The following is a 217,303-nucleotide window of genomic DNA, read 5'->3' on the forward strand; positions in this document are numbered from 1 at the left end:
GTTGCTCCCATCTTTTGGACATTGTGAATAGTGCTGCTATGAGTATGTGTATGTGTATTTGTTTGAGAATCTGTTTTTAATTCTTTAGGGTATACACGTAGGAATGGAATTGCTGGGTCATATATAACTTTTTTTTTTTTTTTTTTTTTTAAGCAGAGCCTGAGACAAGGATTCAGGCACACATGCTTTAATTTCTTTTAATGTTTTTATTTGAGAGAGAGCAAGAGTGGGGAGTGGCAGAGAGAGGGAGACACAGGATCTGAAGCAGGCTCCAGGGTCTAAGCTGTCAGCACAGAGCCTGATGCAGGGCTCGAACCCACGAACCACAAGATCATAACCGAAGTCGGTCATTTAATCACTGAGCCACCCAGGCGCCACTCTATGTTGAACTTTTTGAGGAACTCCCAGACTGTTTTCCACAGTGGCTGCCCCACTTTGTGTTCCACCAACCACGTATGAGGGTTCCAATTTCTCCACATCCTCTCAACACTTGCTATTTTCTATTTTATTGCATTATAGCCATCCTGATGGGTGTGAAGTGGAATCTCATGGTGGTTCTGATTTGCATTTCCTTGATGTTGGGCATCTTTTCAGGTGCTTCTTGGCCATTTGTATCTCTTGGGGAAATGTCTGTTCAAGTCCTCTGCCAGTTTTAAAATTGCGTTGTCTTTTTGTAGTTGAGTTACAAGAGTTATTTATATATTATAGAGAGCAAGCAGAAGAAAGAAAAACAAAAACTTCCCCGGATTTATTTTGGGGCACTCCCTCAATGCTTTTTCAGGCATTTACAACTCTGCCTTGGCCTTCACTTCCTGTTTGTGCTGAGCCTAGAGATGAGCCAGAAAGCTTAGAGTCTTCTCCAGTCTTTTCTGAGCACTTCTGCCCTGGGCATGCACATTGCTTTCTAAATCCCCCAGGATATATGGGTGCTTCTGAATGTCCGAACTACCCAGAGGAATGCTCACCCCAGCTTTTCCTCCTAGCTTGTGGCACGCCTGTTGTGAAAATCTAATAAAAGGAAACCTCCTTTAAAATGGAGTCAGGAGGGGAGCCTGGGTGGCTCAGTTGGTTAAGCGCCCAACTTAGGCTCAGGTGATGATCCCACTGTTCGTGGGTTCAAGCCCCGCATTGGGCTCTGTCTGCACTGACAGCTCGGAACCCACTTTAGATCCTCTGTCTCCCTCTCTGCTCCGCCGCCACTCATGCCTCTCTCTCTCAAAAAGAAACAGAAAAAAAACTTTTTAGATGGAATCAGGACAGAAGGGCTAATGCTCACACCCTACCACTCATTGTTCATTGCAGACCTGACAGGAAGAAATACCTTGCAAATTGATAGTTTCCTACCTGATTTTACTACCTGAGCAGGAGGAGAAAGGTTGTCCCTTTCCCTGGTAACAGCCCAGCCAATGAGACACTGTCACCACTCAACCAATGAAACATCGCTACACTTCCAACTCCCAGTTTAATCCAATGGACCTCTTGTTCATAACAGCCTTCCTGACTCCCCCCTTTCCTCTATAAAATAGTGCTCCTCTTCTTCGTTCTCCAGACCTGCCCATGCTTTTGCTTCAGCTTGCTTGTCCTTAGTTGCATCTCTGTGCTTTCCTGAATAAACCCATTTTTGCTAGTAAAACCGTTGGTTAATGTCGTCCCCAGTGACAACATTTTGCCCCAGGTGGCTGTGGGTTTTCTCCTTTGCCTTATACTATTTTCCAGGAATGCATTCTGAGTTCAGCAGACAAAGCGCCTTGAGTCTGTCCCACAGGTAGCCCTCAGACATGTTAGAACGGACAAACACAATACTGCCAACCTCAGAGACCCAGGTACTGGAGCCCCATACTGGGGTGCTGTCCCAGTATGCCCCAACATGGGCTGCTGTCCTCAAACCTCCACCATGCTGGGAAGGAGCTGAGGGCAGGGTGGGGAAAACACCACGGAGCTTTCCTCCCACGTGCAAGGTTCCTTTTCATTTTGATTCAGTGTTCACTTGGTTGGCATAAACCTTTGGCTGTTTTCCAAAGTTCAGATAAAGTTGATTGTGACTGTGTTTGCTCAGTTTGTCAGAGCTTCTGCACAGGGACGGGCCCTCGGAGCTACCAACTCCGCAACTTCTGCCGACACCTGGGGCCTGAATGGGTGACCCTTGTGTCCTTCGACTGAGCAAAAACTCTCCCCTGTCCAAGTACTTAACAATATTTTGCTGAGTGTCTACACTGTGAATAAAACAGACTCTGTCCGTGTCCTCATGAAGCTGCCATCCCAATGTAGGAGCCAGCTCAAACAAGCTCAGCGCTCAGACGCCTTCAGGTAGTTACAGGCGTTAAAGAGTAAATGCTAGGTGGTAGATGGATGGCTCATTTCACCTGGTGGAGTCAGGGAAGGCTTCTCAGAGGTGGCATTGAATCTCAGACTTGAAGTCGAAGGAGAGGAGGCAAGTGGAGAGAACAAGAACAGTGCCCTGAGGTGGGAAGGTACTCCGAGGGCTCAAGGGGCAGCAAGGAAGTGGAGTGGAGGGAGGGGAGTAGTCAGAAAAGTGATGGGAGCAGCTGTGCAGGCCACATGTGTAGGGTCCCTCTTCCCTTGTAGCACTGGCCCCGTAGTCAGCCTGGGGCTCTTACAACCATGGGGAGTTTGCAAACTAGCTTCTGGAGGCCACGGATCCCCCGAAATTATAACCAAAAGATTCTGAGAGTGTGTGCTGGGCATCTTTGTGTCCCCCGCCCCCCCCAGGGCCATTCTCCACCCTTTCCTGGCCTGCTCTGGAGGCTGATCTCTACACACCGGGTCAACTTAGCTGCCTTTCCCTCTCACATCCATTGGGGTTGGCTCTGGCAGGAGATCTGAGGGCCGGAGGAAGGTGTAGGTGTATATATCTGGCTCCCACCCTGTTGGTCTGCATGCTTCTACCAAGCCCACGACTCCAGCCCTCTCCAAGTTCCACAACTACCTTCCTCCCTAGCAACTTCAGGCCTGAGCTGGTAACAGCTTCCTGACCCTGGGGTCAGCATCCCTTGCTGATTTCCCTTCACTCTGCCCATGACTCCTCAGTTGTACCTCTCATGGCTGCTATCTGTGACTAATACAGGTAAGTGTGTCTGTTTTTCTGAATTCAGAATTGTAGGTTATAGATTCCTGCACCACGTTAAATGCTCCCAGGATGGAGTCCTTAACATTCATCCAAGGACTTTACATATATTATTCCCTTCACCTAGAGTGTCCTTCCCTTGTCTCCTTCTCAGGCTTTTGCAGTCAGATAACACCTCCTCCCAGAAGCCCTCCCTGAACCTGCTGAAGCCAGGTTAGGAGCGCCCCCTGGTGATTGCGTCCATTAGCACTTCCTCAACTGACTCTCATTGTCTGCTTGTCTGACTCTCTAACCAAACTCTGAGCATCCTGAGGGCAGGAGATTTTTTTATTCTCATGGTGTCCCTGGAACTTAGCAAAGTTCTGAGCCCTTGATGAAACACTAAACAACTGGCAGAATAGATAAGACAGGAATCTCTCTTAACTCTGTTGCCTACACACCCAGGATAGAGCAATAAAAATAGGCTAAATGAATATTTTTTGGCTTTCAGGTCAGACAATCAAGAAATAATTGTGGTTCAGGGGTACCTGGGTGGCTCAGTCAGTTAAGTGTCCAACTTTGGCTTAGGTCATGATCTCACAGTTCGTGAGTTCAAGCCCCACATAGGGCTCTGCGCTGACAGCTCAGAGCCTGGAAGCTGCTTCATATTCTGTGTCTCCCTCGCTCTCTGCCCCTCCCCCACTCACACTCTGTCTCTCTGTCTGTCTCTCTCTCCAAAATAAATAAACATTGAAAGAAAGAAGAAAGAAAGAAAGAAGAAAAAAGAAAGAAAGAAAGAAAAAGAAAGAAAGAAAGAAGAAAGAAAAAGAAAGAAAGAAGAAAGAAAGAAAAGGAGAAAGAAGGAAAGAAAGAAAAGAAAGGAGAAAGAAAGAAAAAAAGAAGAAAAAGAACGAAAGAAAAGAAAAAGAAAGTGAGTTGTGGTTTACTGTGTGCCAAGCACTGGGGTAAGCATTGTGAAACTACAAGAGGCACCACAGACCCATCCCTGCACCATGGAAGGAAGAGAGGAAGGAAGACAGCTGGATGAATTCGATAAATTCAAGCATGTTTTGTAAACCACCATAATCTAATTTAATGGATATTTACAGAATATTATACCAAAACCCTGCAGAATGTACTTTCACTTCAAGTGCATATAGAATGTGGATTGAGATATGCTGGGTCATTAAACAAAGAATCAATAAATATCAAGGGACTGAAATTATATGGAGTGTGTTCTCTGACCACAAAGGAATTAAATTAAAAATCATTAACAGTAAGCTATCTCAAATGTTTGGAAGTTGACACATTTCTAAATAATGTGTGGGCCATAGAAAAAATTCACAAGTGAAATAAGAAAATATTTCTACTTAAGCACAATATGTCAGAGTGTTTGGGATGCAGTTAAAGCAGTACATAGAAGGAAATATATAGCTTTAAATGCTTATACACGAAGTTTTAAAATCAATGTTCTAAACTTCCATCTTAAGAACCTGTGAAGAGCCAATGAAACACAAGGTAAATAGAAGAAAATAGACAAAACAATGAAATAAAAACAGAAAATAGAGAAAAACAATGAAGCCCAAAGCTAATACTTTGAAAAGATTAATAAAACTGATTAACCCCTAGCAAGACTAATCAAGAATAAAAGAGAAACAACACATTACCATTGAAAGAAGGAACATCACTACAGACCCTACAGACATTAAAAGTGTAATAAGGGAATACAAACAGTCTTATACGGATAAGTTCTACAACTTAGATGAAATAGACAAATTCCTTGAAAATATAACATGCAAAGTTTAATAAAAGAACATCACAATGCACTGTAGTATAATTCAGCAAGGAAATTTTTCTAAGTCCAGAGAGATCTGGAAAGATTTCTCAGAAGCGATATTTAAGCTGAGACCTGAAACAGAAGTGGAATTTTACCGGGTTTCCCACCTCCCCCCAGACAATTTATTAATTTTTTTAAGTTTATTTATTCTTGAGAGAGAGAGAGAGAGAGAGAGAGAGAGAGAGACTGTGAGAGGGGGAAGGGCAGAGAGAGAGGGAGATACAGAATCCAAAGCAGGCTCCAGGCTCTGAGTTGTCAGCACAGAGCCTGAAGCGGGACCCGAACCCACGAACCACGAGATCATGATCTGAGCCAAAGTCAGACACTTAACCGACTGAGCCACCCAGGTGCCCCAGAATTTTACCAAGTTAATAGATTGTGTCCCAGGAAGGAGACAGCATGTACAAAGGTCCTGACATTGGAATGAGTTTTGTGTATCCAAATAGAAAAGTCCACAGTAATGACCCTTTTTGTTGTTTAGTGAACATATGCTTACATCCTTCCCTGGGGTAAACCTCCAGGTAGACCCGCTTGACCTGAACAGAAATGTTTAGAGAGACCAAAGCAAACTTATTGGTAAGACAGACATTTGGAAGTTTCTGGGCTGTAAACAGGAGGCAATTTATTCTGTAAACTGTAACATTTCCTCATTTTGGAGCCAGGGTTCCCTCTCACCTGGCTGGTGACGAGCCTGTGGCCTCAAACTGGGAGCACTCACATCTCTAGGCATTGCACTTCATACCATGAGTTCCTTGGATCTAATACCTGCTACTCTTAGCCCCATTCTCCAGAGCAGTGAACTGAGGCCTCAAAGAAAGACCACATCTTGCCTGAGGTCACAGAGACCAAACACTAACCACTGTGCTTTACCAACTTCCCCCAAATACGCATTTCAACTTTGGAACTGGTTGGGCTGAGGTTTGTGTTTTGGGCATAGGTTTCCCAAAGAGCCCATGGTCCTTGCCCTTCCTCTTCAGGAGGAGAAAACACACACACGTACACACATGTACACACACCACACACACACACACACCTGACCATCTTAGCCATTTGTCCCTCCTCCATCTCTACAGAACAGTGGCCACCAAGGTGCAGAGCAGTGCCAGGATCTGATGTGCATCCGTGGAAGGGGCGGGGAGAGGAGAGTCCCTTTCAGTAGCCAACTGCGTGTGTGCAACTTCCTGCCAGTGAGGAAACATTCGTTCAAATCAGCCCTGGTTCTCCTTTCCCTGCTCTGGCCTCACAGGAGGAGTTGGCAGTGAGCTGTGGGCTGCACTGGCCTCAGCCAGACTTCCTGGCCAAGCTCAGGAGGATGCCCTGGACTGTCCTGCTCTTTGCAGCCGGTGAGCCTGATGTCCCCTGTGCCACCCCCGCCCCGCTCCCGCCACCCTTGCCCACCTGACTCTGCTCTGGGGGCAGGAAGCAGCACAGGGCTGCCTTCTCCAGGTGCCGGAGGAGGCTGAGCCCTGACAGATCTGCCCCAGGGCTTTGGAAACGCCCCAGGAGCATGGCTTTCTCTTAACGGGCTCCTCATCAACCCCCCCCCCCATCAAGGATATCAGAAATCCCACCCCACCGGGGACGGCAGTGCCCACGCCCCATGACTCAGCCCCACTTGGTTTCTACAGGCTGCTACCTCCATGGCCAGGGCACCAAGAGGATCCGCTGGGGGTGCGGGAGTAGCTGGGCAAAGGTCCGGAGACTGGACAATGTAGATCTCACTTGAGCTAGACATTCTGCTCAGGAGCGTGGGGGCAGCTGGGGAGACACTGGTCCCTCCTACAGGAAACTGTACCCCGAAAACCCCGATTCCTCACCACAGCCTGGGAAACAGGAGAAACCCTCTGCCTTCCGTTCCTCCTGTTCTTTCCCCGGTTCATCCCCTGCAGCCACCCTGGCTTCTCAGAGAACCCCACACCCTTTCCATTGTCCCAGCATGTGCCTGTGTTCCTCCCTCTGCCTGGAATGCTCTCCCCCAGCTCGTCCTGTGTCACCTCTTCAAGGAAGCCCTCCATGGCTGCTCCGGCCAAGGCAACCTTCCCATTATCCTGTCTGGGGTGCGCACAGTGCTTCTTGCATCTTTGAGAACATCAGCCCCCCCGAGGCAGGCATGTCCAGCTGTCTGTGTCGTTCGCTTTTGCCGCTCTGTCCCCGGCCCCTGAAACAGGGCCTGGCATACAGTGAGTGCTGTTGATCGAAGCGGCAAGGGTATAATTGCATTGCTATGCGGGAACCACTGCTGTCATAATAAAATGACTCAGCAACAGTGACCGTCCCCCCAACCAGGTGCTAGCACCCAAGTCCCTGAACACAGCAGCGGAGTGGGATGACTAGCCTCGGGTAGTAAATACAAACCAAGGCCCAGAGGGGGTCAGCCACTTGCCCAAGGCCACAGAGCCAGATTGCCCTCTGCTCTCAGCACTCACCCTGCGTCCCTTTTTTCTGCATTCCAGGCTCCTTGGCCATCCCAGCACCATCCATCCTGCTGGTGCCCCCACACCCCAGCAGCCAAGAGGACCCCATCCACATCGCCTGTGTAGCCCCCGGGGGCTTCCCAGGGGCCAATTTCACGCTGTACCGCGGCAGGCAGGTGGTACAGCTCCTGCAGGCCCCCGCGGACCAGCTGAGGGTCACCTTCAACTTGACCGGCGGAGGCAGGGAGGCTCCGGGGGGCACGTTTCACTGCCAGTACGAGGTTCTAGGTGAACAGCCGCAGCTGTCCGACCTCAGTGACACTGTGAGTGTCTCCTTCCCAGGTAAGGCCCTCCAGCGGGCCCCTCACTGCCTGGGGCTCCATTCTCTCACCGCTGAGCCTTTGCTTATGCTGTTCCCTCTGCCTCGTGGGACAAGCCAGGCCTCCGGCTTGCCAGCGCTCACCCCCTTTCCTTGGTCAGTCCTCAGTCATCCCACGCGATGCGTCCTGCCATTCTCCCCATGTTGCAGATGGGGAAACTGAGGCATCAGAGATGGGGGGGCTCACCCAAGTCACACGGCTAGCGGGCAGCGGAGCTGGGGTTCCGTTGGCTCCGATATCTAGGCGTTAACACCTCCACACCTCTGCTTCACCCTCCCCTCCTGGCCACGTAACATTTTTGAGCACCTTCAGAGCACCAGGCGCTGGCGAAACAAAGTCCCTACCCTCTCACAGCTGACATCCCGAGGGGATGCAGACAGACGATAACCAAGGAGTCCTATATAGTCAGTGTGCCAGCAGGAGACAAAGTGGCAGGGATGAAATACAGCCTGGTAAGGGGTGTCATTTTATTTTACCTTATTTTATTTTTATTTGAGAGAGAGAGTGTGTGTGTATGCATGAGTAGGGGAGGGGCAGAGGGAGGGGGGGAGAGAGAGAGAATGAATGAGAGAATCCCAAGCAGGCTCCACGTTCAGCACAGAGCTTGATGCAGGGCTCGAACCCACGACCCTGGGATCATGATCTGAGTGGAAATCAAGAGATGGTCACTCAACCAAAGGAGCCACCCAGGTGCCCCAAGGGCGTCATTTTAAATACAGACAGCGGCCAAGGAAAGCCTCTCTGAGGACCTGAATGAGGGGTCAGCCATGTGGGTAGCTGGGGCAAAAGGGTCCCAGCCAGTGGGAGCAGACTATGCAAAGGCCCTGAGGCTGGAACACACCTGGTGTGATTGAGGAACACAGAGGCCCTCTGTAGGGCTGAAGCATGGCGGGCGAAGAGGAAAGTTGGGGGACAAGAGAGCAGGGAGGTGGCGAGGAGGATCGTGCTGCACCTTTGGCTGCATTAAGGACTTTGGCTTTTCGTCTCAGTGAGACAGAAGCCCTGGGAAGGCTGATATTTGTCTGTGGTCTTTTCAGGACAGGGGGCTGGGTGTGGGCTCCGGATCAAGGAAGGAGCAGGAGGGAGGGAGGAGCCTCCAGGTAAAGCCTCTGCATCACCATCAATCAGAGCATTCCAGCTGCAAAGAGAACTTTGTTGCTAGCAGAGGCCCCCACTTAAAGAGAACTTTGTTGCCTCCAGAAGGCCTAGTCATTGAGGTGACGGAACAGTCTGGGCCTTTGAGCTCCACTATCAAAGGCCCCCTTCTCTCACCTTGAGCCTGTGGTCTCAGAGTGGGGAGGTGACAACATCCCTCCTGCCCCAAATGAATGATGAACAAGGACTAACAGTGTGAGAATACCAAGCATGTGTCTCTCCTTCCCCTTCCTGGCTTAGCTCCTGATCTCCATGGGGATCAGGTCATCTCCCTCCTGTCTCCCCTGAGAGATCTCCTCTCTCCAGGGAGGGGCAGCCAACTCCCTTTCAGAGAAGTAAACTCTGAAGCTGGGGCTTCATGCTTTGTGGCTGATTTCTGCATGGACCCCAGGGTCCACCATGGGGCTGGGGGTGGATGTCATCTGACCCCCTGGTACCCGGCTGAAGCCAGCAGGACCCTCAGGCTGCAAGTCACTGGAAACTTGACTCAAACCGGTTTCAGAAACAAAAGAGAATGTGCTGGTTTGGCGAGCTGAAGTCAGTACGCAGTTTTGGCTTCAGGCATGGCTGGATCCAGGTGCTCATAAAGAAGTCAGGAATCAAGTGCCACCTCTCCGTTCAGCTTTCTCCTATATCTTATCTCAGGCAGGACCTCTCCTTCATGGTGTCAAAATGTGCCTAGAGGATCCAGATGTATATCCTACCAGCTTTGTAATTCTGGCCAAAAGAGTAACCCTCTCTTCCCAGTAGCCTAGCCAAAGTCTCAGAATTAGCTCTCATTAGCTCAGCTTTGGCCACATGCCCATCCCCGAACTAATCACCATGGCTGGGGTGGGGGAATATGCTAATTCACCAGCACGGAGGTTTGCTAGATCCCCAGTCCAGCTACACCAGCGTCAAATGGTTGGGCAGGATGGTGGGGGAGGGCTGGATCCCCCCACGTAATCTGGAGAAATGACAGGTGTCCCACCTTCACCCTCGCGACCCCGTAACCTGCCCCCTCTCTCTTTTTCTCGTGTTCCTCTAGTGCCCACTTGGATACTGGCACTCTCCTTGAGTCTGGCTGGAGCTCTCCTTCTCCTTGCTGGGCTGGTGACCATTGCCGTGGTGGTCAGGAGAGGTAAGAGCAGGCAGAGAAAGCATGGCCCACCAGCTGCCAGCGTGCAACCCCTGAACATGTAAATGTTCCCATTTCTCAGAAGTATGGAGGCACACGGCCGGGGAGGTGTCACTCCAAAACTTAGCCATGAAGAATCCTCCAGAATGCAATGCAATGTTGGTGGTGGGGGGGGGGGGCAGGGGAAATTGACACACACAATGCACACACACACACACACACATATTAAAGTTTACTTATTTATTTTGAGAGAGAGAAAGAGTGGGAGTGGGTGGCAAGAGGGGCAGAGAAAGGGGGAGAGAGAATCCCCAGCAGTCTCCATGCTGTCAGCGCAGAGCCCGATGCGAGGCCCAATCTCGCAAATGGTGAGATCATGACCTGAGCTGAAATCAAGAGCTGGTCTCTTAACGGACCGAGCCACCCAGGGGTCCCGATAGATATATTTAAATTATAAAATACATATAACATAAAGTTTAACACCTTAACCCTTTATAAGTGTGCACTTGCAGCAACATCAAGGACACTCACTCTGTTGAGACCCACTAAGGTCCAACTCCGGAACTTCATCTTCTGCCCAAACTGAAACTCTGTCATTCCCTTTAAACACTAACTCTCCTTTCCTCCTCCCTTAGCTCCTGTCAAGCCCTGAGATTGACATTTAACACAACAACAACAACAATTTTACACGCTTGTTTGAAGTTTTTACCCGCACACATTACTTATGTCAGGGGCAGGGGGTTGCTGTAACTCTCCTGTCGAGGGGCACGTTGACAGAGGAGAAGGCAAGTTTGGGTCACAAACGTATGAGGGGGCCTTGGGATTCTTGTGTGTGTGTGTGTGTGTGTGTGTGTGTGTGTTTGCAAGCAGGATGCAACCATGACCAAAATCTAATAAATGCTTGTGTGTTTTTTTTGTCCCCAGTGAAAATAAAAAAAATGCAGAAGAAAAGGTGAGACCATCATCTCTGGAGACCTTCAGAGGGTGGTTTGGAGGAAATGCATACCAAAGGGTTGGGGGGGGTTGGTATAGTGCAGAAATTCCTGTTGGGTGTTAAGGACTCTGAGGCATGGCTGGGTTCTTGGGGACAGAAGGGGACTTCCCTGGCTGGGTAGGATCCCCATTCCACACATCGCCCTCTGGTGGGAGGCCGCTTAATGGGAACGGGCGCCATTTACAAAGTACGCGGGTATGCAGGGCCCTCGCTAGGACACTGCAGCTAGAGCCCGCAATAGCTCCCAGCTGCAGAGGAAGCTGGCTTTTTTTATTTTTTAAGTTTACTTATTTTGAGAGAGTGCGCACAAGTGGGGAAGGGGCAGAGGGAGAGGGAGAGAGAATCCCAAGCAGGCTCCGCACTGTCAGTGCACAGCCGACATAGGGCCCGAACTCATGAACCACGAGATCATGACCCGAGCTGAGGTGGTTGCTCAACGGACTGAGCCAGCCAGGTGCCCCTAAACAGCCCCATTTTATAGACAAGGAGACTGAGGCTCAGTACTGGGTCACACAGGGAGCAAGTGGCCGAGACTTCCTCAGATCCCTTAGCCAGTGCTGGGGGAGGGGGTGGCACCCCCTGGGGCTCTGCTGTGCCCAACTTGCAGCCTGTAGGCAGTGGCCCTGGTTCCTGGGCTTTTAGGATGTCCCAACTGGCCCCAGCCTCAGTTTCTCCTCTCTGAGAGAGGGGTGCCCCCCCCCCCCGCCCCGGCTGCCTAGTGGCATAGAGCTAGCGGCAGCCCCAGGGATCGAATCCCGACTTCACCTGGCGGTGGGCTCCTACAAGAGAATTTCCATCTGAGGGGACTTAGGGAGGATACAAAGGAAGGTGTGGAGCGAAGGCCAAGTGTGGAGCCAGGGGCTTCCGGGAACAAGCCTCACTCCCTCCCAAATCCCTTTGCAGAGAGCGAGAATCCTGCTGGGCCCAGATCAACTTCGCCACCACAGGTCTGTACCTTCTTACTCCGATCTCCTGCTGGGTCAGGGTCACCCCTTCAAAGCTCTATCAGACCTCATCACTTGCTCCTGAACCTCTTCGGCGGCCGCTCACTTCCCTTAGGGTCAAGAACACACCCTCCCCTGCCCGCACCATCCCCCCCCCCCACGTTCCAACTCTCACCTTCTCTCTTTGCCTCGTCCTCATTCTGTGATTGTCCTGACCTCTGCCTACAACATACTTCCTCCCTCCGGTCTTAAAGGCCACCTTCTCCGGGAAGCCTTCCCTGACTCCTAGACAGGGTCTGGGCTGTCTACTTACATTGCCTCCAGCACCCTATGATTCTTCTTACCCCTCAGGAAAAACACAGGTAATCACTGCCTGCTGTGTATGTAATACTCGCCTCCACCGCTGGACGCTCAGTTCCACGGGGGACGGACGGCGTCTGTCCACCGGGGCGTGCTGGGCGCTTTGACCATGCCTGGCACTGCCCTTAAATGGAGCCCCCCTTGTGACCCGAACGTGTCATTCCGAAGGCTTCCACCAGGGGGCGAGAGGCAGCCAGTTTGTGCTCTGCGAGGCTCAGGAAGGGCTCCCTCGCGGAGAAATTCCATCCGCTACTTCTTTCACTCTCCAGCACATTTATTGAGCCCCTACTAGGTGCTAACGTTTGGGGGAGCGTCCCTCAATGACCAAGACAGGCGATCTTTGCCCACAAGCCCATACTCCAGTGGGAAAACAGTCGATGGCATGTGGGACCCTGTCTGGGGTGAGGAGGGTGGTCCCGGGCGTGGGGAAATGAGTTGTAAGCAGAGACCGGCAGGTTCAGAGTAGCTGGTGAAGGGCAGGCGATTGGAGGAGCCCCCGGGGCGGGGGAGGAGCTGAGAGGTGCTCTGTAAAGTGGGAGTCGAGAGGAAAACCCATTTATCAGAGGGCAGCGAGGGGCCCCTGGGGGAGGGCTCCAAGCGGAAAAAGGACACCGTTCAGTTTGCGGCTGGGAATGGTTCACGCTGCGGAATGGGCTGGAAGGGACCAAAGCATGCTGGGAGGCGGATCCCAAGCCCTTCATCTCGGTGGACTTGAGGCCTGTGTTCTTAGGGGGAGGGCCCCCTGAGGGCGGTGAGCAGGGATTTTAAACTGGCCCCTGGTTTTCCTTTCTCTTTCTATTTTAGATATGACCTTTGACAATTCCCTGTTTGCCATCTCTACGGTAAGTCATTTCATTTCTTGGTTCTGGTTTTCTGCTGACCGTCCTAACCTTAGGAAAGGCCTCCGCCAGGCTGGGTCGACTAGATGTCTCGGAGCTTCAGGGGTCCTGGGAAAAGCCTAGAATCACCGAGCAGGGTTTTGTTTGTGAGCCAAGAGTTGGCTCTGATAAATCCCAGGGGATTGCAGGCAGCCACGTCCAGGCCTTGTGGGACAAAGGGCAGGATTCCCCCCGGGCTGGAGCACTGGGACAAGAACCGCACAAGGCTTCCAATTCTTCAGGGCTTCCTAATTTCTATGGGCGGAGATAGAGGATGCCACGCGGGGGAAGAGAGGGGGAGCTCACTTCTCACTTAGATAGGAGCCCCAGGAAGCCTCAGAGACCGGCGGCAAGCAGGGGGTAGCTATGGAAGATTGCTTCAGGCTCCGGACACGTTGTTGGCACGGCCCAGGATAACTGGAGTGGACCCAAGTGAGGAGTCGAGGGGCGCCCCGCGGAGAACTTTGACTTTTTGCCCAAAGTGAGGTGGGAGCCATGGAGGGTTCAGAGCAGAGGGAGGTGACCGAGACAGGTGCTCACAGGCGCCTTCTGGCGGCTGCAGGGAGGACAGACTTGGGGGGTGTGGACACGCGGGAACGCGGAGGGGTGCGGGGATGCAGGTGGGGGGCGGGGACCAGAGAGAGGCGACTGTGCCGGTCCAGACAAGCTAAGTGGTAGGTGGCTTGGTCCCGCGTGCTGGCAGCAGAGGTGGGAGAAGCGCACAGATTCAGGGGACAGGAATTCAGGGGGCAGGAAACACGGCGCTGGCTTCGGATGGGATGGTGGGCGGAGGGAGCAGGAGGAGGGAGGCGTGGGGGAGTCCTGAGGCGCAGTAGGTTTGGAGGGACAAGAGACAGGCTAGCCCACCGGGCGATGCCCAAGGGCAGGTGGAGACGGGACTCTGGAGTTCCGGAGAGAGGAGCGTGGACATTTCAACTGGCCCCCCCCAGTCACAGGCGGCAGTCGCTGGTGTTCGAATGTGACAAGGAAAGGGCCAGTTCAGCCCCGGTCTCAGCTCCCGGAGCAGCTCCTGTGCTGTTAAGAAACAGCCGGCAGCCAGGGAAGTTCTAAAACTTTCTGGGAGAAGCCACGCGGCTCAAGGCACCATCCTGGTGATTTTCCTTTTTCCTTTTATATAAAAAAAAGACATTTACAGGGCGCCTGGGTGGCTCAGCCAGTTAAGCGTCCGACTTGCAGCTCAGGTCATGATCTCATGGGTCACGGGTCACGGGTTCAAGCCCGAGTCGGGCTCTGTGCTGAACAGCTCAGAGCCCTGGAGCCCGCTTCAGATTCTGTGCCTCCCTCTCTCTGTGCCCCTCCCCTGCTTGTGCTCTGTCTCTCTTTCTCAAAAATAATAAACAAATTAAATAAAAAAGACATTTACAATGAAACAAATGGAAACAGATGAAGACAAGGAGAAAAGTTTAAAAAGTATCTTAGTCCTGGGGCGCCCGGCTGGCTCAGTGGAGTGGGCCAAGCCTCTGATTTGATGATGTCAACTGCTCACGAGTTCCAGCGGCGCTTGGGGCTCTCTGCTGTCCTTCCAGGACCCGCTTCAGATCCTCTCTCTCCCTCGTTCTGCCCCCCCCCTCTCAAAACTAACTAAACACTAAAAATAAAAATGTTTCAAAAATAAATAAATAGTATCTTAGACTGGCTGGCTCAGTAGTGCATGTGACTCTTGATTTCAGGGCTGTGAATTCAAGCCCCACATGGGGTGTGCAGCCTACTTAAAAAAAAATGAAAAGAAAAAGTATTTTAGTTCTTGTGACTCTATAGGTTTTTTTTTTTTTAATTAAAATTGAGGGGGGGGGGCGGTGACTGGGTGGCTCAGTCAGTTAAGTGTCTGATTCGATTGCAGCTCAGGTCATGATCTCACGGTTCGTGAGTTTGAGCCCCGAGTTGGGCTCCAGGATGGTGGTGTGGAGCCTGTTTGGGATTCTCTCTCTCTTGCAAAACAAATAATCTTAAAAAATGGGGGGCTTGGCTCAGTCGGTTAGGGTTCCACCTTCGGCTCAGGCCATGATCTCACAGCTTGTGAGTTCGAGCACCTTGTCGGGCTCTGTGTTGACAGCTCAGAGCCTGGAGCCGTTTCAGATTCTGTGTCTCCCTCTCTCTGCCCCTCCCCCACTTGTGCTCTGTCTCTCTCTGTCTCTCAAAAATAAATAAATGTAAAAAAAAAAAAACACATTAGAAAAAAATTGGGGCGTGCACCTGCCTGGCTCAGTCAGCACAGCATGTGATTCTTAATCTCACGGTCATGAGTTCAAGCCCCACATTGGGCATGGAGCCTACTTTAAAAATACATATTTTTAAATCATGAAATACATCCATATGTCAAAATTATATATAGTAAAGTATCCTTCTGTCACTGACCCCTGCCCACCCACTGGTCTCCTCCACACATACAGGTAACCACCATTAGTAGCTTCTTCGTGTACATGTAAGGAAAGGTGAAAATAGGCCATCTACATCCTCACCCTTTCTCTTTCTTTTCTTTTCTTTTCTTTTTTTTTAAGTTTATTATTTTGGGACAGAGAGAGAGAGTATGAGCAGGGGAGGGGCAGAGAGAGAGAGAGAGAGAGAGGGAGACACAGAATCCAAAGCAGGCTCCAGGCTCTGAGCCATCAGCACAGAGCCCGATGCGGGACTCGAACCCATGAACCGTGAGATCACGCCTTGAGCCGAAGTCGGACACCTAACCGCCTGAGCCACCCAGGTGCCCCGATTTTAACCATTTTTAAATGTTTATTTATTTTGAGAGAGAGGGAGAGAAAGGGGGGGGGCAGAGGGAGAGGGAGACAGAAGATCCGGAGCAGGCTCTGAGCTGACAGCAGAGAGCCCGATGCAGGGCTTGAACCCGTGAACTGTGAGATCATGACCTGAACTGAGGTTGGAAGCTTGACAGACTGAGCAACTCAGGCACCCTGTACCGTGTTAACCATTTTTTAAGTGTCCAGTTCAGTGGCATTAAGTACATTCATTGTGTGCAGCCCTCCCCACTGTCCATCTCCAGGACTTTGTCTTGCAAAAGTGAAACGCCCCCCCCCCCACTGTACACTAATTTGTCATTCTTAACAAATCCCAGCCCCAGCAGCCACCATTCTGCTTTCTGTCTCTGTGGGTTTCCGTATTCTGGACACTTTATGTAGAAATGATGCCATATAGCGTTCATCCTGTTGTGTCTGGCTTATTTCATTGAGCACAATGCCTTCAAGTTTCATTCATGTTGTAACATGTGTCAGAATTGTATTCTTGTTAAAGGCTGAATAATATTCCATTGCATGTATATAGCACATTTTGTTTCTTTGTTCATCTGTTGAGGGACACTTGGGTTGTTTCCACCTTTTGGCTACTGTGAATTGTGCTGCTATGAACATGGGTGTGCAAATATCTGTTTGAGTCCCTGATTTCAATTCTAGTTTCTTTCGGAAGCATGAGAAGCTAGCTTGTATTGTGTTACCATACTGAAGGGTTAATGTTCACTTTATAATACCCTATGAAGTGGAGTTCACATTTTTTCCCCAAATGTTGATTTTTGAGAGAGAGAGAGAGAGAGAAAGTGGGGGAGGGGCAGAGAGAGGGGGAGACAGAAGATCCAAAGCAGGCTCTGCACTGACAGCAGAGAGCCCAATGCAGGGCTGGAACTCACAAACCATGCGATTATGATCTGAGCCAAATTCGAACGCTTAACTGACTAAGCCACCCAGGTGTCCCAGGAGTTGACATTTAAAAAAAATGTTTATTTATTTATTTATTGACAGAGAGAGAGAGAGAGAGAGAGAGAGCGAGCGAGCGAGCACAAGCCGGGGAGGGACATAGAGAGAGAGGGAGATACAGAATCAGAAGGAGGCTCCAGGCTCTGAGCTGTCAGTGCAGACAGACGTGGGGCTCAAAACCCACAAACCACAAGATCATGACCTGAGCCGAAGTCAGACGCTCAACTGACTGAGCCACCGAGGCGCCCCTGACATTTTTTTTTTTTTTTAATAGACAAGAACATTGAAGCTAATTATGGGCCTTAATGGGGTCATCCAGCTAGGCAGGTGCAGGACTGGGATGGAACCCCAGCCAGCTCTCACCTACCAAGCTTGGTTTTAGTAAGTTCATCTATTCTTTTTTTTTTTTTTTTTTTTTTTTTAATTTGTATGTTTATTTATTTATTTAGAGAGAGACAGAGACAGCATGAGTAGGGGAGAGGCAGCGGCAGCGAGAGAGGGAGAGAATCCCAAACAGGTTCTGCACTGCCCACAGAGCCCAGTGCGGGGCTCAAACCCATGAACCGTGAGATCATGACCTGAGCCGAGCCAAGAGTCAGCCCCAGTTCATCTCTTCTTGGCTGGCATTTGGGGCAGGAGCCTCCAAGGCGGAGGAAGGCTAGACTTCTGAGGAAGGTTTTGTGGGAGCCCAGGCAGGAGGGAGGAGATGATGGTAACAGTTTTTGTTCACTTCAGTTGGTACTTGCCACGTGTCAGGCACTCTGTCTCTTTAATCCCTTTTTGTTTTGTTTTTTAATTTTTTTTTCAACGTTTTATTTATTTTTGGGACAGCGAGAGACAGAGCATGAATGGTGGGTGGGGCAGAGAGAGAGGGAGACACAGAATCGGAAACAGGCTCCAGGCTCTGAGCCATCAGCCCAGAGCCCGACGCGGGGCTCGAACTCACGGACCGCGATCGATCGCGACCTGGCTGAAGTCGGACGCTTAACCGACTGCGCCACCCAGGCGCCCCAATCCCTTTATGTTTTGTAGCAACTCTAGGAGGGGTGTATGAGCGTTCTTCCCATTGCGTAGAAGGAAAAAGTGAGGCACAAGGGGTCAGGTTACTCCACTGACGTCAGACTTCTAGGCCAGGGCGGAGCTGGGGTTTTGAACCCAGGCTGTCGATTCCCTACCCAGCCTACAGGAAGTCAGGAGGACAGAAGGCATCTGGGTCCTAAAGCTGTGGGTGTGTGCGAGGGTGGGGGTTGTGAAATGGGACCTGAGGAACCGGGGGAGTCTCAGTCTCATGTAGGGAGGCCCGAGATCCAGAAACCCCAAATCACACTCTCTGTTTTTCCTCCTCCATGGACAAAGAAAATGAATCCAGAAGATCCAGCCACGCTGGATGCTGGCTCGCGCTCCGTCGAGACACCTGGCAACTCCGGGCCCCGGAAAAGGCCCACTTCCACATCTTCCTCGCCCAGCCCCCCGAATTCAGCACTTTCCGGGCCGCCGGAGGCTGAGGATCGGGGGCCCCTCTGTGTCTGTGCACTCTCCATTCAAGCCCCCTGTCTTGAGGGCCTGAGGTTGCTCTAGCTACTTTGGGGTTTCTGGCTGCTGCTTTCTCGCAGGGGAAGTTGAACAGAGGAGACCAAGAGAATCCTTGGCCTTGGGACCTTCCTCACCAGAGGAGCAGGAGTGGCAGAGGGGTCGCCCACATTGTCCCTGGAAGCTGGACAGAAAGTGGGAGCACTCTTTGGATTCTACCCCAGGAAGGAGATGTTAGGATCCCTGTGGCTCTCAGCTGGGCCATAAGAGGTCTGAATTCTCTGCACACCCTTCCAGTTTCCTCCTCCTCCTGTGGCGTCTGACTCGACCAGCCCAACTGGGTTTTTGGAGCATAGGGTACCTGGGGGTATGTTCTGTATGTCTGTCCCTACTGGGATGCCTAAGTTATTAATTATAACACGTGTTGAGCTGTTCCAAAGTCTCTGTGGAGTGTAATCCTTCAAGCCCAGGATCTCTGGGTCTAATCACTGGATGCCTAGCGGGAGGGGAGCAGTACCCAAATGCATCAGGCTGTCAAGGTATATGGTGAGGCCCCTGGGGGTACAGGAAGGGGCCAGTGTCATGCGGGGTCTTTGCTAAAGTCCTTGCATTGGTGAGTACAGGGAGTGGAATGATGGGCCTTTGATGAGGAGGTCCAGAGAAACTGTGGGAGCTGCAGAAGGTGGGAAGCCACCACAAGCCTTTGGGACCCTCCGGAAGAGAATGGAGCCTGGAGGCAAGGGGGTCTTGGAAGACAGATGTATGTGTGTGTGCGTTTGTGTTGTGTGTGTCCCTGTGAAAAGGGGCGCTTGATCCGGCTTTGCTGGATTCGTTGGCTAGTCAGCGCTGGGGGGAAGGGAGGGCTTAAGGGAGGGACCCAGAAGGAGGGATTCCAAGAATTTTTTGTGGGGGAACAGTGGCCAAGGATGGAGGAGGAAGGTGCTAGGGGAAGCGGGCGGAGACGATGGGAAGAGATAGGAGCAGTTGACTGCTTGGGAGAAGGACCTTTCCGCAGATTCAGGGTGAGGGCGGAAGCTGAGTCCCCACCTCAAACTGATTTTCCCTTCTGGAAAGCGGGGTGGGGGGGTGGGGCACAGCTGGGGGGCGTGTCCAGGAGCCTGGCCCCGCCCCTGCTCCGGCCCTCCTTGTGAGCTGAGAGCCTCACAAAGCCACATCCGGGCGGGGGGGGGGGGGAACAGGGCCGGTATAGGGGAGGGGCCTCGTCGTACCGGCACCCCCGTCCCCCGCGTGCCTCCTCACAAAGCCGGGCAGGGCCAGGGGGCGGAGTTCGGCCGCAGAGGCGTGTCGTAGCGGAAGGGCGTCAGACCCTCCTCCACCGTTCGCCGCTGGGGAGCCGCCTCACCAAGCGCGGCCGTTTGCGCGGGGCGGGGCCAAGGGCGTGTCCACGCGGCGAACACCGCCCCCCCCCTGGGGAGCGCCCCTGCCCCCGCCCCGCCCCGAGTCTCCGCTCCGGCCCAGCCCTACAAAGCTCGGCCTTTCGAGCCGCGTCGGGCCGGGGGCGTGGCCAACTCCTAGGGGGCACGTCCGCGAGGCCGAGCACCGCCCCCCGGCTCAGGCTCCGCCCCCGCCGTTCATGGGCCGCGGAGCCACCTCACAAAGCCGCGACCTTACGCGCGGGGCGGGGCGGCCCCGCCCCCGGCGACCTCTTCCTCCCCCACCCGTTGTCCCAGGCGGCCCAGCAGGGGGCGCTGCGCCACGGGGCCGGGCCACGGCAGAGCAGTGGGCGACGAGGCGGAGCGTGCCGGCAGGGCGGCGCTGCCCGGCTCGGCCTCGGCCTCAGGCCTAGCGCGGCGGCGGGCGGCGGCGGCGGCAGCGGCGGCGGCCTGGGCCCGGGCGCGCGGCGGCGGCGGCGGCGGCGGCGGCTGGCGGGGCCTTGGAGCCGGATCTAAGATGGCAGGGCGGCGGCGGGCGGGCGCAGGGCCGGGCGCGGGCGGCGCGGGGAACGGCGGTCCCGAGCGGCGCGGGGCCCTGCGCGGCCGTGTCCGTGTTCCCCGGCGCCCGCCTCCTCACGATCGGCGACGCGAACGGCGAGATCCAGCGGCACGCGGATCAGCAGGCGCTGCGCCTCGGGGTGCGCGCCGGCCCGGACTCGGCGGGGCATCGCCCTCTACAGCCGTGAGTGCGGGGCCCCGGGGCTGGGCCGCGCGCCGGGGCTGCCCACGAGGCCGGCCGGGCGGGGGACCGGGGCGGGAGGGACGCGGCGAGGGGCCCGGGGCCCGAGGGTGAGGGGCCCTGAACCGTGGGGGCCTGGTGTGAGGTCCGTGGCGCCGGGCCGAGGGAGATGGGAGTGGGGGCCCCCGAGTCAGGCGAGAGGAGGAACGATGTCAAGGGGCAGAGAGAAAAGAGGGCGTTGCGTGGTGGCCAGAGGTGAGGTGCCCGGAGTACGGTGGGAAGCGGGAAATGGGGGAGTGAGGGCCCTGAGATTGGGAGGGGGGTGGGCAGGAAGCAGGGGGGCCGAGCGGGGAAGGTGACATTCGTAGCATGCTGGGGGTGTGGGGGCTGGGTGGGAGGAAAGGGGGCCTGGGTGTGTGGGAGAGGTGGGAGTCCCCGGGGGCGGGTGTGGCCGCCCTAGGGGAAGGAGGGAGGGGTGTGGCAGCCTTTGGCCCATCTCTCGGGACTCCCTGGACTGCTAAGGACAGTTGGAAAGCGGTGCCCGGCCTGGGGCGGCCTGGAGGACCCGGTTCCACCCATCGGGAGCGTTTTGGCGTTCTGGACCCCCGTGTGGGAAACTTCTAGACCTGGGGAGAGGGCCCATGCCGGGGTGGTGCGAGCCGCTGGATGTGCTCTTGGTGGAAACATGGAAGGGTAGGGCCCCTTCTTGATGTCCGGCTCCGAAGTAAGAGGTAACACAGCCTCCTCCCTCGTCGCGGTCCTCGGGTCTTTCTTTTTGGGGATGTGAGAAGCTGGTAACATTTTCAGAAGCTAGTTTCAAAAACTGACATTTCAGTGGAAAAAAAAAAAAATCACAAATGTGTTTGCCAAGGCCCCTGAGCCTTTGTGGTTCATCCTTTTTCTTTCTGTTACTCTTTTTTATCTGTTCTCTTTGATTCTTGATTGCTTGTTCACATTTTGCTATTCTGTTTCATTCAGCTTTGTCTCGGGTTTTCTCGTGCTGATGCTTCGGGAGCCACTTAGGAGGCCTCTCCTGGCTTTTGGCCTGTGTGAATTTTTTGCCACTTTGGGAAGGGGGTGATCCAGAGGAAAGCGCATAGAGCAGGTGGTTCACACAGGGTTCTTCCTGCACCTCTACCGGGAAAAACCCAAAACTTATGCCTACCTCCCAAGTGTCCACACCTCTTTTTTGCTGGGGCAGAGCTGGGTTTTCTGGGACCAGCTGAGAGGAGAGGGGAGAAAGGTATCCCCGGTGGGCATCAGAGCTCAGGACAGGTGCTTATACTCTCCACCTTAAACTCAGCAGGATCCCCCAGATCATGAGCATGATCGTTCATTGGGCAGGTATTAATAAAGAATAAAGATGAGCAGAGGTTACCTGGGTGGCTCAGTCGGTTAAGCGTCTGACTTCAGCTCAGGTCATGATCTCACGGTTCGTGGGTTTCGAGCCCCACACAGGGCTCGCTGCTATTAGCGGGGAGCCTGCTTTGCATCCTCTGTCTCCCCCCCTCTCTGCCCCTCCTCCTCTCATGCGCCTTGTCCCCCCCCCCCTCAAAAATAAATAAAACATTTTTAACAAATGGGAAAAAAAAAATAAGATGAGCAGCATTTCTCAAACTAGGATTCTAAGGCTACTCCTCAAGCAGTTCCAGGCGAGTTGGGTTTTTTCTTTTATAAATAACGTCTTTTGATTTTGAACAGCTTTTGATTATAGAATTATTGGGAACATACTACAGAGGGTCCTCGTATACTCCACACGTGGTGTCTCCTAAGCTCAGCACCTTCCTCCAGGAGGGTTTTTACATTTTATGTTTTTTGTTGCGTGGGTGATCTTGACGTTGGTTACTAGTTGTAAAGATAACATCCCTCTTTTAGGGGTAATTCCTCACGGAAGCATTTGTAAGAGGAGAAAGTCCACGTTTCTCAGATTGAGATCCTCAGTCTCGCGGGGTCTGAGAGAACTTTTTCCTCATTATGTTTAAGATCACATTGATGTGGGGCTGAGAACATGGATTCTGGAGTCAGCCGAACCGGGTCGTGTTAATTCTTCAGGGCTGCCATGACCACTTTCTTTTTTTCCCTAAGTTTATTTATTTATTTTGAGAGAGAGGAAAGAGTGCATGCATAAGTGGGGAGGGACAGAGAGAATCCCAAGCAGAGTCAGCGTGGAGCCCGATGCAGGGCTCTAGCCCACGAACCTCAAAACCATGACCCGAGCCGAAGTCAGAGCCTTAACTAACTGAGCCACCTCGGTGCCCCTGCCGTGACCAACTTGGTGGCTTAAAACAAAAGGAACGTGTTCTTGGACAGTTCACGGCCAGAGGTGTGAAATGAAGGTGTTGGTAGGGCCACACTCCTTCCAGAGGCCCTGGAGGAGGATTTCTCTTACCCCTAACAGCTTCCTCTGGGCCAGGCCTGCTTGGCTTGTGTCAATAGAACTCCAGGCTCTGCGTCTGTCTTCACATGGCCTCACCCCTGTGTCTCTGCGTCTTTTCCTATAAGGACACCTGTCATTGGATTTAAGGCTCACCCTATACCCAGAATGATTTTACTTTAGTTACATCTGCAAAGACCCTTTCTCCCAGATATGCCACATTCTCCGGTCAGGGAGTTAGGGCTTGGACATCTTATTTTAGGGTCTACTACGAGGACTAGATTGGTGCCCTGCCGGTGTGGGTGAGTCTCTGTACCTCGGTTTCCTTATCGGTAGAATGGGGGCAGTGGCGGGGCCTTTGTGGCACATAGTGTGTTTGCTCCGTAAACTAGCACTTCTGTGGTGGTAGCACCTGCTCCCATCACAGGCTGGGGCCAGCGATGACCTCAGAGTTGGCTGGGTTACTGCTCTGGTGGAGGCAGCACTGGTTCCTGAGCAGGCGTGGAGAGCGGGGTCCACGGGGAGGGATTTGCCCTGGAGTGTGCCGGCCGGGTGCAGAGTACCAGGCTGAGGTTGTGGGGGCTGCGCTCCGCCTCTGGATCTGAGAGCCGGCCCGGCCTGCCGGGTGGAGCCCAGCCGCCAGCGTCCTGGAGAAAGTCAGAGATGGTCCAGCCGCTGCATGTGCGGGGATGTGGCGGCTCCGGGGACCTGGGCCCACTAGGACCTTTAGGCCTTTTTCTGGGTTGAACTTGCTTTCCTGGCCTCAGCATTTCCAATCTGTGCCCTTCTGGGACCTGATTGCTTTGGCCAGTTGAGAAGGTATCCGGAGCCCTGTTCTGCTCACCTGTCCTTCATGAGGCAGGGTCCCTGCCAGCTGTGTGTGATTCCAGACCCCGTCCCCGCTCCGGGATTCAAATCTGTGTGCGGGTACAGACAGGGAGGTCGGCCAAGACCCGAATCTCCCCGTGTGTCCCGTGGGAGGCGAGCCAGAGGTGTGCTTGGGTGCTGGCGGGGGTTCTGAACGTGGAGTCTCACTCGTGTGGGTCACCAGCTGTGCGGCCTTAAGCCATTTCACCTCCTCTGAGCTTGTTGCCTCACCTCTAGCAGCACTTACCTGGACACAGCCTCAGTTTTCCTCTTCTGCAATGGGAATAATACCACTTGGGGCCTGGAAATGGGGGTGAAGTGGACCCTGGGGATATGGAACTAAATGTTTCAGTAGATGTTATTTTAAAGTTTTTAACGTTTATTTTTGAGAGAGAGAGAGAGAGAGAGACGCGAGCGAGCACGAGCACACAGGCAGGGGAGGGGCAGAGGAGAGGAGGGAGACACAGAATCTGAAGCAGGCTCCAAGCTCCAAGCTGTTGGCACAGAGCCCATTGTGGGGCTCGAACTCACGAACTGTGAGATCACGACCTGGGCTGAAGTCAAACGCTTAACCAACGGAGCCACCCAGGTGCCCCAATATTTCTGTAGATATTGTTGATGGTGTTGGTTTTACTGGCATGGATGCATGAAGATCTGGGTTTTCTAGGAGGGAGCCCCTTACGCTGCAGGGCTGTCCGGCTGTCTCGCACCGCCAGCAGGTGGGGGAGGGACCCTTGGGCCGCGACTTCTGCCCCAGGCAGTGGGGCTGGGAGATGGGTTGTGGGTAGCGGACACACAGCCCTGTCCCTTGACGTCTGCGGCTCCCCTGGGAGAAAAGATGGCAGCCGCAGAAGGCCCTGCCCCAGTCGCCCTGCGGAACGACCACCCTCCCACCGCTTGTTGCCATCCGAAGTCACCCTGGCCCGTATCCATGGCATTGGCTACCAAATGGCAGCTACCAAAACCAGGCCGTCTTCCCTGGGCAGAGGTGCAGACTTCCCGGGCCTTGAGGAAGCTTTGGCCACGGCCTCTGGAGTTCTTGGACACAGGGAGCCCTCCCTTGAAAGGAGGCAGCCTCTCGGGAAGCCCGTGGTGGGGCAGCCAAGGTGGGGAGCGGAACAGATTCTTGGTTCCTCGGGCCCACGGTGTCCTTTCTGGAGATGACTGTGTCACTTTTCTTTCTTGGTCAGCGCGAGTCACTCTGCCCGGTTCTGTGGACTCTCCCCGCCCCCTGGCTCTGACAGGGGCTAAACTTCAGTTTGGGGGGGGGGGCACGCCAGGGTGCGGAAACCCCAGAGAAAACCCCTTTGTAGAAGCAAGGTGAAGAACGGCCAGCTGCCGCAGAATCAGCTCTTCTGATTTCCTCCGGTCACGTTCTGGGAGCCCCCTGGCGGCTGGGGGAGGGGCAGAGGGTACAGAAGAGTTTGTCACGTGCCCAGGCTTTAGGGCATTCAGAGTCAAGCTGGGGCGACAATCCAGAGGTTAGTAACACGGAAGGGCATTCACATTGCGGTGGTGCCCATAAGTTGCTGCTGCCCGGTGTCATTTTTACTGAGCATTTACTGTGTACCAGGCTCTGCATAAAATGTTTGACCTTGAGAGCAACTGGGGAAAGGATAATAATACGCATTAGGGTCTGTGAGCCAGATAGGGCCTGTCGCCTTTTTTCAAACAGCTAAAGGGAGCCTTGTACATCTTTGAAAGTTTTATTAGAAAAACCCAACAGCTGAAGTAAGAATATTTAACTGATGCTGTGTGTCTTGCAAAAACTAAAATACTTATCTGGAAGCCTGTGGACCCCGGGGATAAGTGAAGGGAGTGGGAGGGGGAGGGGGTGCTGGGGGAACTCGCCCCGGCCGCCAGATCTGCCACAGCTTTTAAGAGAAACCAAACAGCCTCTTTGTGTGCGTCTGTTTATCTTGACTGTGAAGTATCCTGATTGCTCAGGCCGGATAGAGGACATTTTCTGGACCGTGTGGGCCAGGTGACCTGACAGGTGTGGCCCTGGCTGTGTGTTACCACTTAGAATGGTCCTGGGAGGTCAGGGAACCGTTCCCATCTTACTGGTGGAAAACAGAGGTGAGAGGGCTCGACCGAGGTGACATGGCTGGAGGGCAGGAGAGCTGGCTTTCAAATTCACCTCTGTTGCACCTGCTGTTTTACGGCAGAGTGGTTCAGTGAGGAAAGGGGGTCAGGATTCAGATTTGTTCAGGCATAACAGAGATCCAGGGTGGCAGCGGCTCAAACAACATGGCATTTTATTTATTGCGCTTCACGCTAAAGTCTGGAGGGTGGGCGACCAGGGCTGGCGTGGAGGCTTTGCTTCAGGAAGGCCTCGGACCCAGGTCCTTCCAGCTGACCCCCCTCCACCATCCCTGGGGTGAGGTCCTGCCATCGTGGATCAACGTGGCAGCTGGAGTCCAGCTGCTACCCCGGTTTCCAGACAGCGGGATAAAGGAAGGGACAAAGGTGGGCCAGGTGTCCGTTAAGGACAGTTTCCACAAGCTGGCTGTGACGCTTCTGTTTTCATTGTTGGCTGGAAGGCAGTTGCAGAGGCACCACTAGCTGCAAGGGAGGCTGGGAAATGTAGTCTTTGAGCCATCAGCTCAGCGAATTTCAGGGTGTCTCTTTCTGTAGAAGAAAGGAAGGACAGAACAGAGACTGGGAGACGGTCAGGCAGTCACCTTGGCCACAGTAGGTAGGATGTGGACGTAGCCAATGTTGGGAAGGATATTCCTGGCTTGTGGAGTCCTCAAGGTGGGGGGGTGGGGACAGCAGCCTGGTGTGGGGCAGAGGGGTCTCTGCAGGAGCTAAAGGGAGGGTAACAAGGTTAGGTCAGGCCCAAGTCACGTCTTACAAACGACAGGACCTTTTCCTGTGTTCAGGAGCCGCCCATTTTCCACACAGGCCCACACGATAAGATGTTATTTCTGAAGCAGCGGGTTACAGTGTAGATGGGAGCAGGGAGTGAGGGGCCCGTGGAAGCTTCCAGACTAGAGAATGCAACAGGAATGTAACCGAATAGTTTCACCTTAACCTGCCCCAGGAGTGTGTCAGAGGTCCAGAAGTTGTGTTCTGGAACAAAAGGTGAACTCTGCTCAGGGCAAAGGCCATGACCCATCGCCAGGGGGTTGTGACCGACCTGCCCTCAGGTTTGCTTCACCATGTGGTTAAAATAAAAGTAGACTCTGGGTATCGTATTAATTGTGCGATTGTGCATCACAGTCTGACTTTTACTTCTGAAAACCTAGAAGGGCTGGCAGCCCTGGGCTTACAAGCCCCGAGGCCGAGCTGGGTAGCAATGCCCCCTCTGGAACTTGCCAGAAGTCCGCTCCTGGCTCGTCACCGCCCGGCACAGAAGCTTCGTGGTCCTTCCACTTGCAGGGATCGTGTCTTAAAATAGGCATTTCTCTGAACCCGGGTTGCCATTGGGTGTGGGAAGACGTCCCTTCCCCTCAGCCGGCACCCTCTTTCGGCTCCTGGCCTCTCCCTCTGGGCACCTGAGTTTGAGCCCCACGGAGGGGGGCTGTTACCTCCGGTCCTAAGCTGATCTGGCCTCAGGTCCTAGATCCCACCCCCCCTTCCTGCCCCCCTTCGCCTTCTCTACCCGCACCCCTGCAGGCCCAAAGCGCTGCATTGGGCAGTTTGGAAACCCAGGAGTTCCGAAAGCCAGCTTGCCGCTCCTTTGACAGCAAAACCACCCTGGCTCGAACCCTTCACGTTGGCAGAATCCCACCTGAGTTGCCACGTGGGCCTTTCTAATCTGCTCATCCGATTTACTCTGACTTTTCATGCCTCTCGGGGTGGTTGGGGCCCGTCACGATCGGAGGTCACAGGTGCAGAATGGCCGGCGCCGTGGCACCTGGCAAGCGAGCGCCGAGGCCACCCGCGGGGGCCTGGCCAAGGTGGGCGTGCGGGACCTTTGGACGGGAGCATGGCGAGAACTCACGAGTCATCTGAGGTGCCAAGCCTCGGACCGGGTCGGATTTAGCAGAGTGGGAGAGGCTTGGGAACCTTCGTGGCATGTGCTGTGTTCCTTTCCTGGGGAGCTCGCTCTGTGTTTGGGATCTGCTCCCCAACTGGGGAGGTGGTGAATTTGCCAGGACAAATGGGGAAAGATACACCCACCCCAGAGGAGGAGGAATGGAGGTTTCAGACCTGGGACAGACTTGCTGCTCCCGGTGGAGAGTGGAGGCTGGGAGGGGCTTCCTCAGGTGGCTCCGAGAGGGGTCTTTTCATCTGGAGTCCTCGATGGCCCTCGGGGGTCCTATGATGTCCTGAAATTGTATGCGGTTTTGCATAAGGGTAGAGGGACAAGAGTCACTAGCTGTGACCTTGAATGAGCCTCCTTGAGAAAAGGAAAAAAAAGGGTGACAGTGGCATGTCTCTTGAGGGAACGCATGTAAAGTTCCTTGTTGTGTGTACCCAGTAAACTGTGGCCGTGGCATTGCCGTTGGTTTTCTGTGTGTCTTTCTGGGGAAAGGCTCCCCGCTTTCGATGCCCCCTGCGAGGGATCTGTGACACAGGAAAGGCTGACCATCGCTGGAGGACAGCGGCAGATTGGGGAGTGAATGGATGTCTCTGGCTTCTGAGGAATGGGGGTGGCCAGTGGGAGAGAGGCAGGCGCCCTGCTCTCATCCGGCAGGAATAAGAGGTCAGCGATGTCTGTCGGAGTCACTGGATTTCTGGTCAGGAGGGGCAGCCCCCTTGAAGCTGGGGGAGGGGACCCAGCCAGATGGCAGGTGGTGGGGGCTGGATGGTGGAGTCTCCAGGAGAGGGGAGGGTGGGAGGGCTGACCTCACCCAGGCCCTCTGGGCCTACCAACAGTTCTTTGAAGATGGAGAGACCTGACTTTCCATCCTCCAACCACAAACGTACTGTGAGGGACTTGGTGTCTTTTTATTGCGGTGGTTACCTTTCGTCTGTCTACCTTTAAACAGCTAGCAAAACTTTTCTGAGCGTCTGCTCCGTGCCAGTTACTGTTTTAGGAGCTGGGGATACAGTGACGCCCAAGATAAGCACGCAGTCCCACATTTGCCGACCGGGGGGTTGTGTGACAGGCTCTGAGCCAGCCGTCGCCTAGACCTGTCGTGCTTAGTGGTCAGGGTCCTGCGCGAAGAAAGTGAACAGAGCAGAGGTCTGAAATGCTGGGGAGGGCAAGGGGGGAGGTGGGGTCATCAGGGCCCAGCAGGGCTCCTGCTCAGGGTGCTAGAGCTCCTGGGACAAGAGCAGGTGAGAACGGAAGGAGGGCATGGTGGGGCCTAGTCCTGGCTGCCCGCCTCGGCGGGCATGACCTCTCTGTGCCTCTGTTTCCTCGCCTGGAAAATGGGGATCCTGATGGCACCTACCTCGGAGGGTTGTTGGGAACTGAGAGCTAATACAAGTGTTTACAATCATGTCTGCTGCCCGGCAGGCGGGAGTTGAGTGAGCTGTGGGCCTGGTATGGCCAAGGGCAGCCAGCCCCCAGTGTGGCTGGAGTGGGATGTGCAGGGGGGAGGGGAGGCCTCATAAGGGGGATCTGTGGCGTTTATGCCAAGAGTGTTGGGGGAGGGAGGTGACACCTGTGGTTGTGTCTGGGCTCAAGCCCGGTCTGTCCCCTGCCCTTTCCTAGCAGGGTGATGCCTGGCGAATGACTCAGTCGCCTGAATCTCAGCTTCCTTGTCGGTGGGGAGGCTTCACTGAAGGGTGTAGCTGGTGGCAGGTGGCCTAGTGGAGGTGGCCATCTGTGCCCGGACAGTAGGCACAGCCCTGCTCAAGCCAGACACGATCCCCACCCTGGCGTACTCCCAGTCTCGGGGAGCCGAAAGTAGCAAAACCCCGTCTCCCAGCTGCGGGAGACGTGGCCCAGGAGTCGCCTGAAGAGAGTGGCAGCCGAGGAGCTAAGCGTGGGGGCAGGAGGCCCCTGGTCTGACAGGGTGGCGGTGGCGAGGAGGAACTCCTGGGGGCGGGGGCCAGTGGCTCTGCTGGGGTGGGGTCTGCTGCTCTCCTGGGTCCCTGACTCTGCATTCCCTGGTTGGAATGCACATTCTCCCTCCTCCCTCCCGGACGAGGCAGCCCTCTCTGGGTTGGAAGCTGCTGGAGGCCATGATTAGCATAGGCTGTGTAGCCGTACCTTGATTTGACCTTGTGACTCTGTCCCAGGTGATCTCTGTTTCGCTTCCATCTCCTCCTGGAAGATGCAGGGCAGTGAGAGGGTTGGTGTCAGCCCAGCGCACCTGGCAGGTGAATAACACACAGGGTTATAGGTCATTGGTCTAAACCTGCTGTGTTGTCGGGAAGGGATGATGTACCCAGGTGTGGGCAGCCAGGTGCTCGCGATCATAAAGCCCTGAGACAGGTGGGGCTGGGAGGGGTACTCGGCGGCCTTGAGATCCTGCCCGGCCCCTCCCGGTGCCTCATGACTCAGGAGGGAGCCCCTGCCCCCGGTGCGTTCACCCTCCCGCCTTCTCCCTTCGGGGACTAGCTCCGGAGGATTCGGGACTCAGGGTCGCAGGCACGGTGCTGGGTGGGGCCGTTGGCACCCGCCACACTCGCCCGGAGAAACCACGTCACCTGTCCCCGCGCTTGTACAGAGTACACAGCTCTGACTTTTGGTTGAAGGATCTGGAGTTCCCGACTTTCCCTGCCCCCACTCCCTTTGTTTCCCGAAAACCAGTTCTATGAAGGAAATTGAGACCAGGCTTCCCCAGGCCTGCAGGGGTTGGATGGGGGAGACTCTGTGCCCTCGTGTTTTTCTTTAGATGACTTATTTATTTTAATTGTTGTTCAGTCAACACCCCCAGATGCCCGGGCTTTCAGTCCTGTCCGGTGCATTTGACAGTTGTGTCCACCCACGAAACTGCCACCCAAAGCCAGACCTAGAACTTGTCCCCCAGCCTCTGGGTGCTTTTTGTTCTGTCAGGCGGGGCATTCTTGGAAACAAGTCCAGGCTGGTTTGGGGGAGGGGGCTCTGCCTCCTCCCCACCCCCACTCCTTGCACCGAGAGAGGGAACCCCCTTTTATTCCCTCTTTTTGTGTCTTTCAAGCGATTCATCACCCACAGCTTTGGCAAGAACGGGTCTGGGCTGTTTTTCTTTAAGATTGTTGGCGGATTTGCCTCCCCGCTAATTGTGTTCGTGTGGCTGGGGTTCATGTTCGCTGGGTATGTTATACATGTCAGAGCGGAATGGTTTCAGGGGTGGAAACCTGCCTGACCACACGGGCAGGGGTGAGGTTCCAGGCGAGGACAGCGGAGGGGGCCTGGGCAGATGGGTGCTCTGATGAGAAAGGGGTGCTCTCGTGATCCCCTCCAGGGGGCACGTGAGTAAGTAATCAAAGACACACTGAGGGGGGGAGGGTCTCTTATAGACCCAAGAGGGACATTCCAGAAAATTGGCCACATTTTCCCTTGAGCCTGAGGGGAAGGCAGCGGCCAGCTGGTTTCCAGACCTGTGCCATGTGCCCTGGAGGCCTCTCCACGGAGCCCGGAGCCCGGCTCTGCCCTGAGCCCTCTGTGTGACCAGAGGTTGGAATCCCCAGTGTTAGCTGGGCCCCCCAGGGGGCAGACATGGACAGGATGCCTGGCTCTGTCTCCCCCTACCTCCTCTGCCCCCATGCGCTGCTTATCTTGTCTGCTGAGCGCCAGCACGAACATGTGCCAGGCGGGCACCGAGCCAGGCACTTTACGTTCATTGATTGTCCCAACCATCAGAACAGCCCCGAAGGGCCGGCCGGCCGCTGTGGCCACTTGGCACAAGGGTGCTGGGTGGAGGCGTGAGTAGGGGTGAAACCAGCAGCCCATTCTCTGCTCCCCGAGCCACGCATGCTCTGCAGGGAGCCACAGAAGCCACAGCCCCTTCCTCTGGCTTATAAACGAGGAAACTGAGGCATCGATGGGGGTAGCGGCCGGGACGCCAACCCACGTTTGGCTCTGGCGCCTCCACTTAGCCGTGTCACCTTTCAGGCGCTGGTGACAAGTCCGTGAAGGAGATTTAACGCCGTGTGGAGGAGCGCCCCTCTGCCCCTTTGTCCTTGTCCTGTGTCAGAGAAGTGGCCCCGGAGGGCTCTTCTGGAGCCCGCCTCATTGCTGAGTCCGTTATGGGGTGAGGCAGCCTCTGTCCCCCTTCGCCTGTGCACATCTGGAGTCCCATCTGGTGAGGCAGCCTGAGGGCAAGGGGGGGCATGCAGGGTCCTCCAAATTCTCATCCTGTACTCGGTGCGTCTGGCAGTGGGCCAGAGGGGCTCCCTGAGTCCCGGGGGCCTGGCGGACACCCTCCAAGCAGTGGTGAGCCCTGCTTCACCTCTGGGCCAGTGGTCAGGCTTCCCTTCCAAGCTGGGCCTGAGATGGACCCCAAGTTATTCAGCCCCTGGGCTGCAGTTTCCTCTGTCATTTTCTACTGAGGCTGCCCCTGCCCCGTCCTCCTGCCTCTTCCTGTTTGGCCTTTCTGGAGCCACCCCAGTCTGCTGGTTGAGGCCCCTCAGCTGGCCCCAGGGCAGAACCCCCAGAAACCATATTCGCATTCCTCAGCTGTGACTGGCTCCGCTTCCTGTGCCGGGGCCACAGTGTGCGATGCACTCACCACTTAGGGGTCGGGCTCCCGCACAGCCCGCGGTCCTCCTGCTGCCCCTTGACGCACCTTGTTCCAGCCCTACCTTCCAGGCCTCCCTATGTGTCCCCTGTGTAAGGGCCTCCGCTGCCCGCCTCGGTCCCCAGAGAGCACTGCCCGCCCAGCTGCTGCTGTCGTGGGTGGTGGAGCCCCGTAGTGACCCTCACAGCCCTGGGGGACAAGCTCCATCGCCTCCCCATAGCGGAGGCTCGGTGGGGGTGGCACCTGTCGTCAGCTAGACAGGCCCAGTTCTGCCAGGGCCCAGAGTCCACGTCCTTGCCCGTGGATGCTGGGGTGGCGGTTGGCTCTTTCACAAGATGCTGAGTCCCCAGGCCAAGCCTCCCCGAACATGTGCCTCGGTTTCCTCTCTTGAAAGGAAGGTGGTTGGGAGCAGTAACCGGGGCACCCGAAGGCGTTAGGCCCTTGCTTGCCCAGTACCGGGTAGGTCACCGCTCCGGAGTCAGGGCCAGAGAAGGGCCAGGAGGAGGAGGCCAGTGGCCCAGGGTGCAGAGCAGAGGGCTGTGGGCTCGGATGCTTCGAGCCCCCACCTCCCAATTAGCCGCTAAGCCCTGTGTTTAGGGGCCGGGGAACCCTGGCGCACATCTGCTGTCCCTTTTGTAGCTCACAAAGCCCCGGGCTGCGCAGCTGATTAGCATGGATGGGGGAGACAAGTGCTGATGCTCCCCCCCCCCCCCCCCGTCGCCAGCCAGTCAGCCAGTCGGTGGATGAGGGAGACATTTGTATGTAATAGCCCTGCTGACTGGTGCCCCTAGTACTTTTCTCAGAAAAGCGCGGCCCTTTCTTTGTCTGCTCCTTCTTTTCTTGGGGTTGCCCTTCTGTACACCCCACAATTAGACTCCTCTTCAGGCTCCCCTAGACCAGTCCTGTAGGGCCTGGCGGACCCAGCCACGGGCAGACCCTCTGAGAGGAGTCCCCTTGTCCCTCTGACCGCACGGAGCTGTCACTGGCCGATCCGGGAGGTTTGGCTGTCACTAGTGCAGGGCTGTGGGGGGACGGCTGGGTGCTTCCCGGGGTGCAGAGCCGCGCTGCGGTGCTCCTGGTTCAGACCCAGCGGCTGCAGGGAGGCTTGTGGCCCGAGGGGGCCTGGCTTCCCCGTGGGACAACAGGAAACCCGGGGGGAGTCCCTGCCCTCCCCCCCACCCATGGTTGCCTCACAGACCAGGAGTCTCTTCCATTCTCAGCCCTCCCCATGCTCCTCCCCAGCGTCCCGTCACCCTGTTGCTGGGTGGTTCCGGAAGTTTCCTCCTCAGGGCCCCTCCTGAAGTAGACTCACCTTTTGGATTCTTCAAGCTGCCCCGTAAATCGCCAACCTGCCACCAGTGTGAGCCTTTTCTTGCCCACAGAGGCGGCGTGCTGTTGAGTTACTGTGAATGTTGTCAGCGGAACGAAGGGTGACGCAGTAAACCTGCCTCAAGAAATAAATCGTCCCCCGTTAGTAGCTCCCCGATTTCGGCTCCTCCCGGGGACGTAACCTGGAGGGAGGGGTGCCCCACCCATCCGGTGCTCCCGGAGAAGGGTCCCTGTGAGCAGCCCAAGGACCCCCCTGGAGCTTGTGCGGCCTGAAGCGAAGACAGTTCCCAGCACCGTGTGCCCCTCGTCACTCTCTCCGCCTCGGCCAGATGGCTGCTCCTGTGTCCCCCAGGAGCACCCAGTCGAGCTGGTCCCGTGGCCAGAAGGCCAGAATTCTCTCCGGGACTCCTCTCCGCTCTTTGCCTCCAGCCAGAATGCCTTGGGGACACGGCGGCCACGGTGGGTGTTTCGTGCCAGTGACCCTGTGTACACATGGGTCTTGGGCTGGACACAAAGGGGGCGGTAGTCCTTATGACAGTCCTGAGCCCTGCAGTGATTTAGCTTCCTAGACATGAAAGCGGAGGCTTAGGGCTGGGGGCTGTGAGGCTCCAGGCGGCAGAGATGGCAGGTGTGATGTGCGCCGCGGTTCTGGGAAAGGTACTTCACCTCGTGGCCTTCCTGGTGCCGGGAGAAGGGCTTCCCCCGCCGGCAGCTGCTGGAATGCAGGCCGGGCAGCCCCTGGCTTAAACCGAGTCTGCAGGGCCACTGCCCCTCCTCCCTCCCTAACTGGGGTGTGAGCGAGGGCCTGCTCCGGCAGAGTGCCTCGTGGGGCCGATGCCTCCATTCCTACCTTAGAAGGACCCTTCGGTCACAGGCCCCGTTCCCACCACCCTCCCCCTCCAGCAGGCTGAGGGGCGTCGCTGTGATGCCGGTTCCCTCTGGGGAGGACCCGGATGATTTGAGTGGCCGCCAGGCCTCCCCTGCTGTCCCGATCGCCTTTTGTCTGGTTATCTCTTGTGTACAGGGTAGAAATTCAAACCGTGCAGGAGGATGAGATGTGGAAAGTCCTTGTCTTCTTCCTGCCTGGTCCTGGCCTGTCCCCCACATCACCCGTCATCTTCCGGTGTGACCTTCCCACGTGCATTTTCAGGCACATACAGGCACGCGTGCCCCAGCGTCTCCCTGGAGCCCACTGTCCAGGAGAGGGGGTGCCGGTGCCTCCCTTCCAGAGGCGGCCACTGAGGTCACGTTATCAGTGTTTCTTTCCAGAAAAGCCCCCGGCAGACAGCACTCTTGCTCCCTCCCTCCCTCCGCCCTCAATTTTCTACCTGTGGCTCATAGATTTTACAGCTCCGTCCCCGACAGTGGTCCGGCCAGCCTGACAAGCCAGCGTCCGTGGCCTGTTAATGGCTACATCTTCAGTCACTCATTCAGTGGGGATTTTGCTTTACAGCTGCTGTGGATGGCCCTGGGTCTGGGTTGCCTTCGCAGACATTGGCAAGTGGGATTATAGGATAAGGCCCCCAAAGGGCTGGCGGGGTGTTTCTGACAGATTGTCTTGGGAAGAGATTGGGGCTAGGGCCGCCTCAGGTGCCTGCGGGGAGGGCTGGGATTCCCCCCCAGGGCTGGGCTGGGCCAGAGGAACCCAGGGTGACCTCGTGGTCCTCAGACACCCCGGGGCTGGGCAGCTGCGTGGGGCGTCTCCCGGGACAGCACTGGAGGAGAGGGCTTAGGTTACTTGGCTGAGAGGGAGGCCAGGCCGGGTGAGGCTTCCCAGGGTTGGATTTTTTTCTGGCACCGATCTGATGGAGGGTGAAGTGGCCCCTCTGGTGACTGAGCACTTCGTACACTTACTACTGTCCACGTTTTCTCACGGGATCTTCATGGCAAGTGTGCGGGGGGGGGGGGGGGGGGTTACCTTCTTTTTATCACCATTTCCAAGATCAGGCTCCCGAGGTCGGGGGTACAGGCAGGTGGTGCGGCCGTCTGTCAGGCCCTCCACGTGGGTCATGTCCTCTCATCCCGAGGGCTGTGTCATTATCACTTTGATGGATGAGGAGACGACGGATGAGGTCACACGGCTGGAGAACGGCACGTTTGGCCCTGAACCCTGGTCTTCCTTGGCGCTCGTCATTTTAACCACTGCCCACCTGGAGGGACCGAGAGCGACCGTTTTCCTGTCCTGGCCACAGGGGTGCACGCCACGCAGGAGCAGGGGGAAGCTTCCACCCGCCCCCCCTTTGGAAACTCGGTAAACTGCCACCAGGCCCCGCGGGGGGGACGGGAGCCCCGAGCAGAGGGTTGCTGCCCGGTGGGCTGAGGAAACCGCCTTGCCTTTTCCGCGCCGTCCCCTCCTTCCCACCTACCTTCCTTGACTGTGGAATGTTTTTCTCTGGAAGGTGTACAGCCTGTGTTTTGTTCGGCGGCAGGAGGAAGACCTCACATTTGGACGAGCGATTCTACCCCCCCACCCCCTACGCCCCAAGTCTGCCAAGATAAATACCTTTAATTAGTCCTCATTTGGTGGCTATGATGGTTTCCCTGCTAGAGAGGCAAGGACTTGGAACGTGGCCCCTTTTCCCCCCGAGCGGGTGGCTGCTTTCCTGCCTTGTCCGCACCTCTCTGCTCTCCAGGTGGCAGCTCCCCTCCCCTTGGGTGAAGCTGGAAGGTTCCACGGGGGCAGAGTGTAACTCCAGACATTCGTCCTATTCCCCTGGGTCCCTCTGACCCAGGTCTGGCCAGCCTGAAGGACCCAGTGACCCTCTGCGTTCCATTACTGCTTGCTCCAGGGGGAAGGGGGAGGAGAGCAGGAAGGTCACTGGGCGGTTACCCAGTGCCCGGCGTCTCAGGAAGTGACCTTCCGGAGGCCACATGTGCCGTCGGGGCCTGGACACCTGGACTGTCACGCCATCTGCTTCCTGCCCTTAGGAAAGGAGCCTGGCCTTCTGGACCCCATGCCTCTGGGCCACCCTGCAAGTCCGCACCCCTTGAGTGCCCCCTGGGTCTGGGTGTGCCAGCCACGTGCAGAGCCCAGGGCCGTGCGTCACTGTGTGTTGGGGAGCACAGGGGCGTTAAATAAGGAGTTGCCATGTGATGGGGGCTCGTCCAAGAATTGCTGGAGGACCGCCAGGAGGAGGTGACGGGGACACAGGACAAGGGGGGGAAGGGTGTTCTGGATCTCAGGAGGCACGGAGGCCAGAGAGAAGTCTGGCCCATGGTCTAGGGGCAGCGAAGGCCCACATGGCTCGATTGGGGTCGTAGATGAGGTTACAGACATTGACAGGGGCTTGAGAGCCCCGTAAGGAGTTTGTACTTGTTCTAGAAGGCTCTGGGAAGCCATGGAGAGGCCTAAACAGGAGAACGACCACAGCCGATTGGCTCCTCATCTCGAGAGCCACTGGCTTCCCAGCCTTCCTCCCCTCCTGCTTGGCCCACAGCTCCTCTAGCCCTATGTCTGCCCCCAGCTCGGCGCTCAGTCCCTCCAGGTGCTGCCCGTGGCTGTGGGAGCAGCTGGGCCCCTGAGCCTCTCGAGACCCAAATCTGCCTGTCCAGTCTGGAGTCTGTCTCAGCGCCCTCCCTGGCCACAGCTGCACTGTCTTTGTCCCCTCATTCTCCCAGCCGGGACCCTCTGAGGAGAAGCGTGTGTGCCCTACTCTCAGTGCTGCTACCGAACGCATCTTTTTTTTTTCTTTTAAGGTTTATTTATTTTGAGAGAGAGAGAGAGCGCGCGTGTGGGTGAGGGGCAGAGAGAGGGGGAGAAGGAGAGGCCGAGGACCTCAGGCAGGCTGCGCTGTCAGCACAGAGCCCGATGCAGGGTTCAAACTCACAAACTGTGAGATCATGATCTGAGCCAAAATCAAGAGTAGGACGCTTAACCCTGATACTGAAGACTTGCCATGGATGCCTCCACACTCCAGCTGTGGGGCTCACGATCAGCTCCGTTCTGACACTGTCTGCCTGGGGAGAGTGTCACATCCCACAGGATGGGGGCTCAGTCCCACCAGACCGTCGTCCTCCGCCCCCACTGCCAGTCACAAGTCCGGGTTGTCACCTGTGCGTCTCGCCCTCTGGCTGTAGATCTGAGTGAGGTTCCCACGACCCCCTCTTCAGGTTCGATTAATTTGCCAGAGCGGCTCACAGAGCTCAGGGGAAAACAGATCACTCACTGGACCGGTGGCCGGTGTGAAGGATACAACCCAGGAAGAGCCCGACAGAAGGGATGCGCAGGGCAGTGTGGGGAAGGGCCGGGGCTTCCATGCCGTCTCCAGGCGCCCCTCCCGGCTCCGGCATGTGTTTACCAGGGGAAGCTCTCCGAAGCCCGTCCTTCGGGTTTTATTTTATGGAGGCTTCATTACGCAGGCACGATTGATTAAGTCATTGGCTATTTGGAGGCTTAGGAGGGAGACTGAAAGTTCCAACTGTCTAATTACTTGGTTGGTCCCCTGGCAACAGGGCTGCATCCTTAGGGGCTTGAAAAGTGACCTCATCGACATAAACTCGAGTGGATGAAAGGGGCTTTGAACGAAATCATGGAAGACGCCTTGTATTGTTCTCATCACTTAGGGCATTCCCAGAGTTTTAGGAGCTTTGTGCCAGATAGTTGGTTTTGGTTTTGTTTTGTTTGCTTTGTTTTAGTTTATTTTTGATTATTTTGAGAGAGAGCCTGCACGAGCTGGGGAGGGGCAGAGACGAAGGGAGACAGAGGAACCGAAGCGGGCTCTGCGCCGAGAGCAGAGAGCCCCACGCGGGGCTTGAACTCATGAACCGTGAGATCATGACGAGCTGAAGTGGGACGCTTAACCGACTGAGCCACCCGGGCGCCCCTGCCAGATAGCTGTTTACTGTAAATCACAGTATCACACGCAGCCCCCTCTGCTCTCTGCCGTCCCATGTGCCTTTTTCCTCTTGCTGGAGAATTGGTTCCCAGTCTCTTTCCCGGCCTGGGGCAGGTGCCATCTGTAGGCTCCCGTCGTGCCTCTGTTCCCCTGGCATCAGTGCCCATTACCTGGGGAATGTCCTCACTCTGTTCTCACCCCTTTTGGGACGGGGAGGGCATCTCCACTTCTCGATGTCCGGTGAGCAGATGAGGAAGTGGGTGGGAAGGGGGCTCGGCGCCCAGCCTCTCTGACCCGTAGTCCCAGGCACAAATGCTGGATTCGTCGTCAAGTTTTATTGGCACGCAGCCGCACTCACTCGCTCACACCAGGTCTGCGGCAGAGAGGAGTCGTAGTAGCAGAGACCACACGGCCTGCAAAGCCAAAAACATTTACTCCCTGCTCCTTCACACAGAAGGTTGGCCGTGCCTACTCCAGGAAGCACAGGGATGTCCTGTGGCACATCGGTTAGGAGCCCAGACCCTGGAGCCAGTCTACTCTGCCACTCGCTTGCTGTGTGGCCTTGAGCGAGATGCTTAACCTGTCTGAGCCTTGCTTCTTCATCTGAGTGGAACGGTGGATAGCTCTGAGGGGTCCGTGTAAAATGCAGAGCGTGGCGCCCGGAAAGTGTTGGTGCCGGTGACATCCCAGCCCTATCCCAGCCTCAGCAAGGCAGGCGCCGGGCCTGGCTCCCCATGGGAACTCGGAATTTGTGACCTGGATTTACGGGGGCCTTCCTTCCTGGGGAGCAAGATGGGGTAGGGAGCAGGCTTCCTATCCCGGGGCTCCCTCCGGCACACCCTGAGCACGCCTGCCCTGTGCTTGTCCTTGGGTATTCTGGCCCCTCAGCCCCTGGCTCCAGAGCCTCGGCTGGACATCCTGCAGCAGGTAGGAGGTCAGTCCGCGGCGCTAGGCCGGGTCCAGGAGCAGGGCAGACACGTTCGTGGCACGATTAATGCTCCCGAGTCCGGCTTGCTTTCCTGCACACTCCCGCGTGTGGACTCTGCCTTGAGAAAGCTTTTCTGGAGAAGACGGCCCAGTGAGGGGGCCTGTTCCCAGCTCCGCCACCTGATCGTATTACTGCAGGGATGAAACCCCGGCTCTGACCTCGATCGGCAGGAACCCAGCACAGCCTCCCGGCCAGCAGCCCTCTCCGTGGTCACCGCCACTTAAATCATCACGGCAGCCTGCTAAGCCCCAGCCCGCTTCCTGTCCCCCACCTCTCTCGGCCGTGTGCACACAGCCCCTGAATCCGCTGGCCGATGTGACGAGGGCAGATTGGCACTCTGGGTTGCTTTCTGGAGGCACCGCGCAGAGTCGCTCCTGTCTCTGCCATGGCTCACCCGGTGATGGCTGGATCAAGGGGTGACTTGAGAGGAAAGAGAGAGACAAGCCTAGCAGGCGGTTTCCTGGTGGACGCAGCCACTCCTTGTGTGTGTGGGCGGGGCGGGGGCACCTAATCGCCACTGCTGGGTCCAGGCCCTGGACCTCTTTCCTTTGGCTGGGGGGGGGGGGAGGGAGGGGGGAGAAGTTCCAGGGCCACCCCCTACTACCGTGGAGCCGGCCAGGAGGCACGGTGTGCATTCTCAGCTCCATGGGCACGTGCGACCTGGGCAGTGAGGAAGCCAGAGCCCCACGTGGGCGGCCCGCTGAGCGCACACCCGTGTCCTGGGGGCCCATCATCCTAGTGAGAGGAGGGGAGAGTGGGCAAAGGGGGAAAGGGGCGCGCAAAGGCCAGGAGCTGGTCCACTGGTGAATGAGGGGTACGGGTCCTGCAGGGCCTCCCAAGAGCTGGGGTTTCTGAGTCTTTTAAATACACGGAAGAATATGATCCAGCTTTTTTTTTTTTTTGATTTGTCAAATATTTACTGAACACCTCCCTCCTGTGTGCCAGGGACTGGCCTGTGGGACGGGCTGTCAGAAAAGACTGGCTCCACGGGCTGTGGTTGCCTCTGCCGTGATGGGACAGGTCGGGCCGCCTCAGCCCGGGCTCCCTTGGCCACAGGTCTCGTGGTTGCCTGCCGGGCGCCAGGTTGCAGGGGTGCCTGGGGCAGCTGGTCGGGTTGCCAGGCTGCTCGGTAAACAGAGGCCCTCCTTGGTATGCTTGCTGTTACCTGGTGCGGCTGGCAGATTGGCCTTATCTCCCGCCCCAGGAGGGACATGGGTGACGGCACCGTGCCAGGGTCCCTTCCTGGGACCCACTTGCAGCCAGACCTGGGAGCCACCTGTCTGGGCGGCGGCCTGCAGTACGATCTTCTCTCCCGCCTGTGGTCAGGAGGGTGGCCCCCGGCTCTGGAGGTGTGAGGCCGTCTGGCAGAACACGGGCTGTGCCCCAGGAGGCCTCCAGGACGTGGGTCCACGCTCAGAGTACACAGGGTGAGAACAAGAGAGCTGGTGAACACCCATAGGCCCTTCATATCTGCATCCACGCATTGAAAAGGTTTTTCTTTTTCTACGGAGATAAAGTTCACATGATATAAAACAAAACCGCTTTAGGGATGCCTGGGTGGCTCAGTCAGTTAAGGGTCCGGGTCCGACCTCTTGGTTTTGGGCTCAGGTCATGGTCTCAGGGTTCATGAGTTCGAGCCCCACATCAGGGCTCTGTGCTAACAGCGTGGAGCCTGCTTGGGCTTCTCTCTCTTCTCTTTCTCTCCCCTCCCCGCCACTCGTGCATGTGCACGCTCTCTCTCTCTGTCTCAAAATAAGTAAAAAAAAAAAAAAAAAAAAGGTGTACAATTCAGGGGCATTTAGTACATTCGTAATTGTGTGACTACCACCTCTGTCTGGTTCCAAAACATTTCATCACACCAAAAGGAAACCTTGAATCTATTAAGTGGTCACTCCCCAGGCTCCCTCCCCCGAGCCCCCGACAGCCACCAGTCTGCTTTCTGCCTCGGTGGATTAATTGATTCTGAATGTTTCATATACACGGAATCACTTGTGTGTGACCTTTTGTGTCTGGCTTCTTTCACTCGGCATAACGTTTCTCAAGTTCATCCACGTTGTAGTGCGTGTCAGGACTTCATTTTTTTTAAGTTTATTTATTTATTTTTAACGTTTATTATTGAGAGACAGAGAGACACAGAGCGTGAGCAGGGGAGGGGTAGAGAGAGGGGGAGACACAGAGTCCGAGGCAGGCTCCAGGCTCCGAGATGTCAGCACAGAGCCCGACGCGGCTCGAACTCACAAACCGCGAGATCATGACCTGAGCCGAAGTCGGTCGCTCAACCAACTGAGCCACCCAGGCACCTCTATTTATTATTTTTAGTACTCTCTACACTCAACGTGGGGCTCGAACCCACGACCCCAGATCAAGAGTTGCTCTCCTGACTGAGCCAGCCAGGCGCCCCAGGACTTCATTCCTTTTTATGGAAGAATAACAGTTCATCCCGTGGACCTGCCACGTTTTGTGTGTCCGTCTGTCAGTGGACGGACATCTGAATTGCTTCTACTTTCGGGTTCTTGCAAATCGTCCCACTTTGAATATTTGCATACAGGTATTTATCTGACTGTTTCTTTCCGTTCTTTTGCGTACATCCCCAAGAGTGGGGTTGCTGAGTCAAATGGTAATTTGATGTTTAACATTTGAAAGAAGAACCACCAGACCCTGTTCCCTGGCAGCTGAGTTGTTTCATAGTTTCATGCCCCCACATGCCTCCCAGGGTGTGAGGGTTCCAATTTTTCCACATCCTTGCCAACACTTGTAATTTTCCCCTGTTTAAAGTTCTAGCCGTCCTAGTGGGTGTGAAGCGGTGTCTCCCTGTGGTTTGATTTGCATGTGCTTGTTAGCCAGTCCTATATCTTCTCCGGAGAAGTGTCTGTTCAGGTCCTTTGCCCATTTTTTAATTGGGTTGTTTACCTTTTCGCTGAATGAATTCTTATATGTTCTGGACACTGAGTTCTTTTCAGGTATATGATTTGTGCATCGTTTCTCCCGTTCTCTAGGTCATCTTCACTTTTTTATTTTTCTCATGCTTATTTATTTTTGAGAGAGAGAGAGTGCGAGCGATGGGGCGGTGGGGGGGGGTGGTGGTTTGCGCAGAAAGAGAGGGAGACATGGAATCCGAGGCAGGCTCCAGGCTGCGAGCTGTCAGCCCAGAGCCCGACGCAGGGCATGAACTCACAGACTGTGAGATCACGACCCAAGCCCAAGTCAGACGCTTAACTGATAGCCACCCGGACGCCCCTTCACTTTCTTGATAGTGTCCTATGATTCACAAAAGTTTTCTTTTTTTTTTTAATTTTTTTTTTCAACGTTTATTTATTTTTGGGACAGAGAGAGACAGAGCATGAACGGGGGAGGGGCAGAGAGAGAGGGAGACACAGAATCGGAAACAGGCTCCAGGCTCCGAGCCATCAGCCCAGAGCCTGACGCGGGGCTCGAACTCACGGACCGCGAGATCGTGACCTGGCTGAAGTCGGATGCTTAACCGACTGTGCCACCCAGGCGCCCCGATTCACAAAAGTTTTCAATTCTCATGAAGTTCAGTGTATCTAGTTTTCCTCTTGATACTCTTGCTTTTGATGTCACCATGAGGAATCTTTTTGGCCAAATCCAAGTTCAGGAAGAATTTACCCCTCTGTTTCCTTCCAGGAGTTTTACAGTTTTTAGCTCTTGTACTCAGGTCAGGCTTCATATGTGGTGTGAGGTAGGGATCCAGCTTCATTCTGTTGCGCTGTGAACATCCACCTGTCCCTGTACCATTTGCTGAGGAGACCATCTTCCCCCCCATTGAAGCTCTTTGCACCCTTGTTGAAAGACGGGGATGCCTGGCTCTCTCAATCGGAAGAGCATGTGACTCTTAAACCCGGGGTCATGAGTTTGAGCCCCACGTTGGGTATAGAGATTGCTGAGAAAAATGAAAGAAGTCAGTTGATTATAAACATAAGGTTTTAATTTGACTCTGATTCTATTGCGTTGGTCTCTCCTTTGCCAGTACAATCCATGTTGATTACGTACCTTCAAAGTAGGTTTGAGATTGGGGAGGGTGAGTCTTTCCACTTTGCTCTTTTTCTTTTTAAAAAAAATTTTTTCAACGTTTTTATTTATTTTTGGGACAGAGAGAGACAGAGCATGAATTGGGGAGGGGCAGAGAGAGAGGGAGACCACAGAATCGGAAACAGGCTCCAGGCTCTGAGCCATCAGCCCAGAGCCTGACGCGGGGCTCGAACTCACGGACCGCGAGATCGTGACCTGGCTGAAGTCGGACGCTTAACCGACTGCGCCACCCAGGCGCCCCACTTTGCTCTTTTTCAAGATGGTTTTGGCTTTCTGGGCGACGGGGACACTTGGCCACATTGGTACTCGGGCTGCTCTCTGTACGTGTGGTTTGTAGTTGTCTATTTGATGAGCTACTCTAAGGCAAGTTGCAGATGTGACAAGAATTCACTTAGTACTTCCGTTTCTTAGAAGAATGAGGGCGTTATTCTGCGGACCCACATGCTGTCGTCACACGTTTGTCATCTAACCTTGTCACAACCCGCGGTCCACACTCAGTTTCCCAATGGTCCCTAACAGCTTGTGAAAGGTTTCATTAGGCTCCAGTTGGGGCACCGGTGGGCATTGGGGTCACATGTTTTTGGTGACCCTCGTTCTGGAAAGGCTCCCCGAAATTCGCCTCTTTCCTGGCATTGCCGCTTTGAGGAGGAGAGCAGGCGTGCTGTCTCGCCGACTACCCCCACGGTCTGGAGCCGCGCAAGAGGACCAGGGTGGACACTTGTGCCGAGAATGCTACACAGATGCCGTGTCTGTGCCCGCCGCACCACACCAGGGCCTCCCGGGCGTGTCGGTTCGGCCTGTTTCTGGTGACGCAAAGTTTCACCGTTTGAAGGCGAAGGAACGAGCCCTGGTAACAGTAATTAGTGGCTGCTCGTGGATGCCGTGCTCGCCGTGTGCCGGGCCCTGTGCCTGCCCCACCGTCAGCCCCATTAGGCGATGAGAAAACCGAGGCTCAGAGAGGCTAAGTGACCGCACGAATCACACACCGAGTGGTGCGTGTGGGACACGAACCCGGGCCGTCCGGCTCCCGGGGCCCCGCTTAGACTCACTGCGCCGCCCGAATTCCAAGAGGGAAGGGCTCAGGCTCAAGCAGAGGCGCCCCCGGGCATTCTTGGCTTGGCTCCCACCGCCCCTGCCAGCTGGGAGAGCCGGTGATCTCCCCCGTGTGACGGGGGCATTGGCGAATCAATGCCAGACGCGCTCAGCTGGGTTCCCGTAGCCCCCCGACCCTGCCAGAGTGGCCCTGCTCTCGGCCCTCTTCCCACCTCAGCGTCCATTGGGTGAGCGGGGGCCTGGGCACCAGGAGGCGCTCCGTGAGGGAAGGTCCTGGCAGAGGTGCCCCCGGGCCCGGTGTCTTGCTCGGCCCCACGGCGCCTGGGCCCTCCCCCCACCCCTACGCTCGGCCTCGGTCGCTCTGTGGACAGCGGTCCTCTCCACTCGACAGTGCTTTGTCCTGTGTCACTGCCGCCCGATCGGCCGTCCCCTCTTCCTCAGCGTGGGCTGGGCAGGCGGGGCCCACGCGGGCAGTGGGCCCGGGGCGGGTTTTATGGAGCCTCAGAAGAACCTGGGGGCTGTGAGGAGCGGGGTGGCGGTGGCGGGGACATGACTCGAACAAACTTTAGGCCCCCGGGGAGCCTTGCTCGGCCGGCCCCGGGACCCTTTGGCTCATGCTGCCCTCTCTCCTCTTGCAGACGAAGATGTGTGTGTGTTTAAGTGCTCGGTGTCCCCGAGAGACAGAGTGCAGCCGTGTGGGCAAGCAGTCCTTCATAATCACCCTGGGCTGCAACAGCGTCCTCATCCAGTTCGCCACTCCCAATGGTACGTGTCCCTTCCGTCCTGGCGGCACACGGCCGGAAGATCCGTCAGCCGTGGCTGGCGGGGGACCAGGAGCCCTGTTCGGTCACGGCCCATCCATCTGTCCCAGGGAGCCAGCAGAAATTATTCCCATGCGGAGATACGTCGCGGGAAGAGGACATTCTCTCTGCCTGGAACGCTCCTCCCCAGACCTTCCCTTGCCGAATCATTGGGGTCCTCCTGGGCTCAGCTCTTACCTCCCTTCCTGCAAGAGGCCTGTCCTGACCACCTGGCCTGGGTGCACCCCAGGTCTCCTGGTGGAGCCTGGGGGCGAGTCTGGGGGCAGCGGAGGATGGGAGCGAGACGGAAGCCGAGGCAGGCAGAGCTCTGTTCCGAGCGCGGAGCGAAGCCACGGGAGGGTTCTGTGCGGACCTGCTCCGGGATCCAAGTGGATGCAGGCGGTTTCCGGTTCCCGAGGAGGGTTTTTAGAGCCCCAGGCGACTGCTGGTGGCTCAGGTGGAGGTCAACAGCCGAGGTGGTGGGGCGCCTGGGGCTGGAGACCGCTTACTGGTGCAGCAGCAGCCAGGCCTGGTCACCGCAGGTGATGTCGGTGATCCTGGTGGCCGGGGTGGGAGAGTCGAGGTGGAGAAGCTGCCCGCCCTCTGCCGCCAGCCCCCACCCCACCCCCGCAGCAGTCCCGGTGCCCCCGGTGGAAGAGGAAGCCGGATGGGGTGGAAGGAGCCAGGTGACTGACCCCCTCCACCGCAGGAGGCAGTCTTACGCCCCATTTCTTTCTTTACTTACGTAAATCACCCGAAGTGTTTAAAACACCACCCCAGGGGTGAGCAGTGGGAGCTGGTGTCAATCTAGTCTTTTCCGACTCCATGAATATTTATAGTTGGCTTTTTTCCCTTTTAATTCCAGCAGTTTTTTAAATGGAGGTAAAGTACACATAACAGACATTTAACGTCTTAACCCTTTCTGGGCGTAGAGCCCGGGGGCACCGCGCGAGCTCCCACCGTTGTCGCCCCCATCCGCCTCCAGGACTTTTCAGCTTCCCAAACTGCAGATTTTAATTTTTTAAGAGCTTGCCTTAGAAATCTGCTCTACTTTTAAGGCACTGGGTTAAAATACGCATGACAAAATTTACCCTCTTAACCATTTTTACGTGTATAGTTCAGGTTGTTAAATACATTTACTGCTGGGTAGCCGCCCACACCCTCCCAGTCGGCCCCACACAGACCCTGTAGGGGTGCTTGCGGTTCCTGGGCTCGGGCCAGTCTGTGAGGTTTGACCCTGGCTCAGCGGGCGCGTGTCCTCCCGAGAGGCTTCGGCCGGGCTCTTCGGCCCCACCGGCCGCTCAGAGCACACACACGCTCCCCGCCCCCGACTGCAAAATCCCGGCCTCGTGCCGGCCACCCAAGAGGCAGGGTTTGGCTGCCCTTCTTCGTGAATTTCAGCACTGGTTTGGGGACAAAGAGATCACCAAGCACACATGCTCAAACTAGGAGAGTCGGGGTGTGCACGTAGATGGAACCCCACCCCGAGATGCCCACCGATGACCTGGCCTCCCCCTTCCAGACTTCTGTTCCTTCTATAACATCCTGAAAACCTGTCGGGGCCACACCCTGGAGCGGTCGGTTTCAGCGAGCGCACAGAGGAGTCCTCCGCCGTGCAGTATTTCCAGGTGGGTACGCGTCACCCCCGACCAGGCTGCCGCCACCGGGTGGGCAGCAAAGGGCAGGCCCACCTGGGTTCTCGTCCTGGCTCTGCCCCTTACTAGCCACGTAGCCTCGGGCAGGTTTCCTTCGCCTGCTGGGCCTCAGTTTCCTCATCTGTGAAACGGAGATGCCAGGGTCTGCCTAGGAGGGTTGCTGGAGGAATTGAGTGCAGGTGAAGCTCAGGTTCACAGGCGTTTTGAGTAACAGTAGCACAGTTATCACGTACCGAACAGGCATTGGTCTGAGCGCTTTTACACCTTGCAGATGCATTGACCCTCCCAACAACCCTAGGAGGTAAGTACTATTATTGTCCCCATTTTACAGATGAGAAAACTGAGGCTCAGAGAGGTTAAGTGACTTGCTCCAAGTCACACAGCTATTATGCAACAGAGCCAAGATGGGAAGCCAGGTCTGCCTGATGCCAAAGCCTGTGCCCCTGCCCAGGTGCCACGCTGCCTCCCGATCGCCCGTTGTCTTACAGAGAGACCCCGCAGCACCTCACCCGCCTGGCGCTCTGAGTTCTAGGGTTCTGTCTGTTCTACACCTCTGCTTCGTTGGGGACCCTAAGATGGGGCAGGCGGCCCCCAATCCCAGAACCCCTCCTGTGGCAAATCTTGACTTCTCCTGGGTGGCTCCCAGGTCTGGGCAGCACCCGGCTGCACACGTTGGCCACGGTGATGGTGGCGGTGACCCTCCTGGGGGCTGCCTGAGGCTTCCCACTCCCTTTCCCGGAGCGGCCGGCAGCTGCCAGCGGGGTCTGGGTCGGTAGAGGGGGTGCAGCCTCCCAAGGGAGGTTTGCGCCCACGGTGGGCCCTCCTGTGTCGCAGGGCCAGCCGGGGCCACGGTCGTCTGTGCCGCCGCGTGCCCTGTGCCATTGGCGTGTCTCTGTTCCAGTTTTACGGCTACCTGTCCCAGCAGCAGAACATGATGCAGGACTACGTGCGGACAGGCACCTACCAGCGCGCCATCCTGCAGAACCACACGGACTTCAAGGACAAGGTGAGCGGGCCTGGCCAGGGGAGCAGCTGCTTTCCTCCCCCTCCCGGGGCCCCCTGCCCAGGCTCCAGGTCCCCCGCGCTCTGTCGGTTGTCTCTAGTTGGTTTTTCTTTGCTCGTTGATTTCATCTTTAATTTTTTCGGATTACAAGAGCAAAGTCTACTTTTTGTGAAAACCCAGTAGGCGCGAAAAGCCTCTGTCATTCACCTCCAGAGCCAACAGTAAGGGTTTTTTCCACATTTTCCCCTATGCGTGCATCGGCGTATATAATCTAGAATTGATTAATTAACGAATTTACAAAATAGGATCTTATTCTGTGTATTCTCCTGCAGAAAACCTTTCCCCCCCATAACGAGAGGTCTTGGGACAGGCCAGTAAGTCACGCGGATGTACTGTCACTTGTCTGGTTATTTTCTTAGTCGCTTTTAAAATCTTTTTACTGTTACCGAGTAGCATAGACTCGTGACTAAAAAGAAAGAGGGGCTCCTGGCTGCACTTAGTGAGTGCTCATCCCCAGAGAAGCTATAGGCGTGCCTGGAGTCGTCCACGCTGCCTGCGTAGACGGATCGTTGCCCAAACCGTTCCTTTTGAATCCGCCCTGAGGGCGTGTAATGGTCTTAACATCCTAGCAGACTTCAGAAATCCTGCTCTGCTGCCTTCGGACTCCAGCTAGGGGCGCCCGCGTGCTCCAGCCCCGGGGGCGGCCGGCCTGTGTTGCTGGGATGCGGGCCAAAGGGCACGGAGCACGCTCGGCAGGGAGGGTCCTGCGGGGAGCGAGCGCCGGGGGACGTGCACATCCGTTAGGATCACCCTCGCTTCACTAGTGTCCGCTTCTCACTGCCCCTTCCTCCTCCAGATCGTTCTGGACGTGGGCTGTGGCTCTGGCATCCTCTCGTTTTTCGCCGCCCAGGCCGGGGCGAGGAAGATCTACGCGGTGGAGGCCAGCACCATGGCCCAGCACGCAGAGGTGAGCGGCCCACGGGGACCCCAGCTTGTCCTCGAGCTCTGTTCCGGCCTGGGGAAGCTGGCCCCACTGGGAGACTTGACCCCCACATCTGGGGAGCCCAGGTGCAGCGCTTCTCTGTTCTGGTCTCTTGTCTCCCGGAACCACGGGTCGACGGGCTTGCTGGACGGGAGGCGGTGTGTGCCCTCCGTGACGGGGTCGGAGCCAGCTCGGAGCTCTTCAGAGGGGGGACGGCCTCTTGCCCCCGGGGGGCAGCTTGTGCGGTCACACGGACCAGGGTGGGATCGCGGCCCCGCTCCGAGCCCCACTCCCGCCTCTGTGGAGTGTGGGTAACAGCAAGCTTTCCTTTCGTTTATGCTGTCGTTTCCTCGTTTCGTTTTCCGTGCGTTGAAACCTTCGTTCACGAGGTTCAGAACCGAAACGCTGCGAAGGGTTAACTGCGAGGCTACCTCCCTCCCCCACCCCGCCTCCCAACTGCCTGGCCCCCCACTCTGGAGCGAGGGAGACCTGTTGCGGGGGGCTCTCAGGGCCGCCCCGGGGCTCCGAAAGCCGGCCTGCGTCCTCTGACCGCACACTGCCACGTTGCCGTGCTCCAGCCCCCGTGCCGCGTGCCTGGGACTGTCCGTGTCCCCACGTAAAGAGCTCCCTCACCCTCTCGAGTGGCTGCCAGGCATCCCTTCGCCCCGGGGACCGTTGTCCGTTTAGATGCAGCTGGGCTGTCATCGACCTTCGGGCCGCTTCGGTCTTTGCAGTGCAAACACGTGCTCTGCTGAACCCCCCACGCTCTTGTCCCCTCTTGTGTGCTGGTGACGTGTGGTAGGACACGTTCTTAGCACTGGATTCCCCGGGTTGGAGGGTGTGTCCGAGTTTAGCTTTGGTGGCTGTAGCAAAGCCTCCTCGTCCTGCCTACTCCCATCGGTCTGTTGTCCTCGAAGGGTGGAGGGTGACCTCGGGGGACCAGGGAGCCGCGGCCAGGAAAGGCCCCGAGAGGGCTGAGGTTGCCGTGAGCTACTCCAGGGCCGTGGCTGGCAGTGGCTGTGGCTGAACGCTGACGAGAGAGGCGGGGGTTTGGTGGCCGTGGCGTGGGTGGAAGCCTGCCCCCGAGAGGAAGGGTCTGGTGACGACTCATGGTGTGGCTGGGTGCGGGGACCCCCATGACGCCTCTGGGCCCCCCGCCCCCCCCCACGCGCCCGCAGGTCTTGGTGAAGAGTAACAACCTCACTGAGCGCATCGTGGTCATCCCCGGGAAGGTGGAGGAAGTCTCGCTCCCCGAGCAGGTGGACATCATCATCTCGGAGCCCATGGGCTACATGCTCTTCAACGAGCGCATGCTCGAGAGCTACCTCCACGCCAAGAAATACCTGAGGCCGGGGGGTGAGTGTCCTTGCCGGGCGCAGGTGGCTGCCACAGGGGGTCCCGCAGCAGGGCCCCTGGCTGCTGCTCAGTTGGTTACCGTTGTGCTTCTGTGCCCTGCCTGCCTGCCTTGGCAGCACTGGGGTGCCGGGTGCATCCGGGCCTTTACCCCCAGTCCCTTGCCCACCCCCGCCGGCCGTGGCTGCAGGGGTGCGGGTCCAGACCTCCGCCTGCCCTGCCCCGGACAGCCTCCGGGCCGCCTCTGCGTCTTAGGTCCTGTGTCGCGGGGACAGTATCTAGCTGGGAGTGGGGGTTGTGGCAGGTGCAGAAGGTACTCTGTGCTGGGCACCTTCCCGAGGAGCCAGCCTTCCGTCTTCGTTCCTGGCGCCACGGACCTCATCCTGGCGTGACAGGCCCCCGAGCTCCGCCGAGCCAGGGAGAACGAAGGAGGGAGTTCGTGTGTGTGAGAGAGTGGGCTGGGGGGTTCTCGAGCGTCAGGGAGCCGCTGTCTGGCCTGCCCTTCTGTGGCCTTCCTGTCTGTGTCGCTGTGCCTGCCTGTCCGCACACCTGGGTCGCAGGCTGTTCATACTTACGCATGTCCCTGGGGTTATGTGCACGGCCTGGAACGTCTGCTGGTATTTCTGTTTCCGTTCATGGTTTGTTGTGTGTGTTTTGAGTATCTCTGTGCAAGCAAGGGGTGTGTGCACGTAGTGGGTGTGTGTGGCACAGGGGGACCCTGGCCAGGGCAGCAGCCGTGGGACAGAACACGGGAAGCTGGTGGACTGGCAGGCCTCGTGGGGGCCAGGGGATGGGTGGTTCTGTGGGGGAAACACCCGCTTTGGTCCTCTGGCCTCCCCGGGTCTGGGCTGCAGGGACTGGCCTCAGGCCGTACTCCCGCCGCTGGGGGCTGTGTTACGGGCAGCGCGTGTGGGAAGCCAGGCTGCCTGCGGGGTGCGGGCGGGGGGGGGGGGAGGTGCTGGTGTCCTGGACCCCTCTCCTCCCTTCCTGTCCTGTAGGATAGACTGAGCTAGCCGGGGGTGGTGCCCCAGCGGAACGGGCTCCTCCTCATGGGGCACGAGCACAGAGGGGGCGTCAGGCTCCGGCGGGCAGCCCGCCCGTGACGAGGCTGCGGGCCGGGCCGGCCGCACTGCCCTCCTGCCCCCGGCCTGCGTGTCTTCATCCATCCCAACACGCTCTTCAGTGGATTGAAGGGAATCCTCTCTCCAGCCGCATACGTTTAGGTGCCTCCGGAGCAGGGGCACTTTCCCGTAACGCCCTTGGGGGCTGGCAGTCTCCTCCTGGCCACGTGGCTGGGAGTGTGGCCTCCGGGCCAAAGTCGGGCATCTCCCCGCCCCATCCCGGTGGCTGTAGCTGAGGCTTCTGGCTGGAAGAGGAGGCAGATCCCTGCCAGTGCCTCATGGGCCCCCCTCTCCTGCATGGAAGGAGGGAGGGAGGCCCACATCTGGAGGCCAGGTGACCTGGGGCCCTAGACTACCCCAGGGGGGTGGGGCCTCCCAAGCCCTGGCCCTCTCTGCCACTGACTGGGACTCCTCCGTCTGTTTGTGGAGTCACACGGAGGGAGGACCGCGGCCAACCCCCCTTCCCGTGTCAGCCCACGTGCCAGACCAGGGTGGCCAAGCGGCTCACCCGTTTGCCAGAGGCCGAGATTCAGCTGAAACCCCCCCACCCAGCCTCTAGCCTCATCTGAGGCGCGGACGGCATGTTCTAGGGCTTGCCTTCGCCCTGTCCAGAGTGCTCTGCTTCGCTTTCCCTGGCTGCGCACCTGTCCGTGGACAGCGGCACTCGAGAGGCCCCGCCTGGCTGCTGAGCAGGGACCCGGAGGCCTGGCTGCACCCCAGGCACCACTTGCTTACCCCCCGAGGCTTTGGCAGGTGCCTTCCCACCCCCCAGCCCTGGTAACGGAACACAAGGACAGGCCTTCCTGCTTCCCTGGCTGGCCGGCCAAGTTCACGAGACCGTGCACGTCAAGTGCTCGTCTCGGCCGGTGGCAGAGACGGTGCTCCATATCTGTGTGTCGCACGAATGCACAATGAATGAATGAGAGGCTGGGAAGTCCCGGGCTTGGTGATCCATGGGGCCATTGGAAGCTCTGCCAGGCGCTTTGGGATGTTCCACCCTGACGTCAGCACCCCTCCCTGCCCCCCACTCCAGGAAACATGTTACCCACCATTGGTGACGGTCCATCTGCACCCTTCACGGATGAACAGCTCTCAGGAGCAGTTCACCAAGGCCAACTTCTGGTGAGTGTGACCTGGGTGTCCTGCCTTCTCAGGGACGGCCCCGCTTCTCTTTTTTTTCCGCATCCTCAGTAGGACCCGAAAGACTTGGGCTGGTTGAGGGCCAGCTGGGAGAGAAGGCAGGCCTGCCCCACCTGTCTCTCCTGCTACTGGTAACCTTGCTGTGGGAATGGGGGCTTCTGCAGGTACCCAGCCCATCCTTCCATGGAGTGGACCTGTCAGCCCTCCGAGGCGCTGCAGTGGACGAGTATTTCCGGCAGCCTGTGGTGGTAAGTGGGGCATTCAAGGCACTATCACAGTTGGCACTAGGCGTGGCCCTCCTCTGGGGTGACAAGAGGGGGGCGTGGGCTTTCCTGTTAGGTCTTGTGCAAGCTCTGCAGCCCTAGGAAAGCCGCCGCCCCTCTCTGAGCTCTTGCTTTTGCTGCTACACAGAGCTCTCACACAGGGGTTGTTGGGAATAAAGTGGCAATGCGTGTAGAGTGCTTTAACACACAGTAAGCGTGCAATACATGCAAACTGCTGTTAGATGAATTGATTCTTGGTGAACTGATTTTGATTGATGTTAATTGAGATTTTTGAACCGATATATAGACCCATGGTTCAAAAATCGTAAAAGTATAAACTTAAAGCCTACAGGCAAACAGTATTTCTTAGATATATCCTCAGAAATTTTATATCTAAATGTGCATATACAAATACACACACACACACATATATATAGTCTTTTTTTTTCCTCTCAAATATAGCATAATCAGCAAACTAGTTTATTTTCTGTGTTCAGAGAACATACACTGTATGATTTCAGTCCTTTGAAATTTGTTGACAGTTGCTTCATGCCCACTATGTGATCTCTTTTGGTTAATGTTCTCTCTGTACTTGAAAAAAATATGTTTATCAGTTGAGAAGAATGTTGTATTAAGAATTAGGTCACGTTAGTTAATCATATTGGTCAAATCTTGCCTACCTCTACTGAAATGGGGCGGGGGGCGGGGGGAGGTTGGGATCTGCTTTTCCTATCACTGATTGTAGATTTCTTTTTCCATTTCTGAATTTTGGCTTTATGTTTTTTTGGCGTTGTGTTATTAGGTGCATACAGATTTAGGACTGTTGTATCTTCCTGTTGCATTGATCCTTTTATCACTATAAAAAGGGTTCCTTTTTTTTTCCTCAAGTAGTACAGGTTGGCCTAAAATATTTTTTTTTTTCTTTTTCCTGATAGTAGTTTAGCTACTCTTGCCTTCTTTTGGTTAATCTTTGTACAGTATGTTTTTTTCTTTCTACTTTCAACCTTTTTGTGTCCTTATTACTTAACGTTTGTCTCATGTAAGCAGCATGTATTTTGCATTTGTTTTTTAGTCAGATTGACCTTTATTTTTGTCTTTCAATTACAACATTGAGACCATTTTACATTTAATGTAATTACTGAGCTTTGTGGGTCTAAATTTGTCATCTTTTTCCCTTTATCCTGAATGTTCTTTTAAACTGTTTTGTTATTTTTTGCATTAATAAGGTTACATTATTTCCCCGCACTTGATGTCTTTCACTAGTTTTTGGAGACTCTTGGGCACTGTCTTTTTAAGCACTACCTCTGCCCCATTCTCTTTCTCCTTCCATCCTTTTTTCTCTGTTTGCTTCATTTTCACATTTCCTACTGATCCATCTTCCAGTTCTAATCTTCTCTTTGCCATTTAAGCTGATTTTCTAATTCTTAATTTCAGTACTGGGTTCTCATTTTGCTTATTTTTTTTTTTATTTTAGTTCTCTGAAATACATTTTTTTCTACCTTTTTTCTTGTACATACTGTAAATCTTTGGTCACTTTCACTATCTGGGTGTTCAGTGTATTGTTTTTTGTTTATATTCTCTTAGTTTTTGGTCCTCATTCTCTTGTTCTGTTTCTTGGTATGCCTGGTCATTGGATACCAGAATGAAAAAGTATAGAGGCTCTGGATGATGTCTTTCCTTCCAAGTATTTGTTTTTCTTCAGGCGGTTAGCCATATATAGATAGATCACCTTGGTCCTATAAGGCACTTGATATAAGGCACTTAGAGGCTGCTTTTCAGACTTGACTTCGCTGGTCTACTTCTAGCTTTCCCTGTAAGACAGGCAGTGGTTTTCAAGCATTTTGGTCTCAGTGACCTGTTTTAACATTTTTTAGCCTGTTTACATTCTTAAAAATGGAGGATCCCAAAGAGCTTTTGTTAGTGTTTTAGCTATTGATATACGGCCAATATCTCTTGGTATTAAAAATTAAGCCCAAGAAATTAAAAAATATATATTTATTTAAAATAACAATAAGCTCGGGGCGCCTGGGTGGCTCAGTCGGTTGGGCGTCCGACTTTGGCTCAGGTCATGATCTCGCAGTCCATGAGTTCGAGCCCCGCATCGGGCTCTGTGCTGACAGCTCAGAGCCTGGAGCCTGTTTCAGATTCTGTGTCTCCCTCTCTCTGACCCTCCCCCGTTCATGCTCTGTCTCTCTCTGTCTCAAAAATAAATAAACGTAAAAAAAAAAAATTTTTTTTAAATAAAAAAAAATAACAATAAGCTCATTACAGGTTACCATAAACAGCATTTTTAAGGGAAAAAAAACTATTTTCCAAAACTTTTCAGCGAGAACAGTTGGGATTTTTAGTTTGCAAGTCTCTTTAATGTCTGGCTTCATAGAAGACAGTTGGATTCTGCTTCTGTGTTCAATCGGTTGTGTTTATCACAGGTGAGTGAACCCAAGAAAAAAGGCAGAAAACATCTTAGTATTATGAAATAGCTTTGACCTTGGGAGTGCTCTGGAAGAGACTACATTTGGAGAACTGCTGCTTTAGGGCCTCGCCTGCAGTGGTCTCCCATGTAACCACGGTGGGTGCCCCATGGCGGGCGGGGTCCCTCGTCCCCCCCTCCCAGCACCAGTATGCACCTGAGCCTTTTCTTACTTTTTCAGTGTCTTATAAGTGGCTTTCTGCTTTGTTTCTTTGTCTCTGAGCCCCCGCCCCTCCACACAGCTCAGGAATTGGCAAATGCCACAAAGTGAAACTGCATGTAGAACATCCACCTGTTTCTACATTTCCCTTTTGTTTCGTATCTTGACCTCTTGAATCCTAGCTGCCTTGGTAACCCTGAGCCCTCCGTTTTGCTTTCCCCACCCAGGGAGGCTGCCGAAAGGTCCTGCCCCAAGGGGAAAGGCACAGGCCAAAACACATCTCCCTTCTCTCTAGGATGTGGGCTCCCAAAGCCGTGGCTGCTCTGGGGACTCTTCAGTGCTTTCAAACCAGGCTGTAGTTTTCCTGTGTATTTTATTCAGCTCACACAGTTCTTCCCCAGAGTGTTAGTCTGATGAAAAGCCTTCGTCATAGCTGGGTGTGGACGTGAGCACGTAGTTCTCCAGCTTGCTTTTTAACTAGCGGTTTATCTCGGAGATCTTTCCCCGTCTGTTCTTTCTTCGTTCTTTCGTTAGTTCTCATACAGTCTTTTACGGATGGCACGTTGGTGGTTTAACGAGATGGTTTCCAGAATGTGTCCTCTACTCTAGACAACCTAATTACGCGTGTGAGCTTGCAAACGTGCACGTGGATCCGTAGGTTAAATTCCCAGAACGAGTCTTTAATTGCCCGTGAAAGGTGGTGATTTTGAGGGCTGTCGCCTCGCTGCCCTCCACGGTGGCGTACCGCTTCATCCTCCCCCAACATGTCTAAGAAGGGAGGGCGAAGTGGGCTTAGCCGAACGGCCTCGAGGCCACGGCCAGACAGGGGAGAGGGGCACAGCTCTCCCCTTCCCGCCTGGCCTCCGTGCCTGAAGCCAAGTCCTGCTGTGGTCTCTCCCAGGATACGTTCGACATCCGGATCCTGATGGCCAAGTCTGTCAAGTACACGGTGAACTTCTTAGAAGCCAAAGAAGGAGATTGCACAGGTACCGGCACCCGTGCCCCTCCTCCTGAGCCCGGTTCCTGCTGGAGTCTAGGGCCACCACAGACGCCCTCAGGCATCCTGCCCCAGGGCGGTGGGCACGCAGGGGCCCCAGGACACCGCCCCCAGCCACCCCCCTCTGTCGGCAGCCTGTTGACTTCCCCAGTAATCATTGCCCTTTGCCTTCCAGGATAGAAATCCCATTCAAATTCCACATGCTGCATTCCGGGCTAGTTCACGGTCCTGGCTTTCTGGTTCGATGTCGCCTTCATCGGCTCCATGTGAGTACAACCGGAGCAGGCCGCGCTCTCCCCGCTGTCCCGGCCCCAGGACTTCCTGCAGTGACCCCCAGGCCTGGCTGCCTCGGAAGGCTGCCTGGGGACTAGGAGGAAGGACTAGGCCTAGGGGACTAGGTTCCCTGGCCCCTCTGAAAGGCAGTGAGGTCTCACCTTTGAGCCAGAGACTGTTGTGGGAGGGAGTGTCTACCCTGCACTCGGTGGCTGTCCTTCACGGAACCTGGTCTCTGTCTCTCGGCGCAGACACCAGGGTGAGCGGGCCCCCTGTGGATCTGTAGGTATGCGCGGGCCTGTGCCTGGGACGCCTGGGCAGCCAGCCTGTCTTGGCTCCAGGCCCCCGGGGCACCCATCAGAGGTGCCCGTGTAGAGCTCAAGGTGCACAGGGTAGTGGCTCCAGCCTGGTCAAGCGTATGCCTGTCCTTGCTTGACAGAATGACAGTGTGGCTGTCCACGGCCCCGACGGAGCCCCTGACCCACTGGTACCAGGTCCGGTGCCTGTTCCAGTCACCACTGTTCGCCAAGGCCGGGGACACGCTCTCAGGGACATGTCTGCTTATTGCCAACAAAAGGTGGTGAGCTGCCACCTGGGGCTGGGGGAGGCAGGGGTTCCTCTACCCAGCCAGCTCATGGCTGTCCCTCCCCTGCCCTCTCTGCAGACAGAGCTATGACATCAGTATTGTGGCCCAGGTAGACCAGACGGGCTCCAAATCCAGTAACCTCCTGGATCTGAAAAACCCCTTCTCAGTAGGATCAGCCCTCGGCCTGAATGCGGGGCGCCCCTCCTGGCCCGCAGCCTCTCACCCCCGCGCCCGGGTCTGTCTGCTGCAGATACACAGGCACGACGCCCTCGCCCCCACCCGGCTCCCACTACACGTCCCCCTCGGAGAACATGTGGAACACGGGCAGCACCTACAACCTCAGCAGCGGGATGGCCGTGGCTGGTGAGCAGCCCCGCGTGGGAGAGGCCGGCGGTGGGGCCCCCCGGGGGCAGAGACCCTGTCGCCCAGGCCCTGACCTCTCCCTCTCTGCGCGCAGGGATGCCGACCGCCTACGACCTGAGCAGTGTTATTGCCGGCGGCTCCAGCGTGGGCCACAACACCTGATTCCTTTAGGTGAGTGTCCCCCGGGGTCCGGAGGCAACGAGGGGCGGCGTCCAGGAACGTCTGCGCGCTCGGGCTTTCTGCGCCGCGGTGTCTCGACGTCACCTTTTCCTCTTCCTGGGGCTCCTGGCGGAGGCCCTCTGTTCCGTTCCTCTCTGCCTCGCTCTGCAGCCGCTGTGCCCACCCTGCCCACACCCAGTGACGAGAGTGTGGGCCGGGCCGGGGGCGGTGACGCCGTCTCCCTTCCTTCCTCCCTCCCTCTTGCCGCGCAGCCAACACGGGGATTGTCAATCACACCCCACTCCCGGATGGGCTCCATAATGAGCACGGGGATTGTCCAAGGTAACGGCGGGCGGCGGGAGCGGGGTCCCGCGGGTGTGAGTGTGCGGACCCCCGGGCCACCCGCCTGCCCTCTCGCCTGCTCTCTCTCTCTCTGCCTCTGCTGCGGGTCTGGGCGGCGAGGGGGCGGAGCTGGCCTCTCAGTGCCCGCAGCCCGCCCCACAGGGTCCTCTGGCGCCCAGGGCAGCGGCGGCGGTGGCTCCAGTGCCCACTACGCGGTCACACAGCCAGTTCACCATGGGCGGCCCCGCCATCTCGATGGCCTCGCCCATGTCCATCCCGACCAACACCATGCACTACGGGAGCTAGGCCCCTCCAGCGTGGAACAGACTGACAGCACCAGGAAACCAATGAAGACCCTGCCCACCCACCCCCCTGCCTGGGCGGCTTTCACCCCTGTACCGGAGAAGCCCAAACACCCGGTCACGGCCCTCTTTGCTATGGGAACTCGGACACTTTTTTACACGACATCGCCGCCGCCGCCCCCACTCCACCGCCCACACCACATCTTGGCCCCGAGCGTGTGTCGCTGCCGTATTTTACACGAGATCATGTCGTGGGAGCCCCGTTTCCCCCTCCTGCCCTCCACCCTGACCTGGGTTTGACATCCTCCGTAACAGGCGTGTCCGGGCCTGACAGCTGCAGGCCTGGCGGGGAGGTCGGGGGAGCAGCTGCGCAACCCCCACCCCCCAACGGGTCCCTCGGCGCCAGCCCCCCCCCCCCCCCCCCCGCCTGTCTCCAGGGGGATGGCGGTCCCTGACTGGGCGGGCCTCCCCTTCTACTACCAGGCCTTGGTCACATGGGCGTGACATGCTGCTTTTTTAATTTTATTTTTTTACGAGAAGAACCAGTGTCAATCCACAGACCCTCTGAGAAACCAGGCCGGCCGGGCCGAGCCAGCAGCCCCTCTCCCCCACTCAGAGGCTCAGTGGTGAGGGGCAGCCCTGCCGAGTCTTCGGGACAGGGGTGGGGCCAGGCCTCTGGAGACCCGATGGCCCCCTCCCACCAAAGGGTTCACCTCACACTTGAATGTACAACCCACCCCGGCTGTCGGGAAGGCCCTCCGTCCTCGGCCCCTGCCTCTTGCTGCTGTCCTGTCCCCGAGCCCCTGCAGGTCCCCTCGCCCACCCCTGCCGAGAGCTAGAGCAGGTGGCCCCGTGGGCCCCAGGCCTGGAGGAAAGGGCCACCATCAGCCGCTCGGGGCAGACCTGAGAGACCTCGAGGCTCGGTCGTGGAAGGCGTCCTTTTCCCTTGTAGCTCACATTAGGCCTGTGTGTTTCCCCCCACATTTGTAGATGCTCCAGTCCCTCTTACTATGATGGCATTGTGGCCCCTCCCTAGCCTGGAAGGGGCCTTGCAGGGACCTCTCCCCACCCCCCCACCCCCCAAAAAAACAAAAAAAATAAACGAGGAAATGTATGTTTCAGCACAGGCCATTTTCTTCTACTTCTGCTCCCCCGCCCCGTTTCTAACCCCTCCAAACTTGGCCGTGTGGAGCTCAGGTGAGGAGGCCCCAGGACCTGCTGACCGGGCACCCCGGGAAGGGCAGGCACAGCTGAGGTGGGGGTGGCCCCCTTTGCTCTCCCGACCGTCCCCCAGGAAAGCAGAGGCCTAGCGGGCAGCCCGTGGGGCGACGGCCACACCGGAAGCTCCCTGCTTGGCTGCCCCTTTCCCACCTTTATATAAATTCTCTGAATCACCTTTGCATAGAAAATAAAAGTGTTTGCTTTGTAAGAAAAGTCTGGAAAGTAGCAGAGCGATCTCGAGGTGTCAAGGGGGCCTTCAGTCCTCGTGTGAGGGGCAGGGCAGGCGGAGGCGTCCCTCGTGTGGAGCTGAAAGAGAGAGACTCCTAAGAGCAGCCAGCCCGGTGAGGCCTCCGTCGAGGAGGAGAGGCGGGAAGACCCCTCAGTCACGGCCGGAAACTGGTCCTTACCTGCGGCTCGGGCCCTCCTAGGTCACCTGGGACCTTGGGGTGGGCGGCGGCAGCAGGTTTAGGGGCAGAGACGTGGCCTGGGGTGGAGGGGCCAGGGGCTCCAGGGGCAGCGGCTGGAAGAAGTAAAACTGAACCGAAGCCCCCCAGGGTCAGCGCCGGTGGGGGCCGGGGACGCCCCGACCCCAGGCCCGGCCTCCCGCCCGCCCACCCCCATACCTTACAGCCCGTGGCCAGAAGGGCGTGGAGCAGCACGACCGTGGAGAGCAGCACGGCGGCCACCAACCGGGTGTCCTCTCGGACGACAGGCCAGAGGGCGAACACCAGGCTAGCGGCTGACAGGGCCAGGGCCAGCGCCCCAAACAGCCACTGCAGCCACGGGACAGGGATGAGCCACAGGACCTGGGGGTGACACAGGCAGCTGGCTACCGGGCCGTCCCCACGGCGCCCGCCGCCCCCATCCCCGGGCCACGCTTACCACGGTGGGGATGAAGACGAAGAGGGAGTAGCCATAGACGCACACGGTCTCCAGGAAGGTGTAAGGCCCCACGCGCTCCAGGACACGCTTCCGCCACCTCAGGAAGCCCCACAGCGCCAGCGGCACCAGCCAGACGTAGCAGTAGATGGTGACGCCGGCCACGGTCACTGCGGGGCGCGGGGCAGGGCAGGCAGTCACCACCGCCCCCCTCCCCCCCAGCTCCGGGCCCCACGGCACTCCCAGCCCTGCCCGGGGCTAGGCCTTGCCCTTTCCACTTACCCTTGTGGAACTGGGGCTGTAGTGGATGGAGGGGTCCCTCCTCTGGGCCAGCACCAGCGTCAGGTTGCCAGTGACGGCCAGGACGAAAGCCAGTGTGGCACAGATCCAGAAGGGGCCTGTGGGCAGGGCACGGTGAGGGGCCCAGCTCTTCCGGGACAGGTGACTTGTCGCGTGTCGACTGTGCTAGGACCCAAGCTTCTTGCCAAGCTCTGAGCTACCCGCACCCCCACCCCCCCCCACTCCATCAACCGGACTCGTCCACAGGCCACCAGCGATGACCTGCGGTGGCTGCATCGGGTGCTGGCTCGGTCCCTCCTCTTGACCTTCCGGCAGCCTTTGCCGTAGCTGCTCTCTCCCTTCTGGAAACACCCACGTGTGCTTTCTAGGCAGGACTCCATGCTCCTGGCTTCCGCGTCACCTCCCTGGCAATTCCTCAACCTCTGTAGCCCCCGATCCCTTTAATGACAGGGACCCGGCTGGGGCCCGGTCCTTAGCCATTCGCTCCATCTGTGTTCACCCCTTGCGTGATCTTGTCCACCCTCAGGGCCTTATTCACCTCTAGGCTAACGACTCCCAGCTGGCTTCAAATCCGGGTCTGTGCCCTGAACTATAGGCTTATCGTCAACATTTCCACGTGCTGCACATCTAGGCATCTCCCAACTCCAGCCTGGCACACTTGGGCTCTCCCCTCAAACCCGCCCAGCGTTTCCAGTCACTGACTGACAGATCCATCCCTCTAGTGGTTCCGGCGAAAATCTAGGCGCCATCGTTGCGTGTCTCCTCCCACCCCGCATCTGGTGCGCCAGCAAATCTTGTCGGCTCCACCTCTGAGACACATTCCACAGTCCAACCACTGCCCTCCACCGGGGGCCCGGCCCCACCATCCCACACTTGGGCCACGGCACTCACCACCTCCCCGGCCTCCTGGCACCTGCCCTTGCCCCCCCCCGCAGCGGCCAGAGGAAGCCTATGAGCCCTTAACCGAGACTCCTTCTCCCCGCGGCCTCTGAAGCCTGTCACCTCCGAGACCTCGCGCAGCTCACTCTGCTCCGCGGACAATACTGCCCTGCAGTTCAGGCATGTTCCCACCACAGGCCTTACGCTCCCTTCTGGAATCTTCTTCCCCTAGGTCTCCCCAACCCGAACAAGGCCCATTCTCTCCTCCTCAGGGGCCTTCCTTCCCTGACCAACCCACGCAAGACAGCAACGTTCGTGCTGTAAAGCATCCACTGTTCTTCCAAGCCTCACCGCCCTGGGGAGCCTTTTGCAGGTCTGTCTCCCCACACAGAATGTGTGTGTTTCCCGCTCTCCGGGAGCACCTCTGCCTTCCCCTCAGCTGCGTTCCAGAGACTGGTACTCAGTCCACCCACGCTGAAGGAATGATCAAGCTGAATGCACACCACCACTCACCGTACAGATCCGGCCGATTCCGTAGACGGTGCCGTACAAAGTTGTGGCCAGGCCGGGGCAGCAGCGAGCCTTTGATTCGGTCCAGGACCTAGGGACAGGGTGAGGTGCAGAATGGAAGCCTGCATGGGGCCCTTACCCCTCAAGCTCCTGCCCAGCCCTTAGAGGCTCCTTCCTTGCCGACTCCCCATCCCTCTGCCTGAAAGGGCTCAGATGTTCCCCCGGGGTTGGATGGGCTGGAGCCCCTTCCCCCGGCCAGCCTCCATACCCACTGCGTGCTGCCACTCTGAAGGACCCTTCCGGGCCTGCCGTCCTTCTCTCCGCTGCTCCCTCCTCTCAGCTTGGCTGCCCTCAACTGCCTGTCTCACTGCCTCCCCTCCCAGCCCGGGGACACTCAAGTTCTTGGCCTCCTCCTGCCTACATCTCTCTCCACTCTGTGACCTGCCCTGCACCCCAGACTTATCATCTCCCTCCCTGGCACCTCTGACCCATCTTCTTTGCACCAGGTCTGCTGATTCCACCCATTCCTCTCCTGCTCTAAACCTTTCCTCGACTTCCCAGCACCCTCAGGATAAGACCCAAATTCAGCACAGCACACGAGCCCTTTGTGATCTGGCTTCTGCCTGCCTGTCCCCATCTCACCCTCTCCAGCCAGATCAAGTGACAGCTCCTGTGGCAGTTCGTGCCTTCCCTCACCTTGGGTCCTCTGTATCTGCCGCTCCCTGTGCCTAGGACACAGGCTTCCCATCACTCTACCCAGTTCAGTCTTCCTTCTCCTCGAGGCCTTAAGCCCATTCCTCACTTCCTCCAAGGGCCCTACTCTAGCCCGTCAGAGCGTGTGTTCACAGGAGCCCCAATCACCCCATAATCCTTACACCGCACCCAGTTACATCTACCAGCCTGGGGGGGGGGGGAACTCGTGACCTCCCACCCGGCATTACCGGCACTCGGCTGCACAGGGAGGGCTCAGTGAACGGTGACTGGACCCCATTATGACTCCAAGCCCCATCCCGCCACTTCCAGGGCCTGACCTGGCACGTGTCCACGTCAAAGAAACTCTGATAGTAGCCAAAGGTCCAGAATCCAGGCTGCTGCTTCTCCTGCAGGAGCTGCGAGCGGCACAGGCTTTCAGTGGCTGCCCTTACAGCCTGGGCAGAGGGTGGGGGCGGGGCTGGACGGAGGCAGGGCACGGGCACTTTTGTGACTCACCGCTGTCTTGTCGCTCTCTTCGACCTCTTCCTCGGCTCCATAGCTACCACCTGAGTCCACAGCCACAGCCACGTGCCCCTGTGGGGTCAGCTGACCACTTCCGCTGGTAGTGACCGCATCTGGGGTCTCGGCCAGCAGATTAGAGGCTTCCTCGAACTCTGTCGAGAAGGAATACGAGCCACAGGCAGGTTTTAGGCTTCAGGACAGTCTGTTTGGCCCATTGCTCATCTGGGGGCCAAGACTCCCAACCGGGGCCACCTAACCCTTCCCTCCAACTACGGTCCCAGCTTCCTAAATTTGGCGGAGTTAGAAGGTGTGGTCTCGCACGCCTACAACTTAAGCCTGGTGCTGGGATGGGGTCAGGTCTGGGAGAGAAGCTTTGCTTTGAGATCTGAGTTCAGGGTTGGAGCGGGGTTCGAGTCAGGAATGGGTGTCAGGTCGGGGTCAGGGTTCACAGCTGACTGGGGATTCAGATTACACGGCAATCAGATCCTGGGTGGGAGGTTCCGGCCGGCGGAGGGAGTAGGAGCTCGGGCCAGGTCGCGGCCGCACTTACCGTGGAAGGCCAGCTCGTCGGCCGCTGCCATAGTCACCCAGGGGCGTCACCGCATCCCGCTCTGAGGACAGAAGCCAATGACGCCCGCCCCCAACCCAATTAATGCGGTGCCTTCCCTCACCCCACCGATGTCTATCCCTCAGCACCGAGCCCAGCCTGGCAGCTAAGGGCACCGAGCCGCCGGGGGAGGGGGGGTGTTGAACTCGCCGCCCCCGCCCCACAGGTGCACCCCGCCCCCCTCACCTGAGGCTCCCTCGGGCGGCGTGCCCAGACTCTCTGCGCCTGCGCGGCCCCGCTCAGACCAGACAGCAACATCCGGCACCGGGTCCGTTTTCTATCCTCTTCCGACGGGAAGCCACTTCCTGCGCACTTGACGCCTCCGCAGGAGATACCCACCCCCCCCCCCCCCGCCCCGGGCCTTTTCCTTCTCATTCCCCGCGTTTCTCGTCGGAACAGGGACGCCAAGCCGGAAGAGGATGGCGGGCGGCCGCTCTGAAAAGATTTTGGTCCCGAAACCGTGAAGACCCTGGGGGCCCAGCGGCCGCGAAGCCCGGCGTGTGGGCGCGGTTGGGTGAGTAGCGGCGGGAGGGCCGGCGGGGTGGGTGGCGCAGCGGCCCGCCGTCACCGCGTCTGTCCCGCTTCCCTCCCCCCAGGCTCCTGGGCCCGCGTACTGCTCCGAGACTACGCGGAGGCCTGCGGGGACGCGGCGGCGGCGGCGCGGGCCCGGCCCGGCGGGCGGCCGCGTACGTGGGGCTGCTGGGCGGCGCGGCGGCTTGCTGCGCGCTGGCGCCCGGCGCGGCGGCCTTCGAGGAGGCGCTGCTCGACGCGTCGGGGACCCTCTTGCTGCTGGCCCCGGCCACCCGCAACCGCGTCTCCGAGGGCCACGTGCAGCGGCTGCTCTGGCTTCGGGGCCGCGGCCGCCTCCGCCACGTGAGCCTGGGCCTGTGCTCGCTCGTGTACGAGGCGCCCGTCGACGCCCAGGCCAGCCTCTACCAGGCCCGCTGCCGCTACCTGCAGCCCGCTGGGCCGACTTCCCGGACCGGATCCTGGACGTGGGCTTCGTGGGCCGCTGGTGGGTGCTGGCCGCCCGCATGCGCGACTGCGACGTTAACGACGACGAGTTCCTCCACCTACCCGCCCACCTGCGCGTCGTCGGGCCCCGTCAGCTGCGCTCCGAGACCAACGAGCGCTCTTCGACGAGAAGTACGAGCCTGTGGTGCTCACCGACGACCAGGTGGACCAGGCGCTGTGGGAGGAGCAGGTCTTGCAGAAGGAGAAGAAGGACCGACTCGCCCTCAGCCAGGCCGACTCCCTGGTGCGGCCCGAGGGGCCCAGATGAAACCCCGGGCCTGGGTCGGGTCCGGGCTCCGAGCCCCGGCGGCTTGTGTGGCCCGGAGCGCACGGCCGCTGCGAGCCGGGGAAGCAAATGCTGTGCAGAGCGCGCTCTCCCTGCGTTTTCGCCACCTTTCTAGAAGGCCGCTCTCCCTCTCCCCCTCCCCTTGTTCCTTGTTAGCTGAAGCGGTTGCGGAGCCCTCTGGGTCAGGGAGGTGGGGAGGCCCAGCGGTAAGATGGTGGAGTTGATCGCTGCGCTGCGCGCGTTCGTCATGAGCCCTTTGTGTAAATGAACTTTTCGTGGAGTCTCACAGCCCCTCGCCCGAGGGATCCTATTTGTCGAGTGACTCCGGCGCTCTCCTAAGACTATTCAGAGTTTTATTTTAAGCTTGGCAACGTTCTTTTCGTTGTCCTAAGTGTCTTTATTTGAAAATAAAGTTAAAAAATTATTAGTCTCATTGGAAAGTGGGAAAATACCACAGGCATCCTACACCCCCTTCCCCCAGGGTACCCCAAATGGTAATGTTTGACAGGAAGCCACACCCGACCCGGAGACTGCAGTGGGAGGACTGCAGACTTCACAGGACAGCATTTTGCAAAAACCAACACCAAACTTTTTACCACCTAGGACAGTGATGTCAAAATGACGCAGAAGGGGAAAACATTATTTAATTTGGGATTATCTCCGGAATCATAGATTCTGTTTATATTTCAGAAACCCTGAAAACCCAGAATCCTGTGGAATGGGATGTGTTAGTGTACAAAGGTTAGGATAACCCTCCTTTACAGACACAGGAATGAGACTACCTCTGTCACCCGCGTGGTTTGTGGCTGCTTGATAAAACCGTGAGATGAAACAACTGTCTTTGTTGGGATGTTTGTGTTACTGCATTCGACCATTTAGTTTTGGTACTTCTAGACCTTCCATTCATGCTCCGGGTGCCGGACACACAGTACTTTTATGTCCTTATTTTTGGGACAGTGGAGCATCTTGTACGTCAGCATCTTCACTTTACAGCAGAAAAAGTGAGGTTCAAAAAGTCCATTTTTTTCTGGGGCACCTGGGTGGCTCAGTCAGTTAGGTGTCCGACTCAGGTCATGATCGCATGGTTCATGGGTTCCAGCCCCGCGTCAGGCTCTGTGCTGCCAGCTCAAAGCCTGGCGCCTGGTTCAGATTCTGTGTCTCCCTCTCTCTGCCCCTATCGTGCTCACGCTTTCTCTCAAAAATAAACAGACATTAAAAAAAATTTTAAAAAGTGGATTTTTTTCCAAGACTGTGGCAGAGCCAGGATTCAAACTGCAACTCCCAACCCTGTGCCTTAATCCTCGAACTCGGGATGCTATTTTTTGATCCTAACAGCATCCTGCTAGAAATTATTAAATGTTGCTATCACTAGCCATAGATAAAACTTAAGTACACGAATAGAAATTCTGCATACGGAATAAATTTTAAGTGAATATAAAAAAAATGCAATAAGGACAAAAGACAAAGGATACTAAATTATAATCCTATATGGTTACCTGCAGAAATTTCTGGGCCTAAATCCTGAGGTCTTCGTTAAAGAGATATTGGCCAACTTCAGGGAAAGTTCTAAGACACACTGGCCTCCAAGTGAGAGGTGTTCCTTAGTGTGATCAGAAGTTCTGGAAGCGAACTGCCCAGCTTCACTGCTTGAGGTGGTTATTAAATGCCACTTCGGGGGCACCTGAGTGGTTCAGTCGGTTAAGCATCTGACTCGGGCTCAGGTCACGATCTAACGGTTCTTGAGTTTGAGCCCCGCATTGGGCTCTGTGCTGACAGCTCAGAGCCTGGAGCCTATTTTAGATTCTGTGTCTCCCTCTCTCTGCCCCTTCCCTGCTCGTGCTCTGTCTCTTAATCAAAAAATAAAAAAAAATTGAAATAAAAAATAGGGTTTTAATGTTTAAGTCTCAGCTTTCATACTGGTTTTGTAACTGACCGGGGCTAGAACAGTTACATAAGAAAAAAGGCGAACAAATTGTAAAGGAAGTAAAACTGATACTATTTGCAGATAATGTATTATTTACAGAAATCTCTAAAGACCCCATGAAAAAACGGATAGAATAAATGAATTCACTAATGTTGAAAGATACAAAATGCAAAAAGTCTGTTGTATTTCCATACACTAATAATGAACAAATTAAGAAAATCTAATTTACAAGTGCATCAAAAACAACACCTGGGAATAAATTTAACCAAAAAGTGAAAGACCTTCCTTAACCAAGGAAGTGAAAACTTTAAGACATCTATGAAAAATCTGAAGACACAGATAAATGTAAAGATATACGGTGCTCATGGATGGGAAGAATATTGTTAAAATGTCCATATTCCCGGGCACCTGGGTGGCTCAGTTGGTTGAGCGTCTGACTTCGGCTCAGGTTTGTGAGTTTGAGCCCCACATCGGGCTCGCTGAGGTCAATGCAGAGCCTGCTTGGGATCCTCTGTCCCCCTCTCCCACTGATTCTCTTTCTAAAGAAATAAACATTAAAAAAAAAAAAAATCCATATTCCCCGAAACAACCTGCAACCCTACCAAAACTCCAATGGCATTTCACAGGAAAAAAAAAATCCTAAAATTTATAGGGAACCCCAAATAGCCAAAGTAATCTCGGGGAGGAACAAAGCTGGAGGCGTCATGCTTCCTGATGAAGTATGTTGCCAAGGTATAGTATTCAAAACGGCATGGTATCAGTATCATACAGACCCAGCTCAATGGAACCAGAGAGCCCAGAAATAAACCTACGAATATATGGTCAAGTGATTTATAACAAAGGAGCCAAGAACATACAGTGGGTAGAGAGCAGTCTCTTCAGTAAATGGTGTTGGGAAAACCAGACAACCACATTCAAAAAAAACGAAACCGGGCCACTATCTTACACCACACACCAAAAGTAATTCAAAATGGATTAAAGAACAGGAGACCCGAAACCATAAAACTAGAAGAAAACATACGCAGGAAGCTCCTTGACATTGGTCTTGGTGACGATTTTTTGGATTTGGCACCAAGAGTTCAAGGCAACAAAAACAAAAGTGGAACCAAGGCAAACTAAAAAGCTTCTGCACGGCACTCTCAAAAATAAACATTTATTAAGAAAAGGCGGGGGGGGGGGGAAGCACCTGAGTGGCACAGTCGGTTAAGCGTCCGACTTCGGCTCAGGTCATGATCTCACAGTTCGTGAGTTCGAGCCCCGTGTCAGGCTCTGTGCTGACAGCTCGGAGCCTGGAGCCTGCTTTGGATTCGGGGTCTCCCTCTCTCTCTGCCCTTCCCCTGCTCACACTTTCTCTCTCATAAATAAATATTAAATGTTAAAAAAAAAAAACTCAAAAAGATCCATGTTCCCCTATGTTCACTGCAGCATTATTTACGATAGCCAATATATGGAAACACCAGTGAATGATCGGAAAAGGACGATGTGATGGATGTATGATAGAATATTACTGAGCCATAAAAAGTAGGAAACCTTGCCACTTGCGACAACGTGGATGGACCTTGAGAACTTTATGCCAAATAAGATAAGTGAACCAAAGACAAATGCCAGGGGAACTCACTTATGTGTGGAATCTAAAAAACAAAAAGAAGAAAAAATAAAACTGGGCTCACGGATACAGAGAATAGACTGGTGATTGCCAGAGAATGGAGGCAAAATGAGTAAAGGGGTCAAAAGGTACAAACTTCAAGTCGTAAAATAAGTCATGGGCATATAATATATTGTATAGTGACCATGGTTAATAATATGGTATATTTTGGGGGTGCCTGGGTGGCTCAGTCGGTTAAGCATCCGACTTCAGCTCAGGTCATGATCTCACAGGTCCCACATAGGGCTCTGTGCTGACAGCTCAGAGCCTGGAGCCTGCTTCGGATTCTGTCTCCTCTCTCTGCCCCTCCCCACTTGTGCGCTCTCAAAAATAAATAAATGTAAAAAAAAAAATTTTTTTTAAAGATTCTCCCTTTCTCTCCCTCTGCCTCTCTGCTTAGCTCATGCTCCCTCTCACTCTCTAAAAGAAAATTTAAAAAAACCAAAACCACTTTTTTTAATAATACATATTTTTAAAAGCAGGGTTTGAATCTCACCTTCCACACTTACTGACCTAGGACAGGTGGAGCTCCTTATCTATAAATGGGAAAGGACTCTGCCCAGGGTTGTTAGAAAAAATCAAAAGCCACCAGAAAGCACTTGGTACCCGGCACGCATCTGCATTGCAGGTTGTGTCCGCGGATCTCATGGGTGAGACCGTGGCTCTGAATCTGTGCCCCACGATTACCTGTTACCTGGAAGGGCTGCTGCCCCCGAGCCTTGCAGACAGCCCAGCCTGCAGGGATGGAGCCCGCCCAGGGCTGCCCACGGGGAGGGCTCAGTAAACAGAGGATGGACAGGGCCTGGGACTTGTCCCCCAGAGCCCAAAGACACCTGGATACAATAGGCTCGTTTTCTTGAGGCCAGTTCTCGCTTTTTCTTAAAATTTATTCTTTTTTTTAAGTATTTTTGAGAGAGAGAGAGCACAAGCTGGGGGGTGGGGGCAGAGAGAGAGAAAGAGGGAGAGAGAGAGAGAGATAGAGACAGAATCCCAAGCAAGCCCCAGGCTCTGAGCCATCAGCACAGAGCCCGACGCGGGGCTCAAACTCACGAACTGGGAGGTCATGACCTGAACCAAAGCCGGCCACTTAGCCCATTGAGCCACCCGGGTGCCCCTCAGATTTATTCTTAACAAGCTTTAATGATTTCGGCCTTCCCAGCCAGTCCGGGGTTGGCTCCAGGCGCTCGAAGCAGGCTGTTGTAATCAGAGAGACCAGCAGAGGGCACCGGAGACGGGGCTCAGAGGAGCTGGCTGGCTCCTCCCCAGTGGGAACGGCTAGCCCCCCACTAGCTTTTGTTCTGAGAAGCAGCCGAGGAGGTAGTGCGGTGGGCACACATCCCTCCTTTAGAGCACACGCTGGTCTTTAGAGACGTAGGTAGATGGTGGCCAAGGTCAGGGCTGCAGGGAGGGGCCGCACCCATCCCTCGAACCTGCACCTACCTTGTTAGCAGGAGGCCTGATGCTCCCCCTTGAGACTTCCTGGAGTGCACGGACGGACAGACTGGCAGGGTCGCCTGGTTTGCCTTGGGAGCCCTTCCAGTCCCCTGGTGTTCTGGAAGTTGTATTGAGGCATCCAACGCAGTAGGACCTGGGGTAGCGGAAGGCAAGCGGGGTGCCTAGGGCAGAGGCTTTAAGGAGCTCCCTCCCCGGGGGCAACAGCGCAGGGGCGGCCCCTGGGAGGCAACGCCTCCTTAAGTTCTGCGACCCAGGGGCCTCACTCGGCTGGAGTCCAGACCTCACAGCAAGCTCGGCAGGGATCACCAGAGCGTGCTTTCCAGACTCGCTCCTCCCTGAGGCCACAGGCTTTTCTTAGGTCCGTGCTCACAGCCACAGGTGGAAGCACGTGACTTTTTAAGAGCTCTCGGCCAATCACCCTCGTCCGAATTTGGTTACAGCAGAGGTACCTATTTGGGAGACACCTGAAAGAGGAGAGAGCCAATAGGACGTTAAGGCTTGGGAACGGCCAACAAAGCTCTAAAACTCTTTTGTCTGAAAAATTCCAAACACACAACTATGTCTGAACCTCCACACGTACTCGTCACCCAACTCAACAGTGAAGACTGTGAGCCACGTTTGTATCAGGTGTCCCTTCTTAAGGTTTCCTTTGACAGAATAGCTTAGTAATGTTTTATTTTTAGTTTTGAGAGAGAGAGAGAGCACAAGTGGGGAAGGGGCAGACAGAGAGGGAGACAGAAGATCTGCCGTGGGCTCTGCACGGACAGCACAGAGCCCGATGCGGGGCTCGAACTCACAAACCACGACATCATGACCTGAGCCGAAGTCGGACGCTCAACCGACTGAGCCACCCAGGCGCCCCGCTAGAGTATTTTAAAGCAAATCCCAGACATCGCAGCAACAAACCCCTATAGTTTCCGCGTGCACTTTTTTTACACAGTGACAACGTGATTGTCACACCAAACAAAATCTAGAGTAATTCTCTGGAATCATCTGAGGCCAGTCCGTGATCATTTTTCTCTGATAGTCTTAACACGTGTTCTCAAACTTTGATCTGTTTGAATCTAGAACCAAACAAAATGCACATATTCTTTTTTTTTTTTTTTTAATATTTATTATATTCTAGAGAGAGCGGGAGCGAGGGAGGGGCAGAGAAACAGAATCTGAAGCTGACTTCAGGCTCTGAGCGGTCAGCACAGAGCCCCACTTGGGGGCTTGAACTCACAGTGAGATCACGACCTGAGCCAAAGTCAGATGCTCAACCAACTAGGCCACCCAGGTGTCCCTCTATTTGGTTGTTTTAACTCCTGTTTAATCTAGAGAAGTCTCCCCCCCTACAGCTTTGACCTGTTGCAAAAATGAGTTTAACCATCTTGAGATGTAGCCCACGTGAGGGATTGGTCAGCTTGTTGTCGGCTGGGTTCCAGGCAACCACAATATATATATACGTATATATATATGTATATATATATATATATTTATTTATTTATAGATGGATTTATTTTTTAAGTTCATTTATTTATTTAGAGAGAGGGAGTGACTCCCGAGCAGGCTCTGCACCATCAGCACAGAGCCCAACACGGGGCTCAAACTCACAAACTAAGATTATGACCTGAGCTGAAATCAAGAGTTGGATGCTTAACCGACTGAGCCACCCAGGTGCCCGCAACCACAATTTTAAATCTTCCCAGGTGATGTCAGTAAACGACCAAGCCTGGAACCACTGGTCGGGAGGTTCTAGCACGCCCCTTCCCAGTGGGTACTTTGGCTTAGTCCCGCGTCACGTGTTGGGAGGCATGCCATGACTGGCTGTCTCCGACAGGGCCCTCCGGGGTGAGGTGTCCCCTTTGCCTTTCATCTAAGGATTCTTTTATTTTTTAACAAAAAATGTATTTAAATGTTTATTTTTGAGAAAGACAGAGCGTTAGTGGGGGGGGGAGGGGAGAGAGAGACAGACGGGGGTCACAGAACCCGAGGCAGGCTCCAGGCTCTGAGCTGTCAGCACAGAGCCTGACACGGGGCGCGAACTCACGAAACACAAGATCCTGAACCTCATCCGAAGTCTGACGCTTAACCGACTGGGCCACCCAGGCGCCCCAATACTTTTGTTCTTGTCACCATATCTGGGGCTCATGAGACTCCAGCATCCCACGTAAACTGCCATCGAGTCACCGTGACCTACCAGATGGAGCTTCTGGAGAACTCGCTGCCCTCCCCTATGACAAGTCCTGGGCTTGCCCTTTAAGCATTTCCCTGAGGGCCGCTGCAAGGCCTCTATGGCCTCTTCCCCACCCGGCAGCTGTTTCGAATAGCCGCTCATTGTTACGGACAACACCTGTGACGATGGCCATCCCTGGGCCAGCTGAGACCAGAACAGGCACCGCCAGGGACCGTCGTGGACTCGGCTGGACCCAGGAGCTCCCAAGCGCGCTGCGAACACCCTCGGCAGCCCCGGAGGGCCCGCCGAAACCGGTTCCTTGGAGCCGCTGCCCTCGTCAGTGATGTCCCAGGCCTTCCGGCCCCCACCTCCACCCCACCCCTCTCTCTTACTCGACCCGCTTTGAATTAAGGGAAAAATTGCTAGGGTAGTTGGCACGGGTAAGGCTCCAGGCTTTTAAGCTGTCCATTTATTTATTTTTTTGACGGAGGTGAAACCCACATAACATCAAGTCGACCCGTTCGAGGTGTACCATACAGTGGGATTTAGAACATTCGCATGGTTGTAGGCCCAGTGGTGTGGGAAATGGAGGCAGAAGGAAACGGCAGATAACGTTTCTCCCGGGACTCCCTACTTAGTAGTAACGCTTTGCCAGAGGGAAAAACAACCTTGGCTTGACGACCGCTAGGCCTCCAGTACCCGGGGAGTCTGCTTTAGTCTGTGGAAATCCCACTGGAAACTCCCCCTTGGCTTCACCTCCCCCAGCTCCCAAGTGTGTAACCAGTGTCTCTCCATGGTCCCTGGGGCAGCTCTTCCTGCCCGCCGGTCCCGTGCCCGTGTTTGTTTTTGTTTTTGGTTTTGTTTTTTGAGGGGGTTAAAGGAGCCTTTATTAGAATGTTGTAGCAGTGTGTTTTGAAGGCGGCGAACCTACAAAATAGGGATTTTAAATTAAGTCCCTAACTGCATGGATAGGAAAACTGGGGCTGGGGCTGAAGCGGGGAGCAGCGTACCCCATCTCCACGTCGACGCGCGTGTGTGCGTGCACACAGGCCACCCTTGCACCTGCGCGGAGGCAGCCCCGTCGTGCCCGTGTTTTAATAAAATCACCTTTCTGCGCCAAAGACATCTTCCAGAATTCTTTCTTGGCCGTCGGCTCCTGACCCCACGAACCCCACTGTCACCCCAAGCCTCATCAACCACCACCTCGACCTATTTCTAAAGCATTTTTATCACCCCAAAATAAGGCTCGGTACCCATTAGGCAGTCACTCTCTACTCCCCGCCTCCCTCTAGCCCCTGCCCCGCCCCCGTCTGCTTTCTGTCTCTATGGATTTACTGATTCTGGATATTTCTATAAACGGAATCACACAAGATGTGACTTTTGGCGTCTGACCTCTTTTCTTGCCTAATGTCTTCAAGGTTCATTCAGGTGGTAGCAAGTGTAGGATTTTATTCATTTTTCTGGATGAATAATATTCCGCTGTATGGATCTAGCATATTTTGTTGTTCACTCATTCAAAGATTGGACATCCGGTGGGGCGCCTGCGTGGCTCAGTCAGTTAAGCGTCCAACCCCGGCTCAGCTCACGATCTCACAGTTCGTGAGTTCGAGCCCCGCGTCGGGCTCTGTGCTGACAACTCAGAGCCTGGGGCCTGCCTTGGATTCTGCGTGTCCCCCTCGCTCTCTGCCCCTGCCCCACTCAACCCTCTGCCTCTCTCTCAAAAATAAATAAACACTGGGGCACCTGGGCGGCTCAGTCGGTTAAGCGTCCGACTTCGGCTCAGGTCACGATCTTGCGGTTCGTGGGTTCAGGCCCCGCGTCGGGCTCTGTGCTGACAGCTCAGAGCCTGGAGCCCGCTTCGGATTCTGTGTCTCCCTCTCTCTCTCTGACCCTCCTCCGTTCATGTTCTGTCTCTCTCTGTCTCAAAAATAAATAAACGTTAGAAAAAATTAAAAAAAAAAAGACCAAAATGTTTAAAAATAAATAAATAAACACTAAAAAGAAAAGTAAAAAAATCAGTAAAATCTAAAAGCCTGCAAAACCCACTTCTCTGTAATGACATACAGGCATGCTAAGACATGTTAAACACCAGACTTAGAACGGTCTCGGTCTCTGGTGGGGTCCAAGGCAGGAAAGTGGGCAGGTGCATGCTGGAGACCTTCGCTCTATTGGCAAAGCCAGGAGGTGGGTATGTGGCTGTTTGCTGTATTCATCTTCACATGTCTTGTTATCTCTTAAATTCTGCAGAGCGAAACGTAGAACATCAAACAAAACCGAGGGGAGGGTTAAGGGAAGGACGGCTGAGTGCCTGGCTCGACTTACGTTTTTCACAGAATGAGATCAGCCGCTGCTCCCTCAACACTGCTCAAGTTCAGGGTCGCTGGGGAGTCACGGTTTGACGTCCAGATAAGCAGGAAACTACCTTTATGCCTGTTAAATAACAAAATTCAACCGAGTAAATTTTCAGCTGGCTTTATTAATCGATTCGAGAATCGCGCAGCATTCCCATCTAGCAAGTGGGGCAGAGCTCCAAAGGACTTACGGAAAAGGGAAGTTTTTTAAGTTTATTTATTTTCAAAGAGAGAGAGAGAGAGAGAGGAAGAATGCAAGCCAGGGAGGGGCAGAGGCAGGGAGGGAGAAGATCCCAAGCAGGCTCCGTGCTGTCAGCACACAGCGCGACGCGGGGCTCGATCCCGGGAACGATGAGATCATGGCCGAGCCGAAATCAAGAGTCAGACACTTAGCCAAGTGAGCCACCCAGGCACCCCGAAAACAAAGGTTTTTAGAGGTAGAGAGGGAGGGGCAGAAAGGAAAATATCAGCAAAGAGCCCATTGTTTTAGGCAAAGTCACCCTCCTAAGGAGGAATGGCAGGAGTCTTTCAGTAACTTTCCTAGAGCTAACCAGAAAATGGCCGGAGGCGACATTTCTGGAGGGCTGAACTGCAGTCAGGTCAAGTATCAACTCTTGCTTTACTGACTTGGGGCCTGAACCTAAGTGATGCCATTTGGGGCCTGTGGTTTTCTTTTTAATGTCCCCTTAGCAGAAGTGTTGAGGGGAAATATGGGTCCAGGCACCGAAGCTCTACTATTTTGGAGGAGACTTTTCAGAGACCAAATTATTACCCAAGAGCTCTCACGGAACCACAGTTTGAGAGCAAATAGCCCACAAACTCCAACCTTTTAGTGGTGCTTAGCAAACCGAGGAGTGAAGGCTGGAGTTTTGGAAGTAGGCTTTGAGGACTGTATTTCTTGGAGTATCTCCTTAAAGGGTACATTTGCTGCAGGGTGGCCGCGTCTAAAAACTGAAACCAGTAAAATGAACACGTGGAAGCAGCAGTTTACCCCAGGTCCATTCTTGTCATGCAACACCACAGTCATTAACAAGGGAGCAAGATTCACAGAGACCAACGTGGACGGATGTCCAGGGTGTGCACTGAACTAGCGAAAGCAAGTTTCAGAAGGGGCGGAGATAAATTCCCCAGAGTTGAACTGCTGGCTTAAAGGATGTGTGCATGGTGGATCCACGCCCATTAGGGTGGCCATAATAATAACAACGCCTGGAAAATAACCAGTGTTAGCAAGGGGCTGGAGAAATTGGAACCTGTGTGCCGTTGTTGGGAACGTAAAATACTGGAACCGTTGTGGAAACAATTTGGTAGGTCCTCAAAAAGTTTAGAACAACCACATGACCCAGAAATTCCCCTTCTGTGTATACAACCGAAAGAATTGAAAACAGGGAGGGGCGCCTGGGTGGCTCAGTCAGTTAAGCTTCCGACCTCGGCTCAGGTTATCATCTCACAGTCTGTGAGTTGGAGCCGCACGTCGAGTTCTGTGCTGACAGCTCGGAGCCTGGAGCCTCCTTCGGATTCTGTGTCTCCCTTTCTCTGCCCGTCCCCCGCCCGTGCTTTGTCTCCCCCCCCTCAAAAAATAAATAAACATTAAAAAATAAAATTTAAAAAGAATTGAAAGCAGGGACCCAGACTGATCTGTACACCTGTGTTTATAGCAGCATTGTTCACAACAAAGACGGAAGCAATATCCATCTGCAGAGAAATGGATAAATAAACTGTGGTCTATCCATACAATGGAATATTTATTATTCAGCCGTGCAAAGGAAGGAACCTCTGACACCTGCTACATACATGGATGAACCTTGAGGACGTCGCGCAGAGTGAAATAAGCCCATCACAAAAGGGCAAATACTGTGTGGGAGGAATTTAGAGTAGTCAAAATGTTATTTAGAAAAATTTTTTAATTTTTTATTTTTAACGTTTATTTATTTTTGAGACAGAGAGAGACACAGCATGAACGGGGGAGGGTCAGAGAGAGAGGGAGACACAGAATCTGAAACAGGCTCCGGGCTCTGAGCCATCAGCCCAGAGCCCGACGCGGGGCTCAAACTCGCGGACCGCGAGATCATGACCTGAGCCGAAGTCGGACGCTTAACCGACTGAGCCACCCAGGCGCCCCAGAATGTTATTGTTTTAATGTTATTTATTTTTGAGAAAGAGAGCGAGTGAGCAGGGAAGGGGCTGAGAGAGAGGGAGACACAGAATCCGAAGCAGGCTCCAGGCTCTGAGCCATCAGCACAAAGCCCGACATGGGGCTCGAACTCACAAACCGCGAGCCGAAGTCCGACTGAGCCACCCAGGCGCCCCATGAAGTCAGACACTTAACAATTGAGCGACCCAGGCGCCCCCCCCTTTTTTAAGTTTATGTATTTTCAGAGCGGCACAGAGAGAGAGCACAAGTTGGGGGAGGGGCAGAGATAGAAGGGGGCTGAGGACCTAAAGCGGGTTCTGTGCTGACAGCAGGGAGCCCAATGGGGGGCTCGAACTCATGAACCACATCATGACGTGAGCCCAAGTCAGACGCTCCACCGACTGAGGCCCCCAGGCTCCCCTTGATACATTATTAACTGAAGTCCACAGTTTACATCAGGGTTCCCTCTTGGTGTCGTAGGTTCTATGGGTTTTGCCAAAGGCATAACGTCCTGGATCCACTCCAGCATGTGCAGAAGATAGTTTCACCGCCTTGAACATCAGACCCGTCCCTCCCCTGCAACCCCGGCTCTTTTCACTGTCTCTACAGATTCTATGTATAGCTATAGATCCCATTATTTATGGGACAGCTTTATTTACGCACCTACTGAAGGACATGCTGGTGACTTCCCCGTGACCTGGTGGGTGGTGGCGGCCGGCAAGGGAGCGGCGCAGCGGCTGAGTGTGTGGCGCGTGCTGGCCACCAGAGGGAGCCAGATCCCCCCTTTTCTCCTCCACCAGGTCCGGGCCAACCATTTCCGTTCGTCCCCTCCACTGTTCCCTGCACTCGAGTTGATCTCATCTTTGCCTCGAGCTAGGGCTGATCTGGAAGTCGGCCGGAGTCAGTCGTGGGCTTCGTCCAGAATCCCGCGCGGAGAAGTTAACGAACGGAAGGGCCAGCCGGACCTGCCGTCTGTAGACATGAGCCTGGCCATAGCGGAAGCAGGGAGAGAAGCGGCCCTGGGCCCCGATTCCCCCGAGCGCGATGCCACCGTCCCTCTGCCCAAGGATACTTGTGTCTGGTTTCATAAGAAAGCAGGGTCTCAGGAGAGGAGGGGATGGCGTGGGAACCAGTGGTTTCTCTTTGGTCTGAGGGACCCACTGGAGGCAAGGGGACCACAGTGAGGTGAGGGCTGTGGCCAGCTGCCCACAGAGCTCTTTTGTCACGTGTGCCCAGGGCTCCCCGCTGAGTTCAGATGCAGGTGGGACCTGCCACCAGAGCGATGCCCTGCCTCGTCTTCACCCTGTGTGATTAAGGCTCTGTAGGGAACAGAGTGCCTGATCGATTCTTAAGGGTGTGTTTATTAAATGTTTATTTATTGATTATTAAAAAATATTTCTTGATTATTTTTTAAATTTTTTTTTCAACGTTTATTTATTTTTGGGACAGAGAGAGACAGAGCATGAATGGGGGAGGGGCAGAGAGAGAGAGGGAGACACAGAATCGGAAACAGGCTCCAGGCTCCGAGCCATCAGCCCAGAGCCCGACGCGGGGCTTGAACTCCCGGACCGCGAGATCGTGACCTGGCTGAAGTCGGACGCTCAACCGACTGCGCCACCCAGGCGCCCCTCTTGATTATTTTGAGAGAGAGGAGAACACAAGGGGAGGAGGAGGGGGGGGGGGTTGCAGGGACACTGAATCCCAAGCAGGCTCCGAGCTGTCAGCACAGAGCCTGACATGGGGCTTGAACTCACGAGCCACGAGATCATGACCTGAGCTGAAGTCAGACGCTCAACCGACTGAGCCCCCCAGGCGCCCCTATAATTGTGATCGTTTTTAAGTGTCCAGTTCAGTGGCATTAACCACAGTCACACTGTTGTGCAACCATCCCCACCATCCATCTCCAGAACTTTCTCATCTTCCCAAGCTGAAACTCTGTCCCCATGGAACAGTGACACTGCCCCCCCGGCTCCCTACCCCAGGCACCGCCCTCCACCGTTCTACTTCCGTCATTGTGAGTTTGACTCCTCTAGGGACCTCATATGAATGTAATCGTACAGTATTTGCCCCTCTGTGATTGGCTTTTTTCACTGAGAACAGTGTCCCCGAGGGCCATCCATGTTGTAGCGGGTGCTGGAATTTACTTCCCACTCAAGGGTGACTCCTAAGAGGGACTTCCTTCTGTCACGTTGCTGTTTCGTGCCTTATTTTCTATCTCTTTTATGTTTTTTTTTGTAGTGAAACATTCCCATTTCTTTGTGGTTCCCGGGGGATTACATTCAGCATCCTGAAGTTAGAACACTAATTTGGATTCATACCAGCTTAATAACGATAACGAACAAAAGCTCCTTTACAGGAGCTGTTTCTTCGCACTTCTTTCGGTTGTCGGGGTCCCCAAATCACATCGTCATACATCGGATGTCCAAAAGCATAAACAGGGTCGCCTGGGTGGCAGCGGGGGAGCCTGCTTGGGATTCTCTTGCTCCCTGTGCTCCTCCCCCACACGCTCTCTCTTGCTCCCTCTCAAAAATAAATAAACTTAAAAAAATTTCTCATTGTTTACTTTTGAGAGAGGGAAGGAGGGTGGAAGAGAGAGAGAGAGGGAGGGAGGGAGGGAGAACATGAGCGGGGGAAGGGCAGAGAGAGAGAAGACAGAGGATCCGAAGCGGGCTCTATGCTGACGGCACAGAGCCCAACGCGGGGCTTGAACTCACAAACCGCGAGATCATGACCTGAGCCGAAGTCGGACGCTCAACCGACTGAGCCACCCAGGCGCCCCTCTCTCTCGCTTTCGAAGGACAGTTTTGCCAGATGTAGGCTATTTGACGCTTCTCTTTGTTTTGTACTTAGAACATATCAGGCCACTGCCTCTGGCCTCCAAAGTTTCTGATGAGAAATCTACTCGCGATCTGGAGGACCCTTCGTGTGATGAGTTGCTTCCCTCTTGCCCCTTTCAAGATTCGCATCGTCGCTGGCTGTCAGCAGTTTGGTAAGAACCCGTCCTGGTGGTGGGTCTCTTGCGTTCGCTCTGTCGAGTTCATTGTGCTTCACGTTCGTTCCGCCAAATTTGGGAAGTCTGCAACCATCATTTCAAGCTCCGCGTCTGCCCCTTTGTCTCCTCATTCTTTTCCTTCTGGAACTCCCACGAGGAGGTATGATGGTCTGCGTGATGGTTTCCCACAAGTCCCCAAGGCTCTGTTTACTTTTCTTCATTCTTTTTTCTTTCTGTTCCTCAGACTCAATAAATACTATCGTCCCTATCTTCGTTTGTGCTGATTCTTTCGTCTGGCTGCTAAAATCTGCATTTGAGGTTGTTTTTTTTTCTTTGCTTTTAGGTTTTCTAACTCCTTAAAAAAAGGTGTATTTATTCATTTGAGAGAGAGTACACACGAGAGCGAGGGGGGAGCAGAGAAAGAGGGAGAGAGAGAATCCCAAGCAGCCTCTGTGCTGTCAGCACTGAGCCTGACGTAGGGCTTGAACTCGTAACCATGAGATCACGACTTGAGCTGAAATCAAGAGCCAGACACTCAACTGACTGAGCCACCCAGGCGCCCCTATGTTTTCTAACTCTTTCTTAATATTTCCATTGTGTTCATACAGATACGGTTCCTGTTCCCTTGTTCCCATCTTACATGCAAGTGGCAGGACCTGAACTCAGGCGCAAGCAGCCTGGTTCAACCTGAGGTCTTATCCACTGATTCTCCTTGGCAATGGCTTCTACATAGTTCACCTCTGTGAAGCAGGTCACCCTGGGACTGCGGGTTAGTTACGTAAGAGGATACAGGGGCCAGGAGGCAAGAGACCGTTAGGTAACACGAGTTAAGTGAGACCATGCGCCTTAGCCTAAGAACAAAACAAAACAACAAAAACACAACAAAAACCTGTCTCTGTCACATTCAAAAGCATTTAAGGAAACTAGCTTCAGCATATAACACCTTGGAGAAGGGAATCAAGGTGACCTTTTCTTCAGCCCTCAAACGTGCTACATGCTTTCCAGATAGATGCCCATGAAGCAGCACAGATTATCCAGTAGCCACCTAGGTATTCACCATGTCCTAAAAACTCCCCTTGGATTGTCTTCTGCTTGTCCCCCAACTGCTCATGAGTTCACAGCTTTTCTGAACATAAGCACACCAAACACGGTCGTACCTCAGGACCTTTGCGCTTGCTGTTTCTTCTTCCTGAAAGCTCCCTCCCCTCCATATACCTGACTGATTCCATCCCTTCATTCTGGGCTCTGCTTAGCGTCACCTTTTATTTTTATTATTTTTGCTAAAAGTTTATTTATCTTTGAGAGACAGAGAGACAGCACGGCCGGGGAGAGGCAGAGAGAGAGAGAGGAGAGAGAGAGAGAGAGAAAACAATCCGAAGCAGGCTCCAGGCTCCAAGCTGTCAACGCAGAGCCTGATGTGGCTCGAACCCACAAACCACAAGGTCATGACGTGAGCCGAAGGTCAGACGCTCAACCGACTGAGCCACCCAGGCGCCCCAGGGTCACCTGTTTAAAAGAGTGTTCCCTGACTACTCTGTCTGGGATCACTCTGTAGCCCCAAGCCCCACTTTGCCTTTCTTCCAGGTTCTTCTCGCTGGTCTCTTCTCTGCCCATCCCCCACACTGACAGAGGTCGGAAGAAGCCGGGATCTGTCTCTCTTGTTCACTACCACTTCTCCAGTGCCTGATACATAGCACACACTCAGTCAAGGTTACGAGCTGGATGTTTGTGCCCCTTCAAATTCCCATGTTGAGATCCTAATCCCTCCGGTGACGGTATTAGGGAGGTCGGGCTCTTGGAAGGCGGTCAGATCTCGAGGGGAAGAGCCCTCATGAACGGGATTTTTGGACCCCAGGGAGCTCTCTCTTGCTCTTCTCCACCAGGTGAGGACAACCATAATACTGTGCAAGCAAGGAAACGCACCCTCATCGGGAATCAAATGTGCCGCTGTCTCAGTCTTTCTATTTCCCAGCCTGCAGAACCTGCAGAGAAATCTCTGCTGTTTATAAGCCGTCCAGTCTATGGTATCTGGTTACAGCAGGCTGAGTAGGCTACGATCGTCATTAATTAAGAATGACTTTACATCCTGCACCTTATGTTCTGTAGAGAGGGCTTTGAGGTGACCTCAAATGACAGCCGGGTGGCTGCAAATGCGAAGTCCCGCCCATTCACTGAGTCACGACCGTTACTCACTGGACCCCAGCCATTAGATGCTGGTGGCCATAGCTTATGTTAGATTTCTTGCCATCATAATGCTACTTTTTTTTTTGATTTTAATGTTATTTATTTTTGAGAGAGAGACAGAGCGTGAGTGGAGGAGGGGGGGAGAGAGGGAGACACAGACCCCAAGTGGGCTCCAGGCTCCAGCTGTCAGCACAGAGCCCCATGCGGGGCTCGAACCCATGAATCGCGAGACCATGGCCCGAGCCGAAGTTGGATGCTTAACCCACTGAGCCACCCAGACACCCCTATGCTACTTTTTTTTTTTTTTCAAAGAGTAGGATTCTAATAGCCTCTATGCTTGAGACCATACTTGAATTCTGTTCTACTTCGTCATGTGGTTGGGGGAAGGTCCCTCTGCCCGTACAGTGTGAGGCCATTGCTCTGTGATACTCGCTTTCAAATGCTGCCTTATACAGTCAAAGCCCATCATGAGCCTTCTGGCTCTAAACATGTTAACTTGATGTACAGAGATGAAAATTGTTTAAGTGGAGATTAAAATACAACCAATTCTTACACACACACACACACACACACACACACCACACACACACACCCGCTCTACCTTGGTCTCTGTGCAACCATGTTCTTGGAGGGATGAAGGTGATGTCGATACGGGACAATGTTACCATGGAGACAACTGGGCTTGGTCCTATGAACCATGTTCTTGGCGGGATGAAGGTGGTGACATTGATACGGTATAACGTTACCATGGAGACAGCTGGACAACTCTATTAGCTGCAGCCTTGCTAGCCGTTATCCCTGCAAAAAGGGTGTGAAGAATTAATACGCCAGCAGCCCGGGACACGTGACTCCTACAGGGTCCGGTCAGTTTGTGTGTTTAGGGATGGACGGGCAAAGAGCCCCTGGAAGCATCGTGAAGATGGTAAATGCAGGTCATCAGAAGAGACGTCAGAAAAACCTGGCAGTCCGCCCCCCCTGTTGAAGGTCTGTGCCAGATTAATAGCAGGAGAAAGGAGAAGGTGTTGGTGCCCATTAGCGAAGGGACCAAAAAGCAAGCAAGCAAGCAAAGGACAAAAAAGCTCACCTCGAAAATCCAGCCTACAAGCCCGAAGCCGAGTCGGAGCAGTTGGGGGTAGGCCTCGGCACCCAGATATCGTAGCGGACTTTGAGATTTATTTCAGTGGTCTGTTTCATCTAATGAAAGAAATGTTCTACGATTATCATACGGGCAGCCAGGGCCACTTGTTCTAAAGGACAGTAAAAACAGACGTGATAATGGCCACCGTGGAAAACAGTATGGCGGTTCCTGGAAGAATTCAAAACAGAATTACCAAGGACCCAAGAATCCACTGCTGGTTCTTCCCCAGAAAGAGGGGAAAGAAAAGGTCCCAAAGAGATAACCACACACCCATGGTCACAGCACCAGGGTCCCCCAGTAGCCCAAAGGTGGAGTCAGCCCTAGTGTCCACCAACGGGATGAATGAATGAACAAAATGTGGTCCATCCATACAATGGAATGTTATTCAGACTTGAAAAAGAAGGACATTCTGGGGTGCCTGGGTGGCTCAGCGGGTTAGGCGTCTGACCCTGGTTCAGGTCATGATCTCACAGTTTGTGGATTCGAGCCCCGCGTCGGGCTCTGTGCTGACGGCTCAGAGCCTAGAGTTTGCTTCAGATTCTGTGTCTCCTTCTCTCTCTCTCTGCCCCTCCCCCGTTTGTGCTTGCTCTCTCTCTCTCTCTGTCTGCCTCAAAAACAAGTAAATAAGGGGCCCCTGGGTGGGTCGGTCGGTTGAGCATCCATTTTGGCTCAGTTCATGATCTCGCAGTTCGTGGGTTCGAGCCCCACATTAGGCTTTGTGCTGACGGTGCAGAGCCTGCTTGGGATTTTCTCTCTCTCTCTGCCCCTCCCCCACTTGCACGCTCTCTAAGTGAATAAATACACCTAAAAATTTTTTTTTAATAAATAACTTAAAAAAAGGACATTCTGACACAACATGGATGAATCCTGAGGACATTATGCCGAGTGAAATACGCCAGTCACAAAAGGAAAAATACTGTGACTCCACTTCTATGAAGTATGTAGAATAGGCACAGTCATAGAAACAGGAAGTAGATGGTGGCTGGGGGAGGGGAAGGAGGGTTAGTTTTAATGGGGACAGAGGTTCAGTCTCAGAAGATGGAAAAGTTCTGGAGATGGATGGTGGGCATGGCCGTGCACCAGTGTGAATGTGCTTAACTGCCACTGAACAGGACACTTCAAGACGGGTAGATGGTAAATTTTATGTTAACTGTGAATTGTGTGAGGAGGGGGAGGGGCAGAGGCGTGAGAGAGAATGTTAAGCAGAGTCCCGTGCCAGCGCAGAGCCCAACGTGGGGCTCGATCTCACGACCGTGAGAGCATGACCTCAGCCGATATTGAGAGTTGGACGCTTACTGACTAAGCTACCCAGGCGCCCTTGATTTTTAAAAAGTTTATTTGTTTATTTTTGAGAGAGAGACGAGAGAGAGAGAGAAGAGGAAGAGAGGGAGACAGAGAATCCCAAGCAGGCTCTGTGCTGGCAGCTCAGAGCCCGACGTGGGGCTTGAACTCATGAACCCTGAGATCACGACCTGAGGCGATACCAAGAGTCAGACGCTCCACCGATGGAGCCACCCAGGCGCCCCTTAACCATGATTTCTAAAAATTACTTTTCAAAATCAGCAACGTGGGGCGCCTGGGAGGCTCAGTCGGTTAAGTGCCTGACCTCAGCTCAGGTCACGTCTCACGGTCCATGGGTTCGAGCCCCGCGTCGGGCTCTGTGCTGATGGCTCGGAGCCTGGAGCCTGTTTCGGATTCTGTGTCTCCCTCTCTCTCTGCCCTTCCCCCACTCACACTCTGTCTTTTTGTCTCTCACATCTCTCAAAAATAAACACTAAACATATTTTTTTAAAAACCAGCAATGAGATGCATCTTAGCTGGACCCTGTTACCACCTGAGGCTGCTGTGCCTGAGCCCTGCCACGACCTCATTAGACGGGGACGCCAGCCAGGGGGCCAGGTGATAAGGAACACAGCCCCAACTCCGAAGGGCGCAGAGCCCTCGCAGCACCAATACCTTGTAAGTGTCTCCCGTGCCACCAGTGACCTGTGCCCCTGTCCGGGAAAGGTGATTCCGGTCCAGCCGCTGGTGGGGGGCTCAGGGATTTCAACACAGGGGTGAGTGCAGGGGGCATCGACATTCATCCCACTGCGGTGACGGTCATGGTGAGAGGACGAGGCTTCTCTATGAACAACGGCTCAGAAGCAGCCCCGAGGCCGAGCGCTCAGACCTTCCTCAGTGGCAAATTCACACCCTCTCCTTCGAGGATGACGCGAATACTTCCATACTGGAAGAATTGTACTTTTCAGTAGTCCCCACTCTTTGCATCCGACACATCCCTGGTCCCTGGAGACAAAGACGGTTCTAGTCTCTGCCCTCCCACACTTTACCATTTCCTGGAGGAACGGATCGGGAGACTGTGTAGTAGGGTTTCATGTGGTCCCCCCACTTCTGGGAGGTCGTCTCTGAGATGTCATGCCGGAGAGGAGGGTCTTTGGTTGCCGGGAGGCCTTGGGTCCCACTGGCTAGTCCAATGGTATGACTTAGGGCGGGGCCAGAAAGACCACAATGGGGTCTGCGTGGGGGGTTGGGGGTCACGTGCATCGGTGCATCTGGAGACTGAGATCAACCTTGTGGGCAATTGACTAATTGGTCAAATGTCCCCACGTACTAGGGCTCCCAGCAAACCTCACCCCCTGTGCATTGGGTGAGCTTCCCTGGTGATGCTCCAGTCTTCCGGACATATCACACACCGATGCTGGGAGAGTCAATCTGTCCTGTCCCCACAGGGAGAGGACAAGAGAAGCTGCACGTTTGGCACTTGTCCCACACGCGGCCTGGGTGCCTCTCTCTTGGCTGATCTGAATCTGTAGCATCCTTTCCCCGTAATAAACTGTACACTGTGGGTGTAACAGCTTCCGGTCAGTTCTGGTCTTTCCAGTGATTGTCAACCCAAAGGTGGTGTTGAGAAAACCTGAACTTGCAGCTGACATCACAAGTGAGGGCAGGGCCGCCTGGGGGTGCTCCGTCCGTTGGGTGTCCCTCTCTTGAATTTCAGCTCAGGTCGAGATCTCACGGTTCAGGGGTTCGAGCCCCGTGTCAGACTCCGCGCTGACAGGGCAGAGCCTGCTTGCGATTCTCTCCCTCCTTCTCTCTCCTTGCCCTTCCCCTGCTCGCCCTCCTCTCTCAAAATAAATAACCTTAAAAAAAAAAAAAAAAGGAGAAACGGGGCAGTCTTGGGGGAACTGTGTCACAACGGTTAGTGGCATCTAACCCTTCGTAGCAAATCACGAAGTGAACAATATTTGAAATTCTCATAACCCTTTGAATCAAGAACAGGGACGGGTGCTCTGAGAACCTAGCTCCTCCGGCCGCTCCGGAACCTTTACAGCTTCCATGTTTCGAGTCCGGCCAAGCCCTGACCGGTTACGGCTTGAGCAATTACGGTAGGTTGGCTCAAACTGCACTCCGGGGACTGTCGTCTCCGGGAATCTCTCATCCTTCCCTGCAGGGGCCGCACTGCTCTTTGTCGAGGTGCGTGCCGGGTCTGCGGCTCTGTTTTATCTCCGCTGGTGTGCTGATCTGTGGCTTTGCTGACCCGGTGGTGCTCTGTGAAAAGTCTCTCTTCCTCCTGAAAACAGTTAGCGGTTGGCTGTCGGCTTTTGAAATAATCCCCTAAACCCGACCCTGCAGGAGTCTTATAAAAGCTGCTGCGGAGTTGAAATGCTTGAAGAACGATCAGGTATCACTGGCTGTATAAAAACAACGGCATCGGGGCTCCTGGGGGGTGGGGCTCAGTTGCTTGAGCGTCAGACTCTTGATTTCGGCACCAGCCACGATCTCACAGCCGTGAGATCGAGTCCCGAGTCAGGCTCTGCACCGGGTGTGGAGCCGGCTTGGGATTCTCTCTCTCCCTCTCTCTCTCGGCTCCTCCCCCTCTCACACTCTGTCTTCCTCTCTCTCAAAATAAGAAACATCGAAAAAAACACTTTTTTTAAAAAGGAAGGAAATTCTGCCCCTGCTACAATGTGTGACAACTGTCTTCCACAGTGGCTGCCCCACTTCACATTTCCATCAGCAGTGTAGGATGGCTCCCTTTTCTTTTTCTTCTTTTTTTCTTTTTTAACGTTTATTTTTTTATTTCGAGAGAGAGAGAGAAGAGAGTTCTCGTGCAGGAGGGGCAGAGAGAGAGGGAGAATGAATCCCAAGCAGGCTCTGCATTGTCAGCACAGAGCCCAATTTGGGGCTCGAACTCAGGAACCGTGAGATCGTGACCTGAGCCGAAACCAAGAGTCGGATGCTCACCGAACTGAGCGCTCAGGCCCCCGAGATGGGCTCCCTTTTCTCTAGGACCTCACAACACTTGTGATTTTCTTTGTTTTGTTTTTATATAATAGACATCCTAATGCATGTGAAGGGGTATCTCATTGTGGCTTGATTTGCATTTCCCTAATGATTAGCATTACTGAGAAATATTTTATTATTTATTTGTTTGTTTATTTATATTTGAGGAAAGAGAGATAGTGTGAGCAGGGGAGGGGCAGAGAGAAGAGAGGGAGACACAAACTCCGAAGCAGGCTCCAGGCTCTGAGCTGTCAGCATGGAGCCCGACGCGGAACTCGAACCCACGGACCGTGAAGTCATGACCTAGGCGAATCGGACGCTCAACCAACTGAGCCACCCAGGCGCCCCAAGAAAATATTTTTAACCTAGGAATTATTTGAGGCTAGCGAGAAGCATCCAAAATTAGGTAACAGACAGCCACGTGTTGTGTCCCGAGGTGACAGTGATACTCAGGTTGGTTCTTACCCACCTTCTGCGCTGAAATAGGCCTTTTTCCTGAAAAAAAAAAAAAAAAAAAAAAAAAAAAAAAAAAAGGGCACACTTCCCTGCACACACTGGCAGCGGACATGGGAGCACCACACACCTGGGCTGGGCTCTCCGTGTGCAAACAGAGCCGGCCCAGGGCACCCAGCCTCACGAGGTCATCGGCTGGGGGAAGGTCACGTGGCCATCTGCCCCATCACTTCTGACCGGTGACACCTCGGAAGCTGGTTTCACAGAAACCAGCTGTGCTGGGAGGCCGCCGGCCTTTCCCCCCCTTCTGGGGCTCCTGCAGCGGGTGCCCTGCGGGGTCTAGCTTCCCGACCCACACCCTGCGTCCCGGGCACTTGCCGCTCGGAGATCGCACAGTGATCACTGCATTTATGTTTCTCGCATCACATCCGGACACATCGGGAATCTGGGCTGCTGCCTTCTATGCTCAAGAAACATGTGCTGAACTCTGGCCACCATACTGCTTTTTAAGAAAATGAGTTCTGGGGCGCCTGGGTGGCGCAGTCGGTTAAGCGTCCGACTTCAGCCAGGTCACGATCTCGCGGTCCGGGAGTTCGAGCTCCTCGTCAGGCTCTGGGCTGATGGCTCGGAGCCTGGAGCCTGTTTCCGATTCTGTGTCTCCCTCTCTCTCTGCCCCTCCCCCGTTCATGCTCTGTCCTCTCTCTGTCCCAAAAATAAATAAAAAAAACATGGAAAAAAAAATTAAAAAAAAATAAATAAAAAAGAAAGAAAGAAAATGAGTTCTAGGGGCGCCTGGTGGCTCAGTCGGTTAAGCGTCCGACTGGGCTCAGGTCATGATCTTACAGTTCGTGGGTTCAAGCCCCAAGCTAGGCTGACAGCTCAGAGCCTGGAGCCCGCTTTGGATTCTGTGTCTCCCTCGCTCTCTGCCCTTCCCCCCCTCGTGCTCTGTCTCTGCCTCTCTCAAAAATAAAGAAACATTAAAAAATTAAAAAAAAAAGAAAACGAGTTCTAAACTGTTCATGTATCAACCTCACAATACATTGCGTTATCATGAGTATTTCAAATTCGACCTTCATTTGGATTTACGCCCATTTATCACTTTTTTCGCTCAATCTTCCTTCTTGGCTCTCAGCCCTCTCCCTCTTGGGATCACTTCTCTTCTGTTCTGCTTGACATCCTTTAGAACTTCTTTTGACGTGGGTTTGCTGGTGGCAAACTCGTAGTTTTATTTGCCTGAAACGTCTTCCTTTCGCTGTATTTTGAAAATGGTTTTTGGTGCTAAGTTGCCTCTTGTTTTTTAATAGCAGTGTATTAAAGATGTGATTCCCTGTCTTCTGAATTCCATGTTGCTTTTGTAATGTCAGTGGTCAATATGATTGTTGTTGCTTTTATTCTGTTTGATCCTAAGTCCTCTCTCTCTCTCTGATGACTAGGTTTTTATTACAGTTGGCCTACATGTGGAGTTATTATTTTGATAAACTTTATTTTTTTAAGTTTATTTATTTATTTTGAGAGAAAGAGAGAGAGAGAGAGAGAGAGAGAGCAAGGGAGGCCTAGAGAGAGAGAGGGAGAGAAAGAGAATCCCAAGCAGGCTCTGCCCTGTCAGCACAGAGCCCAGTGAAGGGCTGGATCTCATGAGCTCCAAGATCATGACCTGAGCCAAATGAAGAGTCTGACTCTTAACTGACTGAGCCAGCCAGGCCCCCCTATTTTGATACATTTAAATTGAGGTATAAGACTGTATGGTGAAGAATTACCAAAGAGAGGTCTGGTGTCCGTCCTGGCTCTCCGGAGGTCACCTCTAAACCGTCGGGACTTCCCCGATAGGATCTTGTTGGTTACTCATGGTGGGAACCTCAGGCCACTTGGTAATTTACGCGACTTGATGACTCATGGTCGGCCCCGGATCATTTACGCTAGGATGACTCGGGGTGGGGGCTGACCACGCCAGAAGGACCAACTGCGTGATCAGATGGCGGGAGCTGAGCTCTGTGCTATCACCCCAACCTCTAGGGAGGGGAGGGGACGTGCTTTTGATCGATCCATGTGGCCAATGATCCAATCAGTCACGCCTACCTAATGAAATCCCCGGGAAAAACCCTGCAACTTGGGTGCGCTTCCCTGGTCAGCAATAATCTGTATATGTGGTAACACATCGATGTGCTGGGAGGAAATGCTTCCCCGGGGACAATGAAAGCTGCTGGATGTAAATCTCCAGTGTCTGGCCACGGTCAAGGTTGAAGAAACGTTTGCTGAGAGACACGGACTACTTTTTCCTGTACATCTTGGATCTGTTTTGCTCCTAAGTCCTCTGTTACTGCTTTCTTTTGTGTTCGACTGACTTTTCCTCGTGTCCCATCTGGAGGCCATCGTCATTTCCTTTCACCAGGCTTTTCGGTCTCTCTGTTGATTGTCCCCTCTGCATCCCTCGCCCCAGATGGCTGAGGTAGCAGATGTCTTCACAGTTTTTGGCAGATGCCTCCCGGGGAAGTTGCCCCAGCCCTGGGACAACTCTGAGGGAGGTGACGTGACAGCAAGCCCTTGGTGGGGGTGGGGACAGAAGGCAGGTCAAAACGGACAACCACAGTTCTCTGAGAACGAGATCCATTTACTCCCCACACCCCACCTACAGATGGCATCAGATCCCACAGGTTAAGGGCTCAGTCCCACAAGACTGCCTCCTTGCCCCTTTGTCACCAGTCACAAATCCAGCTTGTCACCTGTGCTTCCGATGGACTGGCCTTAAATCACAGGTTCCCACAACCGTCTCCCCAGGTGCGAGCAGTTTGCTGGAGCAGATCACAGGACTCAGAGAATCAGTGTAATTCCTAGATTAGCCGTTTACACCAAAGGATAAGAAAGGATACAAATCACACAGCCAGACGCAGAGATATGTAGGGTGAGGTCCCAGACCCGGGAGATCTGTCCCTGCAGAGTTTGGGGCTCAGCATGCAAGTGCATCCGGTTCACCAACCTGGAAGCTCTCTGAACCCCACCCTTTTGCGTTTTTATGGAGGCTTCATGACATAGGCATTGTTTGATGAAATCACTGACCGCTGGCGGTAGATTCACTCTCCAGTCCCTCGACTGTCCCCGGAGGCTGGTGTGGGGAGGGACTGAATGTGCCAGCTCTCCAATCACAGCACTGGTTCCCTGGACAACCAGCCCCCCTCCTCCCGTGCTTTCCAAAAGTCACCTCATTAAAAACAATTTTTTTTAAATTTTATTATTTTTGAGAGAGAGAGAGAGACAGAGACAGAGACAGAGACAGAAAGACAGAGTGTGAGCGGGGAGGGGCAGAGAGAGAGGGAGACACAGAACCGGAAGCAGGCTCCAGGCTCTGAGCTGTCAGCGCAGAGCCCGACGCGGGGCTCGAACTCACAGACTGCGAGATCATGACCTGAACCAAAAGCTTAACCCACTCAGCCACCCAGGTGCCCCAAAACTCACCTCATTAATATAAATTCAGGTGTGCTTATGATTAATATCAAGACACTTTTATCATTGTTTTTTTTTGGTAAGATTTTAAGCAATCTCTACCCAACGTGGGGCTCGAACTCAGAACCCCGAGGCCAAGAGTTGCATGCTCTTCTGACTGAGCCAGCCAGGCGTCCCAACACCTCTATCCCTCTTACCGCTTGTGGACATCCCAAGGGTTTTAGGAGCTCCGTGCCAGAAACGGGACAAAGCCAAATATATATTTCTTATAAATCACGACATCACAGAACAGAACCATTAGAAACTGACAGAGAAGCTGTTTGTGAAAGACACTGGCCTCGAGCCCCTGGAGGGGACGGAGCTGCTGCTGACCGACGCACACGTTTGCCACAATTTTTTTAAATATAGTATATGCTAGCTTAAAAATAATTACAAATCACTCACAGTCTGGGAATCCTTCCTGGCCACTGAATACTGTGCAAATTCTAATACACGGTGTCATACTGGCGGCACAAGTGAATTCGTTTATTTGACTATGTTTACTGAGCACACATTATACACCAGGCACTATTACAGACACATGGGACACACTAAGGAACAAAAAGAAGATCCCACATTCCCACCGAGCTCTAACGCTAATGGGAAAGGCAAGTGAGGGCCATGGGGGACAGATGGCCGGCATGGCACATAAGTAAACCAGACACCGCGATAAAGCATGTCCTAGAGAAATGGAAAAGTGGAAAGGGCACTGGGAGAGCTGGGTGCTGAGGGAGCCGCTGTAATATAAAACAGAGTCATTACAGAAGTTGGGATTCGAGTAAAAGTCTGAGGGAGCGGAGGGATGGGGGAAAGAATGCTCCAGGCAGAAAGACAGCAGGAGCAAAGGCCCTGTGGCACAAATGTGCCTGGCAGGCTGTTAGGACAGTGAGGAGGCCAGTGTGGCTGGCGTGAGCCAATGAGTGGGGACTTGCAGAGGTGAGGGCAGGGGTCTTGTGGGGGCATGGTAAGGACTTCAGCTTAGGTCAGTGCAGCCACTGGTCCAGTCCTTCTAGCTTAAGAAGATTCTAGAGGCTGATTTCAGAAGAAATGCTATCTTCATCTTGCATCAGAAACACAATCCCTGGCCTGGGGCTCCCGGGTAGCTTAGTCGGTTGGGTTGAGTGTCTGACTTCAGCTTAGGTGATAATCCCACAGTTCGTGGGTTCGAGCCCCGAGTCGGTTCTGCGCTGACAGCTCGGAGCCTGGAGCCAGCCACGGATCCTGTGTCTCCCTCTCTTTGTCTGCCCCTCCCCTGCTCATGCTCTGTTTCTCTCTCGCGCTCAAAAATAAACATTAAAAAAAAAAAAGAAAGAAAGAAAAGAAACATAATCCCTGGCCTCTCCTATTTTTTTTTTTGGAAATTTTATTTTTTATTTTTTTTAACGTTTGTTTATTTTTGAGACAGAGACAGAGCATGAACGGGGGAGGGGCAGAGAGAGAGGGAGACACAGAATCGGAAACAGGCTCCAGGCTCTGAGCCATCAGCCCAGAGCCTGACGCGGGGCTCGAACTCACGGACCATGAGATCGTGACCTGAGCTGAAGTCGGACGCTTAACCGACTGAGCCACCCAGGCGCCCAATTTTTTTTTTTTGGAAATTTTAAAGATGAAGGGAAACAAATCCAATCCAGGCATCTAGCAGTGTCTGGTAGCACGGCAGGCCATTCTGCCAGATTTGATTAACACCAGAGCAAAGGGGCCAGCGGATGCTTGTTCAAGGGAGCACCAGGCGTCCAGCCGCTGAGAGGGTGGCTTTTCTCTTCCTCCCCTGTGGGCCAAGCGAGGCTCTGGGCAGGAACTACTGCCTGTGCTGACTCAGGGCCCTCCTAATTCATCCTGCCATGTGGGCCTGAGCGATTGATCTCAGGAGGGCCAAGGACGACAGACAGCGTCGCAACGAGGACCTCCACGCCCCCCTCCATAAATACGGCTGTCGTGATCCTGCCCAGAGGAAGCAGCCGTCGGGTTTTCCCGGGGGAGACCAGCCAGGCCTGATGCTTCTCATTGGGAGCATCTTCCCATCTGCCAGCCAGCTCCTGGGGTCGGTCGTGAGGACCCCGGGCGGGCTTGGGGGAGGTCAGCTGGGGGGCATGGATTTATTACTGCTTATGAGGATTATTCCAAATTGGGGCAAAGTATGCAAACCATACAATTTACCACTTAAAAAATTTTTTTAATGTTTATTTATTTTTGAGGCAGAGAGACAGAGCATGAACGGGGGAGGGGCAGAGAGAGAGGGAGACACAGACGCGAAACAGGCTTTAGGCTTCGAGCTGTCAGTACAGAGCCCACGCGGGGCTCGAACTCACGGACCACGAGATCATTACCTGAGCCAAAGTCGGACACCCAAGCGACTGAGCCACCCAGGTGCCCCACAAACTTTGTTTTTAAGTGTCTACCTCAGTGGCATTATGCACATTCACACTGTCGTGCGGCCATCACCGCCACCCATCTCCAGAACTTTCTGTCTTGCAAAACTGAAACTCTGTCCCCATGAAACACTAAATCCTCATTCCCCTCCCTCAGCTCCTGGCTCCCACCTTTTTCCTGCCCATCTCTATCCATTTGCTTCTTCCAGGGACCTCATCTAAAAGGAATCATACAGTATTTGTCCTTTTGTGTCTGGCTTCTTGCACTTAACATAACGTTAACATAATGTCCTCAAGGTCCAGCTACATCGTAGCATGTGTGAGAATGTCCTTCCTTTTAAGTCTGAATATTACCCACATTTGGTATTTACTCATCTGTTGGTGGGCACCGGGTTGTTTCCACTATTCAGCTATTATGATGAATAATGGTGCTTTGAACGTGGATGTACCAACATCTCTGACATCCTGCTTTCAGTTTTTTGGTTCTACACCCCAAAGGGGAATTGCTGCATCATATGGTAACTCTGTTTCTAATTTTCCAAGGAACTGCCACACTGTATCCCACAGCAACAGCAGGTTTTACATTCCCACCAACAGGGTACGAGGGATCGGATTTTTCCACATCCTCGCCAGCACTTGTTATTTATTTTTTAATGTTTACTTATTATTTTGAGAGAGAGAGAGAGAGAGAGAGAGAGAGAGAGAGAGAGAGAGAGAGATTGAGAATCCCAAACAGGCTCCACGCTGTCAGCACAGAGCTGGACTCGGAAATCGATCTCACAAACCATGACAGCATGACCTGAGCCGAATAAAAGGGTCATATGCTCAATGGACTGAGCTGCCCAGGCGCCCCTGTTTTCGGTTTTCTAGATAGCAGCCATTCTAAGTGTGGGTGGTTGTTACTTTCAAGTGTTAAGAGGCTGCTTTTGTCTTCATAGAACTGTCTTGGGTTAATAAGTCATTCGATAAGAGGTCCCTGGGTGGCTCAGTCGGTTAAGTGTCTATTTTGTTAGGCTCAGGTCATGATCTCATGGTTCATGAATTTGAGCCCCATGTCAGGCTCTGTGCTGACAGCTCAGGGCCTGGAGCTTGCTTCAGATTCTGTGTCTCCCTCTCTCTGCCCCTCCCCCATTCAGGCTCTGTCTCTCTCTCTCTCTCAAAAATAAATAAACATTAAAAAAAAAAAGTCATTTGGGGTGCCTGGGTGGCTCACTCGGTTGAGCGTCCGACTTTGGCTCAGGTCATGATCTCATGGTTCGTGAGTTCGAGCCCCATGTCAGGCTCTATGCTGTCAGCTCAGGGCCTGGAGCCTGCTTTGGATTCTGTCTCCCTCTCTCTCTCTCTCTGCCCCTCCCTGGCTCTCACTCTCTCTCTCTCTCACAAAAATGAATAAATACTTAATATATGTGCTGCCGAAGCGAGCACTGAATAAATACTTAAAAAAAAAAAAAGTAATTAGATGAAAGATAAAAAGTGAGCAGCCCCAAGGAGAAGTAACAGCCAGATAAACCCACGACAGTGGAACCCTTCTCCTGGGAGAATCAGAGCCCCTGAGGCCCCACCCCCGTTCCTTTCCCAAGGTCACCCTGTGAGCGCGTGTGCAGGTGATATTCTGGGAACGCCGGCTTGGGCAGAGACAGGTTCTCCTTTCTCCAGTTCAGGGTTGGACAACCTGTTCTGCCACAATCTCACGGATGCCACTCCCAGGCCCGACCTGCACTGCAGAATGAGGTCAGTGAAAGACGGGGAGGGAAATGCACAGGAGAGGCAATGAGCAGGTGGACGGAAAGGGGCCGGGTGGGACAGGCAATTGGTTGTGGCATACCCTCCCCCTGCCACATGGTCCTCTGGCCACACGCGTGTGTGTCTATACAAACTCCAGGGCTGGGCTAACCAGTCATTCCTGCTATGGCTCTCCAGGAACTAGTAAAGGAAAAAGGATGGTTAGAAGCTACTTTAAATCAATGCTTCTCAAGGGGGACCATTTTGTCCCCCAAAGGGTACCTGCCGTGTTTGGAGACATTTTTGTGTTGTCAGAACCCTGGGGATGGAGAGCAGTGGGAATTTCTTTTTCATGGCCATTATTATTTAAGTTTTATTTACTTAAGTAATCACTACACCCAACATAGGGCTTGAACTCACAACCCCAAGATCAAGAGTCACACAGCCTTCTGAAGGAGCCAGCTAGGCCTCCCTATGGGAACTATTATTATTATTATTATTATTATTATTATTATTATTATATGGGGGGGGCTGGGGAGGGGCAGAGGGAGAGAGAGAATCCTAAGCAGGCTCTATGCCCAGAGCAGAGGCCTGCCCAGGGCTGGATCTCATGACCGTGAGATCATGATCTGAGCTAAAATCAAGAGTCCCGACTCTTACCCGACTGAGCCACTCAGGCACCTTGGGGGGAGTTATTTTTATTTTGGCAAGTACTGAAGGCATTCTAAAACCTTAAACAGGATCCTGGACGTGTAGGCCTACAGAACAAAGAAATAGGAAAATCTGCTCCACCCTTGGGGTTGGAGTTAGATGTTAGACACTGCAGGGAGGGTGTCTGTTTTTGCAGAAAAGTCTCTGAAGTCACATAAATACAGAACACTTTATAGTTGCAGATCAAGGTTAGATACTAGTCATGGAAGGGTGGTGACTCAGTTTGTCTTATGGACTGAAGGTTCTGAACGTCCAATATGTAGAGACAGTCCCACCCTCACTTGGCCCCGTCTCTGCCCCGACGTCGGCATACAGACATCCACAAGTGGTAGGGGCTTCATAGCCTAGAATCTGTGCCCACGGGAAGGGGGGAGACAGGGTAGGGGACAGAAGCAGATGCTTCTGAAGGGTCGTCCCTGACACTGGCCCCCAGGGAGACTGAAGGGACTTGCTCGTAGCGAGCCTGTGGCCACCCCTTCTCATCCTTATTTATTTGTTTTGTTTCTCTGTAGGAGTATTTTCCTTTTCAAAAATTTGAGATATAGGGGCGGCTGGGTGGCTCAGTCAGTTAAGCATCCAACTTTGGCTCAGGTCGTGATCTCGCGGTCCGTGAGTTGGAGCCCCCCGTCGGGCTCTGTGTTGACAGCTCAGACCCTGGAGCCTGCTTTGGATTCTGTGCCTCCCTCTCTCTCTGCCCCTCCCCTGCTCGCGCTCTGTCTCTCTCTCAAAAATCAATAAACATTAAAAGATAAATAAAACCACCATTTTTTTTTCCTTATGATAAAAACGTTTAAGGTTTACTGTTTCAAATATGCAATACAGTATTAACTATAGTGACTATTACATCCCTGTAACATATACGTTGTAACTGAAACTTTGTATCTTTTGACCTCCTTCACCCTGTCCACCTGCCCCCACCCCCATCTCTGGCAACTACCAATCAGGTCTCTGTATCTATGAGCTTGGTTTTGCTTTAGATTAGTTTAGTCTTTTTTTTTTTTTTTTTTTTTTTGATTCCACATATAATTGAGATCATTTGGTATTTGTCTTTCTCTATCTGACTTATTTCACTTGGTACAATGCCCTCAAGGTCCACCCCTGTTGTGGCAAATGGCATCTCTTTCTTTCTTTTTCGTGGTTGAATACTATTCTCATCGTTGGCCTTTTAAATAAAAAAACAAAACAAAACAAAAAAAACCCCGAGGGTTGGGAGGCCGGGTGGATCAGTGGGTTAAGCGTCCTACTCTTGGTTTCAGCTCAGGTCACGATCTCACGGTTCCTGAGTTCGAGCCCCACATCGGGCTCCGCACTGACAGTGCAGAGCCTGCTTGGGATTCTCTCCGTCTCTCTCTGCCCCTCTCCCCTACCTTGAAATAAATAAATAAACTTTAATAAACAAACAAATAAATAAATGACCAGGTCCTGGTGGCAGAGACCCGGGTAGTTCTAGAGGGTAGACATGTTGGAGAGAGGACACAGAGGAGAGCGATGCCACCCCAACTTTATCTCTCCTTCGCCAGTAAGCACCAAGCCAGCCATCACGTGAGCGGCCACCAGCGGTGGGATGGTCAGTCACGTGGTGCTCAGTGTCGGTGAAGGACCGAAAGAGGAAGAGCAGAGACCCAGAACACTGCGCTCTCTGCCACAAGGGGAGGCCTCCACAGGAAAGGCTGGATTAAGGCCCGAGCTCCAACGTGTCCCCCAGGAGAGGGTCCAGGCTGCAGTCCTCAGTGCCGGATGAGGCCAGTGTTGCTGCCCGACACCCTACAGTCACAGGACGGCCCCCCAATCAGAGGACTACTGGATCCAAAACATTAGTGATGCTGAGGCAGAGAACCCCTGCTTTAGATCATCTTACATACACAGCCTGCTAAACTGTACCCAAACAGAAGGGGGGGGAAATGCTACATTTTATTTATTTATTTATTTTTAAGTTAATTTATTTTATTTTTCAGAGAGAGAGAGAGTGGGGCAGGGGCAGAGAGAGCGGGGGACAGAGGATCTGAAGTGGGCCCCGAGCTGACAGCACAGAGCCCGATGTGGGGCTTGAACTCACCAACCGTGAGATCATGACCTGAGCCAAAGGCAGACATTCAACCGAATGAGCCACCCAGGCGCCCCAGCAGATTGCCCTTCATAATGCAGGTGGGCCTCATCCCATAGGCTGAAGGCCTGAACAGAACCAAAGACTGACCTTCCCCCAGCAGGAGGGGGTTCTGCCAGCAGGCGACCTTGGAACCTGCACTACAGCACTGACTCTTCCTGTGTCTCCAGCCTTTGGGACTCGCCAGCCTCTATAATCACCTGAACCCGGATCCTTAAAATCGATGGGGCTGCCATAACAAAATCCCATAAGCTAGGTGGCTTAGCCAACAGAAATTTATGTTCTCACAGTTCTGGTGGCTAGGAAATCCAAAATCCAGGTACCAGAAAATTCACCCTCTGGTGAGGGCTCTCTTCCTCGCCTACAGATGTCTTCCCACTGTGTGCTCCATGGTGGACAGAGGAAGAGAGAGAGAGGGAAGGAGACTGATTGAGAGGGAGGGATGGAGTTCTCCAGTGTCTGGTCTTCCAAGGGCACTATTCCTGTTAGATCAAGGCCCTACCTTTATGATCTCATTTACCCTTAATTACCCTTCCAGGCCTATCTCCAAATATAGCACATTGGGGGTTAGGGCTTTGACGTATCAAGTTGGGTGGGCACGATCCAGTTCATAGCAAATCTCTTTCTATCTATGTGCCCGTCCGACTGGTTCTGTTTCTCCAGAGAACCCTAATAGAGGGGGGACAAGACCTTCTAAAAAGGAAAGCAAATTCCAGTACTGCCTGTCATAGATGACTGAGAGCAGATGAAAATGGTTGCCTAGGGTTCCCCTTGGGTCCGTGGAGTTAGGTACCACCTGTAGGCAGCTGGCTCCTACCCCATCTGGAGTGCTGTGTTTGCAGCAGACGGAGGAGTATGGCGGCTAAGGGCCCGGACACCGGGGTCCACTGGCCTAGCTACAAATAAGGTCAGCCCTGCAGGACTGTGTGACCTTGGGTAAATTATTAACCCTCTCTGTGCCTCACTTCCAACTATAACATAGGGTGATAATACGAGATAGAGCATAGGGTGTGGTGAGGGTTATGTCAATGGACATACGGTTTCTATTTATTTTTATAAAATTTTTTAATGTTTATTTATTTTTGAGAGGGGGTGAGGGGCAGAGAGAGAGGGAGACACAGAATCTGAAGCAGGCTCTGGGCTCTGAGCTGTCAGCACAGAGCCTGACGTGAGGCCCGAACCCATGAGTTGTGAGATCATGACCTCGAGCCAAAGTTGGATTACGCCCCCCAGGTGCCCCTGTTTTTATTTCTTTAAGTTTATTTATTTTTTTGAGAGAGACAGAGACAGAGTGAATGGGGGAGGGGTAGAGAGAGAGAGAGGGAGACAGAGAATCCCAAGCAGGCTCTGTACTGCCAGTGTAGACCCTAACTCGGGGCTTGGACCCACAAAACTGAGAGATCAGGACCTGAGCAGAAACCAAGAATCAGATGCTTACTCAACTGAGCCACCCACATCCCTTCAGACATATGGTTTTTAAATAAATAGACTTTATATATATATATATATATATATGTATATACATATATATACATACATTTTGATGTTCTATTTATTTTTGAGAGAGAGCGTGCATGCACGTGGGGTAGGGGCAGAGAGAGAATCAGTTTTAGCAAGTTCATCTCTTCTTTAAAAAAATTTGTTTTTAAATTTATTCACGAGAGATAGAGACAGCACGAGTCGGGGAGGCGCAGAGAGGGAGACACAGAATCCAAACAGGCTCCAGGCTCTGAGCTGTCAGCATAGAGCCCGACGTGGGGCTCGAACTCATGAACCGTGAGATCATGACCTGAGCCGAAGCTGGACGCTTAACTGACTGAGCCACCCAGGCGGCCCCCAAAATGGTAATTTTAATCACGTGGTCACACTAACTGGGAACCCCTCCTTGGAGGTCTGCTGTCTTTCTCTGAGATTTGGCGAGCCTGCAGGGTAAGTTGGGGAGTTTGTGTATTTGCACTGAAATCATGAGCCACCCAGGCACCCCTATCTTGGGTACTTTTTATTAAAAAAAAAAAAAAAATTCCAGAGCTCCACCTGAGAGGGTCTCAGCCTCCAGGAGATTCTCCAGGCTTGTGTTTTGAACAAGCCCCCTTTGCCAGTGTGCCTTCTTGGCGAAGGTGGGAAGCATGCACAGGCTAAGGTTCTCTGTTGATTTCTCTAGAACACCACCTCCGTCAGGGCAGAGGAGTTGCGCAATACATAGGACTAAATCAAGTCATTTTGGTTGAATTGTCTTTTTGTTTTAAAGTTTATTTTTATTTATTTTGAGAGAGAGAGAGAGAGAGAGCGCAAGCAGGGGAGGGGCAGAGGGAGACAGGATCCCAAGCAGTCTCTGAGCTGTCAGTGCAGAGCCCCACGTGGGCTCATGAATTTTGAGATCATGACCCAAGTCGAAGTCGGACACTTAACCGACTGAGCCACCCAGGCACCCCTAATTTAAATTGTCTTGCTGCCCAATGTGACTGCAGCTTCCAGAGGGGAGGGCCTCTTTCCTTTTTTCATTTTCTTCTAGCAATCGGGGTAGGATTATGACTGAGAAGGGAGCCAGCATGTCTTACGAGATCATTTGATAAGCAGATGCACCTACTGGTCTATTCATTGGCCCCAATTCACATAAGCACTGACAGGCCAGGTGAGGTTAACTAAGCAGACATTATACACAGCTCGTGGTATAAAAGTTGGGCAGTGAGTTCTACAGACCGCAGAATGCTGTGCATTGTTCCTCCAGACCTTGAGGGAGTGTGACAGAACCAGAGATTCAAGTGTTCCCTGATCTTGGACAGGCTGGGAGGGAGGGGAAGCTGGGAGGATGGGTGTGCTGGCCAGATCCCAATGCCGCTCTGCGGCGTCTTCGGGGGAGAAGACCCAGAAAGGCCACACAAGAAGTGTGATTTCACGCACGCACGCTCACTCACAAGCGCAGGAGAGACGGAACACGCCCAACATGTAACATAAAATTATCACTTTCAAGTTTATTTATTTATTTTGAGAGAGAGAGAGAGCATAAGAAGGGGAGGGGCAGAGAGAGAGGGAAAGAGAGGGAGAGAGAGAGGGTCGCAAGCAGGCTCCGGGCAGTCAGTGCAGAGCCCAGCGCGGGGCTCGAACCCACAAACTGTAAGATCGTGAGTTGAGCCAAAATCGAGAGTCGGATGACTGACTGACTGCGCCACCCAGCTGCCCCTAAAATTTACCATTTTAAAGTGTACAACTGGGGCGCCCGGGTGGCTCAGTCCGTTGAGTGTCTGACTTTGGCTCAGGTCATGATCTCACAATTTGTGGGTTTGAGCCCTGTGTCCAGCTCTGTGCTGACAGCACACAGCCTGGAGCCTGTTTCAGATTCTGTGTCTCTCTCTCTCTCAAAAATAAATAGACATTAAAAAAATTTTTAAGTGTACAATTTAGTAGCATTAATTGTATCTATGCTGTTGTGAAACGTCACCACTAACCATCTCCGGAAGTTTTTCATTTTCCTCAACTGAAACTCTGTCACCGTTCAGTATCAACTTCCCAGCTCCCATCCTCTAGCCCCTAGAAACCTCCATTCTACTTTCTGCCTCTATTAATTTACTTATTCTTGGTACTTCATGGAAGTGGAATCATATTAACACTTGTCCTTTTGCGCCTGGTTTATTTCACTCAGCATAATGTCCTCAAGGTTCACCCGTGTTGTAGTAGGGGTCAGAATTTCCTTCCGTTTTAAGGCTGAATAATGTATGTATTCATCACATTCTCCAGTCATCTGTTGACGGACACTTAGACTGCTTTCAGATCTTCTCTGTTGTAAGTAATGCTGCTAGGAACATCAATGTGCAAACATCGGTTAGGGTCCTGAGACCTATCGGCCAAGATATTGCATTGATACAATTCATTAATTTTACTCCGATTTCTTCGGGTTACTTGTATTCATTTGTTTGTATGCACGTATTAAGTTCCATACAATTTTATCACGGGTGTGGGTTTCCATCTCCACACCACAGTCAAGATACAAACTGTTCCAACACCGCCACCATCGCCAGTACTGCCCTTTTAGAACCCCCCCTCCCTCCTTCTTCCAACTGCTCTTCTTCCCCCAATCTTGAAAAAATGTTGCCATTTCAAAAATGTTATATAAGAATCAGATATATTGTTACCCTTTCAAATTGATTTTGATTTGATTTGATTTGATTTTGGCACTCAGCATAATTTCCCGGAGACTCATTCATTCTGGTTGTTGCAGGAATCGATAGTTCACTCCCAAGGTGCCTGGATGGTTCAGTTGGTTGAGCATCCAACCCTTGGTTTGGGCTCAGGTCATGATCCTAGGGTCATGGGATTGAGCCCTGTTTTGGACTCTACACTGAGTGTGGAACCTGCTTAAGATTCTCTCTCTCCCTCTGTCTCTCTTAAATTAAAAAAAAAAAAAGAAAAGTTCAGGGGTGCCTGGGTGGCACAGTCGGTTAAGTGTCTGACTCTTAATCTCGGCTCAGGTCACGATCTCAGTTTGTGAGTTCGAGCCCCACAATGGGCTCTGCACTGACGGCTGGAGGCTGCTTGGGATTCTGTCTCTCCTCTCTGCCCCTCCCTCTAGTGCGCCCTCTCTCTCTCCAAATAAATAAATAAAATTAAAATAGCTCACTCCCTTTTATTGCTGAGTAGTATTCTATAGTATGGATTGATCAAGGTCTGTCAATCATTCACCTGTGTGAAGGACACCTGGGCTGGTTCCAGGTTTTGTCTGTTCCATACAAAGCTACTATGAACATTCACCCTCTCACCCACAGGTTTCTGTGCGAACATGTTTTCATTGCTTTAGGATAAACGCCAGGAGTGCAATTAACCGGGTCATGTGATAGTTGTCTGTGTCCTTCTTTCTGAAGCTGCCAAATTGTTTTCCAGAAAGGCCGCACCATCTCACACGCCTGCCTGCAGAAGACGTATCAGCCACGTGTATGTTCCACGTGTTTTTATGTCCTCGCCAGCATTTGGTGTTGTTAGTAATTTTCATTTTAGCCATTCTGATAGCGGGTAGTGATTTCTCACTGTGGTTTTAATTCACATTTCCTTAACGGGTAATGATATTAACTAAACATCTTTTCACGTGTTTATTTGCCATCTGTATATCCTCTAGGGTGAAATGTCTATAAATATTTCAAACGTAGGGGCGCCTGGGTGGCGCAGTCGGTTAAGCGTCCGACTTCAGCCAGGTCACGATCTTGCGGTCCGTGAGTTCTAGCCCCGCGTCAGGCTCTGGGCTGATGGCTCGGAGCCTGGAGCCTGTTTCCGATTCTGTGTCTCCCTCTCTCTCTGCCCCTCCCCCGTTCATGCTCTGTCTCTCTCTGTCCCAAAAATAAATAAATGTTGAAAAAAAAAATTTTTTTAAATAAAAAAAAAAATATTTCAAACGTAGCTCAAATTTTATGTTATATATATACACACACACACACACACACACCTATCATGTGTACACATATGTAAAACTGTAAAACTCATATGTAAAACACATGTGTAAAACTCTTGATGGAGGCCTGAACTGAAATAATTCAAAAAAGTTTAACAAAGTCAACCTAAAATAAAACATACTATAGCTAGAATAAAACACCAATAGGGGCACCTGGGTGGCTTAGTCAGTTGAGGGTTCGACTTTGGCTCGGGTCATGATCTCACGGTTCGTGAGTTCAAGCCCCACATCGGGCTCGCTGCTGCCAGCTCAGAGCCCGCATCGATCCTCTGTCCTGTCTCTCTCTGCCCCCCTCACCCCCTCACCTGTGCTCTCTTTCTCTCTCAAAAATAAATAAAACATTAAAAAAAAACAATAAAATTATGACAAATGTGGGTAGTTAGGTATCCACTGTTAGTGCCATGCTGGTTATTTCCTAAGTTCAGTTAAAACCTGGGCTGACTGCTAAAAGAAATCTATTGCCCTGGGTTTGTATTTGGAAGGACTGTTTCCTGTTTTCTATACTACACATCTCACTGCTTGATCTGGGGAAATTGCTTTCTTGTGAGGCTTATTTTTCAGGGCAATAGGATATGCTTGAGGAATAAATATGTTTCTTTAATAAATAAACAATTTCTGGGGCGCCTGGGTGGCGCAGTCGGTTAAGCGTCCGACTTCAGCCAGGTCACGATCTCGCGGTCCGTGAGTTCGAGCCCCGCGTCAGGCTCTGGGCTGATGGCTCAGAGCCTGGAGCCTGTTTCCGATTCTGTGTCTTCCTCTCTCTCTGCCCCTCCCCCGTTCATGCTCTGTCTCTCTCTGTCCCCAAAAAATAAATAAACGTTGAAAAAAAAGAATTAAAAAAAAAAAATAAACAATTTCAGGGGCGCGTGAGTGGCTTAGTCGGTTAAGCGTCCAACTTCAGCTCAGGTCATGATCTTGCTGTTCGTGAGTTCAAGCCCTGCGTCGGGGTCTGTGCTGACAGCTCAGAGCCTGGAGCCTACTTCGGATCCTGTCTCCCTCTCTCTCTGCTCCTCCCCAGCTCATGCTCTATCTCTGTCTCTCAAAAATAAATGTGAAAAAGCTAAAAAAAAAAAAAAAAAAAAAAAGCTATTTCATGTTCCAAGGGAGGTCTGAAGAGGTTACTGAAAAATTATTCACTTTACAATTGCAACTGAAGGAGATGCATTTTACATTTTCACATGCTGGGCTTTGGTAAGCTTTGTAGTTCAAGTCCTACAAGAGGGAGGTCCAGTTTTCTTGGCAACGGTTAATTTTATGTATCAACTTGGCAGGCCATGCCTTCTAGTTGTTTGGTAAAACACTAGCCTAGATGTTGCTGTGGAGGTATTATTTTGGTGTAATTAACATTTAAATCAGTCACCTTTGAGTAAAGTGGCTGTGACCCCAGACAATGTAGATGGGCCTCAGCCAATCAGTTGAAGGTCTTAAGAGTAAAGATTGAGGTTTCCCCAAGAAGAAATTCTCTTCGAGACTGTTGTATAGAGACCCTCCTTGAATTTCTAGCGTGATGCCCTATAGAATTCTGACTCAAGACCGCAACATCTACTCTTCCCTGAAATTGACTTGTTAGCCACATATGTACGTATATGTGTATATAGATATATGCATACATATACGCTACCATAATATCATACACTATAATTTTGCGAAAGATTACCATTGGGGGGGCGCCTGGGTGGCTCAGTCGGTTGGGCGGCTGACTTCGCTCAGGTCATGATCTCGCGGTCCGTGAGTTCGAGCCCCGCGTCGGGCGGGCTCTGTGCTGACAGCTCAGAGCCTGGAGCCTGTTTCAGATTCTGTGTCTCCCTCTCTCTGACCCTCCCTCGTTCATGCTCTGTCTCTCTCTGTCTCAAAAATAAATAAACATTAAAAAAAAAAAGTGTTTAAAAAAAAACTTAAAAAAAAAAAAAAGATTACCATTGGGGACTTAAAAAGATATTTGCACACCCATGTTTATAGCAGTATTACTTACAACAGACAAGATGTGGAAGCAACCCAAGTGCCCATCAACAGATGAATGGATAATGTGATGTATACACAATAGATTAGATTTTGACTTGTCAGCCCCTATATTTATGTGAACCAAATCCTCCAAATATTTCTTACCCCCTTTCTCTGTCTCTGTTTTATACACACACACACACACACACACACACACACACACACACACACACAGGCATACCTTGGAGATGTTGTGGGTTCAGTTCCAGACCATTATAAGGTGAATATCACAGTAAAGAAAGTCAAATGAATCCTGGGTTCTCCTCGTACATATAAAAGTATGTTTACAATATAGTGTGGTCTGTTAAGTGTGTAATAGCATCATGTCTAAAAAAAAACCAAAAACAATGTACAATGTACGTACCTTAACTAATAAATACTTTATTGCAGTGGCTTAGTTGGTTAAGCATCTGACTTCAGCTCAGGTCATGATCTCGAGGTTTGCGAGCTCGAGCCCCGTGTCAGGCTCTGTGCTGACAGCTCGGAGCCTGGAGCCTGCTTCAGATTCCGTGTCTCGCTCTCTGCCCCTCCCCTACTCATGCTCTCTCAAAAGTAAATAAACATTAAAATAAATAAATAAATAAATAAATAAATAAATAAATAAATAAATACTTTATTGCTTGAAAATGCTATCATCTGAGCTTTCAGTGAATCATAATCACTGACCACAGAACAAATATAAAAATAATGAAAAAGTTTGAAATATTGTGATTACTGAAATATATAACACAGAGACAGGAAGTGAGCAAATGCTGTGGGAAAAATTATGCTGATGGACTTGTTCAATGCAGGGTTGCCACAAGCCGTCAATTTATAAAAACGAAGTATTTACAAAGTGCAATCAAATGAGGTATGCCTGTCTGTGTACATAACAAAACCAAGAGAACAAACATATATGTACATATATACATGTGTATGTACTATCCTCATCTCTGGAAAACTCTAACATATCTGCAGAGGCACGTGAAAAACTCCCGCCTAATAAACGACAGATTCATAAAAATGTAGACGTGACCATGCAGACTCCAAGGTTGCTAAAACCCACTGGGGATTTTATTTTTGCCATACAGGGAGTGATGCTGCAAACATTTTGTCATTCTTTTTTTTTAAGTTCTATTTTATTTTTGTTTATTTAAGTAGGATTCACGCCCAGCGCGGAGCCCAACGTGGGGCTTGAATTCATGACCCTGAGATCAAGATCTCAGCTGAGATCAAGAGTTGGATGCAAAACTGACTGAGCCACCCTGGTGCCCCGTCCCCCTCTCTTTTTTTAAATCTATTTCAAAAAATATTTTATTTTTATTTTGTAATATTTATTTTTGGGAGAGCATAACTGGGGGGGGGGGGAGAGAGGGGGTCGGAGGATTCAAAGAGGGCTCTGTGCCGACAGGCTGACAGCATTGAGACCGATGTGGGGCTTGAACTCACGAACTGTGATATCATGACCCGAGCCGAAGATGGACGCTCAACCGACTGAGCCACCCAGGCACCCCCGAAGATTTTATTTTTAAGTAATCTCTAGGCCCAACATGAGGCTCAAACCCACAACCTGAGATCAACTTTTGGTGTTGTAGGTTTCATGGGTTTGGGCAAACGTATAATGACATGTTATCCACCACTATAGTATCATACAAAGTAGTTCCACTGCCCTAAAAATCCTCTGTGCCCTCCTATTCATCCCTCCTTCCCCTGTAATCCCTCAGATCCAATGACCTTTTCACTGTTTCCAGTTTTTCCTTTTCCAGAATGTCACAAAGTTGGAATCATACAGTATGTAGGCTTTTCAAATTGACTTCTTTAATTTTAGAATATGCATTTGTGGTCCCTCCATGTCTTCTCATAGCCTGAGTACATTTCTTTTTAATGCTATTATCCCATTGTTTGGATGTTCCACAGTTTATTTATCTGGTAAAGGACATCTTGGTTGCTTCCAAGTTTGTTTGTTTTTTTTTTTAACTTTTAAACGTTTGAGAAAGAGAGAGAGAGAGAGAGAGAGAGAGAGAGAGAGAGAATGAGCGAGGGAGGGGCAGAGAGAGAGGGAGCCACAGAATCCGAAGCAGGCTCCAGGCTCCGAGCTGTCAGCACAGAGCCTGACGCAGGGCTCGAACCCACTAACCAGGAGATCGTGACCTGAGATGAAGTTGGACACTTAACTGACTGAGCCACCCAGGTGTCCCAGTTGCTTCTAAATTTTGATAGTTATGAATAAAGTCACTATAAACATTTATATGCAGGTTTTCGTGTGGACCTAAGTTCTCAGCTCCTTGGAGTAATTATCAAGGTATGCAAATGCTGGGTCACATGGAAGACTATGTTTAGTTTTATAAGAAACTGCCAAACCGTCTCCCCAAGTGTCTGCACTCTTTTCCACTTATACAAACAGTGAAACAGAGTTCCTGTTGCTCCACATCCTCACCAGCATCTGGCGTTTTCCAAGTTGGACTTACACTATTCTAATAAGTGCACAGTCGTATGTCACTGTTGCTTTAATTTGCAATACCCTGAACATCTTTTCATATGCTTATTTACCATCTATAGATCTTTGGTGAGGTGTCTGTCCAGGCTTATCCATTTTTTAGTTGGGTTGTTCATTTTTTTTAAAATTGTTTTTTAGGGGCGCCTGGGTGGCGCAGTCGGTTAAGCGTCCGACTTCAGCCAGGTCACGATCTCGCAGTCTGTGAGTTCGAGCCCCGCGTCGGGCTCTGGGCTGATGGCTCAGAGCCTGGAGCCTGTTTCCGATTCTGTGTCTCCCTCTCTCTCTGCCCCTCCCCCGTTCATGCTCTGTCTCTCTCTGTCCCAAAAATAAATAAACGTTGAAAAAAAAAATTAAAAAAAAAAATAAAATTGTTTTTTGTTTTTGAGAGAGAGAGAGAGAGAGCCAGCGAGCACGTGTGCAAGTGGGGGAGGGGCAGAGAGAGAGGGAGACACAGAATCCAAAGCAGGCTCCAGGCTCTGAGCTGTCAGCCCAGAGCCCGACGCGGGGCTTGAACTCACGGACCGTGAGATTGTGACCTGAGCTGAAGTCGGATGCTTAACCGACTGAGCCACCCAGGCGCCCTACAGAATTAGACATTTTAAAATGAACAATTCAGGGGCGCCTGGGTAGCTCAGTTGGCTAATTGGACAACTGTTGGACCCTTGATTTCGGCTCAGGTCATGATCTCATGGTTCATGAGTTTGAGCCCTGCATCAGGCTCTGCACTGGTGGTATGGAGCCTGCTGGGGATTCTCTCTCTCTCTGCCCTTCTTCCATTCGCTCTCTCTCTCTCTCTCGCTCAAAATAAACAAAAAAATAAAATAAAATAAAAAGAAAATGAGCAACTCAGTGGTATTTAGTGCATTCACAATGTGTAAGCTCCGCGTCTATCTAGTTCCAAAATGTTTTCATCATCCCCAAATAAAACCCTGAACCAATCAAGCAGGTATTCCCTCCCCCTTCTCCCAAGACCCTGGGCAATCTGCTTTCTGTCTGTATGGATTTGCCTATTCTGGGCATTTGCAACAGACTGTCTGATTTCTTTTATTTAGCACGGTTTCAAGGTTCACCCACGTCATAGCATGTATTAGAACTTCATTTCTTTTTGTTGATGAACATTCCATTGAATGTGTGCCCCACAGTCCATCCATTCATCTGTTAACAGATACTTGGACTGTTTCCAACTTTTAGCTTTGGTGAGTAGTGGCACAGCAATAAGTATTTGTTTTCAAGTATTTGTTCAAGTACCTATTTTCTATTCCTTTGGGTTAGATACCTAGGATGGAGATGGTTTCTTAAGGTCACAAGACTGGAAGCTAAGGGTGTGAATACAGATAGGGGACCAAGTCCTGGGGTAGTTCGTTATCAAGAGGTGAGTGGGGTGGGGCGCCTGGGTGGCGCAGTCGGTTAAGCGTCCGACTTCAGCCAGGTCACGATCTCGCGCTCTGTGAGTTCTAGCCCCGCGTCAGGCTCTGGGCTGATGGCTCAGAGCCTGGAGCCTGTTTCCCATTCTGTGTCTCCCTCTCTCTCTGCCCCTCCCCCGTTCATGCTCTGTTCCTCTCTGTCCCCAAAATAAATAAACGTTGAAAAAAAAAATTAAAAAAAAAAAAAAAAGAGGTGAGTGGGAAGAAGAGGAAGCTACAAGGGAGCCTGGGAAAGAGCAGCTATTGGGATGGGAAGAAACCCAGAAGTGTATGAAGTGTGTGGTGTGTTGGAAGCCAAGTGAATACAATGTCTTTTTTTTTTTTTTAATTTTTAATGTTTATTTAGTTTTGAGAGAGAGAGAGAATCCAAAGCAGGCTCCAGGTTCTGAGCTGGTAGCACAGAGCCCGATGTGGGGCTCGAACTCGTGAACCACTAGATCATGGTCTGAGTTGAAGTCAGACGCTCAACTGACTGAGCCACCACCCAGGCGCCCCATGAATAGAATGTTCTAAGGAGGTAACGTGTCAACTGTTGCCAGAAGGTCAGGGAAAGTGAAGATGAGAATTGACTCCTGCATTTAGCAACAGGCAGGTGCCTGTGACCTTGAAGAGTCATTCCAGTGGAATAGGAAAGGCCTGAAAAGAGCAAATTTAATAGAAGTTAGAGAAGACCTAAATAAACAGATACACTATGTTCATGGATCAGAGGATGTAATATTAAGGTAACAATTCTCCCCAAATTGGCCTACAGATTCAATGCGATCCCACTCAAAATCCCAGCAGTTTTTGGTAGAAATTGACAGGCTGATTCTAAAATTTACACAGAAATGCAAGGACCTAGAGTAACCAAAACAATTTTTAAAAAGGGCAAATTCGGAGGAGTACCTGATTTCAAGACTTATTATAAAGCTACACTTATCAAGACAGTGTGGTCTTAGCATAAGGTAGACCTATCAATCAATAACAAAACATGGTTATCCAGAATCAGACTCATGCTTAAACAGTGAATCGATTTTTACAAAAGTGCCACAGTAATTCAATGTGGGAGCAGACATTACAGGACTGGGGCTGGGACAATTAGATATCCCTCCAGAAAACAATGAACTTCGATTATACCTCACGCCACACATAAAAATGAACTTAACACGTATCACAGACCCTGAGCGTTAAAGGCACCAGTTTCATTTACACTGGGATCCCAACGTACAGCCACGAAGCACTGGTCTACGAAACTGTTCCTGATAGACATCTTGCCCTTAAAGCAGGACTCCAGCTCCTTCCTTGCCGCCATTCTCATGTCCTCACGGTCTCCCCTGCAGAGAAAGCTGCTCACACTTTCACCTCTCAGGTCTATTCCTTCAGCTTCTACCCATTCTACCTCCAATTTCCTCCACCTCTCTCTACATCTACCACCCTCACCCTACCTTGGGCCACCATCCTTTCTACCCCGGGCCGTGGCAATGGCCTAAAGGGACTCATCACCTCCTGTCCTTCTTCCCCTTCAGCCCAGACTCCACCCTGCAGCATGAGTAACTATGGGAATCTCTTGATTAAAGCCTTTCGAATACTTCCCCAACGTGGTCAGGGAAAAGCTAAAGAGCCTCACCGCAGGCTACGAGGCCCCGCCCAGCGTAGCTGTCGCTGATCTGCCCTCCTCAGCCAAACGGGCCTTCTTCTGTTCCAATGCTCTCTTCCTCCTCGGGGGCCTGATACATCTTGTTCCCTCTACCTAGTGCCCTCCTCCTCCCGGCCCTTGCTCATCTTTTGCGACTTGGCATAAGCGCGTCTTTCTCCGAGAGGTCCATCTGACTGGACTGCTCAACTCCAGGAGGGTCTCGTTATGATCTCTGCGCTGTGGGCCTTTCTTCCGTTGCACTTAACATTTTCCTATCATGTATTAGCTGATCAATATGGGAGACGGTCACCTGAACTCACAGATTGTCCACATCACGACCAGGACACTGTCTGCTCAGTGTACCACTGGAGGCCAGGGACCAGCTCAGTGTTAAGCATGTCAAGGATGTTTAAGAAACACCACCTGAGGGAATGAGACTGAAATTCAGACCCCACTTGCCCATTTGATGTGCATTATTCAACATCATGAGCTAAGGTTCAGAAAACTCCCAGGTGGCCTGCTTCCACAGATTCCTCATAAGGAATCTGTGGAGGGGAGTGTTGTTATTGTTTCCATCGTACAGGTGAAGAAAGGAAAGTGCCGAAGAGTCCAATAAATGTTTCTGGCAACACCCAGCTACGACCAGTGGAGTCAGGTTTTGGGTCCAGGTCTTTTCTGACTCCAGGATTGAGACCTCACAGTCTACCCAATACTGCAAGTGGCGTGGGGAGCAGTATGGTGACCGGGATGGGTGGGGTATGGGCTGCCCCCGTTGCCAGGGCTGGACCAGCCTTGTCCTACTGGCCATGGCTGAAGATTACTGAACAGGGAGGATGAGAGGGGAGCTGGGTCCCCACTCTGAACTAGAGGGACCAGGTCCCTAGCTTCTGCTACCAGCCTTCAGATACTAGTGCTTAACGTTCCTCAGCTCATTTCAGGTGTCTCCTGTCATCCCACGTAGCCCCCGGGGTGAACGTGAATTCAGAGTCTATTTTTCTAAATAAATTGGAAAACCGTACCAAAAAAAAAAAAAAAAAAGCAGTAATGAGCTAATGCAGCCACGATACACACTTAATTGGCAATCCATCTGCATTATTCTTTCAATTAAAAAATTTAGGGGCACCCGTGTGGCTTAGTCGGTTGAGTGTCTGACTTCGACTCATGTCATGATCTCCTGATCTCCTGACTCATGAGTTTTGAGCCCTGTGTTGAGCTCTGTGCTGACAGCTCAGAGCCTGAAGCCTGCTTCAGATTGTGTCTCTCCCTCTCTCTGCCCCTCCCAAGCTCATGCTCTATCTCTATCAAAAATAAACATTAAAAAAAACTTTTTCAAATTAAAGTATCACATAGGGGGCGGCCGGAACACCACAATGATTTATCTGTATGTAGATGTAAATACTAGGTATTCAATAGTGACTAAATTGGTAACATCTTTACCATTTATTTTTTCTTTTAAATGTTTATCTTTGAAAGAGAGACAGACAGGCAAAGCACAAGCCGGGTAGGGGCAGAGAGAGGGAGACACACAGAATGTGAAGCAAGCAGGCTCCAGGTTCTGAGCTGTCAGCACAGAGCCGGATGCGGGGCTCGAATCCACACACGAGAGATAATGACCTGAGCTGAAGTCAAGAGTCCCACGCTTAACTGACTGAGCCATCCAGGTGCCCCACATCTTTGCCATTTAAATTGAGGGTAAGAAGGCAGACAATAAAAAGGGCACTCAAACATGAAGGAAAGAAAAAGGAGGCAGTGATCAAAAGGAGGTGAGGCTTGAGGTGATTTTGTCGGCTGAGACCTGAAGATTAAGAGCAGGCTTGAGGGAGGCAGGAACAAGGACAGCCTGTGGGCCCTGACTTAGGGGAGCACTTGTCCACTCGGAGAACTAAAAGACCTGGAGACCCTTTCAAAACACAGAGAAGAGGCCTAGAGGCTCAGGTCCTTCACACTAAGAACAAGGCTCTTTCGTGTTTTGACTCCAACATCTTCCCAGGGACGCCTTCTCTGGCTGCTCCATTTAAAATTTCCACGACTCTCCACGTTTCCGTCCCAACACAATGTATTTTACTTATTTCTCTCGCCTCTCGCTTGCCTTCCTAGTTCCACAACGGTTGAGATCGTCTGCGGGTGCCACAGCACTTGCGTCTAGGACTCAGTAGTAGGTCAAAAATTATTTGCCAAACCAACAGTACTAGGTAAGTTCTAAAAAAAAAAAAAAAAAAAAAAGGCCACGATCGAAGGCCACCTGGCTTTGCTGAACAGACCCCGCCATCCCCCAACCAGAAATAAAAAAAAAAGCAGCTCCCAGACCCGCCCTTGGCTCCAGTCTAGCCTGCCCGCCTCCCGCCCTTACGCACGGCCTCGGGTCTTCATCTGCGGGTCTCAAAGCCCCTCGGCCAACCCTTCCCTGCAGACCCCGCCGCCATTCCATCCCATCCCATCCCCCAACACCCCGCCGCAGCCGCGGGAACCAACGCAGCCACCGCCGCAGTGGCGCCCGCTCTGCGCATGCTCGGCAGCGTGGGGACGCAGCGTGAGGACGAAGACGCCGGTGCGCATGAGCAAGACCTTCCCGGATTGAGTCGGGGGGGAACATCTGGAGCGCCAGCTTTCTCTGGTCCCGCCTACCTCCGCTAGGCCCCGAGCGGACGCGCACGCGCGCTGGGAGCGGAAGGGCGGACGGGCGCGCGCACGAGGCCGGGCGGGCGGCGGAAGCGAGAGAAGCCGACCGTAGGGGGGAGGGGAGCTGGCGAGTGCGCGCGCAGCGGGGGCGCGGGCGGCGTGGGGGGGCGGCCGAGGCGAGCGGGCGCGCGCGCGAGACTTACCCTCTCTCGGCGGCGGTGGCGGCGGCGGCTTCTTTGTTTCGTGAGGAGAGGCGAGACGCCCACTCTGCCCCCGGCCCCGCGCGGAGGGGCGGGGGCGGCGCCGGGAAGGCGACGGCGCCGGCGGCTCTCGGTAAGGAACGCGGGCCGCGGGGGGAGCGTGGCGCGGGGCTTGGGAGGACGGTTTGAATGGAGCCGGGGCGCCGAGGGGGGAGGGGGCCGCCGGCGCCCACAGCGGGGCTGGGGTACGGCGGCGCCCGAGGGTCAAGAAGCCTGGCCGGCACCGCGCGCGCGGAGAAGGCCACAGTGTAGCGAGGCCGCGGCGGCTACAGCATCCGCGGGCCGTGGGGTGGGGGCCCGGGCCGCGTGGAGGCCGCGCGCGCGCTCTCGCCGGGGTCGCCGGACAAAGCTCTCCGCCTCCTCGGCGGGCCGGTGTCCCGGCCCCCAGTCGCCGTATCCGTCGCGGCAGCAACAATAGCATGGCGTTGGGGCTTCTCTGGCTACGTTGTAACGGGTCCGACCCAAATGTCTTTTGGGGGAGGTGGCGGCCGGGGCTCAGCAGGAAAAACCCCAAATGAGTCTAGTGTCGCCTGGAAACGAGCATTAGCATTAGCAGCCCCTTTGGGTTAGCCGACCTAAAATTTTATTTAAGAAAATCACGTAGTCTAGATTTTTCAAGGAAAAGTAAAGAACTCCCCCCACCTCTTGCAAGCGGCGACTTCAAAAATGTTTGCCCTAAAGTGGGGAGTCTAGAACAAGTGAGGGAGGACGGGTAGAACTGTTCGCTCTTGAAAGCATTGTTTTTGTTTTGCATCCTTTCGCCTTCCTCCCAATTGATTTTCCAGATTAAGGCTTTTATTTAAAACGTGGGCCTTTCGGAGAGTGTTTTGTGCTGGTGTTGAAGACACGAGTCTTGGTTTTTTTTTGCCCCCAGTGAATCCTTGGGGGAAAAGTAGGGAATACGTGCAAAAGTCACTTCCTAGGAATTTGAAAGAAGTTTTCGATTTGAATTGACAGACCGGATTGGAGTTTGCTTATGGTCGCTGTCGGTCACTTAGCTGTGTGATCTTAGATAAATAGCTTAATCTCTCTGAACCTTTTAGTTTCCTCATTTGTGAAATGGGGATAATGCCACAAATGGAGTTGGTGAAAACCTGTAAAATGGTTTCTGATAAGTGGGAAGTGCTGTTGTTAATTGTCAGGCCCAATCTCCTTCATTTTTTTTTCCCATGTTTGTTTATTTTAAGAGAGAAAAAGCGTGAGTGGGGAAGGGGAGAGAGAAGGAGAATCCCAAGCTGGCTCTGCAGAGCCTGAAGGTGGGGAGAGGGGGTTGGTCTCAACCTCAGCTGAGATGCTTAACAGACTGAGCCAACCCAGGCACCCCCTCCTCCTTCATTGTTGAGCAAATATTTGTTGAGTCCCTACTGGGTGTTAGATGGTTGGTGATTGGATGCCCTGAGGAGCCTCTCCAGTCTTTTAGGGGAACAGATGGTAAAGGTGGGAACAGCTCCCTGTGGCTTGTCATGGAATCCTCACTACCCTTCCTGTGCGAGGAACACAGTAGATGCACAGGGGAGCGATGGGGGCCAGAGATCAGCGAGATTGTGTGGAAGAGGGGGCCTTTACTCAGAATCAGGGCCAGTGCATTTGAGCACTTGGACCAGTCGTTGCTGTGCAGTGCTACACTCGCACATCATCTTGATCCTTTCTTGTGTAGCAGTTACCCCAGTTTGTGATTACACATTCATTCTTCTCTGAGGGCCATCAGAGCAGGGATCATGTCTGCTTCGTCTCCCAGAGTGTTCCCTGGGTCTGGCACATAGTAGGTCCTTAGGGAACATTTGTGGAAGGAATGAGGAGAGCCCCCGGGGAGGATGGAGTGGATTTATGTGTGAAATGCTTGGCGCAGGACTGGGGGTGGGTTGTAAGCAGTAAGTGTTCGTTGCTCGTGTTGGTTTAACAGGCCATTGTCGCCAGGGAATGAGGGTGTGGGGTGGTGGTCAGGACTGCTAGTTCTGGAATCAGACCTCCTGGATTCACACCTAGCTTTCTAAATCCTAGTTTGACCTCGAGCAAGGCATTTACCAGGAGGTCCCCCCACTTGTGAAACAGGTGTGACAGCAGTGCTGCCTCAAACAGTTGTAAGGGTTGAGAACATGACATGGGGAGCCGCTTCACACACTGCAGTCACTGTAGTGAACACTCACTTTATTGGAGGTAATGTTGTTTGTTGTGTGTCCGTGTTTATATATATGTAGACATATATATGTTAACTATTTAAAAAATGAGCAACATAATTTAGAATCATTCTATATCCCAAGAAGCTGAGGTTTGATGAGCTGGTTATATATATATATATATAGTAGTTTCTTTAAAATTGGTGTATACATACTTATGGCGATCATAAATGCTCCTCTCTGTGCTACATACCTTTGTCACACCTTATGGACCCTCAAAACACTGAGAGGTAGCCCTAGACCAGCCCCTTGTCTTCTCTGTTATGGGATGAGGTGTGTTGGGTGAGAACAGCATTCTGCCGGTGTAGCAACTGACATTTAGGGATATTTCTTCACCAAGGGCTCTAGTCAGCCTTGTGGGTTTGACTCCTGGCTTTGCCACTTTCCCTCTTGGTGCCTCAGAGAAACGGAGGTGACAGTTCCCAGCACTTAGTGAATCCTCAGATGTGCCAGCCAATTTTGGCCTCGGTTATTAAGGCTGCCGTCGCACAGAGGGACCCATTCACACCCACCATAGACAGAACACAACATGAATGGCGCCCCCTGGAGTTGTGCGAGAAGTTCCCCAGCCTCACATTCCCCATTCGTACAAGTGGGCTTTGACAGCCTGCCACGAGCCAGGCCCTGACGGAGGCTGGGGATTCGGCCAGGAACAGGCAGACAAGGGCCCTGTTCTCATTCAGTCATATCTATCTCCTTATTTGCAAAGGGAGACGGTAATGGTGCCCAGCTACTAGGATTGTTGCAAGGACTAAACAACGACAACTGTATAGTGCTCAGAACAGTGCCTGGCACGTAGTGCTGAATAGTTGGTAGCTATTGTCACGTGTTAGGATTCCTACAACACCCTGGCAGGTTGAGATCCAGAATACATTTTTACCCTGTTGTGAGAGTTCTGTATGTTTTCAAAGTGATTCAGAGGAATCAACTCTTCTGTTTTGTCTTCCATCATTGAAAAATTGTAAGCTTGTGATTTCACCATAATGCGTTGGAAAGAGAGGAGTGTGTTCGGTGGCCTTGGTTTTGGAAGATATCAAGTGTTTGTTTCCCATCTCACATATTTCCTCATGACTTGTAACATTGATTGGAACACTTAAGAGAGAATTGAAGTTAAAAAAAATCAAATCAAAGGGATGTGCAAAACCTCCAATAAAGGGGAGGTAACAGCTGCCAGAATATTGGGGGGAGATGCCTGAGGGGGAGCACATCAGAATCAGGTCTGAGGCTAAATGGAGTTGCCATTGCTGTCACCCTTACGGAGATCATCCCTAAGAAGTATAAGGCTCATTGATATGATCGGTAGTATCTTAGTTGGAGTTTTTTGTTAACTGCATGCTGATGATACTAATTTTTCAGGACATGGATTTGATGGGTATGAGAAATTTGACCTCGAATCATCTTCATGTAAGGGAATGGGCCTTGAGGGTAGTGCCGGGTACCCAGCTGGGTTTGCTGAGCGGTTGGATTGCACAGGGCAGAAAGAACGGAAGGAATGCATCCATTTCCTTACAGTTCCCTCAGAGAAGGGGCTTTCTTTAGAAAAGAGGTAACTGTTAGCAGGGCATAAACCAGCCCAGGCCCCTTCGATGCCTTTGCGGCTAGACTGGTCTCCAGAGCTTTGCCTGGGGACTGTTACTTTGTTAAATGAAGCATGTCTTCATTTTCGCCTGTGGATACTTGTTACTGTCTGGGTTTTGCTCAGTGTGTGAGATAAAGGAGGACGGACCCCATTTTTAGTAGCAATGGGCTTTAAAATGGCTCCTTGGGATGGTTTAAGTTCTCCTTTCGCTGGTAAGTCATGCCCCACTGGCTCAGGAAGCAGGTGGCTGCATGGCAGTTGCTGCCTTACCTGTTACAGAGGGGACGGGATTTGACGTGTGCCACCTTGATTTGCACCAAAAGTCCCAGTAAAGGGGCACGGTGGGTGGTGTCATTGTCTTAAAGGTGACGATGAAGCACAGGGGTCTGCTTGTTGGGCCCTGAGGGCTACATCTGGCCCTGATGACTGCCGGGTGTGCTTTTGGTCACAGCCTGGTCTGCTGTTGTGCTGAATGCCCATGCCCACCTCCTGGGAACACGCTGTGGATATTCCTGCCTGTCAGAGTGCTTCCATTTGCCTGCACTTTGCACCCTTCCGGGCTGTCCTGCCTTTTGATACTTAGACTAAATTCGTTACTCAGGCTTTGGAGTCAGACAGACTTGAGGCAGGACTCTACTTCCTGTGTGATGTTGGACCAATGACTTAACCTCTCTGAGCAGAAAACCCCCGGTCCTCCCATAGCCTCCCCAGTTGGCACCTCCAGTCACCAGTACCGAACCAAAGGATGTGAGGGGAAATCCAGCCTGGCTGGGCTTTGCCAAACCTGGCTCAAGGCAGGGGCAGGCGGTGGGGGGGGGGGGGGGGGCGGAACGCCTTTTATATTTCAAAAGATATGTGCTGAGACCCTGTTGGTTACCTTGGTCACCACTGACTCCTTTCATTCTTTTACCCTTACATCTGTTCCATCACTGTGTCCAGAGAAATCTTCTAAAACCATCATCAGACCGTGTCACTGCCCTGCCCAGAACATTCCAGAGGGTTTCCCTTGAACCTAGAATAGACTCTTACCTCCTCACTGCTGCCCTTAAGGCGTGCGATCTGCTCTCCCCACTCATCTCTGACTTTGTCTCCTGCCGCATCCCTCCTCTACTCTAATCCAGCACAGTCCTGTCCTGGGGCCTTTGTACTTGTTGGTGGTCCCTTGCCCATCCACTGGATGGTTGGGCTCCCTTTCCGCTTCAGGTGTCTGCTTAGATGTATCCCCTCACTGAGCCTGTCCCTGGCCACTATGATTGAAAGAGTGATTCCTGCCAGCTTGATGGTTAACCCTGCTTATTTTTTTCACAGTGGAAGTTCATACCACTTCCACCCCCCCTGTAACATCGTATCATACTTATTTGTGTGCTCGCCTCTGTCACTCTATTGTCAGTTCCACCAGGAACCGTCAGTTCCAACGAGGCAGGGATTTTGTTGGCTGCTGGATGCCCAGTACCTGGCACTTTGTTCAGCACAGAGTTGGTTCTCAGTCGATATTTGGGGTGCCTGGCAGGGTCTGTCACAGGTGAAACTCCACAGGTATGGCCACCATGCCTCCCTGGCCATTCTTGCATTTTGTGTGCCGCTGTTATTGGCGGGACTTCTCTCCTGCCCTCTCCACAAGTTGTGTGTTGTGCTCTGTGTTGACTATACAGCAGGTACCACAAGAGACCCAGCAGCAGGTCATGACATCCACCCAGTGTGACTTGATCAGCCTTAAAAAGAGAAAAAGGAGAGAGTCTATCCATGTTTCACAGGGAACGTGGTCAGGACAGATTTGTAAAACGGGTTGGATTTACTTGATGTGTGTTTGCTGGGTCATGTCGTGACCGACGATCATGGTCAAAAGAGTTTGACAAATGCCCATCTAGTGGATAGATCGGAAAGTGTTTGTGTTCTCTCAGTGGAGACACTGCATCTTCCTGCTGGATTAGAGCATGAACTCCGCAAGGGCAGAGAACCGGCCAGGTTGTCATCACGTCTTCACATCTTCTGGTGTGTTTTATTTAAAAAAAATTTTTTTCAATGTTTTTATTTATTTTTGAGACAGAGAGAGAGACAGAGCATGAACAGGGGAGGGGCAGAGAGAGAGGGAGACACAGACTCCGAAGCAGGCTCCAGGCTCTGAGCTGTCAGCACAGAGCCCGACGTGGGGCTCGAACTCACAGACCGTGAGATCATGACCGGAGCCAAAGTCAGATGCTGAACTGACTGAGCCACCCAGGCGCCCCTCTTCTGGTGTGTTTTAGATGAGGAGGTGCTCTTCAGTGGTTTTTCAAGTGAATGAAAACAAAGTTTTTTTTAATGTTTATTTATTTTTGAGAGAGAGTACATGTACAGGGAGAGGCAGAGAGAGAGAATCCTAAGCAGGCTCCACGCTCAGCGCAGAGCCCCACTCGGGGCTTGGTCTCAAGACCCTGAGATCATGACCTGAGCCAAAATCAGGAGTCAAGATGCTCAACCGACTGAGCCACACAGGTGCCCCTGAATGAAAAATTTTTTAAAGGGCAGGAGGTGTGGATTCCAATGAATAAAATGATACATAATTCCTAGTGTTAAAAATAGTACAGTAGACTCCCATATCCATGAGACATACGTTCCAAGACACCCCGCCCCCAGTGGTTGCCTGAAACCATGGATAGTACTGAACCCTATCTGTACTGTGTCTTCTTATACATGTATACTTACGGTAAAGTTTAATTTACAGTTAAGGCACTGTAAGTGATTAGCAACGTGAAAATTAATGACAGGAAACCTCATTTAAAGTGAATGGGGGAGACAGAAGGGGGAGCTCTCAAACCCCAATGCTTGTCATTGGTTGCAGACCCAACAGGAACACACCTACCTTGCAAGTCAAAGCTTGCAGGTCACAGTACTTGACTACCCCAGCTGAGGAAGAAAGGTTTCTCTTCTGCCCCAGCAACAGCCCAGCCAATGAGAGACTGTCACAACTCAGCCAATGAAACACCACTACACTTCTACCTGCCCCTTTACTTCTTGTTTATACCAGCCCTCCTGACGCCCCCATTCCTTCCATAAAAGAGCGTTCTTCTTTGTTCCCTAGACTTGCTTATGGTTTTGCCATAATTTGCTTGTCCGGATTGCAATTCCCTGCCACTCCCAAATAAACCCATTTTTGCTGGGAAGTTAACTGGCAGTTTTATTTTTAAGGTAAACAACAACAACCGGTAATAAAATGGAGCAATTATGACAATGTACTGTGATAAAAGTGTGTCAATGTGTTCTTTCTCAAAACACCTTATCATACTGTACTTACTGTTCTTGTGACCATGCGAGGTGATAAAATGCCTGTGTGATGAGATGAAGTGAGGTGAGTGATGTAGGCGTTGTGATGCACTGTTAAGCTACAATTGATTTTCTGGCAAAACCCAGCCCGGCGGGGTCGGCGGAGGGGGGGGGGTGCAGGGATCATCTGCTTGCAGACCACGGTTGACCCTGGGTAACTGAAACTGGAAAGTGAAACCTGGATGGGGGGGTTTGAGGAGAGGAACTACTGTACTTAGTAACATACAGATTTGGTGTGTCTACGTTTTAGGTGGAACTGATAAGACATTGTAATTAATTACCATGACAGAGGTTTTTGTTTGTTTCTGAACTATATTCCTTTTTAAATGTAGGGCAAGGTTTTGCTACTTAATTATATTGCAAAGAAAATGCCCAACAGCCAGCTGTGGAACAGCCAATGTTGAGGAAGCACCGTCTCAGGAATAAGCTATCCATATGTTCCCTGAGACAGCAGATGCCTCGTCCCATGGGTCCTTTCAGGTTCACAGACCAGTGCGCCCCACACCATCCGGTCGGGTGTGGACGCTTTTCTTAGTAGAGTATGGGGCGAAACCTCATTTTGTAGTTTTAATGTAACAAATAAAGCTGCTTTTGCTGAAAGGCATCCTGCCCAGCCTCCTTGATCAGTCTGAGAACCCTGCCATGGCTTGACCACAGTGTGTCTGCTGATGAGACATGTAAGGGAACAAATATTTCTGTGCCCAAAAAGCAAAGTAGCAGCTTTCCTGGGGCCAAACTTAAGTACAGTGCTGATTTCCAGGCAAGATGGGAGAAGAAAACCCACACACCATAATCCCAGCAAGCAGAGTTTAGAGGGTCCTTATCGCCTGTTAGCCGCCGTCTGTCTTGCTGCAGTGGGTGGCCACCACCATTCTTTTTACTAATTTTCTTTTTTCAATTTTAATTCCAGTATAGTTAACACACAGTGTTATATTAGTTTCAGGTGTATGACGTAGTGGTTGAAGTGGGGTGCCTGGGTGGCTCTGTCCGTTAAGCATCCGGCTCTTCGGCTCAGGTCATACTGTCACAGTTCGTGGGTTTGAGCCCTGCATCGGGCTCTGTGCTGGCAATGCAAAGCCTGCTTGAGAATCTCTCTCTGCCTCTCCCCAACTCGTGTATTCTCTCTCTCTCTCTCTCAAAATAAATAAACTAAAAAAACACAAGAATTACAAATTACTCCGTGTTCATCAGGACAAGTATATTAATCTCCTTCACCTGTCCCATCCCCCCACCCCCCCCTCCCCTCGGTAACCACCACTTTGTTCCCTGTAGTTAACGAGTCTGTTTTTTGGTTTGTCTCTTTTTCTCTTTGTTCATTTGTTTCGTGTCTTAAATTTCACATATGAGTGCAGTCCTATGGTATTTGTCTTTATCTGACTGACTTACTTCACTTAGCATCATACTCTCTAGATCCATCCATGTTGTTGCAACCATGGGTCTTTTTTATAAGGGCAAAACGAAGGGGGGTATGAAAGAAGAAGACCTACTTCTCAAGCAGTCTGGTTCCGCATTTGAACGTCAATAGATGTTTCTATTTTAAATGATGATTTTGATGAAGTTGAAAGTAGAAAAGAATGCAATCCTCAAATCCTTTCATCTCTTTTATTTCCACAAAGGCACCCCCCTGGCCATCTTCTTCTGGGTATTTATTTCCCAGGTCTTTTTCTGATCTAGGTAGGTTGGTTGGTTGGTTGGTTTTGGTGTTTTTTAAAAAGAACACGTAGGATTGCAAAAGTAGCAGAAGGTTATTGTAAAAAAACAACAGCACACCGACACAAAAAACACCAGAGCTCTGTGATGTGGAAAGTGTCAGTTCCCCATCATACGCCTCCTGAGAGAGCTGCCGGCCGCTGCCAACCACAGTTTGGCACGTTTTCTTGGGACCGGTCTCTACGTGCAGATGAGCTCGCGTACGTTCTTCCTCTCAGCAGAGTGGGGCTTGGGCCAAGCACACCTTACGTTGGTGCCCCCTTCTTTCCTCTGCTTCATCGTGGACCTTCCTCCACATCTGTGTGCACGAAGCTACTTCATTCATGTTTGATAGCGTCTTGCTTCTGGGGCGTGGATAGTGTGGGGGTTCTGACTGTTGAGCACTTGGGGTGCTCAGAGAAATCAAGGTGATAAAACCACGTCACTTCTAGACCCGTTGGCCCTGGGAACCCATTCTTTTTTCATCCTGTAACGTGTTGAATGTCTTAGCTTTCAGGGTTTTGATTCTTGCCCCAGAGTAGTTTTATCTGCCATCACATTCCTTTGGGCTGCCTACCCAGATTCCCAGGTTCTGTTCCCTTCTCATGGAGCCCCCAGACGCACTTGACCCATAGGCCACACACTTAGGCTCCCAGAAATACGTGCTAGTGGTGGTACTGTTTGTCCCCTCGTGCTTCACTTTTCTCTACTGTTTAGGTGTGGCTGACTGGTCTGAGATGGATTTCAGTGTTTGTGTTTAATTACCTTCTTTTTTCCAGCCCAGACACCAAGTGACTCATCACAGGGAGACTTGCAGGAGTCTGGTCTGAATGATGGAAGCCACCTGAAACCCTAGGACCATAGGACAACCTTGGGGACCCAAGGAATTTGCTGAAAATGCCAAATCCTCAGTTTACCGTATAGGAAAGGTGGAGGTGTTTGGTGATGAGGGAAAAAGGGGTGGGGAGAGGGCTGGGCTGGTCCTTGCCCTCAGATCCACCTCCTTTCTGAAATTTCTGGCCGAGCTTTCAGGCCCTCCTGAGCGGGCACCACGCTGGATCGCAGTAGTGCCCTGTCCCATATCATACGCAGCTCTCTCGAGGGCCAGGCCCACCCCTGCCCTTTAAGAAGGGTTGGCTGGCCAAAAGGGGCTTGATGGTGGGTAACAACACCGCATTTGTGTCAGCGGGATCCGAGAGGGCAAGGGAGAATTTGCAGCAGCTCAGATCTTGCCTGTCGATTGCCAGGGCGGACCTCATCACTTGGGACAGTCGGTCTTTACACGGGGCCGTGCGGCCTTTAGGCAGCCAGTGTTCCTCCTCCGGTTCCGCAAAGCTGCCTTGTGCAACCTCTACTTCCTGGGTTTGTTCCTGAACACTTCTGGACAGGAGCATCCTTTGAGGTTTGTCCTGCGGGGGAGGCTAAGTTTAGGAAGCACATTCTCCAGAGCAGTTACTTACTCCGTGGCTTGGTTTACTCACGTGTTTTTTTTTTTTTAAATATTTTTTTTTAACGTTTATTTATTTTTGAGACAGAGAGAGACAGAGCATGAACGGGGGAGGGTCAGAGAGAGGGAGACACAGAATCCGAAACAGGCTCCAGGCTCCGAGCTGTCAGCACAGAGCCTGACGCGGGGCTTGAACTCACGGACCGTGAGATCATGACCTGAGCCGAAGTCGGACGCTCAACCGACTGAGCCACCCAGGCGCCCCGGTTTACTCATGTTTTTATGAGAAGAGGAGGCCGCTGCTTCTGGGTCAGTAGTGACAAGCAGTAAGCGACCCGCTCGGTGAATGTGGAGGCCCTGGATTTTGCCAGCGGTGCGGCATCACTTTCTGCCCGTACGAGCCTTGCATGCGTTTACTCACGGGATGCTGGCTGTGACCCCTGAGGGGGGGATTGGCCTCCGCACCAGCCTACAGAGGAGGAAACGGGCTGGTGGAGGTTAAGTCGCCCACCTAGGATCATGTGGTTGGCAAGTGGTAAAGTCCACACTCAGAGTCCGTGCCGCACCGCAGTGAGTCACACGGTGGCCTGAGCCTCAGGGAGCCCTCCGTCCGTGAGCCCTTGATAGTCCCTCTGGGAAGGGTAGCGGTGTGCACTCGGTGAGTACATCTGGGTCCTTGCCACCAAATGGGCCCACAGCCCTGCCTCCCCGCTCTGGCTGGGTCATCTTCCCCGTGGCTTCTTTGTGACTGGTAACATCCTCAGCAGTTGTAAATCCCTAGGGAGCGGAGCAAGTCACAGTCTCTCTGGAGTTGAAAATATCCCTTTCCTTCCTCTATCTCCGTGACCTTGAGATAGTAAAGGAAAACCGATTTCCTCTGCTCACAGCACTCTAACACCAAATGTACGGGTTTTCCACACCGAGCAAGTTTCTGCAGATACCAGCTGAGTGTCCTACACTTCAACTCTGACACTGATTACCCAAAGTTAGTGCAGACCTCAGAGGTTAGGGGCTCAGTCCCACAAGACTGCCCCCCCACTGCAGGCACCGGTCACAAGGAATAGGTCCCCAGGTTACCCGCACTTCTGTCTAACTTGGTTACAAATGGGGTTCCCATGACCCCTTTCTCAGGTTTAATTATTTGATATAATAGCTTACCAACCTTGAGGAGACATTTACCTATGTTTGCCAGTTTATTATAAAGGACATTGTAAAGGATAGGGATGAATAGCCGTATGAAGAAGTAAATAAACTGAGGTCTAGAAGGGTCCTGATCCCAGGAACTTCTGTCCCCATGGAGTAGGAATGCACCATCCTCCTAGCACATGGATGTGCTCACCAACCCATAAAGCTCTCCTAGCCTCTTAGAGTTTTTATGGATGCTTTATTATGTAGACGTGTATTAATTCACTTTCCAGTTCCTCTCCCCTCTTTGGAGGATGGGGCTGAAGCTTCTAGTCATGGTGTGGTCTTTCTGGCAACCAGCCCCCATCCTGAAGCTATCCAGGAGCCCACCAAGAGTCCCTTCATTAGAATAAAAGACCCTCCTATCCCTGAGGAAATTACAAGGGTTTTAGTCAAAAACTGAAGGCAGAGACCAAATACATGTTTCTCACGATCTCAGGGAGAAAAAAATTTTCTTGAACAGGACACCAAAACCATTAACCATGTAAGGACAAACCTGGTAAATAAGACACCATTAAATAAGAACTTCTCTGGGCACTGGGTGTTGTATGTAAGTGATGAATCTTGGGAATCTACCCCCCAAACCAAGAACACACTGTATATGCTGTATGTTAGCCAACTTGACAACAAATTATATTAAAATAAATAAAAAAAGAAAAGGCAGAAAATAAAATAAGAACTTCTCTACATCCCGAGACACCCTTAGGAGAATGCAAGGGTGAGCCCCAGACTGGGAGAGGAACCACATATCCCCAAGTGAAGCATTAGTGAGAACAGGGCCTCTGCAGAAGTGAGTATCTCAGTGGCCAGTCAGCATACAGAAAGGGATTCGATGCCATTGGTTGCAAGGGAAATGCCAAAGAAAATTATAAGATACGATTATACACTCACTGGAACAGTTACAAGTTACAGGGACCGACAGTGCCGAGCGCCAGCGTTGACAGAGAGGAGCTGGAACGCATTACCCTCTGCTGCGGGGATGGCGGTGTGTGGGACTGTGGTCCTGATTTGGAAAGCTGGCGATGCTTACCAGAGCCAAATTTATGCCTTCCTCTGACTAACGGTTCACTCTGGGTCCCCAAGGAAATGAATGCGTGCGTCTGCCAGATGACGTTGGTAGCAGCTTTAGTCGCGACAGCCCAAACCTGGCCGCACAGGGTCTGCGAATAGGAGAGTGGGCAGATGAAGAAGAACGAATGACCACCGTCCCAGCAACGTGGGTGCCCCCTCGCAGAAGAGCCAGAGGATACCACTGTGGGTTTTTCTTTTTTTTTTTTTTTTTTCCAGATGTAGTTCAGTAACGGGTGAAACCGAAGAGTGGTAGAGGCAGAGCAGTGTTTCCCTCTGGGGGGGTGGTCTTCATGGGAGGGACCCAGATGCCTTCAAGAATGTTGGAAGTGTTAGGTCTGATCTGGGATTCATCCAGCTGTACGCCTAGGTGTGCTGACACTCGTGCGAGTGAATCCGATGCTCCCTCTTCACACCCGGGACCAGAGAGCTGCTCCGTTCCACTTTCTGTCCTCTCCATCATGATGCTGGGGGCCTGCCAGTATGCGTCTGCGTGCAGACGCCAGCACCCTGATGGGGCGCATCAGGGTTTGGGTGGGGGTGGGCCCACCCCACTGCGCTGCTCAGGAAGGTTTTGCATTGTGGTCTGTACTTTTTGGTTCCTTTTACTGTCACTCCCCACGTGTGTCTGAGCTTTCAGTCCAGAAATGAGTTTGCTGCCGGTGGCTCTGTGCACTTACCTGCCTCATCGCAGCCTGACACTTCAGAGGTGACAGCTTCTGAAGCAAATGCCATTTGTATTATTTTTATTACTTTATTTATTAAGGATCATTTATTTTGAGAGAGAGCGCGTGCATGCGTACACAAATGTGGGAGACAGGCAGAGAAAGGAGAGAATCCCAAACAGGCTCCACGCTGTCAGGACAGAGCTGGACTCGGAAATTGATCTCACAAAACCATGACTGCATGACCTGAGCCGAATAAAAGACTCAGACTCTTAACCGATGAGCCACCAGGTGCCCTATTTTATTTTTTTTAATGTTTTATTTGTTTTTGAGAAAGAGAGAGAGAGTATGAACAGGGGAGGGGCAGAGAGAGAGGGGGAGACACAGAACCTGAAGCAAGCTCCAGGCTCCAAGCTGTCAGCACAGAGCCGACGTGGAGCTCAGACTCACAAACCGTAACCGTGAGATCGTGATCTGAGATGAAGTTGGACACTTAACCGGTTGACTGAACCACCCAGGCACCCCGCAAATGACATTTTTAAAAGCCTGTTGTGGGGGCTCCTGGGTTTCTCAGTTGGTGAAGCGTCTGACTCTTGATTTCGGCTCAGGTTATAATCTTAATGGTTTGTGGGTTTGAGTCCCGCATTGGGCTCTGTGCTGACAGCGCGGAGCCTGCTTGGGATTGTCTCTCTGCCTCTCCCCCCACAAATAATAAACAAATTTAAAAACTAAAAAAAAAAAATTTTTTTTTAATCTGTATTTAATTTTGAGAGAGAGACAGAGTGCAAACGGGGGAGGAACAGAGAGAGAGGGAGACAGAATCCGAAGCAGGCTCCAGGCTCTGAGCTGTCAGCACAGCACGAAGCGGGGCTTGAACTCACAAACTGCGAGTTCATGACTTGAGCTGAAGTCGGACGCTTAACTGACTGAGCCACCCAGGTGTCCCTAAAAAAATTTTTTTTTTTAGGAATGAAAAAATACAGGGGCACCTGGGTGGCTTGGTCAGTTGAGTGTCCAACTTTGACTTAGGTCATGATCTCACGGTTCGTGGGATTGGCCCCACATCGGGCTCTGCACTCTTGGTGGGGAGCATGCTTAGGATTCTCTCTCTCTCCTCCTTCTCTCTCTGACCCTCCCTCGCTTGTGCTTTCTGTCTCTCTCTTAAAGATGGAAACTTAAAAAAAGATACATTTAAAAAAAAGTTTCTTCTGAAATCCTGTATTTCTCAAAGGTAGATGTTGCCATATTTTGGCACAAAATTATTATCTGATGCCCTTCAGCAAACTTCATGTGTCTGCTGATGAAGTTAGTGCTGCTGTGGGTAGAGGTAATTAATTTCTAGAGGTACGCTGCATTTTGATGGGAAGAAGGTCTGACACTAAGTATCAACTACTTTTAGAAGAACCATCATTCCAAAGACACTCCCCAGTGTCTGCTCTTTGGCACATCTGCCTTTAGGTAAGGAGATGACATCATCCCTAGATGACGTTCCCTAGATTTTATTTTGCTATTGGTTTCAGTTGGCTTGACTTAGAATAGAGACCTTCAGGGGCCCCTGGGTGGCTCAGTCGGTTAAGCGTCTGACTTCGGCTCGGTCATGATCTCACGGTCCATGAGTTTGAGCCCCGCATCGGGCTCTGTGCTGACAGCTCAGAGCCTGGAGCCTGATTCGATTCTGTGTCTCCCTCTCTCTCTCTGCTCCTCCCACCGTTCATGCTCTGTCTCTCTCTGTCTCAAAAATAAATAAACATAAAAAAAAAAAAAAAAAAAGAATAGAGACCTTCAGTTGAGAAAGCATCCGTGAGCTCCCAGATGCCACGGGACTCCTTTGAGTATTTTCGGGGCCGCTATCTCTCTTGTCACCTTGCTGCAGTCTCTCTCGGCCTGAGAGGCCCTGTGGGCGCAAAGGGTCCAGAGGGGCGCCCTGAGGGGCCATCTTCCTTGACCCCAGCCATGGCTATGTTCATGTCACTCAGGTGTCCACCTGTGAAGTATGACTGCAGGTGCGTCTTGCCCTAGACAAACCCTGGGCTGGAGGTTTCAGACTTGAGAATCAGCATTTTAGAAAACGATCGGGTTACAGGTCACCCACGTGGCAGAGCCTGGAGCGGCGTCTGGAGGTAACAGGATCCTAGTTCTGTAGCAGAAGGTAGGACTGTTCACACATGTCTGAATCAGGTCTGATTTTGCTTCTAAATGAATTTGTCTCTATTTAAAAAAAAAATTTTTTTTTCTTAACGTTTATTCATTTTTGTGAGACAGAACAGAGCATGAGCAGGCCAGGTGCAGAGAGAGACAGAGACAGAATCCGAAGCAGGCTCCAGGCTCTGAGCTGTCAGCACAGTGCCCAACGTGGGGCTCGAACTCACTGACCTTGAGATCATGACCTGAGCCGAAGTCGGATTCTTAACTGACTGAGCCACCCAGGTGCTCCACATTTGTCTCTATTTTTTAAAAGTTTGATTCTCCCCGTCTCTGGGCTTACGGGATTTTGGATTTGTGAGGAAGGGATTGTGAGCACTTTCTTGAGCAATTGGGTCTGTTCCTAGTCAGGCTGGTGCGCTGGTCACTGGTCCATGCCTTGCCAAAGTTTCTGATTCTCTCTGCTCTGATTATTTAGTCATGAAACTGGGACAAAGACGTTTTGGCTTTTGATCGATTACCCAGGAAAATATGCCCATCTTTCAAATGAAAACTTTACTTTGTTTTAATCAAGAGAATTAAAAATGTTCTTAGACTTCTTGACAAAACTTATCCTTAGAACCAGAAGAGCCCAGTAAAGTTTCAGGACAAAGAGAGTCTCTCCCAACACCAGAAAAGTCTACAGAAACAAAGCCCACATTTGAGACATGCCAACAAGAGAGGGGCTTTTAAATAACTCGGTATGTAGCAGAAGGAGAGAACACAGCAGAAATCCACTAGAAATCCTCTTTGAAGACTATTACATGTTAAAGGTGGTCCTGGGTAGAATTCTGTGAAGAGAAGCTTGCCTAGCATGTGCTGAGTAATACTGTTGAGGATGTGTGCGCCTGCGTGTGGAACAGTCTAGAAGGGAGGCAGTGAAGTGTGGTGGGAGTCCCGGCAGCCATATGAGGGCAGCTCTCTGCCCTGGCCGGCTCAGCTCCATCCTTACGGCTCTGGTGGTGGCCCACGTCTCTGAGGAAACCCCCAGCCCCTTCTTCCCACCCCCACCCCCGTCACCCTGCCTGGCTCGGATAAGGAGGGCTTGGTTGCTCGTTGCTCCCTACAGGGCTGGTAAGCACTTCACCTCTGTGTGTCTGGTGTGGTGCTGGGAGATTTTAAGTTCTTGTGATCTTGTGTTTTCTACCTTTCAGCCCTGAAGATATATTCCTCCATCATCATGAAAGAAGTTCTTAAATTGAAGAGAATTGTATTTAAGGCTATATGTAACTATACAACAGATGAAGGGTTACCTGAACCTAGAACCCTTACTGTAGAAAACTGGATGAAATTTACCAGCTCATGGCCCCGTCTTAGCAAGCATAATTAATCACCTTACCACCATCATTCGATTTTTTTTTCCCCCTCAGCATATGTTTGGATCTCGTCGTGGCTCTGGGTCGTAGTTCTGAGCATCAGTTTTCAGATTATGGAAACTTTCATTGGACTTTAGACACGTGAATATCACTGTGGAAGTATCTGAGATATCGAGTGCCTTTATTTGTGTAATACTTTAAATGAACCTACATGTTAAACTGTATTCATTTAATTTAAAAGGGACTTGGTCTCACCGCCTTAATGGGAAAACCGGCATCACTTGCCATGAATATTTGGTTCTGTTGAGTGTCCCAAGGCCCAGGTGGATTCTGTCGCCAGCAAAGGCTTTGAGTCTTAGTCTTGCTCTCCCTTTTTGTCAAATCGGAAGATGGCAGGTGTTAGGCGTGAAGGGTGTATCGGCACCACCCTGAGACGTTCTCTTTGCTGTGATCAGAATAACAGCAAGGGAAGTGAATCCCCAGGTGGGGCAGTGGCTGTATACCTCCACCTCCGGAGTCCCATTCCTCGGGGGAGACTGTGATCTGATTTTGTATGTGCGATGTATTATCTGCTCTGAGAAGAAGGGAGGAGAAAGGTCTGGGTGGTGGGGGTTGCCCGTCAAACGTGACAGCTCCCTGTCAGATGGGTGCTGCTTACAATACTACGTGTGGCCCTCCCTTGCCAGCTCTGACTCTCCCTGGTGGTGGCTACGACCCCAGACTGACCAAGACTTCTTTCTAGCAGGAGACCACTGTCTGCTGCTCCTGTGAAGATGTCCACTCCAGACCCACCGCTGGGCGGAACTCCTCGGCCAGGCCCTTCCCCGGGCCCGGGCCCCTCCCCTGGAGCCATGTTGGGCCCTAGCCCAGGCCCCTCGCCGGGCTCTGCCCACAGCATGATGGGGCCCAGTCCGGGGCCTCCCTCAGCAGGACACCCCATCCCGACCCAGGGGCCTGGAGGGTACCCTCAGGACAACATGCATCAGATGCACAAGGTAGGGAGCCCGGGCCCACTGCCCGATTGGCTGGGTCTGCGTGATCAGCCGTGCATCCTGGCTTCTGCTGCGAGCCAGCAGCCTTCCCACCGTGTGTCTCCCACACCCAGCATTCCACGTGGGAAACGCGCTAACACTGCTCCAGGGTTGTCTTTCGTTAATGAATAAAAAGTGCCCAGCTCCTTAAAAAGTAGCTGTGTCACTTGGTTTCCCTCACTCACCTGTGTAACTTACGAAGCAGAGCAGTGGGTGCCCCTTATCCCTACTCGATCCTGCGCTTGGGCGCCACTCACTGTCATAACGACTTACTTGAACTGATCAGGGACGTTTTTTTGCCAATGGGGTGTAAAAAAGCCTCCCAACACAAATAGTTTTTCTTTCTCCCTGTGTTCCTGGGTGGTGGTTGGGGGAAGCGAGGAAACATCCTCTTATATGTATTAGGCATCTAAAGGAAAAGGTGATGTGTTCAAGTCTCAGAAACCACAGGAGACCCTCGTGGAGTATGCAGATTGTGTGGCCTGGAGGTCAGGGTTCTGTGTTGACCCCCATAGCCTCCCTACCAGGGCCATCCATGTGTTTTGTACCCCATTCCACTTAATCTCTCCCCCCCCCCCCCGCTGCCCCACCCATTAGGTGTAGGTGGTTATTGTGCCCATTTTACAGATGAGGAAGTAGGCTCTCGGAGAAATGGTCCCTCACTGTGTCCATGGCAGAGCCATCTTGTCCCTCTGGGTCCTCCCTGCCTTCCCATCTCCTACACGTTTTTATTTTTATTTTTTTTAATGTTTATTTATTTTGAGAGAAGAGACAGTGTGAGCAGGGAAGGGGCGGGAGAAAGGGAGGACATAGAATCCGAAGCAATTCCAGGCTCTGAGATGTCAGCATAGAGCCCGACATGGGGCTCGAACTCATGAACCCCCAAGATCATGACCTGAGCCAAAGTCGGACACTCAACCTACTGAGCCACCCAGGTGCCCCTCCCACACATTTCTGGCACAGTATTTTTTCTTGTCACTTCTGGGAAGCTGTTGGTGAACCAGCCCCTCTCCCTCCCCTCACTGATTTAGTCTGGCTTCTCCAGCACAGCCTCCTCTTTCCCTCTCTGCCAATTTTGGTTTTTTTTTTTCTCTTATCACTGGCCCACACCCCACACCTACCATTTGTCCTGCACAGTGTTAGGAGCCAGGGCCCAGGGGTGGCGGGACACTCTCGTCTGCGGAGAAGTTCGCTTCCCGAGGGTTGCACCTTCTTCCTGCGTACTGAAGCTGCTCCTCGTGGTCCCAGCCAAGCACCCTCTCTTCCTCCCATCTTCCTTCTCTCATGGCACACACTGAGTTGTAGTCAGCTGGGCCCCCCATTAGACTGTTCCCGGAGGACTGGGATATTTGGGCCAGTCAGGGCCTAGCAGTGTCCTGGAAGGGTCCCGGAAGATGTCCCCTTCACCAGCTATTGCAATAGGGGAAGTACTTAGTGCTGAGGGAAATGGGCATCATCGCTCCAACAGAGGACCGATGTGCCTCTCAGGAGGGATGGAACCATGCCACAGACAGCTTTCCTCCCAACTAGTAGGCTGGAGGCTGATCTCAGATCAGCGAGGACACCTAGTGTAGTGTACCATACTTCTAGGCAGAAATTTCTGTTTGTCCCTCTGACTTACAGTCTCCCAAGGAAGAGGATTCCTGATCCAAAGACTTGTCACCAGGTCTCTTGTGACAATTAATGGGGAGCTTGGTGTCCCAGTCATAAACAGCTCCTCACCAGGAGCTCATGTCCTTTCCTCATGGGATTTTGGCCATCTGAAACTGTCTCTGGCATCCTGATCCATCTGTCCCTTCACCTCCAGACCTCTAGCCGCCTAGGTGGTCAGCCATCGCTGTGTGACAAATTGCTTCATGCATCTACTTGACACTTAGTGTAGGTATCGGGACCGTAGCTTGGACCTAAGCTGCTTGGTCACGTTGGCGACTCAGTATATACCATGGCGACCTGGGTGGACATTTTCAGTAGCAGTGAACTTCTCTCGGGTGGCCCTTTGCCTCCTGCCCTCTTCCTGTTCCCTCTTGCTGATCTTGCCTTTTCATCGTCCCTCTACAGCCAATGGAGTCCATGCACGAGAAGGGCATGTCGGATGATCCCGCTACAACCAGATGAAGGGAATGGGGATGCGGTCGGGGGCCCACGCAGGGATGGGGCCCCCGCCAAGCCCCATGGACCAGCACTCCCAAGGTACCGTTTGATTACTCTTCTTTCCTTGTATGTGTTGTCCCCCTGGGTGCCCTGAGGTCATTTTTCTAGTTGGGTCTCCCGTAGGCACCAACAGGGTAGACCCAGGACAGTTCAGCCCTTGGGAGACTGTTGGGCTTGGGGTTGGGCTTGGCTGTGTGCCCGTCTCAGGCCAGTCTGTCTTTGAGCAGCCCCGGGAGTGGGGACGCCAAAGGGGTGGATCCATGTGAAGCACTGGAGGTTAGATGGGGGCTGAGCAGAGTGGGCGCCTCGGGCTGGCAGCTCCCAAGCTACCCAGGAGCATATTAAGGATACACCTTCCCGGGCCCCACTTTAGCTTCTGCGACAGAATCTTAGGGTGGGGGTGGGGCTCTGTTTTAACAAGCCTTCCAGGTAGTTTTTCTGAACAGGGCAGCTTGAGAATTGATGGAGTATATGATTTCCTCTTATCGGTGGGAAGCTCATTGCGCCCAGGGGCTCTACATGGGGGTCAGAGGAGCATTCTGTCCTAGCTGAGGGGCAGGGGGCGGGCCTGAGGGAGGCCTGGATCTGTGTAACATCCCAGCATTGACCCTTGGCGACTTGCTGAAAGCTGAGCCAACGCCAAACCAGTTGTGCCGGCCGCTGGTCAGGCTGCCAGCGCGTGTCCTCTCTCTGGGCACTTGTCATTTGAATCACAGGAGTAGAGTCCCTTGGCCACCCCCGTCTTGAGACAGGAGCTGGTGTCAGCGCAGCCGAAAGGTTGCCGTCTTTGCCTTAGACGTCCTAGAATGTGTGTTGCCGAGTGACCACTTGGATCCACGTGGCCCCACAGGTTACCCCTCCCCTCTGGGTGGCTCCGAGCACGCCTCCAGTCCGGTTCCAGCCAGCGGCCCATCCTCAGGCCCACAGATGTCGTCTGGGCCAGGAGGGGCCCCGCTGGACGGCGCCGATCCCCAGGCTTTGGGACAGCAGAACCGGGGCCCGACTCCGTTTAACCAGAACCAGCTGCATCAGCTCAGAGCCCAGATCATGGCCTACAAGATGCTGGCCAGGGGCCAGCCCCTCCCCGACCACCTGCAGATGGCGGTGCAGGGGAAGCGGCCGATGCCTGGGATGCAGCAGCAGATGCCAACGCTACCTCCACCCTCTGTGTCCGCAACGGGACCCGGCCCCGGCCCCGGCCCCGGCCCCGGGCCAGGTCCGGGACCAGCACCTCCAAATTACAGCCGGCCTCACGGTAAGACCCACCGTCCACAGCGCTCGGGGTAGGGGGGACTGAGCGAACCGACCGGGATGGGGCAGCAGTGTCAGCCGACCTGGGCCGTGCTGCCCGCATGCGTACCCCCAGAGACAGCGCGGCGTCAGCACTCGGCGCTCGGGCAGGCGGGGCTGCCAGCGCGATGCAAGTTCCTCCCGCCGCCTCTCCGCTCTCCTCCCCCCACCCTGACCTCTCGTCCACACTGAGGGGCTGTTGTTGGCTGTGTCCCCTGGAGCCAGGACTGCCCGTGGGGTGGATGCGGGCATAAACACAGGATGCCTTTTATTCTCTTGTTTCTCCCCGTGTGCAGGTATGGGAGGGCCCAACATGCCCCCCCAGGACCCTCAGGTGTGCCCCCTGGGATGCCAGGTCAGCCCCCCGGAGGGCCTCCCAAGCCTTGGCCTGAAGGTAAGTTTCCTCTGTCTTGGTGGCATGCCTGTTCCCTGCTCTTCACGAGCTTGCGCCATGCAGAACCCGAGAGGGGCTGAGGACAAGTCCTTGCCTTTTAGTTTTCTTTGTTTTAAATATATTTTTTTATAGTTTATTTATTTATTTATTTTGAGAGAGAGCGAGCATGAGTGGGGAGGGACAGAGAGAGAGGGAGAAAGAGAGAATCCCAAGCCGGCTCCATGCTGACAGTATGTGGGGCTCAAACTCACAAACCAGGAGATCATGACCTGAGCTGAAGTCAAACACTTAACTCACTGAGCCACCCAGGCGCCCCAAGTCCTTGCTTCTTTCTGCCTTCTTGGGTCTATCCGTCCCTGGTCCGTTCCCAGAGGTTTAAGTTTGGTTCCACTGCATGATTCCCACCCCACCTTGTCCTGTGGGTCATGGTGATCCTGGGCTGTCTTTACCAAGAAGAGAAGGGTACTGATGAGCGAGTCCATTGTATGACTGCAGCGAGCTGTGGGGCGGCATTGCTGTAGCCATGAATACCAGCCGTCAGAATTTGGGCCTCCGAGCCTGGAGGCCACGTGTGATCCCCTGGCCTCCTGAGAATATCCCCCAGTGCTGTGGGAGGCAGGCAGGTGACAGGGTGGCTCAGGGTTCCATTTCTTGTGTGCGCAGTCTCTGTGTTCTGTGTAAAACGTGGTCTTAAGTATTGGAGAGGCGCATCTGTTGGGATGAAGCATGGGCAAAACGGACTCATTCCTCGTCCTCTCGAAGGACGAGGTTTAGTGATGGGCACTGAAGAGCTAATTGCCTCAGTAGGCTTCCTTTGGCACCGGATGACAGTCCAGAAACTTCTGGTCCTAGGAGGCCATACGCGGCAAGACCAAACCTGTGAGCAGTGCTTGAGCAGGCGTGCCTTCGGGAAGGGGCACATACGCTGAGATTTAGAGGAAGCAGGAGGGAGTGAGACCCCTGAGCAGGAAGCAGCGTGGCAGCCTGCACGGGCTGAGGGCTTAGTCAACCGCGGGGACGAGCTTGTCGCCAGGGCAGGGAGTGCCCGGCAGGCTCTTCATTTATCCCTGGAATCGAGCCAGAATTCAAAGCTCTGTCTTCGCCGCTTGACCCCTCTTTCCCCCACCGCCCCCAGGACCCATGGCGAATGCTGCTGCCCCCACGAGCACACCTCAGAAGCTGATCCCCCCACAGCCCACGGGCCGCCCCTCACCAGCGCCCCCTGCCGTCCCGCCCGCCGCCTCCCCGGTGATGCCGCCCCAGACACAGTCGCCGGGGCAGCCTGCCCAGCCTGCCCCCATGGTGCCTTTGCACCAGAAGCAGAGCCGCATCACCCCCATCCAGAAGCCGCGGGGCCTGGACCCTGTGGAGATCCTGCAGGAGCGGGAGTACAGGTGAGGGAGCGGCTGCCTGGGGCCCCTCACTCGGGGCGGCCCTGATGCATGTCAGTTTGGCTCACTGTTCTGAAAGCCAGTGGGGTATGTGACCAGAGAGCTGTCACCAGCTGCCTGGTTCTCTGTATAAGTACATATCCTTCCAGAGAAATCCGGTGAATGCCTGGGCAGCCCTGTGGTCCCAGATACTACATGGCGTGCATGCCGTTCGTCCGTGGGAGCATAGCTTAGATCATTCTTTGTTTGTACAAAGTGAGCTTTTCTTTCTTTCTCTCTTTTTTAAGTTTATTTATTTTGAGAGAGAGTGAGTGTGTGCTTTGTGGGGGGTGGGTGGCAGAGAGAGAGGGAGAGAGAGTCCCAAGCAGGCCCACACTGTCATTGCAGAGCTTGATGTGGGGCTTGAACTCATGAACTGTGAGATCATGACCTGAGCCAAAATCAAGGGTCAGACACTTAGCCGACTGAGCCTCCCAGGTACCCCAGTGAGGTTTCCTTTTTTGCACGCATAGTATCTACCTGGGGGCTATATCATAATTTATTCAGCCGTAATAAGGGATGTCAGGTTGTTTTGAATCCCCGCCCCCAATCTTTTGTTAAAACAGTACTGTATGCACATGTGTCAGAATAAATCCATAAAACTGCTATTGCTTGGGTATGGGGGACACATGCAGGGAAATTTTCTGAGAGTCTGCAAAATGGCCCTCTGCAGAGGCTGTCCCAGTAGGTGTGGGAATGGAAGTGCCCGTTTCTCCTTGCTGATGTTCAGCTCATGAACACTCCACAAGCAACCGGTCAAGCTTTGTGATGGGCCCTTCCCAAACATCACTAGTTGTTGGCTGCTTTGCCAAGGCCTTCTGGGTGCCAGGGGCTGGCTGCGGTGCCAGGCACACGGCAGGTCTGAATCACTCTATCCCATCCTGCTGGGGCACCTCAGATTTGCCTCCTGAGCACCCTGTACCTCCCTCCCCCTTTTTTCCATTGCATTGATAACTTATTCAGGGCTGTCCTCCCTTGACGAACGTAAGCTCCATGAGGGAGGGCTGGGCCTCGTTCGCCGTAATCCCCAGATGTATCAGGAAATCTTTGCCCGATAACAGTCTCCAGAATGCCTCCCCAGCTGTGATGTGCTCTGGAGCTCCCACCCCTGTACCCAGGCACCTCCCCTCCAGCTGCATTTAGACAGCTTAAACGTGGCCTTTCCGGATGTCCTCCTGTCCTTCCCCCCCACCGTTTCCTTCCAGTCTCTGTTCCATGCACCCGGCAGCAGCTCATTGGGCCAGACCCTACAGCCCCTTGACTATCGCTCGCCCTCCCTCACCCTCCGTGTCCTCATCTCAGCTTTCCTCCTCCGTCCCAGGAACTGGTGGCCTTCTTCACACTGTGGACGCAGCCACCTGGTCTGCCCCACCTATACACCCTCAGTGGTGCAGCCTGTTTGCCACACGGCAGTGTGAAGTCTCTTCGAAGTGACTTCTTTAGATCTCTTCCCCAGGTTCAAATCTGCCATTAGTGTCCCATTGCCCATCCAGGAAGCACCTTTTTGTTTTTAGTCCCTGCCCGAGGCTTTGTCCTTGCCTATTCCACTCTCCCTGTTCCTCTTCCTGTTGAGTAAGTTAGACTCATTACTGCTCCAGGGCCTTTACAGAGGCTGGGCTTGATTCTTTGGCTAATTTAGGCCTAATTGCTGAGGTCACCTGCCCAAAGTGGCCCTGTCCACCTCCCTCACTTCCAGCTCCCTTCTCAGAGTACATGGTACTCTCTGGAATTAGTGTAAACATTTTTAACTGCTTTATGGCCTGTCTCGTTGATAAGCTTGTGAGCTCTATGAGAATAACAAATATCCCTGTTAGTCTTGTTTGGTGCTGAGGTCTAACACCTGGGTCAGTCCCTGGCACACAGTAGGTGCTTAATAAATATGCGAAACACTGAGAAGGGGGATTATCGCATTTGAACTTTAAGACGAAGCCTGTAGGGTTGCTCTGCGCATTCTCCCTAGGCGAATTAGAGACCCAGGGCTGGGGTAGAGACACTGGTCTGCCTCCATAAGCCGCTCACACTGCTGGGATGTCAGAAGGCAGGTGTGCCCTGTCAGGTTCTGGTTTCTGGCTGGCGTCCTTTATTGAGCTATTTCTTGTCTCATCACCGGGATCTGCCTTCCTTGAGAGGTAGGTTCTCCTGAAGCTCCACCTTTAAAGAGAGGGAACAGAGGAGCTCCCGTGAATAGACAAGATCTCTCATCACTGCTCTTTTCTTCCGTCTCTGTATCCCAGGCTGCAGGCTCGAATCGCACACCGAATTCAGGAACTTGAAAACCTTCCCGGGTCCCTGGCCGGGGATTTGCGAACCAAAGCGACTATTGAGCTCAAGGCCCTCAGGCTGCTGAACTTCCAGAGGCAGGTGGGCACAGGTGCAGGCCCGCTGCTTGAGGAAAAGGGCCTTTTCTCCTGCTTGCCAGGCAGTTATTAAATGCGCCTTGACGTTGAGAGCAGCAGTGTCCTTGCGTCCTCATTAGCTGGCTGCGCATCTCTCCTGCACAGCGGTGGGACAGTAGCCGTTCTTGGGATGAGTAGTTGTGCGTCTTCCCTAAGACATCACGTCGCATTTTGAAACAGTAGACTTAAAAATGGGCCTGTTTCTGAGGGTGCTTTAATTTTGAATGACCCGTAAGAAGTATTTTCTGTGGGATTGACGATAGGCGAAGCTGGAGACCTCTGAAGGTGTGAGAGAACCTTCTGCTGGGTGTCCAAAAGCAGTTGTCTCCTGACCTGTGCTTGCGCTACCCATGGGCCCCCTCCAGACGGCACTTAGCAAGGATCCTTCCGGAAATCCAGGGCAGCGTTCTGTCTAGCTTGGGATGTGTAGTTACTCGTGGACCTGACGGAGTTGTGCGCGTCTTGTCTTCCTCAAGCTGCGACAGGAGGTGGTGGTGTGCATGAGGAGGGACACCGCCCTCGAGACGGCCCTCAATGCCAAGGCCTACAAGCGCAGCAAGCGGCAGTCCCTGCGCGAGGCCCGCATCACCGAGAAGCTGGAGAAGCAGCAGAAGATCGAGCAGGAGCGCAAGCGCCGGCAGAAGCACCAGGTGCGGGGTCCCCACCCAGCGCGAGGCTCGGCTGAGCTTGCACGCTGTGGAGTCTCGTTTGGTTTGTGTCTGAGCGTGCTGCCTGTTTGTCTTTTCTGTTCGCCGTAACGGTATTCTGGGCACCGAGAGTATGTCCGTGGACAAAACCAAACGGCAGTGGGAGGACGGGCCATAATCACATATACCACGTTGGAGGTGGTGGAGTATGAAGAGGCGTAAAGCAGGGGTGGATGGAGGGTGACGGAGGGGCTGTTTACACAGTGTGGGTCTGAGTGGAGACCTGAGGGAGGGTAGCCACAGGGACATGTGGGCAAGCAACTTTGCAGATCCAGGGGAAGATGCAAAGGCCCTGGGGCTGGAATGTGCCCTGTGTTCTCTGGCCAGCAGGGATCCCAGGGTGGGGAGACGGGGAGGATGGGGGGTGACGGGCAGAGCTTATGGGCTGAGGGCACAACTTGGGCCTTTGCTCTGAGTGAGGGGGAGCCATGGAGGGTCCTGAGCAGAGGAGGCCGTGATCTGACTTTACTTTCACAAGATCAGTCAGGAAGACCAAATCTGTGTGGAGTAGGATGTGGGGATGATTCTGTTTATTTGCTCATTTCCTTTTTTTTTTTTTTTTGGTAAATTTTTTAAATTTTATTTTGAGAGAGCGAGAGAGAGGGTGGGGGAGGGGCAGAGAAGGAGAGAGAATCCCAAGCAGGCTCCATACTGCCAGCGCAGAGTGCAACGCAGGGCCTGAACTCACAAACCACAAGGTCATGACCTGAGCTGAAATCAGGAGTCGGATGCTTAACCGAATGAGCCTCCCAGGCGCCCCATTTGCTCATTTACATTTTCTAAAGCTCTTTACTCCCTATCTAACACTGGCAACCACTGTTAGCAAGGGTTTTTGGTATATATCATTCCAGGTAGCTTTCTTGTGTGTGCACAGAATAATCAGAAGTTAAGTAGCCACCTGTAAACAAATACGTACACACGTTGTTCTAAGTATTGTGGAAGCATGATTTTTAACACGTATGTTGTGTTCCTTAGTGTGTCCAGCATCCAGTAATTTATGCAACCATTTTCCTGTTCGGGCACAGGTAGCATGTTCTCAACCTTCCAGTGTTAAAGAGAACGCTAAACTGGGCATTCTTGTATTTTAATTCTTTTGGCCAATATCTGCTCGTTTTCCTTAAAGTAAATTCCTGGCAGTGGAATAATTGGTTGGAGGGTCAGAGCATTTCGAAGTGGTTACGTTCAGTGCCAGGTGGCTCCAGCAAGGCGGCTTGCCCTGTTGTACACGAGGGAGGGCCCTTCCCACCGGTCACCGGCATGGAGTGTTTCCTTGTCCAGAGAACGCCGAACCGCATAGGCAGACGGTGTCCTGGTACTGTTTTGGTTACGTCCTCTTGGTTTTAAACCAACTGCCTTTAAAGTTTTGTCTCGGCTGGGGCAACACTGTAGTGAGCCTGTGGAATAGCCAGTCCTCTTTTCTGTGTGTTCCTGCAGGAATACCTCAACAGCATTCTGCAGCATGCCAAGGATTTCAAAGAATATCACAGATCGGTCACAGGCAAAATCCAGAAACTCACGAAGGCTGTGGCCACGTACCACGCCAACACGGAGAGGGAACAGAAGAAGGAAAACGAAAGGATTGAGAAAGAGAGAATGCGGAGGCTCATGGTAAAGTCCTGCCTTTGTGACGTTGTGTCCCTTTGTGTGTGCTTTGGGTGTGACAGACACCAGGGATCGAAGACCCTGTGTTCTGCTGAGGCGGTTGACTGGTCGAGTTAGCGCTGGGACAGAGAGAAAGAACGGGCTTGGGTTTGGGCGTCCAAGAGACCTGGTCTGAGACCTTTGCCTCTTCATTCCACCAGTGATCAGAAGACCTTAGGCTGGTTAGCTGGTGGCTCTGTGTTCTCCCCAGAAAAGGGAGGGGGCACCGACTCCAGGTTCGAGAGTGACCGATGTGATCCCTGTCCTCCGTCCCACCCTTTGTGTCTGGCTATTCAGAGGCGATTCTCCAGCTGGGCATATTGGCAGGCACTGCTCTAGGTACATGGCCACAGGAGTAAGAAGCGTGCAGTCCCTACCCTCACGGCTGCCCCCACTGGCCTAGAGGCAGGTGCCCAGGCGGAACCAACTAGATCATTTTGGATGGTGTGAAGTACACTGACAAGAAAGAGGCAGGACGAGGGAGTGGGGGTTTATGGGGTGTTCTGGGAGGGTGGGCATGACTCCCTGGATGAAGTGCCTCCCAGGGATAGAGGAACCAAGGTTAAGAGCCTGAAGTGGCAGAAAGCCAAGTGCGAGGCACAGCAGGCAGCCCTTAGAATAGCGTGGTGAGGGCATGAGTGATGCCAGAGTCCCTAGGGCAGTCCTGTTGGGCCTTGTAGGCCATGAGGAAGGCTTTAGATTTAATTCTGAGCGTGAGTGGGAGCCACAGGAGGCTGTAAACTGGGGGTGACATGATCAGGTTTATTATCAGAAAGCCAGAAGGGGCTTGCTGCACGCGTCTGTGACGGTAAAATGGCCCAGACCAGAGAGAGTGTTGGATTTGGGGTGTATCTGTGGACACAGGGGCCAAGACTTGCTGTTGGCCTTTTCAGATGACCTCTGGCAGAAGCATGTCTGTTTAGCAGGCCCCCTCAGGGTCCACCCTGGGTAGAGGTTGAAGAAATACTGAAGGGGGAGTCGATAGCTACGTGGAGGGTGTGTATGCAGCACGGCCGTGGTGGAGGCCCAACACTCCCTTAGTGCGGGCTGGTTGCCGGTTAGCAACCCCCAGTGGCCTTCTTGACCCCGGGTTCCCTGCCGTGGGCGCTAATGGACGAGCATGTGTCTCTTGCAAGCAAACTCCATAACCTTGCCGTTCTGCAGGCTGAAGATGAGGAGGGCTACCGCAAGCTCATCGACCAGAAAAAGGACAAACGCCTGGCCTACCTCTTGCAGCAGACGGACGAGTACGTGGCGAACCTCACAGAGCTGGTGCGGCAGCACAAGGCTGCCCAGGTCGCCAAGGAGAAAAAGAAGAAAAAGAAAAAGAAGGTGGGCCCCGTGCCTGCCCTCCTGATGGGACCCGAGCAGCCGTCTTGGTGCGGGTGCCGCTGCCTCCCCAGGCAGGGAGTGACCGTGTCTCTCTCTTTACTTCCAGAAGGCAAAACGCAGAAGGACAGACGCCTGCAATCGGACCTGATGGCGAGGTGAGGAATCAGGGGCTTCCTGGAAATGCCAGCCCAGCCCTGGGAGCTTCGATCTATTTCCTCCTTTACATTTTTATAGCTGTTTAAAGCTCACCAGAGCTCTATGTGACAGTGGTAAGAATCCACATCTGTTCCCTGCCACGTCCCACCCCTCCTCAACCCCACCCCCAGGAGGGTACGTGGTTAACTCCTGGGTATGTTTGCTTCCAGACTTTTTGTTTTGCACATGCCATTGTTTTTCAGTTTTCACTCTCTCATAATTACAGGCCACAGGATTCCTGCCTAGTCCTCACCTGGGTTCCCCGTTTCACACACCACTTTTTCCGAAACCGTTTGGGAGATGCAGACGGGACAGCCCTTTACCCCCCACTATATTTCCTAAAAACAAGGTCTGTCTTTTCCATGGATGCAATAATACTATGATCAGATCCACAGCTCTTGTTAAGGTTTGGCCAGCTGTCCCTTTAGTGTCCTTCACTGCGACTCTGTGGCCGAGCGTCTCATTCGGTGACGGTCTGTCTGGTCTCCTTTGATCTTGAACAGCTCCTCACTTCTTAGCCTTTTCTGACCTTGGCATTTCCGAAGAGAACAAGCCAAGTATTTCCAATAATGGCTTTTAATTTGGGTTTGACTTGCTATTTCCCTTTTGGTTAGATTCAGGTTATGTGTTCTTGGCAACAAGACCCAGAAGTGACGCTGTGTTCTTCTCTGTGCGTCACGTCGAGAGTGCATGACGTAGACTTCTTCAGTCACTGGTGACATTGACCTTGATCCCTTGGTGTCTGCCCGGGCATCTCTGCTAAAAAGTTAGTTTCTCATTTTGTGATTATTAAGTACCTTCTGGGGAGGTACTGGAGGCTCTTTAAACAATTTTAACTCCTCAAACTTCTACCCACTAGCTTCTGTATCCATTAATGACCTCCGCCTGTATCCGTTTTTGCCATGATGGTTACGTTATGGTGATTTCCTGCTCCCCCCCTCCACCCTGATTTCTTCTGCATTTTGTAGATGACTTTCTACAGGAAGGAAAAGCTTTTGTCTTCTTTCCTCTGTGGCTCTTGGAACAGTTTGCCAACCCCTTGTACCAACTCATAGGATTCTGTTTTAGTTTAATCCTTACGGTCATTATCTTGAAGTTCAGATTGTTTGAATTTGGGCCAGTAGGAGCCCCTTCAGATTGGCTCACGTATCTTTTGAGGGCTTCCTTACTTCTTGCACACTGAAATGGCCCAAGTTCATCTTCTGCTTTCTCTGCCCAAACCCTGGAAGTCAGTCATTTCTCCACGGTGCCTTGGTTCTTTTTACCAGAGAAGAATATGTGAAAAAACAAGATCTCTCTTTCTTTCTCTGTCTCTATTTCTGTTTATTCTATACGTAAGTAAGGTAAGTTGGCAAGCTCTACGCCCAAGTGTGGCTTGAACTCACGATCCTGAGATCAAGAGTCGCATGCTCTACTAACTGAGCCAGCTAGGAGGCCATCAAGATCTCTTTAGATGTGATTATTGGTACAGGTTGTCATTGCTTCTGGACCCTCTTAGCAAAAAGATCTAGGAAATCAGTTTATATCTGCATCACTAGTTCTATATATTCAGAGCCTTCAGTTCACATGGATACTTCTGTGTGTAATCCTTCTCTTTTTCCATACCGTAACAGCCTGAAACCTGGCTTCCATTAGCCATGCTATATTTCCTTATTTGCTCAGTCTTAGAACATACAGGAAGTAATTCAGAATTGCTAACTTGCACCCTTCTGCAAAGGAAACCTCCTGGCTACTTTAGTTTGTGTTTGGAGCTATTCAGCCTGAAATTGTGTGCTTCAAATACTGCTTTGAAAGTTACTTGGAGGGGGCGTCTGAGTGGCTTGGTCAGTTGAGCATCAAACTCGATATTGGCTCAGGTCATGATCCCAGGGTCATGAGATCAAGCCCCACGTTGGGCTCCGCGTTGGTCTTGGAGCCTGCTTGAGATTCTCTCCTCCCTCTCTCCTCCTCTCTCCCTCTCTCTCTGCTCTGCGCCACCCCACCCTGAAAGTTACTTGGATTAGTTTTTCTCTGTGCTCCCATTAGTGTGGGTTCCCCCATCCTTGTTGGTTTTACTTATTTACTCATCATTTATTTCGTATGTGAAACGTGACTAGCCTGCTTTTAAAAGTCAGAACTGTGCAAAGTGGCCCACTCAGGGAGGGGCTGCTGTCCCCACGCACCGTTTTTCTACCACATTCCTACCCGCCTCCCAAAAGCAGCCATTCTCACTCAGTACTCCCATTTGGGAGAAGGACGTTTAAAAGGGACAGACGTTTAAAAGGGACAGACGTAAATAAGAGGCGTTTCCTTTCCCGCCGCCCGCCCCCACGCCCTCCTCACTCCCACCTCCCAGAGCAAAAGTGTGAGTAAGCGTTGGGGTGTTGGCTTTGGGGCCTTTTCTGTATGTGAGCCACCAGATGGTTTTCTTTTTCCAGCTTTGCATTCTGTCTCTGACGTCTTCCCACATTAGCTCTCACACGCTCTCCTTATTCTTTGCGGTGTTGCCGAAATGTAGTATTTCTTGCAGAAAATATCTAAATGGTTTGATGAGAAGCAGAAGCCCCTGTGGCACCTGCTCTCATGAGCCTGCATGTTGAGCCCTGGTTGGTCTTCCCTGCACTTCCAGGAATCTTTATGCCTGTGTCCTTTTTTGGGTTGTTGTAAGACCACTTGGGGCAATCTGGACATTAAGCTAGACTCTTTCCATTTAGCAGAGTGTCTTGGGCCACTGTCCATATCAGGCCATTAATTCTGTTTTAATTTTATCATTTCGATGAATTGGAATCTCATTCAGCTTTCAGATTGGTAGTTTAGTTTGCTTCCTATTCGTAGCTGTCTGGAAGGTCCTGCACTGCTTGGTCCTGATGTACCACCCCCTGCTCCTTCCCTACTGGTGGCTCTTTCCCATGTTCCCTTACTCCTGTGGCACATGCTGTTGTGAAGAGCCTTCTTGTACGGTACCTTCTGATGCTCTCTCCTGGGCAGCTTGGCCTGCCCTTACAAAACACCATGGCCTGGCTGGCTTAAATAGCAGACTTACGTTCTCACGGTTCTAGAGGCGGTAAATCCAAGATCAAAGTGCAGCAAGGTCGGTTCCTGGTGGGGCTCTCTTCCTGGTTATAGATGGCTGCCTTCTTGCTGTGTCCCCATATGAGGCGAGAGAGCAAGGTTTGCTGTCTCTTACGGGGGCACTGTCCCATCCTGAAGGTCCCACCCTTGTGACCTCAGTGAACCCTCATTACCCCCCAAAGGCCACATCTCCATGTAGAGCCACACTGGAAAGTTGGGGCTTCAGCATTCGAATTCTTGGGGGCAAGGTGGGGGTGACACCATTCAGTCCATAGCAGATGCATACTTTTTCCTGTAGGCCAGATTCCTGATGGGAGTGACTGGCAATGAACTCAGATACGTATTTACTTCATGAGATTTTATCTTAAATGTTATATTGAAATTTTGAGAATGTGGGCTGGCATTTTACTACGGCAGAAAGCCTTCGTAAGGCCATGTGGGGCATTCAGGGGAAAAAGTCCTAGGGCAGAAGAGTGCAGTAAAGGGAGTTCTGTTGGGTAACCTGTGGCCGCGCCTCCTATTTGCTTACAGTAGCATCTCTCAGTGGTGACCGTGACTTGTGTTTGATCTCAGCCAGTGGTTCTCAGCCTCGGCACATATGAATTGCCTGGGGGCTTTTTAAAAGGCCCAGAGCAGTTGAATCAGAATTTGGGGGTAGGGAGAAGTGCAGGCGTCAGCCCTGTTAGCCACTCCTGGGGAGCATTTGGGGGGTGAAAGTCACTGATTGGGACTGATGCAGGCAGTCCACAGAGCCTATTCATGTGACAGGTGGTTACTGTCACCTTCCATGGCGGGCAGCTTTGAGGGGGAGATTGGTCACAGTCTCTACCTAGAAAGCTCATCTCTACCTAGAGTGTGGGCCATGTTGACGGTGAGTGTGACACTTAGAGGGCCGAGGGGGGCGGGGATCAGTTCCTGGAAGATGCAAACAAAAGTTTAAACAAGAACCTCCTCCTCCTCCTGGAGGTTTTCTCCGGGAGATTCGAAGGAGCAAATGGAGGGGGGAAATGTTCTTCCAATGTTGACATCTCAAAATGAGAAACTGAGAAATTCCGTATTTGTTGGTAAGAGGAAGGTAGTTGTTTTGTTTTTCAAATATTCTAGTTAGCTGTTTAACAGAAAAGGATGAGGATATTTGAGGAGGTCTACAAAGGTAGTATCAGTTGAAAGACTCAAGGGCCAGAAGAATGCGAATAATGTAGTCATTTGTGTATAAAGGGAGAGAAATGAATCGTTGTGTCTTCTGTAAGGGTTGTGTGTCTGTAAGGGTGCATGAGAAACAGACACCGGTAGGCACCTGTGCAGAGAGCTGTCAGATGGGGCCTGGGGGGGGAGAATGGGGGCGGGGGCGGGTCCACACCTCGTACCCTTGCGGATTTTGAACTACGTGAATGTATTACGTATCTGAAAATGAAATACCGTGAGGAAGCAGCAGTCATCCGGTGATTCTGTGTTATTGCTGGATTATTAATATGTCATTAATCCATTTTCACAACCAGCGGCCATGTTTGGTGCCATTTTGGGGGGCATGGAGTTGGGAGGGCGCTTCCCCAGTTGGCCCTAGTTGGCAGAAGCCTGAGGTACGGATACCACAGAATCTCCGGTTACACGTGTGACTCTTTTTCAGCCTCTGGATGAGACCAGCCAAATGAGTGACCTCCCCGTGAAAGTTATCCACGTCGAGAGCGGGAAGATCCTCACGGGCACAGACGCCCCCAAAGCAGGGCAGCTAGAGGCCTGGCTTGAGATGAACCCCGGGTGAGTGGGGCCTCACTTTCAGATGCTGAGCTGGCTTCGTTCCAGGGGCACTGGCAGCTGGGGGGTGATTTTGCTTTCCTTTAGGAACAAGCCAGTTTGTTGAGGAAAGTAAATCCTATGGGTTCTAGGGAGATGTATAAATCATGACTGTTTTTTCTAGGTATGAAGTAGCTCCAAGATCTGATAGTGAAGAAAGTGGCTCAGAAGAAGAGGAGGAGGTAAGAGTCCATTTCCTGGCCGTCGTGGCTCTCGGTGCTTTGTTGTGGTAACTTCCACACCTTGGGCATCCGTCACCCCTTTGCATTGTGATCCTTTCCTGCTCTGGGTGGGCACTGCGTGGGGCAGGAAGCAGGCCCAGGGCAGCTGAGGCCCCAGTCTTGGCTGAAATTTGGGGCTTTAGAGCTGCACTTTCTAGTAGGGTAGCCCCTAGCCACATGTGACTCTTTCAATCTTAAATTAATCAAATTAAATAGAATTTAAAACTCCCCATCCTCAACTGTACCAGCCGCCTTTCAAGTGCTCAACATTTGAAGCCCGCCCTCCAGAAAGATCCGTGCGAAGTTGTGGTCATTAGATCATGTACGTTATCGCCCATTATAATTCCTTCTTTGGAAACATAAATGGTTGCATTTATTGTGTAAATTCTCTAAGTCATTTAATTATGCCATGTTGAGGTGATATTTCCTTGGTTGCCAAAGCTGTAGACGGAGAGCCTCATTCCTCTCCGTTCCAGATTGCCTCCTTGGGAAGGATAACTCAGGGAACGGTTTCATAAGGGGGCGTCTCCATCATTAGCATCCAGATGGGGGCTCTCTGTCACTCCCCCTTCACTTGTGGCTTAAAGTGTCTTAAAAGGCTTTTTTCAGGGCCTTAAAAAGCTTTGCCACCTTTTCACAGGCATTTCTTTGCTGTTACAGTGGAGCATTTTGTTCAAGTTAACTAACCGTTCTGATTTTTTCTGTGAGTGTTTTGCATCGTTTGCCCATTTCTAATCAGTTACGAGTGGTTTTTTTTTTACTGATTTTTAAAGCACTCTTCAAATATTTCCCCCAACCTGAAATCCACATAGTATTCACCTATAATCTTTTGTTTTGTCCTGTTTTTACTCTCCTTCTTGCCACTTGAGGTATCCGGGGTTTATTGTGTGTAGGGCCTGGGACAGCGCTCCCTCCCTGCCCTTAAGAGGAATGCTGCGATTCAGTGATTTGTAGTAAATTTATAGACTTGTGTATTCACTACCACACACCAATCTTAGAATGTCCTATAATCCACAAAATCCCCTTCCTCCTGGTTTACAGTTTGTTCTGACTACTTCCTACAGCTCTAGGAAACTGCTGATTGACTTTCTGTCTCTGTAGATGTTGCCTTTTCTGCATATTTCATATAATGGAGTCCAGTAACATGTAGCATTTTGTATCTGGCTTCTTTCAGCTAAAATGTTTTTGAGGCTCATCCACGTTGTTTGTGTATCAAGAGGTCATTGCTATTTATTCCTGAGTTCTGTTCCATTGTATGGTGAACCCCACTTTATCCACTCACCAACTGATGAGCATTTGTGTTGTTTCCGTTTTTTGCTGTTATGAGTAATGTTGATAAACACTTCATACGTTTCCATACGTGTCTTCGTGTGGACATATGGTTTCATTTCTCTTGGGTAGATACCTGGGAGTGGGATTACTGGGTCATACGGTAAGTTTATGTTTGCCTTTCTAAGAAACTGCCAAACTGTTGGTAAGTTTATGTTTGCCTTTCTAAGAAACTGCCAAACTGTTTTCTGAAGTGGTTATACCATTTCACCGGTTCCAGTTTCTCCATATTCTCGTCCACAATTGGTGTTATCTGTCCTTTTGATTATATCCATCCTGGTGGGTGTATAGCAGTATCTCACTGTGGCCTTAATTTGCATTTTCCTAGTAACTAATAACATTGAGCATTTTTTTCATATGTTTATGCACCATTCATGTATCTTCTTTGGTTGAACGTCTATTCACATTTCTTGCCCGTTATTAATTTGTTGTTTGTTGTCTCATCATTGAGTTAAATTCTTTACAAGAATTCTTTAATATTCTTGGTACATGTTCCTTACCAAATATGTAATTTACAATATCTTCTGCCAGTTCCCTAGTCAGTTTGCCTTTTTTTTTTTTTTTTTTTTTTTAAGTTTTTGTTTTGAGAGAGACAGAGCATGAGCAGGGTGCGGGCAGAGAGACAGGAGAGGAAGAATCTACTGTCTGCGTAGAGCCTAATGTGGGTGGGCTCAAACTCACAAACTGTGAGATCATGACCTGAGCCAAAACCAAGATTGAAATGCTTAACCAAGACTGAGCCACCCAGACACTCCAGTTTGCCTCCCCCCACCCCCAGTAGTGTTTCTTCAGATGCAAAAATTTTTGATTTTAATGAAACCCAGTTTATCAAATTTTTTTGTTCATGCATTGGTCTTTTGGTGTTACGTCTAAGAACTCTCTGAAGTCACAAAGACTTTTCTTCTATATTTTCTTCTAAAAGTTTTGTAATTGAGGCTCTTACATTTAAGGTCATGGTTGAATTGACTGCCACCTGTGGTCTGAGATACAGGTCTAAGATTTTTTTTTTTTTTGCGTATGGATATCCATTTTATCTAGCACCATTTGATGAAAAGACCACTCTTTCTTCTTTGGTTAGTCTGTGGGAAATCAGTTGACGATAAATTAAGGGTTTTTCTGCCTCTCATTTCTTTTCTATCAATCTTCATGTCTTTGTGTGACTACCACTTTACCTTGATAATTGTAGCTTATAGTAAGTGTTATTCCTTCACTTTTGTGACTTTGATTGTCTATTCTAGATCCTTTAGGTTCCTATATAAATTTTAGGGTCAGCTCGTCAGTTACTACAAAAATGCTTGCTAGTTTTTTGGGGTTTTTTTAATAAAATTATCCTGGATTTTTTAAGTTTGTTTATTTATTATAAGAGAGACAGAGACAGAGACAGCACAAGTGGAGGAGTAACAGAGAGAAAGGGAGAGAGAATCCCAAGCAGGCTCCACACTGCCAGCGCAGAGCCTGATGCAGGGCTCCACCATGAAGCTGTGAGATCATGACCTGAGCTGAAACCAAGAGTCAGACGTTTAACCAACTGAGCTACCCGGGCACCCAGGGGATTTTTTTTTTTTTTTTTTTTTTTTTTTAAGTTTATTTAGTTTGAGAGAGACCGTGGGCGTGCACGTGACCAGAGGTGGGGCTGAGAGAAAGGGAGAGAGAGAATCCTGAGCAGCAGAGTCCAAAGCAATGCTTAACCCCAGGAACTGTGAGGTTATGAGCTGTCAGCACAGAGCCTTATGGGGGGCTCAAACTCACGAACTGTGAGATCATCATCTGAGCTGAAGTCGGATGCTTAACCAACTGAGCCACCCAGGTGTGCCCCATTTTGTCTCATATTTTTTATCTTTTAAGTTGTTTGTCTGATTTTCGTTTCTTACCTGTTAATATGATTTATTATGTAAGTTAATTTTTAGATAGTATACCAACCTTGCTTTCCTAGGATAAGTCCTACTTTGTCCTGTTGTATAATCTTTCCTGTGTATCGCAGTGTGGCTACTATTTTGTTGAGGACTTATGGGTCTATATTCACGGGATATTAGTCTATAATTACTTGTGACATTTTTGTCTCACTTTGTAGTTAACATTGGCCTCAGAATGGATTGAAAATGTTCTCCTGTACTTTCTGGAAGAGTTCATGAAGTTTGGTATCCTTAATCTTAACATATTTGGTAGAATCACTGCTGAAGCCATCTGGACTTGGCCTTTTCATTGTGAGAAGATTTTTATTTACTGATACAGTTAGCTGTTAAAGATTTTTTTTTTCCAAATTTTTCCATTTCTTGACTCAGCTTCAGAAATTTATGTCCTTATCGTATTTCTGTGGTTTCATAGTGATCTCTTTTTCATTGCTCATTTGGTGATTCAGTAATTTGTCTTTCATTTTTTGGTAGTCAAAGTTTAGTTTACGCATTTGAGACTTGTTTTCCTGGTATACTTGTTTAAAGTTACATTCCCTTTAGGCACTGCTGAAACTACAGCCCGTAAATTTTGATATGTTGTTTCTGTTTTTATTCAGTTCAAAATATTTCCTAATTTCCCTTGTGATTTTTTTTTCTTTACCATTAGGTCTTTTTTTTTTTTTTTTAATTTTTTTAAATGTTTTTTATTTATTTTTGTGACCGAGAGAGACAGACAGAGCATGAGCAGGGGGGGGCAGAGAGAGAGGGAGACACAGAATCTGAAGCAGGCTCCAGGCTCTGAACTGTCAGCACAGAGCTGGATGCAGGGCTGGAACTCACGAACCATGAGATCATGACCTGAGCCGAGGTTGGATCCTTAACTGACTGAGCCACTCAGGTGCCCCAAGAGTTTTTCTGTTTTTGTTCTCTAATTTAATTTTCTCGTGGTAGGAGCGCACGCCTGGGTGGTTCAGTCATTTGAGTGTCTGACTCTTGATTTCGGCTCAGGTCATGATCCCAGGGTTGTGGGCTCAAGTCCCATGTAAGACTCCATGCTGAGTGTGGAGCTGCTTAGGATTCTCTCTCCCTCTGCTCCTCTCCCCTGCTTGTGTGCATGCACGAGCCGCCACCCCCCCACCCCGATAAATACATAATAATAAAATAAAATAATTTTCTCATGGTGTAAGATTACTTTGTATGATTTTTCTTTCAAATTTACAGAGACTCATTTTATGGCTCAGCATCCTATGGAATGTTTCATGTTCACTTGGAAAAGGATTCTGCATTTTTTTGGGTGTAGTGCTCTGTAAATGAGAGTTCAGTTGGTGGATAGTGTTGTTCAGGTTCCTATATCCTTGCTGACTTTTGTTTAGTTGTTATGATGTTGTTGAGGATGAAATGGGAAAATCTCTGTTTTTGTTGAATTGTTCTCCTTTAAATTCTGTCAGATTTGCTTCATGTATTTCATGTTCCATTGATAGATATACTTAGTTGTTTTGTCTTCCTGATATATGTGATATTTTATCATTATTGAATATCTGTCCTTGTTCCCAGTAATATTTGTTTTGAAGTCTGTTTTGTCCAATGTTAGTATAGTCCCTCCAGCTTTCTTATGGTTACTGCTTGTTTGTGTGGTCTGTAGTTTTCCATTCTTTACTTAAACCTGTCTGTTCATTTGAATCTGAAAGAGCAGGTAGCTAGATCTTGCTTTTTAGATCTAGTGTGACAGTGCCTGCCTTTTGATTGAATTTTAGACTAGTCACATTTAATGTAATTATCAATATGACTGTGTTTACATTTGCCATTTGGCTATTTCTTTTCTTGGTCTTAGGTCTTTTTGTGTTCCTCTGTGCCTCTTTTTGCTGCCTTTTGTGTTCAATATTTTTTATTGTACCGTTTAATTTCTTCTGTAGATTTCAGTTGTCACTGTCCCTTTTTAGTTATTTGTTTTGTAGTAGCCCTGGGGATTACAATATGCATCTTAATTTATCATAGTATATTTCAGATTAATACCATCTCCATTCTGGTAAAATCGAGAAATTTACGTTCCAGTGTAGCTCTATTTGCTACCCTTCCTTCCTGCTCTGTTGTCACATATGTTACACCTGCATACGCTCTAAACCCTACAATGCAGGCTTCTAATTCATACTGCATGGAATCTTATGATTTGGTCTGAATAAGTTAGTAGAGAAGAAATAAAGGAAAATGTATTTATAGAGTCTTTTTATATTGATCCATGTATTTACCATTTTTAATGCTCTTTATTTCTTGGGGTTTGAGTTACAGTCTGTTAGCAACAAATTGCCTCAGCCTTGGTAGATCTGGGAGTATGATTTCTGAAGCTTTGACTTTGGAAGGATAGTTTAGTTGGACATAGATTTCTTTGTTGACAGCCTTTTTCCTTGTGCACGTGTCCTTGCACTACTTTCTGGTCTCTGTCTCAAATGAGAATTTAACCACTAATTGTAATGACGCTCCTCTGTACTTGATGGTTCATTTTTCTCTTTCTTGCTTTCAGTATTGTTTGTCCTTGGCTTTTTTTTTTAGCAGATTGATGGTGAACTCTCTTTATATTTATTCTCCTTAGTGTTTGTTCAGCTTCTTGGCTGGGTAGTTTCCACGGAAATCTTTAGTAAAAGGCGAAAGATTTATACAGTCTGAAGAGACACCAGAGTATTGGCTGGGTAGTTTCGTGCTTTTCATCCAATTTGGGGCTTGCTGTCTTTTATTGAGATTCTATATTTGTTGACTTATTGTGCTTAAAGATGGTTTCCCATGGTTCTTTGAACATATTTGTAATAATAATTGCTTCACAGATTATATGCTAAGTTCAACATCTGGGGAAAGAGACAGGTTCATTTGCTTTTTCACTGAATACTGTAATCACCCTTTCCTCTTTCGCTTGTCTTCTAATGTTTAGTGGAAACCTATTTTTAGCTACGCTGTATTCTGACTCCCACCCCTGGGTGGTGGTTTTTGGTGGTGGTGTTTGTTTAGTAACTTACTTGGGCTAAATCTGTGAAATTCTTGCTCTGGTGGCGTGTGCTACCTTTGGTGTCTCTGCTCAGTTTATTTTTTTGTTTTCTCATTTTCATTTTTAATTCTGGCTTCCTAGGAATAGGCCATGTTCCTTTGTAACTTAGTAGTTATCCAGTGATTAGGCAGTGATTGTGCTCGGACCTCTTGAGCCAATGATACAGCTTCTGTCTCTGGCAGGTGGATAGAATGTATAAAGGAACACATTCCAGGTTCAGGCCATTTTCAGGTCCACCCTGGCTTTTACTTTCTGTGGGGTCCTTTTGCATTTTCTGTGCACCTGGTCACGGGCTCAGCCCGTGATGCACTTTCCCGACCAAAGTAGAAAAGCTGGCAAACGACCCCACTTTATTTCAGCAGTGCCAGCGGCTGGTAGGGGCAGTGCCCCCTGCTACGAAATGACCGCGTCCCCATCAGACTCAGCTGCCGGTGCTGTTGGCCTGGCCGCCCTGGCAGAACCTTCAACGTGGAGCTGGGGGACGGAGAGATGGAAGCGGACCCAAGTGAGAATGCTACCGTCTCCCACTCTTTTACCCGACGTTCAGCGGTTTCTCAAGCATTAATACTTCTCAGGCCCCCAGAGCTCCGAAATGGTTGCTCTTGCCAATTTTGTTCAGCTTTGAAGATGGTTTTCCAGGAGCGAATTTGTGGACTTCCTCCCTCAGACTTAGCTGGAGGTCCCACCCCTATTTTAATTCCAGACATAGTATGTCAGCTAGGAAAAGTCTGTACCAATTATGATTTTTTTTTTTACCCAAAATGTTTGTGCTGTTATCACCTGTTCATTATTCCAAGTGATTTATAAAGTTTTGCATTCTCCAGGGACATCCCACGGGATTTTGATTGGAATTAATTAGTAGATTCATCACAGATACCTTTTAGTTTTATCGCAGTCCCATTGTACATAAAGACAATTATCTACTGGCACTTTGTCTGATTTACCAGGGAATACGAGAATGGTTTCACATGGGGAAGTACATTCGTGTGTGTTTTGTCAATATGTCACAAAGTCCCTTTATCACGTCCTCCGTAAAGGCTGAAAAATCCCAGTAATGAAGAGTAACTGATTTATTATTATACCTAACTTATAAGTTCAAAAAACCGCTTGGTAAACTAGGATGCCTATTATCAACAGCGTTATTTGACCTAGCGCAGACATTTTAGCCATGTCAATAAAGCCTAAAGTAAGTCAGGAGCAATAATGTCGAAAATTTGCTATCGAGTGTTTAATACTTAGAAAAATCCAAGAGAAGCAAATCAGAAATGGCTTTGAGTATCAGGTCGGGCAAGGAATAAGCTTGGTAGTATGCATTTTGTGATGGGAAGGCACGGTGCAGGAGGAATCTACTCTCCTAGTAACAAGAATCCAGAGTCCCTTGAGGTAGCCTTAAAGAGAAGTGTCTGTATTCTGCTAGGAAAACTAAAAATCATAGCACTGAGGAGAAGAGCAAAGAGGAGGCATGACACATTCTGGGATAGTAAGAGGGCATGGAAACAGCGCCTGCTCCCAAAAGCATTCTCCCCCTGGGAGCCCTCTGCCTGTCCCTGTGGGGTGGCCTGAGGTGACGTGGGCTTGTGTCTTGGTAGGAGGAGGAAGAGGAACAGCCGCAGCCAGCACAGCCTCCCACCCTGCCTGTTGAGGAGAAGAAGAAGATTCCAGATCCAGACAGCGATGACGTCTCGGAGGTAGACGCCCGGCACATCATTGAGTAAGGCATCCCTCCCCAGCCTCCTACTCTGCCAGCCCCCTTTTCAGGGTGGCAGCAGAGGGCTGTCAGGACTCCTGCCCCTCTACGGACGGCGCTCCCTGCTGTCCAGCCCGCAGACAGCAGACATTAGGGACTGTAAACAGACCAAGTGGATTTACTTCGGATTTCAGTCACTTTCATAGGCATTGAATAGTCAGTCTATCCATTGACATGGTTCATCTTGTGCTTAAGAGGTAGTTAGTTGTACAACAAACAGCCACCTCAGGCCGGGTCCCCAGGCCGCCCTCCCCACCCCACTCCCTCCCTGGAGGAGACTGTTTCCAGCGTCGTGTGTCTTCAGAGACAGTTCGTGCAGCAGCAAGCAAAATGTGTGCATGCGTTTCTTTTTACTGGTACACGTGTATCTATCCAGGCCCACTTTTCTGCCCCTGGCTTTTTTCACCAAAAGTTTTCTCTCGGAGGTGACGCTGTGTCTGTACGCGGTGTCGTCAGTGACGTTGTGTGTTACATCTTCACGTGTTAGCCCGTCCCTAGTGGCGGGCATTCATGTTATTTCTCATCTTTTGCCTTTAGAAGCACAAGTACGGTTAATATATCAATGTAGTTGTTGTTTATGGTACGCAATTAATGGATGCTTTTGAAAAGAAACTGAGAGGGGCGCCTGGGTGGCGCAGTCGGTTAAGCGTCCGACTTCAGCCAGGTCACGATCTCGCAGTCCGTGAGTTCGAGCCCCGCGTCAGGCTCTGGGCTGATGGCTCGGAGCCTGGAGCCTGTTTCCGATTCTGTGTCTCCCTCTCTCTCTGCCCCTCCCCCGTTCATGCTCTGTCTCTCTCTGTCCCAAAAAAAACAAAACGTTGAGAAAAAAAAAAAAAAAAAGAAAAAAAAAAGAAAAGAAACTGAGAACTGAGAGTTGTGTACGCTCTAAATATGACATTCATCTAGAGCAAACATGCAGTCCTTTGAAATCCTTAGAGAAATAGGGAAAAGCCCACTAAGCTCACTGACAGATTCTTAAGGAAATAGAAAACCAGAAACCACAGCACACTATAAAACAGTGTGACAGAAGTCGGATCACGTGTGTCTGTCACATTCATAAAATGTAATAGTTTCAAGTCACTTTTTAGGAGCATCTGGGTGGCTCAGTTGATTAAGCGTCTGACTCTTGATTTTGGCTCAGGTCATGATCTCACGGTTTGTGAGTTCGAGCCCCGCGGTGGACTCCGCGCTGACCGTGCGGAGCCTGATTGGGATTCACTGTCTCCCCTTCTCTCTCCCCCTCTCTTCCCCTCTCTCCCTCTCTATCTGCTCTTCCCCCGCACATGCGTGTGCTTACGTGCACTCTCTTGCCCTCTCTAAATAAAAATAAAGTCACTTTTTAAAAGAATTCCAGGTTAGATCATAAAACAGCCACAGTATAAATGATTCTGGTCTTGTGTGAGGCTGTTCAGTGTGCGCTTTCATTTTAGCCTCAGGAGCGCTCAGTAGAGAGAGTGGGCTGGAGGACGGGCCTCTGGCTGAATGATGATGCACTCTTTCTGTGATGTGGCAGTGACTTGATTCCTGTTCCGGGAACGGGGTCGGGACCCATGGCCCCTGAGCCCAGTCTTGGGCCCCCCTGGATTAGTAGTTGCTGCCTGGCCCTCCTCAGACTGTCTGGCTGCACTTCGGCTTATGTGATGGCTGTCAGGCCGTGGGTCTTTGGGCAGGAAGCATGTCATCACAGGTGGGAATGTGTGTCCTCACGGTGTTTCCATCTTAACTCCCAGGAATGCCAAGCAAGATGTTGATGACGAGTACGGTGTGTCCCAGGCCCTGGCACGGGGCCTGCAGTCCTATTACGCCGTGGCCCATGCTGTCACCGAGAGAGTGGATAAGCAGTCGGCGCTCATGGTCAATGGTGTCCTTAAACAGTACCAGGTAAGGTCGGAAGGGCACATCCACACAGCACTCCTGGGGTTTCCAGGGTGTGGGTGGCTGCCGAAGTCACATTCTAGTCTTTGTCTCTGGACATTCGCTCTTCCCCTCTGAACCTCCGTTTCCCTGATCTGTTAGCCTAGCCTCCAGGAGGAGTTGAAATTGTGCAATAAATCTGGATCTGCTGGGTGCTTAATGTATGCCGGGCAGAACAGGAGGCTGCTATCTGTTCTCTTCTAAGCGCTAAACAACCGTATTTAGTGCATGCTTCCATCTCCGCGGTTGGCGGACGTGGGGGGCAACCGAAGAACAGAGAGGTGCAGTGATTCTGCAGAATCACACAACTCGGGAGTGGCCAAGCCAGGACGGGCCCAGGCGTGGGCGCACGGGTGCTCGGTGCATGTTCCCCGGAGCCCTGCAGTGAGGCACTGAGGGCAGGGAGCTTCAGTGTCGGGAGCCGGTAGCCCTGCTTTCTGTTGGCCGTTCCGGGTAGAAACTTAGCTGTTCGGATGTGGACCAGAAAAAGAGATTTTGTAGACACATATCACCAGCATGGCAACCCTGTGATTTTGCAGGAGTGATTGCTGAGGATAAGGATAAGTAAGAAAGGACTGGGCTGATTGACAGCGAAATACCAAAAATCCCGACGACCACGGGTGGTTCATGGCCAGGACAGACTTGTGCCTGGCCGTGCCGAGTCTCAGAAGCCTGGGGAATGCTCTCGTACCCAACTCGGGCTTCAGTCCCGGCCGCTTGCCTCTCTCCATGCAGATCAAAGGCCTGGAGTGGCTGGTGTCTCTGTACAACAACAATCTGAACGGCATCCTGGCTGACGAGATGGGCCTGGGGAAGACCATCCAGACCATCGCCCTCATCACGTACCTCATGGAGCACAAGCGGATCAATGGGCCCTTTCTCATCATAGTACCTCTCTCGTAAGCGCTCTCGTCCCTGGGGGGTCTGGGAGGGTCCAGCGGGAAGGCCACGCGGCTCGGGTTCACGTCACCTCATGGCTTCTTGAAAGACCCCGTCTCCAAATACAGACCCATTCTGAGGGGACTTAGGGGGGGGGGCACACAACTTAGCACCCAGCATCCTTCCTCTGGTTTCCAGGGGCAGGATGGGAGAAGAGTGGGTGATGGAGGGCCCGCCTCTCATCCCTATTGGGGCAGCTCTCACAAGATGACCTTGGAGTGCTCTTCAAGTCCACCAACCAGCACATTGCACACAAGGTGTTGCGGGAGCCAGACCGGCTCCCGCTAGCAGAGTGGACGAGAGCCATTTGAGGAAATATCACTACCTCTTCCTCCCCGGGGCACGGGGCCCTCTGGTCCACCTCCCTTCCTGGCTCTGGCAACCCTGGCACTTAGTGTGGTAGGCTCTGGGTCCTCCAACCGAGTCCCGAAGAGGCTCTTACTCACCACCTCTTGGCACTGCTGACCTCCTCCTCCCGGCAGGCAGCCATGTGGGGCCAAGATTCACCAGCTGCCCTGGGCGTCCGTCTTCCTAGGTCAGCACTGCCACAGCATGGTTCACCTGCCCCAGAGCTTTTCTAGAAGTCCTGGGGCTGGTTCTCATTGACCCCAGCTCCGGTTTCATGTCCTGCACCAAACCAGTCCCAGGCCAGGGGACGGTCCACCCTGACGTGGCCAGGCCTCTGTGTACGCGCTTGGCCTGGCCCTGGAGGGAAACTCCCTGCCTTCCGCCAGCACTCAGCAGTGACTGCTTCATCCTCGAATCAGCTGTCCGGGCTGAGCGCTCAGGCGCCGATCCCACAGGAAATACCCTCCCGCTTTGAAGATGGCCAGGCTGCCAGAGGCCACGCAGCCACAGCTAAGGGTCCCAGAACTCTCCCAGCACCTGCTTGGGCAGGTTTATTTCTTCCTTTTGCTTTCCCTTCCTTGGACTCGTGTGAATTTGGCTGCGCTGCTGGAACAGAGCTGCACAGAAGGAGAACTGTTCACAGAGTGCGGCAGAAGGGCCCAGGCTGAGGACAGACGGCCTTGCCTCCCCCTCCCCTGCGGTCAGACCCAACTTCTCAGCTTTCTGTTGCATTTCTCCATGTGCCGTCTCTCGGCCCACCAGGGACTGAAGTCCCCCCTTTTTGGGCCCCTCCCCCCAAGGTGTAAGGTGTGAGCTCATCTCTACCAGAGTGGTTCACCCCGCGTGCTGTCCTATAGCGTGGGTGTTTCGTTTTCATTTTAACATTACTTCATTTATAAATAGTTGCAAAATCAGAATAAAGATTTTCTGTATGCCTTTCACCCAGCTTCCCAAATCTTTGCAGCTCCAGGGCAGTTCTAAAGGCAGCGCTGGTCACGAATCTAGAGACCTCATTCACATGTTGTCTAATGTCCCCACCGACGGCCCTTTCTGGTCCAGGCTCCTACTTTGTTGTCGTGTCTCCGCGACGTGTCTGTGACATTTCTGCAGTCCGTCTTCATCCTCGATGATGTCGACACTTGAATTCTGCTCGGGCGTTAGTAGGCTGTCCCTCAGACTTTGTTTGTGTTGGATGCCTGGCCCTGAAAGTCTGGTAAGAATCCCCGAGAAGGGATGCTGTGCCCTTCCTGGGGCCATGTTTCAGGAGGCATGAGAGATTGAGAGGCCCCGTCAAGGGAGAGGATAACTTTGGTCTCTGTTATGTGGTGCCTGCTGGTTTCCCCGTGTGATCCTAGGAGTTTTCCTTTGTAACTCAGAAGTCCCTGGTGGGGAGGCATTTAGAGTCCATGGAAGTGCCCCATTTCTCATCACACTTTGCCCAGAGATTTCTGCATCCATCAGATGAGTCTGGCTTGAGACACCTACCCCAGCAGGAAGGGCTGATGGTGGTTTTCTTTCCAGTGCACCTCCCACACTGTGGGAGATCCACTGTAAGGAAGAACTATACCTTCTCCATGTACTTACTGATGTGTATAACTTTTTTTTAAATTTTTTAAAATGTTTATTTATTTTTGAGAGATAGAATGTGAGCAGGGGAGGGGCAGAGAGAGAGGGAGACACAGAATCCGAAGCAGGCTCCCGGCTCTGAGCTGTCAGTACAGAGCCCAATACCGGGCTCAAACTCACAAACCATGAGATTGTGACCTGAGCCGGCCACTTAACCAACTAAGCCACCCAGGCGCCCCTGTTTTGTGTAACTCTTACCTGAAACTGGCAGAATGGAGACTTTTTTTCTTGGTCAGATTATTCCAGATTTGGCCTGTGGAGACCCTTCAGGTTGGTTTCCGTTTCCTTCCGACATGTCCCGGTCACTGTGTCATGCTTGGTATTGGCTTGAGAATCGTTTTAGCTTTCGAGAAAAGTTGCAGAGGTACTACTGAGAGCTCTGCGTGCCCTCCCCTGGTTACCCTGTTGTGAATAACATCTCACGTGACTGGTACGTTTGTCACAAGTCAGGAGCTGGCACTGGCACATTACTGTTAACTCCAGTGTTTACGCCCCTCTCTACTTTTCTCCTGGCATCTGGCTGCTGTTCTAGGACCCCACACTGCAGTCAGCCTTCTCAGAGCCTTGGCCTTCTGTGGCCAGCAGGCACTTCTCACATTTCCATGTTTCTGTTCATCTTGACGGTTTCAAGGAGGACAAGCCTGGTGTTTTGTAGGATGTCCCTGAATCTGTCTGTCTGGTGATTTTTTTCATGCTTGGACAGGATGCTCGGTTTGGGGGCTAAAGAACACAGGGGTAAAGTGTCCTTGTCATGACATCATATCAGGGGCAGTTACTGTCACTGTGCCTTGTCACTGGTGATGTTGACCTTGATCACCAGGTTGAGGTCCTGTTTGTCAGGTGTCGACACTGTGAAGTTACACTTTCTTCCCTCTTCCATATTGTATTCTGGAATAGTCACTGAGCTCAGTGCCCATATAAACGAGCAATTAAGCTCCACCTCTTTGAGGGAGAAATAGCTCTGTAGATTCTTTAGAATTCTTATGTACAGAGGATGTATTTCTTCTCCCCATTTAATTTATTTAATCATTTTAACCATTTTTTTTTTTAGCATTATTTATATATTTTGAGAGAGAGCGCGGCAGAGGGGCAGAGAGCGAGAGGGAGAGAAAAAATCCCAAGCAGGCTCTGCACTGTTAGCACCAAGCCCAACGTGGGGCTCCATCTCACAGACTGAAATCGTGATCTGAGCAGAGATCAGGTGTCAGATGCTTGACCGACTGAGCCACCCAGGGGCCCCTACTTAATCGTTTTACGTCAGTGTGGACTCATGGGTACCGAGTTTAGACCTTGGTCTATACAGCAGTAGTAGTTTATCTTGTGGCTCGGATCATTCCAGCTTTGACCGCGGGGAGCTTTCAGTTGGGGCTACTGTGTCCCTTTGATAGGCCCCCATCATTGGGGGGTATCGAGGCACCTAGTTGTTTTTGGTACCCAAAGGTGCCCCCAGCTCAACTTGTGTACTTCCGGCCTAAGGCCTGGAATCGGCCATTTTTTCTAAGAGGCCCCGGTTTCTCTTCTTAGAGGTCAGTATTGGAGACGAAGAGCTGGGTGCTGGGTGTGCCTGGTGCCCCCGAAGTGTCGTTGCTAGCGGGCCCTGTCAACGCACAGCTCTGGGCGATAAATATACGCGTTTATCTAATGTGATTTCTGTGTCTGGTCACGTCCAACGGCTGTCTCTGCCTCAGCCACAGAGCTCTTTCTGGGCTTTCTTACTTGTTCATCTGCAGTGTACGTGGATGGCTGTGTGTGCACGTACAGCAGTTTCCAGGTAGTTCATCTGTGCGAAGCAGCTTTACCAATTGGAGTACAGTGTTTAGATCCAGTTCCTTTTGTCTTGCGGCACAGTTTCCTGTCAAAATAACTTTTCCCAAGGTTCTTTAAGTTGGCTTCAGCGAAGGGACGCTGTGTGTTGATCTTCAGGCTTTTACACCCACGTCCCACCCAGACAAGTGCCTGGTCGTTGGAATGACCTCTCTCTGGGCCAGAAGAGCTCCTTTTGCCCTAGGGAGCTGTTTTAGACATTGAGCGTCCAGCTGTCACATCTACCCACTGAGACAAACGAGTTTGCTCGTCCTGCCTCCCTCTCGACCTCTGTCTCCCAGCCTATCTCCTCAGTCTTCCCTGCCCCCAGCTGTCTTGGCTTTTCCTTCCCCCCCCCCCCCCCCTGCACATGTTCCCCACACCTCAAGTTTTAGCCCTCAGCTTCTTTCTTGGTGCCTTGACTGTACACCATTGCTCCATACAGTAGAATCCAGACTTGAGAGACTGGACCAGGGCAGTCTTGCTGATCTCGGTAAGGGGTAACCTAGAGCCAGGCCATCTGAGGCAGGCCCAGTGGCCCCAAGATGCCAGGACCCACGCTTTGACAGTTTTTTTGCTCAGGACTTTTGCTTCTAGCCTTCTTACCTCATGGTTGCAAAATGGCTGCACTGCCTCCGTCATTTCATATGGGTTCCCAGGGTGGTGGACAGGGCGAAAGGCAGCTGATTGCCCCCCCCCCTTCTCCTCCCTCTTTTGAGTACTTTCCCCAACAGCATCTTGAACTTCATCTCATTGGCTCCAACTAGGTCCTCCCTGTTGGCCCTGGTTGCTGAGGAGCCTGGGAGCTAGGGGTTTACGATGACGGTACCACCCTCAGTGGAGCTTCTTGCAGTGGAGAGCTGGCTGAGCCACAAGCAATCTCTGCCACTCGGCCTCTGAGTCCTGTCTTTACAAACTAACCAGACTAGACTTTTTTAGTAAATTCCCTTTCTCGCCGGAAATTGCATATCCCAGTGTTTCCCAGGGAACCCACCACCCCCTCTGAACTTGGCTTTATTATTGTCGTCACCCTCCTGAGGCTCTGTCTCACAGTCCCTGGTGAATCGTGTCTCCTCATCTACCCGCCAGCCACCCCCATGCCTGCTCATGGCTGCTTCCTCTCTCTCCCCACTCTTCCTGGCCTTGCTCCTCCCATGAAGGAGCAGACGAGAGTCTGTGTTGCTGCCCTGCACCCAGCCCTTCACCCGAGGCCGGCACACTCTCCCCATCTCCGTTGTCTGCTGCTGGGCAGGAACCTGCAGGGGCCGCCATTTTCATTTCAAGGTGCACAAAGAACGTGTGGTGTCTCCCCTGCTCCCCGGTGTCTGGAACACACTCTCCAGCACGGCTCTGAGCCTGAAATGAGCCACTGTGGGTCTGCGGTTTTCCTGGGAGCCGGCTCATGACGCGTGGCATGTTCTCATAGGGGCCTGGGACCCCACAGCAGTGACAGGACTGGTTCCCAGGTTCAACTCCTGGGTCTGGCCTCCTGCAGCCACTGGTTCCAGCCCGGGGCCGCTCTAGGCTCCTCCTACCCAGGGCATCACCCCCTCGTCCCCCACGCAGTCGGTTACTTGGCCAGCTTGAGCATCACGGCCAAGTCGGCCTCGTGCCCCAGTGAACATTGGCTTAGACGGGAGCTGTTGATGAATGAATTAGCACCTGACTGCCCCTTCCTTATTTCCATCAGCACATTGTCAAACTGGGCATACGAATTTGACAAGTGGGCCCCCTCCGTCGTGAAGGTGTCCTACAAGGTACGTCACAGCCTGAAGAGATGGACGTGGATGAGGGCAGGGGAGGGGTGGGGAGGACAGGGGAGGGCAGTCCACTTGCATGACTCACAGGGTGCGTATGCCCACGTTTTCCTGTGCTGTACACACGGGACCATGCTATTCGTGAGGGGTTTGGATCGTTTATTTCACAGTGATGCTTCTTTTTAAGTGATGCCGTGGACTCAACATGTGGCATCCGGCAACGTCAGCGCATTCACTGCAAAATTTTGTTCTTGTCACCCCGGCTTGGGTTAAAACCCATTCACGTAGAAAGACTCAATGAGTGTACTGTGGTCTGTGGGACATGGGACTTGTTCATCCCGCGAGGAAGACACTCATTGTGCCTTTTGTGTCAGTGGGGAAACTGAAGCAGAGAGGGCAGCCCGGTTGTGTCCTTGGCTGCCAGGCTCCTAGGTCCAGGCTCTTCACCCTGTGCCGGGAGGCTCTGGGCCACATGATGTGGAGGAGGGGGTCCCGACACCGGGAACAGTGTGGCAGGGGGAACTTGGTGCATTTAAGGAGCTAAGAATCGTTCTGCTGGCAAGAACTTCTGGGACCCAACAAAGCTCCGTCAACCTGGAACGTGAGCCTGGAGAAAGCACCGTGTCTACATCCTGGGGCCCTGGTCACAGGCTCAGTTTGGAGTTTGGAGCTGGGGAGGGGCAGGGCAGGTTTGCTAACCGGGGAGAAGGCTGGAGCTACGTGTCTGGGAGTGCTCACGGCGCCCGCACGAGCACGGGAGGCCGGGAGGGCAGAGGCCCTGGTTTCCAGCTTCGAGGCCTCAGAGGAAGCCTGGGAAGAGGAGGGAGCTGATGGGCCACTGAGCAGGGGGCAGGTGTAGCGCAGGCGACAAGTTGGAGGACAGGCCCAACAGCCTTGCCCGGCGCCCTTCTGTGGCAGCCCCGGCGAGGTAGGTGTCAGCCACCGTGGCCTCAGGAGGCTGAGGCGTGCGTGCCTTCTCTCCCTCGCAGGGTTCTCCAGCAGCCAGGCGTGCTTTCGTCCCCCAGCTCCGAAGTGGCAAGTTCAACGTCTTGCTGACGACTTATGAGTACATCATTAAAGACAAGCACATCCTTGCAAAGGTAGTATGTCCTTGTGTAAAACACACCAAGCCCCAGACAGTCACGTGATGTCAGGGAGCACCTGATCCAGGGTTGTCGTGTGTGTGTGTCATGCGGACTAGCTTCTAAGAACTTCTGCCCAAAGAGCTTACTCACATAGGGTACCTCCTGACCCGTCACCAGTCCTGTCCTCATTATGCCTGGCAGGGTAAGGGTGAGGCCAGCCTTGTCTCTGCCTGGGTCTGGTGGCCGTGACCTTCCATCCCGGCTGGCTGTGCCACCCCCACCGTGGCCCTCAGGACCCAAGCCCACAAAGCAGCTATGATTTTGGCATTCAGGGCTGAGGACTCGTGCTCCGTCGGTCTCGGGCTGGCATGTGTTTGCTGGGGGTCTTGCAGGCCTGGAAGCCTCTTGAGTGACACTGTTGTGAAGGCAGCTGTAGTCAGGCCATCGGTGGATCACTGAGACCATACCTTGACCCGGGTATAAAACTCACATGGTCCCTTGCCTACAAAAAGGTCACTTTTCCTGGTTTGGAGGCTGAAGATGATGCAGGTGTTCTGACCACTAACCATCCAGCTCAGGTTAGGTCGGGTGATCGAATTTTTGACTCAGGGATGGAGGTGTTCACAGGTCACCTGTAGGGACTTCGTCGCTGTGACGATTCGGGTGCTCCATACCCATCTCCGGTGTACAGATAAGGGGGCTGGGGTCCATGAGCAGGCTCTTCCCCTCGTACCTGTGGCGCAGGCCACCCTTCCAACTCTGCAAAGCCTGGCCCGTCCCAAGCCTGAGATAGTCCTTACCTGGCAGCGGCATTAATGGATGTCAAGGCCAAGTGACGGGGACTCCTCCTGGGAGACGGCTCCCTTTCCCCTGCCCCTGTCAGCTCTGCCCTGTTCAGTCCGGTCACCTGACACGCGTTGCGTCTCTCAAGCGTCACTGTGTCCACGGGAGGGTGGAGCTGAAGCACGGAGCAGTTGGGAGGCTCGTCACGGTGTCCTGCAGACTCAGGCTCACCGTGAGGCTGGACATCGAGCCAGTGTCTGTCGGTCCTGTGGTCACCAGCAGGCTCTGGGCACAGCCCCAGCCCCTCGGAGCTCCCATTCTGAACTTACCTGTACTAGTACTGCCTTGACAGGCACAGCCTGGTGGTTGGGAAATGTACCCACTTCTGAGCCACGTCCCCTGTAGACCCCCCACCCCAGCCCAGGGCCCTCTAATCGGCGAGAGGTGTGTTATTTGTAGTATTTTTCTGTGCTGCGTCCGAGCATATGTAATCTGGGGGGGAACCAGAGTACTTTCCTGCAAAGTGCGTCGTTCGCCCGACAGCGGGTCATGGGCATGTCTTCTGTGTGTCTGTCTGCACCGCCTGCTTCACGGAGGCCCTGTTATGCGGCTGTCGCTTGTCAGGGGAACTTGTTACGCTCATGTTCTTCACCTAAATCTGCTGTTCTGGCTGGAGAGTTGCTCTCAGGCTGCTCTTGCCTGAGAGTTGGGACATTCTTGCTAAGCTAGGGGCGACCCTGCTGCCCCGTGCCCCCCCCTCCCCCCGCCACCACACAACCTCCTGCTCTGGGGCCCCGCAGATCCGTTGGAAGTACATGATCGTCGATGAAGGCACCGCATGAAGAACCACCACTGCAAGCTGACGCAGGTCCTCAACACGCACTACGTGGCCCCCCGCCGCCTGCTGCTGACGGGCACGCCGCTGCAGAACAAACTGCCCGAGCTCTGGGCGCTCCTCAACTTCCTGCTGCCCACCATCTTCAAGAGCTGCAGCACCTTCGAGCAGTGGTTCAACGCGCCCTTTGCCATGACTGGGGAAAAGGTGTGTGTGCAGTTGGCTCCGTGCTGGCGGTAGGTAAGGCAGGGAGAGGGGCCGTGGTCATGGGAACTTTGCCCAAGTGGACAGTCCCAGGCTCGGCTGGCTTCTCTCAGGTGTCCGCTGAGTGCCCCCCACAGCGGGCCAGGCTTGCGCTGGATGCCAGGGCGGGAGGCCATGTCTTCATGGGGCAAAGCGGCCCCGGTGCCGAAACTGAAGGGCGGAGATCGTGAGAGTGAACTCTGGGGAGTCGCTCGGGGATTTCCTGACCCTGTGCCTCAGGTCCAGGGAGGGGACAGCAAGGAATATGGTCCTGAGGTAGCTGTGGCGCTGGGTCCACGTCCCAAGGGTCCTCTTGGTCCTTCTAGAGAGATCAGATTTCACCCCAAGGGTAGCAGCAGGCTCAGAAGATTTTAGTTAAAACAGCAACACAGTCAGATTCTGTATACTTTGTTTTTAACAAACGCTGTGATTAACGTCTCTCCATGTCTATATGGCTGGGGATGGCATTGTCAGCCTGAAGACCAGACATTGGCCCGAGGAACCAGGTGTTCATTGCTTGATGAAGTCTCCAAGCCGGCTCCCAGTGCACGCCTCCTGTGCTGTTGGGGTTTGAGGGGGGCTTATGGGCAGGTCATGTTTTCTGTCGAATGAGGCTGCATGGCTAGAACCTGTGTGACTGAGGAATGGGACACAATTGCAGAGGTTGGAGGTTAATGAGTGTCACTGCCCTCGGTGGCTGGGCTCCCTGGGGCCACCAGTGTTTCTAGCCCAGCCAGCTGGTTCCCAGTCCTGAGGGTCTCCATGGGCAGGTCCAGGTCAGCTGGGCCACCTTACTGTCATCCATGAGGCCCCCTCTCCCTGGCTCCAGTGGAGACAGAAGCCCTTCTGAAGGAGACTGTGGCTTTTCCAGGAGGAGCCCCCAGTTTTCAGACCCCCAGGACCCTCATTCCAAGCATATGGCTCTTGTTTCATTTATTTTCAAGGTTAGCAGCAGTTCTAGAACTCTACTATGAGGTTATCAGGGGCCCCAAGAAAGATAACTTTAAGTCTGGTCTATTTGACTTTTTTATTTTATTTTTTATGTTATTATTTTTGAGAGACAGCATGCTCGCGCATGAGTTGGGGAGGCAGAGAGAGAGGGAAACACAGAATCCGAAGCAGGCTACAGGCTCTGAGCTGTCGGCACAGAGCCTGATGCAGGGCTCAAACTCCCAAGTTGTAAGATCATGACCTGAGCTGAAGTTGGGCACTTAACCCACTCAGCCACCCAGACGCCCCTTTTAAAAAAAATTTTTTTTAACATTTATTTATTTTTGAGAGACAGAGAGACAGCACGAGTGGGGAAGGGGCAGAGAGAGAAGGAGACAGAGAATCTGAAGCAGGCTCCAAGCTGCGCAGGGCTCAAACTCATGAACCATGAGATCATGACTTGAGCCGAAGTCAGATGCTTAACCAACTGAGCCAGCCAATTTTTAAGAGTTGAATTTGTTAGCATCATAGCAGACGCCTTGGGAGAGTAGCGTTTCTTTCCCTCTGTCCCTGCTATGCTGAAATGAGAGAGGATTTAGGGCTCACAGCAACAGAGCCCCCCAAGAGGATCATTCGTTTTACAGCAAATGTTCTGTAAATGTGGTTCTGTCCCACTTTCCTTGGGATATGTTGGCGGGTCTCCAGACACATGAGTTTCTATTATTTGTGGGGAGGCAGCCTGGTGTGCTGTGGTTTCTTTTCCTAGTAAGGCCTATGGGGTGTGGTTCCCTGGAGCCTTGGTTTCTACACACTAGGAATTCCGTGGAAGGTCCCACGTCCTTACACTTTTCTAAAGGAAGGGGGTGCCCCACCATGCCCCTTAAAGCATAAGGCATCCTGAAACAGGTGCTGAGGGCAAGGTGACTCTAGATGGCCCTGTGCACCCCCCTCACCCCATCCCCACCCTTTCCTTTGGAGGTAACCTCGGTTTGCTTGTCTCATGGGGGTGCCAGGTGGACCTGAACGAGGAGGAAACCATTCTCATCATCCGTCGTCTCCACAAAGTGCTGCGGCCCTTCCTGCTCCGGCGGCTCAAGAAGGAAGTCGAGGCCCAGTTGCCTGAAAAGGTAACAGATAGTTTTGAGTGGACAAAGCCATAGTGCAGTGTCGTGCCAGGGGTTTTCCGGCGTAGGACCGGTCAGGTGGCGCTCAGGTGATCGTGGCCCTGGTCTCGCTTCGGCATTGTAGTGTCCATGGGGTGTGTGGACAGCCACTCACTCAAACGAGCTGGTCTGCAGAGTGGAGGCGGGTGTGGATCAGAGCGGGGAGGCCGCCTGGCGTCTGTGGATCAGACGCCTGGGCAGGTCCTGTCCCATCACATCCTGCGGTGCTTAGAGGCTGTGGGCTGCTCATGAACCCGCTCACACCGCAGGATGGCTCTGGCTTCTTGCTCAGGGTCCCAGTCCCCCAGCTGTCCCCCTAGACACCCTCTCCTCCCCCCGGTGGGACATGAATTACTTGCCCTTGGTTTTCTGGTGGACTGGAGAGACGCTTTGGGAAAGTAGTCAAGTTGCCCCTTCTGGGTCAGCACGTCCTGTCTGTGTTTCTCTGTCCCGCTGTACCTACCACAGCCTGTCTCTCCTTGTTCCCCAGCTGTGGGGACTCCTCACCGTCATCCACTTATGCCCTCATTTGAGCACGTATCCTGGGGCCAGGTTGTCTCTGAGAGGTTCAGAGGCCAGTGATGGGCTCAGGCTGGGCGTTAGGCTCAGAGATTCTGAGCTCTGACTGGTGACGTGTGTCCCCTGCAGGTGGAATATGTCATCAAGTGTGACATGTCTGCGCCAGCGTGTGCTCTACCGGCACATGCAGGCCAAAGGGGTGCTGCTCACCGATGGCTCCGAGAAGGACAAGAAGGTTAGCCACGGGCCCCTCCCCTTCCCCACCTGGAAGTCCAAGGCAGGTGGGTTGGGGTCAGGCCAGGTGTTTGGGGCTTGAGCACATTGTCGCCACCTGAGCCTTCTGTCTCCTTGGAGTTTACCATTGAGATCGAGACCTTGTCTGGTGGTGATCTGAAGGGCATCAGATAGCTGCGGTTTAAATCATACCTGGTGGGAACAGGCATGCTCAGTAAAGCCCAATGGCCCATTTCCAGGGATTCCCCCAAGACCCTCCCAGTGTGTCACTATCTGATGTCCTCCGCTTATGAAATGCTGGCCTGCCGCAGATACATCTGTCAACAGGGTGGAGCCCCGTGCTAGTTAGACTGTTCCAGTGAGCCTCCCCTTTCCAGCTGGGAAAGAACTGGCTTAACAGCCATGGCCACTGAGCCCCTTCACCTTGGCAGTAAAAGCATTTGGGGTGATGTGAAGTTTGAAGTGGATGGGGTCTGGGCGAGCTGCTACCTTCTGGGACCCCACCCGCCCCGGCTCCCCTCGTAAGGACAGAAATTCCCTCCTGGGTCCCTTGATTCTGCTCCCGATGCCTCCCCATTGGCCTACCTCCCCATTTCTTCCTTTCCATGTTTTCTTTGGGCCCTTTCTCACCTGAGCAGTTGCAGCAGATACCCAAGCCCTGCATCCTTCTCTCTGTAGCACGGGTCTTCCCAGGTCATCAGGGCCCATCTGGCTGCAGCCCCTTAGAGATTCCCCTCGAGGCCCCCAACCAAGAAAAATGTTTGTCATTCAGCCTCAGCCCTTTGCCAGTCTTCCTTCCCTTCCGTCCTCCCAGCCTCTCCAGTGTGCCAGGCAATCTCTTCCCCTGGCGCTGGCTCTGGGCCCTCTGCGCCTCCCCGGGAGCCAGCCCCCTGCTCCCAACTGCTCCGCCACACGCCATACCTCCCCTGAAGTGCCCCTTCTGGAGTCCTTCTCCCACCACCACCACCACCCCCACCCCCACCCCCCGTCCCCGCAATCTGCTCCAGGAACAAGACCCAACATGGGAGCTTCTCTTCTGCCTTCTCAGGGCAAAGGTGGCACCAAGACCCTGATGAACACCATCATGCAGCTCAGGAAGATCTGCAACCACCCGTACATGTTCCAGCACATCGAGGTGAGGCCCTTCTCCAGGGATGGCAGGCCTTCCGTCCTCCAAGCCGCATCTGTCTGGGCTGAGCCCCTCCTCACACAGAGTTAGGCTTAATGTTTATTTATTGTTGAAAGAGAGACTGAGAGTGCGTGAGTTGGGGAGGAGCAGAGAGAGGGAGACACAGAATCCAAAGCAGGCTCCAGGCTCTGAGTTGTTGCCACAGAGCCCGACTTGGGGCTCAAATCACAAACCGTGAGGTCATGACCTGACTGGAAGTCAGACGCTGAACGACTGAGCCACCCAGGTGTCCCTCCCTGACAGCTTTTTAAAAGATACTTTATAATACTTTGAGTAGGTAATGCCTGTACTTGTCTTGGCTGTTGATTTTCTGTGTGTAAGTGCTTATTGTAAACAATCCAAACAACGTGGGAAAACATGTGATAGAAATGAAAGCTCCAGAAAGCCTAACCCCAGATAGCTGCAGAAAGCATTCAGAGACTCATCTTTGTGGTTATTTTCCCAAATAATCCTGGTAGGGTCCCTCTGCCTCTGCTGGTTGGCATACTAGCTTTTGCCGCTCAGTGATGTGGGAGGGGCCGTTCCTGTTTGGAACATTGAGGGCAGCCTCCCTTTTCGTGAAGTCTCTGGGTCAGAACTTTTGGGGCCACGATACCCTTTGAGTCTGGATTCTTCTGAATTGCACACGTATGTCTGTACTCACTGGCATAAGGTCTCAGGATCTTTGCAAACCCCTGATGCCCTGGGATTCCATTCTCTGCTCCAAGAATGGTCTCAGGCCATTTTGGTGGTTAACGGTGCTGTCCTGTGACTTACTTTTCTTTGGGGGAGGCTGAGGAAAGGGATGTTGGTGGGATGCAAAAGCAGTGTACAGCGTCTGGGTGTGGCCTCAGAGCCACTGTGGGTGACCTCTGTGCACCAGTGTGAGGGCTCGGAGGCGTGGGGCCTCTTCCTGCCCTGCCCTGACCTATCTCTCATTCTGTTGCAGGAGTCCTTCTCCGAGCACTTGGGGTTTACCGGTGGCATCGTGCAAGGGTGAGAAGCTTCCCGGTGAAGGGGGTGGGCACACGGTCCACATGCAGGTCTTTTGCACTTCTTTGGTTGGCTTTATCGCTCCTGTGACCTTTGTCCAATTTCAGAGGCACCGTGTTCGTGGCAGTAAATTTAGAAAATATATAGACAAGCCCAAAGAAGGGGCTAAAAATCCTCCATACCTTGAGAGTAGGTCACCATTAATCTTATGAGGCAGAGCTGGCTTCCCGGGCCCACCGTGCCACATCCGGGCTCTGGGACCCTTGACAGCCTTCTTAACCACTCAGCCTACGCTCCGTCCGCTAAGAGAGATGGTATTTGATCCACCTTGTCACGGTAGTGTTTTCTCCAGCGTTGTTCATGAAGTCCAACCCAGGCTTCGTTAAGCCCAGGTGTGGCTGTGGGTTCTACGTCTAGATCTCAACATTGCAAATAGCTTTGCTATGGAGCTAAAGCCACCATCATTTCTCTGGGTTAGTAAACTGCTGTGAAGAACAAAGGCATCAAAATAAAAGATTAAAACGTTCTTTAGCTATGTGTCTTTTGTACCAAATTGCATAATTGGGGTGTCACAGAGTTGACTTCAGGTCCTGGCCCTGGCATATCCGCAGCCATGTCTCGCTGTCCCCCCGGCCTCAGTCTGCACAGCTGTAGACCAGGGATTGTTGGCTGGAGTGAATGAGAAAAGCGGCTTTGGCCCTGAACCCTGCACGGGGTGCGGTGTGGACACTCTCCAGTGTGAGCCTTTGCTCTTGGAGGTTCTCCCAAGGAATGGGGAGGAGGCCTAGCTTCCTGCTGTCCCAGCACGATTGCTGATCACGTCTCTTCTCATTCTTAAAAGTGTCTGAGTTGGACGACAGTCATGTGCTCACCCTTGATCAAGTCTGGCCTGAGCATATTTTAGTTGGGTTGAAATGACTTTGCGGAAACTCCACAGCGGTGAGTGGGTCTGCCTAGGAAGCCACTTCTGTGCCCATGATCATGATGACCAGCCTGCCTAGGCGCTCAGGTCAGCCTGAAGATGGGAGCCGTCTCCTGTGCCTGTCTGCAAAGCACCGCTGTTAACATTATGTGCGTTCTTTCCCCACTCCCTCCGCTCCCCAGGCTGGACCTGTACCGCGCCTCGGGGAAGTTTGAGCTTCTTGATAGGATTCTTCCCAAACTCCGTGCCACCAACCACAAAGTGCTGCTGTTCTGTCAGATGACCTCCCTCATGACGATCATGGAAGATTATTTTGCGTATCGCGGCTTTAAATACCTCAGGCTCGACGGTAAGTGTGACCAAGAGAGACGCTTTTTGAGGGGACTCATTATCTGCAGCTGCCAAAGCTTCTGGCTGGTACCCCGTCCCTTACAAGGCAGAGCAGGGCCTGGAGCTTGGGTCTAGCATCAAGAGTGAGCCTACCACGTTCAGTGGTGCAGGCCTGTGGGACTGGTTGGCCAGCCTGGGTCTGACACCCCGTTCTCCCGAACATGAGGCTCCTGCTCTGCGCCACTACACATCTGGGTCCGGTGTTCACGGGGTTTTATGCAACAGCCGTGTTTTGGTTAGAAGCAGCAGAAATCCGTATCCGTGGGCATGAGGAAGAAGTATTCAGGGGTTATGCTTGCTTCGGTACGGCTGGACCCATGTGTCTAGAAGATACTGATGAGCTTTTTCTCAGGCTCTTGGCTCCACTGTCCTCCATCTTGGCTTCCTGCTCAGGCGTCCTGTCCAGGCTCCCCTGATGCTCTTTCAGCAAAGTCCTCGGTGGTCCCCAACAAAGGGTGCAGCCCATCTTTTCCCTCAGAGCTCCAGGGGCTGGCTCTCATTAGGTTGTTGTGAGCCACATGCCCTTCTCTCCAGTGCCACGTGGTTGTAGAGCTGTCACTGGTCAGGCCTGGAGCCCACGCCAGAACTACCCGCACTGAGAGTAGCAGGCGAGGGAGAGCGGGAAGCTGGGAGCAGGATGACAGCAAGTTCTTCTGGGAACAGTGCTTGTCTGAGACCCTTGTGCTCTCATGGCTTTATCCAGCCCACGGGAGCTCCTGAGGGGGGGTGGGTGCTCAGCGAGATGGTGACAGCATGCTGGACGTGTGGTCTGACGCTTGTCAGGTGGCCAGGAAGGCCCCGGTCTCTGTGCGACTGCGGGAGCACTCGGACTCCTGAGAAAAGTGAGCTTGGGGAGCCGCTGGGTGGAACACGGTTAGGGAGGTTGCTTCTTTCCCACAGCTTCTCGGAGCTTTTATTGAAGCTCATTGCCAGGTGCATCTGCCTGACAGGATGCCCCAAACTTCTGGGCCTTCATTTTGTCTATTGCCGTGCAGCTGGTGGAACTGTGGTTTCACAGACCACAGACCTGTGGTCGCTGGCTGGTCGCCCGTCGGTCTCTGCCCTCCCCGCCCCCACGCACGGCCTGCCTTTCACACCTGTCGTGCCTTCCTTCAGTCTGGTCTTGGGAGTTCCGTCCAGGGCCACCTTTACAAACACAAATGACAGCATGTCTCCCTGTGCCCCTGACAACAGGACAGCCCGGCCTCTCCAGCCGCCTCACCCGTCCTTCACGGGCCAGGCCTTTGTGAACCCTGGTCCCTGTCTGTGTCGCTAAGTCAACCCTCAGAGGAGGGGCTGTAGGTAGAGAGCATATTCCCACCCGCCACGGCATCTGTTCATTTGCTCCGTTTCTTTCCTTCCCCGTGGTGAGGAGGGGATTTTGTCTGTCGGCCACAACTGCACAGTACCCACGTGGTCACGGGCAGAAGCTCTGGCAAAGAACAGATAAGAGGTGGGGGCTCAGCAACACGTTGTGAGATGGAGTCTTCCACCGTCAGTGGTGAGAGTGAAGGTGCCGGGGAGGCCCTTCTGCCGTGGGGCCTGCCCCGTCCTTGCTCCAGGCCTTGCCTGTTTCCCCGGAAAAGAGCAGCTGGGGACACGTCTGGAGCCCAGGCTCCTGTGGGCAGGGCCTCCATGCTATGTGTCGTGATGTGTAGGTAAGCAGCTAGAAGCACTGAAATTCATTTCATCACCAAAAATGACTCCTGATTTTGCCACGGGCACCTTGGCTCTGAGCTGGCAGCAGGCCAAGCAATTTCGGTGCCCCTGTGCTATTCATGGTGCTGAGGATCGTGTCTTAGCTGGTCACACCTGAGTCCCTATGGCTCCGTGAAGAGGGAAAGCCATTCCCGCCTGGAGGGAAGAAGCCCTGTTATGAGGCACCTGTGTGCTTGCCTGTAGCAGGTTCTCCTTGTGAACAGAGAAGCCCCTTGTAGCGAGATCGAGGCAGGCGCTAGCCCTCTGGTCAGTCACCTGTTCCAGGCTCTGTGCTTCGGCACCCACCTGGTTCAGCGCTCATACTGGGCTCATTTTACTCCCAGGTGACACAGCAACCCATTGGTGCTCACTTTCATCTCCCCAGGTGGGAGGAGTGGCATTCGCTAGTGTCCCCGTAAACCCGAACCTCTCGCTAATCGCACTGGTGCATATGTGTTGAGCAATTACGGCGCTGGCCCAGGAGGCCTCTGGGGGACGTGCGCAGGCACTATCCCTGCGCTCCAAAGCAGGTGTCTCCCCTGTCTCCTCTCCATCACCCCCCTTCCCCGCGTGGTCGCCCCTGCTGACCCCATTCTCCCCGTGCCCTGCAGGAACGACGAAAGCGGAGGACCGGGGCATGCTGCTGAAAACCTTCAACGAGCCGGGCTCCGAGTACTTCATCTTCCTGCTCAGCACGCGGGCCGGGGGGCTCGGCTGAACCTCCAGTCAGCTGACACTGTGATCATTTTTGACAGCGACTGGAACCCTCACCAGGTACGAGTGGGCTAGCGCCCCGGCAGGGAGGGGACTCGAGGCTGCACGGAGACCCTGCTTGCCGCGAGTGGCTGCGGCCCCCACAGCTCCTGAGGCTTTTTTACAGAAACTCAGAGGGTATTTTTCTCTGTTTCTCAAAACATAGAAATTTCTTTGATTTTGGAAAAAACGTACTCCGTTGCAGTTAAAAAAAAAAATCCTGAATTTTTGGAAATACGTAAAGAAAGCAGAAAATAAACCCAATCTTAACAGCTGTCGGTAATTGCTGCTTTTTTAGTGATGCGAGCCTTCCAGGCTGCGTTCTGTGTGAACTCTCACACAGTTGTGCTCTTAAAAACATTTGGGGCCTAGGTCTATGCTGCTGCTCTTCTTTCTTTTTTTTTTTTTTAATTTTTTTAACGTTTCTTTATTTTTGAGAGACAGAACATGAATGGGGGAGGAGCAGAGAGAGAGACACACACACACACAGAATCCAAAACAGGCTCCAGGCTCTGAGCTGTCAGCACAGAGCCTGACGCGGGGCTCAAACCCGCAAACTGTGAGATCACAACCTGAGCTGAAGCTGGATGCTTAACTGACTGAGCCGCCCAGGCGCCCCTCTTCTTTCTTATCCATATGCCCTCTACAGGGCGCCACGACACCAGCTACAGAGAAACGGGGTGTTACAGATAACAGCAGTTTTTAACTTTTCCCAATGTTTCATTATAAAAGTGATCATTTTTTAATGCAGATATCAATAACGCGAAATAACAGTCCTTTTTTCCCCCCCCACCAGTCTCAGCATATGCCAGCATGTACCCGTATGCACACAGGCACGTTCGGGTTTTGACACAAAACACAGCATGTTCTAGCATGTGCTTTAGCAGCTGGTGTATTCTCCTCTCGGTGCGAGCACACTGGGAGGCCACACAGCCGTGTGCTCAGCTGCCAGGTGTCCGGCCATATGGTGGCCCTGAGACTTTACTCAGACCGCACTTGGCAGGTGTCTGGGTTTTGTTTCTCAGCGTGACCACTTAGGGAGCCCTGTTGTCCCTCTCTTGGAGTATTTGTATGAGGACTCACTGGCCAGTCCACCCTCAGTGGTGGGATTGCTTGGCCCGTGGCCATGATCTCTTCATCTTCTATTCACTTGTGCCACAGTGGCCTCCAGAAGGCTGCCCTAGGTTTCTCTGCCCCCCCTCCCCCCAGGGTATGAGCGTGTCCTTCCCCACAGCCTAGGGGCCCTAGTCAGCAGTGTGGGAATTCTAGCCCATCTGATGGGCCGATGCTCTGGTTGGTTACTAGCGACTCTTTCTACCATCAGCCTGGGGCGTACTTCTCACCAAGACCTCAGCGACCAGCCAATTTCCTGAGAAGTGGTTGGGGGGTGTGCTGCCCCCATCAGCAGGCATATAGTGGGCAGAGGTCCCCCTGGAGCCCTGTCCTCTGCCACACTAGGGGCATCAGAAGCCACTAAACTTCCTACAGGGCCTAGGGCACATGATCCAGTGCTTACCCTGCCGGGAAGCATACTGGCTGAGCCAGGGGCATTCCTGTCTGCCCCACCCCCCCCAGGCCAGGCGTGGCCTCCATCAACCCCATGGGGTATGATTCTCGACCGTAGGCCCACATCCCTCTGGCCCAGATGCAGGACTTCACGGGAACCCTGCTGATTTGGGGCTGGGGGTGATGATAGAGAAGTGTTGGCAGCCACGGCTACCACTTGATCAGAGCTTCACTGTGCGTCACGCTCTGGGCTGAGCGCCCAGTGCCATTTAGCTCCTCTCCCCACACGACAGCCAGGAGAAGGGCCCGTGTCAGCAGAGTGAGTCCTGAGGCTCATAGAAGTGGGGCCTTGGCCTGAGCTGCACATAAGGGAAGTAGCAGGGCCCGCAGCCAAACCAGGCACTGCCAAGATGCTGTCCTGCTTCGGTCATGTCCTGTGCGTGGTGTCCTTAATGCATACGGCCACACCATGCACGGGGCCCTCCCAGGGTAGGTGAGGGGTCCTTTGTCAGCTGTGACATGAGCTGCTTGGGAACATGACCATCCAGGACTTGTCCTCCAATTGGCACCTTCCACCTGAAGACCCGTAGAGTCCCAGTAAGGTGGGTAGGGGCGATCCCGGGGTGACATCATCCCGGCGCAGTCTGCAGGTTGCGTTCCTGGGCTCCCAGCTCAAGAAGCTGCTGGTTGGGGCAGGCAGGCAGGAGGCAGGCACACGAGAACCGGAAAGTCTTTCCTGGTGGCGCCGCGAGGTTGACTTCCTCTTAAAACGGCATAGAGCTGGATCGGGACTGACCCGCGTCTCTTCCTCTAGGACCTGCAAGCCCAGGACCGCGCCCACCGCATCGGGCAGCAGAACGAGGTGCGAGTGCTCCGTCTCTGCACGGTCAACAGCGTGGAGGAGAAGATTCTGGCCGCAGCCAAATACAAGCTCAATGTCGACCAGAAGGTGATCCAGGCCGGCATGTTTGACCAGAAGTCCTCCAGCCATGAGAGGCGCGCCTTCCTGCAGGCCATCCTGGAGCACGAGGAGCAGGACGGGTGAGGGCAGCGCCGGCCCCGACCCCCTCCCCGGCGTGAGTGGTGGACGCATGAGCGGCTTTCATTTTTGTTTTTTACCTTTTTTGCACTCTTTTTTTTTTTTTTTTTTTTTTTTGCATCCCTTTGGAGTAAAGGGATGTGGGCTGAAAGGAAAGAGGATGAGTACTTGCTTTTTCTTTGAAGTGGTTTTTTTTTCTAAACTACTGGTGAAAGGCGCCGGATTGACAGCCCTGGAGCCTGAAGTCCTCTATTTATCCACAGAGCAGACACTGCAGCACGGGCAGCGGCAGTGCCAGCTTCGCCCACACTGCCCCTCCGCCAGCGGGCGTCAACCCCGACCTGGAGGAGCCACCTCTAAAGGTGAGAGGGGTAGTTCAGTCTCCACGCCCATCCGGTCCTCGGCTTCCCGGCTGAGACGGCCAGCAAGGGCCCTGACCCCACGGAGCGTGCTGTGCGTGTGCGTGTGTGCCTCGCTGCCGCGTGGGTCCCCATCCACCGCAGCCGGACCGGGACCGCCTCGTTGCCCGTGGCCTGCCGCCGCCCAGCCCGGCCTCTCCGCACCCGAACTAAATGTGTGCCACCTTCTAGGAAGAAGACGAGGTGCCCGACGACGAGACGGTGAACCAGATGATTGCCCGGCACGAGGAGGAGTTTGACCTGTTCATGGTAAGCGCCGCGTGGAGGCAGAGGCACTGTTCCCGCCTCACAGGCTCACAGGGTGCCCTGCGGCTTCACGCGCCACCCTGTCAACACGAGATCGAGCAAAACGTCTCGGTGACGGTGGTGTCCCCTGCGGGTAACAGAGCCAGGGGCGTTTCACGAGGTGGCCGCACACTGCCTCCTAAGTGACCCATTTTCTTCTGTGGCTTCCAAGGAGTGTTGCAGGAGTGGTGGCGCGCGCGCACGCACACACACACAGCGCCACACGCAACACACACAGCGTCCCCTTTGGATCCTCAGTACTGCAGAATGCGTGTCCTCCTGAGTCCTTTGCCCTTGAGGCTCCCTTTCAGAGGGAGTTGACACTGTCCCAGGCCAGTGGTCAGTCACAGATGCTCCTGAGCCCTGGGTAGAGAGCACTGGTCAGCATGGAATCAGAGTGTGGGCCCTCAGCCTCTCTTCTGCTGTCTGTTCTGGAATTTTCTGCCTCAAGCCGGAGCTCCTAGCAAGGGTCTACTATCAGCACCGGGCCGGCCTGGCCGTTGCAAACTCCAGAGCCTCTGTTGAGCTGCCTTGTAGCATCTGTGTCAGGCAGAGAGGCCTCCCCTTGCCACGTGCCCTTTGTATGCGGCAGCTCTCCTCATGCTCACGCCTCTCTCCCTCTGCCCCCTTGCCCCGCGTCCCCCAGCGCATGGACCTGGACCGCAGGCGCGAGGAGGCCCGAAACCCCAAGCGGAAGCCGCGTCTGATGGAGGAGGATGAGCTCCCCTCATGGATCATCAAGGACGATGCCGAGGTAGAGCGTCTGACCTGCGAGGAGGAAGAGGAGGAAAATGTTTGGCCGAGGCTCCCGCCACCGCAAGGAGGTGGACTACAGCGACTCGCTGACCGAGAAGCAGTGGCTCAAGGTACATGCTGGAGAGGGCCAGTTGGCGATGGGGTCGGGGGAGCAGAGGCTAGCTGCTGTACCGTGGGCCTCATCCAGAACCCGAGTGGGCTCCCTTCCGGCCCCTCTTGGTGTTCATTAGTGACAGTGATGGCTCTGGTGTGGGGTCAGCTCGTTCGGTTCCTCCAGACCCGCACAGGAGAGAGCACCCACGTGGCCCCGAGGCAGCTCGGGACTCACCACTAGGCGTAACTGGCCTCGGCTCTGCGTGGTCTTCCGGGGTCACTCCCCTGTCAGTGGGAAAGGCAGCGACGAGTTAGTGATCGAAATGCCCTGCCACACGGTAGGGAGTGCCAGCCGGGATCAGACAACCTCACTTTGGGCACTTTGCCTCCCAGAGCTGGACTCCTCACCCGGCTGTGGTGGGGGGAGGAAGCAGGTCCCTACCCAGGCTCAGCATCACAGCTGCTCACAAGTGACACGGTCATGGTTTTCAGCAGATGTGCCTGGGTCCCTGGCAGCAGCAGGTGTAGGCGGCTGAGTCGGGGCCTCAGGGGTCTGGTCGGCCCACTGTGCCAGCACAGTTGGCAACGGAGTTGTGGTGACAGGTCAGGCCTTTCCCAGGCTCGAGGCTCTGAGTGCAGAAGTGATGGCTGGGAACCGGCCATGGAGTTTGACAAAAATATCTATGAAGCAACACTTTCCAGGAAAGCAGGTGGGGGCGTTCAGGTTGCCTTGTTGATTGGCACACCCCGGGATAAATGATAACTGCCTTCCCAAGTCTCCAGTTGCACTCCCTGGGGTTCCTCCCGATTAACTGTGGGCCCCAGTGGTTCCTCAGTGCGTGAGGTCCAGCAGCCCTGGCCCCATCCAAGAAGCTCAGAACCACCCAGACTAGTGAGCTTGCCTGCTGAGCTGTGCTCAAGAGGGGACCACTGAAACATGCTGGGGAACCAGGCGACCCTCGGGTGGGGCAGGTGGCTTGTCCTGCTCCTCACCCTTCAGCCCGAGCTCCAGGGACAAGAAGAGAACCCCAGTTGATGGAGCATAGGCCCAAACACAGACCTGTACGACTCCCGTGGTCGTACACTCCCACAGTTGAGATACGGGTGCCCTTTAAAAACAGTTGCCCGTGGGCTAGTATCATTTTTTTTTAACGTTTATTTATTCTTGAGAGACAGAGACAGGGTGTGAGTGGGGGAGGGGCAGAAGAAAGGGCGACCCAGAATCCGAAGCAGGCTCCAGGCTTGAGCTGCCAGCACAGAGCCGACGTGGGGCTCAAACTACAAACTGTGAGATCATGACCTGAGCCAAAATCAGATGCTTAACCGACTGAGCCACCCAGGCGCCCCTATCGATTCACGTCTTTTTTTTTTTTTTTTTTTTTTTTTTTTTTAATTTTTTTTTTTCAACGTTATTTATTTTTGGGACAGAGAGAGACAGAGCATGAACGGGGGGGGAGGGGCAGAGAGAGAGGGAGACACAGAATCGGAAATAGGCTCCAGGCTCTGAGCCATCAGCCCAGAGCCTGACGCGGGGCTCGAACTCCCGGACCGCGAGATCGTGACCTGGCTGAAGTCGGACGCTTAACCGCCTGCGCCACCCAGGCGCCCCTTAATGTTTATTTTGAAAGAGAGAGAGACGGAGACAGAGGCATGAGTGGGGAGGGGCAGAGACAGAGAGGAAGACACAGAATCCGAAGCAGGCTCCAGGCTCTGAGCTGTTAAACAGAGCCTGACATAGGCAGAGACAGAGAGGAAGACACAGAATCCGAAGCAGGCTCCAGGCTCTGAGCTGTTAAACAGAGCCTGACATAGGCTCGAACTCATGGACTGTGAGATCACGACCTGAGCCGAAGTCAGACACTTAACCGACTGAGCCACCCAGGTGCCCCTTTTTTTGTTTTTTTAAAAATAGAATTCATATACCACTAAGCTCACTTAAGTTGTACAGTTCAGCAGTTTTAGTATATTCCGAGTTGTGCAGTGGTCACCACAGGTCAGCTTAAGAACATTCTTGTCACCTCAGAAAGAAGATCCCTCTTCAGCTACCCTTCTGTTCCTTTATTCCCACTAGCTCTTGCCCTGGACGTTTCGTATAAATGGAGCAATGTGCTATCCTTTGGCGTCTGGCTTCTTCCAGCAGGCAGACTCTTTCCAAGGTTTATCCATGCGGTAGCAAGTATCATTCCTTTCCAAGGCCGAGCAGCATTCTGTTGGACAGATAGGCCACACGGTGGTGATGTCTCTGTTGGTGCAGACACTTGGCCTGTTTCCACCGCTTGGCTATCGTGAACAACGCTGCTGTGAACGTTGGTGGACAAGACTTTGTGAGGAAACACGTTGTGATTTCTCTCACATAGAGATCTAGAAATAGAATCGCTGAGTCAGATGGTCTTCTGAGGAGCTGTCAGACTGTTTTCCAAAGCGGCAGCGCCGTTTCGCTTTCCCCCGGCAGCATGTGACAGATCCAATTTCTCCGTAACCCTGCCTATATTTGTCACCTGCCCTTTGATTGCAGTCATTCTGGTGGTTATGAAATGGTAACTTCATTGCGGTCTTTATTTGCATTTTCTTGGTGCCCAGGGGGGTAGGACATCTGCTGATGTGCTTGTGGGCCATTTGCGGACCTTCTTCAAAAGTCATTTCATTAGATGTATGGTTTGCAGGTATTTTTTCCTATTCTGCGGTTTATTGTTTCACTTTCTCGATGGCGTCCTTTGAAGCACAAACGTTTTTAATTCTGACGACGTCCAGCGTATCTATTTTTCTCCTGCTTGTGCTGCGGTATGGTGTCTGAGAGTCCGCTGAGAAATGCAGGAGCACAAAGATTCACCCCCGTGTTTTATTTCAAGGGGTTTTAGAATTTCAGCTTTTACACATGGGCCCATGGCCCTTTCCGAGCAGTTCTTGTTTAGGGTGTGAGTTAGGGATCCGACTCCATTCTTTTACAAGTGGACAGCCAATTGTTCTGGCCCCATTTGTTGAGGTGATGCTTTCCCTACAAAGCGTGTGCCTTTTTGTATGTCATACCCGTTAAGAATTTGCATTAATAAAACAAAAAACAAAACACATTTGCCCAAAACAAGTACTCTCTTTTCTCCGTGCTGGCCCTTTAACTGGCCTCACTTTTCTGGCAGCCGCTCTGGTGCCACATGCACCAAAACTGTTCAGAATGTTGCTGGCACGTGCCCTTCTGACCTGCGTGTCCGGGCCTCAGGACCAGAGACCCTAGTCTCGCGTCCCTAGGGTGGCTGCGACAGTGACCACAAACTGGGTCACTTAAAACTACAGCAGTGTATTCTCTGACGGTTCTGGAGGCTTAGGGACTGAAGTCGAGGTGTCAGTAAGACCCTTTTTCCGCTGAAGGTTCTAGGGGAGGCCCCTTCCTTGCCACCTCCAGCTTGCTGTGGCTCCTTGGCCTGTGGCCCCATCGTCCCAGTCCACCGCCATCTTCCGTGGCCCCTCCCCTGTGTGTCTTTGTGTCCTTTCCTGTCTCTCTCGGGGACATTCTCATTGGAGCTGTGGGCCCACCCTGACACAGGATGATTTCATTCTGCTCTTTAAGTAATTACGTCTTTAAACATCCTATTTCAACATAAGATCACGTTCTGAAGTTGGACACGGACACGAACTTCGGGGAACACTGTTCTACCCTCCACACCCACCCTGGGCTCCCAGGACACGCCCTCGCCCGTGCCAACCTTGCAGTGGCTCCTGCCTGCCACGCGCTCTTCCAGCCGTTCCTTTGGCCTGGATGCCTTACCCACCCTCTCCCTTCAGATCTCAGCCTGGTGCTACCTCCTCGGAGGCGCGCCCTTGACCCCCGACCTGGGCACGTCTGCCCCACCATCAGAGCACCACTCACCCTCCTTCTTGGCAATCGACACGCTTTGTGCCACGCTTGCAAGATATTTGTCTGCTTACGCTCTCCCTCTGTGAGGGGTTTTTTCCCTGCTGTGTCCTCAGCTCATGGCCCTGTGTCCTGCTCACGGTCACAGCTGACACATGTGAGGGGACGACCAGCACATCCCCGTGAGTCCCGCCCCCACTCCCTTTCCTGATTCCGGACTCCCCTGGAAATGTGGCTTCTTACTTCTTTACTTGCAGGGATAAAACGTGCAAGTTGGTTATTACCTTTGAGAAGTATGAAGTTGGTATTGTTTGAAAATTAATATCGTTCAGATACAGCCTCTTCTGCTCAGCACTTCCACTTCCACGAATCCATGTATAAGCCACACAGCTGTCAGTCGTGGCATTGGTTACACTGGCACCCCTCCCCCAAACGGAAACCACCTAAATGCCCAAGAACGGGATGTTTAAACGAGGGTGTGTCGTACAATGGGATACTAAGCAGACATTCAAAATTATGTTGCAGAAAAACGGCAGGAAATACACCCAGGATATAGTAAGGAAAAACATGAGTCCTGTTGTGGTACGTGGATGTGACCGTAGCTCTGTCCCCAGTCCCGCACGTGTTCGTGGGAAGGGCCGGGAGCATCCTGAAGGCGACTGGCAACGCTGGCTGCACGCAACGTGAATGTACCTGATGCCAGTGAACCGCACGCTTAAAAATAGTTACAGCGGTCAGTTTTCTGTTCTGTATGTTTGGCCAGATTTTGAGAAAAATGCAGAGGGTCTAGTGCAGAAGTATGAATAGTGTCACTGTGGGTGGAGGGATTCCAGGGTTCAAGTCTTCAGTCTCCATTCAGTGAGGATATGCCTCTAATTGCTAAAGAAATGCGACTGTCTGCTTGTTAAGGACAGGCGGGCGCCGGGGCACACGGAGGCACACAGGCCTGCCCTGGTCCCCCGGGGCCCGTCGAGAGCCCCTGTGAGCGTCCCGCCCAGCTGTGCCCCGCGGGTCTGCGCCGCGGCCTTTGCCTGTCGACCTCGGTGCTGGCTGTCCTATTTTACCACTATTGACCCTGAAGGCCATCGAGGAGGGCACGCTGGAGGAGATTGAAGAAGGAGGTCCGGCAGAAGAAATCCTCTCGGGAAGCGCAAGCGGGACGGCGACGCCGGCTCCTCCACCCGACCACCAGCACCCGCAAGCCGCGACAAGGACGATGACAGCAAGAAGCAGAAGAAGCGGGCGGCCACCCGTCCGAGAAGCTCTCCCCCAACCCTCCCAACCTCACCAAGAAGATGAGAAGATCGTGGATGCCGTGATCAAGTACAAGGACAGGTAAGTCGGGAGCATGGCGGGCAGACGTTGGGGGTCTTCGGAGGTGCCTCCAAGCCGGTCGTCGGGTCAGTCCCTCCACAAGCACTGGCTGCCTGTCCTTGTCCCGGGACCCTGCCCTCCTGAAACATACTGTCTGCAAGAGGGAAGCGCACAGTGTCAGCTGTGGTGACAGGAAGAGAGAGCGTGGTGGGGAGGTAGAGACAAGGTGCTCTTTTCAGGGAAGGTGACATTTGAGGGCAGCCCTGAGGAAGGGAGGTCTGGGATGAGTGCTCCAACAGAGGCAAGAGCCGGTGGAGAGGCCTCAAGAGGCCAGGGGTGAGCGAGGTGGAGAGGCAGGGGTCTGTGCTGTGATGGGCGCCGATCGCACGGATGGCAGACGGTGGCGAGGAGGCCCGCGGGGCGAGAGCACAGAACAGGCAGCTTTCTTTCTCTAGACTTTCCACCGTCTCCCCACACTCGTGTGACCAGCAAGCCTGGTTTTCGTTCTTGGCCCCCTTGGTCTGGGCTGTCACGGGTGGGCTGCACGTTGAGAAGACAGACCAGGTTCCACTCGAGGAACACACACACCAGATTCGAGGACTGCGGCGGATCCATTGTGGATCACAAGTACCATATAAATAGCAAAATAACGTCCTCCCAGCCCTTCAAGGGAACAGGTGCACATTCTGCCAGCTCGAGGCAGGTCGTGTGGACTGACAAGAGGTGGCTACGGTGCGAGGCCTGCGCCCTGCTCAGGACTCAGGTTGTTCTGCTCCCCTTCTGGTCCATACCGGCCAGTACGGCTGTTCCAGTAACCGGGAAGGTTGTCCAGCTTGACTTTATAGTAACACTTGGCACTCAGTCATTAAGCAAAGTAAGGATAAGCTGTAATCTGTAGGAGGGAAAAGTGTCAGGGTGTAAGCTGTCAGCATATCATTTGGAGATGGGGGGGTGGTGATGATTATAATACCCAAACAAAAGATATAAATTGCCTTTCAAAAAAGAATCTTTTAGGGGCTCCTGGGTGGCTCCGTCAGTTAAGCGTCCGGACTCTTGATTTGGCTCAGGTCATGATGTCCCATTTCGTGCGCTCAAGCTCCGCATTGGGCTTTGCACTGTCAGCGTGGAGCCTGCTTGAGATTCTCTCTCTCCCTCTCTCACTGCCCCTCTCCTGCTGGTGTACACGCACACGCTCTCCCTTAAAATAAGTAAGATAAACTTTAAATAAATAATAAGAATAAAAAAGAATCCTTTATTATTAAGAGACAAATGGCTGAGAAAGGCCTATTGAAGTTCAGCCACTCATTCTCAAAACATAGCTGCGGTATTGAGAAGAAAATGCTGAGCTAATTTGCAGACTTCACCTTTGAGGCGAATGCCACACAAAAAACGTAGAAGACTCACAATTATTTAAAATATGGAATATGCAGAGGTCACCTGGGCTCAGTTGGTTGAGCGTCCACCTCTTGATTTCGGCTCGGGTCATGATCCCAGGGTCGTGGGATCCAGCCCCACGATAAAACATGGAGCGTGCAAAAATCCAGTGAAAATTATAGACCCCAGTGTTTCTTCCAATGATCTTCTTGCGAGGGAGTCTTAAATTGTCAAAATGAAGAAGACCCTTGAAGGTTAGGGGGCAAGGATGGACTTGTGAAAAAGTCCTGCTGATCTTTTGGATATCCAAATGGAGAAGATGAACTTTGACCCTGCCCCACACTTTACCCGTATGTTAACTTGAAATGGATACCAGACGTAAACGTGAAAGGTAAAACAGTTCTCGAGGAAGGCGCGGATGAACATCTTCTGGCCTCGGCGTAGACTTCCTGAACGGACACAGGCACTGCTGTCCGTAGAAGACTCATAAATTCGGCTTCACTGAAATTAAGAACATTGGTTCATCCGAGGACGCCCTCACAAAGTCAGTGGATGCTCCCGCAGGCTGAAATCTTAAAATGGGCAAAAGTCACAGACGGACTCCTGGAAGAAGACATCCCAGTGACCCGTCAGCGTGTGAAAAGGTGGTCAGGATCAGTGCACAATGTCAAGGTAGCACCTGGGAAACCAGAGGCGCTTCTTTCTGTAGGCTCACCGGAATGGCCAGAACTGCGTCAGAGCTGGCAAGGACGTGGAGTAGTTGTACCTACGTGCCGCTTACAGGGGTGGACGGCGCTTTGGCTGTAAACCTTCTCACCCAGAGGTCGTTGAGCCACGCATGTCACCAAAAGACACATACAAGCACGTGTGCGTAGCAGCCTGGATCGTGACCGCCTCAAACAAAGCAGCCTGGTGTCCATCGTAGGAAATTATCTCAGTGGTGGCCTAATCAAAGAGCAGAATTCCAGGGGCGCCTGGGTGGCGCAGTCGGTTAAGCATCTGACTTCAGCCAGGTCACGATCTCACGGTCCATGAGTTCGAGCCCCGCGTCAGGCTCTGGGCTGATGGCTCAGAGCCTGGAGCCTGTTTCCAATTCTGTCTCCCTCTCTCTCTGCCCCTCCCCCATTCATGCTCTGTCTCTCTCTGTCCCAAAATAAATAAACGTTGAAAAAAAAAAAAAACTTTAAAAAAAAAAAAGAGCAGAATTCCAAAAACCACCGGACAGACATTCTGACGCTCCTGGGAGAATCTTCTAGTCATTTTGTTTGGGTGAAAGAGCCAGACACCGGTACCTCCTGTATGCTTCCAGTTATGGGAAGTTCAGAAGCTGACCCGTGGTGATGGGTATCGAACAGTGGTTACCTCAAGACGTGGAAACGTTACGCATTCAAGATAGGTGCGCTTTCCTGTATTGTGTCACGCCTCAGTTTAAAAGAAAAAAGAAAGATACTTGGAAGCGGCCAAAAACGTGTCCATTTTTTTTTAGTCATCCTGTGACCTTCTGAGCATCATTCTTCGTTGTGTATCATGTGAGAAAAGAGGAAGTGGTTCCCCCGGCTGCTGCAAACAGATTGTCTTTCCACATCTGCAAGAGTTTTTCTTGCACGTGCAAGATTGAGTGATTAGTCAGCCATTACACTGAACCCGGCTCTGAGGGCTCAGTGATCCCTTGTTGAGACTGTTCTCCTTGCAGGCGGCTGAGATCCTGGTGGGGACTCCGGGATCCAGTTTGATGAAAGGCCCCAGCTCTGGAATCCCAGAGCTGCACTCCCAGCCGACTTGATACCCGCGTGGCAGGGGCGCCCCGGTGGAGGCCTTGGTGCGGGGTTCACATTTAACCCCGCGTCTTCCCGCAGCAGATGGCGTCACAGGACTGGGAAGAGACATGGGGGAGTTGCGAGTGAAACGGTACACATGGTGGGTAAGGAATCCTCCCCGAGCTGACATTGAGAAACCTTTCGTTTGCAATTGGAGCACGTCCATCCGCCTGCTGCTTTGCTGTGGTCACACAGAAGATCAAGCAGGGCACGTAGACTCGGGAAAATAGTCTCATTTTCCTGCTGAAAAAGTTACCTCATCGCAAATGCTTTCAAAGATGATGTTTGGGTAAAAGGCTGACCTGTTTAATGGATGTTTTTGACGTTCATTAACACAGAGTTTGAAACCCTGGGGAAAACAACAGTATGGTTCCCCCCCGTTGAGACAACTGGGTGAGAAGTGAGACCACCCTCACCCCGGACACCAGCCGCGGAGCTCAGGGATCCAGGACCACCCTGAGGCTGGCCAACTCTCTAGGCGGACCCTGAACTCTCAAAGCTGTTAAACTCACAGTTTCAGTTTGTTACAGTGAAAGGACAAAGATTGACATGGGGGCCAGAGTCCCAGAGTTCTGTGTGCGGGTTTTCCAGCCACCCTCTCCCCCGACAGTCGCTGACAGCAGACTTCTCCTGGCGGCATTAGGAGACAAGACACGCAGGGCGCTGCCAGCCAAGGAACCCTTAACGTCTAGAGTTTTTATTGGAACTTGTTCACAGAGACACGACTGACCACCCATGTGACTGGCCTCAGGCTCCAGGCCCTCTGTGGTTTGAGCTGACACCACACGACCCATCGCCACTACCCTAAATTGCATTCTTAGACTCTCTGGGCCCGAGGACCCCAGGTAAACAAAGGCAGCCCATCAGGCAGGACATTTCAAGGGCTGAGAGTTCACCTCCCAGGAGCCTAGTGCAAAAACCAGGCCTCTCTTCGGACCAGGTGAAATTCTTAGGGCATGCTTGTCAGGCACCTGGGAAGGTTCTGAGGGACCAGCTACTGTGCCACACCAAAGAGAACGAGAATGGGATAAATTTGGAAGTAGCCTAACACACGCTTTCTTGTCTCAGACTGCCAACATAACTCCTTTCCAGAAGGGACCATGAAAGATTTGTGTTAAAAATTATTTTTATTTATTTTTTAATTTTTTTTTTACTTCCAGAACTTTTTAATTAGCTAAATTCTATACTTGAGTTAAACACGAAGCCTGAGGACAGAACGAATCGTTAACAGCTTGGTTCCTCCCGGACACCAAGAATAATTACAGGACGTTGTCAGCCTTTGGGTTTGCCGTGTCCCGAGTCTGCCTCGGCGGGCAGGAGGCCCTGGTGCTGCGGTTTCCCCCCCCAGCGCCTGTGGGAGCCGGGGCCGCGTCTCACGCAGCCATGTGATGGCAGCGGTTCCTCTGCACCTCTGCTGCTGTGTGTGAGCACGGTCGCCCTTCTGTTCGTTGGCGTCACTCCAGATGTTGCTTTTGATTACGTACTTCGAGATCTCCCCCAGGTGTATTTAAACACCAGTGTAATCACATTGACATTACCTTTGTGCTTCTTGCCCTCATCTACCAAAGATAACCTCCTGATCGAGAAACTTTCGGTCCCTTCGCACCTGTTCCCACTGGGAGCTGCCACACCCATCCCTCCTAAGGCCCCTGTGTCCAGTGTGGCCTGAAGAGGTGTGCCACAGAAGCAGAGCCTGAAGATACGTAGGGGCCTGCACCTCTTCCGGGGGAAGGGGAAGAAAAGAGTGTCCTAGGCAAAGGGGACAGGAACAGCATACGCAGGGGTCCTGAGGCCAAGGGCATGGGCATCTATGTACAGAGGAAGCAAGGAAGGCAAGGGAGCTATAATGGGCCACTCCCATGTTCAGGACCCCCACAGGGTCCCTTCTCCTTGGTGCTTGGAAATCTCAAACTGCATCAGGGAACCCTGTAATTAACAGCCAGAATTGGAACCAGAATTAAGAAAGTAAGTTGGAGGGGCACCCGCGTGGCTCAGTCTGTTGAGCGTCCAACTTCAGCTCAGGTCATGATCTCACGGTTTGTGAGTTTGAGCCCCGCGTCAGGCTCACTGCTGTCAGCACAGGACCTGCTTCAGATCCTCTGTCCCATCTCTCTCTACCTCCTCACCTGTGCTGTCTCTCTCTCAAAAATAAACAAACGTTAAAAAAAGAAAGAAGAAAGTTGGAGGTAGGGGTTTTCGCTCTAAAATCCAAACATGCAGGGGCACCTGGGTGGCTCAGTTTGTTGAGCGTTCGACTTCGGCTCAGGTCATGATCTCGCGGTTTTGCGAGTTTGAGCCCCTCATCAGGCTCCGTGCTGACAGTTCAGAGTCTGGAGCCTGCTTCAGATTCTGTGTCTCTTTCTCTTTCTGCCCCCCTCCCCAGTCACGCTGTCTCTTTTTCTCAGAAATAATAAAAACATTAAAAAATGTTTGCAAAAAATAAGATCAAATAGGAACAGATGAGTTAGGCACAGGTTCCCGGTCAGGTTGGGACCTTGTCGTGGGGCTCTGTGTGCTGCCAGTTGATGTCTCCATCCCTTAATCCTTCAGAGGGCATCAGCAGAAGCGAGCCATGGTATCTGGGCACTGTCTCCAAATGCCGGTCAGCAGGTGGGTGTGTGCTCTGGAGTGTGTACTTGGTGCCTCAGGGGAGGTTTTAGAGAACTGCATCTGCCGGAAGGAGCCATTGAAGCAGGCAGGCTCCAGAGGACCCTCCATAGAACCTGTGCTCCCCACGGGGGTTTTGAGCTTGACCTTTACCAGCGATAGGGCAGAGTCACAGCTGCTGTAAAGATCACATGCTGAGCAGCAGAGGTGTCAGTGCCAGGTTTCCTGAACTTGACCGTACTGATGTCACAGAAGAGAAACATCTTTGTTCTTAGGAGGTCCTTGCAAGTTACTCACGATGGCTCAGAAAGATGGTACATGTGTAGAGGCTTCCCCGGCTGAACCCCGCTGAGCAGCCCCTCTGGGCCCCCTTCCCCCTCTACCCTGCCAAGAGGCAGCAACCCTAAACGGGCCAGAGGGCTTGAAGGTCACAGAGATCTGGGTTCCTCATCCATGTCCACGTCTCCATTTCCGAGTCCGCAGCACAGAAGGAGAATCCCCTCAATGGGATTATAGAGACCCCGAGTGAGACGTCGCGGGCCAGGCATGCTGCCCGTAGACCAGCCCCGGATCCATGTCAATGGTGAAGGGCCCCGGCCAGAGCCGGGGCAGCAGCCTCAGCCTGGGCCTGGCAGCCACTGCCCAAAACCTGCAGTCACGTTCCCCGTGCCCTCGCAGGAGCCCTGCACCTCCCTGATTAGAATCAAAGAGAAGATGGCTTTCGGAGTTGAAAGGTTTGTACCTTTGATTTGCAAGAAAAACGGGCAGTGTAACAAGCCCCAGGGAAGGTTGTCCCCCCCCAAAGCGTCCCCCCAGGAGAGGTAACTGCAGGTGGCAGCAAGCCCCTCAGGATAGTCCCCTTGTGGCAGAAGAGAGGGTAGCAGACAGCCCTTTGTCTGGAGTCCAAGCTCAGAATGGGTGTGCTCCAGGAGAAGCCAGCCCTCTGCCCATGGGTCCAAGTCTGGGGTCAGCACTTCTATCTGGCCCCCAGCCCAGAGCCTGTCGTGAGAAACGCTGAGGTGAGATGTCTTCCGAAAAGTACTGATCCCCATCCTCAGGGCCCCAGCCAGGCTGAGTGGAGGCCCAGGCCAGGCTGCGGGCCCAGTGGGGGCTCTAAGCCACGGGAGGATTAGCCCAGGCAGCCTTGCCGTGTTGTGCTGAGTCTGCCCCGTGCAGTTGCACCTGCCCCGTTTGTCATCCTGCCGATTCCATCTGAGGCTTCACTCCCTGCTAGTGAGTGGTCAGAAATGGAGCACACCAAAGAAAAGACAACAGCGCAGCTGTCTTAGAAGGGTCTTAAAGCTAGAATTACAGGGGTGCCTGGGTGGCTCAGTCGGTTAAATGTCTGACTCCTGATGTCAGCTCCGGCCATGATCTCTCAACAGTGAGATCAAGCCCCAAGTCAGGCTCTGTGCTGAGCACGGAGTCTGCTCGGAATTCTCTCTCTCTCTATCTCTGTCCCTACGTGGCTCACGTGTGCGCACGCATACATCTTTCTCTCTCTCTCTCTCTGAAAATAAACTTAAAAAAAAAAAAAGTAGAGAGACGCCTGGGTGGCTCAGTTGGTTAAGCGTCTGACTCTTCGTATTGGCTCAGGTCATGATCTTAGTTTGTGGGATCGAGCCCCACGTCAGGCTCCACTCTGACAGTGTGGAGCCTGCTTGGGATCCTCTCTCTCCCTCCCCGCCCCTCCCCCACGTGCGCACACACCACTCTCTCTCGGCACAAATAAACATTAAAATATTTTTTTAAAAAAACTAGAATTACATATAAGCTCAAAAAAGGACAGGTACACTGGACTCCAGAAATAAGTAGATCGGGGTGAACCAGTCCCACCCTCTGCTTCCCTCAGAATCCCGTGTCAGATCCTTCTTTCTTTTTTTCTTTTTTCTTTTTTTTTTTTTTTTAAGTTTATCAGAGCAAGCTGAGGAAGAGCAGAGAAAGGGAGCGAGGGAGAATCCCAGGAAGGCTCCACACTGTCAGTATGGAGCCTGATGTGGGGCCTGTGTGAGATCCTTCTAAAGTGCTCATGCATTTCAGCAATGTGCTCCTTCTCTATGCAGGGAAAATAATAAAGAAATGGTCTTGGGGAGCCTGGGTGGCTCAGTCGGTTAAGCAGCTGACTTCAGCTCAGGTCACAATCTCACGGTTTATGAGTCTGAGCCCCGCGTCCAGCTCCTTGCAGACAGCTCAGAGCCTGGAGCCCATTCTGTGTCCTTCCCCTGCTTGCGCTCTGTCTCTCTCTGTCTCTTAAAAATGAATAAGTGTTAAAAAAAAAAAAATTAAAACATGAGATACAGGTTTCGTCGAACTAATATGAGACGTGTGCCCCCAGGTATGTCGTTGGCTCATTTGAAACTGTGAGCTCATCAGGACACTTAATCAGCATCATAACCTACAGCTAGTCTTGGCCTTGGCACGTGCACCCTGAAATAAAGCTTCCCCAGTTCTGGCTACTGGGAGAGTGCGGAGGGCACAGGACCGATGGCCTGTAGACCATTGTTCTCAGTTGGACTCGTTGCTGAACATCAATTCCTTTCGTTGGTGCTGGAATCAGAATCACTGTGTGCCACGTGGCCCTAAGACCCAACGCTGAGATTACCCTTTCGGGGGGTACACGTGGCAGGTGGAGGCTCTTCATAAATTTTTTGTAGTGTGGCAACAGACTGAACCTAGAAAGAGACTCTACTGATCAAGTAAATGAATACGTTCAAATCGTTCCACTTTCAAATTTTGTTTATGGAATACCTTTTTTTTCCCTTAATGTTTGTTATTTATTTATTTTGAAAGAGAGATCGAATTCCATGCAGGCTTCTCCACCCCATGCAGGCTCAACACAGAGCCCGATATGGGGCTCAGTCTGAAGAACCGTGAGATACGACCTGAGCCAAAACCAAAAGTCAGACGTTTAACCGACTGAGTCACCCAGGCATCCTGTGAATACCTTCTGAATTGTCTACAATTCAGAATACCCATGAATTGTCAACAGCTATAAATCAGTTCTGATTTTTTTTTTTAATTAAAAAACTTTCTAAGGTGTATATATTGTGAGAGAAAGAACACTCACGAGCTGGGAAGGGGCAGAGAGAGAGAGAGAATCCCAAGCAGTCCCCGAGCTGTCTGTGCAGAGCCCAACGTGGGGCTCGAACTCATGAACTGGGAGACCATGGCCTGAGCCAGAAGCAAGAGTCGGACGCTCAAACAACAGTCACCCAGATGCCCCTGCAGCTAAATCCGTTTTGAAACACCTGAGCTCCTCTTATCCAGGACCTTGTAGGCTCGGTTAACTGATGGAGGGTCCAAGGAGAACATGGTCCCGGGGCTTAAGATGTCACAGGAAATGGTCTGAACTCGACTCTGGGAAGGCAAGCAGGGCTGAGGGACAGAGAGGGAGTACTTCCTGGCAGATGAGGACCACTTCTATACTGGACTAGAAGGACTCTACCTTGGTACCACCTTTGGTTGATTGCTTGTGAAGTCTGGCCCACCAGCTGTATGTGTATCACCTGTGAATTAGGAATGCTATTTTTAGATGATGTGGGAAATTTCAAAAAAGAATATTATTCCATGACATATAATTCTATGAAATTCAAATTTCATCGTTCATAACAGAAGTGGTGTTGGAACACAGCCAAAGCTCACTGTTCTGCGTGTTGTCTGTGGCCACTGTCGTGCGACAGTGGCAGGAACTGAGTAGTTGTGACAGAGACGGCATGGCCCACAAAACCTAAAAGATTTATACCCAGTGGGTGGGTTGCAGAAAAAGTTTGCTGACCCATGATTTCGAACAGCGTATGGGAAAGGGTGGGAGAAGTCCCCGACTTAGTCCGGGGTGGGGGGGGTGTGCCCAAGCCCTGCCTGCCACCAGCTCTCAAAGCCTCTCTGGTGTCTCAGTCTGTTAGGGATATGGATGGATGATGTCTTTGATGCAGAGAGGTCGCGGTTCTATCCTTTTGGGGGGGGCAGTGGGGTTCCCGGTAGTTGGTGCCAGTCTTTTCCGGAACAGGGCGGGGTATAGATGACCGTGCGGTGTTGGGGCGACGAAACACTCTTATTCCGAGCTGACCTTCGTCATAGCCGAGTTTGAACCCTGCTCCTTGGCCCTGAGGCTTTCACCCCAGTCTGTTTCTTTCATTCGGCTAACATTGAGTTCCTGCTGTGGACCAGGCTTCGTTCCAGGTGCCAGAGATAGAGCAGCAAATAAAACGGCGAGGTCACTGCCCTCATGGCCCGTGTTCTAGTTCAGTGAGGACACAGACACACAGGATCTGGTAGGGTGGAATGACCACTGCTCCGGGTGACTGGCTTCATCTCTAATTCTGTAAAAGGGTTGAATTGTCCGGCACGCCTGGGCGGCTCAGTCGGTTAAGCGTTTGACTCTTGGTTCGGCTCAGGTCATGATCTTGCAGTTCTGAGTTCGAGCCACACATCGGGCTCTGTGTTGACAGTGCAGAGCCTGCTTGGGATTCTCTCTCTCCCCCCCCCCTCTCTGCCCCTCCCCTGCTCAATCTCTCTGTCTCTCTCAAAATAAATAAACTTAAAAAAAAAAAAAAAGAAGGAAAGAAAGAAAAACATTGAATTGTCAGCGTTTCTCGAAGAAGACGCAATACCTGTGTGACAGGGCAAGAGAAACACCAAGTGCAAAAGGAAGTTTTGGTGAATCGGAATTTGATTGAAAGTTAGGTCCATTCACCAAAAGACATCATCAAGAGAATAAGAAGACACGCCACAGACTGGAAAAGGCGTTTGCGGTGAACCTGTCCAGCAAAGGCCGCTCTGGGAGAGGAGAAAGACGTGAACAGGCAGTGCCGGAGAGAGGTTGCCGGTGACCATTCCGCCCGTGAAAGGGTGCCCGGCCTCACTGCCCGTCAAGGGACCGTGAGTTAAAACCACAGGGAGATACCGGTTCACAGCCGGGTTGTAGAAGAACCACGCTGAGGAGGGCTGACCGTGAGCGCAGCAGACAGGATGAGAACAGCCCATCTGCTGCCGAAAAAGGCAGCGGGGAGCCCCGTCCCCCCACCCGTATCTGCTGAAGCTGCACGCCCCCTACCCTGCTGTCAGGCACTTCCGGCTCCAGGCGTATTCCCCAAAGAAGTGCAAGGCAGACACTCGGACGTGAGTGTCTGCAGCCACCTGCTTCATGATACCCAGAACCGCCACCGCCCAGGTCCCGGCCAGCAGCACATAGACAGGCGGACCGTGTGGCACGTGCCAGAGGGACAAATCTGACAGCGATGAGGGAGGCGGCCAGAACTGGGAGCTTACCATGCGTGATCCCGTAACAGCAAGTTCAAGAAGAGGTCAAGCCCACCCAGGTCCCAAGGGTCTGGCAGCCTGGCACACCTGAAGATCTGTGCCTCTGTCTTACGTCTCCGTCATTCTTTTCCTTCTTTTTTTTTTTTTTTTAAGTTTATTTATTTTGGGAGGGAGAGTGGGGGAGGGGTGGAGAGAGAGAATCCAAGCAGGCTCCGCGCTGCCGGCACAGAGCCCCATGCAGGATTCGAACCCACGAACTGCGAGATCATGACCCAAGCTGAAATCAGAGTCGGATGCTTAAACGACTGAGCCACCCAGGCGCCCCTCCGTCATTCTTTTTTATTACACTATGTGAGGGGACCTGGGTGCGGGTCAGAGAACTGAGGGCTGCAGCTGCGTCTCCCTGGGAGCGGTGGCTTTGATGATTCTGAGGAGGTGGAGAGAAAGACGCTGATGTTAGAGGCCACGGACAGCCCACACTGGAGGGACAAGCTGCCACCAGAAGGACTTTGGGTTTTATGCTCGGGGAGGTAGGCAGCTGTGACTTGTCTACCTCTAACGCAGACGTGAGGAAGGCTCTTGGCCCCAAGCCTGCCGCCGCAGTCATGGTGGCAGGGCAGGGGTCTCCAGAGGACTCCTGAGGATAAAAAATGACATCTCGGGGCTTTGTGGATTTCCAAAAGGTCTTTGCTATTCGAGAGAGGGTGGCTTTAAAAGTCCCCCGTCGTCCTGGTGCGCTGTCCCTCTGTCACATGCTCCCAATCCCAGGCCATCCGCACTCAGAGCTCACTGCACCAGAGAAACGTTAGGCAGGGTGGCCAAGCGGACCTTTATCCTCAGTGATGCCATTATTCTAGAGGTTTGTAAGACGGCCCCGTTGCTCTCTGTCCTTTCCTTTCTCCAGCAGTTTCTTAGCCCAGCGGAGGAGAGAGGGTTTTATTACAAAACTTTTTTGCACTGTATTCCAGCGCTAGAGTCCTGCTTCATGAGCTCCTTCGAGGGCCACGCGCGTGCCAAGGCTCAGCCACCATCCTGGATGCCACCAGTGAGCACGTGTGGCCGACGGAGCCCAGCCCTCACGCCCCGTGCGGCACAGTCTCCACACCCAGTAGCGCGCTGCAGAGTGAATCTTGCGGGTCAACTGGCATATCTAAAAAGTGAAATGGAGAAAACCTCAGTCTGTCTCACTGAGGAAGGGAGTCCCTTGTGCTAGAGAAATGCCGTTAGTGTGTCTGACCGTTCTGTCAGCATGAGAAGGAGGAGCTCTTAGGTTACGGGGGAGATCGCGGGATGCGTGCAGGTTGGTGGGCGGTGGGCTGCGGCTCAGGTCTGCTGGCCCAAGGAGAGCGCCCAGGGCCTCCTGATACCTCCTGGCGTTTTTGGAGTTGATGCGAACAAGCTCCCGTTCTCTGTGGCCAAACCACCCCCGGCCATTTCCAGGAGAGGGGAAGCCTGCGACTCCAGGCAGGGGCCCACGGCCTGGGAACGACGGCCCGCGGGTGGCTTGCCCTCCCCTATCTGTGACCCGCTGGACCCAGTATGGGGCAGGACGTGGCTAAACGCTCAGCCCGGAAGGAAGGGGGAGGCTGGCACTCGCTGAGCGCAGGCACCCCCGCTTGGCACAACCTGAAGGACAGGCTGGAAGGCGGAGGCCCGAAGCCGGCTGCGTCTGGGCACGGCTTGCCGAACCTCCCACCTCCACGTGCTCGTTGCAGCAGTTGGAATAACAGTTTGGGGAGAACGTGTATGTCAAGTGCCCAGCCCAGAGCAAGGACCAGACGTCCCGTGTCTAGAGTACAAAAGGTGCAGGGACTGGATTCTAGCTCCTGTCGGGCCTGCACCTCGGGAGACCTCAGCCGCGGGAGGCGGGCCAGGGCACTCATGAGGCACAGGAACCCCAAATGGACAAAAAGCTTCCAGAATCCCAGCCTCAGGGGAGCTGTCTTGGCAAAGCTGCTGCTTTTCTTTTTTTTTTTTTTTTTTTTTTTAAATTTTTTTTTTTTTTTTCAACGTTTATTTTTCGGACAGAGAGAGACAGAGCATGAACGGGGGAGGGGCAGAGAGAGAGGGAGACACAGAATCGGAAACAGGCTCCAGGCTCTGAGCCATCAGCCCAGAGCCTGACGCGGGGCTCGAACTCACGGACCGCGAGATCGTGACCTGGCTGAAGTCGGACGCTTAACCGACTGCGCCACCCAGGCGCCCCTCTTTTTTTTTTTTTTAACGTTAGATTTATTTTTGAGTGAGAGAGCCAGAGTGTGGGCGGGGGAGGGGCAGAGAGAAGGAGGCACAGAGTCTGAAGCAGGCTTCAGGTTCTGAGTTGTCAGCACAGAGCCCGACGCGGGGCTCGAACTCACAGACCACGAGATCATGACCTGAGCTGAAGTCGGACGTACAACCGACTGAGTCCCCCAGGCACCCCAAACAAAGCCACTGCTCAACGCAGTTGTGACGTTGGGGGCATCCAGCAGCAAAACCCAAAACGCAATCGTGCTGGTACTACTGACTTCCAGAATAGTAAACAAAAAGGAGAACGGGGTGCGTTCAGTATGTGCAGACAGCAGGCTGGAGAGGGTGGGCTGCTCTGTCCTTCTAGAACTCTCTTGAAAAGAAGAGAGGAAGTGCTCATGAGGAGGCCACAGTTGCCAGGAGCCAAAGGGCCTCAGCCTGCCGGCAGCACTGAGACCCGGTCATCCATCTCACAGAGGTGACTTTGAAAAAGCCAAGTTGCTAAGCAGTCGGAAAGGAGCCCAGGCCAGGGGCCAGCCACTTGGGCGGTGGGACCCAGATGAAACCACAGCCAGCGTGCGTGGGGTCCTAGGTGACGAGAGAGGACCTGCAGAGCAGGGCCTCGACCAGGTCACCAGCTCCCTGGGTCCCACGAGGCAGGGTCCCTGTCCTCCAGGGCTGACAGAGCAGAAGGGGAGACTGAGCCCCTGAGAGTTGACTTCTCCCATCTGCCAGTCCTTGACGTGCCTGCTCCCTCCCTCCTCAGGCAGGCCCCAGGAGTGCTGTCCCTCCGAGCTCCTGTCCCCAGACAGAGCCAGGCGTGGGCATGGCACAGCCTGGTGGCCAAGTGGATGGCTCCCCCAAAGGCGAGGCCCAGGAGACCATGAGTGAGACCCCACCACGCCTCAGGGCCGCTCAGGATGCGGCTTTCCTCTGCTCCCCTGTGGAAAACCAGCGCTTTCCCAATAGCAAGCACCAGTAAACTGCTTTTGTCTTCTGTTAGCGTCTTTCCAGGGGGCATCCCCTGGACGGGTTTTTGCTAAATTCTCTGAAGTTCACTGCAACATAAGCAGATTTTTGTATCACACATAATTATAATTGTGATTCTGCTTCTTTCGAGTGCCAAGGCTTTTATGGTATTTGGCGACATTCCCTCCAGGGGCAGGGAGGATTGGGGTGAGGGCAGAGGCTGGATTCAGATGCATCCCCGGCCTCTCTGTGCATGGTGGCCTCTCGAGAGAATGTTTCAGAACTCACAGGAAATCACTCCTGCACGCATCGACTGTCTCACCCTTTCTGTCCTCAAACAATGGGTGCTGGCCAAGTGGGGGCTCTCCCAGCAGGCGGGGCCTGTGAGTGACGCCCACTGTGTCCCGCCTTGCAGTAGTAGTGGACGTCAGCTCAGCGAGGTGTTCATCCAGCTGCCGTCCCGCAAGGAGCTGCCCGAGTACTACGAGCTCATCCGCAAGCCTGTGGACTTCAAGAAGATAAAGGTAACCCTGGCGTGGGATGTGGGAACTGGGGTTTCTCTGCAGGGATGTGCCTACAGTAGTGTTTGGGGGGTCTGACCCGGTACCTTCCATGGGCACCCCCCTCTGGGAGCTACGGGGAGTGTGTGAGACATGACCAGGAGCAGACTGGGCAGAACCCAGACCGTCTGACCAGGGACCCAGTCACGGGCTTTTGGGGTTCCTCGTGGCCTCAAGAGACCCATAGTGCAGGTTGGGGGAGAGGTTCCCACGGTCGTGTCGGTGGGCAGCCAGCGTTTGGGGCTCCTTCAGGATCACCCACGGCCTGGGCTTTGGCCAGGCAGCTCTTGTGTTCAGTGGGCCTGAGCGTCCGAGTCTAAACAGAGTCACCCGGAAGACTGGGCCGTGACCGCGTGAGGCAGAGGGACTCCCGGCCCCAGGGTCCCTGGGCACAAGGCAGATTCCCAAGGTAAGGCTGCTTCTCGAACCCTGCCCGCAGGAGCGCATCCGCAACCACAAGTATCGCAGCCTCAATGACCTGGAGAAGGACGTCATGCTGCTGTGCCAGAACGCTCAGACCTTCAACCTGGAGGGCTCCCTGGTGAGGAGGCGCCTGGGGCAGAGGGCAGCCGCTCCTAGCTTTGGCCACCTTCACAGCTAGGCCCAAGCCAGCCTGCCCCTCGCTCCATTTTGAATTGACTGATTTAAAAAAAAAAAAATTCCTGGGGAGCCTGGGTGGGTCAGTCAGTTAAACGTCCGACTCTTGATCTGGGCTCAGGTCTTGATCTCACAGATTGTGAGTAAGAGCCCCACATTGGGCTCTGTGCTGACAGCCCGGAGACTGCTTGGTATTCTCTTTCTCCCTCTTTCTCTGCCCTTCTTTGACTCGTGCTCATGAGCTCTCGCTCTCTCTCTCTCTCTCTCTCTCTCTCAAAATAAATAAAAACTTTTTAAAAATTCCCAACAACTTTGAATATTTTGCCAATTATAAAAGCAATGTAGGGGTGCCTGGGTGGCTCAGTCAGTTAAGCGTCTAACTCTGGATTTTGGCTCAGGTCACGATCTCATAGTTTTTGAATTTGAGCCCCAAGTCGGGCTCTGCCCTGACAGTGCGGAGCCTACTTATGATTCATTCTCTCTCTCTGTCTCTGTCTCTGTCTCTCTCTCTCTCTCTCTCTGCCCCTCCCCTGCTCTTGCACTCTCTCTCTCTCAAAATAAATAAACGTTAAAAAAAAAAAAAAAAGGCAATGTATTCCTTACTAAAAGGCGCAAAGAGAATAACAAGCAGATCGGAGGAAATAAACTCAGTCCCGTCCATCCAGGATGACCTTATGAGCCATCCAGTGTACACGTTTAATTTTATTTTGAATTCACTAGGGACTCCCTTGACAGGAATTGTGTAGATACGTTCTTTCCTGCAATGAGATTAACATACACATACAAGCTCACGTTAGCAAACTGTTCCTAAGTGTGTCTAGGGTAGATGCCTCCAGGAAAAGGGATTTTACACTCCTCTAAGTTTGGGGGAAACACTGCCTTAGACAAGGGACATATGTTTCCAGTGCCTTGAAAAGCAAATGCTCTCTGGGATTCTTCAGAGGGAGGAAGGAACCTGTAGCCGTTCCTAAACTGACACACCCACCCTTTTCTCCGGGGCCATTTCATAAGCCTCCTGTTCTCTCAGGACCTGGATGGGAAAGGGTTACTGAGATGACCCTCTACTCTGTACAGGCTGTCCTTGCCAGAGGGCAGGGCCCGTGACCCCAGCTCACTCAAACCCCACGTCTCCTTTCAGATCTATGAAGATTCCATCGTCCTACAGTCGGTGTTCACCAGTGTGCGGCAGAAAATTGAAAAAGAGGACGACAGTGAGGGCGAGGAGAGCGAGGAGGAGGAGGAGGGCGAGGAGGAAGGCTCCGAGTCTGAGTGTGAGTCCCCGCGGTGGGTGGTGTGGCAAGCCAACGTCACAGCCAGGCAGTCCCCGGCCGCCCCTGGCTCGGCTTGCCGTTCTCTCCCCAGCTCACATCTGTCTTTCTTTTCCCCCCACTTTCTGGTCCCTCCCCCAGCCCGCTCTGTCAAAGTGAAGATCAAGCTCGGCCGGAAGGAGAAGGCACAGGATAGGCTGAAGGGGGGCCGACGGCGACCGAGCCGCGGATCCCGGGCCAAGCCGGTGGTGAGCGATGATGACAGTGAAGAGGAGCAGGAGGAGGTGAGCCCCCGGAGCCCTGGCCTGAGCAGGAGCAGGTAGCCAGTGGCAGTTGGGTCTTGGGAGATGCGTCCCCATGCCAGATCCAAGACCTCTGGCATGGCCTTGGGAGGGTCAGTGCTCTAATAGCCCCCCCCACAGATGGGAAGTCTGAGGCTTAGGATCGTACATGGCACACAGCTCGAGACCCAAGTCTGTGCGACTTGGGCAGCGTTGCCTCTCCAGGACACCGGGGCCGCCATGCTGAGGCCAGGGCTGCCGGGTTTGTATCGGGGGTGGGGTCAGGAGACGCTGGGGTTGAAGATGCCACCAGTCTGTCCCCCGTCTGTCTTTCCGAGCAGACGCAGCACCCTCGGTAGCGGAGGCTTTCAGCAGGCCCTTGCCCTGTGTAATCTATGGGGAACACCCTGAGGCCTCTGCTCGTGGCTCCGTTCCGGCCTATGTAGGATGATCTCCCAAGAATGGTAGTGGATAAAAACAAAAATGCCATGATCTGAAATTACAAGACCCGTGAGCGCTGCCACGAGTGGAATGTCGGTGCCGCGTTCCCTCCGCGTTGGGGAGAAGCTACGGGAGCATCCAGCCCACGGTGGGCATTTTTGTGGGCATGGGGGGGGTGGCAGACCCACCCGCTGGGTTCAGATACGCTTTGCCCTCTGGCTGTGGCCGGGATGTTCGGCCCTTCCCTGCGCTGGGACCTGGGATGTTCACTTCACTTTTGAGCCTCAGTTTCCACTTCCACAAAGCAGGGAGGTCGGGAAGATTACATGGTGCTTGGCCCAGCGAAACTGCCTCGGGGCCCTTTCATCGTTGCTATTTTTCTCATGCCATTTTCAAGGATAGCGGCAAAAACTGCTACCTCGGAGTAAATCTGACTGTAGACATACATGATGACCTTATGAGGAGGACATTAGTAGTGTCCTGAACATGGAGGGCCGGCCTGTGTTTCTGGAGAGGAGGGTCTGGGCTGTAAAGCTCCCCATCTGCCCAGCAAAGCGTTTTGTGGCCCTTACCAAGCTGTTTAAACCGTTCACACAGAAGAGCAGACCTCTTACGTAACCAAGGTGGTTTTGATGCCACAGGTCGGGGGCACAGGGATAGGCACACGGTGGTGGGAGGAAGCAGAGAAGGCCCAGTGAGCCTCCCAGATCTCGAGGAAGAGTCGATGGAGGCACGGAGGCCAGTCCTTGGGAGCAAATGACATTGAGATTTGGCCGTGGCAGTGGGGGTGAAGCCAAAGGGTGCCCCGCCCCTGGCCTCACACCCAGCCAAGGCTGTTCAGTTCCCGAACGTGCTTAGAGCCCAGGTAGGCCCTGGGGGAGGGGATGGGTGCCCTCGGCTGCAGGGCTGACTTGTGCTCTCTCCTCCTGTCCCCCTCCAGGACCGCTCAGGAAGTGGCAGCGAGGAAGACTGAGTCCCAACATTCCAGAGTCTCGACCCCGGGCCCCTGGTTCCAGAGCCGAGGCGGCGTAGCCCTTAGCAGTAACGGGTAGCAGCAGATGTAGTTTCAGACTTGGGGGAAACTGTATAAACGAAAATCTTCCATATTTATACGGCAGAGAAGATGTAGGACTGTTTGTGTCTGGCCCCGTCCCGGCATCAGTAGCGTTTGTAACAGCATTAACTGTTTAAAACAAGAAAAAAAAAAAAAAAGAATTATGAATTGGGGAACACGCGACACCTGGTTGTCTTTCCTTTCCCGGCAGTACTGTTGCGGCCGCAGTTTGGAATCACTGTAGTTTAAGCCGTGGATGCATGTTTTTGTAGCCGTCCACTCCTTGTACTGTATTTTATCGGACAGGTCAGACTCGCCGGGGCCGGGGTCCGCAGGCCCGGCGGGGTATGTCAGTGTCACTGGATGTCAAACAGTAATAAATTAAACAGATGAGAAAACTCACAGCCTTGCCTTCCGGTGGACTCATTCCCTGCTCCCTGCATGGTGGTGAATGCCTTGGGGGTGTGGGGGGGGGAGGGTGGGAGGGCGCCTCGCCTCGGCCAGGGCCCTGTCCTCCCGTCACCAGATCCCACAGGACCCACTCCACAGGGAGGACACCGAGGCCCAGGCGGAGGAGAAGGACTTGCGCAGTCCTCATACCATCAGATCTGCAGCTCGGGCTCCCAGAGCAGACAGCTCAGGGCCTTCCCTCCCCGCCTGCAGCCAAGGCGGGGCCGGCAAGACAGCCATGTAAACGGGCAGGTGCCACACAGAGGCCCGGGCTGTTACCTGGGAAGTCCAGGGCATTGTGGGAGCCCAGATCATCAAAGAGAGCTCCCAAGTCCAGAACTTACGTTGTTCTTTTCTATGCTTTTTGTCTCTTGATTAAGATCCTCTCTTCATGAGTCATTGCCATCGCATTTGCCTCTCGTTCTTCAAACACTGTTCCCTTCAGTTCCTTGAACATGTTTATAATGGCTGCTTTGAAGCCCAACATCTGGACGCCCTCAGAGAAACGTTCTGTTGACCATTTTCCTCAGTGTAAGTCATGCGATTTTTTTTTTTGTTACTTTTGTACAAAAAGTTTTTATTTGTACTTATTTTTTGTTTTTAAATTTTTTTAAATGTTTGTTTTTGAGAGACAGAGTGTGAGCGGAAGAAGGGCAGAGAGAGAGGGAGACACAGAATCTGAAGCAGGCTCCAGGCTCTGAGCTGTGGGCACGGAGCCCTGTGCAGGGTTTAAACCCACCAACGGTGAGATCATGACCCGAGCAGAAGTCGGACACTTAACCGACTGAGCCACCCAGGTGCCCCAAAATGGACGTTTTTTTTTTTTTTTTTTTTTTAATTTTTTTTTTCAACGTTTATTTATTTTTGGGACAGAGAGAGACAGAGCATGAACGGGGGAGGGGCAGAGAGAGAGAGGGAGACACAGAATCAGAAACAGGCTCCGAGCCATCAGCCCAGAGCCTGACGCGGGGCTCGAACTCACGGAGTGTGAGATCGTGACCTGGCTGAAGTCGGACGCTTAACCGACTGCGCCACCCAGGCGCCCCGAAAATGGACGTTTTAAATAACATATTGTAACAACTCTGAGTCATTCCCTCTTCCCCCATGAAGAATTTCGGTGGTGACGGCTCTACTTTCTTTGTTCAGTGATTAACTGATCTAACCCTGGAGAGTGTTTCCCCCACAGCGTGTAGCTGCTGATGTATCTGCTCAGTTTTGGGTTTTGGTTTTGAAGCAGGTTTCCTCTAGGAAGGCGCCCCTGGTTCGGCCTCGCTTCCAGATTAGCCAGGGACAGCCACCTGAGAGTCACAGAGGCTCCGTACTGGTGGCCCTGTATATATTAGGCAGCTTGCAGGCTGGACCTGCTTCGGCTTCCTGCCGTGCTCTCTTAGGGTTTCTCAGCGCATGCGCGCCGCCTCCCCCTGAGCAGGTTGCATGGAACGGCGGGGCGCGCTCCACGTCTCTCGGCGCATGCGTGCAGCCTCGCACCTGCAGGCAGCTTTCTGGACCCTTGCAGTATGTGGAGCCGTCACTGGCTGCCTCATTCTCCAGGCCGCTCAACTGCTGCCCAGTTTGCCAGTCTGTGGCAACCAGGATCCCAACCTCAGGCTGGTTAGGAGAACTTGGCCTTTCCCATTCATCCCACAAGGAGAATCCTACCTATTTCCAATCTGCTGCTGTTCATTTCCAAGGCCGGGCGGTGACTTTCAGGTCCTGGCCTGGCTGGCCAGAAGCAGCCGCAGGCAAAAAGTATCCCAGCCTCCCACCGCTCTCACTTGCCATTCCGATTTTCCTGAATAAACGCTTTTTTTTTTTTTTTTTCAACGTTTTTATTTATTTTTGGGACAGAGAGAGACAGAGCATGAACGGGGGAGGGGCAGAGAGAGAGGGAGACACAGAATCGGAAACAGGCTCCAGGCTCCGAGCCATCAGCCCAGAGCCTGACGCGGGGCTCGAACTCACGGACCGCGAGATCATGACCTGGCTGAAGTCGGACGCTTAACCGACTGTGCCACCCAGGCGCCCCAAACGCTTTTTTTTTTTTAAGACAATTTGTTAAAGTTTATTTATTTTGAGAGAGAGCAAGCATGAGTGGGGGAGGGGCAGAGAGAAAATCCGAAGCAGGCTCTTTGCACTGTCAGCACAGAGCCCGACACGGGGCTCAGTCCTGTGACTTGCAAGATCATGACCCAAGCCAATATCAAGAAGAGTCTGAAGCTTCACCGACTAAACTACTCAGGCACCCCAATAAATACTTAATTTGTTGAATGTGTTTGATCAATCTCAAGGATCCTGAAATGGTTGTCTGTGCGAACCCTGTCTAGTTTCATTGTTGCTTTTAGGGCGTGCATTTGCCAGGATCCTCCCTCCCATCGGTTTGGAAGTCCACATTTTTTCATTTGTTGTAATGATTTTGCCTTTATTTTAATAGATGTGAATTTATTTTAGTGCTTGCAGAAAGTCACCTCACCACACTCTCGATTTCAGGATATTCAGGATGAGGCCAGTTTAAAAATGACTTCTTTGAGGAGAGCAAAAAGTACAAGTGGAACTTTGGTATGACAAAATGTCATATGATCCCATGAATTGGTATAATATAACTTGTTGGTGAAAGACACCAAGTGCAAAATAATACTGAATTACTGGGCACAAGTGTATACATCTCGTGCAGAGTCTAGAGTTGGGGCCTCACAGTGTTGGAAAACCCATCCACCTGTGTTGTTGCTCTAGCAACAACCAGACATACGTCCAAGGTCACCTCATGGCCCGAGATGGCTGCTGGTACTCCATCTATCCATTCCACCTTCCAGCCACCAGTAAGGAAGCAAGGGGAAAGAGAAGGCCCACCCCGCCCCTTAGAGACCCAATTTGGAAACTGACATATCACTCTCTTATGCCCTTTGGCCACAACATAGTCATGTGGCCACACAAAGCCACACAGTAAGCTGAGAAATGCAGCCTTGCTTCTGGTACCTACGTGCCCAGCTAAAGTTAAGGACACACAGCTTGCTCGCTGCCTGCTGGATGGTGGTTATGCCCAGGTTTCAGATGAGAAAACAGGCAGAGAGAAGGGAAGTATGTATTTGCCCCGAGGCTGCACTGCCAGCCCTGGAAGCAGTGTTGTCAGGCCATACCCCCCTGCCTCCCAGGTCTGATGGTTGTGGCTTTGAATCCTGGCCCTGCCACTTCCAGGCTGTGTGACCTTGGGCAGCATTCAGCACTTTCTGAGCCCACTGGGAGATAAGAAACCAAAAGGTACTTGGGAGGGTTCTACTCCTTCTTCAGGCATTCCTACATTTTCTATGGTGACAACAAAAAGGGAGATAATTTTTTAAGTGAAAAAAGTGGGGGCACCTGGGTGGCTCAGAGGTTAAGCATCCGACTTCAGTTTAGGTCATGATCTCATAGTTCACGAGTTCGAGCCCCGCGTTTGGCTCCGCGCTGACAGCTCAGAGCCTGGAGCCTGCTTCGGATTCTGTGTCTCCCTCTCTCTCTGCCCCTCCCCGACTTGTGCTGTTACTTTCTGTCTCTCAAAAATAAACAAACATTAAAAAAAAGTTTTTGTTTTCTTGTTTTGTTTTTTTTTTTTTTTTTTTATAGAGAAGAAGAGTATAGACCTGGAGCGCCCGGCTGGCTCCATCAGTGGAGCGTGTGGCTCTTGATCTCAGGGTCATGAGTTCCAGCACCATATTGGGCATAGTGTTTACTTTTAAAAATAATAAAATTAAAGGGGCGCCTGGGTGGCTCAGTCAGTTAAGCGGCCGACTTCGGCTCAGGTCATGATCTCGCGGTCCGTGAGTTCGAGCCCCGCGTCGGGCTCTGTGCTGACAGCTCAGAGCCTGGAGACTGTTTCAGATTCTGTGTCTCCCTCTCTCTGACCCTCCCCCGTTCATGCTCTGTCTCTCTCTGTCTCAAAAATAAATAAACATTAAAAAAAATTTTTTTTTAATTAAATTAAAAAAAAAAAGGTGGGACATAGACTCTCATAGGTGACAGAAGGCCACAAACATCTCCCATCCCACGTGCACTTCTAGAACCTTGCAACTCCCCCATTCGATTTCATTGGATACGGAGTCTAATTCTCCTCCCCTGGAATTTGGCTTGGGACTGCTGGTCACCCGCAGAGTGCAACGCAAGTGACACAGGGTACCACAGCTCCGCCCTGTTTGCTGGAAGACTCCCTCCAAGGTGCCAGCTGCCTGGAGGCTGAGGAAGCCAAAACAAGCTGATGCCGAGAGACCCCCTAAGATCTGCACAATGAGGGGCGCCTGGGTGGCTCAGTCGGTTGCGCATCCGACTTCGGCTCAGGTCGGGATCTCGCAGTTCGTGAGTTCAGATTCTGTGTCTTCCTCTCTCTGCCCCCTCCCGCTCATGCTCTGTCTCTCAAAAAGGAATCAACATTAAAAAATTTTTTTGTTTTAAATAAAAGATCTGTACAACGAGAAGGAAGAGGTGCCTGGCCAACCCTTGAGTTCTCAGGCTCCAGCCCCGAGCTCTGTATGCCTGCCCAGCTGAGCCCTTCCCCCATTCCTGGCACATGGAAACCGTGAGAGAGAATAAAAAGGATTGGGTTTTTTTAGGCACTTGAGCTGTGGGGTGATTTCTTAGGCAGCAGCAATAACTGGAACATCCTAAAACAAGTTTTCAGAGGACACGGGTCTAAGTAACCCGGACAGATCTTTAGAGCATTCCTCTGAACCGAGTCACTGCCACGTGAATGTTTAGAGAATGTTCTCTCAGGATGCACCCCAAGCACACGATGTCCGGAATAGCTGTTAACTCCCAGGACCGGGGACAAGAGAATGGAGTTGGAAGCTTCTCCAAGCTGGTGAGGTTCTGGACACCTGTCCATTATAAGAACCATTTCTTTCTTTTCTTTTTTTAATGTTTATTTTTGAGAGAGAGAGAGAGAGAGACAGAGCGCACGCAGGGGAGAGGTGGGGGTGGGGAGGTGGGGGGGGGGACACAGAATCCGAAGCAGGCCCCAGGCTCTGAGCTGTCAGCCCCGAGCCCGACACGGGGTTCGAACCCATGGGTCAAGATCATGACCTGAGCCAAGTCGGATGCTTAACCGACCGAGCCACCCCGGCGCCCCAAGAACCATGTCTTAATTCCTCACCAATGTTTAACTCAACAGAAGATTTCTAGGTTAGGTCATGGTCTCGAAGATTTCTACTGCAACCAGGCCATTCATTTTTGGGGGGAACATTAATATTTATGAAGTGGCCAAGGCCCACATGATCATGTTCCTCCCACACCTGACGGCCCCCCTTCTCAAGTGGCCCCAGTGGCCCCCATCAGACCATCTCAGCTGTCATCCCTTTCCCTGAGGCTCCACCATCCGGTCAGTGTCCCAGCTCGGGCCATTCTCCTAAGTAACTTCAATCTACTCACCTTGCCCTTTGTCCACCCCTGGCCCCCACCTCGAGCTGCAGCCACCATCACAGGTGTGATCAGCTCCTCCCTGATTCCCTGGCTTCCACTCTCTCCCTGCCAGGCTGTCCTTCCCACATGGCCAGAGGCGTCTAAACTCTCAACTCCTAGGTGCATGTGAGCCCCAGATCCTCTGAGCTGGCAACTCTCCAGCCATAAGCACTTTAAACCTCAGCCACCCTGAAATTTTACACCACACGCGCACTGGTGTTTGCCCAAGCGCCTTCTTCTTCCCATAATGGCTCACCTGGCAAATCTCCTTCCTCTGAGCCTCATCTCAAATGTTGCTTTCCTGCCCCTTCTTGCCTTCCTTGATATCCTGGGAGAGGAAGCAAATAGGCCCTCCTTAAGAGAATCCTAAAAATCGTTTCTTTCCCAGAGGGCCCGGGTAGCTCAGTCAGTTAAGCATGACTCTTGGTTTCGGCTCAGGTCATGATCTCACGGTTCGTGGGTTTGACTGTTTGTGGGTTTGACTGTTTGTGGGTTCGAGCCCCGTGTCTGGCTCTGCACTGGCAGTGCAGCCTCTGTACTTGAGATTCTCTCTCTCTCCCCCTCGCTGTCTCTGCCCCTTCCCGGCTTATGCGCATGCACTCTCCCTCTCTCTCTCTCAGAATAAATTTGAAAAAAATTGGTAAAAAATAAAGATAAAAAACAGTGATGAAATACTTTATTTATTTATTTTTATTATTTGGCCTAGCAAATTGGCAACGATTTGTTAAATGCTAACACACAGCGTTGGCAAGGCGGTGGGCAGGCAGGCTGACATCAGTGCGGCGATACCTGGATATGGCTTTCCGAAAAGGAGGTAGACAAGATGACTCAAAATATTTATACTCCGTTCTCAGGAATTTCCCTTAAGGAAATCATTAGGGATACAGTCCATAGAGAACAGGTATCCTTTCCATGGGTTTGGTGGGAATAAAAGTGCTCAACAAGGCAACATCAACACCCATTAGGGTTTATCCAGAAGATACTGAATAGCCATTAAACATATTATGGGCATGAGAAAGGGCTTATATATGATACAAGGAGGGGGAAATGGGCTATAAACGGTATTGTCCAATAAAATTTGAGTTTGGGGCACCCGGGTGGCTCGGTCAGTTAAGCGTCCGACCCTTGATTTCAGCTCAGGTCACGATCTCCGGGTCCATGGGATCGAGCCCTGCATCGGCTCTGTGCTGACAGTACAGAGCCTGCTTGGAATTCTGTCTCTCCCTCTTTTTCTGCCCCTCCCTCACTCTGTCTCTCAAAATAAATGAATTTGAGAGATAGAGACAGAGTGTGAGTGGGGGAGGGGCAGGGAGCGAGGGAGACACAGAACCCAAAGCAGGCTCCAGGCTCTGAGCTGTCAGCACAGAGCCCGATGTGAGGCTTGAACTCACTGACTGTGAGATCAGGACCTGAGCTGAAGTCAGATGCTTAATCGGCTAAGCCACCCAGGTGCCCCTAAGCACTTTTTTTTAAAGAATTTGAGTTAAGTCTATCGTCTTATTAATTGTATTGTACTAATGTTAATGTCCATAGTCAATAAAGTACTATGGTTATGTAAGAATATGTAAGATTACCTACCATTGGGAAAGGCTGGGGGAAAGGTCCATGGGACCTCTCTGTACTGCTTTGCAACTTCTGTGAATCTATCATTATTTGAGAATAAGAGTTTTAAAAATTGTCTCATGATGAAACCTGGTTATATGTTGCTGTAACATTCTCACCGTCTAATTGGGATCTATCAACAAAGGGTGACTTCTTTTCTTTACATACTACAAGGTCGTATAATGGTAGTTACCCAGGGACCCAGAAACCTGGAGGCTCTGACTTGACAGGTGCCTCCATAGTCACCAAGGCAGGAAAATGAAACTTAGAGCATCTCCCTGAAGGTGACACTTCTGCCTAATGTCTTTGGCTGAATCAAGTCATATGGCCACCTATAGCTTCACTCAGGGACAAAAGGAGCAATCGTTTTGGGGCCTAGAAGAACAAGTTTAGTGAGTACCACAATGTACATAGGAAACCATCTCGGGGCGCCTGGGTGGCTCAGTTGTTTAAGCGTCCGACTTCAGCTCAGGTCATGATCTCACGGTCCCTGAGGTCGAGCCCCACGTTGGGCTCTGTGCTGACAGTTTGGCCCCTGGAGCCTGTTTCAGATTCTGTGTCTTCCTCTCTCTCTGCTCCTTCCCCATTCATGCTATATATCTGTCTCTCAAAAATAAATAAACGTTAAAAATTTTTTTTGAGAAAAACAAAAGAATCTCGGATGCCTGGGTGGCTCATTTGGTTGAGTGTCCAACTCTTGGTTTTGGCTCAAGTCATAATCTCACAGTTCTGAGTTCGAGTCCTGCATCGGGCTCTACTCTGATAGGGCAGAGCCTGCTTGGGATTCTCTCTCCCTCTTTCTCTCTGCCCCTCCCCCACTTGTGCTATCTCTCTCAGGATAAACTTTACAAAAATAAGTAAATACAAAATAAAAAATAATCCCATTTCATAAAGATATACATTACACATATATAAAATAGATTACAGGAATAAATAATACACACAGTGATGATCCTGAGTTGTTTGAGGACGTCTCTTCTTGGTAATTTCTATGTTTTTCTATGTTTTCTACTTTCTAAAGTTTTTACATTTAAGCATGTGCTGTAATCCAAGATCATAATGGAAATAAATAAAATTTAGATCAACCTCAGAGAAATGGTCTAAGTAGGAGACAATGAGGATGAGAATTTGAGGAAGTAACTCGGTGGTGGTTTTTCTAGCCCCAGGCATTTGTTATTCAGTCTGAGTCTCATTGACATTTTATCCAGTGGGATTCTTGTTTACAAATGACATAAACCAGCCTGGGTGGTTTCTCAATCAAAAGGACCATGGGGGCTGGATTCCTAGCCTGGCTCTGGAGTCAAAGTCTTGAGTGTGAGAATAGGATTGGCCGATTCCAGGTCACATGCTCATGTTCCTGTGCAAGCGATGCTGGGAAAGCTCATAGCTATCCTTTAGAATTTCTTTTTTTTTTAATTAATTAATTTATTTTTTTTTTTTATTTTTTAAATTTTTTTTTTTTCAACGTTTATTTATTTTTGGGACAGAGAGAGACAGAGCATGAACGGGGGAGGGGCAGAGAGAGAGGGAGACACAGAATCGGAAACAGGCTCCAGGCTCTGAGCCATCAGCCCAGAGCCTGACGCGGGGCTCGAACTCACGGACCGCGAGATCGTGACCTGGCTGAAGTCGGACGCTTAACCGACAGCGCCACCCAGGCGCCCCTAATTTATTTTTTTTTAATGTTTATTTATTTTTGAGACAGAGAGAGACAGAACATGAACGGGGGAGGGTCAGAGAGAGGGGGAGACACAGAATCTGAAGCAGGCTCCAGGCTCCGAGCTGTCAGCACAGAACCCTACGCGGGGCTCGAACTCACCAACCACTAGATCACGACCTGAGCCGAAGTCAGATGCTTAACCGACTGAGCCACCCAGGTGCCCCAGAGCATGCGACTCTTGATCTCAGGGTCGTGAGGTTGAGCCCCACATTGGGTGTAAATAAACTTTAAAAAGAAAAAGAAAAAGGTGATCCTGGAGCTGACCTCCGTTTCTTCTCAACTGTTCTCATTATGTGGCTTTCACCTTCATGCAGGTGAGACAGCGGCTAACACCTCCAGGCACCGCTGTAACATCCAGACAGGAGGAGAAGAAGGCGAACAGTCAACAGCCAAAGAAAGCATTTCTCCTTTCAAGGATTGTGTTTTTACAGGAGCAGGCATTTCCACCTGCTTCACTGATTACAACTGGGGCTCCGGGCGACCAGCAACAGCAAGGGAGTCTGGATCAGTATAGCCTGGGTACATTACAGCCTGAAATGGGATCGGGATTTTATAGAAATAAACAAAGGAAAGGGATGTAAAATGGTGCAGCTGCTGCAGAAAACTATATGGAGGTTCTTCAAACAATTAAAAATAGAATAACCGGGTGCCTGGCTGGCTCAGTCAGAAGAGCGTGTGACTCTTGATCTTGGGGTTGTGAGTTCGAGCCCCGCATTGGACGTAGAGATTACTTAAATAAATAGAAGTTAAAAAAAAAAATGAGGGGTACCTGGCTGACTCAGTCGGTTAAGCCTCCGACTTCGGCTCTGGTCATGATCTCACCATTTGTGGGTTCGAGCCCCGCAACGGGCTCTCTGCTGTCAGGGCCTGCTTGGAGTCCTCTGTCTCCCGCTCTCTCTGCCCCTCCCCCCTCTCAAAAATAAACATTAACAAAAAAGAAGAAGGGAAAGAAAAGGCACTGTAGTTGCAGGCAGCTAGAAGTATCCATTGTCCCTGCAAACAGGTGTGATGTACCCCCTCACCTCTCCCCCACCTCTGTGACGCAAGACCTTGAGTTGCAGTCAGTTCAGCCAAGGAGCACAGAGCTCGGATTCCAGGCCATCAGGCCCCTGACTGTTGTAACATGCAGAATGGGACGGGCAGGCACAGGTCTGCGGGGCCCCTGGAGGGCTTCTCCCGGGGGCTTTTTCTCCCTGGATTCCCATGGGTTCCTGGCAGCCAGGGTAGGGGCGGCCTGAAAGACAGGGCTGGGAGGCCGAGTTGCCCTTGACTTAGACCCCGAGGCCAAGGCTCACCCTGGCTGACGCAAGAAGCTGTAGGAGCCAAGGTCTCATCCGTGGCTTAGAGGAGATTTTCATAATGTGGGTGTTTTTTTTTTCTCATTTATTTATTTTCCTCCCTCCTTTCCTTTCCTCTTTCCTTTCTATTTTTATTTAATTTTTCTTCTCCTTTCTTTCTAATTTTTCATCACGGTAAAATACACATAACATAAAATTCCCCACCTGAACCATTTTTTTTAAGGTTATTTATTTATTTTGAGAGAGAGAGAGAGAGAGACCGTGAGCAGGGGAGAGGCAGAGAAAGAGGGAGAATCTGAAGCAGACTCTGTGATGCCAGCGCAGAGCCTACGTGGGGCTCGAACTCACGAAACCGTGCCGTCATGATCTGAAATCAAGAGTCACACACTGACTGAGCCACCCGGCGCCCTCCCCGCCACCCCCCCATCTTAACCATCTTAAGTGCATGGTTTGGTGGCTGGTGTTATACAACCATCACCATATCCACCTTCAAAACATTCCCAAACTGAAATGCTGTCCTCATTAAACACTGCCTCCTGGTAACCACCATTTCTTTCTATCTCTATAAATCTGGCTCCTCCAGGGACCTCCTCTAGATGGAACTGTACAGTATTTGTCTTTCCGTGACTGCTGTTTCACCTTTTCCTGAATCGCCTAAGTGGTGCTACATCGATATGACGCATCCTGGTAAGACGTCGAGCATCACAGGACACGGCGAAAGACACTTTCCCACCTGCCTCCTCAGATCGGAACCTAGGGGTATGTGCCTCCCAAGGACGTTGGGACCCCGGTGGCGTCTCAGACTAAATGTAAACAGAATCTGATGGTCATCCCCTCCGTGGCCGGACCGTGTTCCAGCCTGATCATTGCTCATCGCTGCGTTTGAGTCTCCTAGTTCCCGCTCTGTACCCCCCACAGCAGCCAACAGGTGCCCGGGAGCACCCAAGTCCTGCCCCTCCTCTGCTCAGAACCCTCTGTGGCTCCGACTTTTGGGGTAAATGCCAGTGTCCTTCCCACTGCCCACAAGGCCTTGCACAACCTGTCCCCATCACCCCTTCTCACTCAAACCCAGCCACACTGGCCTCCCTTCTGGAATGTTCAAACCTCAGTCCTACCTCAAGTACCTTCTACCTGCTAATCCCTCTGCCCACATCGCCCTTCCTTTGGCCAAGTCCTTTTTGTTATCCAGGCCTTCGCTTAAAAGCCCCCATCCTCAGAGAAGCCTCTTTCCTTTTCCCATCTAGGCTCAGCCCATTGGTCCGAGGGACACTGCTAACATTATCTATCTTGCTCTAGGTGGTGGTTACCCAGATGAGTACATATGAAATAAATCTCTGAAGGGGTGGGGGGAGGCACCTGGGTGACTCAGTCAGAGGAGGGCTCGACTCCCGGTTCGGCTCAGGCCATGATCTCACGGTTTGTGAGTTCGAGTCCCGCATCAGGCTCCATTCCAACAGCAAGGATTCTCTCTCTAGCCCCCCTCGGTGTTCTCTCTCTCTAAAAAATAAAATGAGGGGCTCCTGGGTGACTCAGTCAGTTGAGCGTCCGACTTCGGCTCAGGTCATGATCGCTCGGTTTGTGGGTTCAAGCCCCACATTGGCTCTGTGCCGACAGTTCGGAGCCTGGAGCCTGCTTCGGATTCTGTGTCTCCCCCTCTCTCTGCCCCTCTCCTGCTCATACTCTGCCTCTCTCTGTCTCTCAAAAATAAATGGGGGCACCTGGGTGGCTCAGTCCATTGAGCATCCGACTTCAGCTCAGGTCATCATCTCACACTCTGTGAGTTCGAGCCCCATGTCGGGCTCTGTGCTGACAGCTCAGAGCCTGGAGCCTGCTTCAGATTCTGTGTCTCCCCCTCTCTCTGCCCCTCCCCTGTTTGTGCTCTGTCTCTCTCTGTCTCAAAAATAAATAAAAAACATTAAAATAAATAAATAAATAAATAAATAAATAAATAAATAAATGTTAAAAAATTTAAAAAAAAAGATGAACTTAAAAAAAAAAAACTAAAGCCATGTACAACTCTAAAAAAAAAAATCTATGGAGCTGTACACATAAGGTTTGTGGACCACATTGCATGTATATTTTATCTCCATCCAAAAAAGTCATAGGGGCGCCTGGGTGGCTCAGTTGGTTAGGCAGCTGACTTCAGCTCAGGTCATGATGTCGCGGTCTGTGGGTTCGAGCCCCGCATTGGGCTCTGCGCTGGCAGCTCAGAGCCTGGAGCCTGCTTCGGATTCTGTGTCTCCCTCTCTCTCTACCCCTCCCCTGCTTGCTCTCTGTCTCTTTCTCAAAAAAAAAAAAAAGAAAAAAAAATTAATTAAAAAAAGAGTCATAAAAATAGACACCTCCCACAC

The 217,303-nt window shown here is 52.4% G+C and overlaps 5 protein-coding genes, 1 long non-coding RNA gene and 1 other non-coding gene across 8 annotated transcripts; 4 read left to right on the top strand and 3 right to left on the bottom strand.

Moving 5' to 3' along the window:
- Positions 1 to 6,109: 6,109 nt before the first annotated feature.
- On the top strand, positions 6,110 to 18,825 carry CA2H19orf38 (chromosome A2 C19orf38 homolog). Its single transcript, XM_030300599.1, is given in 8 exon segments — positions 6,110 to 6,244; positions 7,355 to 7,657; positions 9,878 to 9,970; positions 10,889 to 10,916; positions 11,862 to 11,905; positions 13,067 to 13,104; positions 18,216 to 18,324; positions 18,327 to 18,825. Coding segments are annotated over 8 exon segments (684 nt in total). The 5' UTR covers positions 6,110 to 6,213; the 3' UTR covers positions 18,365 to 18,825.
- A 1,475-nt stretch (positions 18,826 to 20,300) lies between these two features.
- CARM1 (coactivator associated arginine methyltransferase 1) lies at positions 20,301 to 59,656 on the top strand. Its single transcript, XM_030335453.1, is given in 24 exon segments — positions 20,301 to 20,360; positions 20,362 to 20,505; positions 20,507 to 20,525; positions 45,224 to 45,258; positions 45,260 to 45,350; positions 46,908 to 46,964; positions 46,967 to 47,013; positions 47,942 to 48,046; positions 48,900 to 49,010; positions 50,204 to 50,381; positions 52,533 to 52,590; positions 52,592 to 52,627; positions 52,812 to 52,887; positions 56,434 to 56,524; positions 56,710 to 56,756; positions 56,758 to 56,795; positions 57,242 to 57,379; positions 57,467 to 57,550; positions 57,633 to 57,751; positions 57,846 to 57,938; positions 58,183 to 58,208; positions 58,210 to 58,252; positions 58,415 to 58,470; positions 58,472 to 59,656. Coding segments are annotated over 24 exon segments (1,839 nt in total). The 3' UTR covers positions 58,559 to 59,656.
- Positions 59,067 to 64,490, bottom strand: YIPF2 (Yip1 domain family member 2). Its single transcript, XM_030300588.1, is given in 11 exon segments — positions 59,067 to 60,082; positions 60,183 to 60,310; positions 60,399 to 60,581; positions 60,658 to 60,824; positions 60,937 to 60,954; positions 60,957 to 61,052; positions 62,347 to 62,434; positions 63,375 to 63,452; positions 63,553 to 63,710; positions 64,109 to 64,169; positions 64,352 to 64,490. Coding segments are annotated over 9 exon segments (930 nt in total). The 5' UTR covers positions 64,140 to 64,169; positions 64,352 to 64,490; the 3' UTR covers positions 59,067 to 60,082; positions 60,183 to 60,199.
- On the top strand, positions 64,237 to 66,301 carry TIMM29 (translocase of inner mitochondrial membrane 29). Its single transcript, XM_030335457.1, is given in 6 exon segments — positions 64,237 to 64,267; positions 64,494 to 64,679; positions 64,762 to 64,839; positions 64,842 to 65,126; positions 65,129 to 65,296; positions 65,299 to 66,301. Coding segments are annotated over 6 exon segments (897 nt in total). The 3' UTR covers positions 65,448 to 66,301.
- Positions 66,302 to 74,617: 8,316 nt separating this feature from the next.
- On the bottom strand, positions 74,618 to 114,420 carry LOC115504013. 2 transcript variants are annotated; one of them, XR_004342936.1, is made up of 3 exons: positions 114,339 to 114,420; positions 74,970 to 75,077; positions 74,618 to 74,888 (listed from the first exon to the last, which is right to left on the bottom strand). It is a non-coding gene; the product is annotated as an uncharacterized LOC115504013 (long non-coding RNA). The 2 variants fall into 2 exon arrangements; XR_004342935.1 differs by lacking the exon at positions 114,339 to 114,420 and adding an exon at positions 82,907 to 83,831.
- On the top strand, positions 114,386 to 204,862 carry SMARCA4 (SWI/SNF related, matrix associated, actin dependent regulator of chromatin, subfamily a, member 4). The gene is given in 46 exon segments (XM_030300607.1): positions 114,386 to 114,468; positions 131,751 to 132,000; positions 134,095 to 134,134; positions 134,137 to 134,226; positions 135,038 to 135,442; positions 135,774 to 135,791; positions 135,794 to 135,871; positions 137,007 to 137,265; positions 139,536 to 139,662; positions 140,174 to 140,347; positions 141,839 to 142,012; positions 143,210 to 143,377; positions 143,414 to 143,418; positions 143,487 to 143,532; positions 148,251 to 148,381; positions 148,542 to 148,599; positions 156,483 to 156,604; positions 158,371 to 158,521; positions 159,290 to 159,453; positions 164,961 to 165,027; positions 166,017 to 166,127; positions 167,696 to 167,723; positions 167,726 to 167,937; positions 169,917 to 170,030; positions 170,715 to 170,746; positions 170,748 to 170,820; positions 171,868 to 171,954; positions 172,937 to 172,983; positions 174,085 to 174,251; positions 176,602 to 176,703; positions 176,706 to 176,764; positions 179,064 to 179,289; positions 179,550 to 179,650; positions 179,879 to 179,956; positions 180,639 to 180,779; positions 180,781 to 180,858; positions 185,770 to 185,805; positions 185,807 to 185,833; positions 185,835 to 185,934; positions 185,937 to 185,984; positions 185,987 to 186,023; positions 200,673 to 200,781; positions 201,257 to 201,358; positions 202,553 to 202,685; positions 202,824 to 202,966; positions 204,345 to 204,862. Coding segments are annotated over 45 exon segments (4,923 nt in total). The 5' UTR covers positions 114,386 to 114,468; positions 131,751 to 131,778; the 3' UTR covers positions 204,378 to 204,862.
- Positions 154,419 to 154,535, bottom strand: LOC115509563. Its single transcript, XR_003967427.1, has one exon. It is a non-coding gene; the product is annotated as a U5 spliceosomal RNA (small nuclear RNA).
- Positions 204,863 to 217,303: the final 12,441 nt, after the last annotated feature.

This window comes from Lynx canadensis, chromosome A2 (assembly GCF_007474595.2).
Source record: "Lynx canadensis isolate LIC74 chromosome A2, mLynCan4.pri.v2, whole genome shotgun sequence".
Lineage (NCBI taxonomy): Eukaryota > Metazoa > Chordata > Mammalia > Carnivora > Felidae > Lynx > Lynx canadensis.